Below are 288358 nucleotides of genomic sequence, written 5' to 3' on the forward strand. Positions count from 1 at the left end.
CTGGAGGCAATCACTGAATGACTTGTGGACTCTGCAAGCTAACAGAACAGAAGCTGTTAGCATTATGCTTGGAAATACTGGGGAGTAAAAATAGTGATAGTATAAAAGTACTAATGCTCTTAAGTATAAATGTATCTGTTCTGTATTAGTTCTACATGCAGATAATTTTAGGAAACGTAATCCCATCCAAAGATACATTTTGGTGGAAGCTCACTTGTCCCTAGTATCTATCTCTGTGTATACACACATCCTATATTCTGTCTCAATCACCTTTATTAGATTAGTAACAGAGGATAAGTCTGTTATGTGTGGAAAGAAGTTTGTAACTGGAGGAGATTAGACCAGGGGAAGGCAACCTTGGCTCTTTTATGACTCGTGGACTTCAACTCCCAGAATTCCTGAGCCAGCTCAGGAATTCTGGGAGTTGAAGTCCACAAGTTATAAAAGAGCCAAGGTTGCCTACCCCTGGATTAGACATATATTTATTAACAATCTGAATTCATGTTTGGGAGGACTAATTCCTATAATAATCAGGGTTTTTTGTTTAATGTTAAGTATTATGAACAAGTCTACACCAGAATTTTTTTTTATAAAACAACATTTTGTTTCTTTCATATTGTTTAATTTTATTTAAAAACATGTTTTATGTCAACTGCCATTGCTTCTAATATCACTGTAGAAAAATGAACAAATGAATGCTATAAATTTGGATTGTAGGTCTGCAATTTGGAATTTTGAACATTTTAATTAGTTTTAAAAGCATGTGCAATTCATCTATTGTCAAGATTGAATATTGTTTGAGAAAAATGTTAAAATCAAAGTTACTATAGTTAAATATCACCTTTCTCTCTAAAATTACTTTAATGAATACTGGTATATAACTTCATTTCTTACAATAACTTCTTCATAGGGTGAGAACCTGATTTTCTTATAACTACCACTAAAGTTAGTATTGTGTAATATAAATAGATATATAGACAAATAAAAGCTGCATAAAATATTTTTGTTAATGGATCAATTTATTTGTTATGTGTAGAAGCAGATTATAACGGTTTTAAAATGTGTAGGGTTTCAGTGGGTTTTAGAAATTGAACAAAACCCATACCACTTTACCATATTGGAACAAAAAAATATAGGCAAAGGAAACTCTGGAGATACTGTTTTAGTGAAACATGTCTGTTATATAGTTTATTCTGTAAGATACATGAAGCAAAGCACACCATGAACAAAATTAACTTATCCCAAGACACAGCACCTGGACATTCCAACAGAAGATTATCAAACTTCTAATGGCATGAAATGATTTCTAGTGGATTGAAGCTGAAACCCACAGCTACTGAGTCATCTGCTCCTGAAATGTTGGCAAATGCAGAGTCAGGCATGCCTGTGATCATTACTGTACTGTAGTGCAATTATATTTCTGCTCACTGGGTTGGTCACTTTCACCCCCCCCTCCGTTAGAATACTGCAGAGATGTTTCTTTTCTAATACAGGTTAGGCAGTGGTGGGATTCAAATACGTGAACAACCGGTTCTCTGTGTGGATGCTGCTTCTGGAAGTCCATTCTGGGCCTGGGCAACAAAAAAATAGCTACCGGTTCTGCCGAAGTGGTACAAACTAGCTGAATCCCACCACTGAGGTTAAGAATCTGCATTTTTTTAAAAGAAAAAGTGTACAAAGCTCTCCTAATGATTGCAAGCTTTATGCTGTATCATGTATTTAAAATGAGTGATATATTTTAATTCTTCTGATATTGAAAGTTGAACTCCGCAGAGCTTTTGCTGCTTCTTCAGTCCTGCGTATATCCTTTAGTTTTGTAGTATCGGTCTTTCACAGAGCAGGACATATGTTGATACTCACAGCGCCACTGACCAAAGCTGCCTTACTGAAAATCACTGGCCTTTCATCAATCATAAAATTACGGATGCATCCAGTAAACGAATTATGTGTGGTCAGGCTGAATGTCAGGAAAGCTTCTGTGAAGAAATTAAAACACTATTAGCAACAAATTGTTCACAAGTGACATTACAGCGTCTAAAAATGCAAGTTTATGCTGGAAATGTTTTTAACCAAAATATGAAACTTTTAACACACACTTAGTACCGCTTCTGTTCTAAGCTCAGCTTAGTAGCACTTCTGTTGTTTTCTATTATTTTTTATTTTTAATAAATGCTACTTTTTATTTAAAAAGTATTAGACATTCTAAAGTTAATTGAAAGAAGAAAAGAAGGTTATAGATTGGATCCGGGAAAAGACATTAGAACAGGGGTGTCAAACTCAATTTCATTGAGGGCCGCATCAGCATTGCGGTTGCCCTCAAGGGGCCGGGTGGGTATGGCCAGGGTGGGCGTGGCCTACTAGGTGGGCGTGGTCTAGTAGAGTGCGTATGGCCTACTGGGTGGGCATGGCCAGCTCTACATCGTTCGCATCAAGGGTGCCTAGGGGGGCCTGGGCAGGAGTGGGACAGATCTGGGGGTCTCTGGCAGAAGGAGAGTCTCTGGGCCGGGGCCAAGGCAGTGGGGGCTGTTCCCTCACTGTTTCCAGGATGGCTTCGCGGGCCACATGAAACCACTTCGCGGGCCTGATCTGGCCCCCGGGCCTTGTGTTTGACATGTCTGCATTAGAAAGAGGATGTGACAGAAAGAGGTAGTCATCCTCCAGAAGCTTCACAGAAAACTCAAGTTCAGGAAACTCCTACTCAAAAGGATGGAAATGTTTCTTAAAGCTCTTTCCAGTTGCTCTGCCATATTTAATTTTCAACTGATTGTTTATTTTAAAATAAAAATATCACAAAGCCATCTTCTAAAGCCACTGTCTTCCAAAATTGGCTTTACAGGTAGTTCTTGACTTACAACCATTTGTTTAATGACCATTTGAAGTTACAGCGGCACTGAAAAAAGTGGCCTGATTATTTTCACACTTACGGCTGTTGTAGCATCCCTATGGTCACATGATCAGAATTTGTACACTTGACAACTGTCATATAATTTATGTCAGTTGCAGTGTCCTGGGGTCATGTGATCATCTTTTGCGACCTTCTGACAAAGTCAGTTGGGATGCCAGATTCACTTAACAACTGTATTACTAACTTAACAACTGTAGTGATTGGTTTAACCACTGTGGAGAGAAAGGTCATAAAATGAGGCAAAATTCACTTTACTGTCTTGCTTAGCAACATAAATTGAAGTCATAAGTCGAACACTATCTGTATTTTCAAACCCAATGATTTTATAGGCATTCTTGGGAAACAGAAAGAGTGAATGGCTGGAGCCAAATGTTTTGTAAATATGCTCATTTTTCCAGAGTCAGGGTGGGAGGAAACGTGCTGAAAATTGATGCTAGAGCTGTGTGAGCCTTTGATTTGGAAGTTTAATTCAAGTTAACAGTTTAATATCAGAATGGCAAGCCACTTCTGAAATCTTGCCAAGAAAATTGCAGGCACTTGCTCAGGCAATTGCTTGGAGTCACAATTGGCTCCAAGGAACACACACACACACACACACACACACACACACACACACACACACACACAAAGACAGACACAGACACACTGATTAGTAGATACTGTTGGCCTGAAAATCATTGAAAGGCTTTTAAAATAGCACTTAGCACTTTTAGCACTTAGACTTATATACTGCTTCATACTGCTTTAAATCACCCTTTACAGAGTCGGCATCTTATCCCCAACAATCTGGGTCCTCATTTTACCAACCTTGGAAGGATGAAAAGCTGAGTCAACCCTGACCCAGTCAGGATTGAACTCCTGGCAGTAGGCAGAGTTAGCCTGCAATACAGTACTATATTCTAACCACTGTGCCACCACGGCTCGTAGCAGATTTGGTAGGTAGCAGATTTGCGGGTTTTATTGTTTATAAAATCTTTGGCTTCTGATTTTCCCTTGTGATGAATTATGCCAAAGATTCTATTAGCATATTTAATTATTTAGTAGTATTAATAGATATTCAAGGCACATAGACATATCTTTACATGCATCCAGTACATGTGGGAAATTAATCATAAAGATAATTCAAAATCTAAATCATAAAGATTTTAAATGACTAGAGCACTAAGTAGTTAACACCCCTGATAGCAACATTCTTTTTGGACATAAGAAATAAATGTTCTTACAATACATGTTTACAAAGTACCCTGCTTTATCAAAGAAATGCTGCATTAAACACCAAGTTCTCAATAATGCCCATGTTTTCTGTTGGAAATTATATAGCCCTTAAAACAAAGCAATAATTTTGGGTACTGTTTTGAACGTCAGTATGAATGAAGAACACTTATAGAATATTTTTCACTTTAAAGAGTTATTTGGAATTGGATGGCTAATAAATTCAAACACGTTAAACAGTTCATTGTCTTAACTTAAAAATAAAGTGATAATAATCTTACCTGGTGCTCCTCCAACAAATACGGGCTCTCTGTGATCAATTGCTCTTGGGTTTAATGGTCCCACTACATGATTCACTTCTGAATCAACATCTAGTTGTACCACATTAGCGTCTCTAATAACTATTATGAAAAACAGAAGAGGATAATAAATTATTTTCATATCCCAAACCACCAGATTAAAAAGTTTTGAAAATACTGTACCTACTTGTCTACTATGCCCTGGCTAAGGCTTCTTCAATATCTTAGATCAGAGGTCCCCAACCTTTTGGAAACCAGGGATCAGTTACGTGGAGAGAGGTGTTTCCGTGGACTGGAGGGGGCGTGGTTTTGTGTGCTGCCTGCATATTACGCATGGGGTTTTCCTTTTTTGTGCGGACCAGTCATTGGCATGCCGTAGCCCAGTACCGGTCCATGGACCACAGGTTGGGGAACCCTGTCTTAGATAGTTTGAACTAAAGAAATAGTCCATAATCACCTTGATTACAAAACTTGTGGTGTTGACTCACCTGCAATTCTGTGCCATCTGCCATCACAGAGACTTTGCTTTGGTGTAACTGAAGTTGAGAAATCTTTAATGCCATTGTTTAGCTTCACAATAACCTGGTGAAGTGATGGAGTTCAACTTTAGAATCTTAATATTATCTAACGTGTTATCTTAAAAAATTAAAACAAAATGTTTTTCACCACCCTCAAGGCTTATAATAGAAATAATATTCTATTAATATTCTTCCCCTGTGCTTTGGTGCTCAGATAAGGAAGGCTGATTTATTTCTTACTCTTATGGTGCAAATTATACATGCAATTTGAGTATGGAGAAGGGCCTATCAGATTCAATGAGTTATTGTTGGATAGGTAGGATTATGATTATGTTGTGAATACTTGAACGGTATGTTATAGAGCAGGAGTACCCAGTCAGGGGTGTTCGCACCCCCTGGGGGTATGAGTTTCTTAATCCAGACAGGTTTTCCCCCCCAAAGACTGATTAGAGTTAAGATAACAGTAGGACAGGTCAGGAACAGGTAAAAATAAAGTGTGAATGTGCTCTATTAAGCTAATATTAAGTGCACTACTATAGCTTTCAAAACAGTTATTTGCAACATTTATTTTTAAGTGCAATAGGGAGCTTGCTGATTCTCAGAACCAATGAGCACTAATACATTACGTTATAAAATCTTTAAAAGGGAGGGCATTTCCCTAAGCTTCTATTTATCATAAAAAGATTTATTTATTTGCTCTTGGAGATTCTATGGGTTCCCCCCCCCCCTTAGTTCCACTTAGTTTTAAAAACCCTCAGCTATCCACACATGTTTAAATCGAGCAGAGATATTTTTGGAACATGCTGTAAAAATGATACCACTTTAATATTACTTCAGAAATTGGAACTTGCTGATATTAAAAATAAGGAGCACGGGGTGCTTGACAAAAAAGTGGAGCCTCTGGTTTTGAAAGATCAGAATATACTGTAAAAATAGGGGAGGAGTGGTTGGTCCTTCCTCATACCTGTCCCTGTTTCATATGTATGTTCAGGAACTCTCCATTTACATTATGTGCATGCATTAATATTCCAGAATTACTCCGAGGGCGGACTTCAAAAACAACTTCGAATTTCAGGCCCAAGCTAAATGATTCATCTGCAAGGAAAAGTCACAAAATGTTTTATTTAAAGTTAAATGTGAACTTACTCACACACTGTAGAAGATGAAGCAATAACTAAAGATCCTGTTCCTCTCTTTTAAGTCTGAAAATTTGAAAGTGTTTTGTAAATTTCAGTGACTCTAAGCAATTCTTTAATACTGTACGCTAAATTTCTTATTTCAGGTAGCTTCATTTAGATAAGCTGTATACTTCTTGCTTTCATATACTTAGCAGATTCTCAACTTGAAATCTGCTGATGGTTAACTTGTGTTAATGAGGCAATGCCCAGTATAATTCTCATAGTCTTGATATGGTTTCATCCAACAAGCCACTGTATACCTAATAACGTTTAGTGATAATTTGCATCTCCTCTACTTGAGCTAAGGTAAAATTATAGTATTGTGTTAATTTCTCCCCTAATGTAATGCTGTCCACCCAAATATTGGAAACTATAACCCAGAATTCCAGCCAATATTTTAATTGGCATTCTGGGGTTTAATTGTCTTTATACATATGGAGAGCATTAGGTTTTGAGAACTTATATTCTGGTCTCAACTAGATCAGAAAACAAGCAAGATAATACTGTTTACACTATATAAGAATTTCTGCCTTTGATGTAATGCAAAGGTGTTTGGAAAATTAGTCTGCTCTATGCCAGGAATATAACAGAACATCCTGAATAATTTAAAAATAACTAATTGGTTAACTCTAAGTATACATTTTCCCATCTCTTTGCATCAGTAACCATAGGCATTAATCTAAAGGTTTAAGAACCACCACTAATACCACAAAAACAACTCCCTACCTAGTATAATGTAGCCCCCTTCTGATGAAAAATAGGTTCCTTCTTCTGATGGTCCTTCAAAACAAGGTGTTACACTGAAGGTCTGTGAAGGAGAAGTGACTGGCTTTCCGTTGAGCTGTAGACTGCCAAGACAACCACTAAAACTGTACACAGAGTTAATCTAGGGAAACAAACAGAATTGAAACAGATAAAAACTTTCATTTTTAATTTTTTTTATATAGCCATGTGTTTCTATATAAAAAAGGAAGCCAAGACAGAAGCAAGGTGAAGAAGGCTTAATAATAGCAGGCTAATCAACAGATTCTCTATTGCAGTATTTCTTAACCATGTTAACTTTAAGACATGTGGACTTCAACTCCCAGAAATTCCCATCTAACATGCTGGCTGGAAAATTCTGAAAGTTGAAGTCCACACATTTTAAAATTAAAAAGGTTGAGAAACACTGCAGTCACTGCAACCGTTTGTTTAGTGACTGTTTGAAGTTACAATGGTACTGAAAAATGCTACTTTTTGTGATCAGTCCACACACTTACAACCATTGCAACATCCCCACAGTCAGATGATCAAAATTCAGGCACTTGGCAACCATCACGTATTTGTGAATCCTGTAGCGTCCTATGGTCATAAGATCATCATGGGCAACCTTCGCAGATGATATCTGACAAGCAAAGTCAGTAGGGAAAGCTGGATTTGCTTAATGACTGCATTGTTCACTTAACTGCAATGGTTCATTTAACAACTGGCAAAAAGCTTGTAAAATCGGGTGTAACTCACTTAACCACTGCCTCACTTAGCAATGGAAATTCTGGTCCCAAATGTGATCGTAAGTTAAGGAGTCTCTGTCTAAGAGCAGAATCAAAAGTTAAAACTACGATGAAGGAAGTTCAGGATAGGAAGAACTTTCTGACTATACAAGTTGTCAGCCAGTGGAACAGGCTGCCACATGCATGGCAGTGAGTTATTTACTGGGCTTCAAACAGGCCGGATGTTCATCTATCAAGAGATGCTCTTGTGACCTGAACTAATGAGGGATTGTTGAGGTAGATGATCTCTATGCCTCCTTCCAACTAAGATTCTATTAACTGTCTCACAAATACATGCACAAAGAGAGACGTTTATTGTAGAAAAAATGTATTTACCTGGATATTTTTTGCAGCTTTTCCTGGTGCCACACCCCCTATGTAGAAAGGAGTAGTAACTGGCCATGTGTTATCAGAATAAGGAAGACTGTCTTCTAGTACTCTGAGGCCATCAATAATCAAACGACCAATATTCTTCTCTCGAACAAACATTACCTTTTTAAAAAAAACAACCACAACAACATGTTTATGTTAAGGATAATGGAAAATATGCCATTGTAATTTGCTCAGAGAATATTGTGAGAGCTAGTCTTCTATCCTGTGCACATTTTTCAATTTAAATAGAAAAGGCTGTTGAGATTTTCCTAGTATTTCCATTTTTTTTAAATTTAGTGTGAAAAGGAAACATTTGCCATTTAGTAAAGTAATAAAAATAGCAAGCTGGTTCTCTCAGTGCAGTGTGTAAGACACTTATTTCTGAACAGATACGCAGCATAGACACAGGTTTATATTGGATTGTATTTTCATTGTGAGTTGTTACTCTTTAGCTTTAGTTGGTGTTTATTCCTTATTTTTATCTTTATTGTTGCATTACTATTGGTGTACTTTCCAATATTTTAAAAGATAAAGATATGACAAAAATTAAAATACTTTCTCCAGAAGTATGCAAAAGGATTTGGATAAAGTTAATTATTTTTCTCTATAACATTTTGATAGAGAAACTGCATATGGAAGATGACCTGTTTTATTCCTGATCTTTGGAAGGTGCAATGTTTTATTGCATTAAAACTTCAATTAAGTACCAATTTATAAATATACTTATTTTGGGATAAACTAAACTTTTTGCAAGCTTATCAAGATTCTACCTGCATCATTCAATTTCAACTTACGTTATGCCACTGCCCATCATTGTACTTCTCTTGGGTTCGAATTCTTAATTTCTGGTGATCTCTATTGAACATATAAATAAGTCGTCCATGGGCAATAAAGAGGGCCATGAAATGTTCCTCTGCTTGATCAGCAATGTAGAAAATCATTCCATGGGATGAACGAGTCTTTAGACTAATGGAGAACTGAGATCTGGTAAACAAAAAATGGCATTTTTCTGTGAAAGAGAGATTGATTTCCATTCCCAAGCTGAAGAAGAAATGAAATGCTGCTTCCAGAAAACAATTTGTAATGTCAACAATAAGCAGAGCTTTTATTTGTGATAACTGATATATCCAGTTTCAGGTAATCCCCGAAATGTGACCAACAGTGGGGACTGGAGCTTCTGTTGCTACATATCATTAAGTCATTAAATGAGTCATGCCCAATTTTAGAACATTTTTGCTCTGTAGTTAAATGAATCATCATGGTTGAGTGAATTAGATGGTCATTAAGTGAATCTGGCTTTCCCCGTGGACTTCACTTGTTGAAAGCCCCCTGGAAAGGTTACAAATGGTGATTGTGTGATCCTGGGATGTTGCAATCATTGTAAATACATGCCAGATGCCAAGTGGCCAATTTTTTTTCATGTGACTGCAGAGATACAGCTATGGTTGTAAGTGTGATGACCAGTCATAAGTCACTTATTTCAGGGCTGCTGTAGCTTCAAATAGTTGCTAAATGAATGGTCATAAGTTGAGGATTATCTATATACTGTATTCTTGACCTGAGTCAGCCAAGTGATGCTGTGGAGATCTTTTTTCCTATGCTTGAATGTCCTGCCTAAATTTTTATTTCTATTTCAAATGATACCGATTCTTAAGAAAGATTCTAATTTGGAGGAATGGCAGCGAGGTATCAATAAATTTGTGTGGGCAGGGAAAAAGCCACGAGTTAAACTTAAGATTATGCAGGATACTCGTGAGAGAGGTGGGCTTAAAATGCCCAATCTTAAACTATATTATGAAGCTGCTGCATTAGTAGGAATAAGTGATTGGATTAATTTGACGCAAGAGAGATTATTAAATCTTGAGGGCCATGATTTGTTGTTTGGCTGGCATGCATATTTGTTGTATGACAAGAAGGTAGACAATGTGTTTAGAGTGCATATTTTAAGACAGGCATTGCTGAGAGTTTGGAAGAAGTACAGACATAAGTTAGATTGCAAGATACCACTGTGGGCAATTCCAAAACACGCAATAGAAAATATACATGCTGGTTTCAAACATGATGTGACTACGTACAAGGAGATCCTAAGTTTGGAAAGAAATGTCTGGTGTTTGAAATCATATAGCCTCTTGCGAGAAGGTTGTTCAAAACTGGTTTCAATATACTCAGTTACGGGCCAGGTGGAAAGAAGATCAGAAAAATGGTTTTACAATGACTGATGAAAATCTGATAAAGCAAATTAGAAACCAGGGACCAGCACATATTAAACGGATATATCTTGCGCTGATAGAGATTGATTCAGAAGCAGAACTTGTTAAGGATTGTATGATAAAATGGGCCCAAAACATCCAGGAAGTTATTACAATGGACACGTGGGAAAAGATTTGGGTGAGGAACGCTACTGCTCTATGTTTTATATGGATTTATCCCTGAAGACCACTTGGAAACTGTGGAGTGGAGAGTGATGGGTATGTCTTGGTATGCTCATATTGGACCACTGATTTGTGAGCTGCATTGGTTGCCAGTGTGCTTCTGAGAGCAATTCAAGGTACTGATTATTGCCTATAAAGCCCTACGTAGCATAGGGTCTGGTTACTGGAGGGACCAGGGTATCTTCAACAGTTTTTGCTCATCTTGTAAATGCTGACAAAGTTGGCTTGCTCTGGTTCTCCTTAATTACATAACACTTTCTGTCAGGAACCAGGTACTGTGCCTTTTATGTTGCAACACCAGTCCTCTATTTTTTTTAAAATCCCATTTATATCCCACCCTTCTCCGAAGACTCAGGGCGGCTTACAATTTAAGCACAAACCAATGTGCTTAGCAATAGCCTTCATTTTATGTATATGCCTGCTTATTAGGGCTCCCCCCCCCAAGCGGCATTATTACAAAGTCAGCTTATTGCCCCCAACTATCTGGGTCCTCATTTTACCTACCTCGGAAGGATGGAAGGCTGAGTCAACCTTGAGCCTGGTGGGATGCGAACCTGCACTAATTGCAGGCAGCTGGTGTTACTTAAGGAGGCATTAGCCCACTGCTCCACCAAGGCCCCAACCCCTGTTCTAGTACCGGGCTGTAGCATGCCAGCAACCAGTCCACACAAACAAGTAAAGCTCCAGCTGTGGGATGCAGGCAGCACACAAAACCATGCAATCTCTGGTCCATGGAAAAACCTTTCTCCATGGAACCAGTCCCTGGTGCCCAAATGATTGGGGACCTCTGCTCTAGAATGACATCTTTCACAAATTTGTGTGGCCCCCATTATGATGGTATTCCAGAAAGCCTTGAATATCTGGCTTTGCAGTAGGATGGATGTGGTCTCCTTGTTAGAAACATTCTTGTATATATGTATGTATACATGCAAGAGGCTTTCATCCTGCAGTGAATAGACAATGGGTAAAATGATGATGTATCAATGTGTGTTTATGTATATATATGTGTATGTATGTGGATAGATAGATAGATAGATAGATAGATAGATAGATAGATAGATAGGAGGATAGTAATCTTTTATGTGTTATATTGTATTTTGTATTGTTTACATCGTGAGCTATCCAGAATTGTTTTGGAGTCAGGCAACATAAATTAATTTAATAATTTGCAAATATATGAATCATTATTTCATATTTTATAAGTACATTACATTGTGATTACTGTACCTTTCATAGAAATCCTCTGGTAAGTAATCAAACTCTTGCCGGCTATTTGCTGTCCCACCAAAGAGATAGGCCTGTTCAGTTGCTTTCGGATTATCGGAGAAGTGGCAGTGTGGGTCCCTCTGATTTCTCAGTTCTTGTTCTCTTTTATTCGTAGTAGATGAGAAAGGGGATGTTCCTTTTTTATTTTTTTCAGCCTAATAAACAAACAAACAAATAAGTAAATGTAATCAGTAAAGTGCTGCTGAACAGGCAGCTTTCATTCTGCATACATTTCTATATTATTTATTATTATTATTTATTAAATTTTTATACCGCCCTTCTCCCGAAGGACTCAGGGCGGTGAACAGGGCATATCTTAAAACTACAAAAATTAAAAAATTAAAAAAGAATTAAATTATTGCCCACAATAAAAACAATAAAAATATATATAAATATTAAAACCCTAAGTGATTCCCCATCAGGCCAGGCCAGCTTGTTCAAATAAATGGGTCTTTAACCCGCGACGGAAGGAGCGGAGATCCGGTGCCATCCGGAGCTCAACCGGCAGCTGGTTCCACAAAGCCGGAGCGCCCACAGAGAAGGCCCTCCCCCTGGGGGCCACCAGCCGACATTCTCTTTTTCAGTACATGTGGCCGAGATCTGATCTCCACTGTCATGCTATTTGGGTGAATTAGCTGTGAGTAATAACAAAACTGCACAGGCAGGTGCCAAAACAGAGCAAAGGTATAATTTAAGAACTCCTCAAACAGGCCACATTTAATCTTTGATAGGTGAAGTTTTTTCCCATTACTACCATCTTTATATGATTTGTTCCAACCTGATGGAATGTTGGAAAAAGATTCAGAACTCTGGCTCCATCAGCAGGAGAACCTGCTGATAAGCCACCCCGCCAACTGAAAATAACAGGGCTAAATGTGGTGTGGTGGTAGAAGCTGGCAAAAAAGAAAAGAAAAGAAAAGAAAGACCAAGTTTGAAAATGGGTTGAATTTGGAGAAAAGCCCACTAGAAGATTAATCCCCATGGAATTCCTGGGGGAGAGACAGTTGGGCCTTGGCTTTGAATGCTGCCAACTGCTCCAGTCTTTGCTTTCTTGCCAGATCATGCAGCTCAGAGCAGAACATAAGCTGCTGATCTTGGGCTTCCCATCATATACATACATAGAAATTCACCAACAAGCAACCCAAAGGGAAAACAGTAGGTAAAATGGAGTCCATTACTTCCCCAAGTACCTAGCCTTAACTACAGGTGAAACTCGAAAAATTAGAATATCGGGCAAACGTTCATTTATTTCAGTAATGCATCTTAGTCAAGCTATTCTCCAAAGCACCTGAAAGCAGGACAAGAAGCAACGGATGGAAACTAGTCAAGGAGAGAAGCAACCTAGAACTAAGGAGAAACTTCCTGACATTTAGAACAATTAACCAGTGGAACAACCTGCCTCCAGAAGTGGTGAATGCTCCAACACTGGAAGTTTTTAAGAAGAGACTGGACAGCCATTTGCCTGAAATGGTATAGGGTTTCCTGCCTGAGCAGGGGGTTGGACTAGATGACCTCCAAGGTTCCTTCCAACTTATTATTATTATTATTATTAAAAGGGGAAACTAATATATGAGATAGACTCATTACATGCAAAGCAAGATAGTTCAAGCTGTGATTTGTCATAATTGTGATGATTATGGCTTACAGCTCATGAAAACCCCAAATCAACAATCTCAGAAAATTAGAATATTGTGAAAAGATGTAATATTCTAGGCTCAAAGTGTCCCACTCTAAGCAGCTAATTAAACCATAACACCTGCAAAGGGTTCCTGAGCCTTTAAATGGTCTCTCAGTCTGGTTCAGTAGGAATCACAATCATGGGGAAGACTGCTGACCTGACAGTTGTGCAAAAAACCATCATTGACACCCTCCATAAGGAGGGAAAGCCTCAAAAGATAATTGCAAAAGAAGTTGGATGTTCTCAAAGTGCTGTATCAAAGCACATTAATAGAAAGTTATGTGGAAGGGAAAAGTGTGGAAGAAAAAGGTGCACAAGCAACAGGGATGACCGCAGCCTGGAGAGGATTGTCAGGAAAAGGCCATTCAAAAGTGTTGGGGACTTTCACAAGGAGTGGACTGAGGCTGGAGTCAGTGCATCAAGAGCTACCACACATAGACAGATCCTGGACATGGGCTACAAATGTCGTATTCCTCTTGTCAAGCCGCTCCTGAACAACAAACAACGTCAGAAGCATCTTACCTGGGCTAAAGAAAAACAGACCTGGTCTGTTGCTCAGTGGTCCAAAGTCCTCTTTTTTGATGAGAGCAACTTTTGCATCTCATTTGGAAACCAAGGACCCAGAGTCTGGAGGAAGAATGGAGAGGCACCCCCTGCAAGATGCTTGAAGTCCAGTGTGAAGTTTACAGTCTGTGTTCATTTGGGGAGCCATGTCATCTGTTGGTGTTGGTCCACTGTGCTTCATTAAGTCCAGGGTGAACGCAGCCATCTACCAGGAGATTTTGGAGCACTTCATGCTTCCTTCCACAGACAAGCTTTATGGGGACACTGACTTCATTTTCCAGCAGGACTTGACACCTGCCCACACTGCCAAAAGCACCAAAACCTGGTTCAATGACCGTGGGATTACTGTGCTTGATTGGCCAGCAAACTCGCCTGACCTGAACCCCATAGAGAATCTATGGGGCATTGCCAAGAGAAAGATGAGAGACATGAGACCGAACAATGCAGAAGAGCTGAAGGCCGCTATTGAAGCATCCTGGGCTTCCATAACACCTCAGCGGTGCCACAGGCTGATAGCTTCCATGCCACGCCGCATTGAGGCAGTAATTGCTGCAAAAGGGGCCCAAACCAAGTACTGAGTACATATGCATGCTTATACTTTTCAGAGGTCCGATATTGTTCTATGTACACTCCTTGTTTTATTGATTGCATGTAATATTCTAATTTTCTGAGATTGTGGATTTGGGGTTTTCATGAGCTGTATGCCATAATCATCACAATTATGACAAATCACGGCTTGAACTATCTTGCTTTGCATGTAATGAGTCTATCTCATATATTAGTTTCCCCTTTTAAGTTGCATTACTGAAATAAATGAACTTTTGCACGATATTCTATTTTTTTGAGTTTCACCTGTACTTGATAAATTCATTAAAAATGAAATTTATATACTTTTTAAATGCTTGTTCATAGGTAAAAGCAGGATTGTAAATGCCATTAATAATGAAGTAAAGTATATGGGAAATGTATTAAATCAAAGTAATGTGGACTATATTAGTAAGACTGCAGTGTACTGCAGTTCTTTTTCTTTTTTAACACTGGCCAATTTGTTAAAAATTATAACTTTTAGACAAGATAAATTTACCCTGAAGTGTATTTCAATTAAAAAAGGTTTAGAATCTGCACAACTGGCCCAAAGAGGTTTGCTATTGGTTAGCATTAGTTCCTGTCTAGAAAGCTGTAAGGCAGATGTGGACGCTCACTCACCCTTTTGCTGTGGCTTTCCTTGGCTTTGGAGGAATTTTTTCTTTTTTTATGAAAAAGGGCAGCTGGAGGGGATTCCACTGGACATCCATAAAGAGAGGCATGAACTTTCTCAGGATAGCGTTGGAAGTCTTCCACCTCAATATCTCGATCTAATCTATTTAAAAGAGAAGGTTATTATTAAACTAATTTTGACTTTGCATATATATTGAGACTGATAGATCTTCTACTGTCATCAGAAAAATATTTCTTGCGTTGTCAATTGAGTGGATCTTTACACTTTAGCAGTATCATTGATAAGAGTGCATTAGCTCAGCGTTTCCCAACCTTAGGAACTTGAAGATGCGTGGACTTCAACTCCCAGAATTCCCCAGCCAGCATAGCTGGCTGGGGAATTCTGGGAGTTGAAGTCCACGCATCTTCAAGTTCCTAAGGTTGGGAAACGCTGCATTAGATCATAGGCAGTAATAACTCTCAGAGAGGTCCCAGATACTGTTCTGTTGTAACTAAAGTGACTTTTTAAAAGAGAGCAGTTAAAACTATGACATTCAATGAAACATTCAGGTTTTGCAAGGAGAAATAGGCAATTGACCTCCTACCCATAATATTGTATTTTCAGATGACCACTGGATGACACAGCATTTTGGATAAATGGGTTTTGGTGTGATCCAGCTGGATTTTTCTCGTGTTTTTAGAAATTTTGCTTATCTGAAATGTAAGTTGAAGTGATGATAGCCAATTTGGCTTAAATTTAGCATTTTTGCTTAAAATTAATCTCGTATTTCGTAATGAATTAAATCTGCTGTGGTTTTCATGATGACTAATTTTTAATGACAAGAAACATATATTTTGCATAAGCCTTGGAGCAAAGCTGGAAAACTGCAGCTAGATAGATAGATAGTCAGACAATCAGGATCAACATAATTTGTTTCGTATTCTCATTTGTCCAAAGTGCAACATAAAAGCTGCTTAATACTGATAAAGCCTAATTCCGTTCACACATAAATCACAGGGGCAACCAATTATTTTTAATAGGTTTACTTCTAGGCAAAGTTATATATTTTTTTAAATATCTTAAGGTTTTGACTCAATATATATTAGAAACTATCTGTTTCTCATCTCCTCCCTCATGATGTTTTATAAAACTCTCTTAATGAAGGATTTTGGAGAACTCTAAAACCTGTTTGTTATTATATGACCTTTGGGGCGCTTTTAATAAATTAAGCTATTACCTCATAGTGAGTTCATTGTTTTTTCCCCAATAAAAGAAAAACTTTCCTTTAAAAGAAGAACTAATAATCACTTACAGTACAGTACAGAAAAATATTAATTTAAAAAAAGGAAGTAACCCCCTCCCCACTTCAGGCAGCAATATCCTGGCTCAAGCAAAGGACCCAAAGAAGTCAAAATGTACTTACCTTGTGAAATAGGCGTTGCTTATGCAGCCAGTAAAGTTTGCTAATTGTGTACTGAGGGGTGAACCCCCAAAGTAGAATTTCTTGGTGCTTACAGGCTTTCTCTCAGTTGTATCCTTTGCTGGATTATTTTTGCTTTGTCTTTTTTCATCTACCAAAAGTTCAAACCTGCAGAGAACATAGATCTCATGAGGAAATCTTTAAAGGAACTTGTTGACAAGTGCGAAAATGTCTCATTGCTAGCTGTTATTTCTTGAATGTTGAATTTGATGAATGACTCACTAGGTGGCAGCATCGACATAGGAGAGTGTTCCCTAATCTGTGTCTCAGCTTTGACCTGCTTCTGGTAATATATAATTTAGTTTAATAGGTTTTAGCCAAGATGCCTTACAAACATTTTTGATAAAGAGGTGCAGGAATTCAAAATTAATAACTTTAATTTTCCAGAGATGTAGGACTAGTGCATGAAGGAAACCTCTGCCTTGTCCCAACTTGTTCCCCTAAAGTTCAAATTCTCAATTTTGCCCATGGTTGCGGATCCACATAAATGCTATGTGTGTCATGGCAGGATTGCTACAGACATTTAGTTTGGGTCTAATGATACTGGCAGCCTTTACTCGTATACTTGTACACCAGGAGTACTTATTGAGTGTTAAAGAAAGCTTAATGATATTCTTGTATGAAGATCAAGTGTCCAACAAGTATTGGACACAAGAACAAAAGTTCTTTCCCCCCCTAATTTTCTTAACTTATTCTGATAATAATAAAGTTGCACTTGATATTCCAACAAATGCAGAATAATGATATCTATGTATGATTAGGTGTGAGTCAGAAGAAACATATTTTACAACTTTACTTTTCAGGTGAGATAGTTGTCATGACAAAATGGGCCTTTCCATCATTAAAGGATTTGTCTGCTGTCTGAACTTTGACTCCTTTTGCATTTAATACCACATTTCCTTTTTCCATGGAAATAGAGAACACTTCTGACTGAAAAGAAGAAAAGGACATGTTCTTATTGCTGGGAATGGAAGATTTTTTTTTTGCATTTAACTTTTTTTTTTTACATTTTTACATTTTTTTTTAATTCATCCAATTTCACCCATCTTGCTAAACAAGCTATTCTGGGTGATATACAACAAAGCTAAACAGTCAACAAATACCTAAATTACCATTATTAATATTAAAAACATTAGAAAGACTTTAAAAACAGCAAAACAAAGTAGCAGCGGATGAAGGGATGTGAATAATAATGGGGCCAACTCACTAGTTCACCTGTGTCCTACGAGCTCCAGGTCTATTGGCATAACCAGATTTTAAGGGACCCTTAGAAGATCAGAAGAGATGTGGCCAACCTCACTTCAAGGGGGAGAAGATTCCACATCATGGGTGCCACAGCAGAAAAGGCTCACTGCCTAGGGCAGAGGTAGGCAACCTTGGCTCTTTTATGACTCGTGGACTTCAACTCCCAGAATTCTGGGAGTTGAAGTCCACGAGTCATAAAAGAGCCAGGGTTGCCTACCCCTGGCCTAGGGCCTACCTGAAGAAGCTTCCTAGGTGTCAGAACATGTAACATGCCTTTTCTGCTAGATCTGATGGGATTGACAGATGAAATTGGAAAAAGAGGTCCCTCAGGTAACCTCATCCTTTGCCATGAAAGGATGCATTTTTTACATTCAATTAATTGAAGGTTTGATTATCATCTAATTGTCCTAAACACTGTGGAAAACGCCTTGTATCATACAGTACAAGTAAATGGGTATATGGATGAATTTGAATGTATGTGCATATGCATATGTGTCTGAATCCACACACACATAATTATTATTGTCATCATCCCAAATCATCTATATCATCATCTATATCAATATTATGTGCTGGAGAAGATCTACCTTCTTAGTGGTCACTAAGAGGCAACATAGACTTGAAGGCACATAATTTTTTACTATTTCCCATTTCACTATATTCTCAGTAGGGAGGTTTAAATTCTTTGTCCCCAACCCAGTGAAAGTTTTAATTATGAGTTGGTCCTATGAAACCTAGTCATCATATTAGTCACAGTGTATCTCAGGGGTGTCTCTGGTTAAATTTACCAGATTGCAGTTTATGGGATTTAATCCATTATATCACTTAATATATTTTCTGGACTTAACCATGTCTTTAACAGCACCTTTTTTCTTTAAAAAGAAAACATATTTATTTTTTAAAAAATACATTTAAAGTATGTGGAAAAAAACCCCTAGACTTACATCTTCGACGCAATAAAACAACAGTCCGTTAGGCTGTAAAGTTCGGAAATTAAAGCCGCCTTCAAATGCATGAAAAGGAGAGATTTTCTGGCTGGATGCGATATAGCTTTCGCCATTAAAATATGCTTTGCGGGACATCTGTTCATCAAGTAAACAAAACGAACATATAGGGAGAATAGAGAGCAAAAGGTGAAAATAACAATAGCAGGAAGAATCCAAGAAGTCAGTTATCACATTCCAAAATGCCCAGTGATTCTGATGTTGTTGACGTGATTATCACAGAGCAGTGTGTGTGAACTCTTTATCACACTGTAACAGAGATACTCTTGACAACCTCTTCCAGAGTTCACCAAACACTGCTGCTCTATAATTATTCCTTTCAGTGGGACTCAGACATAAATGCTGCTGGAAAGAAATTAGCTTCTACAATAATAGTGCTTTTGAAATTGTGCCTCAATGTGTCCTATTGAATAAGGACACTTGGAATCTCATGGCACACAAATTTTGAGGACATACACCTTAGGTTTCTTTACTCCTTCCAAAGAAGATAATAGCTCGACTGGAAAATCAAGCAGCTTCAAGGAGGACCTTAAATCCATTTCCAATCTCATGGCACACAGCTAATAAGGAAGAAGAATATAATCTAGCTCAGGGGTCCCCAACCCTTGTGGGCCACTACTGGGTTGCAGCATGCCAGCAACTGGTCCGCACAAAGAAGCAAAGCCCCATCCCTGGGATGCAAGCAGCACAAAACCATGCACTCTCAGGTCTGTGAAAAACCTTTCTCCATGGAATCAGTCCCTGATGCCCAAAAGGTTGGGGACCTTTGGTCTAGCTGACTCCTTAGCCCTCTGAAAGATGGAGGGGCCTATGATGACCACTCTATGATGAATAATAATAGTACTATTACTATTTCTGTTGGTGCCATAACTGGGGGTAATATTATTACTAATATTAATATTTATCTAGTCTACTGTCAATGTCACCTACAGGAATTTCAAATGAAAAAGTCTTGGTAGATTGGATAGTTGAGACATGTACAGCTCAGTGCCATCAAGATCCTAATATCTATCTCTGAATCTAGGTCAACTATTCTTAAATGCCTATTTGTAAAAACTACTTCTACTGACAACAGTGAGAATTTGATTATAGAACTTTGGAAACATTACACCGCCCCTACATTCTTCTTCTTCTTCTTTGAAATTGCTTTGTGGGCCTTTTGGTCACAAAAGATGGTGAGACTAAATTATTTTTTTTTCATCCCGTTGTAGTTAACTGTTAGAGACTATACCTGAAATACAGTATGCATATTAAAAATAAGCTTTCACTGTGGAGTGAAAGAAGACAAGACATAAATATTTATTAAAGTGTCAAAACATCTGACTGTATAAAATCTATTACACTGCTTTTCTTTCAGAGATGTATTCTGCATTCTGTAGCATATACCACTTCCCATTATTTTATTTAAAAGGAATAATATTGTATTAAGAGAAAAAACTGCTCTCAGAAATATTACCTTTTTATACAAATTGGTGAAAGAAAACAAACATATTCACAAAAAAACACAAAAAGGATCCAGAAATAAGACTATATGCATTTGAAAGCCACAGAAAACCAACCCATAAAACAGAGGAATTTAAAAGAACAATTCCATACTTACAAGTGATTCTTCAGGACAGCCATAACCAATACCCAGGGTGCCGGGTTCTTCCAACAAGTTGAAGTCCTTCTTTTGGAACTGGAAGCCTTTCATACAACCCCTGAAGGGTATACTGATAGCCAGGTGTGAGCTGACACCACTGTGAAGGCATGACAGATGTTTGTTGAGAGTCAAAGGTCATGGCTAGTAGATTCTAAATAACTCCAATGCAAAGTAAAACAGTAGACTGTACTGTTAGACGGGAAAAGAATAACATCTGAGGAGATTCTCTTTCTCCATTAGATTCAGCCTGAGAAATACAGGTAACCTTGAAATGGTTCATTGGAGGAGAACCATGACTACAGCTGTCCAATTAATTGAGAGAGCAGGACAACACCTCACAATAAAGCAATTAAGAGAAGTAATAAGTATTTCCATATGTTACTGTTGTGAACCAGCAGTGGCAGATCACTGAATAAAGGCCAAAGTGCCGCTGCTTCACAACCATCTTCTGATGATGCTCTGAAGGATTCTAGACAATGGACAACTTTATCTACTGCTGTTGGTGGGAAGCTTCACTCTCTGGCAGTTTACAACATTACATCATGATCATTTCTTGCAATGTGTCCAAACTTTGTGCAGAGCCCTGTCATGAATGCAGAAATCATGGCTGCATCTGTTATAATGATGCATTGCCTTCTTCCAGAGAAACTGTAGTTGGGCATTTTTATATCATGCAGACAAAGCTGGCAAGTGGATTTATTTCTGGATCTGAAATTTTTTGAAGGATCTGAGATGTTTTTCCCCACTGGCAAGTATAGATTAAAAAAGGACAAAAATTGAAAACAAGCAGTATACAACAGATCAGGAAATAGTGTCTCCATTGGAGGAATGGTGATTGCATAAAATGAATGTATAATAGACTACACATTAAATGGCCCCCACTTGGCTAGATGCTGAAGTATCTTTTCTTAACCTAGGTGCCCTCCAAATGGGTTGACCTCAGTTGCCAAAATTCTTGAGCCAGCATGGCCACCACTTAGAATTCTGGGAATTGAAGGTAGTGGAGGATGCCCAGTCGATGGAAGGGTATCTCAAACAGCTGCCAATTTTTGTAGCACTGTTTATTCCAAAATCTAAACCAAAATCACCCCAAGGCACCCGACTATAGTCACCCCAAGTGACTATAGTGTATATTATTCAGTACACTAAACTGATGCTCTCTAATAACTTGTCATCTGCTTTGCCTCCATTACAGCATAATACAATGATACACAAATAATTCTACCTTCTATAGCTGTATTTTAAATTCACATCCTTATATGCTTTATTTAATTTATAAATGAACATCAATATATAAATTAAAAAAAACCACCCTTTTGAACGATTATAAACCAACCTAGATTTTAAAATCTCGGTAGGAGCTCCTCCTATATAGACATCACTAAATGGCATGCTTTTCTTTTCATTTTCCATACTTTTTATATGTCTCCTATCCACTACCAGGATCATTTTCTTGGAATTATGATATATGACAGATATCTGAAATGAAGAAAAATAAAGGTAAAACAGCATAGAATCCAGTGAATTATTCAATTTATAATATATCTTTCATTCAGGAGCAAAAAGCAGTGTGCATTCTTCTGTGTTTATTTTCCTAACTCAGGGGTCTTCAAACTTGGCTCTTTTATGACTTGTGGACTTCTACTCCCAGAATTCCTCAGCCATCGTGCCTGGCTGAGGAATTCTAGGATTTGAAGTGCACAAGTCATAAAAGGGCCAAGTTTGAAGACCCCTGTCCTAACAGCATCTAGCAACCGAGCTACCGTAAGTTGCACTGAGGGAGAGTGACTGGCCCAATTCACCCTGGGAGCTTTGGAGTCTGAGGCTCATCTAGAACCTTGATGTTCCTGTCTGAAGTCAAATGCTTTAACCATTATACCTCTCTATCTCTGGCCTTACTGATGCCTTACAATACTTCATGAGAAGTCTGTAAAGTCAGAACAATTTGTAGAGAGAGATGGTGGGTAGAGGAAAACACATTTTGAGGGGAAATTTCGTATGTGTTTTGCAGGTAGGTCCAGGTCAATTCATAACACTGAAACAATGGGAAGGAACAACAAAGACAGTCTTAAAAGCTCCATTACTGTCAGCTGTTGAGAGTAGGTCAGGTCAAGAAGTAGAGGATTCCAGGAATGTTATTTTATTCTTATAAAATATAATAACAGAATCTTGAAAGGCTGTCCAAAACCTTCTTAGTATTTCTATTTTCTCAGAGATGAATTATTTTATCTGTTTCACCTCTTTCTCAAGGTCAGAACTACAATCTCTCTCTCTCTCTCTAGTCTCACACACACACACACACACACACACACACTCTCCTTCCCTCCCTCCCTCCTAGGGAAGGGGCAATGGCAAACCATTTCTGAAAATCTTTCCAAGAAAAGTGAGACAGTGAGAGTCAGGTTCGATTCAACAGAAGAAGAAAAAAAGATTGAAGCCATTTACATTAGAAGATCTGTCTGCTGCAATTCATAGCAATCAAAGTATGGGTTTCTGTGCGTGTGCATATATGTAAAATATATTTGTAAAAATAATAAAGATGGGATATAAATAAAATAACACACTTTAGTGCTTAAACCACAGGCTTCTTCCTCCCAACATGCAAGGCAGCAGACATGTCAAAGTTGGGGGTGGGACTGGGGCAATAGTTCAAATACTATTGGTAGTTATTCCTTGTGAATTGAAAAGGGGAAAAAGCCCTTTTTAGAACCTTTAATCAAGTGTTCTTTTATGGACAAGTATTTGTTGTCTTCTTTTGCACTGGGAAAATTATACATATTAACCCTTCAAGCTAACATTGATGGTGTATCCTGAGGTTCACCTTCTACATGCCTGCTGCCCTTAACAGGCATTTAAATTCATTATTTGGGAATCTGCATGTTTTGTAGTGGCTGGACAAGCTAGACAGAAATGTAAATAATTAGGTAATTCACCTCATGGAACTTTGCATCATTAATCAGAGCCTTCTTCATAGAATCTTCTAGAATCACAGGGCCATTACTGAAACCAAAATCATACTGCAGATACAGGTATCCATTTTGCATCTCCAGGCTGAAAAACATACTCTGCATAACCACAAAATTAGATTTTTCAGAAGAGATTGGACTTTTTTAGGCGTTAAAAATGTATATTCTATTTCATACTCTTCCTCAGTAGGTAAATCTATGAAGGATAATTAATTATCATACTGCTTCCCATTACAATAGTCCTTGAAGCAATTTGCAATCAACCAGCAAAATTCAAATACAAGCAATAATCTAAAGCAGTATATCCAAATAACTTCAAATAATCAATTGGATCTTCGTCAGAAACAGAATTTAAATAATTTACTTCTTACTATATCTGAGCAGATATAAATCAACAACATAAGAACTCATAAAATGTGTTCTTTCTTTTCCCTTTTTTACTTACTCCATTAACCATCAGAAGGAGAAGACCATTATCACTTGGTGTTCGGACTTCTATATCAAAACGAGTCACAAGGCCAAACTTTCCTCTGCTCTCAATATTCTTTGCCAAAGCATAACCAGAACCATCAAAGAAATAGTTTACAACTCGACTCTGGGTAAAGGCCAGTTTATCTCTAACATGAAGAATAAAAAAAGACATAAAGAAAAATTAGGAAACTGGATTACATCTTCCACTCTGGAGACCTCACATAAAAACCAGACTTGATGGACCAAACTGAAATAATTTGGCCTGAATGGCATTTATCTAGTCTGGCATTCATTGTTTGTATGTTTTAGAACAGGGGTAGGCAACCTTGGCTCTTTGATGACTCATGCTGGCTCAGGAATTCTGGGAGTTGAAGTCCATGAGTCATAAACGAGCCAAGATTGCCTACCCCTGATTTAGAAGATACACTCTGAAGTGTTTACTGGAAGAGCAAGATCAGCTCTGTTGTTAGAAAGCCTGAGACAAATGACCCAGATGACAAACTGCCCTTCCTGTTGGAGGGCAGAGTTGAATAGCCCGAGGTCATGCCATAAACTATTTACTCCTTTTGGTATGATAAAATGGAAAGGGTGCGCCATTTTGATTTTCACCTTGGGATCACTTTTTTCAATTTTCGATCATTTTGCTCAATTTTGATCATTTTAGGCATTTTGGAAATGCCTAAAAAAGGTTAACATAATTTTTGGTAGATCATGGCCTCAAACATGCTGAATTGAAAGGGAATTAAATCACCACACCAAGTGGTAGAAGTTGGATAAGAATGGTGCCTTTCAATGCCATCTGTTTATATGATTAAGCAAGAAATACAGATGCATGGTAATCTGCCCCTGTGATTATTTTATAGAGTCACAGCATTTTCCAATTTTAATAACATTCACAATTCCTAGAAGCAAAGAATTATAATGTTGGGAAAGGCAAAAATGATGATCTAGTCCAGGGGTAGGCAACCTTGGCTCTTTTATGACTCGTGGACTTCAACTCCCAGAATTCCTGAGCCATAAAAGAGCCAAAGTTGCCTACCCCTGATCTAGTCCAAATGACCATTTGCTCAAGAAATCCATTATTTCATAATTTCTGTTAAATGGCTATCAACTGTATATAAACCATCAACCTTTGTTATGTTTACAACTTCTATTGTCCAGCACCTTATATTTTCAGAAAGGTCTTCCTTCATATGGAATTCAAATGCTAATAATTTGAAGTTGCTGCTTTGAATACTACACTCAGGAGTTAAAGGAAAATACATTTGTTCAACCAGTTAAGTACAGTTCTTCAAATATTTGAAAATCAATATAACTATGTAGTTTTTTTTTAAAAAAACAAAACATTTGTATGCCTTACTGATAGGAGTACTATATATGTTAGTCACCCTGAGTTTTTATAAAAAATAATAAAGGCAGGATATAAATAAATCAGTAACATTTTATCTTAGAAAAAAAGGATCAGAAAGTATTTTTTAATAACCATCCAAAGATCTCCACAGATTGTTATAGAAACAGCAGTTTTACACCAACAAAATAGTTATTGATATTTTTATTTATAAAGATGTAAATGTTTAAGATTTGTTCCTGATAGAGGGTAATTACCAGAATTATTACATGTGATTGGGGAAAGAGAGAGGGGAGATTTAAAAGCAAAACAGGTTCATTAAGCATGGCAGAGACTTAACCTATGCCAAAACAGATATTTTTAAACTCCATGTTAAAAAACAACAAATGTGTTATTAAGTACATACCAATATTTGTATGCATGCTTACAAAAACAGAATAAATAACATAAAAGCCCTTTCAACCCTCATCTGGACTTTTTGTGAAAAAGTGAAAAAAATGAACTTGTGATTTATGGGTTTGATGATTTGATATGGTAGTTATAGAGAGAAGAGTAATATGATATAACTTTAGAGAGAGAGAGAGAGAGAGGTTACAATATATTTGTATAACTGCTGTGAAGAATATCAGAAGCCCCTTCTTTACATCTTTTTTATTTTCCCCCCATTTTCCTTAAACTTTTTTTCTTTTCTTGCACTATTTGCTTTTTCTTTGATTTCTTTCTTTTTCTCCCCTCCTACTTTTTTTTATCAGTCTGTGTTAGTTTTTATCTTCTCGATTAAAAGTTCCATGTATGGAGCCTTGGTGGAGCAGTGGGCTAATGCCTCCTTAAGTAACACCAGCTGCCTGCAATTAGCGCAGGTTCGAGTTCCGCCAGGTTCAAGGTTGACTCAGCCTTCCATCCTTCTGAGGTAGGTAAAATGAGGACCCAGATTGTTGGGGGCAATTAAGCTGACTTTGTAATAATGCCGCTTGGGCCCCCCCGAAAGCCCTAATAAGCAGGCATATACATAGAATGAAGGCTATTGCTAAGCACATTGATTTGTGCTTTAAATTGCAAGCCGCCCTGAGTCTTCAGAGAAGGGCGGGATATAAATGGGATTAAAATAAAATAAAATAAATAAAAAATATGTATGTATTATGTACACATACACATGCAACTATGAATACATTTATTTTTAGTCATTTGGTTCTTGCTTTCAATCATATGTAATGCTCTTTTCTAAAATCTCCTCAGTATAATGCTCCTTTCAATATTTTTCACAGTTAGGAAAACATATATGATTGCAACCTCAAAAATATAAATAAAGCTAATAAACCTAGCCCAGGAGGAAAACAAAGTTTTCAAAAACCAGCAGCCAAACAAAAGCAATAAAACTCAAAGTCCACCAGTAAAAAAGCAAACATTAACTTATTTTCTGCTCCTTGGATTTTTTTTTATAGTGCAAAGAATGATCCCATTCCCATAAAAGTCTAAATTTATTGGTCAGGAGTTATGTGAGCCCAGGTAGGATATAAGCCAATCAGAATATCTTGAGGAAAGTGGCAACCAATCAGACCAATGTGCAATGGGTCTCACACACGTATACTTCTTTATGCACCTGTGCAGCTTCTCACTTTCTTTTCACCTTATTTTACATATTTACATCTGAAACATTTGAAGTTATTGGTTAAGAATTAAACATTGTACAGCCCTGCCCACCAAAACAGGGCATGTATTAGTTTTAATTTGTTGGTGCAGACATCTACCTTTTGTTGAATTAATATTTGTTAATTGTGATAGGGAAATGGCTTTTGATTGTATGGTTGAGATCAGCCAGTGTTTTGGATGCATTACCACCTAGCTGAACCTAGCTGCCAAGTTCAAAAACATGGATTATCAGTATAACCTCTTGTGTCCAGGTACTTTGGGGACTCCAAAATCACAAAATGCTTTGGACCTGTCTGACCATTTGGTAAATCTTGCTTTTGGAAATGATTACCCAAGACAGATCAAGTTCACCTTACCTGATACAAGGTACTGATTTGGTAATGTTATATATGTTTTTGAAATTATACAGACTAATGACATCATTTCTTTTCTTTTGAAACGAAATTTCTTTTCCATGAAACTTTGCCTGACATTATTAGTATCCTCAGAGATGAATTCTTTCTATGGTTTTGATAGAAAGATTATTTAGGATACGGTCTGGAATACCTTGATGGAGAATAATGGAAGAATGCTTCCATTGCTGATTTTATTTATCTATCATGGATTTGTATAATTTTCCTTTTAGAACTTTTTAGCATATATAGTGATCATTTAAAAATGGTAGGTACTTTGGGGACTCCAAAATCACAAAATGCTTTGGACCTGTCTGACCATTTGGTATATCTTGCTTTTGGAAATGATTACCCAAGACAGATCAAGTTCACCTTACCTGATACAAGGTACTGATTTGGTAATGTTATATATGTTTTTGAAATTATACAGACTAATGACATCATTATTCAGTGTAGCAAGCTCCAGGCAGCCAATAAAGCCAGGCAAGTCCAAGCTTGGAGGGAGCTTTAAAAAGAAAAACACACAGTTCAGATCAATCTCATAAGCTTCAAAGGCTTATTCTTTATTTTAGTGGTCAAAAGCATATTTTGCAATTTCTTCTTCTGCCTGTTCAATTATTTAAACTCCATTCATATCTAGACTAAACTGATAATGCCTATGTTTCTTGCTATCAGTTACTAATCATTTCCTCATTACTTGCAACACTGATTTAGTGCTCTCTCAACTCTGTCTGACACACATACACACATTTTGTGTGTACCTGCAGTATATAACTAACATATACACAGAGAGACACATACAGACACAGACACGCACAGACACACACACATACACACACACAAACACATATACATATATACACACACACACACCACACACACACATATAATCATTTTTATCCCCCTTCTTACATCCCTGAGCATTTTGCAATGCACCAAGTTGAAGTTTTTCTTCTGGAATCCACTGGGCTCTTATCAACCTTGAACAATTACCTTACACTCTAGAACTGGAAAATATTATTATATTATAAATATTAGTATTATATCCCACCTTTCCTGATCACATTCAAAGCAGAATAAATGGGGGATTTTACTAGTTTTTACTTATGACAAAATGTGATGAGATTGAAAGACAAAGATTACCCCCTTTCATCCAGTGAGGTCTATGTTTGGTCCAAAGCTAAAATCTTAATCACCACTCTGGCTTCAATGCTGGGGATTACAGGTAGTCCTTGATTTATGACTACAGTTGGGACCAGAATTTCCATTGCTAAGCAAAATGGTTATGCCCAATTTTAAAGTAAAATCACTGCAGTTGTGAAGCAAATCATGCAGTCATTAAGCGAATTTGGCTTCCCTCATTGACTTTGCTTGATGGAAGCTGATTGGGAAGGTCACAAATGGCAATCAGATGACACTGGGACACGGCAACTATTGTAAATATACGCTGGTTGCCAAGTGCCTGAATTTTGATTACATGACCATGGGGATGCTACGATGGTTTTAAGTGTGAGGACCATTTTTAAGTCACTTTTCCAGTGCTGTTATAACTTTGAATGATCACTAAATAAATGATTATAGATCAAGGATTGCCTGTAGTAAGCCACTTGCACAGTGAATTAAAGCTAGACACTTGCTTTTTCCTTTCACTTTCAGTATATGCTGCTATCATGTACAACAGAAGATTTTGTCCAGATTATTTTCATATATGGTGGACTTGTAGAAATATAAAAGATTTTTGGATTAAAATTTGGTGGAACATTCAAACAATTTTTAAGAGAAAGATAAAGTTCACTCCACAGTTATTTTTATTGGGTGTTATTACAGATTGTGATACTAAAGAAATTAATTTAATGTTGAATTTGATAACAGCTGCAAGGTTATTGGTAGGGCAATATTGGAAGAAGGATTGCTTGCCTTCCATAGAAGAATGGACGCTTAAAGAGTCAAACTTAGCAGAAATGGCTAAGATTTCTGCTTATTTGAAGGATCATTCACAAGAAAGGTACATTTCGGTTTGGAGAAGATGGATAGATTATATCCAGAATAAATATGGGACTAAAAAGTTCCATTTAACTTATGAGTAAATTTTAGATTGTTATTATTATATTTAGTATTAGTATTGTTTAATAATTTGGATATTTTTAGTTTGCTTGTATTTATGTTATAGGGAATTAAAGCGTATTATGTATTTGGTTATTTATATAGTTGGTTAATGTTAGTTAGATTATGATTATTATATATCTGTAGCCCTGTAATCAGCTCTGGGAAGGGGGGGAAGGGGGGGGTCTAGGGTGGGTTGTAATTTTTATAAAACTTTTCAATAAAAAAAAGATTTTGTCCAGATTGTTAGCATATGGCATGAATGCAATAAGACTCTCCTTTATCTCAGTAAAAAACATGTAAAGGGGTTACACAAATCTGTTGCTAAACTGAAATCAGTTCTAAACTGCCTTGTCATGCCATCCATTGGGAAATAGTAGCATCAAATATTTGTCTTTTAAAGCTGCCTCATTTTTTGCAAGAGGTTTCATGATGTAGGTTTCATCTTTAATTCAACCTTGAAAAAGACTGAGTATTCCCAGAGACAATGTGCAGAGCCATTCTTGTTCTTACCTTAAAATCTGGAGGCACTCCTCCCACATAGAAAACAGTATTTTTAGCATCCAGATTCAATAAAGAAGCATCACCTGGAGCCTCTCCTTTATTGATAAACTTTTCCTCAGCTGTGCTGGTAAGGCTAGGGATTGTCAAAAACACTTTGCCGTGCTTGCCAATCCTATTGAAGAACAGTAGAGTCAAAAATGGAATTGCTTGATTGAATGATTATCAATTTCTGCATCTATGTTTTTCAGGAGACAGTCAGCAATGGAGAATAATTTCTTTTCCATGAAACTTTGCCTGACATTATTAGTATCCTCAGAGATGAATTCTTTCTATGGTTTTGATAGAAAGATTATTTAGGATACGGTCTGGAATACCTTGATGGAGAATAATGGAAGAATGCTTCCATTGCTGATTTTATTTATCTATCATGGATTTGTATAATCTTCCTTTTAGAACTTTTTAGCATATATAGTGATCATTTAAAAATGGTAGGGGTTTTAAAGAAAAATATTTTTTCCTTTCTTTTGTTTAAGCAATCAACAAGGATAATTAAGCAGCAATGATAATTCAGCAGCAAATACTAATTACAATAAGTAAAGATAGCTATTTTGCCGGGTTGCTAATAAGTACAATTAACACTACTAGTAATCTACATTGTGTCTACTACTAGTGTCTACATTGTCCTGAGTTTTTCTAACCTAATCATCTAAGGCAGGGGTGTCAAATTGGCAGCCTGCGGGCTGGATGTGTCACATGCAGGCCATGCCCACCCTGGCTCCACAAAGGCAAAACCCATCGAGATACATCACAATACATCATATGACACAATCAAGTTTGACACCTGTGATCTATACATAATAAAAGTAACAGATGTAATCACATTACCTCTCTATTTTAACCAGATTGAAATGTGCAGGCCAAGAGCTGATTGGCTTGGAATCTAGAGGTATATTCACATCACCAGCACCCAAATTATAAACGTAGACCAGGTTCCTATTCTTAATTGCAAGACCCACATAATTTTTTGTCTAGAGAAAGAATGAACAAAACATAGTTGTGAAAGTTACAAGAGAAATAAAAAGCAAATTAGCATAGTTCTGCCTCGCATTGGAAAACTTAGGGAATACAAGGACCACCCTGGTTTGCAGATTTGTAATCTTTCTGAGAAATGGTTAACATAGCACCTTGAAAAGTATGATCTAGTGGAGAGAAAGAGAAGCTGAACTCAGAAAAGCCTTGACAAAAATATATTGATCTAATCAAGTTACATATCTCAGTGTCAGAGAGATTTTTTTGTAAAAGCCAGCTTTTAGCAGCCAGGCACTGCACTTATTTTTTCATTTGGGGTAAAGGGCCAAAATGGGCAGGAAAGGGATAAAAAGATGGACCCAAGATTTTTCCCTATGATTTTGTAGAAAATATGTTTTTTTCTTTCACTTCTAATCTATATTAAAGTCTACCTGAGAGTTTCTACTTCCATTTTCATACATTTCCAAGAGTTGTTATTAAAGGTTACCTGAGAGGATCACATAAATAGTGTTCTGAAACTCATGGATTCTAAGGCTTCAAAGTGGAGTCCTTGGTGCTCTTTGAGTTTGGTTTTATTTTCTGCAGACATTTCATTAGATAACCTCTTCACTGCTAGAAAGAGTAAGGTTTGATCTGTCAGAGCTTGCTCTGTTAGTGTTGGTGGGGGTATGGTTTTCTTCTTGATAGCTCCTTGATTAGGCTGTTGATTACTGTTTGATTTTTTTTTATTTGGATTGATAGTTCCTTGATAAAGTAATGCTTTACTGCTCAATTGTTTCTCTGGCCGATGCTCCTAGTGTTACTCACACATACACCACATTTATACAGCATCGAAAAGAGACAATAAAAAAGCTAAAAAGGGAGAAAAAATGAACATCCAGACAAAACAAGAATTAACAAAAGCCTTGGTGGAGCAGTGGGCTAATGCCTCCTTAAGTAACACCAGCTGCCTGCAATTAGTGCAGGTTCACATCCCACCAGGCTCAAGGTTGACTCAGCCTTCCATCCTTCCGAGGTAGGTAAAATGAGGACCCAGATTGTTGGGGGCAATTAAGCTGACTTTGTAATAATGCCGCTTGGGGTGTGCGTGAAAGCCCTAATAAGCAGGCATATACATAGAATGAAGGCTACTGCTAAGCTTGTAAGCCGCCCTGAGTCTTCGGAGAAGGGCGGGATATAAATGGAATTAAAATAAAATAAAAAAATAAAAAACACCAATTAAACAATATTCTAATCAAGGAGAAAACCACACATCCACCAATACTGATAGGGAAAGTTACTGTGTATAAACAGAGTGCAAACCCCACTCCTTCTAGTATTGAAGATGTTATCTGCTCTGATAATGAAATGTCTTCAGGAAAACAACCAAGCTCAGATGTCAGAACTGCCTTTTTTAAAATTTGACATGGCACCTATGAATGCAACTGGAAAAATATATGAAGATGGTCATAATGCTGGAGAATAAAGATATTTATTTTAGAGAGGAAGATAATGACAAATGAAACCATAAAGGGTAAAGATATTTCTATAAAAACAAAGATGAAAGAGTGGGGTCCCCCCCAAAGTTAATATATGAACTGGTATCTTTTGATTATGGAACTGGAGGCTACTTAACCAAAGAGACCTACTAATATAGATTGATCCTTGAGATGATGAGCAAGCAGTGACTAGCATATTTTGGTCCTTAGATGTAAGCAAGTGGTAGACTAAAAAATGACTACCATATAAACTTGTGGATAAGCCAAAACTTTTAGGTCCCAAAATACATGTGAAAAGTTGGGTTTGGCTTATCTGTGGGATGGGTTTATATGCAAGCATACATAAACCCATCTGCAGATAAGCCAAGCATCAAATATTTTAACCAAATTACCCACAGACAAGGCAATTGTGGAAATTAAAACAAAGGAAACTTTTCAGGGTCAGCTTACCTATGGATGGTATATTGTTTTTGGCAATTTGTTAAAAATTCAAGGGTTGGCTTATCCATGGACTGACCTACCTACGAGTATATAGAATGTTTGGCAAGACTGAGGGAAGTAGAAGAAATAGATGAGAACAGATAAAGTGGCTGGACAGGATTAAAAAGCCACAGATTATTGTTGGGAACAGCCCAGTGGAAATTTTTCAATAAAATTCTGAGGGACTGGGTCTGACTCAGTGGCACCTTTTTTTTTCATTTTAATAATAATAAAAAAGCCCCAGTGTAATATATGTGAAATCACCATACATCTAGCAGGTTAACATACATTTTTGCTTCCTAAATAAAGAACAAACTGATCTTGAGGCTTTTTTCTATGTGGATTTTCTTCAGAAAACTTCATGTACAAAGTTAAAGATGTGAAAGCCTTTAAGTCTTCTACATTCATTTGAGGATTGACTTCCACTGCTGAGAGACCTTCAAATGTCATTGAGACCTGAACCTGTAAGTTGAAATATGTAAGTGAAAGGTTAGATGTATCTTGGAAGACATCCTTTGGGAAGAAATGATACTTTTATTTTAATGAGCTATTTAATTGGTGGAATGTTAACATTATTTGTAAAGATTAATAAATTATGAGTTGTGTTAAAATATAACATACATTCAATGAGTTAGATTCAGAGTTGCCCAGGATAGTATTCTATTGATACAATTGTCCTGTGGATAAAATAATACCTTGTTTTGTATACATATCGAGAACTCAGATTCATTAGTGAAAAATGTTAATGAAACTGAGACTACTTTCATGAATAAAATATCCATTTATTTACTGGTATTCATTTATATTTATAGCAAGCAGAATCCTCTTGTGATTGTCTGGAACCTCATATGGGATATTTATATCCTTAAATACTAAAGTAAACTATGATAATTTTCCATGTGCAGATTTAAAATGATCTTTTAAAAGAATTGTCAAATATGAAAGGTTGATTTGTACATTATTTGTGTTGGGCTTCAGGACTTCTTTAACAGCAGTATATCAACTATTCTACCACTTAGACTAGAATAGTAACTTCATAGTTAACCTTTTGCTCTAATGCCCATTGGCAATATATGATTTAACATCAAAGCTGAAACTAAGAGAGATTCAGAGAAGGCATTAGGCTCCTTGCTATAAGCACTGTATCAAAGTCTCTGACTCAGTTTTCAGAAGGGCCACACTGCAATAAATCTCTCTCTAGGAACTCTAGCTATGTTGGAAACATCTCTATGGAAACTCAAGGGCTTGGCTTGACTACACATAATTCTATAACAGCAGCATTACTAATTAAGGAGGTCAACTTCACAATCTGCAAATCCCAAGGTTTAAGCCCTCCATTTCTTTCTCACTCCCTTCTCATGTAATGGACTGCTTGCAGCCCATTTCTCTTGCTGAGCAGCTGGTGGCACTTGTCTTGTCTGCTTCCAGGCTCCTTGTTTCCCCTCTTGCTGGTTCCAGTCATCCCAGTTTCTCTTGCAGCATCTTTACCTTGTTAGCCACACTCCTGGTCTGTGCAATGAGTTCTCGGACTCTCTGGATGCTGGCTGACACATTGTTTGCAGCCCTTTTCTCTTCTACTATACGCAGCTTATCTAGAAGCTGTGGGACAAGTTCTGTGAGACTCCTCACTGTTATTCAAAACAAAACAAGACAGCTGCTTGGTTTTGGTATTACAGGCTAAGAGATTATGATAATTAATAACAATGACAGAGTTGTTAATTAGCAAACAACACAGAGAAGACAAGGGCTTGCATCAAAGGAGATCAGTGTGGATCAATCTCTGTATTTTTTATGATAGTACATTTTTAGAAAGATATGAGTTAGTGCATTGTTCAATTAAATTGGGGGAAAAAGTTCATGTGATAGTGCGTGGAACCTTTGTTTTCAAATAATTCACAATTCTAGCCTATTAAATGTTTACTTTAAGAACATCCCTTTTTAAATGTCAAGATCCCCAGTGAAAGAGAAATAGCTCTTGAATTCCCTGGAAGTTAACCAACCATGCATAGCCCACCCACTGGATTTTTTAAGGCAGGGCTTTTCAATCTTTTCACAGACAATATTTGAGTACCACCAGTGCTTAGCAAGGTGTCAAAAACAGGATGACTAAAAAAAAAAGGGGGGGGGGATTTTGGGTTTTACTGATTAGATTCATTTGTTGTTATAGAAATGGCTAGTTTATAATATTATGGAAAAGTAAAAAGTTGAGGTTCAATGTTAATGCTTCCTTCTACTGCAACAGAGGAAGTATGTTCTCTTTTCCTTCTCCCCCTCACTCCCCCCCTTTCCCTCCTCACTGTGTCCTACTATTTTCTTTTTTCTTTTTGTATTTTACTCTATAATCTAATAAAACATTACAAACTGTAGAAAAAAAGAAAAAAAGTACCAGTTTTAATTTCTTCGGTGGCTGTTCCTTTGCTGAATCCCCTTCCCTTTGCAATGACAAACGTATGATGAATTTATCCCTGTTTATTAATATGCACCACTACCAGCTAGCTCAGGAGTCTTCAAACTTGGCATTTTTAAGACTTGTGGACTTCAGCTTCCAGAATTCTTCAGCCCTTCATGGCTGGTTCAGGAATTCTGGGAGTTGCAGTCCACAGGTATTAAAGTTGCTAAGTTTGTAGACTCCTGAGCTACCTGGTTGGCCCTTCTTCCTCTCTCCCTTCTGAGCTCTTCAACAGTGTAGTAAGAATGCACCCCCCCATCCCTTCCCTGTACCCTTAAAAATACAGGAATCAAGTTGAAAGCAAGAAAATAAAATAAACACAAACTCCACTTTTCCCCCTCTTTAAGCTGCCTCAGGAGTGTCACGTGTCACAATGTTGCAATGTTGCAATCTAGACTGAAAGGCTCCAGCAATTGCAAAACGTTTTAGCTTTAAATTAAGCTAAATTAAATTACCTTGAAAGAAAACTTTCTAAAAGCCATAGACAGACTCAGTTAAAGGGGGTAAAACTAATTACATTTGTTTAAAGGGATTAAACCTTTCCTGTTGTCTTTTTTTCCCTTCCCCCACCCAAACCACGTTCTTCTATAGCAGACATGTCAAACTCACGATGTCACGTGACGTCGTGAGACATATTGGGACTATTTTGCCATTGCCGGCAATGGGCTGGGCGTGGCTTCCAGATGATGCATCTGGCAGTTTGACACCCCTGTTCTATAGCCTCTCGTCTCTTCCCCCGCTTTTTCTTCAGTTCACCTCCAGCTCCAAGCTGCTTCTGGAAGCGCCAATCAGCTGGAGCCAATCAGCTGGAGCCCTGCCAGTTCATGGGACTTCTGCTGCCAAGTTGCAGCTGCCTCTCCCTCAGGCTTGGCTCACTTAGGCTCATTCCCCTCCCCTGCTACACTTGGCTAGCAGTCCTGTACCACCTTCCACATGGCAAAGTACCACAGGTGGTATGCAAATCACCTGTAGGGAAGCCCTGGTTTAAGGGATGCATACACACTAATTCCTCAGCAATGGAGGAATCTGCTGGCACAGATACATACAAATGAGTTTTCTACTTTATGTACAGACGTACTAAAGTAACTACTTTAACCACAACCCATGTTATATCTTAGAAATCCAGTTCAAATGTTATCACTTTTCCCAGTATAATTAGGTGTCTACAGAACAATTTCCAATGTTAGTTACTTGTGGAGTAGCTAAATTAAATTAACTTCAGTCAACGGTATTTTAAAGTACTGAAGAAACAAAGTTTTATTAAATGCCGTCTCTTTTTTAAAATGTAAAATTCAAGGCAGTTAAGGAAATCTAAGATAGGTCAGAGATAAAACACTAAATACTTTTATAAAGGACTGTAAACCATTTTTGGATATTTTGTAGGAAAATGGAAAAAAGTGAAATGGTGATTAATGGATTTGATGATTGAAAAGGGTCTGAATGGACTATTGTAATGTTAAAGAGGGAGGAGGGATAATGACTGACTGATGAGTTATATTTATTTTTATTATGTATGGGGAAAACATAGGGGATCTCAGCTCAAACTATTATAATTGTTGGAATTCATTGTTGGAATGTATTTCTATGCAACAACTACAGTAGTATTCAGCCAGTAGATGGCAGTATTTACAAGTTTGGATCTATGGTATATGCTTTTTTTGTTCTAAGTAGAGTTTCCTTTTTCCTTTTACAGTTATGTAGTTGAGCAGTAAGGCACATGGTGACTGTACTCTTTGTTTGCTCTCTGGTGCTTTATATAAAACAGAATTTCCAATAATAATAAGGATTGGGACCCCCTAACTCAGAGGCTGAATCTGATCTGCCAAGCCAGAGCATCCATACTGCGCGGTCTTGAGCAAAGCTAATCACAGTCCCTAGCTTGTTACTGACCACAGTCCTTGAACAATAATTCCTGATGAATTGGGAGAATGGTTTGACATGAGACCTACATTTGCCCTAACTACATTACCATGTTCCTCTCTTTCTTTGACAACTATTCTTGCAATTCAATTTTACGCAATCCAAAATCAGTATCCTTGAAACAGAAAGCAGATGCTGTACATTTCAAGAAATGTTTCAATTACATTTCCCTTCACAGTACCTGTATCCCTAGTTGTGACTGTGGCACGTTCATAAGCTGCTCTTTCAGGTTTAAAGTTGCGCAGATCTTTTGACCATTTTGTCACATTCTCAGCCATTGGATCTGTGGTGGAGGTTATGATTGCAGCTGTTTCTTTAGCTTGAGTAGCAATAGCTTGCAACTGCTCAAGCTGCTTTGTGTGATCTGTAAACAAAAAGCTCTGTGATGAGAAAATAATGATCATTTTTTTTATAAAACCAGGTGACTTCCAATTCAAGTGCATTCATTAGTGCCTTTCTTCACTAAGTAAACACTAAGCACTTCTAATGTACTAAATATGTAAATAGTTTATTTACAATGAATTGTAGGAAACTGGTTTACCATAATATAGATTTTTGGAAGAATTAGTATGTGTCACTGGATGCATATAGCAGGCACGAGTGATGGTAAATCTATTTATTCTATACTTTGTAGAACTTTTTCAATTAGTTCTTTAAATGTAATAAATAGCTATTAATCCTAGGTGAGTACTTTAATAGTAATTATCAAGAACATTCTATATCAGGGGTGTCAAACTGCCAGCCCGCGGGCCTGTTTCATCATACTGAAGCAGCACCCACCCCATTCCTGGCAATGAAAAAAAGAGTTGTGATATGTCGCGACACGTCACGTGACATGGCGAGTTTGACAACTGTGTTCTAGATGGATGGTATTAGGGTGGTATTAGGGTGGTATGCTTTTCAAAACTGGCTGGAAACTTCTGTGACAGGTGCCTTGGAAACAGCAGCCCATGTTCTGTATTGTCTTGTCAGTTCTACAGGGTCATTTGCCCCCATTTGATTATTCTTTTTTTGTCTAAATTTCTTGGGCACTTATAATTTTTATTTGCATTATTTGTTAGACAATCAGGATAAATCTATCTCTCCAAAGTTAGCAAAATTCTGCTATATTATGTAAAGTTTTGCTGACAAATGGTTGCCACCCGGCATTAATGTTAGGGATTAACATTGCTTTACTGAATGTATTTTATTAGTCAATGACTGAAATAAAGTTTCTGACAATCTGTGTGATTAGGAACTTACAGGAATACAACCTCTTTGTTCATTCAAGTGGCCGTGTTTTTTTTTCCTGGTTTCCCCATCAACGTGAAAGAAACGATGTCACTATTTTAAGGAATCAATTAATTATAGCCGATGTGATTTTTAAAGCAATAATGGCTTTTATTTTCAGGCTTCTGTGGAAAGCTGAAATAAATTGAGCTGATTTAATGAATATTAGAGAGGTGGTATTCTCTCACACACGTGAAAAAAGTTCTTTCAAATCACCTTCAAAGCTCAACCAAATAGTCAATTCAAGTGTTGATGATTATCAGCCAAGTAAGATTTGATTTACTTTCTACCTCAAAATCACTTAAGAGGGTCCCTTGCATAGATTTATTCTTTAATCAGAATCATTTGATTACAATTTTGTACAGTTTATTTCCTGACCTTGCTCTGATGTATGCATTTTTTTGAGGACTTTCATGAAACGGCCTTTAACATCGTTCTTCTTGTCCAGTGTTTCATTAATCTCTCTGCCTGTTTCTTCAACATTAAAGACATCTGTAAAGTAGAAGAAACAAAATATAAGAAAGCTTTCAGCTATGAGAGGTAAAGGCATTTATCTAATAATAATAATAAATCAGAAAGACATCACTCTAAAAGATTCTAATCATCACATTATAACACTGAGACTTATTTGATGGTCTACACTAAGTTTTAGATAATACGATTTTTTTGATGACCTCCTCTGAAAAAGAGGTCTTGGCTCTTTGTTAAACAATCTGAAATGTTTTTCAAAATTCTGTTTTAAAAGTGACTGTAGTTTGCAAATCTGAAAGCATTTGATTGTGCTTCCAGCAAGCACCATTGTTTTCTATTGCTGCAGAAGTACTATAGACATACTGTAAATCTTTCATTTGGCCTGATCATAGTTTATATTTCTTAGTGTTATTTATAAAGAATAAAAAGATGTAACTTGGAGAAAATAATGTATGTTTATTAGAGCAGTCTTTGTTGGGCTTGATATATTCAAGATTTTAAAATTGCAGAACCCGCTGTAGGGGATCATGATTAAATTGTTTATGTCAACATTTTTCTTCTTTGGGATGCTGTCTATTATAAAGCTTTTCTAGTGTAAGAGAGACATATGAATTAAGAGAAAGGATTATATTTACTAGCATTGGCATTTCCTTGCTGTTTTCTGGCTTCACCAAGAAGCATCGTGCTTTTGTTTTTGTGGTAGGTTATCTGAGTGTCAATTCCAACAGCAGCCTATAATTTTATATGAGAGAGAGAGAGAGAGAGAGAGAGAGAGAGAGAGAGAGAGAGAGAGAGAGAGAGAGAGAGAGAGAACATTAGACATCCTGAAAGTAAACATTTGTATTATTATATAATAAACCTGTCCCAGTCATGGAATTTATGGGAAATTCAGATAAAGTTTTCATTTATAATCCTCTATTGTTCTATTTCCTCTTTCTACTTTTATCTCGTCCATAAATAATCTTTTGAGAAAAAGATGGAGCGGCTGCACATGTCTATTGATTGGTAGTATTAAAAGATATCTGTCTGGAGGCACAATTAGTTGCATCTTCTATTTATGAGGCAATCACTTTCATCCAGTGGATGGGATGAAACATACTGCTTGAGTATTTGCAATGGATTTCATATTGGCATTAAGGAAAGGGCTGATGAATATTGCTCACAACATCACAGTGCTGATTTGCCTTTTCACAAATATAAAATGCATTCTTCTTGAAGAAAGAGTCAAAATACAGTAGCTTTTTACTAGATTACTGCCTTATTTTGCAGTCCTGAGTGCTTCCTTCCATTCTATTGTAAAAAGTACTTTAATCCTCCAGATTTTGTCCTTGAGGAGAAAGGAGGCAGCAGAAAGAAAATTGGTAACACTTAGTGATAAATGCATCCCTATACTAGCAAAAAAGAAAAGAAAAGAAGGGTACATGATTTTTGACTGATTGATTAAAACATTTATATAGCTGCCAATCTTATATCAAACTCTGGGAGGCTCACAACCTATTAATGATATGTACTCCTTAGAGGAATTTTATTTACTGTTGGGCATCATAACATAACCCATGTACTTTCTAGTTACACTGCATGTTTACAGAGCCTTAGGCACACAACTGGGACTTAGAGAAATGCTTTTTTGTTCAAATTCCATTAAGAATAGAGCAACACCCTCTCCGCCCCCTCCCCCCTAAAAAAATCTTCAGGAAACCCAGAAGCAAGATATGAAGCATCAGCTAATGCCTCCTAATAGACAATCACTGACCTCCTGGAGAAACATTATCTCATGGAGGGTTGCATTACTTCAACATAGCAAAGAACCTAGCAGATGTGTAGCATTGTGCTTGCACAGAGTCAGGATGGATTTGATTTGCCTCATAAATATGGATGCAGCCAAACAAAGCAATATGGCTTCTTCATATTTCAATGGTTAGACACATTTACATTATGAAAATGTTCAAGGAGGCACTTTTCTCCTATTTCCATAAAAGCAAAGCACCCCTTTCAAGATAGCATGGCCCTCACTCATATTGAAATAAAAGCATTGTGCATCATAGCATCTTATTTTTGCACAGTTTTGCTGAACTGGATGCTATCTGGATGTGTTGAACTTCAGTCCCCCAAATTCCTACAAATTTCTGTTCCTGAAGATGAGATTGTAATGGCATAACTGCAGATAGATATGGGGATTTTCATAGGATACAGATTTTACTTGATCTCAAGGACACAGTCCAGATACCTAGTAACTTACATCACTGACTCGTTCTGTAGTATTTAATGCCAAGGCAGACATTTGATTGGCTTCATTAATATAATTAATTATATTTTCATGTACATTGGAAGCATTTAGGGCTTTCTGTACTAATCCATTTGTGTCAATACCATGAAAGGTTCTGTAACAGAGAAAAGAGAGGGGGAAAGGGAGGGAATAAAATGCATTACATATTGTTCAAGATCATTATATATCTGCCAGTACTGCCCTTGGAAGCTATTGTTATCCTTATTATACCACTGTGATGCTCATCTAGGAGGCAAGCAGCCTTGATTGATCTAGACAGCTAAACAGAGTTGGTCCTGATTACTGTAATGCTTGAATGGAGGACCATCAGCAATGTCATGGCTATAAGCTAGGATGAGAAGCCAACAAACATTCTAGAAGAAGGCAAGGGCAAACCACTTCCATATCATGCCTACAGAACTGTATGCAAACCACCAGAAGTCAAACTTGACTTGAAAGCAACCTTACAGTAGTTTTATTTATCAATATATAATTTTTCTCTATGTCTATATGTCTAACTCTCCCTCACCGGCATGATCAGTCATGACATGCAAGATCTTCTCCAGGGTAGTTCATCAGTCAGTCAGCATCCCCACTCAACTATTCTGCAATAAAGGATCTCAACACTATGTACACACAATTTAAATTCAGTCATATATTGAGAACTGGTATGACATAATGTCAAGACACATAAATTGTGAGATAAAGAATGCTTTGTTTAGGTTTTACTTTAGTCCTCAATTTACTACTGTAGTTAGTGTTGAAAAAGATAATCATTCAATGACACACCAACCGGGTTACAGGAATAATAAAAGACTTTACATGGTTTCCTAAAGCACCATATCAGGGACAACATAGCATTTGTATTGTAATGTTAAATGCTCTTGATATGAAATTTGCTTCATAATTCTCATATCCTTTAATAATGGTTGGTATTATTAAGTCAATGTCCAGCATTTTAAGACCCACCGATTTCAATAGAACAGTTAATCACACACTTAATTCTGTCTCTCTGAGCTTAGTGGGACTTTAGTGAGATTTCCAATTATTCAGATTGTGCCAATTTATTGCAGAAAGACAGTTTCACCTAATACACTTGAAAGTTACCTCTCCAGTTTATCTGCAAGGTCTTGAAGGCCCTGTGCATATTTCATGGCTTTTTCAACCAAATCTTCATCAAACCTTGAGTAGTTGGCCTGTTTGTTCTGTAGCTGCACTTTAGCGCCATCTATTTCTGCATAAAACCTGGATGCATTCTGTCCAAACAAGAAGAGTGAAGAAAAAGTAGCGATGGTTTTTCTATAACTTGTAAAAATTAGGTAGATAGTGATAAAGTGATAAATGGATTCTCATTGGGATGACAGAGTGCATTCTTTCAAATTGGGGATCATTTAACGGAACACTTTTCTATAGTGAAAAACTTAACTGCAGCAAATTATACAGCTGGAATAAAAAACTTATTTGGGATAGGCCTTTATTTTTTTCACTGTTCATTAAGCAGGAGTTGAATAAAGGAAACATTCAGTTATGTAACTCCAACTTCAGCCCAAAATATATAACCCAGACACAAGTTGAATGAGTTTGTTTATTTATTTGTCAAAATTATAGAGATGCCCTACTCAACCCGCTCTGGGTGGCATACAATAAAAACAGCATTCAAAGCACCCAATAAAATAGCAAAACCATATGCCAGGGGTCTTCAAACTTGGCCCTTTTATGACTTGAGGACTTCAACTCCCAGAATTCCTCAGCTAGGCACGCTGGCTGACGAATTCTGGGAGTTGAAGTCCACAAGTCATAAAAGGGCCAAGTTTGAAGATCCCTGCCATATACTGTAAAAATGAGAGAAACTAAGAGGAACTAGGCACGATAATGAAAATTCATGTTAAAAGCTATTCTTTCTTTCAGGGGCTGGAGAAAGAGCCAGATACTTTTCTCTACCTGAACATTGGGTAATTCCTCTCCTTATCACTCTTTCTCCATTATCTATCTTCTGCTAACCATTTCTTTACCCAGCTGCTCTTACTCCAGTTAATCCTAGCTAGATGGTACAGAGGACACACTTCCTATTACAGCATTTAAGCCTGTACCTAGCAGTCTTTCTTTGTCAATAACTATTGATTAACACTGAACTGATTACTATGCTTACTTGTGGCTATCCAAACTTCAGCCTGGTAACCATGATCCAGGATCACAATATAGATTTCTCTCTTCCATTGCCTCCAACTGGATGAATGATGCTATGGATTCAGGCAATCACTCCTGATTTTGTTGTGGACTCTCCCCTTTGCTTTTGCTCTTCCTATGTAAGCATAGGCAGTCCCTTAATTTAACCACCATTCATTCAACAACCACTTGAAGTTACAAAGGAACTGAAAAAAAGTGTCCTCACACTTCCCCACAGTCGCATGAGCAAAATTCAGGCACTTGGCAACTAGCATCTAATTATGATGGTTGCAGTGTCCTGAGGTTATGTGATTGCTATTTGTGATTTCCCAGCCAAGATCTGGTAACAAAGTCAATGGGGAAAAGCTGGATTTATTGAATGACTTTGTGATTCACTTAACAACAGCAATTTGCTTAATAAACATGGCAAAAAAATTGTAAAATCAGGCACTACTCACTTAAAAACCATCTTGCTTAGCAACACAGACACGTCTCTAATCCACTGGAAGATGAGAAAGTATAACTCACTCAGACCTCCAAGATTCTGTTACAATAGTTAATCTCAATAAAGCCTCCTTCCTTCCTTCCTTCCTTCCTTCCTTCCTTCCTTCCTTCCTTCCTTCCTTCCTTCCTTCCTTCCTTCCTTCCTCCCTCCCTCCCTCCCTCCCTCCCTCCCTCCCTCCCTCCTTCTCTCTCTCTCTTTCTCTTTTTCAGCCATTCTGTGGAATTAGTTTCATGGTCTTGTCTACCCAGTGGGGTTAAACCTATCTTCTTGAACTTCCCATTCAAATGTGACCAGTAAAATAAATTGCATTTATAATGAAGTTCTTTATACTACTTCAGGAGGGACTTATTCCTAATCTGGTGTGTATGGGATGCAATCTGAACAGTGGTTAAGTGCTCATTGTGTATCACATCAACCCTGTTTTTCTTAAAACCTGGTTATTTTAAATCATAGTATCTGCTAGGTCTTGCTGAAGTTGATGCTAATGTAATACTGCATTCTGAAGATTGTGTTAAAAGCTAAAGATGTAAACTCTGTGGACTTGGTAGACAGTAGATTTTTATGGTTTATTTAAAAAGAAAATCACCTGTATTGCTTCATTCACTTCAAAGATGATTCCATGTGAAACATTTAAAATTTCTGTGGCCATTCTCAGAGTATTGTTAAGAGTGTCACTCTCTTCCTCCAATATTTCTTGTTGCTTCTGTAAGAAAAAAGCAATAATTTATTAGATATGTTGGATATACAGTATTCGAATCATTATTGCATTGCTTTGAGTAATTAATTAGATCTTTTGAATCCACAGCAAAATTAAAATATGCTTTACTGATATTTGGAAACAGAGCAAATATAATGTACGTTACTAAAACATGAATATTTATTAATAAGGACCATGCAGTGCATTGGATACTGTCTCTTAAAGATGCTTCAGAGGTGCACAGGGAACTGCAAATGTGGTATCAGTCTGCAAACCTTAGTCTGCTATGTGATCCCTGGAAAAAATGCATCTGCTTTGAGAAGTTGCAGACAAAAGCATAGTACTGAATATGCTCCACTGTGCTCTAAACATCTTTAATTTACATTGAACAGGTCTTTGAATAATATTCTAATGTTAGAACATTTTGATGGTGAATATTCTGAGATAAATATTGTATGATACTTCTCTATAAAGGGAAGAACTTGCAATATAGAAGGAAGTTCCATCTTAGTGTTGACAGAGACAGAATTCAAGGTACTTTTTATCTTTATCACTGTCCCAACACCCTTCCTCCTAGCTCTCTGGAAAGCACAAGAAATTCGAATTGTCTTTTCATTCTTATATGAGAAGAATGCACATAGTACAAGATATACATGTGGATATTCTTTAAAACTGGTTGGATCTTATCCATAAAGTATAAAATTACCGTTGTGATAAGCACATTCCCCAACTGTGGACAAGGAAATGAGCACATTTCCTTTTTGAAGCTCAGTCTATGTGATTATGGCTATTATTCATTTACCTGTTTATTGATAAAACTTTTACATAGCCGCCCATCTTATATTGAAGTCTGGATGGCTCCCAGCCATTAGGTATGGTGCATACATCCAGTATCTGATTTTATTTCTTTAGCTGTACATACATCATAGATCATATAATAAATAAGATTGTTTTGACAGATTACGGTCAATATTTTACACTGTTAAAAATGATAAAATACAATAATTCTGAAACTCTAGGCTGCATGGTACCTCATACACTTGGAGCTTAGCAATGCTTTCGTTATTTGTAGTGGCAGTTTCTCTGATGTCATCAATAACTTGGTGCAAGGCTTCTTGCAAGTCTGTGAGCTTGGTGTTGTGTTCCCCAAGCTGATCCAATATGTCAGGAATCAAATATCTGGTTTCATTATGTTTCTGTTCCCAACTTTCAGCTTTCCTTAATACTAAGAGAAGAGGCAAGTGATTATTGTGCTTAAATTCCATTTTTTCTTAGTCTTTGTAGTACACTTTACAGCTCTTGCTTTTTAATGACCTTGTGCACTTCTATGCCGCCAGTCTTCAATTCCCAGACTCAAACAATGCTTTTAAACTACTCCATGATTATCCTTACTGCTGCTGACCTCAACTCACACAGAGCAGGGCTTGAGGTAGTTCAACACCCCCTCCAGCTGACTGATTGGAGAGCTCAGAAATCAGCATCCTAAAAGCAGAACAGCCCTTGTTTTTACCTGATGTACTGCCTGCTTTTTAAATAAACATGTGTGAAGGAGCTGTAAAACTGCATCTTAAAAGAGAAGCAAATTGCTAGGGTGATTTGCTGAGGAACCAGCAGGGGCAAGAGTTCCCTCCAATGGAAACTAAAAGCTTTAGTATTCATGCTGCAAAACTATTGTTGCAATATTCTGCAGCAAAATCAGAAGTCAGATGCCTCTTCTGCCTACTGAAATGATGTCCAATCACAAGTGATGCCAATGCCATGGACAGGAAAGATAGCTTAGAAGGATAAAAGAGTTGAAGAACTCTTGTTGAAGAGTTCAGAAATAAGCCATGAAAATGCTAGGGAACTGCAAACTATATTTCCAGCTCTTCAGCATGTGATTTAGCACAAAAGTGCTGTGCTATCTGAAGGAAGACCTATGTATCCCTGCCATAATTTTTTTTATTTTGCTTACTGAAGTATCTCTAGGTATTCTGATACTGAAATTATCACATAGAATATTCAAGGTAAAGAAACAATGCCAGGATGATTTTCTGGTGAATGGTAGCATCATAACAGGTTTATACTGTATAAAGTTTTAAAGGTTATCACCTTTAAAGCCCTACATACAGTATTTTAGGGCCTGAGTATCTCAAGATCAACTTCTCTAAGTTGAATCTGCCCATCTGATGAGATAAATCAGAGAAGAGTTGCTGAGGGCCCAAATCCACAGAAGAACTCACGGTCTTGAGCTGCTTCAGACTCTTCATCAGCAAGTTGCCTCTGGAAGGTGAACGGTCTGCGAAGTCTGATGTCCTTCAGCATCTCCTCTGCTGCTTTGACCTTCTGAGCAATATCTTCAGGCCTCAGATCATGCTCAACACCATAGTATTCTGCCTTGCTGCCAATTTCTGTACATAAAGGAGAGGCAGATGATTCAAGAGAATTTTTGTGGTATATTTTACTGATGAAGCTGCTGCTGCCCTTTCTAGTTATGTTCTTTCAAATTATTCACCATTTTGCTACATATATTTTTTCTCTCTTTGTGTTGTGATTCAGTGTCAGCCTGTGCTCCCAGCAGCTGAGTCTGAGGAATCTGAGGAGGAGGAGGAGGAGGAGGAGGAGGATGGGTTTGGAGAGCCTTTGGTGTCAGACGGAGGCTCTGATGCACTGCAGGACTCTCAGCCTGGCCCCTCCAATCGTGTTCCTCATGAGGCTCAGCTGTGTGAGGAGGAGGTGTCAGACTCAGAGGAGTCACAGCTGAATCTGTTCAGAGACTCTAGAAGCAGAAGGCAATCCAGCAGAGCAGACCAGAGAAAATCAATGAGACAACTCAGTGAAAAGAGGAGAAGGCATTGAGAAGCCATGCCTTGGGACTGATAATAAAAGGGGAAGGTGTGGGCTGCTGAAGGCAAGTGTTTGGAGACATTCAAAGAGAATCCTGGTCTGTTCTTGCTAATCTGTTTGACTCTTGTTGGATCTTTTGAATCATGTATTTTTGGTTGATTATTCTGCTTCTTTTTTGTTTGAAAGACTTTATTATTTGGAACTGTAAATAAATTTGGGTTGGTTTTTTTCCAGCCTATAGATTGTTTAAAGGAAAAAGGGGTTGTCCCTGACACACAAACAGGGCCGGTCGTAGGCTGGAACAGAACACTTTGCTTGAACCGGAGCACCACTCGGAGTAGACCAGAGATCCTACACTTTAGGTCATGACTTGGCAAAAACTCACATGTTGGCTGGGGAATTCTGGCAGTTGAAATGTATACATCTTAAAGTTGCCATGGCTGATCTAAAGGTCTTGGAAATTTTATTTGTTTGAACACCAAGCAATGCTAACATTCTGGTGGCTCTACTGATGAGAATCTACCATATATAGGAACCCTTCAAAGTGCATTGTGATTATGGTCCTGCTGCTCTTACTTAACCTTTGTTCCAGTATAGGGAGGAAGAGTCATTTCCAAGTTCCTAAAGTATTGTGACAATGTCCCCATGGATAACTGACTTTTTTTTCAACATAGAAATGTCCCATGAATAAGCTTGCTCCCACATTTCAAAACTAATTGTTCAAGGGTTTTAGAAAGTATCTGGGTATGTTTCTTTATCTCTCTGTGTTAAAGTTAGCTTGCATTCTCAAGGAACACATAACATTGTTCTAAATATGTACTACAAAGAGGAGTGGAAAAAGTTGAAAGCTGCCATTCAAATCTGATCTCCTGATATGGAAAAAAATTTTTAACAATTTTTTTTAACAGTTGTTTTTTTTTGGAGGGTATGCATCAAATAATTTGATTAGCAAAGACTATAATCATAAAAACTGAATTTTAATTCTGGTTCTCTTGTTTTATGATAATTTTGGTCAGTTTATAAATGTTTCCATAATTATCTTTCTCCATTGCCAGTTCCACTAATGCACCCTATTATTCATATGAATTTGGAATGATCCCAGTTTACCTTGAATCTTATCTACAATATTTCCAAGCTCCTGTGCAAGAATAGTAGCACGCTTAATGGTCTCCATTGTTTCCTTCTGCAGCTGCTGACCTTTGCTTGATTCTTGATTTTTCTATGGGAAATCAGATGTTTGGAGCATGAATATTGCATATTATTTTACATTTAAATTTACAGCATGAAAAAGACTGTACAATGTAACCAGACATTTATTTATTTATTTAGATTTATATACTGCCCTTTCCCGAAGGATATGGCTTCTGAGATGAAGATCTATGTAACATTTGATAGTGCTGCAAGAAAAAAAGTCAACATCTGTCATAAAGTGATAGGTAGTTTTTGCAAAACAGTCTTGGGTCATCCTATGATTTTGCTCCATTTCCTATTTGCTTAAATTCTAACTGACTCTCATTTAAGGCCACAGTCCTCATTACACTTACCTGAGAGTTGGTCCTCTAGTCTATTATATAGGTGAGTTTTCTGCCAAATATAATTGTATAAACATTGTTTTGTACATTGTCCCTGGTATCTTGTATCATGGAAATGGACAAATTGAAGTCTTGAGGTTGCCTATATAGAATCCAAACTCTTTTCTGCAGTTGTTGTACCCTCCATTGATCACAGTTGCTGGAACATGCAAAAACTATAATGCAAATTCTAAAACAGATGTGCCAACATGGTCTTTCCCCCCCTCCCCAAATTATCTGAAATTTCCAATTGGAGCCTGATTATAAGAGAATTATTTTAAAAATTTGTTGGTTTGACAAATCTTTTGTTTTTAGTCTAACGGTCAACATTTTCCAAACAAAAATTTACTAGAAGAGCATAGCCTTCAAAACATCAACATACAGTACAACAAAATACAGCTTTACACATTGGTTTTTTTTTTTTTTAAAATAGCAATAGCACTTAGACTTAGACCACTCCATAGTATCTTACAGCACTCTCTGAGTGGTTTACAAATATCAGCATATTGCCCCCAACTATCTGAATCCTCATTTTACTGACTGCAGAAAGATGGAAGAGTGAGTCAACCTTGAGCCAGTCAGGATCAAACTCTCAACTGTGGGCATTCTAACCACTTTGATACCACAGCTTATATAGAAATGAAAATAAAACATTTGTTTTCTCATGCAATAGAAACAATTAGCACTAAGATTGTTGGAAATGAAAGAAAGTCAAGAGTAGGCAATATATGACATTACACTTTTCATGTTTTTTCAAAATTTTGCCCAATATATATACAGAAAGATATAGGATCTGCTGAAGAATGTTAAAAAGGAGCCAATCATGGTTACTTGAAAAAAATATGAGCTTTGTTATTTAACCTGTTTTTGCTTAACTTTTAACTCATGCTTAGTTTAGTTCTAATAAAAATATTGCCTAGCTATTATCATTTTAATTATTTTGAAATGGAGTATACCATTACATTTTATTTTATTTTACTAAGATGGAAATGAACATAATAAGCAAACCTTTTCATCAAGGGCATCCATTTTCTTGAGAAATTCTGTCATTTCATTTACAGCATTATCAACCTGGGTTCTCTGAAGAGCAGAATGATTGTTCTTCTCAGAGAATTTTGCCTGAATATAACAATGATACAAGCATCTTTGTTAAAAAATATCTTCATTTTTTCATGGTACTTACAAACCAATAACCTTAGGAATACATGTATTAATGAGCTTCATCACAAAAATGTAGTCATGAAGTTCTGAATGTTAGAATCAGAAGACTGGAATGGATTTCAGGCATAAGGTAGAAGTTATGAGAATTATGTTATCATTAACTGATGTTTATTTAGTGCTTTATTGAATTTTAATTGGAAAAAGTCTGTACATGGGGCTTCACATTCCTGTTCTGGTTCTGGTTTTCTTTTTCCACACCACCTATTAGTTTGCATATCTGTGCATGCCACACCAGTGAATATTGCAGAGGAGCCTCTGTCACGGGCACTGTACAAGGAGTCAACAAGCAAAACTTTTTTTTTATTTCCTTGCATCTTTCTATTCATTTTCCCCCGTCTGATTTATATTAGTTTGTATTAGTTTTCTTTTCTAAAACTATACACAAATGGGCACACACTCAGAGGCAGAAATAAGCATAAAATTATTCATGAAGCTGATTTGACACCTATCTTTAGAAATATGTATGTTATATTAATTGATGAAACTCTATTGTGTAGTTCTTTGCTCCTTAAGTCCAGAATCTCTTAACTTTTCCTTAGATATGATGGAAGACAATTGCTTTCCCCTTTTAACATATGTGGTTTTGATAAGTATCAAGTGGCCATAGGCAATTCAGATAATAATATTTACCTCTTTTTCTTTTGACCATGATCTATGGATAAGAACATGGTCTAGCTGTTTAAAATGCAAAATCAGATTTATACTGAGAATATGACCTATCATCTTGCTCTTGCCAATCTTTTAAAACACTTTAGGGAAGTAAATACAGATCCATTTAGAGGAAATTCTGTTTCTTCTTCTTCCTTCTATTCTTTTCCCTCCATTTTTATACTTCCCATTATTTTTTATTTCTTTGATTTACTTTGAGCATTGATTTCCCAGTTTATTTCAAGAAATCAAGGATATTTATGATAAAAATCAATACATTAACACTCCAATTTACACTAGGTTTTATGAAAGAGAATGGAACCACAATCAAACTATTTCAACTGGACAATACATACTAATATTTTAAGTTTTAGTACCAACTTTCAGAAAGCTATTAATGAGAAAATGAGTTGGACCTTTCATGCAGGAATATTGAACAATTTCATGTGTCATCAAAATTGCCTAATGGTACTCTACCTAATTCTGAGGAGTTTTAGGAATTATTAAGACATAAAAGGTTTCTCCAAAATAATATCAAAATAGGGGGAAGGTTGCATATATGAAAGGTTGCATATATATTCTGGTTCTAAAATGTTCAGGGCTTTAAAGGTCAAATAGCAACTAGAAACAGAGAGTACGGTATAGCTGATTCAAGAAATGGGAGTCATATTTTCTATATACTGTCTCTGCTAGCCAATCTGCTGCAGTATTTTTATTTGCTTTTCAAAGACCACTGTATACAGTATAGAGCAGAACAGCAATCGAGATATGGTGGAACAAATGCAGTGAGTTGCATTCTAGATGACTTTTAAGGTGCTGTCCACATCCTACATTCTGCTATTCTGTGAGATATACATCACTCTGATCAGATCTTTCCCAGGTATGGGTCTACATAGCTCAGCCTCAGCCTAGCATTGCTGGAGAAGGCTCAGAACCTGGGCATCCAAGGTGGAAACCAAACTCAGAAGAATCTACTCTGCTTTCAAGAGAAATGCCATTCTGCTCAATAGAGGATGAATCTTCAAGTAATCATTAGAACATCTATGTTAGCAAGATTGACTTTCAGTGGTTAGTCCACATTAATTCCATCACCATTTTGAAACAAACTATAACATCTCTCTCTGAAGAAGAAAGCAAGGACACCAAAAAGTGAGTGGTGACTCTAAACCCCAAACTTCAAATGACCTTCTTCAATGTTTTCATGTTGTTGTTCAATAATAGTGTAATACAAGACCTTTGGGACAACCACAGGCAAAGAATTGCTTCAAGAAATCACCACAGTTCATATCGTCATGTGAAAAATACACAGAGAGTGATTATGTTATCTAATTTTAATGCCTTTTGTTTGTTTTGATTTAAAAAATCTAGTTGAAATTTTTTTCACCCCATCCATTTTGTGGAGTGCAGCTTCTTCCATGTCACCCATTGAGAGGCTTTTATCCTCAGTCCCCAAAATGTTAATTCCCCCCATCCCTCCTTGCTTTAGCCACCAGCCAAGGTGCTAAACAAGCATTACAATATTAACACCACTTCTGAGACTAGATCTCCAGGAAGGACAGAAGCTCTGTCCTTTCCTGCCTAGCATCTTGTCTTCAACTTCAATCCATTAACATAAAAGAATCTTACAAGCAATGACATTAAAAGTCATTGAGAGACCCAACAGAATCAAAGGAATGCATTCCTCTTGCTTACAGTAATTCCTGGAAAATGCCCTTCATCTAAGTTATTTTAAAAATGATCTCATTTTTTTGATCATTAAAAAAAAAAGGGAGGAATCCATAGATTATCTCTTTTCCCCTTTCTCTCTAGTTCACCTTTTAAGAAGAAATTGGACGGACCGGTTCCATGGAGAGAGGTTTTTCCACAGACTGGAGGGGGCATGGTTTTGTGTTGCCTGCATCCTGCGGATGGGGCTTTGCTTGTTTGTGCGGACCAGTTGCTGGCATGTCGCAGCCTGATACTGGTCCACGGACCGGAAGTTGGGGACCCCTGGACTAGAAAAACTCCACGGTCCCTTTCAACTCTGTTATTCTGTTAATACCTTTCTGCACCCTAGCAAAATAGTTTAGGCAAAAAGTGACAACTAAAGGCTTACAGGAACCAGCCATAATGGGAATTAACCAACCAAAATCTCTTTTATTCTTGACTGACACTGTCCATTCACTATATTCAACTCCAGTGCGTGTGTGACCTCTGTATCTCTTTATATTTATCTCTCTTTCTCAGCTATCTCTATCTCATCTCTACTGTATGTATCTAAATTTCCACTTATACAAAATAAATGAATGTATGAACTAAGTATATCAAAGAACTGTGTCAGTAGGTTGTGCAAGCTGAAATTGAAGTTGCCTCAGTGGTAATAAATCTGGAGTGACCAAGGTACGCATATCATGTATTATTTCACTGTGAAGTTAATAACTTATATAAACTTGCTGAGCTTGAAATTTCTGCAGACTATCACTATTATAGAATTGTGGAATTGGAAGGGACCCCAAAGGTCATTTAATCTAATCCTCTGAGATGTGTAGGAAAATATATTTAGCCATTATAGTCATGAAAGGTCCAGTCCAGTCTCTTCTGTCCAGTCTCTTCTTAAAAACTGTAAGAGAGAACTCACATTAAGGTGCTGTACAGATCTTATTGTCAGGGACTTTTTCTTATAGTTAAAGGATTCTTGGTAGTTTTAATTTGTACTCATTATTTCTGATATTAGTTTCTGTGGCAATGGAAATTAGCTCCTGACCATCTTCCCTATGGCACCCTGTTATGTATCCAACTGCTGATATCATATGTTGTCATGTGTTCTATTTTTCATGGCAAATAGTAGCTGAGGAAGGAGCAAATTTAAAATGGAACAGAATTATTTTTCTCTTTGTAGTGGCCCAGCTTTTGTTTCTTCTTTTTTCCCACCACACAGATTTTAGCTAAATCTACCCACTCCTGCTTACTTTAACTCCGAATGGAAGCTGTTTCTGCAAACAATTTCTTCCAAAGAGATTGAAGAATGAAGAAATTAGGTACCTTGAGGATAAAAGTAGTGGCATTGAGGTCATGCAAGTGTTTGTGAGCTGCAACTCCAGTGGAGATGCTTAGCAGAATTTCTTTGCTTTCCTCAATGGATTGGACTGCCAGGCTGACATCATCAGTCAAGTCCCAAATGCATTTGTCACAGCCTAGCAATAAATGAAAATGCAGACAGTTGAAAAGGCATACACATTCTTGTTAGAACCCTACAAACTCAAGTGTCTTTTCTGCTTTTTGAAAGAATGTTCCTGCTTGTTTTCCCCATTTAGGAAAAAATCTGCCGAAAGGATGTACAGTACAAGGAATTAACAGTAAGATATTCAGATTCTTGTTGTACAGTTATTACCTCTAATATTGAACTGATAAAACCCTTATATCAAAAGTATATAATGTTGTACCCAAATCTTTTCACACTTCTAGATTGCTTTATATTCACAGAAAAACAATAACCTTAGTATACAGTGTTCCTAAAGTGAAACACCTACTGCCTTACCTAACAAGTACAGCATATAATTAGGAAGCTATAGGAAATGCCATTTTGCAGGACAGCAAGAGAAAAATTAACACCTGTGGAAGAATTAATTAAAAGCAAAAGAAACCAACTATTCCAGAATACAAAAAAAAAGAAAAGAAAAACAAAACTCCTAGGGCTAGTAATCAACAATTTTCCAAATATAAATGGATTTATTTTTAATGGGATACTATACAGATTTTATTTCTGAAACACTTTATCTCTGTGAATACCAGATTTAATAACAGAGATACACAGAAGAAAAGGTGTCAGTCCCTGTTTAATAACCTATCCATAGTTTAATTTCACAAAAGAAAGATCTGGGCCTGAAGTTAGCTAGAAATCAAGACTAAATTTGGAATTTTTACCTAGTTACTTTATTAATTTATGGCCCAAACCCAAAAGTATCCTCCCAATAAAATCCAGTTCTTTATGTGGCCATCACTGGCAAAGAAAATGGACAAATCTATTGATATTTGTAGCCAGTGCTTTTTTTGTAAAAGAAAAAGGTGCCGGAACTCACACATGTCATACAACCCGCCTTGCCTACCCTACAAGGTTCCATCCAAAAAAGGTGCCGGAACTCCGTTCTGAGCGTTCTATGAGAAAAAAAAGCCCTGTTTGTAGCTCAGGATTGACATGAGGGGTCCTTTGGTACCCTCTGAGCTTGCTTGTTTTCTTGCAGATGTTTCATTATCCAAATTACGTAACACCATCAGTGCTAGTGCTAAATGTCCCTTCAAAATAATAGGACACATTACATTTAGAAAGTGCACTTGACTTAGCTTTTCAGTTATTTTGTTCAAAAGTTGGCTACAAAAACTGAACATTGAAATAGGCAGAATAACTGTCTGAGATTCCAGTGGGACTAAGGTTATCTAAGTGATTCCAAGGCAGATTGGACCTCTGGTGTAGAAGCCTTTCATCCTGTTTTCCCCCCAGGTTGTCTGCTCTTTGAAAAGTCTTTCCTAGGTTGAATCTGAAGATTCTTCTTCAGATGAATCATTGTGGAAAGGGTCATTTTTTTTTTTAAAAAAAGAGAGGAACATCATTCGTTCAGGGTGCCTCCGATCAAAGAATGCCGATTGGTGGCCCCCAGGGAGAGGGCGTTCTCTGTGGGCGCGCCAGACCTGTGGAACCGCTTGCCGGTTGAGCTCCGGATGGCCCCCGACCTCCGCTCCTTCCGGCGCGATCTAAAAACTTATCTATTTGAGCAATCTGACCTGGTTTGATGGGTTAGGGTTGGGGTTTTAATATGGTTTTTAATTACTGTTTTAAATCTGGGCATAATATTTAATTGTTTTTTAACTTTTGTATTTCGTTTTTATATTTATTGCCCTGTACACCGCCCTGAGTCCTTCGGGAGAAGGGCGGTATAAAAATATAATAAATAACATTATAAATAAAATAATTTCTTGGGAGTCACATCTTGGAGTTGAGACAAGGCGTGGATGGTCAGAGCTAAAGTTTATGGGCTAAAGCTTCTTTTCCATCCTTCTCTTTTACTTCCTTTTCCTAACATGTTCTTGCCTCTTGTTCAGGCATCTGGCTAAACAGAAGGCTCTCCCAGAGACCTGAGAACTACAGGCTGCCTAGTCTTACTTCAGGTAATTTCCCATGCCAAGCTTTAATGTACAGGTACTCCTTGAGTTACAACAGTTCATTTAGTGACCGTTTGAAGTTACAACGGCACTGAAAATAGTGACTTATGACCATTTTTCACACTTACGACTCTTGCAGCATCCCCATGGTCATGTGATCAAAATTCAGGGGCGTGGAAACTGACTCATATTTATGACAATTGCAGTGTCCCGAGTTCATGTGATCTCTTTTTCAACCTTCTGACAAGCAAAGTCAATGGGAAAACCAGATTCATTTAACAACTGTATTACTAATTTAACAACTGCAGTGATGCACTTAACAACTGGGGCAAAATTCACCTAACAACTCTCTTGCTTAGCAACAGAAATTTTGGGCTCAATTGTAGTCGTACTGTAAGTCAACGATTATCTGTTCTAAGGTCTACCTCTTTTACCTCTACCGTTCCATACACTAGAGCTGGCCCAAATGAACCCCGAGTATGTATAATTTGGAGATGTAAACATGGGGAAGAAGGACTGAGTGTCGCAAAAGACCACATCCCTGCTCTTCTTACTGATATCTGGGCAATCTGTGACCGGAGGAGGCATGGGAGGTTCTCCGAGGCATTGTCCTGTTCGACGGTCGCAAGGTGCTCCTCCACAGTTGCATGCTGGGAAAAGACAGGTCAGTTTATTACTGTGCAGCTGTTTTTAAGACTGTAAGCATGCAAGTAAATAATTATTCCATACTGGGATATTGTGAGCTCTCTGAGGTAGTTTAGATCAGGGGTCCCCAACCCCCAGTCCATGGACCGGGACTGGGCCGGGGCATGCCATAAGCTGGTCTGCGCAAACAACCAAAAAGCTCCATCCATGGGACGCAGGCAGTACATGAAACCACATCCCCTCCGGTCCACAGAAAAACCTCAGTCCACGGACCCTGGTGCTCCCTGGGGACCTCTGGTCTAGATAAGGAGTACTAGCTCTTCCTTTGTGTGTTTGTGTGTTTGTGTGTGTGTGTGTGTGTGTGTGTGTGTGTGTTACATTAATAGAATCTTGCAAGACTGAAAGTAATTCTCCCCTCCTTTCCTTTTACTCTCTGTAAAACTAGGGAGGGTCCCTTCTGAATACTTCCCATGCCATCACCCCTTCGGTGAGTTGAGACATCTTTTACATGCCATTTATCCAGCCGGAGGTTCTACAGTGTACATTTGAATCTTCATTTCTTAATAACTCTATCTATTTTCTCAAACTCCCTTCATTTTATTTTCCTCTCCCTGGTGATTCTTTCCTCAATCATTTTGTTCCACATTACTCTCAGTCTACAGCCATCTCAATTGCTGTCCAAAGCTCTTGACCATATGATTTTTTCTCTCTGTTGTTTTTGTCAATTGAGGTCAGTTGCCCGAGAATCAGGCACGTAGGCAGACATGTGAAATACGGTAACTGTTGACATTATATTTGAATGAATATTTTTTCATACTCATATGAAAAATACTGATCCATCTGATCATCTAAAATACTGAGTTATACTTTGGCTGTGGCTTGGGAATCTCTTGCCTTCCATCCTTTAAAAAGGCACTGTGTGGACTTATCAGAAAGGTGATGTTTTTATACCCTGACCCCTTGCATCATGTATGAACATTCTGGAGCTTATTCATTCAGCTGCAGCAGCGTACCTACTCTAAGTTCAGATACAATGACTGGTTACAGATGTCAAGACTCTTTATGCTGTTAATTTCATACAATTTTCTACAGGGGGGGAAAAAGGGGCTTAAAACGGTGAATTAAAAACAGATGTTACATAAGCACCCCCAAATTGTAACATCATACTTATGATCCTGGAATGTTAGTTCAGGTTCTTGCATTAGAAAAACCGGACAGGAGGAAAGCCATTCAATATCCTAAGTCTGAATTTGATGAATAATTTGGCATTAGAAGCAAAGCTACCTCTAGGATTTTATATTATGAGGACAAGATATGCTTTCCCTTTCCTCAAATGATATAATCCAAAGCCAATAATAGGCTTAGAAACAAAATAGCTGACTGATAGTTGATCAAGATAAAAAATGTTTGGACAAGCATTAATCACAATATAGTATAGTTTAAATCTTATTTTAGTGTACAGATTCAGTATCTTACTCTATACTATCTCTATTGGAATCCTGGGGGGCGGGGGGTAGGGAGGAGGTGTTGTAGTCAGTGTTAACTTCTGGTAACCGCCTGGACTAGACCCTGCAGTTTTCTTGACAAGATTTTTTGGTGAAGTGGTTTCTTTCACTGTCTCCTTCTTAGGGCTGGGAGAGGGGGACTGACCGAAGGTCATTCAGTTGTCTCTGTGCCTAAGGTGGGACTAAAAATCAAGGTCTCCCACTTTCTAACCTAGTGCCTTAACCACTATACCAAACTGGCTCTTCATCCTTTCGTTATCTGGATGATTATGTTTATTAGCCTTTACTTTTGCTTGATCAAAGAGGTTCATTGTATGTACATCCTTTTTACGTGTCTATGTTGAACATGGCTATATGGTTCTGCAGAGATCTCAGTGAATTTAATGCTGCATTTATGTATTACTTTACAAATCCTGTTATTTTAAGACATGAGGCATTTGGCATTGTGACATTTGATAATAGTTGTTTTTCTATAAAGCAAGAAATGGACCCACATATTTGGGGGAAAAGTATGCCATAAATCAGAAAATAATTCTAGAAGCAATTATTGCAATTGAACAATAAATGTATATTTTAATTACGACCTAAATAATTTATATGTGAAACAACTCAGAAAGTTTGCAGCATAACAGCTCTGAGGAAATTTCTGACATACAAAAAGTAATAGTCTTGCAATTTTGAATGTCTACGCTCTTACATTTACAAAATAATGCTATTTTGGTAATGGACTCATTTGCACAATCATGTTAATAGAATATCTGTGATTTCCCATTAGATGCTTGCCAATTTACAGTTTCTATGCCTTAACACTAGAACGCTGATAAAAAATTCTTGCATTATTTTTCATATCTACCTTTTAATCTCTGAATTCTAAGAATAAAATTGGTTATATTTCTCTATAATGTTGGCATGTTTAAAATACTACAGATGAGAACTAAATCTACCTAACTGCTATAGAAAAGTGGGACAAAGTTCTCAAACATTTGTATGTATTATCTCAATTAACAGACTGTTAGCATCAATATAATATAAAGGTCCTTTTAAAACCTTATTCTGCTTGAAAGGTTAAATTATTTACTATTTTCAAGATTTTTAAAAAAACAGAATAGCATGTGCAATTTTTAAATGGGCTTCTAAAGGGTTCGTTTTTGGAATATATTAAAACTTTTTGGCACTTTTGTCTTATTATACTTCTAAAATTAGGTTAGTCCCTAGACTGGCTTGGTTTTTACTGTGATATGAAGTGTACACTGCTTGATTAATGCATTGCTGCAAAGCAGACAGATACCCTTTATGGATAATAATGTCAATATATTAATCTGTCTTACTGTAAAGGCACAAAGAAGCAAGATTCCCTCTGAAATAATTTTCAGAGCACTAGGAAGTATACCTCCAGTTATAAGCTATATGATATTTAAATGAAAGGTTTGAGCTTAGTGGCAATGTTCCTTAGCAATGTTCCTCCAACACTGAAGCTTTTTAAGAAGAGATTGAACAACCATTTATATGAAATAGTATAGGGCTTCTTGCTTGAGCATTTCTGTTTCTGTTTATTTTTATCTTTATATTCCCAACTTTATTTTACATATCCATAAAACCTGTTCTTTGCTATAAACTCACCAAAAGTAAAATATTTCTGAGGGAGATGGGTGGTTTAGAACTATGAAATATAAATAAATAATCAACAGAGGGTCCACTTTTCATGCAAATCCATGGAACAAATCACATATTTTACGAAATGTAGTACCTGTGCATTTTTTGGCTATTCTAGCATCCCCATAATAACCAGGAGCACAGAGTTCACAATTGAACCCTGTGGTATTACGCATGCAGTTGCGACACTGGCCTGTCACTTCATCACAATCCTCAACGATCAAGTTAGGATCCGAATTGCCACTGCAATCACATTTTTTGCAAGAACTGCCAATCACCAAAGGGTTTCCATAATAACCAGGAGCACATCTGGAGTGAAAATACAAACCCAGCAATTATTAATACGCATGTCTTTCAGATCCTTTGGCCTGGTGCAGGGGTAGGCAACCTTGGCTCTTTTATGACTCGTGGACTTCAGTTCCCAGAATTCCTGAGCCAGCCATGTTGGCTCAGGAATTCTGGGAGTTGAAGTCCATGAATCATAAAAGAGCCAAAGTTGCCTACCCTTGGTGGCATTCTGGAGGGATAAATCAACAACAACAAGGTAGAAACTTGGAGTATTTCTGACACCCAGAAGTCTGATCTATTGCTCTGATCCCCGGAGTTCCAACGTTGAAATTTGCAATGCTGCCCTACACTTATCTAACACCAATGCCTTTTATTAAATATTACTAGCAACCTTTCCAGCTGCTGATATCTTTGAAAGAGCAGATTAGTGAGGAAAATAAATTATGAAAAAAATCATGCCAAAAGGTCATGCTGTAATATAATTTTCACGGTTCATCTGCTTGATATATTCTTCAATTTTTTGACGCAGGTGTTGAAGAGATTTGAAAAGAGTTTTTTTTTAAAAATCATTGTTTCCTGGGGCCATTGGGTCCTGCTTGCCCTTTCAGTGGGAAATCAAACTGAAATGCAGCTCATTCTTACATAATTCTTAATGCTCATATTTTATTTATTTATTTATTTATTTTATTTTAATTCCATTTATATCCCGCCCTTCTCCGAAGACTCAGGGCGGCTTACAAGCTTAGCAGTAGCCTTCATTCTATGTATATGCCTGCTTATTAGGGCTTTCACACACACCCCAAGCGGCATTATTACAAAGTCAGCTTAATTGCCCCCAACAATCTGGGTCCTCATTTTACCTACCTCGGAAGGATGGAAGGCTGAGTCAACCTTGAGCCTGGTGGGATGCGAACCTGCACTAATTGCAGGCAGCTGGTGTTACTTAAGGAGGCATTAGCCCACTGCTCCACCAAGGCTCCCTATATGACAACCTCATGCTGTCAGCAGCCTGCTCCCTATGTCCCTTAACGTTTTGTTTAAAAAAAGTGATAATGCAAGTGCAGCCCCATTATAGGTTGTTCTTCCCATTCATTTGAGTTTCCATTTGCATTCATTTGATTCACATATCCTATCCTATGCTTCTCTTCCTTTCTTCCCCTCAATACAGATGGGGGCTCTTTATGCACCCAAAGAGTGATGGGTACTTTGTACACTTGTGAGTTGCATACGAATGTGAGGAGTCAGTTGGAGCTAGGACTAGAAAAGCAAAGCGACTGCATTTCTAACTTGATAAAATTAGTTAATATTATTCCTCAAGGAGTTCTACAGGGCAAGCATTTGTTGAGATGCTGATGTTATAAACCGCCTCAGTTTACTTTCAGTTAGTCGGGTCAGCTAAATTACATGTACCACAACATATGAGGTCCACCTTTGTTTCCCTTTTATTATTGTAGTATAAGAACACCTGATGATTTTCTCCCCTCCATTTAAGTGCAGGGATGAGAAGAAATTTTACCTGTTAAATCAGTGTTTTTCAACCTTTTTTGGGCAAAGGCACACTTGTTTCATGAAAAAAATCACGAGGCACTCCACCATTAGAAAATGTTAAAAAATTTAACTCTGTGCCTATATTGACTATATATAAAGTAATTCTCTTGAATAGGAATCAAATAAACACAAAGAAAGTATTTTATAATTACTTTTCAATTTTTCCCACGGCACACCAGGCAACATCTCGCGGCACACTAGTGTGCCGCGGAACAGTGGTTGAAAAACACTGTGTTAAATCATATATATATTGTCATAATCAACATTGAGATTTATAATTCTTAAAATATATCCTTACCTTTCACAGTTTAACCCTGCATAATGTTCTTTGCATTTACAGCGCACCACTCCATTTTTTCTGTAACAGGAGACTCCAAAACTAAAAGTATATTAAAAAGTCATTATTAGAAATGATTACTCACACACTTATGAATGCCATCTGTATAACACAGAACCTCAATAGGTTTACACTGAAAACTTTTGTACCTTTATCGCTGAATGCTAGAATACCCAGTGCTTTTTTTGTAAAAGAAAAAGGTGCCGGAACTCACACATGTCATACAACCCGCCTTGCCTACCATACAAGGTTCCATCCAAAAAAGGTGCCGGAACTCCGTTCTGAGCGTTCTATGACAAAAACAGCCCTGCGAATACCTCATCGTGATCTAAGGTTTAGCCACTCCTAGGAGATAAAATTGAGGTCAGAAGAAGTTAAGATAAGTAATGACCTCACTAGTCAGTTTTAAATGACTTCAAAGTGGGAATACTAGTTTCCAAATAATATAATTAATAAATGAAGTGGCTGTTATTTATGCTGGTTGTCAATAGAGGAACAAAGAGAAATTATATTTGTTCCCAACTGGTTTCAGTATGAACACATATGTTCAGGGTCTCTCATTTCCTTCATTTCAGTCCTTGGCTGCTTTGAGGGAGAATTATTGCTGCCAAAAATGCCAAGTGGTGTATAACTTATAATACAATCCTCTTAGACCCTTACAACATAATTCATTCAGATTCCATTGAAGTTAATTAGATTCAAACGGTAGGCAATTGCCTGCTATGGAGCCTTTATAAGACTATTAAAAAAGAAAGAAAAATTAACTCAACCTACAATCTGAAATTTTTTTTTAACTGAAATCTATTTGAGATAAGTTCTTTTATTAGAGCAAAGGTAAAATAATGCAAGCTTCCAGGCTGTAAGAACTCTTCAGTGGGCAAATAAATAAAAGTGTTGAAAAGGGAAGTGGGAAGGAGCAAATATGGCTGGGAAATCAACACTTTTTTCTACTCTATTTTTCCCCAGGAAAGAAAAGAGAGCAGAGATTAATTTTTTCAGCCGTATCAGTCCTTGCCACAGCTGCTGTCTTGGAATGCACAAATATTGGATCTCTGAAATTTTGAATGTGTTAGAGAAATCCAGAGAAAAGCAAATGAAGGGCAACATCTGATTTTTCTATAATGCACAAGAATAAATTAACTCAGTGTGATTTTAGCATTCTTTTATTTTGGGTAGAGAACTAATGCATCACATCAATTATATCTGAATACTATAAACTATCTTTCCTCAATCTGGAAAATTATCAATATATTTGGACTGCAGCTTCCAAAATTCTCTGCCATTATAAGGAAAATTGGGAAACTAGTTGGGAAACTTTATGATAATTATTACAATACTACCTTTTTAATTGTCTGGTTTGGAAATTCTTTGCACACTACCCTGATAATATAATAATATACTTTAATTCACATTATTTTAGATATTTTATTTCTTCTTGTAGTGCATCTTTTTTCAAATATTACTCAGCTTTTGAAAGTTGGCCTATTACAACTTACAAACTAAGAAGAACTATTCAGTAACTATGCTGTTTAGTAACCAAAAGATACAGTACATTTGTTACAGATGCTGTCATTCATTAAAGAATCACATGCTTTGCCTGCTCAGTAATATTTGGCAATTCTATCTCCTCCTGGGGAATTCTGGATTCCAAAACCCAAATCACAAGGCAGTTTCTTATATATATTTCCTGTAGCATAAACTTGGGCCAAAGTCTATTTTGTCAGACTCACTGAGTAGACAATGCTGGTTACAGAAATAATATAAATATATTTCTCTCCCAGAGCAAGGATTTATTAATCTAGTTTCTTCCCAGGTTACCTAGCTATCCAAAATATAGAACATAGGTGCTGTAACAGGTGGGTGGTAATCTCAAACAACTCCCTTTAGATCAGGGGGCCAGAAGTGAGTTTTTCTAACACCAGCAGGATTGGCTGTATGGAGCCCATAACTTCCAGAGAATTTGGATGAGATTGTTGAGTAGCTAATCAAATGCAAATAAAGAACTGTGGTTTTTGTTTTGAAATACAAAAAAAATGATCCAAACATTTTGGCTTCTGTTCTATTTCATCTGCATGTCTAAGCCACTATTCTCTAGAGTTACTATAAGTGCATTTACTTCCCTTGTTTGGAGATGTTTATAAGGTCAGAGAGACTTTTGTTTGAGATTGCCATGAAAAATAGTACTCCCACATTGCCTTCTGTTAACATTTTAATGACATCATTTCAACTGTGTTTCATCCCTGGAGCATTTTTCTCCTCTACCTATTTTACACAGAGTTAATTCCTTATATATTGAAAAGAACTCCAGATCCGGACATCATAACAATAAGCTAGGCATATTTCTGTATTTTTTGTAAGAGTTTTAAAAAAAATTCTAGGGAATTAAAAAAATTAATCACATATGCTGACATTTGAAATAACTGGTGTTCAGTTGTCCCAGGATTCTTCTGCAAGTTCCCAAGCTATCTGATATGAATGGAGATAATCTTCCATACCCCCCATGTCTGCTCAGAAAATCCACCATAATCCCTACAGATGAGTTCCAAGAACAACTGTGTAAATAATGAAGCTGCCAGTTTAAAGAACTTGATACATTTTTGGTCAGACTTTATAAATCCCTATTCTGGTTTCTTCGTTGCAAAACAGCAAAGCAAGACTTTATTTTCCATAACTTTTAAAGAATTACATTCCTGTAATAACACATTTTTAATGTAAAAGGAAAAAGTGAATAAAGTGAAAATAATAATGACAATAATACTTAGAGAATGTGTACCCCAAATCCTAACCACTCTAAGGGCAGGGAAAAATGGATGTGTCCTTTGTTTAAACTATTAATTGGAGAATGTTTCTTTTGTTTGAAAGGGGCACACAGCACAGTAGCTTTGAATATGGCTCTTGATAGGATCAATTAGACATAAACCAGATTTTAAATCAGTTGCATTTATTTGGCAAAAGTTTCATGACAATGATGGAAAGATGAGTTAGGAAACATTCCTTGCCTTGATGGAGATGTGAAACGGGGTTGTAAATAAATGGAAATCCTAAAGAAGATGGCAGGATATTTTGCAATTCAGAAGTTTATTTTCTAAGAAAAAAATAAAATGACCTCTGATACATATAGATAGTAGAATAAATTCTGGTTTAGATATCTGGTGGGGTGGAGGGGTGCATAAATGCATGTGTGTTGAATAGCAAAGTATTTTCTATAGAGAATTTGCAGAAAATGGAAAGACGCCTGTCAGAAATCAGAATAAATAACAATGCTGAATGGGGAAAAGTCCGCTTTGGGTTAAAAGCCTCAGCAGGTGACAACATTTAGTTAATTTTGGATGATCTCATAAAGCTAAGCAGATCAGGCCAGATTAGTCCTAAGACACGGATGTCAAACTTGCCTCGTCACGTGATGTGTTGCAACGTATCGTGACTTTTTTTCCATTGCCGGAGCTGGGGTGGGTGTGGCCTCCGTAAGATGCGACCAGCCCGCGGGCCAGCAGTTTGACACCCTTGTCCTAGGATGAGAAACTACCACAGCTGTAGACTAAACTAGGAAGTTGAAAAAAAAATTGAAGGCAATAGCAATCCATTTCTATATTGTCGCCAAGAGCATGCTGAAGTTGAGTCCAAGTTGAAGGAATCTTTGCGGCTTCATTCAATGGAGCCTGTAAGTGTCTGCCTTTCTGAGGTAAAAAATCTACACAGAGAGCCATTCCTTTATGAAAGATATATTTCCCCCAAACAAGAATAAGTTGGGTTCCAAAAAGAAACTAAATATGTGTGCGTTTCTGTGCATGGTAGGTAGTGAAAGTGTGGGTGCTTAACCTAAGACAGTTTACAATGTAAATATATGCACTGGATAATTTTTTTAAAGAAAAGTTTGTATGGAGATTCTCAGTCATCCAGGTCATGGTTGTCCCAAAGGTGCTTTTTTTCAAGTGGCAACTGGACTTTTTTTGTTTTTCTTTGAAGAGGTTTTGCTTCCCATCCAAGAAGCTTCTTCAGCTCTGACTGGATGGTGGGGAATGAAAGGATTTATATTCCTTGTAGGCAGCTGGTCATTTGCAGTCTTTTAAAGAAAAGCAATATAAGAACTCCATTGATTGAAAAGCCAAAAGATTGATGTCCTTTTTTTTTTGGGTTAAGCATACTAGAAAAAAATACCTATCATAACATGTAAGTTCTTCAGAGTGAATTTATAAGATGCTATATGTAGTATATTAGGATTTTACCATATAGTGTATTAACATTTATCTCCATGAAATTACCTGCATGTGTACACTAGACGCAGTGTTTCCCAACCTTGGCAGCTGGAAGATGTCTGGACTTCAACTCCCATAATTCCTCAGTCAGCTTTGCTGGCTGGGGAATTCTGGGAGTTGAAGTCCAGACATCTTCCATCTGTAAAGGTTGAAAAATGCTGCACTAGAGATTAGTGAGCATTTTTCCATTCAGTGTTTTAAAGTTTAGGGACAGGACTGAAAGATGATCGGAGAGAATGATAGCTCTAGCAACTCACACTATTAAAAAGATATCCCTAAAAAGAAGGAAACCTGTCCCCTTTCCCACATTGTTCCCCCCCCCAAAAAAAATCTCAGGTCACAGAAGACAGTATATTACATTTAATAAGAGGCGTCACATTTAGAGCATGATTCAACACTTGTTCTAAATGGGTTGAATTGAACCAATTTCCTTAACCGATGAAAGGCTTCTGGCAAAGGAGCATTTTCAGAAACTAAAGCTCCTCTCACAGAGTTTCTGTGCTTCCTTAAAATTGTACCAATAATAAAATCGATTGGAACTTTTAGGATCTTGCCCGTTTTTCAGTAAAACTCTTATGTTGCACTGTGATCAAAGTTGGTTCCTCTAAAGCGATGAAATCACTTTAAAGAAATGACATGATTTTGTGGCATGCAATCAGTAATACAGGTAGTCCTCGACTTACAATCACAATTGAGCCCAACATTTGTTGTTATGTGAGACATTTGTTAAGTGACTTTTGCCCCATTTTATGACCTTTCTTGCTACAGTTTTGTTACGTGTATCGCTGCAGCTGATAAGTTAGTAATACCCGACAGTTTAGCGAATCTAGTTTCGCCATTGGCTTTGCTTGTCAGAAGGTTGCAAAAGGTGACCATATGACCTTAGGACACAGCAATGGTCATAAATATGAGCCAGTTGCCAAGCATCTGAATTTTGATCCCATGATCATGCAAATGCTGCAAAGGTTGTAACTGTGAAAAATGGTCATAATTCACTTTTTTCAGTGCAATTGTAACTTTGAACAGTCACTAAATGAACTGTTGTAAGTCAAAGGCTACCTGTGCATTATACAGTATATTATATACTGGACTCCCATGAAGCTTTGCATTTTGCTGAACAGCCATAAGGAAATGTAGAGCTTGAGTTTATATACCTTTGGCTCTCTACGTTGCAAAGAAAAGACACTGAAAAAGGCAGACATGGTGGAAATTACAAATGTGAAACTGGACTGTTTTAGGTAAACCCATTTGTGTGACATTATTTATGCCTTCCTACTACGTCAGTATGCTAGCTATATGTCTCTGAGCTCCGGTCAGTGAATAAAAAATTCTGGTTTACTGGATCACAGTTCCTGACTAAATGTTCTCCATGTTTCTCTTCAAGGCCAATTCAGTTTGCCATGAATGTTTTTTACAAGGGTATTTTCAACAGTCCATGTGTATTGGGTGAGGAGAGGCATCTCATAGATTTGGAGATACTATACCTTTTACCATCACAGCTCCTCAGAGGGTGACCTCCTACGAATATGTAGGACACACTCTAAGAAAGAATTCCTTTCATCTAAAGGCATTCTCATAAATCTAGCTGAGTAAATGTAAGTGTTTTCCATAGACTTGCATTCATTTCCCTTGTTGTACCAATATTTTCTTTTGTGTGTTCATCTTTTGCCCATGTTACAAAACCTTTAAATCTAAGAGACAAACCAAATGGCCTTATCTCCACCCATTGGAACAGATCCCAAATGTTACTAACCCATTATCCACATTAGGCATAGAGCACTGCAAACTGTGAAACCCTTTTTTTAATCATACAGTATAGTTAATTACACCATAATACATCTACCAATGGGAAAGAAGTAGGCAAGGATATTTTTTACTTGATCTTTTACAGTTTCAACATCTTTTCTTCCACAATGTATTTTTGCAATGTAAGCAGTATGTATGAATTCATGGAAGAAAAAAGTAATAAATGCCTTGGAAGCAAGACTAATAGTCCATCCGTGCAGTCTGTCAGCTTAAAGGTTACGAAAATTGTATGAAATTGGGCTGCTACTGAAATGGAAATTGTAAGGATAAAAAGTCACAGAACTATTCAGGGTTTGTGCCAGAAAAATGACCATGAATTCTATGTTATCTTAGTTATATTAGTAAAAGTCTTGTGTGTCAACGCTGCTAACATCGAATGTTATTGCTTGACAAGAGATGAAGAAGTAGCCATTTCATATTTTAAACTTGTGTATTGCTTTAAGAGATTTAGTTTAAGTTTGGGAGGGGGGACAAGTAGGATTGCACCTTTCAAGGCCATCTCTAACTAGAGAAGATAAGACCTTGGCGATTTTCTAATGGAAGGGAAACTGATTCTTTAAATTAATTGGAGAATATGATTAATGACAAAATTAGAAAGGTGAAGAATTGTGTTTGAATATATTGTGCAAGGGGCAAAGATTTCAGATTCCAGCTTCCTTCGAGCAAGTATTTGCCGGTGTATTAGGCTAATAAAGGACTTTTAAGGTAAACAATGCCTGGGAGTCACTTGAAAAGCCCATAGGTCAGAAACTTGACATTGTATCTGTAACCTTTAACTGGGTGAAATGGTGCAGCATAGAGGAAAAATTTTTGAACCAGGTTATCTTAAATGGTCTAACTTATAGAATGTGCTCCAATCGAGAACCCATAACTCCCATGGAATTGGAATTAGGGAAATGCTATAAAACATTTTATGACAAAAATTACCATAAAGCATTTTATGACACAATATAAAAAAATCATAAAACATTTCCTGTGGTCAATTCCTGATGTTTGATTGTGTTATACAGTTCAACATGGGCTACTTTGAAGGCAGATCCATCTCTGAATACATCCCTGAATTTCTAAGAACTTTTCAAGTTCATTAGAAGCTATAACACTGCTGAAGCCATTGAGGAATCCGATAACAAAATATCTCTGAAACAATGACTATAATTATGGGGTTTCCATTCACTCCTCATAATAGGCTCTTATGAATTTCCTTCAGAAGACTGAATACTTTGGCTGAATATATCACATATATTTTACATATGTAAACGTCATTAACATTTCTATTAATTTGGATTGCTGTCATGATCTGTAATATAGTTGAAAAGCCTTGTCTGAAGATTTGAGACATATTTGCCTGAAAGCATCTACACCCAAATTTGCTGCTACGGTTCTCAAACCAGGAAATTAAACTAGATCCTTGAAAGAAATAGATACTTCTTTTTCAAGGAACACTTGTACTATAAATTTGTTCCCTCCAGTTTGGTGCAGTGGTTAAGGCATCAGGCTAGAAACCAAGAGACTGTGAGTTTCTAGTGCAGCCTTAGACACAAAACCAACTGGTGACTTTGGGCCAGTCATTCTCCCTCAGTCCTAAGAAACAAGCAATGGCAAACCACTTCAGGAGTCAAAACTAACCCAAAGAGTCTCACATACAAGTTAGATCACAAATAAAAGGGGGAAAAAAGCTAAAATATAATGTCTGCAACATCACGCAACATACACTAATGTAATTTTTTTTAGGTAGATTAAAACTCAATAAAGTTTGGGTGTGGATATTTTTTTCCAGCAGCAGGAGCGATGGCTGTAATAACTAACATCATTTGAAAATAAATATTAGTTTGCCTACTTGGCCACCAGAGGCAAGGGACAAGGGCAAGGTTGGCAGAAGCTGGGTGCCCCTCTGGTCACATCACCCAGGTAGCCTTCTGGACATCGGTCACAGTGGTCTCCAGTTGTGTTTCTTTGGCAGTCCTGTAATATGAGAAAGAGAGAGAAGGAACACATCCGAATTACTTATTCAGACTACTCAGAAATTATTGAAGTGAACACTCTTGGCAATCAGTGTAAGAAACCCAGTGTTGATGTGATGATCAGGTGTTTATTGACTAATAAAAATAAGATTTTAGAATTGTATTTCTGAAGCTGAACATGTCAGGCTTGCTAACAAAGCACTAACCAAATAGTTTGCAAGATATAATTTTGGAAGGCATATTTCTGCAGCCTGCTCAGAGCTGCTTGGTGCCATTTTTTCTTGTTCTATAAGCCATTCCACCACCACCCTGATCATCATTGGTCACAGTGAGATCTATATTAAAGAATTCATTTCTTGATGCCTGCTTGGAATCAGTTTACTGATGAACATGCTGGCTAAGCTGTAATTACCAATTCATTTCCAAGAGCATCTATACGGTTATAAGGAATGGTTCCAGTTCTTAAGTGTTAATGATTGAAGAAAGGCTCTTGAAGAAGACCACAGATTAGATGCGAAGGAAAAAAAACCCTGCTGCTGCTTCACTTTATTCAAAATTCAGAGGCTTGGGTTCTTTGACATACTGATGTATGCCAGGTTACTTTAGAAAATGACTGCATAGAAATAGAAAGAAAGGCTGCAATCTCCCATATTTCAATCCATCCAAGAAGATCGTTTCATTTAGTTCTGTTGTAAAAAAGATTTCTTGGTGGCTTCTGCACAGTTATTGTTTGTCATTTTGCATTCTTGTTTGTTGAAAAGGCAGAACACCCTTTTCTTATCTTTTTCTCTGTAAACAGAAAGAAAGTTTTTAAGTACACAGAAAAGAGTGCAGTTTTGAATGTCAGCCTCTGGGCAAATATTGCCTACATGTGATCTTTAAACCTAAATGTGTGAGGACCATTCCCCCCCCCCACTTTTTCTTTTAGAAATGTTCCTGCCTCCCAATTTTGGGAATTTGATGCAAGGACAATTTACAAGAGAAAATATGGAAATATACTGAGCATTTCAATATAGCAGTTTGTTCTGAATCCAGAGATGGCTGATTTCTCTAATCCATGCCACTTTTGCCAATGAAGCAAGCTTCGTTTATGGTATTTTTATGTTGTTCCCTTCCAAAGTGTTTCTAAGCAGGATGAAAGAGAAATATTAGGAGTTATACACTGTACTCTATTTTGAATATACTATCAAAATTGTTTGAGAGCAATTTCAAGTTAGCTTGACTGTTCCATTTTTTTAAAAAATCACTTGTGTATGAAGGGTTTGTTACAAGACAGGAACCATTCTTATTAATGGTGTTTGGAGTATTTGCTCCTGACTTGAGTGGAGATACAAATATTTTTTCAGCATCTTGCAAAGATATATTTTACCCCTGCGTTGTGCCAGTAAAGAACTAGACATACCCTGCTGCCATTGGTTTAGACTGAGCATCTCTCTGTGTGCACCTACATGAAGGGGTCTATTACAGAAAATCTGCAAGCATTTTAGCAGACATGGTTTATTTTCTTTAAGGATGATACTTTCTCTGTTTTTAGATATTTAAATGTTATTTCACAGTTCTTGCCTGGACACATCTTGCTCCAGCCCAGCTTTTACCTGCAATACATATATAAAATGTGTTATTTCTGAATAGCAAACAAGTCTCTACAGCTTATATTGCACAATTCTTAATTCTTCTGTTTCCAATTTGCAGACTTTTTGAAGCATGAGTGGTTGGCAAGGGTCTGGTGCCCACTGCTTATGTGGCCACTGAATATCAACCCAGGCTTTTTTTTAATAGGGGCTATAAAGGTTAAGGTTACGATCAGGTCCACTGCTAAGTGCTGCTTAAAGAAGCAGAGGAAATGAAGCCATAAACCTTTTTACAGAGACCATAAAAATGATTAAAAAAACCCCTCTAAGGATAAGTTGACGTAAACAATTGTCTCATTCCTTATAAGTCTTTTAAAATCCATAACAGTGCTGGTTTAGATCCTGGGGGAATATTTACATTTGCCTTTTTTTTTTTAATCCTAAAGGAAGTAGCTGGACTTTTTTTCCCCTGAAAAATTTAAGCTTACTTTGCAAACAATAAGAGTTTGCCTATCTGGAAAAAGGAAGTGCTGGTGGTAGTTGCCTAGTAAATGGCAAAATTGTGACTTAGCTAAGCAATGCCTTGAATTTTTAACAAGCACTGAAATTGCCAAAGTTATAACTAAATAAACTGAACTGACTAAACTTTTCACAAAACTAACTAAAACTTTCCCAAATTTGCTGGCCAGTCAGAATCCCTGTTTCTGATCCCCAAGATATGATTTATTTATTATTTATTTATTAATTTAATTTGTATACCGCCCTTCTCCCGAAGGACTCAGGGCGGTGAACAGGGCAATACATAATAAAAAACAAGGTACAAAAATTAAAAAGTAATTAAACAGCAATGCCCGTAATAAATTAATACAGATTAAAAGGTTAAGATCAATTTATAAAACCCGACCCCATCCCATCAGGCCAGGCCAGCTTGTTCAAAGAGGTAGGTTTTAAGATCGCACTGGAAGGAGCGGAGATCAGGCGCCATCCGGAGCTCGACCGGAAGATGGTTCCATAAATCCGGCGCGCCCACAGAGAAGGCCCTCCCCCTGGGGGCCACCAGTCAGCATTCTTTGACCGGTGGCACCCTGAGGAGGCCCTCTCTGTGGGAGCGTACTGGGCGGAGGGAAGTTGACGCCGGCCGCAGGTGCTCCCCAAGGTATTCCGGACAGATATGTCACTAAGCTGCCAAAGTTCAACCTTGACCAAACCTGGAATAATTCTAGAGGCAATCCAGAGCTTCAGGGATACCTAATTTTTGATTCCAGTTTTGATCCCCTAAAATAACTACCATTTACTTTAGTAGTAATCAAATATTATAGAATGTTTAGAGTGTAAGAGAGGAATATAACCGTACAGTTCACACTTATGATGTTGTTATCTAGTTGGGTAATGAAACTCTGCAAACAAGCAAACAAACATCAGAATGCTCCAAGGACTCCACAGTTCAGTTCACACTTAATGTGGAAAGGCCTTCTTAACATAACAAACTTTTATGTTCTTTTTTTTCTTTTAGTTTTAGTTTGGATTGAATTAGTATTTTAATTTAATTTTTTTTATTAAAAAGTTTTAGAATACATTTTATCTTTAACAAACAACAACAACAAAAAAGAAACCCCCCACAGCCCCCTTCCCTCCCACCCTCCCCAACCCTCCCCAGCCCCACCCTCCCTTTCCCCTCCCCCCCCACTTCCCAGAGCAGAATACAGGGTATAAAAATACAAACAATCATAATCTAGCTTATGCAAACAATCCTGAACTATATAGACTATCAAACTTTAACTCATATAGATAAACTCCAAACATATATATATATATATATATATATATATATATATATATATATATATATATATACATCATATCAATAATTATTCAAAAACAAGATACTACTTTTCAATCTACCCAATAAAAACAATCACAAATAAAACAATTTATATCAATTGTCTAAAGCTGTTCTTCTTCCCAACTAAGCTTTAAATTCATATTATCCTGATATATTATACAAATTAAAATACCATAGATTACTTCCAAACTTAAATTTTTTTTATATAATCACATCATTCTTATATTATTATATTCTATTACCTACTCCAATATTTGGATTGAATTAGTATTTTAATTTAATTTTTAATGTACCTATGTATGGTAGCATAAATTATAGCTTAAAGTATGTTGGAATACCTAATAGACCTTGGGCATGTTGCTTTTTCACTTAAGGAATGAAATAAGGTCATTGCAGAAGAGTATTCCAGAGTCAGCAGAGAAAGGAAGGGTGATAAGGCAATTCAGAGCAATTCTACCTTAGGTACACTAGCTCTAAGTCGTGTGGAATTGTTAGTTTGATAGGCTTTCAAGATTCTGTTGTATTATCCCACTACCAATAAATCTAATTCCAAAAACCCAAGTACTTTCTTTATTCCTATATCTGCCAGCTTCACAGAGCTAGAAGTAAGGGTGCTCAATAGCATAGAAAATTATTCAAAACCTTTTTGAATACAAAGTTATTCAAAACCTTTTTGTTAGCATTTTGGTTATTTTCTATGGAATGATTTGACAAGACACTTTGGTTGTTTTATTGCTTCAGAAATCTGGCTTCAGATTTCTTTGTGCCTGCACGTTTGCATACATTAAGTTGTCTGAATTCAAAGCTTGTAAAAACACTGGATTATGAAATTATCATTATATTCTTATTTGGGTCTCTTGTTAGCTGCTTTGAAAATTTGGTTTAAGCTGTGGAGACATTTTGTCCAATACAAAAATTCTGGAGTGCAATCCATGGGTTTCTACAGCAAAATGTTATGGCACCAAATGCATCTTGAAGAGATGATAATTATACAAATGTCATCATTGCATATTGGGTTCTGACATGTGACGTACGCATAGAGCAGGGGTCAGCAACCTGAAACAGTGAAAGAGCCACTCGGAACCGGATCCCTCACAAAAGGAAAAACTGGGAGCTGCAAAAAATGTGTGCGCATGTGCATACATGCGCGCATGCCCAGAACAGGGTTTGACTGAAGAGTGGAGCCAAGGCGAGATATGCACCTACCCTGCATATTTGCATTGATTGGTTGAACTTTTTTTTTTTGGACTGCACATGGCAGAGGACTGGGAGCCGCAGGAGACAGCTGAAAGAGCCGCATGCGGCTCCGGAGCCGCGGGTTGCAGACCTGTGGCATAGAGGATGCGCAATAAGTCATTCGTGGTGGGCTTGTGGTCTTCAAAAAGCAATCATTCATATGTGAACCAGCATTTCAGCAGTGAAACAAAGCCCAAGGCAACCTCCTAGCCAGCCAGAATCATTCGGTAGTGAGATGGGCAGCATTAAAAATTCAACAAACAAACTAAATCTCTTGAAAAAACCTAGAGGACAGAAAAGCAAGCTTACAAAAATCAGAAAATATCTGATTTCTTGGGACAGGAGTTATAATAATGACCACTTATGAGGATCATAAAGGCATTTACAGACATTGCAAAGCAAGAGAGATTACCTACCACACAAACACCAGATCCATCAAGACACTTGTAGGCATTGTTATTGCAGTTGCAGGGGCTGCAGTGGCCTGAAATGGTGTGAAAAAACCCTTCTTGGCATTTCTGCAAGAAAAATCCAAGGGGGGGGGGAACATGTAATTGGCTATATTTTCCCAGGTTTTGTTTTTTTTGTAACCTACATAGTGCCTAGCTAACATGTAGCTATAACTCAAGATAAAAAAAAATCCCTACAATTTTAAAAATAAGAATAAGATCAAGAAAAACAAATGCAGCTGCTACAGCTCAGATTTGTAGCTCTAATATTTTTCTTAGCTCTGGCATTTTCAAGATGTATCAGCTACAATCTTAACAGCAAATTTTTATTATTAGACATTTTAGACAACAAACCTTCAAAATGACCTTGTTTGAAGCCTGATAATACAGTTCTTCCGAATCCATATATCTAAATAAGACACATTAGACAAGCATGCAGAAAAGGTGATAAGTCAGGGATAAAGAGCTAATCTAAATATAAGCTGTATACATCCATTAAGGCACACATTTATTAAGGCAATTTTAGCAGATTGGCAGCAAGGTATCACAGATGGGACTGATCTGCCACTACTTTTTAAATTATTTTTTTTCCAGTGGTTATAAAGGGAAGCAATCTCTTATGCAATGGCCAATAAAACAGATGAAATAAGCTTTTAAAAATAGGCTAATAGGCACTTATTTCAATGTCAGCCTACTTTTTGATGAATCTTTGGACACTAAGAAATGAGCAAGTGAATTCAGAAGATTGCTGTGAAGTTTATATCAGTATAAAGGAAATAAATACAATCCCAAATTTTGTCTGCCTCCATTTATCCTCCAGTCCTAACTATTTGACTACAGCTGATACTCTCCCCCCTTCTCCTTTCTTGGGAGAACACAGAATTGTTGTTCCATTTGTTGCCTCTAGTATTATCAGAATATTTGGCAAATTGTGTGATTTAAGTAATTTAATATTCCTTGGTGCAAAAAGAATTGATTAGAAGGCTTATGTAAGTACAGGTAGTAGTCAAACTGGCAAGCTACTTTTTTTTCTTCCGTGGGCAAAAGTAACAGGCTTGCTTTGCCCACTGGCCTATAATTCAACTTTTTAAAACAGTAGGTGGGCTGAAATAGTCCTTACTTCAATTCTTTCTTCAGCATTAGCATTCTTATTTGCTATGGAGAGTTCAAGCCCAGGAGAGAATTTTTTTCCCAACCCAAAGAAGAAAAGGCCAGTCCTGTTACTAAACATGATTAAGCCTTGAAATTGTTTTGACACCTGCATTTTGTTTTTTGTGTGGTTTTTTTTAGGCAAAGGCATCTGTAGCTCCAGAATAGCTAAGTTATGAATGTTGTCTTCCTTTATAAATAATGAAGTGCCTTATTCAGACAATAAGTACAATTACTTCCTCTTCCTTTTTAGCTTATCTTACATCAGGCATTGTTATATTTTGTGAAGCTGAGAAATAAAAGATAAGCACCCAGTCTATAAAATGAAAGGAAATGTCATAGTCAAAACAGAAATAAAATGACTTCAAATGAAGCTGGGAATGTCTGAATTGGCAAGTACTTTATATATTAAATGGTATTGTACTTAAAATTTTGTACAATGTTGCACAAGCAAACATGTATAGCCTAGAATTTTGAATTATTAAGAGGAGAACATTTATGAAGCCATTTAGGAATTCCCAGGGCTTTTTTTTCCATAGAACGCTCAGAACGGAGTTCCAGCACCTTTTTTGGATGGAACCTTGTAGGGTAGGCAAGGCAGGTTGTATGACATGTGTGAGTTCCGGCACCTTTTTCTTTTACAAAAAAAGCACTGGGAATTCCTATGAATGGAGTTATGTTAATTGAACCAACTTGCTGACTTCTCATGTTTATGAATATTCTTATTTCGGTCCAATTGAGAAGAGTGCAATTGAAGCTTGAGAAAACCTAAAAACAAGGCTGGATTGGCAGGATGCAATTTTTGTAAAGCAACTTATATCCTTTGATCTGGATTTTTTTACCTACTATTTCAAAGTAGTTTTGGATAATCATTGTATATGCAATTTACAGGGAGTACTGAAAATAGTGGAAATTACTTTTGTGGAAAAATATGTAAGGTTGCAATTTTTTAAAAGATGCCACTGCATATGTTATTAGCTATGAACATCTTCCTACTGTACTGTACCTGCTAGTGATGATTTCGTGAAGAAGACATCACCACTGCATGAATAACTCATTTTTTAATTCCCTGCTTTTCCAATAAACACACAAATGGAGCTGAAGAAGCTTCTTGAAAGAGAAGCGAAATGTTTTCAAAGACACCCCGTCAAACTGCTGGCCCGTGGGCCTATGCGTCATGGTGAAACCGCGCCCACCCCATTGCCGGCAATTGAAAAAAAGTCACAACACGTCGCGACACATCACGTGACATTGCAAGTTTGACACCCCTGGAATAAACCAAGAAAGTCCAGTTGCCTTTTGGAAAAAGTAGCTTTGGGACACACAAATGGAAACTTGCACTTTTTAATGCTTACAATGGATATCTGATAATAAAATAAGCTATGTTACACTAGAAATTCAAGAAGGGTTTCCATGCTGAGATTCAAAGGAAAACAACTTGAGTATTGCTGAAGATTTATCATTTCTCTGATAGTAGCATATTTACTGTGCTAGTTTTTTTTAAAAAGAAACCATTCAAAATGCCTCTATATTCTTGAATGCATTGTAAAGGAAAGTTGTCTCTGGTAAATGAGAAATGCCTTTAAACTATTAAAATTATTTTATATTCCATTACAAAATTAAATGTATTTCAACTTTTCTCATGAAGCTCCAGAAAATCTTTCATTTTGAGAAATGCAATATCTTGCCCTGTTATTTGGGAATTCTGCAAATTAAAACCGTAACCTGTCTTTTGGGTATCAACTTGATAAGGTTGCTGCCTAGATTATGACATGCTGTTATTGGCAAACCCAACCTAGGCCTGGATTTATTTATTGTGTAGGCTGAAAATGTATTGTGGAAATGAATTTGTTGATTTATAAAAAGTTACAGCATTGGAGAGCCAAATTAAAATCCATCTTGTGTGATGCAAACTCAACAGGTAATGTTGGACCCACTTTTGCCAGCCAAACTTACATAGTTGTTCACATAAAATGAAAAGATATAATCACTCGAGTCTTTTTGAATTCTTGAAGGCAAAGGACTATAAATCAAATAAACAAATCACAGTTTGTAGTTTTTAATGGATTATAGGAACCCAGATACTGTAAATAACAAAATGCAAACCTGGTCTAAATGTTTTTCTGTGCTGATACTTTATTTGCCACCATTTTCTTGCACTGGGTTTAGAATTGTTAATAATGGAGCATGTTCAGAAAAAGACAGCGAACATCTGCTTTCTATAAAGTTGGAAGTGGATGGTTATGAAAAGAAAATCCTCACGCTGCATATCTACTTTTATGGTAATAGTGCTGACTTCTTACATGCTCTTTCTTTGGTCCTATCAAACAAAATCAAAAACTTAAGAGCGTTTCCTCCTTAAAGGCAGTTCAAAAATTCCTTATCGTTCTGTAAAAAAAAACACACACAAATCCTTTGAACTTTAGTTTAGTTACACACTGCATTCTCCAATACAGTAAGAGAGAAAAATGTGTAGTTTATTATGTGTTAATTGTTTCTATTTAAAGTTTTCCTCACGTTATTTCTGCCTCACAGTAAAACAGCAGATAGATAAAAATCATTGGGGTGACTTCAGTGCCATTAACAGATCAATTAGCAGATCAAAAATCTGTTAATCTGGAGCTCAAATGGAAGAAGGTTGTGCTTTCATATTGCAAGGAGCTTTTGTTAAAAATATATTCATTATTAGAAGCATGCAGATATCATCTGATCCATGTTTGGGATTTGAACTGGAGCTGCAGAAGCAAAAATGCCAAATGTCAGAGAGTTTCAAATAATAGCAAGAAGCTTTTAAGATCATGAGGTTTTTTTTAAAATGAACATTAACTTTGTTTTTCCTTTGGTGACAGAATGAACTGTAATTTGCAAGAGTAATAATTTGTTTTGTGGCAAATATCCTTGACCCATTTCAGAATGATATTAAAGGATTTGTACAAAGGAAAGGAAATTTCAAATACGGATAGTCCTCGACTTACAACAGTCCATTTAGTGACCTTTCAGAGTTACAATGGCACTGAATAAAGTGACTTAGGACCATTTTTCACACCTATGATCATTGCAGCATCTCCATGGTCATGTGATTAAAATTCAGATGCTTGGCAATTGGTTCATATTTATGACATTTGCAGTATCTTGAAGTGATGTGATCACCTTTTGCAACCTTCTGACAAGCAAAGTCAATGGGAAACCCAGATTCCTTAACAACTCTGTTATTAACCTAACAACTGCAGTGATTCACTTAACAACTGTGGCAAGAATAGTTGTAAAATGGGACAAAACTCACTTAACAAATGGCTTGCTTAGCAACATAAATGTTGCACTCGTTTTGGTCATGAGCTGAGGACTACCTGTACCCATCCCTAAATAAGATTGAGCTGATTGTTAAATGTTATGGTGAAAGCACAGAGCATGAAGTCTCTGGTCTTTTTCAGGTGAAGGGGCTAATATGATGAGGAATTAGAAGGCAAACGGCCTCAGTGAAGACTTCCCCTCATCCAGCTGTTGACATGGGAGTGATCAGTAGAGATCTACTGTACTTGTGGTCTAACTGCAAAACTCACTCTGATTTCCATTCAGATCTGTCAGTTGCCACATCCAACACAGTCCAACACTCTCCAGGAGTTGAATATGAACAACCATAGCTATTTGTTTTGCCTCCCCCCCCTACTCCTCTCTCAGTCTTTTTAGCATAGCTCAGGGGTAGGCAACCTTGGCTCTTTTATGACTCGTGGACTTCAACTCCCAGAATTCCTGAGCCAGGTATGCTGAGGGGAAAGGGAGAGTTTTCCAAGCTGAGCCATACTGGCTCAGGAAGTCTGGGAGTTGAAGTCCACGAGTCATGAAAGAGCCAAGGTTGCCTACCCCTGGCATAGCTTATAAAAAAGAAAACAAAAAGAAAACCCAATCCAAACTACTCCAAACCAAAAGAGCCCACAACTCCCTCAGGTAAAACGAAAGGCTTTGGGAATGTTCCAGTTTGCACGCAATTACTACTTATTGCCCAACTTTGGAGATAATTAGTTTAAGCAAGCTCATCCCTTGAATGGTGCTCATAATTCTTTATATGTTGCAGATTTTACACATCAAGGCAGGGCAGATATCTTCTGGGGTTTCCCTACCACCTGAATACAGCTAGTCTTTATTTAGTGACTCCCCTGTTCAATTATTGTTTGCTCTTATGATGGTGATGAAAAAGTAATTTTGTGGCCAGTCCTTGCATTTATGATCTGACAGATCCGTTAAGCAAAAGAAAGTTGAAGTACAATCATGAACACTGTTGTGGTTTCATTTTAGCAACTGGTTCACTTAACTACGTTGCTGGTCCCAACTGTGGTCACTAAATGAGAATTACTTGTAATACCTTCCCAGTTAGCAGAAAACAGGACAGGCCTTCAGTGCATGTAGCCAGTTCACTTTCTGGAGGCAAGTTCAATAGGCTTTTTGCATGAAACAGACAAAACGGAAATTATGATATATGGATTTGATGATTAGTAATACTAATAGACTGTTGAACAATGGATGATATGTTGTAAGTGCAAAAGAAGTGATGAGGAATATACAGCCATAGTATGATCTGCTTTCTCACGGTGTAAATTTATGTACAGCAAGCAGGCAGCTTTTAAAAGATCAGTTTCCATTGCTGGAAGGCAGTGATGCCATAGAAGGGGATGGGATGTTAATTATTTTTTTTCTAGTTGCAAGCTAAGATTCTTTGTGCATTATGATTGCATGCATTTCTCCAAACTCCTTTGAGGGAAGAGTGGTGGCATACCACAGCAGCAATGTGGAATAATTAAAAAGAATCAAAGAGAGCCTTTTGCAACTTTGGAGGAAGGAAGATCAGACTACTACCAATTGACCCTGCTTTTAATGTAATGTTTTTTTTTGTCTTTTGTGCCAGTCCATGGCTTTGGAAGATCTTCCAGGACCAGAAGAATTTCTTATGTGTATGGTGGAGAGCTCTTTTATGTCCTGGCAAATAGATAGATAGATGGGGAAGAAATGGAGGTAGTGGCAGATTTTATTTTCCTGGGCTCCAAGATCACTGCAGATGGGGACTGCAGCCAAGAAATTAAAAAATGCTTGCTCCTGGGGAGGAAAGCCATGGCAAATCTAGAAAGCACACTAAAAAAGCAGAGACATCACCCTGCCAACACAAGCCTGTATAGTCAAGGCTATGGTCTTCCCAGTTGCAATGTATGGCTGTGAAAGTTGGACCATAAGAAAGGCTGAGCGCCAAAGAATTGAAACCTTTGATCTATGGTGCTGGAGAAGACTCCTGCGAGTCCCTTGGACTGCAAGGCGATTAAACTGGTCAGTCCTAGAGGAGATCAACCCTGGCTGCTCTTTAGAAGGTCAGATCCTGAAGTTGAAACTCAAATACTTTGGCCATCTAATGAGAAGGAAGGACTCACTGGAGAAGAGCCTAATGCTGGGAAAGATTGAGGGCAATAGAAGAAGGGGATGACAAAGAATGAGGTGGCTGGATGGAGTCACTGAAGCAGTAGGCGTGAGCTTAAATGGCCTCCAGAAGATGGTAGAGGACAGGAAAGCCTGGAGGAAAGTTGTCCATGGGGTCGCAATGGGTCGGACATGACTTTGCAACTAACAACAAATGGTGGAGAGACTTCCATAAGGTGTCATAAAGCAGAACCAAGGGTATTTTATTTTTTTTGCACTGGCACTCAGAATATTCCTGGAGAGAGGCTGTAGGGAAGGTCACAAATGGATCTGAGCAAAGCCCTTCCACATTTTTTAAAAAAAGAATTCCTGCCAGCATTGTTTAAAAAGCCAGTCTTGTTGGCTACTTTTAACTAGCTATTTTAACTATTAACTGTGTTAACAACCAAGGTATGTTAAACCCCCCCAACCCAACATTGTTGAGACTTTACTCAAGAATTAAAATGGGTGGGCCCAGTCGAAGCATTGCCAGTGGATAAGATCTTGGTTTCTGTAGAAGGCAGATAGGCTGCTGGACTGAGGATCCTGTTCAAAACATCTGGCACTCAGTCAACATTAAAAGTGTTATTCTCCTAGTACTGGATTTGAGGATACTAAACATGCATAACTTGCCGACAAATTATAACCACTCAAATGGAAGCAGGTATGGTCTTCTGAAATAGGTTTAACCCAAAGCAATCAAGGGACTCTCTTTCATCATGTATTCTATTTTCTCTTTGGATAGGCACTTTATACACTGCCATTCATACTATATCAGTGGAGGGAAGTATAGTACTGTACTTTGGAATGTAAATTGAGTTAGCAAAAGTTTATTATTTTCATTTAACAATAATAAGAACTATAGGATTTGATTTTTTTTAAGGTCAGTTGGCAGAAATTAAAAGAGTTTAAGAGGAAACTAGCTGTGATTTTTTTAAATTAAAGCTATGATCTCAGCTCCAGTATTCAAAAGAATGTTTGGGTTGATTAAACATTCTGAGGTACCTTGTCATTTAATTCCAGAGTTGTGTCTGCACTTTGGACTGTTACTTTCTGCAGTTGGTTTCTGATTAGTAGACTTAATGGTTTCATAAAAACAAAATACAGCAAACACTGTAAGTCTGAAGTTTGTTTTCTACTGTGCTTGAGGAAAAAGCAGGAGAGTAATGGTATTACAATTTTGACCTCCAAGATAAGGAGTTAAGTTACAGATAAATTTTAATTTAATTTTAATATGATATTCTGAAGCAAAATCTTTTTATATTCTTCTGGTTTCCAAACTAATGCTCATTACTTTAGAAAGCCCTACGCTTTGTATATCATTGAGAGGCAAGACTGGATCAAGTTTTTTTTTAACCACAATGTGTTAGTTAAATAAGACACAATCTGCTGGGTTCACACATCACATTAATAACACCAAATCTACTGTATCATGGCTTAATTATGTGAATCCAATAAAGGCAAAACAATGTAGGTACTGTATGCTATATTAAGGAGATGCTGAAAACCGAAATTGATGGAAGGAAAATGCAGAATTTGAATGCAGAATTTCTTATATTTATATAGAAATGGTTGCATTCCTTAATCATTTATTGGACAGTTCCTTTGTAATGTGATCTGGATATTAAAGTAAAAGCTATATAATTGTATTAGTTTAACCTAGTCTAATAATCCATTTAAACAGGGAAACAGTAAGCCTCACAGGCATAAGAAATGCTGGAGATGTAAAATTGTATTTCAAGCTATGCCAGAATGAATCATAAACAAATCTACTCAATAGCTGAGTTCGGTGCTTATATGGTATTATGTTCTTACTGTTTCAAAAAGACTGTCCTGCTATTTAATTCATAGGCTGTTCATTACTAGGTTTTCTTAAAACCAAATCTCATCACAGATATGTCTTCCAACTAACATAACTATTGCTGCATTTTTTCTAAGACAAACTCATAATGATCTAGAGAATGGAATGGGATGGGATGGGACGGATGGGACTGGAGAGGATGGGATGGGACAGGACGGGACAGAACAGAATGGAATGGAACACAATGGAAGGGAACAGAATAGAGCAGAACAGAACATAATATTCTTTATTGCCCAAGTGTGATTGAACATACAAAGAACTTGTCTCCAGTGCATAAGCCTTCAGTGTACATAAAACAAAGTAATATAATCACAATAATGATACCAATAAGAGAAGGTAGTACAACAAAGATGAGAAGGATAATGGTAATACAGCCATACTACATGGGTAAATATCCTTCGATATAAGACAGTACTGTGGTAATTAGGTATTTATCAGAGTGATGGCATGGAGGAGAAAAAACTGTTCCTGTGTCCAGTTACTTTGGCATACAATGTTCTCTAATGGTGTCCTGAGGGGAGGAGATGAAATAGTTTATGTCCAGGATATGAGGGGTTTGTAGATATTTTCTCAGCCTTCTTTCTGACCTGTGCAATATACAGGTGTAAATAGAATAGAATAGAATAGAATAGAATAGAATAGAATAGAATAGAGTAGAGTAGGGTAGGGTAGGGTAGGGTAGGGTAGGGTAGGGTAGAGTAGAGTAGAATAGAATAGAATAGAATAGAATAGAATAGAATAGAATAGAATAGAATAGAATAGAATAGAATAGAATAGATCTGGAAGGGACCTTGGAGGTCTTCTAGTCCAGCTCCCTGCTCAGATATACAACTATAAATAATATTTGTAAAATAAATATAAAAGTATAAATATTCGTACGTATATATTCTACAGGTGTAGAGTGAAAAGAAGTTCCTCACAACACCCAAGAAAAGAGAGAATAAGAACATTTATAAAAGAACAGTCACTCAAGATTGAACTATAAATTAATGGAGGCCATGTTTTTCAACTAGCCATCGTGCATCGTTGGGAATATTAGAAACAAGAAAGACCAAAATTGTGCATAATGAAGTATTAACACTTTTTTCCCCTCACAGTTCTGTTTACTTTTGATTTACAGTCCCAAAGGTGCTTTTTCATGAGGCAACTGGGCTTTCTTTTTTGTCTTAGAAGATGTTTTGCTTCTCATCCAAGAAGCTTCTTCAGCTTCTTGCTGAAGAAGCTTCTTGGATGAGAAGTGAAACATCTTCAAAGACAAAAAAGAAAGTCCAGTTGCCTTATGAAAAAGCACTTTTGGAACAACTATGACTTGGTTGACTGAGAATCTCTATAGACATTTATGATTTACAGGTTACTATTTAGTCTAAATTGGATGTTTTCATGCTTGATGAAATATATTTAACATTTTGAACTTCAGTCTTCAGACAAAGTAAAATTGTAAGAATAGAAGTTTATCACCACAGAAAAAGTAATAATTTCTTTATAGAACTCTTCATATCATTATTATCAACAAAGACTGCTAGGACCCATAATCTTTGTTTAGAAAGCTCCCCCCATACTCAGTGTTAAACAGATTTCATTGGATTTATATAAATGAAGCTTTATTCTTATGCAGATTTGCTTTCCATTCACAGGCTGGCATGCAAAATTTATCTTCCATGGAGATATCCATAGGCTGATGTGATTAATCTAAAGGCCAATCCTTTACAAAATCCAGAATCACTTATAACTTCAGAGAAACATACATGACAATCATATCTCAGCTACAACCCGCTATATTTTGCATTAACTGGCGTGTATTGTATTGAATTGGTCAGCTTCTACACCAAATAAGAAATGGTCAGAAATTTGATATTGGCAGACATTTTTCAGCAGAGGAACATTTTGGTACTCTCTCCCAGATCTCATGATGGCCAGCTCTAAGATATTATGAAGTCTGATTTAATTGAAAAATAATTGAGGCTGAATTTATCAGGACGATGAATAGTTTCTTATGGATTAAACAGAGGTCACGTTTTCTTAATGTATTCTACTATTAGCTATTTAAAACAAGTGTCTACATCACAAATTTATTAGTGGATACTAATTAAATAAATAAATAAATAAATAAATAAATAAATAAATATATTAATAAATTAATAAATTAATAAATGGTGGCTCAGTGGGTTAGGACGCTGAGCCTGTCGATTAGAAGGTCGGCAGTTTGGCGGGTTGAATCCCGAGTTCCGCGTAACAGAGTGAGCGCCTGTTACTCATCCCAACTTCTGCCAACCTAGCAGTTCGAAAGCACGTAAAAATGCAAGTAGAAAAATAGGGACCACTACGGTGGGAAGGTAACAGCGTTCCGTGCGCCTTTGGCGTCTAGTCATGCCGGCCACATGACCACGGAGACATCCTCGGACAAGCGCTGGCTCTTTGGCTTTGAAATGGAGATGAGCACCGGCCCCTAGAGTTGGAAACGACTAGCACGCATGTGCGGGGGAGCCTTTACCTTTACCTTTATCTATAACTGTTAACTCTCACTCCTTTTTTCTTTTAGTGTCTCATCCTAAGAACCTTCAAATTTTAAATTTCATTTATATTATGTATATGCCATCGACTTCACAAGGATCCCTTTCTCAAGACTGCATCCCATCCATCTGAAGATGTGGCTGTGCTTATGCTGTAATAAATCTGCTATTCTTGAATGCGCCACAATACTTTTAGTTGGTTTTGCTTTAGGAAACCATTGTGCTCTTCCACACAAAACGGAGGTGTTAAAATGACTAATACTGTTACAAAGGTATCCAAGTATCCAAAAAAAATCTTCAGCTATTAATGTCCTCCTCAACTTGTCTCTAACCCACCATAAGACAAATTCTACCCATGTTTATCTGTTCCATGTCAAAAATGGTGTTTTCCAGTTTGTATCTGCTCAAGCAGTGCTGTCTGGATTGTCGCTAGCACTTCACTTCCCTGTACATAAACTACTCAGTTTCAATTGGCTTCTGTGTACCATGGTAGAAGGCCCCTCCTCTCCAGTGGTGGGGTTCAAATATGTGAACAACCGGTTCTCTGTGTGGATGCCGCTTCTGGAAGTCCGTTCTGGGCCTGGGCAATAAAAAATTAGCTACCGGTTCTGCTGAACTGGTATGAACTGGCTGAATCCCACCACTGCTCCTCTCTGATCATTGCCCCTGATCATAGCCATTTTATTCCACTCTACTGGGCTGTCTGCATTCTGCAAGGGCAGCCAGCTCAGCTTTTATTAAGCTAGTCATTCTATCTGTTTTGTTTTCCTGTTGTTTTCTTATTGGTATGTTTAACAGCAACCCCACAGCTGTTCTGGGCTGTTACCTGTTGCCATGGCAATCCTTTCACTGTGTCCTCAGTTGCCTACTTTTCAACCTTGTATAGCTCTTGCCTCATCATTCCACTGATGTAAATGCAAAAGAAAAGTGAAGGGGGAAAAAAAGAGGTTTTGTGCCTGAAAAAGATTTGCATCCATATGTATATCCAGAGTGCAGGTGGTGGGAGCAGCCAAGAGACTTCATTTCCTGTGAAAGAGAAGCCAGCAGATTTCCCTCCATGCATGGAACAGGAAATGGTTTATTTGAGCATATATAGAACATGACTCCCCCTTTCTTCAGAAAATAATGCCAAGTCCCATGCACATTTAATGTGTGCATTTAAGCCTCACAGCTATCTCCTTTTTGTTTTAAATATTCACTTATTAGAGAGCCAGTCTATGCAAGTAATATATCATACATATCAATGCTGTTCAGTTTTAGAGTCCAGTGTTGATCAAATTGTATTAAGTGCACAGAACATGTAATTTTTCTTAGAAGCAATGGCAGTCTACTCTCCTTGGGTCTTATTTGTGCTTGACAGATGGTGAAACCTTAGAGGGGGAAAGTGGGGAAAATGAGCTAAAAGGCTGAGAGGATCAGTCAAGGAAAGGGAACTGCCCTTAGAAGAACGTGATTAGGGCCCGCTTTCTGAGCATAAGAGGGCGGGGTACCCACCAACCAAAGCCCAAGCCAATCACCATCCAGATAAAATACTTGGCCAGCATTTTTACCATCGCTAATGAATGAATTGAAATCTGGGCTGGAATTTCTTATGCCAGATTTTGCAAGCTTTAAAGCCGCTCTGTAGAACAGTTCGGTCCTGTAACTTGTAATGCTGGATTCAAAGATCTTTTTCAAACCTTCCAGAGCTATATGCTAGATGAATAGCAATGTATTCATAAGGAATGTAGAAGGAATACGACCTATGCATATTTGGAACACAAGAACAAGTTGCCAACCGTTTATTGGATTTAGCACCTAGTTCTTGGCATTCCAAAGACCCGTAAGTCCTCTTCCTCTTATGCTCCCTGTGAATGCATTGCTAGTTATGTCCCCCCCCCCCCGGTTTATGAGGTGTAGGGTTGGAAGGGAGGCAAAGACTTTGATATGTTTAAGGAGCCCAGGAGTGAAGGGAAAACCAGTGGAGGATTCCCTGCAGTTGAGGCAAATTGCCCCTTTGTAAGGCAAAGCTGTAGGGCATGGGTGTCAAACTCGCCGGGTCATGTGATGTGTCGCAATGTATTGCGACTTTTTTTTGCATTGCCAGAGCTGAGATGGGTGCAGCCTTCGTATGCTGCAACCAGCCTGCGGGCTGGCAGTTTGAGACCTCTGCTGTAGGGCTATTTGCTAAGCTCTAGCAAACCTCCCCAACACAAAGTTCTATCAAAATGCCAACACCATATTTATGACATTATGTAATCAGTGAGGTGTTTATTTCACCCAAATGCTGACTCTGGGCCTTTCTCTGGAGCTCTTCTATGCTGCCTGATTTATTCAGACTAATTAATTACAGATCTTTGATTGCTGCCTGTGTTTTCACCACCAATTACACCCCAACATTAAATGAAATTAAACAACTATTAAATAAAACACTTGAGAGGGGGGAGGAGGAATGGAGAGAATGATAATGTGTTTTAAAGTAAATAAAATATTTAATTTACTAGTGCGGCTAAACCTAATTTGTACGGATGAAGATTTTTCCACATGGTTACCTCTTTCCTGATACAGATGGAAAGCACAATACTATTCAACAACGAAGTTGAAATTAGAGATGGGGTTGATTCCAGTATAAACATTTCAGTTTGGCATTCTCTATAAAACTGTACACTCCCATTTTCCATTTACAGCAGGACTAACAAATTTTTTACTTGAAGGCGTTCTCTCTCACAAAGTAAAAAAAGACACAATTGCTTTCTGTAAGCAACCTAGCAGAGAAATCACTGCTGCCCTAAAACAATTCTAGAGCTTATAATTGTATAAAAACAGTACTGTACTATCTAGTGTACCATAGCGATAATCTTTGTGACATCTGTTATTCATTAGGGCTGTGCAGCATTTTGGATTTGGAATTAACACAAGCATGTCTTTAAAGCAGTTGTATCTGTTCTCAGAATTGTTTTCTCACAATTTACAAGATTAAAAAACATGGTAGCAGGGCAGTTTGACTAAACTAAACTAGCTGTGATGTGAAGTGAAATAAACAGATAGGTCCTCCTTACAGAAATGTGCATAGTTAAAACTACTATAAACCTGTATATAAACCATAATCAGAAAAAATGGGTTTAAATGAATACAGTATATACAACCTAGGAAAGCTTTTCTTTATTAAAATGATGAGTAGTCTGATGGCAGAATATTCATCTGAGTACCTTGGTATTTGCTCTGCCCTTTTATTATCAATTGAAATCAATAATCCAGCAATAACTCTTGGATTATGTTTGGACTGATTGGTATATTTTTCATTAAAGAAATCTCCAGTATTTCCTTGCCTTCCATGCACCACTAAATTCTCTAGTCATTAGTCTGTAAAAAGGAGAGTCTACTTTGAGCTAAATTTGACTCTGATGACTTCATGGTCACAATCTTGCAATAATATGGACGTGATTTTCCATTATTTTTACCCAAGATGGTCCTTTTTTAATTTCCCATCTAACCTACATTTATAGGATTTCCTGGTGATCTCCCAGGTTTCGCATTTTGAGATCTAAGGGCGACTGGATGCTACCTTAGCTTCTTTTTCAATTCTCATCGATAAATGCCAACTGAATTGTGCCTACATAGCTTATTTGTCTCCTGATTTTTTAGCTCCTTCTCTTTCGGTTCTATTGTTTTGCTTCCTATTCTATTCCATGTTCCCCAGCCTGTTTTTAATCCCCCATTATTTTCTGTCACTGTATAAATCTAGATTCATACATTGTGCTAAGCCATGCTGTAGTCTATTTGGTTTAGTGTACTTGATGAGGTCTCTACACTAGCAGCCTTTCCAACAGAGAATTTTTCAAAATACTCACAAAGTCTCCATATTGTCCCAATCTGTAGCCTTCAGATGCTCTCCATTGTACATATGCTTGTGAGCAGTGGTGGGATTCAAATATGTGAACAACCAGTTGTCTGTGTGGATGCCGCTTCTGGAAGTCCATTCTGGGCCTGGGCAACAAAAAATTAGCTACCGGTTCTGCCAGACTGGTGCAAACTGGCTGAATCATACCACTCCTTGTGAGCCTCAAGCTCAAAGGACACTTCAGCCAATTATTTCATGCACTTTGTCAGTCTGAGAAAATTTGATTGTTTTGTTGAGTCTAAATATGTCTCTATACTGTATATGCACTTTATGTATGTTCTTGCTTTTTGTTAATTTTGAATGTCTTTAATAAATGCAGTGAGTCTTCATCTTCAAAGATAATTTGAAAGCATCATAATCAACAGAGCAAAATAACAAGCACAGAGAAACTGAAGCTTGGCAAGCTACCATTGTAATATCTTTCCCCCCTCCCCCAAAAACACAACTTTAAACAGCTAAAGGCAACTTAAGATTGCATGAAATATGAACTGGCGATGAGATATAGTCAGTACCACAAAGACATAATGTAAGAAAGAAGTTGGGGCATATATGTGCTGTGGTTAAATGCAAGTGGATAAGTGTCCCTATTCAATATCTCAACTGAGAGAATACCAATCAATTATCTTTTTACCATCTGTTATTAAAATTGAAGTAAAAAGTATTTGTATTAATATCTCATATAAACAAATCAAATATTTGTCCACATGTATTTGTGCATAGTTATCGGGCAATATGCAATGTAGTCCTCTTGATGGGCTGCTATCAGCATGGTTGAAAAAGACCACTTTTAAAAACTATTAATAAAAGCACTGAGAAATCTCAGAAGCATTTATGGAGCTTCTCAATCATCCAACTCATGGTTGTCCCAGAGGTGCTTTTCAAAAAGCAACTGGACTTTCTTGGTAACTTGGTAATAACTGGACCAAGAAAATCCAGTTGCTTTTTGAAAAGCATCTTTGGGACTCAGAAGTCCAAAGATGGACTCATTACTGTATGGTATCAGATATATAATGCAGAATAAAGAATTGACTTAAATAATTTATTTTTAACTTCATAATTGGCTAGTATAGCTTTGTAAATTAGCATTCTTGTGCTTCCCATATGATGAATGTGATTAAACACATACTGTAACACTGCAAAGTCATCATATTCATTTTGTAATCTTTGATAGTTTATAAGGGGGAAAATTGGACTGAGACAGAGAATTATTACAAAACAACACAAATTTGGGAAACAATAGAATAGCAATAGAAGATTTCAGTAGCAGTCATTCTCAGGGCAACATTTTAAATATTTTTATTGCCAAAACAAAATCAGAGGAATATTTGATTCAAAATTATTTCTAATACAGATATTTAATGCAATTCAGCTATTTGAGAATGTATAAATAATATTAAGGATTAATGTTACCAGTTTTTGCCATTTACATGTCAGTCAGATAAGTAACATTAGTATTGCACATATTTATATGAAAGAGCCCACTAAAAATGCAATTATAATTATGGGATAAAGCTGTTTAGGTCATGCAGATGGGCTTGCTAATTTCCTTTTCTTCTCAGTTTCCCATAATTTAAGAAGCTTAAGGATGGCAGCTTGAATTTTAGAAGTTGATTTCCACTTAAAACTTTGACAAACTACAATCTCAAACATCTGTAATTTCCAATCCATACAAAGTCATTTCTTAGAAAATGACTAAGAGTGACTTAGAAAACTAATGCCAGTAATTCATGGCAACTTGAATTATTTTTGTATTGAAATAATTTCAGAAGATCTCACTCAATACATTCTATACATTGTAATCCATGAAAGTTTATGTGCAAATAAATGGACTAGTCTTTAAAGTGCCACCAAAAATTGGTTTCACTCTAGTGCCAAAGTCATGGTAGATGTTCTGTACAGATGTCAAGTGATCTACAAGTATACCACTGACATGCATTGGTGACATACAACTCATGGTTTTCATGCAGGGCTGCTGCAAAACCAGTTGTCATTTGAGCAGCACTACTAGTTCTGTCAATAGTACCGAAAAAGAGTAATCAATATATTCTAGTCGTATATGCCTTTTTGTTACCCTAGAGCAGTGCCTCTGAGAAAACTTATAGTTATAAAAGATAGAAGAAAAGTTGATTAAAGAGTTCAGTGGAATGGGATTACCCCATTGAAACTGTGGGTGATGTCCTGCTAAACTGCCTCTTTTATAGAGATATTCAGGCTATATACAATCAGAATGTGATATTTAAGTGGGACTAAGGATAATCATCACAATCTCATATTAATTGATCTAGAATTAATGATCACAGATAGCATAGCTATGTTTTGTATACTAGCTACAATAGAACATAAATGAGTCCTTCCAGAGAGTTAAGCATGAGTGTAGTTTTGTGTTAATATAATGTTATATTTGTTCCACTAAATGTTTGTTATATTATGCTTCATCCACCAAATAATTCTTCTCTGTGATGATCCCTTAATTAATAATATCCCTTATATTATATCCACCTATATTAAAAAGCTTTCTCTCCCTTTGAAATCCAAAATCAGAATCAATTTCATCTAGAGAGGAAGAAAAATAATGGGATTTCTTGTTGTACAGGTGAAACTCGAAAAAGTAGAATATCGTGCAAAAGTTCATTTATTTCAGTAATGCAACTTAAAAGGGGAAACTAATATATGAGATAGACTCATTACATGCAAAGCAAGATAGTTCAAGCCGTGATTTGTCATAATTGTGATGATTATGGCATACAGCTCATCAAAACCCCAAATCCACAATCTCAGAAAATTAGAATATGACATGCAATCAATAAAACAAGGAGTGTACATAGAACAATATCGGACCTCTGAAAAGTATAAGCATGCTCAGTACTTGGTTTGGGCCCCTTTTGCAGCAATTACTGCCTCAATGCGGCGTGGCATGGAGCTATCAGCCTGTGGCACCGCTGAGGTGTTATGGAAGACCAGGATGCTTCAATAGCGGCCTTCAGCTCTTCTGCATTGTTCGGTTTCATGTCTCTCATCTTTCTCTTGGCAATGCCCCATAGATTCTCTATGGGGTTCAGGTCAGGCGAGTTTCCTGTCCAATCAAGCACAGTAATCCCACGGTCATTGAACCAGGTTTTGGTGCTTTTGGCAGTGTGGGCAGGTGTCAGGTCCTGCTGGAAAATGAAGTCAGCGTCCCCATAAAGCTCGTCTGTGGAAGGAAGCATGAAGTGCTCCAAAATCTCCTGGTAGATGGCTGCATTGACCCTGGACTTAATGAAGCACAGTGGACCAACACCAACAGATGACATGGCTCCCCAAATGAACACAGACTGTGGAAACTTCACACTGGACTTCAAGCATCTTGCAGGGGGTGCCTCTCCATTCTTCCTCCAGACTCTGGGTCCTTGGTTTCCAAATGAGATGCAAAAGTTGCTCTCATCAAAAAAGAGGACTTTGGACTACTGAGCAACAGACCAGGTCTGTTTTTCTTTAGCCCAGGTAAGATGCTTCTGACATTGTTTGTTGTTCAGGAGCGGCTTGACAAGAGGAATACGACATTTGAAGCCCATGTCCAGGATCCGTCTATGTGTGGTGGCTCTTGACGCACTGATTCCAGCCTCAGTCCACTCCTTGTGAAAGTCCCCAACACTTTTGAATGGCCTTTTCCTGACAATCCTCTCCAGGCTGCGGTCATCCCTGCTGCTTGTGCACCTTTTTCTTCCACACTTTTCCCTTCCACATAAATTTCTATTAATGTGCTTTGATACAGCACTTTGGGAACATCCAACTTCTTTTACAATTACCTTTTGAGGCTTTCCCTCCTTATGGAGGGTGTCAATGATGGTTTTCTGCACAACTGTCAGGTCAGCAGTCTTCCCCATGATTGTGATTCCTACTGAACCAGACTGAGAGACCATTTAAAGGCTCAGGAACCCTTTGCAGGTGTTATGGTTTAATTAGCTGATTAGAGTGGGACACTTTGAGCCTAGAATATTGCACCTTTTCACAATATTCTAATTTTCTGAAATTGTGGATTTGGGGTTTTCATGAGCTGTAAGCCATAATCATCACAATTATGACAAATCACGGCTTGAACTATCTTGCTTTGCATGTAATGAGTCTATCTCATATATTAGTTTCCCCTTTTAAGTTGCATTACTGAAATAAATGAACTTTTGCATGATATTCTAATTTTTTGAGTTTCACCTGTAGCTGAGCAACCTGGTCTTCCTGAATTTTATGTCCTCTAATTTCTTTTGATTCAATCTGGACACCGCTTTTCCTTGCTTTTCAGTTCTTGCTTTCCTTAATCTATTTAATCCTGTGCTGCTGGAGCAAATCTTAGTTCCCATGTCTTGGCTCATTTCCAAAGTCCTGCTATGATCAGTTTTGCAACTTAAGACTTGCAGTGACACTCTTGAGTCCTGTGAGCAACCTATAGGTAGTATACTCAAAGTAGCCATTCTGAAGTGATCAATAATAGGCTGTCTAGAAGTGTGAGGAGCAAAACCAGCCTCTATCAAGCCCTGGACTTCACTCAAGTGAGATGTAGAGGAGGTACAAAAATATCATGGGTACTTTTGGTTGAATCATATATAGTAAATGGCCTGGGTCTGGGGTATTTGAGGGAACACCTGCTGCCGGCATCAAATGCCCTTCGCCCAGTGCGCTCCCACAGGGAGGGTCTGCTCAGGGTCCCACCGGTAAGAGATTGCCGGCGGGTGACACCCAGGGATAGGGCCTTCTCAGTGGGGGTGCCTGCCCTCTGGAACCAGCTGCCAGTGGAGCTGAGGACTGCCCCCGACCTCCGGTCATTCCGCCGGGGCCTGAAGACCTGGCTCTTCGAGCTCTCGGGCCCAGGCTGAGGAGTAATTTATTTTAATCGGGGTTTTAATTACACAGGGTTAGTTTAATCTTTTTAAAATTGGTTTTAACTTTTGTATTGCTGGTTTTTTAACTCCCTGTAAACCGCCCTGAGTCCTCAGGGAAAGGGCGGTATATAAATGTAATAATAAATAAATAATAATAAATAAATCAGTAGTAGCAGAGCAGCTCATCTACTTACTTCTAGAAGTTTTGCCCTTCCCATATACTGATGTTATTTCATTATCTTTCAGATTTGCTCAGTTTTGTAGCCCCACCCCCAATAAAGCACATTTAAAGTGTTTTCCTTCACTATTTACCTTTAATTAACAATTCCCACACTGAAAAGACACAAAGGGTGGGAACATATAAAACTGATGAACATTAAAAGGCAAGTTTCTTAATCTTTAACTTTTTTGCAGGCCTTTTGTCATACAGGACAAGGCTGCTGTTTCAGCACTATAAAAAAACCAATAAAACCGAGCTAAGGGAAATACTTTGAACATTACTTCTAGCATGTCATGTCTAATTACATTTCCACTGTAGGTTGTCTACATCCAAAGAATATGTAGGAAGAATTCTGCAGAGTATTTGTGTGGCAGAATTAAATGTCATAACAGCCAGTATATGTGTTTCAGCATGCTTTCTTCACTCCACCATGTTTCATTATTCTAGTGGGTTTCCCCCCCCCCCTTTTTTCAGATGCTACATTCCAGCTTGGAACATTCTGTGAACTGATTATGTGACTCTCATAAACCACTTTTTTCTAAGATCTGGTACCACTGAGCCTGACTAATGGTCAATATCTATTTAGGAGAGGAACAGTGTTTGAACTAGGAAACAAATCAAGAACATAATTGGGAGGCTTATTCTTATTTCAGGACCTAAAAAAAAAAGACTCGATTCACATGGAATTTTTTTTTAAATAAGAAAAACAATGTACCTGTTTGGAATTAATATACACCCAAATGAATTTTGATTTATAATTAAACCCATTCATATAGCTTTACCATCCTGTTTAGCTGATTTTGTTTGGTTTACCTTCTGTTTTACTGGATTTAGTTTACCTTTCATTTATTTTATTTATTTATTTTTATTTATTTTAATTCCATTTATATCCCGCCCTTCTCCGAAGACTCAGGGTGGCTTACAAGCTTAGCAGTAGCCTTCATTCTATGTATATGCCTGCTTATTAGGACTTTCACACACACCCCAAGCAGCATTATTACAAAGTCAGCTTAATTGCCCCCAACAATCTGGGCCCTCATTTTACCTACCTCGGAAGGATGGAAGGCTGAGTCAACCTTGAGCCTGGTGGGACTCAAACCTGCACTAATTGCAGGCAGCTGGTGTTACTTAAGGAGGCATTAGCCCACTGCTCCACCAAGGCTCTTACCCTTAGAAGCTTGCCCTCTCCCTATTTCTAGCAACCAGCTTTTCCATCAAAAAAGCATGACAGTTTGAAGATAGGCCAGGGTTAAATTTATAAAATTTCTAGTAGATTGGACCAAGTGAAGGCAAAATAGAAATGAGTGTGGAGACAGATATTCACACTCATTTCTATTTTGCCTTCATTTCTATTTTGCCTTCACAAGCAGATGGTGGGTGCAATTGTACAAAGCCTTGCCACTTTATACTTATCCTCATGCCTACCCTTTGAGAACCTCACCCCATCCACATCTGAACTCCCCTGAATTCAGGGGGATAAATATTTGTACAAAACAGTCTACAAGTCAGAGTTCTCCCTGCTGCTGCTACCATACATTTCCCTACTCTTCCCTTCGATCCCAGTCCATCCAATTCACTAGCACAAGAGGACAGAGCTGGTGCACAAGAGGAAATTTGTGGCACTTGTTCAAGGAGCAGATAGCAGCTGTGGCTGATGTGTTTGTGTGTGTGTTTTGCACAAATAGATCTTAGGTGCTAACTGGTGAACCAGGAGGCTTTGTTTATAGTCACTAATCCCTTGGTTATTTCTTGGCTGGATTATTGCTCTACATGGGACTGACTTTGAACACCACTGATCCAGAACACACCAGGTTGCTGCAATACTGGATATCTATTTTATTTATTTATTTTTATTTTATTAAATTTATATACCACCCTTTCCCGAAGGACTCAGGGCGGTTTACAGGGCATTTAAAACAACCAATACAAAAGTTAAAAACAAATTAAAAAAGATTAAATCATCCCTAGAATTAAAAACCCCAGTTAAAAATTCTCAGCCTGGGCTGGAGAGCTTAAAGAGCCAGGTCTTCAGGTCCCAGCAAAATGTGAGGAGGTCGGGGGCAGTCCTAAGCTCCACGGGCAGCTGGTTCCAGAGGGCAGGCGCACCCACAGAGAAGGCCCTTCTCCTGGGTGTTATCCGCCGACAGTCTTTTATCGGCGGCACCCTGAGAAGACCCTCCCTGTGGGAGCGCACTGGACGAAGGGAGCTTGATGCCGGCAGCAGGTGTTCCCTCAGATATCCCGGACCCAAGCCATTCAGGGCTTTATAGGTCATCACCAGCACCTTGAATCTCACCTGGAGGGCAACCGGAAGCCAATGCAGCTCGTGGAGTAGAGGTGTTACATGGGAGTATCGGGAAACCCAAATCACAACTCGCGCGGCCGCATGCTGCACCAGCTGAAGCCTCCGAGTGGTCCTCAAGGGCAGCCCCATGTAGAGAGCAGTTTGTCAATGTAAAACCATTGTTGGGCAGGCTGCACTGGTTTCCAGTTTCTTTTGGGATGTAATTCAAGGTACCGGTTATCCCCTTTAAAGTCTACATGGCACAGAGCCAGGTTATTTTGGGACTGGCTCTCCCTGAGAATTTCTGCCCAATCCACCAGATTGGATTTAAATGTTGCCTTTAGTGGGACATAGAAAGCATGCCTTTTCTGTAGCAGCCCCTCCCCAGTGGATCACCTTCTTCTTGAGATCAGGTCCATGTCTATGGAGATTCTCAGTCATCCAGGTCATGGTTGTCCCAAAGGCACTTTTTTCAGGAGGCAACTGGACTTTCTTGTTTTTCTTTGAAGACATTTCACTTCTCATCCAAGAAGCTTCTTCAGCTCTAACTAGATAGTGTGGGATGGAAGGATTCATATTCCTTCAGACAGCTGGTCATTTGCGTTCTTTGAGAGTGTCACTGATGCCATTTGGAGGTTTCCCTGTGTCCTCAGGGTCACCTGAGTAGTGTGAATGTGTGTGGAGCCTTCTTGGCTGCGGGATGTTTTTTTCTGAGTCCCTTCACTGTTGAAGACAGGCACAGGCTGTAGGGAATGAGTCTGTGATGTCTGCATCTTGAATTGAAGTGCAAATGGTTCCTGTAGTCTGCAATGTTGTCTGGAAATCTGTTCATACTCTTCACCATTCAAAGGGTGTTCAACCCAAAGCGCACAGCTAAGTGTCTATGGAGATTCTCAATCATCCAGGTCATGGTTGTCCCAAGGTGCTTTTTGGCTTCCCCCCCACTCTCTTAACTTTTTGGATAGCTAAAAAGAACTATTTTTTCCCTGGCTGTTGGGATAGTAAGGTTGGAATATCGGGATTGGATAGATGAATAGATATATATATGATCTTTTGTTTTACTGTCTATGGTTTTATCATCATTATTAGTCACCAGAGTTGTATACCACATGATGGGTGACCATATAAATCAATAAAATAAAATAGACAGAAGGTGCTATAACAGTTGTTCATCACAGCTAGATAGAGAAGTAAAACTGACAGCAAGAAAAAGAAAATGCAGAGTGAACAAAATTCTAATTCCACTTTGCTAGGATGTGAGCCTTGGTGAGATAGGAATCCAATGACACCAAAATAATACAAAGTACATTATGGTATTACAATGGTATCTCTTTTGTATATATATCCATGTTCCTCTGCGTATGCTTATATGCTAAGCAATTTGTCCAGCAATGTCACCTCTAATACAAGCCAGGACTGATAAGGTTAGCTTTGGATGCAACTTTAATGTTTCTAGTTCAATACTATTATTACCTAATACAGTAGGATTAATTCTTACTACTAAATGATAATTTACCAGCCAAAGCACACTCAAAAACTCAAAGAAGTAGTGCAAAATTGGAAGATGTGGAAAGACCTGGCCCATAGAATTGCCAAGAGTTGGACATGACTGAATGGATAACATCATCATCATCATCATCTTCTTCTTCTTCTTCTTCTTCTTCTTCTTCTTCTTCTTCTTCTTCTTCTTCTTCTTCTTCTTCTTCTTCTTCTTCTTCTTCATGTAATCTACTGGTAAACTAATCATATGGAGTTCATGAATGTGTAGAATGAGCTTTATTTACCCATTGATACTAGATCATCCAAGAGTTTTGCCAGGTTATTAGGGGTGAAGAACAAGCAGGATGAAAGAGAACAAATCAGGGTCAAAGGATAATTCAGAGGACAGGATCCAGAAACAATCCAATACAAATCAAAACAAGATGGGATCCCATCACTATATATAGACAAAGAAAAATAAGAAAGATGAATCCAACAAGGATCCCATCTCAATCCAAGGCCTGTAAGAACAGTTAGGTCTTCAAGGCTTTACTGAATGCTATCGGGATGAGAGCCACATGGATTTTAGATTCTAAAGAGCAAGCTCTATGACAGGCAGAAACCTTGGGAAATAGTCCCTCAAGTAACCTGGCTCATGCCATGTAGGGCTTTATAGGTAATAACTAGAACTTTGCACCCACTAGCAACTGGTGCAGCTTGCTGAGCAGAAATGTTATGTGGGCATAATGGGGCATCTTCCCTGACCACTATTTTCTAGACCAGCTGAAGCTTCAGAGTAGTTTTCAAGGGCAGTTCCATGTAAAGGACATTGCAGTAGTCAAGTATCAAAGTAACTAGAGCCTCTTGATCTACGAAGCCACACAATCTGTGCACTGGTGCACCAGATGGAGCTATGCCAATCTCCCCCTTGGTCAAAGTTGCCACCTTACTTTTGAGCAGGAGTTATCAGTTCAGGAGGACTCCACCAGATGCTCAGATGGAGCTCACCTGTTATTCAGCAATGGCAATTACCTTGCATTGGGGCTAGTAATCTTTGAGGATACAATTGTGCATCATAATGCTTTCTAAGTCATTCAATCAAAGTCACTAATAAAATTTGTATTATAAATTTAAATTGAGAGCATTGGACTCGAAACCAAAAGACTTTGAGTTCTAGTTCTCCCTTAGGTACAAAGCCAGCAGGGCCAATCAGTCCCTCTCAGCCTTAGGAAGAAGGCAATGGCAAGACATTTCCAAAAATGTAGCCGGGAAAACTGTAGAGACTTCTTCGTGTAATTGCCAAGAGTCAAAACTGACTTAAAGATACCTAAATAAGTAAAAAATAAATAGATCTAAAAACCCAATTAACTGGAGAAAAGTTTCTGTGCACAGTATGGTTTGTGAAGACATTAATATATATGTTAAACATTAATAGGATGCATGTATTTAGTTAATAATAATTAAAAGCACAAATTAGAAGCAAATTTCCACAGGATTTCCTAGAGAAACATGTATGGTTAAAATTTCCTATGGAAATAATAATTCCTTCTGCTTAGACTGCATCTTTATTCTTCCTTGCCTATAGTAATAAGGGCTTGCCTATCTGTACAGAGATGTGGATATTAACTTGACCCAGATTTAATTTCCAACTAAAACAGTGCCTGGTGCTGGCAGAAAAATATTTGCTTGGCTGCAATTCCTTAAAAGTAAACATTTGTGGTGAAGCCTAACCCAATGTAAAAATGTGTAGGGATAGGAAACCCAAATTAATCTTATTCATCCATTTAGGGGATTTTTGTGAGCTAAGATGTTCAGGTCTTTCTACTGTATATCTACCTCACCCAGCCAGTCAAGCAGTAAATGTATTGATCCTGGGGGAAAGAAGTTAAGCATAGGTTTTGGTCTTTGATTTTTGATTGAATCACTGTCCCATATATTTTCTTATGAGCATTCTTTTATGAATGCTTGCTAGAGCAAAAAGGCAAGATAAAAATGAATAAATAAATGTATTTTTTTCTGATAAGGCATACTAATAAATATGAGCTATTACATATTGCGAATATCTCATATCCAAAGCAGATATTTTACTCAATAAAAAACAAGGTATTCCATTTTTAACGGCTATTGGCAAATACTAACAAATGTATGCAATTTGCATCCAGCATTGGTGGCGGGGTGGTGGTGATGCATACTTATAGCAATGCATCTATTTAATTCAATCTTCAGTTGGAGTTCCTGTTTAACTACTTGTCAGATTTTAGAGGTCTTTTCCACCCTGAATATGAATATTGAGGATTTCACAATAATTTCTTATTCATGAAAATAAGAAATTCAAACTGTGGAAGAATACTACAATGACAATAATAATATACAGTATTTTTTTTATAAATTCTTCTTTTGCTAAATACTGATTCAAAGAAAGCTTAGCTGCAAACCAAGATGTTCAATTTAAAATCTGCTATACAAGTATCTATTAAATTTAGTATGGTAGTAATGAACCAATGCTTCAATCCTGGGAATTCATTTTGGGCTAAGCTCTGCACACTTTCTAGGTTATTGTCCAAATTCTCTTCTTTCCCATGACCTCTCTGTCTTAATTTGCCTCCTACACAATATCATTGTTACAGGATATAGTTTCTCCCTCCCGAGTCAAGTTGTGTTTTCCCCTCCCACCTCAGCTGTGAATTACACTTAAACCAAAATCAATTAATGACAAGTATCCAAGATGGAAATAAAACCCACTTCATTATCATTATCTCATACATTTTACATCTTCTTGAGTAAATACTTATAATTTTGTGTCATTAAAGTACACTCTTTATTTTCATAAAGGTAGAAGAACATTTTGCTGCAGATGGTCTTCAGCCATTTATTTTCTAAAGTGTGAGTGTTATGAACTTACACTTAGCAAACAATTGTTATGACAAAAGTCCTGAACTCTGTGGCAATAACTTCCAAACAAGCAAATGAAGTATTGATGAGGTTGCACACAAACATTCTTCTAGGTGTAACACAAAGTCTATAGGCTAAGGTTCTGTACCATACTACAGTTTTGAATTCTACTCACTAGGATGTATAACTACTTCTAGCATTATACTTCCAAATTGGGAGAATAGAATAGACCCATGTGATATAATCATAGAACCTTAATACAAAGCCTTATTTTCATTGGTGTTCCTAATTTGTATTTAAGGAGCATACAGTCCTGTACACACATCCTTTTCATGTGCAAAATCCTTTCTTTTACACCATAGTTGGTATGGTATATTCCCTTGTTTCTAAGGGAATTTTTGAAGGTTAATCACACGGTGATACCAACCCTAATAAAGGTTTTGGCTGAGAAAAATAACAATATTATAACAATCAAGAAATACTGAAGTTAAAACAAAGAAAATAGTTCTTTTCTCATAAGAATACATATTTTGCAGTTAAACAGTATAATAACTTTTAGAGGTCAATTGACTCACACAGATCAGTGTAGGATCATGGGACTGTGTGTTCACACTGAAATGAATGGGTTGAACTGTATATTCATGCAACTAAACAAATCCTTACTGTCAAAGACAGTGAAATCACCAGATTTTGTTATTTAACTTATTTTTCTCTCTCCCGACAAACCAATAACTCTTTCCTCAAATCTTCCTGCAATTCCAGAGGCCTCAATCTCAATCTCAACACAAGTACAAACTTCTCTTTCAAAGGGAAGGTGGTACTGTAAGATAGTTTACTTGAAACTGTTTGGTAGGCCAAGTTATTGTTTTTTTCATGAAAAGCCAAGTGAGTTAACCTGAATTTGTAGTACAGTACTGCACCAGGAGATGCACTTTGGAATTTGAAAGGGAATCTTTTCTAGCAGCATTTAAAAAGCCTTACAATCTTCCTAGCCCCACACTTCTGCTTTCAAATGGAGGACATTTGTATTACCCGTTTGAAGTCTTAAACAAATATGAGAGAAAGCATACAAAGGAGGAGAAAGGTCAACAGACAGGAGAGTGACTGTACCTCAGCAAAATGCGACCAGCTCGCAAAAGCTATAGCTTGCTGCTGCCCTGTGAGAAGGCTATTGTCTTGGCTACCGTGGGCTGAGCTCTCTTCAGTGTCAAAATGAAAAGCGTTGTCCTCCGCCGAAGCTGAGCTTAAGGAGAAACATCCCAGGAAGGAGAATATAGGAAAAATCAGGGTCCAGGCCAAGATCAAAGCCATCTCCTCCCTTTACATTCAGCAGGGATCTTCCAGTTTCTTGTTTCTTGCTTCTGCTTTAATTGCCTTCCTGGCCCACTTGCTTGAGTGGCGCCTCAGTTATTTTAAGTATCAGCTTCCAGATGTGGGACTGCTAAGTCAATTTGCAACAGTTCCTTCTCAGAAGAGTGCCTTTGCTTTCTTTCTCACTGGCTTTCGGAGTCTGGAGTTCCTCTTTCTCCCTGGAGGCTCTGGCTGAATAACATACAGATGGGCAGTGCTTAACAGAGAGTGTCAAAATGCAGATTGTATTCCAGGAAAGCAGCCCGAGCTGCGCTGCCACCTTATCTCCCCTCAGTCAGGATACAGGCTGAGTCTGGATTCAAAGCTCTGGCTTCCGCCAACTTTTTCAGGATCGTCATTCCCCTTTCCCCTTCCAGCTTGAGAGCCACCCACGCAGCATTCAAGTCAGACCTCCCCACGCTTCCTCTCACATCCCCTGCTCAAAACTTAATAAGACCTTGCTGATGATGGCTAGCTTACAGGATATCTTTCAAAGTATCACAGACATGGAAAATTTGAGATGGGTAGACCCACAGTCCTTCTGAGGATATGGAGATATGATGTTCTTTTTGTCATTTGAAAACTTCAAGATGAAATCACGTACCCAAGAAGTCTTAGATCCAGGATCTTTGCTAGAAAATGGGCATCTTAACACTCTTTATTAGATTCTCCTTTTCCCCATTTCTTCTCATCAAATCTGATCGCTGAAAAAAAATTCATTCAGTACCGATTTAGAAAATGGTTTCATTATGCAATTGCATGAACTTTTATTTACAAAGACCAACTTGTTTTCCTTCTCAAGAGATGCTTTGTGAAGTGGCTGAAACAAGGCTGGTAGTGTATAAAATTCTGCCAAGTAATTGACTAGGCATGGCCTCTCTATTTCTAGACTAAACCCCTTAGATCATGACATCATTTTAAAGCATTCTATAGTTTCTAAGGCTCTTAACAGACTGGTGACATTTCCATTAAAAATGGCAGTATTTACCTAGAACGGTCTCTGCCTTGGTGCCTGCCACCCCTCAAGTCTTTCTCCTTGTATCCAAGCAATTAGCTCTGCGAATCGAGACTCTGATGAAGTATTGAAGAAAAATGATGTTTACTGAAAAACAAAACTTGCTACCATACTTGAGAGTACGCTTGGGAGAAGACACAATCAGAAAAAAAAATAAGTCCAATTTCTTTGGCCGCTCTCTTAAGACCATTAGAGCAGGCCTGCTAGTCCTATTCAGTTCAGCATTCCTTTCCTAATAATGGCCAATCAGATGCATCTAGGAAAGTTCAAAATCATGGAATACAAATGATTTGATCATAATAATCTGTATTCCATGCTCTGCTAACACCCAGACTTAACTAGTTCAGTACACTGCACTGAGGCAGGAATTGGGGACAGATAGCTACATTCCAAGTGAATAACATCGGATATAGCCATACCCATCTGTCAGTCTGATGGTCTCCCTTGCAGTTTCTACATGTCCCTAGAAAGACAGGTAAGAGAGAACTTCAGATCCAGTAAAAAAATACAATGGAGAAAAAACAATGCACTCCCTTTTTTTCTCACTCCTCCCCTCCCCAGAGCAAGATATACAACCACTCATTTCAGTGCAATATGAATGCAATATACATACTTATATATAAATAATTAAAGTGTTGAATATTTGTGTACCAAATTGCAGATATTATGCCACTCTCCACTCCCCATATGTTAGAAGAAAGTAGGCAGAAAGTGAAAACTTGTTACTCCATGGCTGTCGTGGATAGATAGATCCAATATCTATTTACTGGAAGACACTGGTGAGGTCTTTCCCATTACCTCTCTCTACCTCTCTCTCTCCCACCCACCCCCTTCTATCTAATATTTACATGAATTCCTCCGATGTGGGTGAAGGGGGTGCCAATTTGTTTTGGTTTGATTCTTTACTTTGAAGAAAGGTACCCTCCCATGTGTTATAAATAAAATTGGATGATGCTGGTAAAAAGATAGGTTCCATCATAAGAATTTATTTATTTATTTATTTATTTATTTATTTATTTATTTATTTATTTATTTATTTATTTATTTATTTATTTATTTATTCGGTTTATATACCGCCCTATTCCCAAAGGACTCAGGGCAGTTTACAAGGCAAAATTTAAAAACAATCCAATATAAAATTAAAATAAAATAAAATTAAGTCTAGCCGCAAAAATTAAATCACAATTTAAAAACATTAAACCTCTCAGTCCAGACCAGATAGCTCAAAGAGCCAGGTTTTTAGGTCCCGGCGAAATGAATGAAGGTCGGGGGCAGTCCGGAGTTCCATTGGCAGTTGATTCCATAGGACAGGCGCGCCCACAGAGAACGCCCTCCCCCTGTGTATCGCCTGTCGGCAATCCTTGACCGGCGGTACCCTGAGGAGGCCCTCCCTGTGGGAGCGCACAGGACGATGGGAAATTGACGCTGGCAGCAGGTGTTCCCTTAGATAATCCGGGTCCATGCCACTTAGGGCTTTATAGGTCATCACCAGCAGCTTGAATCTCACCCGGAGGGCAACCGGAAGCCAATGCAGCTCGCGGAGAAGAGGTGTTACATGGGAGTATCTTGGATGCATTTATGAACACCATATTGTTAACTGGATTGAAAGATTATTGTTACCTAAATTAAATGGAATAAGCTCCCCAATATGGCAGAAGTGAATAGCATTATATTTATCCTGCCTGAGCAGGGGGTTGGACTAGATGACCTCCAAGGTCCCTTCCAACTTTATTATTATTCTTGTTGTTGTTATTGTTGTTATTGTTGTTATTATTATTATTATTATTATTATTATTATTATTATTATTATTATTATTATTATTATTATTTACAGCTATAGAGAATAAACTCATGAGAGCCTTGGGTGTCCATTTCCATTGCCACATTTAGCTCTCATTATCTTTTAAGAATTAGAAAACCAACAAAGGTTGTTACCTTCATATAACACTTTTCTTTTAATATTTTATCTGTATGTAATCAAGAGTCCCTCGGTGAGGGGCATGGGCAGTTTCAAAATTTGATCAATAGATCAAATCAACCAGGCTCAAGGTTGACTCAGCCTTCCATCCTTCCGAGGTAGGTAAAATGAGGACCCAGATTGTTGGGGGCAATTAAGCTGACTTTGTAATAATGCCGCTTGGGTGTGTGTGTGAAAGCCCTAATAAGCAGGCATATACATAGAATGAAGGCTACTGCTAAGCTTGTAAGCCACCCTGAGTCTTCGGAGAGGGGTGGGATATAAATGGAATTAAAATAAAAATAAAAAAAATGTTGGTAAAGTGAGGATCCAGATTGTTGGGGGGGGGCGCAATATGCTGATTCTGTAAACCTCTTAGAGAGGGCTATAAAGCACTGTGAAGCGGTATATAGGTCTGTGCTATTGCTAGTGCTAGAAGGAAGAATTAGGAATGAGACATAGTGAATATCCATTATTTTATGGTTACCTTCATGATTACATCCACCCAAAGGGAAGTAATATAGGAATCAACCCACTTGTATTGCATGCCAGAAGCCTTCCAAAGTTCAGCAGCTGTAATAATGGTCACAGGCAACCAGTGCAGGACAATATTTGCTGTTTCAAAAGAGCAAGTATAAGACACAAATGACAAGAATGATAAAGGCTATGCATTTCTTGCAATAGATAAATCAGCAGTCTTTTCTCTGCTTCATTTTTCACTTTAGGCTCAAACCGTAATCTCTGTGCACTTGATGAAGAAATAAAATCCTTTTCCTGCTCATGTGTGGCCTAGCCTCTTCTTAGGCTTTGGTTCATTCCCTAGTCCCTATCACCTTATGGGAACACCCTATCTAGAATTCCTTTATATCTTATAGTTTATATTAGAATATTCCTTGGCTTTGTCTGTTGGCATCCCACAATCAGAATGGATAGGATTATCTATTTGATTGTGCTCAGTAGCACACAGAAACATAAAATTGTCCAAACCAGGGGAAAAGGGAAGGGGAAAAAAACATCTGGAGAAGTATTTGAAACATACCTTCTATTCTGTAAATGAGGCAGTTACTGTAGAAAATGTATATTTCTGTTTTTTTTAAAGCAGTTAACATTTAGATTTCTTTCTTGCTATTGTAGAAGGAAAGCCACATTTCCCCTTGTTTTCCCTTTTCTTTTCATTGCTGTGCTACTTGCATTGCTATATTTATTTATTTTTCTTCTGCCTTGCTCCTCTTATCTTTGAATTGTCCTCCTTCCTTTTCCATGGTTACTTTGACACATCCTCAACATTGCTGGATCCTTCCTTGCCACTTAGGAGATAGTTTAGAAATTAAGTCTTTCAGATGGAACTCAACTGAGATTGGCTTTATCTGACGAGGAGTACACATTGCTTGAAATTCTTCCTATTTACACTTTTCAAGGCGTGTTAAAGGTCTGTAACTCAATAAGGACCTAGTTGGAGTATTGTCCTTAATTGCTGCTAATAGCTCAATTTCCCAATCATTAAAGACCTTCAAGATGTTCCCTTTGCCACTGTTTCTATAATTTCCTCTCCATTGTTTGCATTGTCCTATTGACTTAAAAGGTTATTTATGTACAAGAAATTCATTTAACACCTATATGGTGCAATATGATATTGCAACAATAACTCTACTTTGGAGAAGGTGTGGAAATATCTGTACAAATGCACAAAGAGATTTTACACTCCCCTCTTCCCATTTCCCTGAGTGCTTTTATTAGTTATCTTACAACAGCACTATGAAAGAAATAATATCAAACATTCCAAGATTCCCAGAATTCCTTTTTTCCTCTATGGCAATGTGAAGAAAACTTCCGCTTTAGGAAGCTCCCCGCTTTGTGATCGCATTTTTTCTTCTTCCTGGCTTTCTTGATTGTGGCAAATGTCTCAAAAAAAATGATGATCGGCTCAGAGGCAAGTAAGTTTCTATTGCAGCCATAAAACACACGTACACTAAACCCTTCACTGAATATTGCTTTCAGTAAGCAAGATCTATTTCAGGAGGGAAAAAAATGTAACAATAAGGGAGTGCCATATTTAGGAAAAAAGAAAACTGTCTCAACAATATCGGAAGAAGATTTACAAACAGAAATAATAGCAGCTTAGGAAATTGCTCCCAAGATTATTTTTGAAGGATCTTTGCTGGAACAGCTATGCATCTGCAACCTTGTTTTAAAGCAGTCAAGTTCCATCCTGACTTGCAGTCAAGTTCCATCCTGAGAATAAAAGAATGCAATGTCAGTCAATGGACTGGCCATATCTAGGATAGAGAAAAGAAGGTTTGCAAGGCTAAGGAATCTTGTTGAAAACTGTGCCTGGAGCAGCATCTGTCAGGCTTCCACTGCCCAGTTAAATAATTAGAACCTCCGAATAATATTGTGAGAAAGAATTCAGAAAATTCAGGTTATGAGAATGGGGAATTGGTGCCAGATGCTGCTCTTTTCTACCAAATCAAAACCAAGTCTTCAACCAAGTCAGAAGATTCTTCCAACTCCTTTTTGTTTCCCAAAGAAGGAAAGTTGCATTAGATTTGTTGAATCTAGAATAATGTGAAAAAAACAAGAGAGAAAAATAATAAATATATAATAAAACTTGATCTGGAACTTCATTGATGACTGGTGTGATGAACCAAGGTTATTTAACAATGTCTCTATATCAGGTAAAAGGGTGCATTTTCAGACTGATAGTTCAGGTAAATGTAGCAGATTATAATTCTATGCATAGTCAGTCTTCCATAGATATGACCAGGTTACTTCAATTTTACTTAACTTATAGAATCAGAAAACCATATCATTTTTCATCATATTGTATTGGTTCTATGTATGTTGTTGTTAGCTGCAAAGTTGTTTATGACCCACCACGACCCCGTGGACAATGTTCCTCCAGGCCTTCCTGTCCTCTACCATCTTCTGGAGTCTATTTAAGCTCATGCCTACTGCTTCAGTGACTCCGTCCAGCCACCTCATTCTCTGTCGTCCCTTTCTTCTATTGCCCTCAACCTATCCCAGCATTAGGCTCTTCTCCAGTGAGTCCTTCCTTCTCATTAGGTGGCCAAAGTATTTGAGTCTTAGCTTCAGGATCTGGCCTTCTAAAGAGCAGTCAGGGTTGATCTCCTCTAGGACTGACCAGTTTGATCGCCTTGCAGTCCAAGGGACTCGCAGGAGTCTTCTCCAGCACCATAGTTCAAAAGCCTCAATTCTATGTATGGGTAATGGCTAACACTTTGCAACGTATCAGAATATTATCCGTTGAGAGTGGGGAGACAAATAATAACACATACATGACGATGTCCTCATGCAAATACCATGGTTTATTTATTTATTTATTTATTTATTTATTTATTTATTTATTTATTTATTGAGATTTTTATACCGCCCTTCTCCCCAAGAGACTCAGGGCGGTTCACAGGGCATATATAAATAGCAGTACAAAAATTAAAAGAAAATTAAACCAATGCCCAATTAAAATACAACAATGATAAAATAATAAAAACCAATTAAAAAACCCATATACCCCTATCAGGCCAGACCAGCTAATTCAAATAAATGGGTCTTCAACCCGCGACGGAAGGATCGAAGGTCCGATGCCGTCCGGAGTTCAACCGGCAGTTGGTTCCATAATGCCGGAGCACCCACAGAGAAGGCCCTCCCCCTGGGGGCCACCAGTCGACATTCCCTGACCGGAGGCACCCTGAGGAGGCCCACTCTGTTTACATAGTTGTAAGAGATATCCTGACCCAAATATGTAATATTTGTAATATGGTAAACTGTAATATGTAATTACAGTATTTGCATGATAGTTAATATGCTTTTGTCATTATTTGGTATCAGTATTTTGTCATTTGCTGTGGACACCACTGGCATTTTTTGAGTAATGTTCCATATTGTCTACTTCTGCAAACAGTTAATTTTCTGAAGTGACTACTGTCTCCATTTAATTTGCATTTGGATATTTAAAAAGTACCATATGAAAAAATGGCAATAGTTCATTTAGTTCAGGTTTTGTTTTTAGTTGTGGCTATCCACAAGCAGATATCGAAATAATGGTCTTCTCCCCAAGCAAATATTGTAATAGATTCAGATATGTCGAAATATTTTGTGGTTTGAACAGGGGATTTATCACAGTTGAGAAGCTGATTGCCGTAACATAGTTTGTACTCTCTCATGAATCTAGTAACCTCATATTGATGTCTGATTTGTTCCAGTGTGGGATTCAGCCAGTTCACACCACTTCAGCAGAACTGGTAGCTAATTTTTTGTTGCCCAGCCCAGAATGGACTTTCTGGAAGCAGCATCCACACAGAACAACACTGGTTGTTCACAAAAGAGCCTTGGTGGAGCAGTGGGCTAATGCCTCCTTAAGTAACACCAGCTGCCTGCAATTAGTGCAGGTTCGCATCCCACCAGGCTCAAGGTTGACTCAGCCTTCCATCCTTCCGAGGTAGGTAAAATGAGGACCCAGATTGTTGGGGGCAATAAGCTGACTTTGTAATAATGCCGCTTGGGGTGTGTGTGAAAGCCCTAATAAGCAGGCATATACATAGAATGAAGGCTACTGCTAAGCTTGTAAGCCGCCTTGAGTCTTCGGAGAAGGGCGGGATATAAATGGAATTAAAATAAAAATAAAAAAAATATTTGAATCCCACCACTGATTTGTTCCCTTCTAACTTCAAATTCCTAGAAAATAGTTCCTAAATTATTAGCCAAAATGTAAGTCAAAATAATACCAACATTTCTTAGTACTGTACTTAATGTTTCAAGAAGAGTGATCTTTCTTGGGCAGAGTTACACTTTACTGCAGGGGTGTCAAACTCAATTTCATTGAGGGCCGCATCAGCATTACGGTTGCTCTCAGGGGGCCAGGTGTGTGTGGCCAGGGTGGGCATGGCCTACTGGGTGGGCGTGGCTAGAGTGCACATGGCCTACTGCGTGGGCGTGGCCAGCTCTACATTGTTTGCATCAAGGGTGCCTATGGGGGCCTGGGCAGGAGTGGGACAGATCTGAGGGTCTCTGGCGGAAGGAGGGTCTCTTGGCCAGGGCCAAGGTAGTGGGGGCCGTTCCCTCACTGTTTCCAGGATGGCTTCGCGGGCCACATGAAACCACTTCACGGGCCGGATTCGGCCCCCGGGCCTTGTGTTTGACATGTCTGCTTTACTGGATATAGCTGGATGTTTAGGTTCAACAAACTGAATCAGAGCACAAAGTCAGCACCAGGTAAACACCTAGGGTATCCCATTAGACATGTACAAGGTCCATATGGAGTCTAAGAGACCAAAGACATACCTTTTCCAACTGGCCGACCTGGACTGACGACGGGGTTTTTAATTTTGTTTTAATTTTTATTGGTTTTTAGTGGGGCTTTGTAAAATTTAATCTCTTTTAATATTTGTATTCATTGTTTTTTATTGTTGTTTTATTGTTGTTAGCCGCCCTGAGTCCTTCGGGAGATAGGGCGGCATACAAGTCCCATAATTAAATTAATTAAAATTAAATATAAAACAAACAGCAAATTATATTGAGGCAGTGAACCAAGTCCAGCCGTACCCTCCATAGGCCAATAGGCAGGAAGCATAGCTTGCATAGATCTTACCAAAAGCAGCTTATAAATCACTTTCCACAGAAGACAACATATTAAGAAGTCTACCTCTCCCTTGGAATTGCAGGTTGTGGGGGGAAATATATCACTGTATGTTTTGCTACTATTGGTTTTGCTGCAATTTTACTCCAAATTTTTCCTCCTCTGATTGGTTTTTCAGCAACTGAAGAACAATCAGAACATTTTGCTGCCTACAATGAGTGCTTTTCATTCATTGTCACATGGTGATCATTACTGTTCCATCAACTGCCTCCTTGATATTGAATGGTTTTAGAAATGAGTTTTTGAACCCATCTGAGTTCAACTGTAGGTAGACCTTGACCTACAACAGTTCATTTAGTGACTGTTCAAAGTTACAATTGCACTGAAAAAAGTGACTTAGGCCAATTTTTCACACTTATGACCATTGCAGCTTCCCCATGGTCATGTGATCAAAATTCAGATGCTTGGCAACTGGTTTGTATTTATGACGGTTGCAGTGTTCCAGGTCATGTGATCACCTTTTGTGACTTTCTGACAAGCAAAGTCAATGGGGAAGCCAGATTCATTTAACAACCATGTTGCTAACTTAATAACTGCAGTGACTCAATAATAAAATAATAATAATAATAATAATAATAATAATAATAATGATGATGATGATGATGATGATGATGATGATGATGATGATGGAAGAGACCTTGGAGGTCATCTAGTCCAACCCCCTGTTCAGGCAGGAAATCCTATACCATTTCAGACAAATGGCTGTTCAGTCTCTTCTTAAAAACTTCCAGTGTTGGAGCATTCACCGCTTCTGGAGGCAGATTGTTCCATTGATTAATTGTTCTAATTGTCAGGAAATTTCTCCTTAGTTCTAGGTTGCTTTTCTCTTTGGTTAGTTTCCATCTGTTGCTTCTTGTCCTGCCTTCAGGCGCTTTGGAGAATAGCTTGACTCCCTCTTCTCTGTGGCAGCCCCTGAGATATTGGAACACTGCTATCAGCTGTGGCAAGGAAAGTTGTAAAATGGGACAAAACTCGCTTAACAAATGTTTCACTTAGTAACATAAATTATGGCTTCAGTCATGGTCATAAGTCGAGGACTACCTGTACAGGACTTCAGAAGTTCATATTTTCTTAGACTTTGGCTTCTTATATAAGAATTGTTTTGTCTGCTCATTGGTTGAAATGGGGGACAGGGACTCCATTTTACATGCAGAATTAGAAAGGAACTCCTTATATCCTGAAGGTGGGTAAACTCATGCTTTCCCTGAAAGATTAGCTCCTTAATCTGTCTAGTGTTTCCAAAATTAGTTTACTTCTTGCTGTCTTCTAGCTCAAGAAGCTACAGATTGTCCTCTGAAAATGAATCTCTCAGGGGAGCTGAGAGGAGGGAATAACAGCACTCTGTAACAAAGTCAACTGCTGGGCCTAACATAGTCAACATTTTCTTTCAGCCTCTCTCCTATTTGAAACATTTAGGATTGTCCTAAAGTAAACCATGGCTACAATATGTTCAACAGATGTTGTTGGTAAATAATATTCTCTCACTTTAGTTCCTTCTTCTGTCCTCATGCTGGCTTCAATTACTCACACCATTTGGGTTGCCTTTGTTGTGGATGACATTCATACTGATGGGCTAGATGAGCAATCAGAATGTTATGAATATTCCACAAACAAGGAAGTCCTTGACTGGAATGTATGCAGTCCTCAAACAACAAACACCAAGCATAAGCAAATATTCTGCTTTGTCTTAATCATTTTCCAAGTTTCCCCTGGAACTTTTAGCGGTTGGACTTTCCCACATGGCAGTCCTTTAGCCTTGAAATTTCTTATCCTTTGAGTTTGTAAACAATTTGCTTATCTTGGCCTGCCCTGACTTGATATTCCCCCCTCCTACTTTCCTCATTGATTCTTGATTTCCCTTAAGCTGGTTTTCTGTGAATGGAGCAGGGACATTCCCCCCCTCCCCAACTGCAAAGACTGAAAAGAGAATGATAAGAAACAGATACCCATGGTTAAGGCTTGTTGAAGCAATGAACTATTTCTATTTGGAAGAGATAACTGACAATTGTGTCTTTCAGTCAGGGATATAATAATATTGAAGACAATGCAGTTATTTATTTAGTTACATTTATATACTGCCCTTTCCCTGAGGACTCAGGGCGGTTTACAGGGAATTAAAAAATCCAACATACAAAAGTTAAAAACCAAATTAAAAAATATTAAATTGACCCTGTACTCTTAAAAAACCCCAATTAAAAATTTCTCCTCAGCCTGGGCCCGAGAGCTCAAAGAGCCAGGTCTTCAGGCCCCGGCGGAATGATCGGAGGTCGGGGGCAGTTCTCAGCTCCACCGGCAGCTGGTTCCAGAGGGCAGGCGCTCCCACTGAGAAGGCCCTATCCCTGGGTGTCACCCGCCGGCAATCTCTCACCGGCGGCACCCTGAGCAGACCCTCCCTGTGGGAGCGCACTGGGTGAAGGGCGTTTGATGCCGGCAGCAGGTGTTCCCTCAAATAACCCGGACCCAGTTATGTTAGGTGTAACACAAATCTTGCATGATTTCTGAACTAGGAGAGATTGAAGCGACTTCATTTTAGGCTTTGTTGAACACAAATGTCCTGCCTTGTTTGTAAGGGATTGTATGGAAGATCCAGATGTTTTTCATCTGTAGCACTCTCATGTACTGCTGCTTCAGTACCATTAAAAAATGCAACAAAAGATTGCACAGCTGAACTTTGTTGGCAGTACTAAGACATCTCCATCTAAGTACTAAATGAAAGAGGGGCATTGATTGCACAGTCACAGCAAATACCAGCATTGGGATTCATCCTGGCTAATGCTTGAGACCACCAAAAAACTAGGAATGTTGACAGGACTAATATGTTGGAAAGAACAATCCAAGACAAAAGCAATAACTGTATTGTTACTACGATAGATGGATGTGCTCATATAGCCACTGAGTGTCATTAAAAGGAGGCTTTGCCTTTAAGAGGCAAAAGAACAGAGAATGAAGAGTATATTATTCTTGTTTCCTACAAAACATCTGTTACACAATTACCCATGGCATGAAAGGAGAGCAAAAATAGAAAAAGGTATAACCTGTCAATCAAGCTCACATAGAATCTTAGTTCATGTCATCTGCTTGCAATATTTCAGTGAAGCAAGGCTTGTATGACTGTTCTGTTGAGGATGACATTGGAATGGCTATGGAAACCTTGTGAATCTGCAGTCCCCAGAGAGAATGACAATCAATTAAAGCTTTCTTTCCATTTCCAGCATGAGCACAGAATATTTTCCAGCAATCATTACCCCTTTGCCAGCCAGCCAGGAGAGCTTTGTCTTGCCCTTTAGTTTGGTGCCAAACACAAATCCTTTCTGCTCCTACAAAAAGGATAAACAACAAGAGGAACTCCATCCTTTAACATTAGTAGGTAATAAGAAATTAGCTCCTCTAATTGTGGGTACTGTAACCAGGGCTTTTTTTGTCATAGAACGCTCAGAACGGAGTTCCAGCACCTTTTTTGGATGGAACCTTGTAGGGTAGGCAAGGCGGGTTGTATGACGTGTGAGTTCCGGCAACTTTTTCTTTTACAAAAAAAGCACTGCCTACCCCTGATTTAGAAGATACACTTCTGAAGTGTTTACTGGAAGAGCAAGATCAGCCCTGTTGTTAGAAAGCCTGAGACAAATGACCCAGGTGACAAACTGCCCTTCCTGTTGGAGGGCAGAGTTGAATAGCCTGAGGGCATACCATAAACTATTTACTACTTTTGGTATGATAACATGGAAAGGGTGCGCCATTTTGATTTTCACCTTGGGATCACTTTTTTCAATTTTCGATCATTTTGTTCAATTTTGATCATTTTAGGCATTTTGGAAATGCCTAAAAAAGGTTAACATAATTTTTGGTAGATCATGGCCTCAAACATGCTGAACTGAAAGTGAATTAAAGCACCATACCGAGTTGTAACTTATGCTGCTTGGGTCTCATAACAACAGTATCATCCTACTGTTTTTAGGCTGATTAGGATGAATACATTATCAAAAACCTCAGAAAAAAAACACAGCATCAGGCAAACCACACAATATAAAAGTGACTGAGCTTTATAGGTAGCAAGCCTGAAATACTGTTTTGTTGTTTTTCACAGTTAAAACAATTCATTGTTATTATTTGGAAAACTTCTAATGGACTTTGGATACTCTCTTGCTAATACTAAGGCATCAGTATTACCACAAATCCAAATGCAGAATTTGCTTTAGGGCAGAAATATCTGACCATGGCAACCTTGAGATTTGTGGACTTCAACTTTCAGAATTTCCCAGCCAGCATGGGGGAATTCTAACTTCTTGATTCTTCTTGGTTCCTCCCATTTCTTAATCAGCCCCTTGTTTTGAACACACGGATTAATATGATCATTTCAAAGAATGTGAAGATATTTGAAAACCTCTGCAAAAGATTACAAACTTTCTTTTAAATGTTCTGGATATTTTTTAAAAAATATTTTGGATTTTTTTTCATGAATGAAGGTGAACATATGTGTCCCAGGATAATGTAGCAAGATCCAATCTGGGTTGGTCACTGGGACTAGTGGTTTAGTCTTCTGAGCTTTTGGACTCATGCTGGAGCCCATCTTCAAAGAGCTTCTCTCCAGCTTGAATCTGAAAGCTCGGTGACAGACCCAGATGGGATCTTGCTACATGTTTTTTTTTTTGTAATTTTGTTTTGGTGGACTGTGTTAAGTCTTGGGCTCTGGTGAGCAGGAATGAAGACACACAGCTGAGTACAGAGAAACTCATTCTTTTATTCAAGCTGGAACTGTACTGTACTTGGGGCGCTCCCCGCCACGATATATAGCCAAACTGTATGGTAGCAACCAATCAGATTAAACCCGTGCTTGTCACCTGAGGTTGACCAATTGCAGGACTGGAGATGTCCTGTCTGGGTTGCTGGAGAGCCGTTAAGTCTCCAGCAATGCACGTGGTGTGGTACCAAAAGCCCAGTACATAACATACTGTTTGCCCATTTTTTTTAAAAAACAAAGTTTTGGAAACCCCTCAAACTGTTGAATCAGAAGCTGAATCATTATTACTGCCTGTCTTCCAAAAATAGTAATAATAATTAGGGTTTTTTTTTGTTCACATAACATGCTAAATTTAACAAATTTGGAATGAGACTGGAATAATCTTGAAGACCTCACTCTTTCCATGGTTCTACTTTCCATACAGGTATTTTCATTCTTAGTTTAACATTCTACTACATCTTTCTCTAACAGGGTATTCATAACCTCATGTGCAGTTAACTGTATCTATTTGGCTCAAAGATAGGTTTGTTGCTATAGTGTGATCAGTGGCGATGCAGTAAAGCCAAGCATGATTTCTCTCCTGTAAAGTGCAAAAAAGCATCACAAAATCATAAAAAAATCAATGACAATTGTTTTGTAATAATTTATTCCTGTCTTGCTATATTCTGACAGCTGAGATTTTACTAGATTTGCTGAAATGCTAATCCTCATGCAGGTGTTGAAAACAATGGAGCCTTTCCAAAAACAGGACTGCTGTGATGGGGTTTTTTTGCCCAAATATTAATAGTATTTTTGTGAGTTGATGTAAGTTTACTATTTATTTATTTATTTATTTATTTATTTATTTATTTATTTATTTATTTATTTATTTAAACATATACCGCCCTTCTCCCCGTAGGACCCAGGGCGGTTCACAAGGCAATTAAAACAATATAACAATACAAAAGTTAATAACAAATTAAAATAAATTAAATTATCCTTGATTAAAATCTAAAACCCTTAACTCCAATTAAAAAAGCCAATTACAATAGGTTAAAAATTAAAAGTTCTCAGTCCTGGCCGGAAAGCTCAAAGAGCCAGGTCTTCAGGTCCCGGCGGAACGAACGAAAATCTTGGGCAGTCCTGAGCTCTACGGGTAACTGGTTCCAAAGGGCAGGCATGCCCACAGAGAAGGCCCTCCCCCTGGGTGTCGCCCTCCGGCAATCCTTTGCCGGCGGCACCCTGAGAAGGCCCTCCCTGTGGGAGTGCACAGGACGAAGGGAACTTGATGCCGGTAGCAGGTGTTCCCTCAGATATCCTGGACCCAAGCCATTTAGGGCTTTATAGGTCATCACCAGCACCTTGAATCTCACCTGGAGGGCAACCGGAAGCCAATGCAGCTCGCAGAGCAGAGGTGTTACATGGGAGTATCGGGGAGCCCCCATCACAACTCGCATGGCTGCATTCATCCCATTATTTCATGCTGCTTGCTCATTACATTATTATTATTATTATTATTTATTGAATTTCTATACCGCCCTTCTCCCTAGGCACTCAGGGCGGTTCACAGGGCATATATAAATAAGTATACAAAAATTAAAAGAAAATTAAACCATGCCCAATTAAAATATAACAATAATGAAATAATAAAACCAATTAAAACCCAAATCCCCCTTCAGGCCAGACCAGCTAACTCAAACAAGTGGGTCTTCAACCCGCGACGGAAGGATCGGAGGTCCGATGCCATCCGGAGCTCAACCGGCAGTTGGTTCCAAAGTGCCGGGGCACCCACAGAGAAGGCCCTCCCCCTGGGGGCCACCAGTCGACATTCCCTGACTGGAGGCACCCTGAGGAGGCCCTCTCTGTGGGCACGCACAGGGCGGAGGGGAGTTGACGCCGGCAGCAGGTGGTCCTCGAGGTATCCAGGACCCATGCCATGTAAGGACTTAAAGATCATAACCAAGACCTTGAACCTCACCCGGAAGACAACTGGTAACCAATGCAGCTCGCGGAGCAAAGGTGTAACATGGGAGTACCGGGAAACTCCCAGGACAACTCTCGCGGCCACATTCTGTACCAGTTGGAGCCTCCGAGTGGTCTTCAAGGGAAGCCCCATGTAGAGAGCATTACAATAGTCTAGGCGAGAGGTCACGAGTGCATGAGTGACCGTACACAAGGCATTCCGGTCCAAATAGGGCCGCAACTGGCGCACCAGGCGAACCTGGGCGAAAGCCCCCCTAGTCACGGCTACTATATGGTCTTCTAGGGTAAGTCGTGAATCTAGGAGGACTCCCAAGTTGTGAGCCCTGTCCACGGGGGGTAAAAGCTCACCCCCCATAGAAAGGGATGGAACATTTTGAATGTCCCGGGATGCCGGAATGTACAGCCACTCAGTCTTGTCAGGGTTGAGTTGAAGTCTGTTCCTCCCCATCCAGACCCAAACCGCCTCCAGGCAACGGGACATCACAGCAAGGGCATCACTGGGGTGGTTTGGGGTCAAAATGAAAAGTTGGGTATCATCAGCATATTGATGATACCCAACTCCAAAACCACGAATGATCTCACCCAGCGGTTTCATGTAGATGTTGAACAGGAGAGGCGAGAGAACCGACCCCTGAGGAACTCCACAAACGAGAGACCTAGGGGCCGATCTCTGCCCACCTGCCAACACCGACTGCGAGCGTCCCAGGAGATAGGAGGAGAACCACTGAAGAACCGTGCCTCCCACTCCCAATCCCCTGAGACGCCGCAGCAGGATTCCATGGTCGATGGTATCGAAAGCCGCCGAGAGGTCTAATAGGACTAGGACAGAGGAATATCCCCTATCCCGAGCCCTCCAGAGATCATTCACCAGAGCGACCAATGCCGTCTCCGTGCTGTACCCGGGCCTGAAACCCGATTGGTAAGGGTCCAGATAATCCACTTCCTCCAGGACCAGAGGGAGCTGATGCGCCACCACACTCTCAACAACCTTCGCAAGAAAGCGAAGGTTGGAGACTGGACGAAAGTTGTTCAATACAGCTGGGTCCAAGGCAGGCTTCTTGAGGAGAGGTCTCACCACTGCCTCCTTCAAGACGGTGGGGAAATAACCCTCACTCAAAGAAGCAGATATGATCGCCTGGAGCCAGCCTCGTGTCCTCTCCCTAGCTGCATAAACCAGCCAGGAAGGGCACGGATCCAATAAACATGTGGTGGAGCTCAGCCTCCCCATAATCCTGTCCACTTCATCAGGGGTCACAGAATCAAACTCCTCCCAGATAACATTGACAAGACCGCCCGTGTCCTGATCGCCAGACTCTGCCCAGCTGGAGTCCAAACCGGTCCGAATCCGAGCGATTTTGTCCGACAGATGTTGACTAAATTCCTCGGCACGACCCTGCAAGGGATCCTCCCTCACCTCCTGATTAAGAAGGGAGCGAGTCACCCTAAACAGGGCGGCCGGGCGATTATCTGCGGACGCGATGAGGGTGGAGAAGTAATTACACCTCGCCACCCTCATCGCTGCGAGATAAGACCTAATATGGGTTCTTAACCGCAACCGGTTGGATTCAGAACGGCTAGACCTCCAGCGCTCTCTAGGCCCCGTTTCTGACGCTTCATCTCCCAGAGCTCCGCGGAGAACCATGGAGCTCGCTGGGATCTGCACCGGGTCAGGGGCCGCAAGGGTACAACCCGGTCAAGTGCCTCAGTGGCTGCCCTTTCCCAGGCTTCCACTAAGGCATCTGCCGAGTTGTGAGCGATGGAGGCAGGTGGGGACCCCAGCGCTGCTTGGAATCTATCAGAATCCATTAGGCGTCTGGGGCAGTACCATCTGATTGGCTCTGTACCCCCACGGCGGGGGGTGGCAAAACGGAAGACCATCCGCAGGAGGTGATGATCGGTCCATGACAGGGGCATAATAAATGGAGAGCCCCCACCAAGATCATCCAACCACCGTCTAGATAAAAAAAATCAGGTCAAGGGTGTGGCCGCCCTCATGAGTTGGTTCAGAAATTACTTGCGTCAGGTCCATGGCCGTCATGGAAGCCATGAACTCCCGAGCTAGCTCAGATGAACCTCCCAGGGATGGTAGATTGAAGTCTCCCAAAACTATAAGTTTGGGAAACTCAACCACCAACCCCGAGAGGATATCGAGCAGCTCGGGCAGGGCTGCCGCTGCGCGACTAGGCGAAATGTATACCAGCAGCAAGCCCAACTGCGCCCCAGAACCAAATCTCACAAAGAGAGACTCACACCCGACTATCTGAGGAACGGTGGTCTCCCGCGGACATAAGGTCTCCCTAATAGTCACCGCCACACCCCCACCCCTACCATGAGCTCGTGGCCGATGTAGCACCCGGAAGCCTGGTGGGCAGAGGTCAACCAAAGGGACTCCACCCTCTGGGCCCAACCAAGTCTCCGTGATGCAAGCCAGGTCCGCATGCTCACCCTCAACTAAATCCCTAACGAGGGGAGCTTTGTTAACCACGGACCTGGCATTCAGATACACCAGCCGGAGCTCAGGAGGCTGCACATCCTCGCTCCTGGAACCTCGGGAAAGAGGCAGAGGGTCGGAGCGCCTCACCGCTTGCAAATAGCGGAGACGGCCCTCCCAGTAACGATACGGCCCTCTGTCTATCCACCTGCTGCCATTCCCCGTCGTGGGAATCGGTAATCTCACGACCCGCTCATGAGCCCCGGAGACAACCACACCCCGTTCTCCCCCCGAGCGGTCAGACCCAAGTCTGGCCTGAGCCATGGTTGATTGGCCACCCCCCGTAGCCAGACAACCCCTATCTCCCACCCCTCTCCCTAACCCCATAAAAAATTTTGATAAAAAAGTAATCAGAGGCCTTCTATTAAATTTGCGTTGACGGCCCCTGCCCCTGCCCAGCCATCTCTCAGGGTCCCAAAACTCGGGCCCGTCATCAAGGTTAAGCGTGTTTAAGGAGGCGGGTCGCACCCAGGAGAGGGGGGCACCCCTGAGGGCGTACAAGTCCGTGCTAGTGTATTGTCGCATGAGTCTAGGAAGTCCAGGATAGGCATCCCATTAATTGTCCATGGGAGGATCGAACATGGAGACAGATATCTGGGTCCCCACCCAACTTCACTGCCACTCAGTTGGGTGCCCCCAGAGACAGGCCGCTCCCCGCCCTCTCACGACGGGTTGAGACTCCGTTCCTGGGGGTGGACCAGATATCCTCTGGGTAGGCAAACCCCATAGAGCTCCCACCTCTATGGGGCTGCAAATGGAAAAGTCAAGCCACTCTCCCACAGTGGCCGATACCCAGGTGTGTCCAAAATCCAAGGGGAGAGGGGGGAGGGTAGGCAGGCAGATGATAAGAAAATATGTCCAAGGCAAAAAGGGTAGGCAGGCCAGAATAGAAGGGATGGTCTAAGTCGCCGTCGTCGCTGCAGAAGCAGTCCAAAGGCGATGCAGGAGCCCCATGTCGTCCTTGCTCCAGTAAGATGACCCACGGTCGTCTTCTTCGCCACCAAAGCGGCCCGAAGACGCCGTCGCCATAGAAGGCGGCCCGAAGCAAGGATAGAGACCACCATCGCCGCTGCAAGCATCTAGCTCATTCATCTTAGCTTCTGATGTTTCCCTTCATTTTTTCTTAATATTATGTACTCAGGATGTGACCATGAAAAGTATTCCACTGTCTCCTGGAACCAACAATTTATTTATTTATTTATTTATTTTCTATTATATTTGTAATGTATGTACAATTAAAAATAGGAAATTTAATAAAATAATTTAAAAAATAATCAAATAAAATAATGTAGAATAGTGGCTTATCAGCCCTGGCCAGGGAACAGTTGTATTTTATAGGTATCTACAATTTTCCATTGATGTCATAAATCTTTCCTGTTCACAGCCAGAGCAAATGGGGGAAACTGAAACCTAGAAGGAAGGATGAAAATATTTTGAATTCTAATATATATTTAAGGTTACAGAGTTTTGAAAATTCCAGAAAACTATTTTCCAAGATAACATTTAGGCAATTCCACTGTTTATTCGGCCTAACCGGAGCAGCTATAGAAAATGGAGAGCAAGTATGATGATTCATCTCTTGCAGGCAGAAAATGCACCCAGTTTAAAAGCCACCTTCTCCAATATCATGCCTATAATTCTTAAATACTAGCAGGAAACTGAGCAGCAGAAGGCTGGGCTGATTTTGCTATTTATTAGTAGCAAGCATGGTTGGGCAGCTGCTTGCATTCCATTCTGTGAGAAATGCTGACTATAACACCACCACAGTTCAGCTGTAAACCTGTTCCGCAGTACATCTTGCTGCTTAATAAAGTGCGAAAATGTCTCTCAGCCCAGCTTGAAATGGAGGGAAAAAATACACCTTTGGGACTGCAACCAGAAGCATAGATACTTATACAATGGAAAAAACAGATCTGTTTGCAACTTTAGACCTGAAAAGAATTTTCTCCCTTTCTGGTTGATGAACCAGAGTTTTAATTTTTGCCGGTCTCAGTAGCACCCATCGCTCCCCCCAGGTTTCACTATATTTGGGGCTTTAATTAAAGAGGGGGGGAAGGTTTTGTTTTCACATTTTCTTTGACTATAATTAATGAGGGCAAAGAACTCATTATGATATATAAATTATTGCTAATTCTATTGTATGACAGTAATTTATATGTGTCTTTGCTTTCCCCTCAAAATAATTTTACTTTTATAAATCACGTTAAGGGCCTGGGAGAGGTGGTTTTGACCTCTTGGTTCCTGATATTTCACAAAGTTGTGCTTATGTGGCTTGAAATGATGGGCTCTTCCTCAAGGCTGAGTTAAAGTGTGATCCACCAATCCTTGAGCATAAGAGTTTCTGCCTTTATCTTGCCAAGGCACATTGCTAGGAAATGTCCTTATTTATGATGGACAAAGGATATTAAATATAGGAGTTGCTGGATTCTCCTGACTTTGTTTTCCTTCTCTTCCACTAAACCAAGGCTTTTCAACCAGTGGTACGGGTACCACCTGTGGTACATTGGCACCTGGCAGGTGGTACACGACCATCCTAGAAAAGTGGTAGCGGGGGAGGGGAATGAGCTGAACCGGTGGCAGCACCGCACAAGCCTGAGTGAGAGATGGCTGGAGCTGCAGGGCTGTCAGGGCTCAGCGGAAGCACCAGGATCAGCGCCAGGCTCCAGCTGGAAAGCAGCACTGATCCTGGCACTTCTGCTGAGCCTAGAAGAAGCGCCGATCAGCTGGAATGTTGCAGCTTCTCCAGGGTCTTGTGATTTACATTCAGATACTTGGCAACTGATTCATATTTATGATGGTCACAGTGTCCCAGGGTCATGTGAAGTGACCAAAAACTGCTGCAACCATCCAGCAGATGGGGGGAATAAAAACCAAACACCCCCCACCCCACCCCCGCTGCCAATCCTCAACAGAAATGCTCACAACAATGAAAACCTTGGATAGGAGGAAGAGTGCCGCCAGGTGGGCAGGCAGGTGTCTTGCTCGGCTGTGGCTTGGGGGGTACTTTTTTCAGTGCCACTGTAACTTCCAGTCACTAAGCGAACTGTTGAAAGTCAAGGACTACTTGTACTTCATCACTTCCCCCACCCTTTTTTTGGTCATTATGTTTTTGAGACCTTGCTAGGCGACTGGTGGTACTTGGATGTTGCCATATCCTAAAAGTGGTACAATGGGTGAAAAGGTTGAAAAGCCCTGCACTAAACATCACCAGCTATCAGGAGAACTTCTCTTAATTCAGGCTAGGGCTGGAGAGGAGGTGTGTATTGAGAGATCATAAAATGGGGTAGATACAGCTGTCTGTCAAAACTTCCTCTAGGCTTTGCATATAACACCAGCAGCTGATCTTGAAGCTGGGGGAGGAGGCGGAATACTACAGGCTAGGAGGGAATCTTAAACCTGTGGTTAAAGAGTCAGTTCTCTCTTCTATCATCAACTGACAGATGCTAGTTGGGGGTTGCATTGCATTTTGTAGGTCTGTACAAAGGAAACTAGCTGTGATCTGCATTGTATTTTTGTCAGTAATCAATACCTGGTCTCTGTTTGGATATGGTTTAGTACTATTTTGGAAGCTGTTTAAAAAAGCATCCTGAACAACAATTAACAGGTAGAGGGGAGTTCTGCTATGAAGGAAGACAGTGTTTTTCTGCAATTCCCAAACAGTTCTCTCTTGTTGCCACCGTTAGTCAGTGATAATAACTTAATCTAGGTCTCTTATGTTATGGTGCCTCAGGGATCTGGCAGGTATAGGAGGAAAGACCTGTTTGGAGAAAAATCAGACTCTTCCACTGCCCCAAGTCAAATGGACTTGCTAGAAAGAGTTCAAAGAAAGCATATCAGTGGTGGCATGTCTCCAAAAGCCTAAACTGACCAATAAGTGATCCTCAGCAGTTTCCCAGAACTAGAAAGTCTGTATCCAAAACAAAACTATTAGTTTAACATCTGCTTAAAGTAGAGACACTACCTAAACCAGACATGTCAAACACAAGGCCCGGGGGCCGGATGCAGCCCGCAAAGTGGTTTCATGTGGCCCGTGAAGCCATCCTGTAAACAGTGAGGGAACAGCCCCCACTGCCTTGGCCCTGGCCCAGAGGCCCTCCTTCTGCCAGAAACCCTCAGATCTGTCCCACTCCTGCCCAGGCCCCCATAGGCACCCTTGATACGAACGATGTAGAGCTGGCCATGCCCATCCAGTAGGCCATACGCACTCTAGTCACGCCCACCCAGTAGGCGACGCCCACCCTGGCCATACCCACCCGGCCCCCTGAGGGCAACCGCAATGCTGATGCGGCCCTCAATGAAATTGAGTTTGATACCCCTGACCTAAACACTGGAATAGTTTAGGGCAAATTTAAGCTTCCTCAAATAAGGATTTGAAGCAAATAACGAAGCTCAGAGAGCACTTATCATGAGGATTCAAATATATTTGCATTTTGTCTTACAGAGCACAGAGCATTAGCTACTTGGCTAAGATTCCAATTTGGGAAATTGGTCTCAGATCATTATTTCAGATCATTTGCCATATTTGTAGTCAATTGCTTTTAATTAAGACGTAGAGCAACAGTATTATACTGTATGTTAGCAAATGGTAACTCAATTTCAGAGTTGGCAAACCTCTGTGTTTCCATATTTGTTATTCAGTAGAGGAATGAATGAACCATCAGTTCTACATCACAGTGGTAAACATGGGGATTCACACATTTGGAAAATAATTCAGCATATGTACTTTGAACTTGTTGCAAGTACACATCTCTTTTCATTTATTTTTGAAAAGTTTGAAAATGTTTGTTACAAGACTGAAAAAAAGAAGATACCACTACTTTAAGAGTTGCATTAAGTTTAGTAAGTGAATTCATAAAACAAATGTATATTTTTTCAGTTGCTGCAATTATGGTGCTATAACAGGTAGCAGAGAAATTCTATGTTCTTTGTAATTTCTTCAAAGACTTTAAAGTCCACTAGGATTCCTACAACAATGTATTTTATCAATACTGAGACTAGTGGAAAGCCAAGAAAAGTTTACCATAAACCTAATATATAATTTCCTAAATCTCTAGGCATGAGCTTTAACTCTGTACCTATAGTCATATTATCAGAAATGTCTGCAAATAAAAAGAAACCATGTTCCATTTCTCCATAAATTCAAATAATATTCGCCCCCAAAAAGTACAATATAAGTTGAAAATGGAAAAGACTTTTTACATAAATCAGAAGAAATTTGAGGAAAAGGAAGAAGAACAGATTGAATGGAAGATAAATTTATCAGGACAATTGTGGGAAATTGGAGTAATAGGGAGGAGATTAAATAAATATAGTTGGGATAGTCCTTCCAAAAAAGCTGTAATTAGGTGGTCTTTCTTATTTCAAATAATACACATAATAATAGAGGGAGAACTGTTTGAGGATTGAAAAGTATTGACATGGAAGATTAGTTGGCAAAGGAAAAAAGGCAGAGTAAGACTGAAAGAAACTAGGGTTTTGATCTAGTAGAGGGGATTTTATACTATTGATTAGTGGGTCGAATGTGGTGGAAAATAGATAATTTTTAAAAAATAAAGTAACATAATTGAATAGGTAAGATGTGTAACAAAATTAATAGACTTTTGGTTTAATATGGTGAAAAATGGATAACTTTTAGAAAATGGAATAAGATTATATGCAAATAGACAAGATGTCTATTTAGAATTTTACATTTTTTTTTTTATAAAAAGGGAAAAATGTAGAAGTTAAGATAAGGGAAATTCTGGTCGCCTAAAGCTTAGATATTATAATATACCAAATGTTAACTTGAATATTGAAGGGAAATTAAAGCCTGGGAAAAAAGCAATAACAGGACATTGATTGTATATAAGGATTGAATGCAAGCACAATTAAGATATGTATAAGCTAAAAACTATTGATAAATGTAACAAAGATGGTTTTATTTAGTTGATAACAATAAGAACTATATTAGCTCAATATGAGATAGTAGATATTAAGGGGAAAAGAGAGGAAATATTTGATGTTGTAACTTGAGATTTGTGCTAAAGATTTACACACACACACACACACACACACACACACACACACTCACACACACACACGGATTTTTCTTATCCAAAATTCAAATACTTTCTTCTGTTTTTCTACATTCCTTTTTTTCACCAAGCTGACAAGCACAAAATTAGCTTGGGTGGATGTATGTCCTGTCATTCCTTGATAATCTTTTGCTCTGTGAATAACCACAATCCAAGGGCTTATAGAAATAAATGGAAGGCTCATGTTGTTTGCGTTGTGGATGTCATTCCCCCCCCCAAACTCTTTTTCTTCAGAGCATGAAGACTGAGATTCATCTGACTGCTTCTAGCAGCTGCAGTAGTTTTATGTTTCTGATTACCACAGTAGCTGATATTAAGCTGGTTTTCACCTGAGCAGAGTAATTGGTGGGGTGATGATCATGGTGGTGAATCTTTGGTTGATTAATGCCGACTTGATTCCTGACATCTTCCATTTTCAAGCTTGGTTATCGTGCATCATGTGCAGTAAATCATCTATGAAGGTCAATGTAGGATTCCTCTAACATCTGATTTTGTTCAATATATGATCAGACCATTCTTTAAACACATGCACACACACACACATGCACGCGCACACAAACACACACACACACACACACACACAGAGACAAACAGACAGAGGCCCTACTTTTTCTCTGTTAAATTAGAGGATTTTTTTTTCATTTTTTTTCCTTAAAATTTTGAGCATCAGAGTTCCAAGAGGTTTGTGATGTAAATCTGCAAGCTTGCCTAAAACGAACATCAATGCTCTTTCTTTCTTTCTTTCTTTCTTTCTTTCTTTCTTTCTTTCTTTCTTTCTTTCTTTCTTTCTTTCTTTCTTTCTTTCTTTCTCTTTCTTTTTTTAAAAAAGTAAGAATAAAAAGAATTCCAACTCAGAGAAAATATATTTAATATTATCATGAGAACCGTTGATCAGTTTGGTGAAAGTCTATAGATCCTTCCTCCCCATGCAAAATCTTAATTCCAGGAACCAGAAACTCCTATTTTATTGAGACTTCTGAAATGTTTAGCATCTGTTTCTTATAAACAGTACATTAAATGTACAGTGAAATTATACAGTTGTCTCTTTTCCCCTTCCACTCAGATGAGCTCATTTCCCTTTCTCAATATTTCATTCCCTTGAAATGGGAGGGGGTGATGGGAAAATTAACCATGGATTTCATTTGTGCTTATGCGCATTTCAGGGTCTCAGCTCCATGCATGCCATAATATTTTCTCAATTCGCAAAGACAGTTTACAAACCAGGCCTGGATTTTAAACTGTGATCTTTAGCAATTATGCTTGCAATTACCCCTCTTTGCTCAGTGTTTGAAGGCTCTAGAAGAGGAACGGTCTTCAGTGACTATTTGCTTTCAGAAATCAAAAGAAATATTTATACTGTTTGGAGTTAATTTATATCAGTTAAAGTGCGATAGTTTTAATAGTTTATGATTGTTTGCATAAGGTAGATTATGATTGTTTGTATTCTTATACCCTGTATTTAGCTCTGGGAAGTCGGGGAGGGGGAAGAGAGGGAGGGGTTGGGGAGGGTTGGGTAGTGGGAAGGGGGTGGGGTAGAGGGGAGGGGGTTGGGAGGGGTTTTGTTTTGTTTTGTTAAAGATAAAATGTACTGTAAAACTTTTCAACAAAAAAAAAGAAATCAAAAGAAATAGAACATCCTTTGGGGAGGTTTTCATTTAAAACTTGCTTCTTGGAAAAATGTTGAAAACCTCAAAGCCTTATTGCTACCATGCTGTTTGCCCGTTTGTCTCCTTTCCAAATTTATATTCTAGTTAGACCCAAATCTAGGGATGTTTAAAAATGTTTCAAGTCATTTGATCGCAAAGTCTTCATCAAATAAAAGGCAATCCCCACAAAAATAATGACACATTCTCCAGTATAACCTATAATTATAATATAATAACAAATTGACCGCATCATAGTTTAATCCTGTGATCTGCTTTGTAACTTTGATAGTTCAGATTTCCTCCTTCAAGTTTTTTGCAAAGAAGACACATGAAGCTGATTAGAGCAAAGGCAACTCGCAAGAATTGGGAGAAACCATCCCAAGTCCTTCATCTGCCAGCTTTAACTATGTTAAATTGTTAATATTGTTTCATGGAGCAGGCACTGCAACAGAGGAACCATGGCTCCTGGGTCCTGCCAGGTGACACTCCTTCGTTGAAGGGATCTGAACATTTCTGCGCTATCAGATCTCATGGACTAAGCAGAGAAATTAGAGATAGGTAGTTCCACTTGGCCCTAACCAGCACCTTGAATTCTGTCTAGAAACTTATAAGGAGCCAATGCAGCTCACAAAGCAGTGGGGTTATGTGGATGTACTGACATATGGCCGTATTACTATTTGCACTACCACTGCATTTGGGAGCAATTGTAGCTTCCAGGTGATTTTTAAAGGGAGTCTCGTCTAGAGTGCATTGCAATGTAATGACCCATTGGGAACTTCATATTAAAGCAACTTATGTGTAGCCAGAATCTGAAAATAATACTTAGAACAATACTTGAGCAAAATGGTTCGGATAAGATCGGCATATGTGGGACAGATTGGGGTACATTTTAGGGGTGATACTGAAATATAATTTGATCTTATATTACTTGTCTACGTATTAAATTATTGTATTTTACCCCAATTTCTTTTTAAACTGTTTTTTATAGGATTTTATTAATGTTGTGTATTTGGAACTCTGTATTTTGATATAGCCTATGGGCTAATCAATAAACTAAAGTAAGAAGTGAATTGCAATGCACCTAATGGGATGTGCCCAGGGCGCAAATGATCATGATCAGGGCCTTGTGATTCAGGAATGGGTAATTTGATGCATAACATAGATTTGTGCATTCTAGAAAGAGGTGACAGTCCAAGAGGACCATCAAACTGGAAGTTATTTCTAACTGGGGGAGTATAATTCCTAATAAAGGGGAATATTTGTAGCTCAGGGTTGAGATGAGGGGTCCTTGGTGCTCTGATTTTCTTGCAGATGTTTAATTATCCAAACTAGGTAACATCATAAGTGCTAGTAAGGAGTGCTATTTGCTGTCATATAAACTGACAGCAATCAGCACTCCTTACTAGCACTGATGATGTTACCTAGTTTGGGTAATGAAACATTTGCAAGACGTCAGAGAGCATCAAGGATCCCTTGAGTATAATTCCATCAAAAATGAAAAATAGAAGCAGTTTGCCTTGCTTAGGTTGAGCTGAAATTTGTCATCAGACCACCTGTACTGATGGGTGACATCACCCAGCAATTTCATATAGATATTACACAAGACAAGAGAGACTAGAGCCCTGAGGGATCTCTCAGAGAAGGGTCCTTGCACTAGATCTCTCCCCTCCGCAATGTACAAGAGCATAGAGAGGACCTTGAAAAAGATATGTGGTGGCTGTTAACAAAACCTGAACCTAGACTGGAAAAAAAAAAGAAACTTAGATTGCACCATCTTGACTCTTTTTGATATAAGAGGGAAGGAAGGGGAAATGTTATCAAGCTATCAAGATTCTATGATTATGACCTATTTTGATAGATTTCTAATATTTCTTGTGTTATTTCTTGAAGAGCTAATATCCCCTAACACCAACTGGAAAATGCCCTGGAGGAAGGACAAAACCCAACACCATGCCTTCCATTCCTAAACTTTAAAGCTGATTCAGAAGAATAGTGTGATCCTTTATCTCTCAGTATTGATACTGAGAGATCAAGGATGGCTAGAATGGATGCACTATGTCTAGTTCACTCCTTGTTGTAATAAATTATAGTTTTGCTAGGTGCTTCTTTAGAGTTAAAAGGTGATAGGAAGTTTGATTTAAGCAATATTTCATTTTGATGGTCATGTTCACACAATACACCTAACCAAACTATATAGAGATTTAAGTCAATACACTCCATGTAGTCATTTAAACTGCACTAGTCCATGAGTTCAAAACCTTTTCTTAAGCTGCCAGAAAGGTATAAATCTTACATTGTGTCATGCCTCTCATTTTACAAGGTTCTACATGATTTCCAGATGATTTCTCTATTTTTATACTTATCATGGCAGGAGACATCCAATTCTCAGAAAAAGCAGCATGTGTTGACTTTTGTGGGCCATATCACTAGATGCCCAAAGCAGAAATTCTAAACCAGATTGATGGTAACGACATAAGTCAGGTCCTAATAGAACTTTTTGCTGGTTAGGGTGAGTCACTGGAGATTCTGACAGATGCAGTGATACATTTTTGGTCAAAGATGATGGAAAAATAATGAGCTGTATATGACGCGGACCTTTTCACATTAGTTCTCTTCCATCTCCAAAGAAATGGCCAGTTGAAAAAGTTAGTGGTACTTTGGGTGCTACAAAAGGGTAACTGGGAGTTGATATTGCCAGAGCTCTTGCTTGATATGGAGTTGTGCATTTGTCATTCTGTATTTTTGAGTCTAAATAGTTCTATACAATCTTTATAGCTAAGTTGAAGTTAAACATGTGGCTGGGAAATCTCACCATGAACATTACATCAGCATTGTTTCTGCATCTTTGGTGTTATTATAAGAATGCCTATGTAGAATAGTAAAAAAAAAACATAAACATTTATAAAAACTATTTTAGACTACTTTAAGAGCTCCTGAGAACAGCCACATTTTAAAGCCAGTGATTTATTGTTTATTCATTTGATATTTGGTATTATGAAAAAGGACTGAATGTATTTCCTTCCATTACATTTCTATCCAGTTCTGTCCTATGACCTATAAATTTGTACATGGTCCTGCACTGTATTTCACTTATGGTTAGAAATCAACTATCCAACTCTCTTAAATAAAATGTACTTTCTCTAGCATAGTAAATCTTCTAGGAAGCATTTTTGTGGACTGCAAATAAAAACATTTCACCCAAGATGCAAGAATAATTTTGCAATTAATAAAACTGGATATAAGCTTCATTATAGATATAGAATGCTATGCTAGGCTATGACCATAATAAAATTTGATTTTATTTGATACAGAATACTACTTCAGAACACTGCTGTACAGTACATACGTAACACTACCACTATTTGGAAGGAATTATGGAAACTTTCAGCATATGTTGAATTACTGTTGGATATGTATGAAATACTCAACATCCAGGACAAACCTCTGCACTTATAGCTGCTTCTGCCAGCATAGCAGCTATTTTCTGCAATATGTGTATCTAATTTATCAACAGAAATATAGTTATACGTGATATTTCTAATGCAGAAAGCAAAAGGAAGTTCTTAAGCAACAAATCTTGATGGTTAGTTCATTAGGACTAGACAATATGATAAGAGGATATAGAGTAAATAATTCCTTGAATGAGTCAAACAGTAATTTGTGGGCTAGCAACATAAGTATCTAGCCAGAAATAGGTTTCTCCTGCATTTACTGAGCATAATTGAATTATGACTGTTATTATTTTGAATTATTCCCAAATGGGCCAATTTTAATGCATTTTCTGGAGACTATTGCCTCTCAGTAATATAGATCATAGTACCATTTTTCCCAGTTCTTCTCCTTTAAACAATGAAAAAGACAAAACTCTTGTTTTTGTATCACATGCAGTTTCCTCAAAGCATCTGATACATTAACCTGTACTATACTATACCATCAAGATTGCTGTTCAAATTGTAAACAGATTTCAACTCTTGTATACTGAAAAAACCCTTCCCATGTAGTCTTATTTTTGCAGGGCACAACTGGTAAAGACAAGATTACATTCTAACCATTCCATCAAAGTTCTTTAGGCAGGTAGATTTAGCTATACAATAACTTATTTTTGCCACTAGATAATTTCTGTTTTGTTAGATTAGGTTTGTAATTAAGAAATCACATGGGGACACTAAAAGAGGAGATTAATCAACTGATTACAGAAGAAGAAATACTTACAGTAATTAAGGAATTGAAGGTAGACAAAGCGCCAGGTACAGATGGTTTGACGGTGGCCTACTACAAAAATTTACAATTAGAGATGGTTAAACCGTTAAAGGAACTGTTCCAGACAATCCAGCGAGGGGGAAAGGTGCCTCCATCTTGGAGAACTGCCCTTATCTCTTTGATTCCGAAGGAAGACCAAGATGCTACTCAAGTAAAAAACTATAGACCGATATCACTATTAAATACAGACTATAAGATATTTGCTAAGGTGTTGGCTAATAGATTGATGAGGGTTCTGCAACGGGTGATTCATGGGGATCAAACTGGGTTTATTAGTGGTAGGCAAATGAAAAATAACGTGAGGCATATAGTAGATGTGTTGGAATTTTTGGAAAGGAACAACCAGATCCCTGCGGCGCTAATTTTTTTAGACGCTGAAAAAGCTTTTGATCAATTGAATTGGCAATTTTTGATGAAAGTTTTAGACAAAATGAATTTTGGGGATAATTTTTTGCAACCAATCAGGGCATTATATCAAAAACAAACAGCCCGAATAATAGTTAACAATAGTCTGACAGAAGTATGTAATATTGAGAAGGGCACAAGGCAAGGGTGTCCGTTATCGCCCTTGTTATTTGTGTTAACATTGGAGATATTATTGGTAAAAATACGAAATTCGGAAAGAATTAAGGGTATACAGATCAGAGATCAGGATTATAGATTGAGAGCGTTCGCAGACGATTTGGTTGTTACAGTGACCCAGCCGGAGAGCTCTGTTGTGGACCTGATGGAGATAATAATGCAATATGGGAAGGTTTCTGGATTTAAAGTTAATGTACAGAAAACTAAAATTTTGGCTAAAAATATGACAGCATCGCAAAAGGCCCTTTTAGAAGGGTTAACTGGATTTGAGATTGTCAAAAGGGTTAAATATTTGGGGGTGTTTTTGTCGCCCTCTAATACAAAATTATATAAAAATAACTATGAAAAATTATGGGGAAAAATCCAAAAAGAAATGGAGAGTTGGGAAAAACTGCAATTGTCTTTGTTGGGGCGAATTGCAGCAGTAAAAATGAATGTCCTGCCTAAATTTTTATTTTTATTTCAAATGATACCGGTTCTTAAGAAAGATTCTAATTTGGAGGAATGGCAGAGAGGTATCAACAAATTTGTTTGGGCAGGGAAAAGGCCACGAGTTAAACTTAAGATTATGCAGGATACTCGTGAAAGAGGTGGTCTTAAAATGCCTAATCTTAAATTATATTATGAAGCTGCTGCGTTAGCAGGTATAAGTGATTGGATTAATTTGACACAAGAGAGATTATTAAATCTTGAGGGCCACGACTTGCTGTTTGGCTGGCATGCATATTTGTTGTATGATAAGAAGGTAGATAATGTGTTTAGAGTGCATATTTTAAGACAGGCATTGCTGAGAGTTTGGAAGAAGTACAGACATAAGTTAGATTGTAAGATACCATTGTGGGCAATTCCAAAACACGCAATAGAAAATATACATGCTGGTTTCAAACATGATGTGACTACGTACAAGGAGATCTTAAGCTTGGAAAGAAATGCTTGGTGTTTGAAGCCATATAGTCTCTTGCGAGATGAGAAGATTGTTCAAAATTGGTTTCAATATACTCAGCTACGGGCCAGGTGGAAAGAAGATCAGAAAAATGGTTTTACAATGACTGATGAAAATCTGATAAAGCAAATTAGAAATCAGGGACCAGCACATATTAAACGGATATATCTTGCGTTGATAGAGATTGATTCAGAAACAGAACTTGTTAAGGATTGTATGATAAAATGGGCCCAAAACATCCAGGAAGTTATCACAATGGACACGTGGGAAAAGATTTGGGTGAGGAACGTAAAATTTACACAAGCTCAAAACTTAAGAGAGAACTTTTATAAAATGTTTTATAGATGGCATTTAGATCCTAAAAAGCTTGCAAGTATGTATCCGAATTATCAGCCAAAATGCTGGAGATGTGGTGATGAAGATGCAACATATTTTCATGTATGGTGGACTTGTAAAAAGATCAAGGTTTTTTGGATAAAAATTTGGTGGAATATGCAGAAGATTTTTAAGCAAAGGATAAAGTTTTGTCCGCAACTCTTCTTGTTGGGAATAATCACGGATGCTACGGTTGTGGACACTAAGTTGATGTTAAATTTAATTACGGCAGCAAGACTTTTGATAGGTCAGTATTGGAAGAAAGAGGAACTGACGACCATAGAAGAGTGGACTTTAAAGGTCTCCGACCTGGCACAGATGGCGAAGATTTCGGCTTATTTGAAAGATCACTCGCAAGAACGTTATATTATGGAATGGAGAAAATGGATTGAGTTTATCCAGAACAAGTATAGGGTTAAGAAGTTTCATGTAGCATTTGAATAAGTCTTCTTTCTTTTTTTTCTTTTTCTATTTTAGTTTCTCTATATATATTTAATATTACTAAGGTTTGTCCTATCCTATATAAGCTAGAGAGTGATGGATTTTAGAGTTTATGGTTGTTAGTATATGGTTGTTTACGATTGTTTTTTTTTATATATACCTTGTATTTAGCTCTGGGAAGTCGGGGGGGGAGGGGGGGAGGGGGGAGAGGTAGGGGGGGAGGGAGAAGGGAGGGGGAGGGGGGACTGTTAAAGATAAACTGTATGTTAAAACTTTTCAATAAAAAAAAACTTATTTTTTGCCACTAGATAATTTCTGTTTTGTTAGATTAGGTTTGTAATTAAGAAATCACATGGGGACACTAAAAGGTAAAAAACACTAAGAGTACAAACTATTCTTTATGTAGTCTTTGTGTAATTTTTGCTTTACTTGAAAGAATATCCTTGCCCAGTTTTTTCTACTATCCATTTTCCAACCTTCAATATGATACAAGCAAAATAATGCAATCTTGACTTCAGCAATGACTGGACCAAGAACTGCCAGACAAAAGGATTTAGAAGAGGCAGAGGCAGAAAATATTACATTATTAACATCCAGTAAATGGAAAAAACAAGATAATTCCCCAAAGACATCTATTTTTCATTTATTGAACCCATAAAAGCCACAGAAAAGTGAGCTAGGTTTATTAGCTGCCTCGTCTGCCTATCGAAGAATTTGTGTGATGATTAAAAAGAAACTAAATGAGTCAAATCAGAAAGGAATGTGTCAAGGTTGTATAATGTTACCTTATTTATTTAAATTATATGTTGAATTATGGGAAATGCTGGACTAGAAAAACTTGAAATTGGAATTAAAATTACTGATTGAAGCAATAAAACCTTAGATATTTTGATGACATCAATTTTCCCAGTCATAGCATACGCTTGTGAACACTGAAGCCCTAGAAAGGCTGAATGAAGAAAAACATGATTTTAGATTATTGTGCTGAAAAAAGAATGGTCGAGAATGCAACAAGAATAAATAATTTACTAGTAGGTAAACTAAAGCCAGATTGCTTCCTTGAAAGCATTAATAATAAAACTAATAGTGAGGCTAAGGCTTAGGTATCTTGCAGGCATAATGTGGGGAAAAGAGTCATTGAAAGGAGGTTGATATTTGGAAAAATCAAATATCATTGAAAAAGAATTGGCAGAAAACAAATTGGCTAGGTATTATTGCTGATGACACAAGAAGCATGAACCTCTTGGAAAAACCCCAAGTTGCTGAGAAAGACTCCTGGTAAGTTGTGATTCATTGGATCATGAAGAATTATATAGCTATCTATTGGTATTCATTTTGATTTTTTTGGGAGTGGATGTTGTGATTCAGGGTCAGCCTGTGGGTTCGGCAGTTGGGTCAGACGACTCAGAGGAGGAGGAGGGGGGTATTGAAGAGCTTGCTGATGATGGCCTTGAGGCTCCGCAGAGCCCTCAGCCAGGCCCCTCCCACCTGGTCACAACGGAGACCCAGCTGTGTGAGCCTGACAGCGTGGATGAAGATGACCCACAGCTGGCCCTGTTCAAGGACGCCCAACGCCGGAGGCAGTCAATCAGGAGTAAACAGAGGAAGGCAATGGGGCACCTCGGAAGGAGGCAGAGAGAAGCCACGCCCTGAACTGTATAAAAGGGGAATGTGTGGGAGGGCTGGTTTGCTGAAGGCAACCGCTTGATTAGTTCCTTTTTCATAGCTTCTGTTTCATGATTGGTGTCTTGTTTTGCTGTTTTATGTTAATAAATTTGGCAGGCTTAATTCCAGCCTCTTGCTGTTTGTAAAGGGGTTGTCCCTGCCTTTTCTGCAGGGCCGGTAGCAGGCTGGTACAGAACAGTGGAGCAAAAAGACTTAAAGCATCTTTTTTCCCCCATTTTTCCTAAAGACATTTTTTTTTCCTTTTCCTGAAAGGCAGGAAACTTTCCAGCTGGACATACTAGCATGCATCAGAAAGTTCAGCCTGAGTGGAGGAGTCTATCCTAATTATGTTTTACTTGGAAATCCTTGAAGGGATGAAGAGATCACCCAAAGAGTGTATTGATACGCCCAACATGCTAGTGAGATGCTATGGTATCTTCCCTCCCACATTTTAACAAACATTCAAGTCATAGCATTCTGAGTTCAAGAACTATGATAATTTAGATGGGGTCTGACACCATCAGATGCTCATTTCATTTTAAACTGTTTTTCCCAAGGATAAATTATGGCATCTTTGTTGAAAGCTCAAGAAGATGATGAATCTGAATTATGTCTAATATAATTGCAATTTCTTGTTAGACTTACAAAAAGCTATTTGTTACATCGGCACCTTATTGGCCCATTAATGAGGTTCAATCGTCATCTTGGCTGCCTGTGATGGGAACTGCAGATCAGCACAACTGCAACAGTCCATGACTGAGGTAGCATCCTGGTGGAAACTCTGTCCTCTTGCCTGAGGTTGGTGGTAGAACAGTGTGTAAAGGGGTTGAAAAGTAATTTCAAAATGCCAGAGGAAACTTGACACTGAGTAGACCAGATGCCTTTAAAATATTTCCTCAGTGGCTTAAAATCTTAACTCTTCACAAAATCTTAGTGTCAGTTATACAACCAATATGAAGCTAATACCTGTACCACAACAACTACTCAAACAATTCTAGGCAGCCTAATTATGTTTTCTTAAAGTTAGCAGATTTTGTGTAGTCCTAATTTCTGATGTATAGCCAATGATATGTTAGCTTGCAAGATAGCTTCTAGATGAAAGAATCTAGCTTGCATAGAATGAAGATGCTTGTGTCAAATTAGGCTTTGGTTGGTGTTTGTGATATATTGCCCAAAATATATCACAATACTGAAAGTGACCAGTATTGTGTCCTGTAACCAGTAGTTACAGACCACTACTATGGAGGCTGTAACCTGGTCTATTATCTTACTAAAATTGTTATTTGAAAGTCTTGATTGACCAATGTTATGGTAGGTAAAGGTGATCAATATTTCCTTATTTGTTCGATTTATACCCCATGTACCTGATGATTTAAACCAGAGGCTCCCAACCTTTTCTATACCCCGCGCCCCTAGAATGCTTCTGATATATTCTTGCACCCCTTACAAAAGTTCAAAACAAATTATGCACATACACTATAATTTTGAAACTTCTAAACCCAAGTTTTTGCACTCCCTGGAATATTGTCTCACACCCCCCAGGGGGTGTGAGCACCCCTGGTTGGGAACCCCTGATTTAAACAAATAGTGTTACTATTTCCTTTTCAAAAGAAAGATAGCAAAAGTGTTGCAAAACCACAGGGATATTACTGTGTTAAATGGGCCTGGGAAGATGCCTGCAGACTTCTGATCTAAAGAATACAAGAAATGACAACAAGGTAAATTTGGGAAATGCAGTATGGCATTTTGATTTTCAGCAAATCATTGAAAAATGTTTCAATATGGGAAAATTTATGGGTACCTTTTGATTTAGAGAAAATGTATACTGAAATGAATATTGTGGTCTTGAATAATGAAATGTTCAATATGAATGTGAGTAGCAGTTGCTTGCTGAATATAGTAAGAATGGTGTATGCTGACTATATAACATGCATTAGAATAAGTGAAAAGTTCACCAATTGGTTCAACATTGAGCAGAGAGTAAGGTAATGATGTTTAATGTCCCCTGGCTATTTTAAAGTATTCATGGATAAATAAATAAAGGATGCTTGTGGAAATATTACAGATGTGTTAATCAGGCACATGTATGTGTGTACGTTTTAGCATGCAGATTACAGCTTACAGTTGTTTTAGAACTCTAATTTAGATACTGAAATTTAGGTATTTCTATATTCTTTCAAATATAGATAGACAGTGTGATGCTAAGAGGAATATACAGCTGAAATACTGATGTTATCAAAGATTGCAATAATTGAATTTGACAGGGAAAATGGGAATTTATATATAAATGGCAAAAAAAATCAAAAAAATCCTAGAGCAATATTTTATTGTGTGTACTTTGATTAAATGAATGTTACAGATAAAAAACAAAAGCATGAATATTAAGATGTGTAGATGAATTATATAGATAGTAGGTAGTATATGATCTATTGCAGATACTACTTTCTTTTCCTTCCATTTTGAGGAATGCTGCTTTTATATCAGTTGAATTGTTTTATTGTTGCACTTTATTGCTTGCAAACTGTTTCAAGGCATGTTTTAAAGTGGCTGGACAGACCACTCCAGACAGCTGGTAACCTTAACACGTTTATTAGAACAGAGCAAACAAGTAATAGGAACACTTGGCTATTTATAGTCTGGTGCCGGTCGAATAGTCCAATCACTACTCGGTCTTCTTCCCGCTTCTTTTCTCCTCCAATCAGCTTTGCGGTTCGTTTGACAGTTCGGATCCTCGTGCGGCGGCTTGTGTTGTTTTGACAGCCGAGAGCTGTCAACTCGTGCGCATGCGCGAGTCCGGAGTTTTGACAGCTGTCAAAACTCCCTCGTGTTCCGCTGTCAGCGTTTTACCTCATGTACCGTTTGTTAGTTGTTTAACCTTTATGAACCACTGGCGTTAACATATTAACTGCCCCCCCCATAACTGTATTCTGTATACATATAATACACCCCTTACCCATCCCCTGGTTGGTTTCCACCCCCATGAGTTTGTTTGTTGCTTCCTTCCCATTCGTAGTCCTGCAAATATGTGGGTGCTTTTCGTAATCGGCCGGATCGTCGTAGGGAAGCCTCATTTCTGGGTTCTGGTTCGTCTTGTGGTTGATGTGGCCCTGCCTCTTCGGCAGGTGGAATACTTGGTATAAAGGGAGGTAAAAGGGGTTGTTGTGGTGGTGGTGGTGTAATTTGTGGCTTGCGGATACGTAGTTGGTCGACGTGTCGGCGTAACTGGCCTTGTGAGTCTGAATGAATTAAGTATGAGACGGGGCCGGTTTGTTTTATTATAACCCCCTCAATCCATTTTTGGTTGCTGGTGTAATTTCGTGCCCAGATGGTTTGGCCTGGAGAGAAGGTTCGTGGTAGTAGTGTTGGGGGTTCTTGGTGGTTAGATGTTCTATCAGGGTGCAGACGGTCTAATCTTGTTATTAGTCTCCTGCCCCATCGAAGCTCCGCAGGCGATTTTCCGGTGGTGGTGCCCGGCGTGGTGTGTTGGGCTAGGAGAAATTGACTAAGCCGCTGGTGCCAGTTTCCTTTTATGAACTTATTAAGTGCTTCTTTAGTGGACCTTACCATTATTTCTGCCATCCCATTCGACGATGGGTGGAATGGCGCTGACGTCACCAGCCTAATACAGTTCCTCGAAGCGAACATCTGAAATTCACGAGAAGTGAATTGTGGCCCATTATCAGAAACTATGACGTCTGGCAGGCCATGTGTTGCGAAAACTTTTCTAAGTGCTTGAATAGTGGAGTATGATGTAATTTTATTTAAGGGAATCACTTCGAGCCATTTGGAAAAACTGTCAACTATTATTAAGAAATTCTGTCCTCGTATCGGTCCCGCAAAATCTAGGTGGATGCGGGACCAAGGATTTTTTGTCGTTTCCCATTTATGAACTGGGGCCTGGGGTGGTTCACCTCTCGTTAGTTGGCAAGCATAACATCCCCCTACGTGTTGTTCTATGTCTTTGTCAATTCCAGGCCACCATACATAACTCCTGGCAAGAAGCTTCATTTTGACCATCCCAGGGTGTCCCTCATGAAGGGTTCTTAAAGTTTGTTGTATGTTTGAATGTGGTATCACCACCCTGTTTCCCCATAATAAACAGCCTAAGTGTGAGGTTAGTTCTAATTGTTTAGAAAAAAATGGACGGAACCTTTCCTCTGGGCACTTGTGAGGCCATCCTGTTGTGACCCATCGCAGGACTCTGCTGAGCGTGTTGTCCTTAACGGAGTTGTCAGCAATGATTTTTGCTGTTAGGGGGCATTCTGGTAGTTCATTGATAGCCAGTATGCCGCCTGCGGGGGCTGGGTCTGGGTCGAAACGCTGTATTGGAAGTCTGCTTAAACAGTCTGCATGTCCAAGTTCCCTGCCTGGCTTGTATATCAGTTTGTAAGAGTATGCTGATAAGAAGGTTGACCAGCGCAGGATTCTAGGGGATAATATTTGGGGAGTTGTTTTATTCCAGGTAAAGATGCCTAATAGGGGTTTGTGGTCTGTGAAGATAGTGAAAGGTCTGCCATACAAATAGTCGTGAAATTTTTTAACTCCGGCCACGATGGCCAGAGCCTCCCTATCAATTTGGGCGTAATTCCTTTCCGTTTTAGTAAGTGTTCGGGAATAGAATGCGATGGGTCTTTGAGTGTCATCCTGGTCTAGGTGACTTAAGACGGCTCCTATTCCATATGGAGATGCATCGCACGCGATGCAGACAGGGGCGTCCTCTTTGAATAAGGTGACGGTGGAGCTTTTGCAAATAATGTTTTTTAGTGACTGGAAACTATTCTCGTGTACTTTTGACCAGGACCAGGGGCTGCCCTTGTCTAATAATCTATGAAGCGGTTCAGCAATTGTAGCCTTGTGGGGCAGGAAGGCGTGATAAAAATTTAATAGTCCTAAAAACGCCTGAAGTTCTTGTTTGTTTTTGGGGCTGGGGGCTGCTTGAATAGCTTTTAGTTTGTCATTGGTGGGGTGGATGCCCTGGGCATCGATTTTATACCCGAGGAATTCCGTAGACGGAACTCCTATGGAGCACTTTTCTCTCTTTAGTTTAAATCCGGCCGTTCTGAACCGGTCTAGAACAGCTGACAGCCTGTCAGCTAAAATGGCTTCTGTTTCTCCGGCGATGAGTACATCGTCGAAGTAAGGGGAAACTCCTGGGATTCCTTTTAAAGTTTTTTCCATGATACTTTGAAATATGCCTGGGGCTGCTGAAATGCCAAATTGTAGTCTTGTCACTTTAAATGCACCGCGGTGTGTGACAATTGTCTGGGCGACCGCAGTGTCATCTGTCACAGGCAACTGCAAGTACGCCTGCGTGAGGTCTAATTTCGCAAAAATGGCGCCTGAGCGAATAGAAGCTAGGACATCTCTTACTGCTGGAATGGGGTAAGCATGGGCATTAAGCGCTAAGTTCACGGTCCCCTTATAGTCAGCGCATATTCTGATTTGTCCATTAGGTTTTACTGGTGTTACGATGGGGGTTTCCCAGCTGCCCCCTTCCGTAGGTACTAAAACCCCCAGCTTGACGAGGCGTTCCAATTCATCCTCAATTTTTTGTTTGAGGGCGAAGGGAACCCTCCTGGCCCTAATTTTGACAGGTTGTATGGCGGGGTTTAAGTTAAGGTTGATGGGCGGACCTGTATATTTGCCTAAAGAACCGTCAAATACGTCTGCATACTTTCTGCAGACGGCCTCGAGGTTTGACGTTTGTACCGCGTTAACGCCAGTAATGGCGATTCCTAAGGGGTTAAACCAATTTAACCCTATCAGATTAGTGCGGTTTCCACTGGTGACTATTACTTCTAGGGGTCCCTTGAATTTTTTGTACTCCACCCAGACCTTAGCTTTACCCTTGAGCTGAATTGGAGTTTTCTGGTAGTCTGCCAATTGAACCTGAGGAGGTTCTAACGGTATTATTTTTTTACTGTTCCGACAGACTTCCCTAAATGTCTTAAATGAGATTAGTGTTACAGCTGAGCCTGAATCCACCTCCATATCACACGGGACCCCTTGCAGCCTAGCTTTGATTTTTACCTTAGGGCTCAAATTGTGCACCCTGTCGATTGCCTCTATTAACACTTCTGGCATTTTACCCTTACTGGCTCGGTAGGGGATCGTACCTGGGGTGGTAGCCTCAACTTCATGCAGATTGTCACGGGGGCGGCTTCGGCAGACGGGTTTGATGTGGCCCGTCTTGCCACAGTTGTGGCATTTAGCGCTCTTAAACCGGCAATTGGCCCGGGCATGGTTGCCCCCACAACTGGCACAGGCGTTGCGTTGTTCACTTGGCGCGAAGTTTCTTGGCTTGGGCCGGACGTTGGTGTCACTGCGCCTGTTTTGCCTTCTTTCCATACGGCGTTGTATGGCATCAGTGTCGGTCAAGTCTATGGACTCTTCGTCGCTGAAAGATGCTTCGTCCTGGTGGACGCTGCTCTGGGGTTCCGTCACTGTTCGGTTGAGGGACTTCTTATGGTTGTCCTCGTATGCCAAAATCTCCCGTGAGACCTGGGCAAGCGTCATCTCAGGTTTTGACGTGAGTTTCTTTCTGAGGCGTTCGTCTCTCAGGCCGATGACCACCTGGTCCCGGATCCGCTCTTCTAAATCAGGGAAGTTGCAGCTTCGGGCGGCGTGCCGGACTCCTGCGATAAAGTCGTTCGCAGCTTCATCCGGCCGCTGTCTTCGCTGGGCGAACTGTACTCGCCAGTACAGTTCCGAGCGAGCCGGCATGTAGTGTTTGCTAAGCCGGTCGATGAGTTCAGCATATGGGACCTCGGTAATCGGTACGGGGCTGAATAGCCCGACAGCAGCATCATAGACGGGTGGCCCGCTGATGTAGAGAAGGGCTGCTGCTTTGGCTCTGTCATCCGTGATCTTGCTGACGAGGAGAAACCCCTCGACCTGCCCCAGGTGCGATTCCCATCGCTCGGGGTGGTGAGTGTCGAATTCTCTCACTCGTCCGAAATTAGCCATGCTGTCAAGGTTCGGTGGTCCGCTTCACTGTGGAAGTTAAAACTTCCAGTGACTAGCTCAGTTGGCCGGAACTGCCTTCCTGGCCGTGACTTCAGCTCGTGAAGCGGATCCCACCTTCGTCGCCAGTAAAGTGGCTGGACAGACCACTCCAGACAGCTGGTAACCTTAACACGTTTATTAGAACAGAGCAAACAAGTAATAGGAACACTTGGCTATTTATAGTCTGGTGCCGGTCGAATAGTCCAATCACTACTCGGTCTTCTTCCCGCTTCTTTTCTCCTCCAATCAGCTTTGCGGTTCGTTTGACAGTTCGGATCCTCGTGCGGCGGCTTGTGTTGTTTTGACAGCCGAGAGCTGTCAACTCGTGCGCATGCGCGAGTCCGGAGTTTTGACAGCTGTCAAAACTCCCTCGTGTTCCGCTGTCAGCGTTTTACCTCATGTACCGTTTGTTAGTTGTTTAACCTTTATGAACCACTGGCGTTAACATATTAACTGCCCCCCCCATAACTGTATTCTGTATACATATAATACATGTTTGCCTAGAAAGCAACATGAAAGTATGTTGGTTAAATAAATAAAAGGCAAGATTAGATGAGAGGGGAGAAGAGAGCATGTGTTTGTGATACATAGCATAACCGCAATGCAGTGCAATTCCCCTTTGGTTTGTCACACTCCTGGTCAGATTTTTCTGGAAAGAAAAAAAAGTATGAGAAATGAATGAATGCACACTGTTCTTGATCCTTTCTGCAGAAATACAGCAATAAGCATAGGCTCAGAAGAACCACCTTGATGGATTTAAAGTCCATCGGATGCAGTTACTACGTTTCCCCTGCTGCCTGCCTGCCTGAAGTCTTAAAGAAAGTCACACCTTGAGTTTCAAGAGGGCATGGCCTCTTGTTCTCTGGCATTTTGCGCTCCTTTCAAATCAGACGTGCTGCCCCTTTTCTCATGCATCAAAACTGAATACAAGATTTAGTGGGAGAAGATAACACTATACATATTCCTTCCAATGAAAAGTCCTACAGCTGTGGTTAGCTGCTGTCCTGGGTTCTTCAGCTAAATACAAAAAATGAGCAGAGAGGTTGACTATTCCCTCCTACACACAGACCCCTGGCAGCCCTGCTCTTTGCTAGCATATCTGAGGTCAGATGAGTGTGTGTGTGTGTGTGTGTGTGTGTGTGTTTGTGAGCAAAAAACTTAAGGACAGGTTGCTTCCCAAAAAGCAGCTGGGGAGAAGATAAAGTTGGCTGAGAGAAGATAAATTGGCTAGTTTCTTGCTTTTGAACCAGAGCTAGGAGGTCCATGCAAAAGAAAGGTTATATAAGAAAATACCATCTTGGTGCCAGGGTGATGCTGTGAGATTTGCCTGCTGCTGCAAAACCATGAAGGTCATGAAGGTAGAGGACAAAGTTCGCTGGGTGGCCTGCATGAGGGAGATTTTATTCGGATACGGAACCATGGAAGAAGTTCTTATCTACTATCAGCAAAAGGAGGAGAATCATAAGAGACTCAGTTTATCAAACCACAGGTGAAAAATGACCCTTCCTTGCTATGGTTTATATAGTCTGTATTTTTTAATCTTTTCCTTCTTTCAAGAAATGCCAGCTAGAAGAACCAAAAGGAAAGTCCCAGGGACCAAGATAGCAATGGAGTGGGATGAGGTTGAAGAAGCCTTGCATAACTCAATCCCAATATACCAGGAATCCACTTTCATGCTTTTTTTGAATCTTCCTTTGAGTGCTAATTTTTAAAATTTGCTTGGGAGTTATGGGAACTATAGTTCCACGCTTGGAGGATGCCAGGTTGGTGAAGGCTGCTGTAGCATCATGAGGAACTGCTTCAAAGAAGGTGTTGCTGATTTTTGAAGGAAGTATGGAATGCTTTTGTGTCTTGCATTAAGCTATGTGAGAAGAGCTTGAGCAGGAAATGTTTTTCAGATTCAACACCAGCTGGGAACTGGCAGTGTGAAGATGAAGGACAAGGAGAACATGATGGCAATTGTACACACTTGAACCTGTTTCAGATTGGACCCATGGATTTCCTCTCAGGAATTTGTTCATTCTGATAGCTCCCCCTCCTTTTTTGGTAAAAATGTGGTGATTAAATGAGTGTTGGCTGCCTGCCTGCCCACCAGTGAAATCCTTAAATAGGAATACTCTTTTTAATTGCTTTTCCATGGACAGGAAATACTGCTGCTTTTGCGGGAATCTGGCTAGAGCTGAAATGTATCTGAGAGGGCAGAAAATAGCTTTAGATAATAGACTTGGACTTGATTACTTGCTCTGAAGAAAGAACATAAAGCATTTTTGTTCCCTTCATTGATGTACACAATGATTTTCATGCAAATATTAACAATACCAAGTTGGTTTAAAAGTGGTATCTAAAGATAACTAGGTAGATTTCTATTCTTGGCTTATATATTGTACAGGTATATATACAAGGCACATTTAGGTAACCATGAACATTCACATGTGAATGTCAACAATTACCATATACTGGAATATCACTGGAATATTCTACATTTGTATTAAGTCTAATTCAGTCTGGAGTAAGAGCTGATGAGGTGAAGTGGACAAGGAGTGGGGAGACATGAATTTTAAGCCAGCCTTATAAAGGGTTCTACACAATTTACCTCACATTTCTTCTCCTGTGGAAAGAAATGGGAAGGGGGATGGGTTGTATATGCTGTTTTGAACTCCTGAAGAAAAGGTAGAACATCCATCATATATATCAGATTAGAAAAGGAAAAACTTCTCAGCTACCGCTTCTCAATTTACCTCTTGAGCAATTTAGGTCAGTTATTCTTTCTCCAGTGAACAGTGTCCTTATGAAAGGGTAACAGTGTCATTTTAACAATGGGGTATCCAGTTTCTCCTATTTATGGGGTTGTGCTTACAGCATGGGTTCCCTCTCTAATGTTCAAGCAGAGTGCTGTGTTGTTTCAGAGAGAGTTGTATGTCTTTGTGGGGCAAATATTGTGAGATATATTCATGCTGCCTCAGGCAGCTAAGCATGACTGCTTCCAAACCCAATATCTGCAGCAAGAACATAAGGTGTGATAGTTGCATCATGATACCCAGTGTGCCACTTGTCCCGTCCCTCCATACCTATAGGTCTCCTAGAGCTGCATGTTACAATGGGCAATGGAAAAATACAATCCAAGAAGAAGTCACTGAGAGACTACTTTTTTTTATTCCACCTTTTTAATTTTTTTTATAAATAATTCAAGGCAGCGAACATACTTAATAGTCCTTCCTCCTCCTATTTTCACCACCACATCAAGCCTGTGAAGTGAGTTGGGCTGAGAGAGAGTGTGACTGGCCCAAAGTCACCCAGCCAGCTTTCATAACCAAGTAATTCTACTGCCATACTGCTACCCAGATCAAGAGTTGAGCTGATATGTTTTAAATCCTGCAGTGTCTCTCTATATTCACTGTTATATGCATTTGGCAGCCCACCTCCTTTGCAACAGTAATGATGCTTCTGAGATGCTTTTGACAGCCTCTTTTTACATTATTCAAGGAATGACAGATGCTCCGTGCCAGGTTTCTTCCCTGGGATGAAAGCTACTTTGCCTATCCGTATGGTGACTAAGGAGCAATGATGAAGCAATGGCTGTGGTAGTGGCTGGCTGGCTGCCAAGTGATGGAAGGTATCAGATTCCAGGGCTTCTGAAGAAAGAATTGTTTTTCCGCTCCATGGTCAAGCATGACCTTTGAGTGGCATCCATCCTCCAACAGAGCAGAAACTAAAGTTGGTTTAACTGCATGTTAATTTATTTATAGTCAAAGCAAACAGAATTATTATGGCTATTCTCTGTAGTATGGGGGAGGGAAGTGGAATAGGGCACCAGATAACGTACGGTTTACTACACAAATTTAAGTAAGCAACTCTGCGTAAAAACACCTGATCCAGAGCTAGCCTGCTCCCCATCCTGCAGGTTCAGCTATTACCAATGCATTTTTGGAGAGATTTAAAGCGGTTGTATAGGGAGTGATGGCTTTGCTATGCAATTAAATCATAAGAGAGGTATCATGCTATTTATTGGATTTAAAACAATTTGAAGACAGTTCTCACATGTTTTCATTCAGCCCAGTTGCCATCCAATCCTGTTTGTGAGATGTGATTGTACTAGAATTTATTAAGCTTAGTCTAGTGCCAATTTCCCTTCATGGTGGTGAAAAACACATTTAAATTTGATCAGAAACAAACACATTAGCCTGTTTAAAAAGAGAGTTTTTGAAGCCTTCATCGGTCAAGATGGGGAATTTGTTTCTAACAAGTGGGACAGTGAAGGAAAACTCTCAGTCTCAAGTCACCCCACAGTCAGCCACAGCAAAGGAAGGTGGATCTGTGCAGAATTGTGTGTATGAACCAAGTTTATTATACTCATTGCACAGAATTAATTCTTATCATCAAAGGGAAAAGAACAAGGTGAATGGTTTAGTGACATCAGGAATGCTAAGGGCTGGAGCATTTACTAAAGCGGTTTTAATGTTATCAAATGCCACCTGGCAATCCTTTGTCAGAACTGTAGCGGCCTGATACAAGGGCTTAGCCATTAAGGCAAAGTTTAGAATCTGGATACGGCAGAAACCTGCCATTCCCAAGAAACACCAAAGCTGGCAGCTGGTGGTTTAAGGAGGCACACAGCCTGGATTCTCTCCAGGGATAATTTTCTAGTGCCTTGTGATAGAATATAACTGAAATACCAAACCTCTTGTTGAACAGACTGGGATTTAGTACGGGAAACTTTACATCCCCATTGACAAAGGGAATTTAACAATGAGACAAAATTCAAGAGACAGCTGCCTTCAGTGGGGGCAGCTACCAGCAAGTCCTTGACATATTGTAGCACTACAGCAATGGTGTCCTGCACAGGCTGCCGTGTGGCTACATCAGTGACCAGGACATTGCCAAAGATAGTAGGGTTCTTTTTGGAGGGCTGGGGTAGAACAGTCCCATGAGGCCACTGGAAGGCAAAAAGTGGCTGGCTAGCAAGGGCCAAAGGGACACAAAAGAAAGCATCCTTTAAATCAATGACTGTATACCAAGCAAGGGTACCCAGTTGAGAAATCAAAATATAGGGGTTAGGCACCATTTGATGCAATGTCGCAGTGATCTGATTAATGGCCCTTAAATCTTGGCCAAAATGGTAAGAGCCGTCTGGCTTTTTGACAGGTTGGATTGGCGTATTATAGAGACGAACAGTCACTCTGATAAGCCTGGATTCATCACACTCGTCTTCATTCTTCTTTCCCACTGCCCGACGCTGAGGACTCTCAAGAAACTTGGACTGTAGCCCCAGGTGCTGAGGATGACCTTGGGCTGAAGCTTCTCTTTAAACAGCAACATTGAACTGTATGCCGAGACACTTTACATGTCGCTGGGATACGTGTGCCCACCTGGCTTCTTCTTGAGCAGCTTTCTCTCACCAGCTCCCTGCCTACTTAAGTCGCAGATGTCGTTCCTCTCTGCCTCGGGTACCATTTTGTATATTGTTTGGATTGTTCACTTCATCTTTTCTGTTACTTTATGTTGTTTTCCTCTGCCTACTCAATGATTTCCTTTCTGTCCTTATTTTTTCCTGTGGACCATGATCTGTCCTTATGGGAGAGATTATGGGAAATGTGATCAGGTTCCGGGTATGGTTAAAATATGTGACTTCACCATGGGAAAGGTATGTCATGATGCTAAGGATTGGTATGGGGCAAATTGTAATCGTACTTATTGCTGGGAACCCCCAAGAAACCCTCGGATGCAGCAGGCAGATGGTGTGGCCAGGGACTCAGAGGCTTTGGTGCCAGAGCAGGGAGGTATACTATTAAGGGTAAAAACAAAGCATCCCCTAGGTGAATTATAACAGATGTTCAGTTATGTAAGGATGACACTTGCCAAGACTGGCCCATTACAGTACTTATAAATATGGGCTCAGATCCAAAGGTTTCAGAAGAGAACTTGACAAAGTCCCCTGTTGCTTTGCCACAACCGGCACCCCCCATTATATCTTGGCAAGAAAGTGCTCCTGGAAGGGTAGTCTTTGAATTTCAGCCAGCTGCTCCCCAAAATACAGATAACGGCCTTGAAAAGGGAACTTCAATTGATAAACTCAAAAACAAGGCAGCACCTGATATGCTGATTCTGAGTAAAGGCTGACAACAAAAGGGGGGTAATAACTTTCCCATTTGGAAACACATGATCAGAACGGTCACCTTCTCACCCAGACTCTGGGGAACTTAAGTTCAAGCTAGAAGAATCTACGGAACTACCGACACCCCTCCCCACCTTTCCCAGTAAAGAGACAGGGCAAGGTAGTCCCCAATTCGCCAGCCCGTCCTTAGGGATTTAGGGCAAGAATACACATGTACAGAATGTACATGCAGGCTAAACATTTCTCTTTTTATTCATTTTGTATCTATCTATCATGCTCTTGTTTAGAGGATCAAGCTGAAATCTCTATTGAGGAAATACAATCCTTTCCTCAGTTAGTAGCCCAGCCACTGTATTACAGTGGTTAGATATCATCTATTAGATTAAGACGGAGGAGACCTCTATTCACGTCTGCACTCAATGATATAGCTTACTATGTAATTTAGGGGCAGTCATGAATTCCAAGTCAAAGCTATTGCACAGAAGTATGAGGGAAAATGAAGAGACAAAATAAGATGCACTCCTGGAGGAAAGATGAAATATAAATACATAAACAAGGTTATATCTCTCTATCTCTATCTCTCTACATCTATCAATCCCATTTTTAATAAGCATGAATATGGGCAAAGAGGTTTCTCTACAACAGGGGTCTTCAAACTTGGCCCTTTTATGACTTGTGGACTTCAACTCCCAGAATTCCTCAGCCAGCATACCTGGCTGAGGAATTCTGGGAGTTGAAGTCCACAAGTCATAAAACAACCAAGTTTGAAGACCCCTGCTCCACAATAATGGGAATAATATTGTGCATGGAGCAATGACCAGTTCTGATTACTGTGTGGCAGAGGAACTCAGTTTTATTGACTCCCTGTTAGTGACCTGTATTTTTCTGAAGACATTACTCAAAAATTTATCTCAGAATTTCCATTTTATATCCATGTTTCTCCTGAATAAAGTGGTGCAACTGGGAGAAATTCATGGAACTGTCAGAAATGTAAAGCCTTGATTACCTTTGTTCATTTAACCCTGCCAATGATTGAATTAAGGAGAAGCATGCACATTCTCTTGTAATTAAATTAGTAGGAATTTTCCCAAAAGAGAACAGATTTTTGTATTGCATATCTAATTACAACTCACCATCTGGCTGATAAACCCATAAGGGAAACTTCTGAATTGACCAATCTAAAATTCAGGTGGGACAATAAAGTGTGAAATATTATTATTCTCCTGAAACATAACAAAGTCCATAATAGAATCAGTTATAAAAGTACTTGTAAGTTTTTCCCTTACCTTTAGCAGACTATACTTTTGTTAAATAGCATCCATAAATCAGCAAATGCCCAATTAAGTTATTAAACCTTTAAAACTTTTGTCTGGAAATCTGTAACTGTCCAGATACTAATTGTTTTTTCTTGACCATCATTCATTATAACTTTGATACTGCACACTGATTAGGCTCATGATTAACCTGGGATTTCTGTTAGATCCTTCTTGTCTTAATCTGGCATTATTTTTTCACTTGATGACTAAGCTCCATTCTACAGACTGGAAGTTCAGTTTTCTCTCGACCTGTTCAGCTGAGGGGGACTATACTGACTTCTATTTATATGACTTATAAGACAGAGTACTTTCAAGGGAGAATACAGTCAAGAGCATCAAGTAGACCATGGGTGTAAAACTCGCCGCATCATGTGATGTGTCGCAACGTGTCGCGACGTATCATGACTTTCTCATTGCTGGAGCTGGGGTGGGCGTGGCCTCTGCATGATGCAACTGGCCTGCAGACCAGCAGTTTGACACCCCTGAACTGAACCCTTTGGGTTTACAACGCATTCGGGAAAGTATCAATGACAACCCCAAAGCAGATATGGTATTTGGGGGTCATTGTAGACAGAAGAGAAGAAGCATTTCCTATAACAGTAATAACAGTACAGTATTCAAAAATCAGTTAGAAGAATCTGACACCCAAGAGAAAACTGTTAAAATCTTTACTTTTAATGAGTGTGGCATGGGATTCACTATCATAGGCCTGTTTTCATTCCAGGCCACTTCAATAGTGCCTGTTGCCATTTCAAGAGCAGATCACCATCACGATATGGATAAACCTAGAGATCCTGGACAGGTGACCAAGTCCATAATCTGATGGATAGACCCAGCCTGATTAAGAATGAGAGTGCCATTCAGAGAGGCAGCAAAGAACAAGATTATTAAAAATGCCAATTTAATAGATGCCAGTCTCAGTGTAAGGGAGCACTGTCTGTCAGTATGTTCCCAGGTTTTCTAAAGAATGCCAGAGAGATGCCCCCTCACCCACTGCAGTCTTTTGTTTAGGGAAGGTGCAAGAGGAATGTGAGATGGTTCTTCTCCCACTAGTAGAGCAGGCAGAATAGATCCCTTCCTACTTCTATGAGCAGAGGCTATTTACCTTCCTACCTCTACTGACTTTGAGTAGGATGACATACAAGGCAAGAATAATCTGCACCTGTGTAATTCTTAATGCACTGGTTTGGCTAAGAAGATTTGGTATTCAGTATTAGTGGAGTTGATGCAGCAAAACCATAACCTAGCATCATCTGTAAACTGTCATCTACAATGTATGCCAGTATGGCCAGACATACTGATACAGGAGCTTATTCTACACCTGGAGCCAGAATGGCTTCAATTATGCACATTAAACTTGAATGGGAACATCGGACTGCGAATGTCAGCAGTAGAAACCTACAGGGATCTAAATGTCCATGCACCACCAAGGTCCACCAGATAACCCGAAAGGCACCCAAACTTCGGTGCAAAAGGAAAAGCTACAGAGTGATCCCAGAATATTTAGGCTTTAGGTTGCCAGGTGTGAATAGTGCATCGAAGGGTAACATCTTGTATAAATTAGTAACCACACTCAATTCTGTACTATGGAACAAATGTGGGAATGTAATATTAGGATGGTCCTGTGTTAAGTGATTTCTGAGGGGCACCTTTCTTCCCTGTCATACAGGAAATAATTAAAATGGAAATGCAAGTATACATTTTCCTTTACTGGGAAAGACCAGATAAGTTTGCTTATTCAAAGTTCTGGTCAAGTTCTCCTCCCTGTGGGTGGAGATGAGCTTCTTCTCTCTTCCTAAGCCTTGTTGAGGCCACGTTAGACACGGACATCTCTTCAAGCAGAAAAGAGGACAATCCTTTCAGATAAAACATTGTCCTCCCTAAAAGAAAACACACGACCACCCAGAGGGAACCCTGAATAGGAGTCTGAACACAGAAGTAAGAAGGGGAAAAATAACCTTCAAGGGTCCATGCAAAATAATTAAATGCACAGGGGCAGAGTCTTGCACAGAACATAACAGCAATGAATTGAACCAGAAAAAAATTGTTCTTCTGACCTTACTTCAAGGTTATACTTATCTCCCTTCCCTAGAGTACACACTATCCCTTTTGTTCCCGTTGGGAATTATGACAATCTGCCACCAGCCAACATACTTCCTGAGTGAATGCTTCCACTAATCACAACACCTGTCCATGGCCTAGAAAATATAAGCCATACCATTGTTCTGGATTGGCTGGAGTTGAATCAAAGCATATTTAACGCAAGATTGAGAATGGCCCAGATATAAGCTCAGTTTGTTAGTTAAAACCTGGATTATAGTTCTTTGCACCTGTTGTGATTCAGGGTCAGCCTGTGGGTTCGGCAGTTGGGTCGGACGATTCAGAGGAGGAGGGGGGTGTTGAAGAGCTTGCTGAGGGGGTTGGAGAGCTTGCTGATGAGAGCCCTCAGCCAGGCCCCTCCCACCTGGTCACGACGCAGACCCAGCTGTGTGAGCCTGACAGCGTGGATGAAGATGACCCACAGCTGGCCCTGTTCAAGGACGCCCGACGCAGGAGGCAGTCAATAAGGAGTAAACAGAGGAAGGCAATGGGGCACCTCGGAAGGAGGCAGAGAGAAGCCACGCCCTGAACTGTATAAAAAGGGAATGCGTGGGAGGGCTGGTTTGCTGAAGGCAACCGCTTGAATAGCTCCTGTTTCATGGTTCGTGTCTTGTTTGCTTTTGTATCCATAAATTTGGTAGGCTTAGTTCCAGCCTCTTGCCTTCTTGTAAAAGGGGTTGTCCCTGCCTTTTCTGCAGGGCCGGTAGCAGGCTGGTACAGAACAGCACCCTGCAGTGGCTATCATCTTCCCTGAATACAGTGTCCAGGCATAATGAGAGTCCTATTTGTAATTGTTGTAAAAATGACATTGGGAATGTTTGTTAGGAATAATTTTTTCTCCTATTTCTACAGAGCTAACAAAGGTAAAGAACAGGTTCTCATTTACATCAGCAAGAGTTCTGAGGTGTTTGAAGAATAAGCCCAATGAATTTCAAGTTTATTTGCTCTTCTTCAGCTAATAGTCTGAGATACAAAGATCACTATGAATGAGTATGGAAGATATTTTTGCACTGCTAGGAATTTTCTGCTATTGGAAATACCAAACATCATAGGCAGCAGGAACTGAGGTGATTCTCACTGAGCCTGCATGGGATAAGAGATTACACATCACTGACGATGCATTAATTCTTTTATTTTTAATAAAGCTGTGCCAAAATATACCTTGCAGTTTCTCAAAAGTTTCCCATCCCCAAAAGGTTCTTTGGGGCTTTATTTCTCAGGGAGTTTGAACATTCTCTTCTGGTGATTTTTCTTTTTTGCTTATTTTTAAATTGCAAACAGTGGAATTCTTGTTTTCTGCTATGTATCTTTCCATTGATCTAAAGCTACCTTGAGGGACCCAGTTTGGTGTAAAGGTTAAGGTTCTGGCATCCGGCTAAAAATTGGAAGACCATGAGTTCTAGTCCTGCCTTAGGCACAAATTCAGCTGGGTGACCTTTGGTCAGTCACTGAAACTCCAGGAAGGAGGCAAGGGAAAACCGCTTATGAAGTCTTGGCAAGAAAACCATAAGAACTGGTGCAGTCAACAATGATTTGAAGACATCAAAGGGAAAAAAAAAGACTAGCTTGGCTGTCCACAGTTTCCATCTGAAAAAAATCATTAAGAGATGCTCCTTAACAATAACTTCCTTGGGGATAACTGAAGTGTGGAAAGCCCAGGAGCCAGCAGAGCAATGGACAGGAGATTGAACAGTGAAAATATGGACATGCATACCTCCCTTGGCCTCCTCGCTGTTTAAACAGTGCAAGATCACCACTCCCTGCCCATGGGAATTTCACTCCAAATCTCTTTTTCTTCGGGGAGGGGGTGGAAGTGCAAATTTATTTCATTGAGCTGAATAAGGACAAGAGAAAAAAGGACAAGAGAAGTTTCAGTATGGCAGTAATGTAAAATGAGGAGCACTGGCATTTTCATGGCTAAGGAAAGAAAGAAGAAACAAGAGGGAAAAAAATGTCAGCTTCTTTGGTTACCTTAAGTTGTTTATGTGCCCACAACTCTGTTACAGGATGTTGATTACGTAAACCTTCATTGTATCCTGATCTAGCCCATAGAAAATAGAGGGGTGTATATACACAGCTGTTGCCATTTAATAAGCCTTGAAATTAAAAATAACTTTCACACACACCCCCACCCACCAAAAAAATCACTTCTCTCAGAGAAACTCTTCTGAGATCTACCCAGAAACAAAAAGGGTGCCCTCTAGTGTCCATCTCCTCTATCCTTCTTTGGAATTTATTTGCTTATTCCTTGCAGAAAGAAAGAAAAAGGATCAGGGGGAGGGACGAGTTTCCCAAAGAATGCAACAGGATAAATGGCATTTAAACATGTTCTTTATACCACTTACCATGCCTATTTGCAAAAACCTTAAATGCAAACCTTAAGAAATAACGTTCTAACTTTTGTACAGTCTCTGTCACATAGAGAATTCTGCCAATAGGTTGAAAAACTGAAGAATCATCCAATTTCCATAACTGGACACTTACGGATTTTCAACCGAAAGAGTAAGTGGTAGAAGTTATTGCACTGAAGAATCTTTACACTGATTATTTTATAACTTCGTCCTCCTCTTTCTAAAAATTCTCCATTTTTTCTGGATCAAAGGAAACTTGTTCAGAACTATTGCATCTGGAGAATATAGTTGGAAAGGGATGGGAGCCTGCTAGTATAACTTTGTAACCCACAGGTGTAAAATAAACTTAATGCAAGTAGTTCTTGATTACCACAATTTGGGTCAGAATTTATGGTTGCCAAGCACCTACGTTTTGATCAAATGACCTTGTAATTGCTATAAATGGAAGGACTGGTTGTAACTCACTTTTTAAAGTGCCACTGTAACTCTGAACGGTGACTAAATAAAGGGTTCCAGGTTGAGGGCTACTTATATCTATTTTAATCTTTTTTTTAAGGTGGTATAAATGGTGAAACTATTAATATATCAGGTATATTCAGGCAGGTCTCTCAATATGTTAGGATTGTAGATTCTGGAATTCATAGCCAGCAATGTATATCTGGGAACTGCAGTTCCAACATATATGAAGGATGCCAAGATGGGGCAAAACAATAACAGATAGTCCTTGACTTACAACAGTTCATTTAGTGACTGTTCAAAGTTACAATGGCACTGAAAAAAGTGACTTATGACCATTTTTCACAGTTACAACCTTTGCAGCACGCCTATGGTCACGTGATCAACATTTAGATGCTTGGCAACTGGTTCATGTTTATGACCGTTGCTGTGTCCCAAGGTCATGTGATCCCCTTTTGTGACCTTCTGACAAGTCAGTGGGGAAGCCAGATTCACTTAACAACCGGGTTACTAATGAATCAACTGCAGTTATTCACTTAACAACTGAGGCAAGAAAGGTTGTAAAATGGGGAAAAACTCACTTAACAAATGTCTCACTTAACAACAGACATTTTGGGCTCAATTGTGGTCGTACGTCAAGGACTGCATGTATACAATATATTCTTACAGCAATATTTATCTTTTTATGTATATGCATTATAGAAAATCATCTTAAGTCAGACTGTTTGTCCACCTACCTCAGGATTCTGTGCTCTAATCATCTAAGATGGAAAAGACAGAAAAATCTGTCTTATTTATCTCTTTATCAGAGATAAATCCAGTATTCAAAATGTTTATTTTTATTTCTCGCCTAAGAATCTTTTATCTTGAAGTATTGAGTATATATCTTTTTATTATGTGTAGGTTTTGTAATATTTTAATTTTTGTAATATTTTATTTTATATTGTAAACCACCCAGAATCAATAAATTTAACAAAACAAATAAAAATAAATAAATCCTGTAAGGAAAATACCCCGCAACTGAAAAATACCTACTCTAACACTCATGGATATCAGAATAGAAAGCATAGTTTTCGATGTAAGCATTAAATCTAGTTCTTTTCCCATCTCATTAACCTGACTAAAAAAACAGAATACTCCACGGGAGGAGACAGTATTTGCTTTTTATTCAAAGTTCATCTTCCCTCCATCCATTCCCCATGTATCTGAACTCCTTTCCAATACTTTCATTCTAGGGTTGTTGGTTTTTTTTAAAAAGAAAATTACAGTTGTATCACATACATAGTGAAGATCTCAAGAGAATAAACCTTTGTCAGTTGGATTCCGTCCATTCTTTGCTGACAGCCAAATGTATCTGCTAGAGTTTCTTTGGAAGTTACGCTCGATTGCTGTGGGCAAGCACCAATATTCCCAGGACACAAGAAGTACCCTTAGATGCCTAGATAATTAGAAAGTTAAAAATAATCAAGTTGTGACAGCACCAACCTCGAACAAGCGTGCTTGCAAAAATTCTGGAATAAATAAATTAAGATAGAATTAGAGGGTGAGGCCAGGGTGAGAATTAGGTTACTTTAGAAAAAAAAAGCCCGATAGCCAGTTTTGTCAACTGATCACTTGCTGCCTGTTTTGTTTTGTTTGTCCAAAAACTTGGCTCTGCACCTCTCTAGAAAGCAGAAAATAGGCTCATTGAATGCAAAGAACTGGCCCACTTTTCAGCTTTTGAATACGAGTTATTTGTGCAAACTGAACAACGATTCAAAGAAAGCTTGTGTAGATGACAATAGCATTTGATAATCACAACCTCATGTAATGAAATGTGAATATTTTTCCTCTGGGCTTACTGCCAGCCAACAAATGCTGCAAGAATTCATCCAGATGCACACGCACAAAATTCTCTTTTTTTTGTTTCCCACACTAAAACATCAGAAAGCCAACCTGAAATGCTTGTTTCAGCTACTTGTAAATCCTTTATTTCCTGAGCTTAGACTACTAAAATGCATAAATGGATTGCACTAAAATGCATAAATGGATTGCTTCCTTTGAGAGAGAAAAATATAGACAGCTTAGTGAGTTTAAAGGATAGTTACAGTCCAACATTATTAATAATAACAAAAGGAAAGAATATTATGTCCTGGTAAACTCTAAGCTTTGGGTTTGGGGCTCCCTATGGGAAGAATCCCTGGGAATCATGGAAGTTTTATCTACTGAAAGGAAAAAAAATCCTTTTTCAGTTTTGTCTTTGAAATGATTTTGAGCTGAGCCAGTAGAAGAGGAAGATGCGAAGGAAAACCCGGGCTGTTCTGTTCTACAACTGTAATTTTCTGCAGAAGTCCAAACCCATCATGCTACTCCCATTTCATCAGGAAGCAGAAAGGAGTCCATGCTGAAAGACCAGTAGCTTGAGGATATCATTCAGAACTGTATCAAATGGTTATTATTTAGGAAAAATATTTAGTATTGGAGCTGAAGTTTCTGTATTTTTTCTCTGTTTCCTTCCCCATCCTATTTTCTTCCTAGGCTGTATCAGTTGTTAACTTTTCACTGAGTGCATGTAAACCATTATGACAGACTTTCTTGTCTGAAGAGCAGAATAAAAACAGTACAGTGAAATACAGGAAGGCATACAGAGCTCTCCTCTTTTACTAACCAAAGGCATGTGTATGTTTGCTGCGTTTGCATAATATACTAACTCATGTTTAATTGAACCATGATTTACAGGGTAAATCTAACCTGGTTTTATACAAAACATTGAAAGAATAATGTAGCCGTATGGGTTTTGTTTGCATCTGAGAAGTCACAATCTATTGGGTTTGTAATAGAGAGATTCTACCTGGATTAGGGATGCGGTGGCTCAGTTGATTAGGATGCTGAGCTTGTTGATCAGAAGGTCGGCAGTTTGGTGGGTCGAATCCTGAGTGCCGCGTAACAGAGTGAGCGCCTGTTACTCATCCCAGCTTCTGCCAACCTAGCAGTTCGAAAGCACGTAAAAATGCAAGTAGAAAAATAGGGACCACTATGGTGGGAAGGTAACAGCGTTCCGTGCGCCTTTGGCATCTAGTCATGCCAGCCACATGACCACGGAGACATCCTTGGACAAGCGCTGGCTCTTTGGCGTTGAAACGGAGATGAGCACCGGCCCCTAGAGTTGGAAATGACTAGCACGCATGTGCGGGGGAACCTTTACCTTTACCTGGATTAGTGAAAGTGAGGTTTTTCCCCCCGCTCTTATAATGACCAAATTTTGGGCTGTTTAATGAGTAGAGAACAGATAAAAGGAAGTATTTCTTCAAATAGCATCAGTTTTTATTGCTTCCTTGTCACTACAAGATATCATGATGGCCACCAACTTTCTTTGCTTTAAAAGGTGGCTATATAAATGGATGGATTATAAAACAGGATGGCTAGTAGTATGCCTTTGAAAACCTGCTGGTGGAAACACAGAATAATAGAGTTGGAAGGGACCTTAGAGGTCTTCTAGTCCAACCACCTGCTCAAGCAGGAAACCCTGTACCATTTCAGACAAATGGTTTTCCAATCTCTTCTGAAAAACTTGCAGAGTTGGAGCATCCACAACTTCAGGAGGCAAGTCATTCCACTGATTATTTGTTCTAACACAAATGAGATGATACTATGACATTTATGCCTTCGGTGTGGCTTTCCTCATCAGACAGGCATTTTAGTTGGCCAATCCAGGTAACATCATTTGTAGGTGCCCTTTCTCTCTTTCTCTCCCCTCTCCTTCTATTTCACACACAGTCACACACTTTTTCTGAATTATTTGTGAGGCATTATGGCTAAAAGGCATTATCAACAAACAAACAGTAAGCAGAAATATCATGAGAATATGATAGGTTGTCATAGAATACACTAGCACGTATTAATAAAAGTGGCACATTGAACGGCTATTTTGATGGTTTACAAACTGCTGTAGGAGTTCTTCCTCTTGTGGTAATTCAGAACTTGGCTCTGCTCCTTTCTCCAAGCTCCAGGGTGTAAGGCCATTGAATGAATAAAATGGGAAAGTTTAGAGAAGCTTATTAAGGAGACTGAGTAGGGGAAAGAGAGAAGAATAACCAGAGAAGCCGTTTCCTGGAACTAAGTTCTGAGGGGTTTTCTCAAATGGCCATTTCCTGAATAACTACTGACAGCAAGGGGTGTATCCTGAGATTAGTTGATTACCCATTATGGATAACTGAGTAATCATCCTACTCACTCCTCTGAATAAGCAGTGATTGTAAGAGAAATCACAGGAAGTATTGTTGGACGCCTAGGATGCCAGAGTGCAGGAATTAAATTAGAGGAATTGTACAATAAGCTTCATAAGAACAAAAGTAATACTAGTCATCTAGAGAGATGGCAGACCCACTGGGTGTGTTCAGATAGAGGCTAGACTGCTGCTGGTTTCAAACTGTTTAATTTAGATTCCTCCACTGAGCAGGATGTTGGACTTGATAACCTAAATGACCCCCGGCAATTCTATAATTTGCTTTGCATTTTATACTTTTAATTCACTGCTTTCCTCATTTCTGTTGCTCTTCCCAAACCCTGTGTAGAATGTCCCTGGGTGGGGACATTGATCTATCATTAACACAATTGTATATTCTTTTTGCTTGATATAAAATAATTATCCTAATTTATTTAAACTTGTAGCTGTAGTCTAAAATACTGTAATCTGGTTTCAAATCTTTCTTCTATGAAAAGCTCAAAGTTTGTCAGAGCTCTTGTTGTTGTTAGCTGCGAAGTCGTGTCCGACCCATCGCGACCCTATGGACAACATTCCTCCAGGCCTTCCTGTCCTCTACCATCTTCTGGAGTCCATTTAAGCTCACGCCTACTGCTTCAGTGACTCCATCCAGCCACCTCATTCTCTGTCGTCCCCTTCTTCTCTTGCCCTCGATCTTTCCCAGCATTAGGCTCTTCTCCAGTGAGTCCTTCCTTCTCATTAGGTGGCCAAAGTACTTGAGTTTTAGCTTCAGGATCTGGCCTTCTAAAGAGCAGTCAGGATTGATCTCCTCTAGGACTGACTGGTTTGATCGCCTTGCGGTCCAAGGGACTCGCAGGAGTCTTCTCCAGCACCACAGTTCAAAGGCCTCAATTCTTTGGCGCTCAGCCTTTCTTGTGGTCCAGAGCTCTTGTACAAGGGAAAAATTACTGTAAACATAGTCCCAAATATTAGTACCATGCAGAAAGAGGTCTCTAACAACCATATAGCAGTAGCATTTAGACTTACATACAGCTTCACAGTGCTTTACAGCCCTCTCTAAGTGGCTTACAGAGTCAGCATATTGCCTCCAACAATCTGGGTCCTCATTTTACTGACCTTGGAAGGATGGAAGACCGAGTCAACCTTGAGCCTGTCAGGATCGAACTCCCGGACTGAGCAGTGACTTAGTCTGCAGTACTGCATTATAACCACTGCGCCATCACACAGTTTTTTTTTTATTGAAAAGTTTTATCATACATTTTATCTTTGACAGTCCCCCCCTCCCCCTCCCCTATCCCTCCCTCCTTACCCCTCCCCCCCTCCCCACCCCCCCGACTTCCCAGAGCTAAGTACAAGGTATAAAAAACAAGAAAAAAAATCATAAACATCCATATGCTAACAACCATGAGCTCTAAAATCTATCACTCTCTAGCTCATATAGGATAACTACAAACATTATTAATATAAAATATATAAAAAAACAAAAAAAAACAGGAAAAAAGAAAGGAAGACTTATTCAAATGCTACATGAAACTTCTTAGTCCCATATTTGTTCTGGATATACTCAATCCATTTTCTCCACTCCGTAATATAGCGTTCTTGCGAATGATCTTTCAAATAGGCCGATATCTTTGCCATCTCTGCCAGGTCAGAAACCTTTAAAGTCCATTCTTCTATAGTCGGCAGTTCCTCCTTCTTCCAATACTGACCTATTAAGAGTCTTGCTGCCATAATTAAATTCAACGTCAACTTAGTGTCCACAACTGTAGCATCTGTAATTATTCCCAACAAAAAAAGTTGCGGACAAAACTTTATCCTTTGCTTAAAAATCTTCTGCATATTCCACCAGATTTTTATCCAAAAAGCCTTAACCTTTTTACAAGTCCACCATATATGAAAATATGTTGCGTCTTCGTCACCGCACCTCCAACATTTAGGCTGATAATTCGGATACATACTTGCAAGCTTTTTAGGATCTAAATGCCATCTGTAAAACATTTTATAAAAATTCTCTCTTTGATTTTGAGCTTGTGTGAATTTTACGTTCCTCACCCAAATCCTTTCCCATGTGTCCATTGTAATAACTTCTTGAATATTTTGGGCCCATTTAATCATACAATCTTTAACAAGTTCTGTTTCTGAGTCAATTTCTATCAATGCAAGATATATCCGTTTGATATGTGCTGGTCCCTGGTTTCTAATTTGCTTTATCAGATTTTCATCAGTCATTGTAAAACCAATTTTCTGATCTTCTTTCCACCTGGCCCGTAACTGAATATATTGAAACCAAGTTACCAGCACACAGTTTTATATCATATATTGTGTCAATATTAAAATAAGCAAAGTGAGAATTCACAACAGTAGTAGTTGATGGCAGCATATTTAGTGCCCCATGAGATTCTATCCCTTGACATTTGCCTAGGATAAATTTTTTCTGCTCCACCACAATATTAATAAACTTAGTAAAGCTAAAATGCAGCTGAACTATCAATATTGTGAATGTGCAAACTTTACATTGAAGTATAGCAATCTTCCTTCTCTATTTTCTTTTTATTTAGCTGTCAGGTGCAAAAAATCAGGAGCCAGGATAGGGTTCAAAAATAGTTGATTTCATTCTACTTATACACAAGAAATGGATCTACTAACAGGCAAGGCAAATTGGCACCAGATAAGAGTAAACTGACTTCAACGGGGGCTGGATTTAGGTCTCTTATGGGGCTGTAGAGACTCCAGATTGATGATGCATTTGACGCTGCCCTTAGGCTCAGCCTGGTCATCTCCTATATTAACTTCACCTTTTATATATTACTCAGCTCCTATTTATTTATTTATTTATTTATTTAATTAATTAATTTATATACCGCCCTTCTCTCAAGAGACTCAGGGCGGTTAACAGGACAATACATAAAAGACAGATACAAAAGTTAAAATTATTAAAACATGATTAAACAATGCCCATAGTACAAATTTAAAATTAAAGTCATAATAACAAACCCACCCCGTCCCATCAGGCCAGGCCCGCTTCCTTAAAGAGATGGGTTTTAAGGTCGCGCCGGAAGGAGCGGAGGTCGGGCGCCATCCGGAGCTCTACCGGAAGATGGTTCCATAAGTCCGGTGCACCCACAGAGAACGCTCTCCCCCTGGGGGCCACCAGTCGGCATTCTTTGACCGGCGGCACCCTGAGGAGGCCCTCTCTGTGGGAGCGTACTGGGCGGAGGGAAGTTGACGCCGGCTGCAGGTGCTCCCCAAGGTATTCTGGACCCATGCCATGGAGGGCTTTGTAGGTCATTACCAACACCTTGAACCTCACCCGGAAGACAACTGGCAACCAATGCAGCTCGCGGAGCAAAGGTGTAACACGGGAGTATCGGGAGACCCCCGACACAACTCTCGCGGCTGCATTCTGTGCCAGCTGGAGCCTCCGAGTGGTCTTCAAGGGTAGCCCCATGTAGAGAGCATTGCAGTAATCAAGACGAGAGGTCACGAGCGCATGAGTGACCGTGCGCAAGGCATCCCGGTCTAGATAGGGCCGCAACTGGCGCACCAGGTGAACCTGGGCGAACGCCCCCCTAGTTACAGCTACAATATGGTCTTCTAAAGAGAGCTGTGAATCTAGGAGGACTCCCAAGTTGCGAGCCCTATCTACAGGAGGTAATGACTCACCCCCCATAATGAGGGGTGGGATGTCCTGAATATCCCGGGATGCCGGTACGCACAGCCACTCCGTCTTGTCAGGGTTGAGACGAAGCCTGTTCCTCCCCATCCAGACCCGGACCGCCTCCAGGCACCGGGACATCACGTCGAGGGCATCACTGGGGTGGTTTGGGGTCGAAATGGAAAGTTGGGTATCATCAGCATACTGATGATACCCAACTCCAAAACCACGAATGATCTCACCCAGCGGTTTCATGTAGATGTTGAACAGAAGGGGCGAGAGGACCGACCCCTGAGGGACTCCACAAGCGAGAGGCCTCGTGGTCGACCTCTGCCCCCCCGTCAACACCGACTGCGAACGTCCCAGGAGATAGGAGGAGAACCACTGAAGAACCGTGCCTCCCACTCCCAATCCCCTGAGACGCCGCAGCAAGATACCATGGTCGATGGTATCGAAAGCCGCTGAGAGGTCTAATAGGACTAGAACAGAGGAGTATCCTCTGTCCCGAGCCCTCCAGAGATCATTCACCAGCGCGACCAATGCCGTCTCCGTGCTGTACCCAGGCCTGAAGCCCGATTGGTACGGGACTAGATAATCCGCTTCATCCAGGACCAGAGGGAGCTGGTGCGCCACCACACTCTCAACAACCTTTGCAAGGAAGCGAAGGTTGGAGACCGGACGAAAGTTATTCAAAACAGCCGGATCCAAGGTAGGCTTCTTGAGGAGAGGTCTCACCACCGCCTCTTATGTATCCTTCAAACTAAAAATAACTCTTCATAGAATGATACAATCCCCAGGACTGGAAAAATCAAAAAAAACAACAACAACCCACCATTGGATGAAGAGATAATCAAGAAAATACTGGACTGTGCTGAAATGGATAGACTTACAATGAGACTCAAAGAAAAAGAAGACAGAATATTTTCAAACATGGAACTTATTTTATCAATGGCTGGAAAAATGGGATAGAGAGTAAGAACTTAACTTGTATTACTAAGCAAAACAAATAAACCCTGACGTTGTTCATTAAGCATTTATGAATTGTAATAATAGAAAATTTATGAAATACTTTTTAAAAAGAATGATACAATCACTGGGTTGAAAATATCTTTTAGTTTATCTGGTGCAGGGGTGTCACACTGCTGGCCTGCGGGCTGGATGCATCATAGCGAAACTGCACCCACCCCATTGCCAGCAATGGAAAAAAAGTTGCCATACGTCGCGACACGTCATGTGATGTGAGTTTGACAACCCTGATTTAGTGCAACCCTGTAATTGTAATTTATAATCCAGAATGACCAGATGCAGGGTTCTTTGTAGAAATTCAACCAGCTTCTTCTTGAATATCACCAATGGAGGAAAATCTTTTACCTCCCAAGGTACTCTTTTTCCTGAATCAGTGCATTTAAAGAAGAATACATTGCGCTTAGTTGAAATATGTTCCTCTACAATTTCTAGCTACAGATTCCTGGAATAAACTTGGTCTACCCCAGAGGTGGGGAGCTATGGCCCCTTTATGACTTGTGGACTTTTGGTCAGTTTGCTGAGCATTTTAAGTTGACCTGGAGCCATGAATGAAGTTTCTGAAGACTGATAACCAACATATCATTCTGCAATAACTTTAACCTCCTCTTAAATAAGATACTGTAAAACACTATCATATGTTTTGCTGAAATTTATGAAACCAGCAATTCCATGATTGAAAGAAGTAAAGCCAGTCTGGCATGATTTATTCTTGATAACGCCATGCTTCTTTTTTGTAATCAAAGCACCTCCACCCCCTCTCCAAATCAGGATTGAAAAACCTGCTGCTGCAAGATCCCCCCCCCTGTGTGTTTGACAGAAGATTCCTCTGAATCCTCTATATTTTAATAAAATTGGCACCAGATCCTTGCTTTCTAGAGTTAGGAAGTCCTCAAAAACTGTGGTATGTGTCATCAGACTTCTTACTTGAGCTGGTTCTAATTCCATAGAAACCATATAAACATTTGACATGGTACAGCTAGTTAGGAATATTTATTGCCTAATTAATTGAAGCCACTTAAATCGTCCTCTGTCAAAACAAGGGGGCAGTTTTTTCTGATAGTGTCTGCAGCTGAAACTCAGCACTTCATTCTTCCCTCTTTGCACAGCTTTTTCCCTTTAAACATACCCTAATTATTAGAATAGATCCCCTAAACCCTGACCCCGACTCTAAATGTACGTATGTTTGTGAGTGTGGGTGTGTATGACTGTATGTATGGATGGATATATGTATCTATGTATGTATGCATAGATAGATAGATAGATAGATAGATAGATAGATAGATAGATAGATAGATAGATAGATAGATAGATATGGGATGATCTTGCAAATTATAGAATGATCAGCCTCCTCAACACAATTAGAAAACTCTATGCAAGACACCTACAGTGAAATTCCAGGACTGGCTGGAACAAGAAAACATACTTGCAAAGGAATAAGCTGGGTTTGGGGAATGCCGATCCACCATTGATCAGTACCTAGCTCTCTATCATCTCATTGAAAAATATTCCTCACACAACACAACCTCCTTTTATGATACTTTCATAGACTTCAATGCAACGTTTGAGTCCATATCCCAAGCTACGTTATGAGAAAAGCTGGAAGTCTCCTTGATTTATCAATGCCTACTTCATTTAATACATATGCTACATGAAAAGACCTAACTCAAAGTAAAGTGTAACCCCCCTGAGAAAGGCATCAAGCAAGGATGCATATTGGCCCTAATCAGATTCAATTTCTATATCAAATCTGTGATGGGCCATTTCCTCAGTATGAACCTTCAGCCCTCAAAACATGCTGTAAGACATAACCCTTTTTTATTTTATGCAGATGACACAACACCTAGTCAAGAACACTTATTAACTTTAAAAGAGCACTGAGACCAAGACCAGTCAGACCTCAATTGTAAGGAAACTAAAATCATGGCATTTACCAAAAGGCCCAAGAGCCACTCATGGAACATAGATGGCCAGAAGATTGAGCAGGTCTCTTGTTTGACATACCTGAGAGTAGTCTGTTCTGTACCAGCCTGCTACCGGACCTGCAGAAAAGGCAGGGACAACCCCTTTTACAAGAAGGCAAGAGGCTGGAATTACGCCTGCCAAATTTATTGCTACAAAAACAAATAGAACAAGACACAAACCAAGAAACAGGAGCTTTTCAAGCGGTTGCCTTCAGCAAACCAGCCCTCCCACGCATTCCCCCTTAAATACAGTTCAGGGCGTGGCTTCTCTCTGCCTCCTTCCGAGGAGCCCCATTGCCTTCCTCTGTTTACTCCTGATTGACTGCCTCCTGCATTGGGCGTCCTTGAACAGGGCCAGCTGTGGGTCATCTTCATCCACACTGTCAGGCTCACACAGCTGGGTCTGTGTCGTAACCAGATGAGAGGGGCCTGGCTGGGGGCTCTCATCAAGCTGTCCAATCCCCTCAGCAAGCTCTTCAACACCCCCCTCCTCCTCCTCCTCTGAGTCATCCGACACAACTGCCGAACCCACAGGCTGACCCTGAATCACAACATAGTCCTTCATTCCCCTTCATGGATTACTGCCTTGTTGTGACAAAGGGGCTTGCGTAATTCAATGAAGCTATGAGCAATGCCATGCAAGGCCATGCAAGATGGAGAGGTCATAGCAGAGAGTTCTGACAAAACGTGATCCACTGGAGAAGGAAATAAGATCCTACTCCAGTATCTTTGAAAACCCTATGTACAGTACCAAAAGGCAAAACAATATGATGCTGGAAGATGAGCCCCTCAGGTCGGAAGGCGTCCAATATGCTACTGGGGAAGAGCAGAGAGCTGGTACTAGTAGCGCCAGAAAGAATGAAGCGACTGGGCCAAAGCTGAAAGGACGCTCAGCTGTGGATGTGTCTGCTGGTGAAAGGAAAGTCCGATGCTGTAAAGATTTTTTCTCCATAGGAACCTGGAATGTAAGATCCATGAATCAAGGCAAGCTGGATGTAGTCAAACAAGAGATGACAAGACTGAACATCGACATCTTAGGAATCAGTGAACTAAAATGGACAGGAATGGGTGAATTTAATTCAGATAACCATCAGGTATACTACTGTGGGCAAGAATCCCTCAGAAGAAATTGTTCTAAACCAGCCCTCTTCTCGCACCCCTAATCAAAGGAAGAGTCTGGAAAGCGTCCAAGATCAAAAGGCTTCTGCCAAGTTTTAATTACACTGTTACAAAAATACAAGAGCTTGACTTCTCAAAGAAAAAGTTGCTTTCAGCAACTAGCCCCTCCCCAAACACTTCTTTTATAGAGAGCTCAGGGCGTGGTCTCCCTGTGCCTCCTCCCGAGGAGTCCCATAGCCTTCCTTTGTTTGTCCCTGCTCGTCTGCCTCCTGCGTCGGGCGTCCTTGAACAGGGCCAGCTGTGGGTCATCATCCTCCGCACTCTCGGGCTCACACAGCTGAGAAGAGGTTCCCGGCTGAGGACTCTGCAAAGTCTCCAAATCATCATCAGCCGGTTCGTTTCCCTCCTCCCCCACATCTGAGTCCTCCGATACATCGGACCCGGCTGTCGGGCCCACAGGCTGGCCCTGAGTCACAACACTATCCCGCACCGCAGGGCCCTTCCCCCGGGTCTGCCGATCCGGATGCGGTCGGGATGGGAACTGTTCGTGAAAAGCAGTCACCAACGCAGGGGCATGAACGGCGGTCGCGTCTTCCCATGTGAAGTCCTCCGGCCCGTACCCTTTCCACTCGATCAGGTACTGGAAGCGACCTTTCAGCCAGCGGGAATCCCTGATGCTGGCGACCTCGTACTCGGGGGTGCTGTCGCCATCACGAGGTCCTGATGGGGGAGGTTCCGCTTGGCGAAGTGGACAAGCCGGTTGTTCGGGGACCAACAAGGACCGATGGAAGACGGGGTGCACGCGCAGGGAACGTGGCAGAGTTAAACGATAGGCGACCGGGTTGATGACGGCCTCGACTGGGAACGGTCCAAGGTAACGGTGGTCCAGCTTCCTCGCCGGCCGAGTGGATGGTAGGTTCCTGGTGGACAGCCAGACCCGATCCCCCACCGATAATGGAGGCGTATCCCTTCTCGACCGATCGGCGAACCTCTTGTAGTCGGCCTTGGCCTTCTCCAGCTGCCGTCGCACCAACCGATGGATCGCCTGTAACTCCGCCATGAATTCGTTCGCTGCCGGCTCCGGTGAGTCCACGGGAGAAAGGGGGAAAAACCGAGGGTGATAACCCACATTGGCCAAGAACGGTGTCATCTGCGTGGAGGTGTGCTGCGAGTTGTTAAAGGCAAACTCGGCTATGGCCAAATAGTCCACCCAATTGTCCTGCTGCAGGTTAACGTAGCAGCGCAGATACTGCTCCAAAATGCTGATGACCTTCTCGGTACCCCCGTCGGTCTGAGGATGATGCGCGGACGAGAGGCAAACCTTAATGTCCAACGCCCGCATCAACTCCTGCCAGAAGCGGGCTGTAAACTGGGCCCCCCTATCGGAGACGACTCTATCGGGAAGGCCGTGCAGCCGGAACACCTGTTGGATGAACATGCGACTAGTGGCGCGAGCTGACGGTAAGCCGCGACAGGGGATGAAGTGCGCCATCTTGGTCAACATGTCCACCACCACAAACACTGTCGTGAAGCCGGAGGATGGGGGTAGATCCGTCAGAAAGTCCATGGACACAGCCCCCCAGGGTCTCTTGGGCGTTGGCAAAGGCTGCAGTAAACCAGGCGGGGCCCCTGTCGCTGACTTGGCCTGCCTGCATGGGACGCAGGAGGTGACATAAGACTGGACATCGTGTCGGACTCGGGGCCACCAGAATGTACGGGAGACCAGGTTCAGAGTCTTGAACAGGCCAAAATGCCCCGCAGCCGGGTTATCATGACATTGGCTGAGGACGAGTCCCCTGAGTGGCCCTCCTGGAACATAGAGCCGGTCACGATAATACAGGAGTCCATCCGTGACCGACCAAGGCGAATCTGGCCCCACCTCTTCCTTCCGCTGAGCCACCCACGCCTCCTGCTGCTGCGCCTCCCGGATCCGAGCCCGTATATCCACCGGCTCCCGCACCGCAGCAAAAGACTCGACGGGGATCACGGTCCTGGGCGGAAGCTTGTCTTCCACTCGGGTGTACTCGGGCTTCCTGGACAGAGCATCCGCTCTCTGGTTGTGCCCGCTTGGTATGTACCGCACCCGGAAGTCAAACCTCGCAAAGAAGAGGGACCACCGGATCTGGCGTTGGTTCAAATTCCGAGCGGTCTGCAGGCTTTCCAGATTCTTGTGGTCCGTCCGGACCTCGATTTGATGCCGCGCCCCCTCCAGATGATGCCTCCAAGCCTCGAACGCCGCCTTGATGGCCAGCAGCTCCTTCTCCCAGATGGTATAGTTGCGCTCCGAGGGATTCAATTTCCGTGAGTGATACGCGCAAGGGAAAAGGGTACCGTTGGGCGTCGCTGCCTGAAGTAACACGGCCCCAATGGCAATGTCGGAGGCGTCCGCCTCCACGACAAATGGCCGTTGCGGGTCAGGATGCTTCAAGATGGGCTCCTTCATGAAGGCGTCCTTCAGAGCTTGGAACGCCTGTTGTTCGGGGGCGTTCCACTGGAACCGAGTCTTCTTCTGCAGGAGCCGGGTGAGGGGGGCTGTCAAGGCAGCAAAGCCAGGGATGAATGTCCGATAGTAGTTGGCAAATCCAAGAAGTCGCTGAATATCCTTCACGCGACGCGGGGGTTGCCAACTCTGCAATGACTCAACTTTACTCGGTTCCATGGCGATGCCCTCAGGAGAAATGCGGTGACCCAGGAAATCAATGGTCACCTGGTAGAACTGGCACTTCTCCAACTTGGCAAACAGCCGATGATTCCGGAGGCGCTGCAGGACCTGACGGAGATGCTGATGATGCGCTTCACGCGACGGGGAGTAAATCAGGATGTCGTCCAGGTAAATCACAACAAACTGGTCCAACAGATCCCGAAAGACGTCATTCATAAAATGCTGAAACACAGCGGGGGCGTTGGTCAGGCCAAACGGCATCACCGTGTACTCGAAATGTCCATAGCGAGTACCAAACGCCGTCTTCCACTCATCACCCGGCCGAACCCTGACGAGGTTGTAAGCTCCACGCAGGTCCAGTTTCGTGAAGATCTTAGCCTCCCGGAGTCGGTCCAAGAGCTCGGGGATGAGGGGCAGCGGGTAGCGGTTACGCACCGTGATAGCGTTGAGTTTCCGGTAGTCACAGCAAAGCCGTAACTCGCCCGACTTCTTTTTGACGAAGAGCACGGGCGCAGACACTGGCGAGGACGAGGGCCGGATGAAACCACGAGCCAAGTTCTTCGTCAGGAAGTCCCGCAATGCAGCCAACTCGGGCTCCGACATGGAGTACAAACGCCCCACTGGGAGAGGCGCATCAGGGACTAGGTCAATGGAGCAGTCGTAGGGCCTGTGCGGGGGTAATTGGTCCGCCTCTGACTCGCTGAACACGTCAGCAAAGTCGGACAGTTCGGGAGGCAAGGAAACCCCTGAGGAACCCTCCACCTGGCCGGCACAGATATGGCGGGTGTGGTCCACGCACTGCAAACTTGGGAAGGTGACCAAGTTCTGAGACCAATAGATCTGTGGATCATGCGCCCGGAGCCACGCCAGTCCCAAGACCACGGGGAAGTGCAGATCCGAAGTGACGTAGAACTGAATGGCCTCCACATGGGTACTGATGGCCATACACACGGGTTGCGTGGCGGCCGTGATAGGCCCGGACAGGAGCACTCGACCATCGATGGTCTCCACAAGCATGGGCGGATCCACTGGACACTGGGGAACAGCCCATTTGGCCACAAAGGCCGAATCCATAAAGTTAGTGGTAGCCCCAGAGTCAATTAAGGCATGGACTGGAATCCCCTCTGACTTGCCAGGGAGGATCAGACGTGCCTCCAAAATCAAATGCCGTGGAGGTTCACAGGCACCGTTGGAACGGCGTCGCTCGGAGTGGATGTTGTGGGTCGCCCGATCTTTCACACCGTCTAGATCGGGCTCGGGCCGTTTCCCGATAACAAAGCAGGGGACTTTCTCAGGGCAGGCTTGGTCACTGACGCCCGCTGACGCTTCTTCGGGCAAGAAGCAGCCAAATGTCCAGGGTCCCCACAGTAAAAACACAACCCCTCCGATCGTCGTCTGTCCATTTCCGTCACCGATAGACGGGACCTGGCGGCACCCAGCTCCATTGGCTCCTCCCTCTGGACCGGGGGCTCACGCACAACAGGGGCGGCAGGGGTCTGTGGGGTGGCACGGCGACTCTTACGCTGCTGCAGCCGGGCATCGATCCGCAGACAAAGATGGATCAGCCCATTCAGGTCTGAGGGAATGTCCACGCGGGCCAGCTCATCCAACATCTCCTCTGACAAGCCATCCTGAAAGGCATCCACGAGCGCAGCCTCATTCCAGGCGGAATCCTGGCTAAGCAGCCGGAAATCGCTGATATAGGCCTGTAGAGGGCGCTGACCCTGCCTCAAAGCTTTCAGGCGTCGGGTGGCCGTCTGTGCCTTAATCGGGTCCTCGTACATGAGGCGCATATGGTCACAAAACCCCCCAAAGTTATCCAACAAAGGGCTAGGCTGTGCCAACAGAGGCGTGCCCCAACGAGCTGCATCTCCCGACAGAAGGCTCAACACGAATCCCACCTTATCTCGGTCAGTGGGGAAATCAGCTGCTTTCACGCTGATATAAAGCTGGCATTGTCCCAGGAAGGCAGGAAACAGTTCTGGATTACCAGCGAATTTATCCGGCATAGCTATCTGACATTTCCTCCTGGGTGGGGGGGCAGCATGTACCTGAGCCTGCAGTTGTGCCACCTGAGTGGCCAGCAAGGTGAGTTGCTGGTTGAGCTGGACATTCTCGGCAAGAAGCTGCTCCATCGTAGTATTAAGGGGTGGGTGGCTGAAAGCAAACTGTTCTAAACCAGCCCTCTTCTCGCACCCCTAATCAAAGGAAGAGTCTGGAAAGCGTCCAAGATCAAAAGGCTTCTGCCAAGTTTTAATTACACTGTTACAAAAATACAAGAGCTTGACTTCTCAAAGAAAAAGTTGCTTTCAGCAACTAGCCCCTCCCCAAACACTTCTTTTATAGAGAGCTCAGGGCGTGGTCTCCCTGTGCCTCCTCCCGAGGAGTCCCATAGCCTTCCTTTGTTTGTCCCTGCTCGTCTGCCTCCTGCGTCGGGCGTCCTTGAACAGGGCCAGCTGTGGGTCATCATCCTCCGCACTCTCGGGCTCACACAGCTGAGAAGAGGTTCCCGGCTGAGGACTCTGCAAAGTCTCCAAATCATCATCAGCCGGTTCGTTTCCCTCCTCCCCCACATCTGAGTCCTCCGATACATCGGACCCGGCTGTCGGGCCCACAGGCTGGCCCTGAGTCACAACAGAAATGGAGTAGCCTTCATAGTCAATAAAAGAGTAGGAAAAGCAATACTGGGATACAATTCCCAAAATGACAGAATGATCTCAGTTCGAATCCAAGGCAAACCATTCAATATCACAGTAGTCCAAGTATATGCCCCAACCACTGGTGCTGAAGAGGATGAAATTGACCGGTTCTATGAAGGCCTACAGCACCTTATAGAACTAACACCAAAAAATGATGTCCTTATCATCATGGGGGATTGGAATGCTAAAGTAGGAAGCCAAAAGATAACCGGAATAACAAGCAAGTTTGGCCTTGGAGTACAAAATGAAGCAGGGCACAGGCTGATAGAATTTTGTCAAGAGAATACGATGGTCATAGCAAACACTCTTTTCCAAAAACCAAGAGAAGGCTCTACACATGGATATCACCAGATGGTCAACACAAAAATCAGATTGACTATGTGCTCTGCAGCCAAAGATGGAGAAGCTCTATACAGTCAGTAAAAACAAGACCAGGAACTGACTGTGGCTCAGACCATGAGCTTCTCATTTATTTATTTATTTATTTTTGGGACTTATATGCCGCCCTATCTCCCGAAGGACTCAGGGCTGCTAACAACAATAAAAACAACAATACAAAAGTTAAAAGAAATTAAATAAACAGCCCCAATAAATAAGTTAAACTAAACAATTAAAAATTAAAAAACATTTTAAAAAAACCCTGTCATCAGTCCAGGTCAGCCTGATGAAAAAGGAAAGTTTTAAGGCCACGGTGAAAGGACCGGAGATCCAGGGCCATCTGGAGCTCAAGGGGGAGTTGGTTCCACAGGGCTGGTGCTCCCACAGAGAAGGCCCTCCCCCTGTGGGTCGCCAGCCGACATTGTCTAGCCGACGGCACCCTAAGGAGGCCCTCTCTGTGTGAGCGCACTGGGTGATGGGAAGTCATTCCTGGCAGCAGACGGTCCTGCAAATATCCCGGGCCTAGGCCATGTAGGGCTTCAAAGGTGAGTACCAGCACCTTAAATCTCACCCGGAAGACAACCGGTAACCAATGCAGCTCACGCAGGAGGGGTGTAATATGGGAGTATCGGGATGCTCCTATCACTACCTGTTCGGCCGCATTCTGTACCAGCTGGAGCCTCCGGTTGGTCTTCAAGGGCAGCCCCATGTAGAGAGCATTGCAGTAATCTATCGGGGAGGTAACGAGTGCATGAGTGACCATACATAGGGCATCTCGGTCCAGATAGGGGCGCAACTGGTGCACCAGGCAAACCTGGGCAAATGCCCCCCTGGCCACGACTCCAATATGATCTTCAAAACTGAGTCGTGAGTCCATGAGGACGCCTAAATTGCATGCCCTATCAACGGGAGGTAACACCTCTCCTCCCATAACCAAAGATGGAACCTCTTGGACAAGTCGAGATGCCGGTACATAAAGCCACTCAGTCTTGGCCGGGTTGAGCTGGAGCCCGGCCCCCATCCAAATCCGTACCACTTCCAGGCAACGGGACATCACATCGAGGGCATCGCTGGGTTGGTTCAGGGTGGAGATGAAAAGCTGGGTATCATCAGCATATTGATGATACCTCACCCCAAAACCACGGATGATCTCACCCAGTGGCTTCATATAGATGTTGAACAGGAGGGGCAAGAGTACCGACCCCTGAGGCACCCCACAACTAAGGGGCCTAGGGGTTGACCTCTGCCCTCCTGCCAACACCGTCTGTGAACGGCCCGAGAGGTAGGAGGAGAACCACCATAAAACGGTGCCTCCCACTCCCAACCCCTCAAGACGTCGCAGCAAGATACCATGGTCGATGGTATCAAAAGCCGCTGAGAGGTCTAATAGGACCAGGACAGAGGAATAACCCCTGTCTCAGGCCCACCAGAGATCATCCACCAGTGCGACCAATGCCCTCTCCGTGCTGTACCCGGGCCTGAAAGCCGATTGGTATGGATCCAGATACTCAGTTTCCTCCAGGACCAAAGGGAGCTGCCTTGCCACCACACTCTCAACAACCTTCACAAGGAAGAGAAGGTTGGAGACAGGATGAAAGTTATTTTCAGTTGTCTTCCGGGTGAGATTTAAGGTGCTGGTACTTACCTTTAAAGCCCTACATGGCTTAGGCCCGGGATATCTGCAGGACCGTCTGCTGCCGGGGACGACTTCCCATCGCCCAGTGCGCTCACACAGAGAGGGCCTCCTCAGGGTGCCGTCGGCCAGACAATGTTGGCTGGCGACCCCCAGGGGGAGGGCCTTCTCTGTGGGAGCGCCAACCCTTTGGAATCAACTCCCCCTTGAGCTTCGGATGGCCCCGGACCTCCGGTCCTTTCGCCGCGACCTCAAGATGTTCTTTTTCCATCAGGCTGACCTGGATTGATGATGGGTTTTTAAAAGTTTTAATTTTAACTGTGTAATTAATATTTGGGGCTGTTATTTAATTTTTTCTTAACTTTTGTACTGCTGGTTTTTTATTGTTGTTAGCCGCCCTGAGTCTTCTGGGAGATAGGGCGGCATATAAGTCCCATAATAAATAAATAAATTTAAAATAGCTGGATCCAAGGCAGGTTTCTTGAGGAGGGGCCTTACCACTGCCTCAAGATGTTCCAGAAAAACATCAAGGCTGTATACTTTTGCCCTACCTATTTAAATTATATGCAGAGCACATCATGAGAAAGGCAGGGCTAGATGAATCAAAAGTTGGAATTAAGATTGCCGGTAGAAATATCAACAACCTAAGATATGCAGATGATACCACTCTAATGGCAGAAATGGAAGAAGAACTAAAGAGCCTCTCGTTGCGGGTGAAGAAGGAGAGTGCAAAAGTTGGGTTGAAACTTAACATTAAGAAAACCAGGTCATGGCATCCAGCCATCTCAGTTCCTGGCAAATAGATGGGGAAGAAATAGAGGTAGTGACAGATTTTATTTTCCTGGGCTCCAAGATCACCGCAGATGGGGACTGTAGCCAAGAAATAAAAGATGCTTGCTCCTGGGGAAGAAAACCATGGCAAATCTAGACAGCACACTAAAAAGCAGAGACATCACCCTGTCAACAAAAGTGCGTATAGTCAAGTCTGTTGCAATGTATGGTAGTGAAAGTTGGACCATAAGAAACTGCTCTTTAGAAGGCCAGATCCTGAAGTTGAAACTCAAATACTTTGGCCACCTAATGAGAAGGAAGGACTCACTGGAGAAGAGCCTAATGCTGGGAAAGGTTGAGGGCAATAGAAGAAGGGGACGACAGAGAATGAGGTGGCTGGATGGAGTCACTGAAGCAGTAGGCGTGAGCTTAAATGGACTCCAGAAGATGGTAGAGGACAGGAAGGCCTGTAGGAACGTTGTCCATGGGGTCACGATGGGTCGGACATGACTTCTCAGCTAACAACAACAATAAGTCCTTCATTATTTTGGCAGTAGGAAAGCCTATGGGTCTACATTACTGCAAATGCACAAAGGAGCTCATTTGCCATCCTTAAATTCAATAAGACAAGAGGTGGCCATTATATATACCTGCAGCATTTGAATTATTTGAAAACATTCCAGTAGTACAACATCTTTTTGATGTCCACCTGCGCTCCTTCCCCAGTTTGGCACCATTAGAATTTCTGCAATCCAAATGTTTAAGACTGGCCCTTCAAGTCCCAAAATGTATCTGTAATGCCACCCGGAGACTAGAGACATGAAAGTGGAGGCTAGAGTGTGGGTGACTGTCCACAACTATCCCTTTTTTCCCTTGGCCTTGCCCAATTAACTATGAGTGATGATTTTCAGTCTACACAGAAACATGTGAAAACTAAAAATATTTCATGTCATACTATTTATAATAGTATGATAATATTTATAATACATATTTATAGTGAATATAACATATATGCATATAACAAATATTTATAATATTTATAATAAATAATGAAAACTAAAATATCATCCTTGGATTTCTCTCCAGATCTCCTACTCAGCATGGGCTATGATCAAATCAAAGTACTCTTTAAATAGCATGTGGTAGACACAAAGCACCAACTGGATCTAGCAAGATCCCCAAATTTTATTGCCTCTGAATCCAACAGACACAAGTAGTCCTCAGTTTACAACCAGCTGCTTAGTAACCATTCAACGTTATGAATGGTACCCAAAAGGTACTTATTCTCTCTTTCCAAAGCTCCAATACTGCCCCCCCCCACAAGGCCATATTTCGAGACTTCAGCAATAGTTTGCAGTTAGGGCCATAATTTAAAATGTTTTTGCCAAAAGCCTACATATACATCTGGTTTTCAGTAAAAACACCTCATAGCAAACGATGGGTTCTCTTAACAACTGCAGATTCACTTTAGGACCATGGGGATTTGCTTTAAGACCATTGCAAAAAAAAGTCATAAAACTGGGTCAGTAATGTGCTGACCTGCTTTACCATCATCACAACTTTAGCACAAAGTCTTGCCCTCTCCTCAGCTGTCCTGGAGAGCTGATAAAGAGACAATGTCCCAGTCATTCTAGACACAAAACCAATTAATACAGATCCTGCATCCCGTTCTGCTCATTCTACTCCCTGCCTCCCCACCTTTTCATTATAGTTGATTTAAAAATAGTGCTTTATTTTTATTATATGTATGTTTCTGTATTGTTTATTTTTTAACATTGTAAGCTGTCCAGAGTCATGTTGTGATGAGATGGGCAGCAAAAAAATTTAATGAATAAATAAAATTATTGCATAAATGCCTGGGTGCATAGGACAATTCTACACCACCCAGCTGCTTTTAGATACCAAACCTCCTGCAACATATAAGATGCCAGGACTGCACAGCAGCATTTATAATCTGTCAGATGATCGCCTATGCCAAAACCTAGTCCTAATTAACATCTATGTCATCCTACAGAGTGCTCTGCAATTTTATAAATGTAGTCTGCTACATATTAACTGTTTTGCTCCTTTACATCCATCCAATGTTCCTACTGCTCCTATTAGATTTTTTTAAAGACTCTCGTTCAGGGCTCTTCAAACTTGGCCCTTTTATGACTTGTGGACTTCAACTCCCAGAATTCCTCAGCCAGCATGTCAGATTATAATAAAAAATTGATTTGATTTGACACTGACTGTACCCTTTGCCCTTCCTGCCACAGTACTCTCCTTTCCCCAAATACAAGGTGCATTTTTAACCACAAAAATAGCAATAGCAATAACAATAGCACTTACAGTAGATATATATTGCTCCATAGTACTTTACAGTACTCTCTGAGCAGTTTACAATGTTTACAGTTTACAATATTACCCACAACAATCTGGGTCCTCATTTTACTGACCTCGGAAGGATGGAAGGCTGAGTCAACCTTCAGCCAGTCATGATTGAACTCCTGGCTGTGGGCAGAATTTACCTGCAATACTGTATTCTAACTACTGCACCAAATCTGGCCCCAGATTTTCCTCTCATTCTAGATGATTAAACCTGCTTAAAAATCTAATCGCACAGTATCACAGTGTCTTTCCGCTCTTTCATTTTTGTTTTTATTATATTAATTTATGTTAAAACTGGAGACAAAATGCATCTGTCAACCTTCAAAATATGCAATATTTATTTTAACTGTAGAACAACAGTAACGGTTATTTTTATTTGTGAGTTTTGTCAAAATTTCAAAATATACTGTAAGTTCTTATTTAACTGGTCAGGGTTTATCTCTTTAATGTTTAGCTTAGATAAAGTTTGTTTTTTGGTTTGATCTGCCTCTTGAGATTGCTTTCTTGTTTTATTCCTCTTCTGTTGATGGACTATATTTAGTTCTGAGTTGTGGGTGGTTACTGTTGTTGTTTTGGCCAAATGAAATATAGAATGATTCTTCTGTTTTATAGCACATCAAATCCTGAGTTTTGAAATTACATTGGAAGGAGATGGATACACACTAATAAATAAATGAACGGTTTCAGTCCATTTGTACTCCTTATCCTACAGAAGTCAGTCTGGTCAGTAGTAAATCATGAGCAGCTTCCCTGGATAAGGATAAAAATGGAGTGAGTAAGATAATCTTTATTGTGATTTTTTTTACTGTGGGCACAATGGCACACATCAAAAATGAAATTTAGTTGCCCACTCTCAAAGTGAAACACATACATGATACACACCTAAAACATACTATAAACAACATATGTATAGACCCACACCCCTACATATACATAACAATAAAATATTAAATACTGTCCAATTTGAGTATATAACGGAAGGAGGAAGCCTGAGAGTTCACAAGGTTAATGCTGTATGGAATGAAACTGGCTGAATCCGGATGTTCTGCTGCGGATACCACGGAGCCTCCTTCCAGAAGGTAACAAGGAAAACATGTTGTGAAGAGGATGAGTAGTGTCCTAGATAATCTTACTGACCCTGTTCAAACAAAGCTTCTGGGCTATTTCCTGGATGGGAGGGAGGGAACTGCCGATGATCTTTCTGGCCATCCTCACCACTCTCTGCACCGCCTTCCTGTCTGAAGCAGTCATGCTTCTAAACCAGACTGTGATGCTGTATGACAGGATGCTCTCAATCGTCTCCCTGTAGAAACTTGTCAGAACAGGGGAAGGAAGATGAGCTTTTCTCATGCGATGCAGAAAGTGCAGGTGCTGCTGTCCCCGCTTCACCAGTTTCTCACTGTTGAGTGACCAAGCCAGCCTACTCGTTAGCTGCACACCCAGGAATTTGATGCTGGTAACCATCTCCACAGGTGAATCATTAATGCACAGAGAAGTGTGACTGTGCCTGCCTTTTCTCTTTGGTTTTTCCAGTGTTTAGAACTAGGCTGTTTTCCTTACACCAGTTCACCAACCCCTCAACCTCCTTGCAGTAAGCTTCCACATTGTCATCATGAATAAGGCCCACTACTGTGGTATCATCTGTGATCTTCACAATATGGTTGGTGGCAAATCTAGCACAACAGTCATGAGTCAACAGGGTGAACAGCAGTGGACTTAGGATGCAGCCCTGAGGAGAACCTGTGCTCAAGAAAATGGTATTAGAGGTATTTGTTCCAGCTCACACATATTGGGGCCTGTTGATAAGAAAATCAAGAATCCAATTGCACAAAGGGGTGTTTAAGCCTAAAAGGGCCAGTTTGTCTACTAGATGCTCGAGAATGATTGTGTTAAACGCCAAACTGAAGTCAACAAACAACAAACGCACATGAGTATTTCTTTCCTCTAAGTGCTTCAAGCTCAGATGGAGAACGGAAGAGATATATTTATATTTACATTATATTTATTAGATTTTTATACCGCCCTTCTCCTGAAGGACTCAGGGCGGTGTACAGGGCAATAAATATTAAAATGCAAAGTACAAAAGTTAAAAAACAATTAAATAATTATGCTCAATATATACAATAGTTAAAACCATATTAAAACCCAACCCCCAAACCCATCAGACCAGGCCGGCTTGCTCAAATAAATAGGTTTTTAGATCCCGCCGGAAGGAGCGAAGGTTGGGGGCCATCCAGAGCTCAAATGGCAAGCGGTTCCACAGGTCTGGCGCGCCCACAGAGAACGCCCTCCCCCTGGGGGCCACCAGTCGACATTCTCTGATCGGAGGCACCCTGAGGAGGCCCGACCAAATCCCCCCATAGAGCGATTTGGTCAGTAGGCAAACTGAAGTGGGTCAAATGCTGATGGGAGGCTAGATACAATAAAGTCCTTTATCAGCTTCTCAAAGCATTTCATAATGGTGGATGTCAGTGCAACCAGACGGTAATCATTGAGGCCTGTAATTGTGGACTTTTTTTGGCACTGGCAAGATGAAGGCTATCTTAAAACACGATGGGACCACAGCCTGCTACAATGAGAGATTGAAAATATATGTGAGAATACAAACCAGTTCATCTGCACAATCTTTAAGGACATATCCAGGGATGTTATCTGGGCCTGCTGCTTTCCAAATGTTAACTTTATTCAGTATTTTCTGGACAGAGATGACATAAAAGCTTAGCACTTGCTCATCAGGATGGGGCACAGGTTTCCTAGCAGGAGTGCTATTTGATGTCATAAAACTAACCAAAAATGCATTCAGTTTGTTTAGGAAGTCTGTGTCGTCCTTGCATCTCGGTGGATTCACCTTGTAATCTGTAATGGTCTGGATTCCTTTCCACATACACCTGGTGTTTGTAGGGTCTTGAAAAGTTAACATTCATTCAAAGTTAATAGCTTGTAACTTTTGGCTAGCTGAGCTTCTTGATTTGGAGAGCTATCCTGTAGAACAGGGATCTCCAACCTTGGCAACTTTAAGACCTGTGGACTTCAACTCCCAGAATTCCCCAGCCAGCCATGAAAACATATTCTCAGCTATATGTATTGCTCACTGTAATTCTTCAATGCCTTGGGGCAACAGCTGGCTAATGTTCAGCCTCAAAAAATAGGCAGTGCCCTATCTGATCAATAGTTGGATGAGAGATTCTAGTCAATAGCAAGTAAGCCGAACTACCAAGGAGCAAGCAGAAAACCAAAGCAGAATGGAAAATTGAGAAATCCTGTTTGTGCAGATGCCAAGAAGACATCTCCCAAGAAGTTACTTTGGATGCTTTTAAGTCTTAGTTTTAGCCCCAGATTTTCTCTGCTTGTGAAGGCTGGTGCAGTTTTCATCATATTATGCTATAACAAATTAACAGAAAAAGTACAACTAGACGTGATGCAAAAGACAACCGGAGGCGATTGTGCCAAAATTCTTATAATCCAATAGAGGTATATATTTAATTTATTGAGGTTTTTGTGCCACTCTAATCCATGGAGATTCAGAGTGGCTTACAAACCTCTCCAGTAAGAGGATTAAAAGCAGTACTTCAAAGTAACAAAACAATAAATTACAATCACAATAAACTTTGCACACAGTAAATGATAGAACAGAATTTCCCCTAAGGTTTAAAATAATCTCTCTTTCTGTTATGTTATGAGGAGATGATTTAAGAATTACACCCACTATTTTTACAAGGCCTTTCTCATACTGATTACAACTGCCTCTATAAAGCCACTGTTTACAAGATAATATTCGCATAAGAAAGATGATCTGTTTACTGTTATTAGATGGGAATAATGAAACTCAATTGTCTGTATTTGTATTGTGTTATTTGAAGTATCACATAGGCCTATTCCCAACAGAATATTAACCCCTTGCCAAGCAGAATGTAGCATTTGTGTTGCATTTAAATTTAACTGGTGGCACCACAGGAATTCCTTGAGCTAATTTTCAGCTTGCAATTTGTCAGAATACACGGCAGATGGCGGTGCACAACATAACATAAATGAAGTTTAACGGATGCCCCTTCTGAAGGTAAGCAAAGAAAAAGCAAAAATGTTTTTATTACAGTAGATGCCATCGTGGCTTTCCTTGATTCTTCACAAACCAAGGAAAAGACCCCCATTGGATAAAATTCAGTCAAATATAGATCATATCTGGCAAATCGGAAACGATATATCAGCTAAAAAGCAGTGCCTGTGATTTTATTAGTTTCAGAAAATGACTATTGGGGAATGTTATAATCCATGATTCAGCATTGGTGGCTGTTGGCATTTGGCATTCAAAACTGAGACTTTTTTCCCCCCAAAGGGGAAATATCTCCTTTTTGTTGATAGGCACTATGAGAGGCCAATAAATAACTACCGTGATAACAATACCCGTTAAAGCATTCAGACTCATAAGGGCAGGTAGATTAAAATAAAATCTAATAAATAAATAAATAAATAATTTTGAGATTCTTTCTGCAGACCATTTAGATCCACCTACTTCAGATAAGCAGCATAGTTCAAAAGGACTTTATACCTCAGCAGAGTTTAAACTGATTCTTGGTAGCCTAAACAAAAATAAAAGCTAGAATATATAATAATGCATCAAAATAGCCAAACAACCTCACTGACAAAAGTATTAAACACTGATTGCCCTCTGGAAGAATTCCATCTTCAACTTTTTTCTAGAAGGTGGACGACTTCAGAGAGAGACAAATGTCCAGTGAACCAGTGCAGCTTGCAGAGTAATGGGGTTACATGGGGATAATGAGAATGGTCTATGACAGCCTGCCACAGCCAATTTGCCACAGTCATCTCACCTCAGCCATCTTGCTGCAACCAATTTGCCACAGCCAACTCACCGCAGGACATCTTGCTATGGCCAACTCATCGCAGAACAACTTGCTGTGGGACAAGAGTTACACTAATATCAAAAAAATAGTCCAGTAGAATCATTAAATAAAGGATGCTAAAGGAGGGACAAAATAAAATGTGAATGACAAAAATTAAAATAATTTTTAAAATAATTTTAAATAATTAAATTGAATTGTTGAATTATCCCACAGCAAGTTGTCCCAGGGTGAGTTGGCCATGTTGAGTTGGCTGTGGTGACTTGTCCCATTCCATAATGAGATACATTCTGGACCAAATGAAGCTTATAATGATCATCTAGCATATTGCACTAGTCCACTATGCAATAATGAAAAAATAAGTGGGAACTAAATTTATCATGGATATTACACAGTGGTGGGATTCAAATACATGAAGAACTGGTTCTCTGTGCGGATGCCGCTTCTGGAAGTCCATTCTGGGTCTGGACAACAAAAAATTAGCTACCAGTTCTGCTAAAGTGGTGTGAACTGGCTGAATCCCACCACTGATATTACGCTTAGAGAAAACTGGTGCAAGCAGGACTGACATATCCATTAGGCACAATGGGCACAGTAGCTTGGTCCCTTAAAAGTATTTTAATGTTTTTTTTTAAATGATATAGGAGTTATTTATTTTTGTTGCTTGCTTTTTGACTTTGAAAATAATCATCAAAAATACAAAATGAATGAATTCAAATACAGTATAAATAATATAATATAATTTAAATTAAAGCAGAGTTACTTATGAAATGGAAAAGATTTTGCAATTAGGTACTGTTATTTTTTCATATAATCAGAAGGATAGCAACAGTATGGCTAATGAAGATTCGGCCAGAAGTGTCAATGAATGAATGATTGGAGACAGGAGATAGGAGAAACCACCATTCACCTCAGCCCTCAGACCTCAATGCATTTGCTTCCATTCCGCCCACATATTGCTACTATGTTTCTTACTATCATAATGACAAAGCAAAACTCAGTAAGAGTTAACATGAATTTAATAAAAAAGAGGGCAAGAAATAGACAAAGTTTGAATAACTGGTGGTCTTATTTGTAAGGTGTGAATACTAAACCTTAATAACTCCAATGATACATGATAGACATCATAACTGATCAGTAGCAAATAATTAATTTGTTGTTAGCTGCAAAATTGTGTCTGACTCATCGCGACCCTATGGACAACGTTTCTCCAGGCCTTCCTGTCCTCTGCCATCTTCTGGAATCCATTTAAGCTCACACCTACTGCTTCAGTGACTCCATCCAGCCACCTTATTCTCTGTCGTCCCCTTCTTCTATTGCCCTCAACCTTTCCCAGCATTAGGCTTTTCTCCAGTGAGTCCTTCCTTCTCATTAGGTGGCCAAAGTATTTGAGTTTCAACTTCAAGATCTGGCCTTCTAAAGAACAGTCAGAGTTGATCTCCTCTAGGACTGACCAGTTTGATCGCCTTGCAGTCCAAGCGACTCGCAGGAGTCTTCTCCAGCACCATAGTTCAAAGGCTTCAATTCTTTGGCGCTCAGCCTTTCTTATGGTCCAACTTTCGCTACCATACATTGCAACTGGGAAGACCATAGCCTTGACTATATGCACTTTTGCTGACAGGGTGATGTCTCTGCTTTTTAGTGTGTTGTCTAGATTTGTCATGGTTTTCCTCCCCAGGAGCAAGCGTCTTTTAATTTCTTGGCTACAGTCCCCATCTGCGGTGATCTTGGAGCCCAGGAAAATAAAATCTGTCACTACCTCCATTTCTTCCCCATCTATTTGCCAGGAATTGAGAAGGCCGGATGCCATGATCTTGGTTTTCTTAATGTTTAGTTTTAGCCCAACGTTTGCACTCTCCTTCTTCACCCGCAACAAGAGGCTCTTTAGTTCTTCTTCCCTTTCTGCCATTAGAGTGGTATCATCTGCATATCTTAGGTTGTTGATATTTCTTCCGGCAATCTTAATTCCAACTTTTGATTCATCTAGCCCTGCCTTTCTCATGATGTGCTCTGCATATAAGTTAAATAGGTAGGGCAAAAGTATGCAGCCTTGCCGGACTCCTTTCCCAATTTTGAACCAATCAGTGGTCCAGTTCTCCCTGTTGCTTCTTGACCCGCATATAGGTTTCTCAAGAGACAAATAAGATGGTCTGGTACTCCCATCTCTTTAAGAACTTGCCACAGTTTGTTGTGATCCACACAATCAAATGCTTTAGCATAGTCAATGAAGCAGAAGTAGATGTTTTTCTGGAACTCCCTAGCTTTCTCCATGATCCAGTGTATGTTGGCAATTTGATCTCTAGTTCCTCTGCCTCTTTGAAATCCTGCCTGTACTTCTGGTAGTTCTCGATCCACATACTGCTGGAGTCTAGCTTGTAGGATTTTAAGCATAACTTTACTAACATGTGAAATGAGTGCAATGGTGCAATAAAATAATTAATAGTATACTGTAATACATACATTATATAAATATAATATATTATTACCATTTTCTATTTCTCTGTAGAAATACAAGTAAAGCATTGAAAATAAGTTGAAGTATTACATTAATACTATAATTTTAATGGGTGGGGAGGCCTACAAAGGCAAAAGTGCCTAAGGCCCACAAAAGTTATAATATTGTCCTAGGTATAAGGTGTTCTGCCACTGATATATTATTTGAGTATGATTGCCCAAATAGATAGATTATTTTCTAAAAGCAGTTGGAAATGCAATAATTAAGTTGGATTATTCTTTCATACTTGGAGAAAATGCTGTAAAGTTCAACAATTTTGGAAAGTGATTTATTACAGAAAGAAACAAACCATAAGGATGGGAATTTCCTTTTCCAAAAGCTATTTTTCTTTACTTTACTAAACATTAGTAAACTCTGTATCGTACAAGGTATACTAAAATTAAATCTGTATATGATATAACATGGATATCTTTTATTGGAAATCACACATTATGTCTTTAGCAGAATGGCAAACTAAGCTGTGGATGTATACATCAGTGTCAAAAATAATTTTGTATATGAAAAACAAGTGTGACAGAATTTTTATGGATTATAATTCTACAGATGGACTTGTATCACATGCAAAGTTTGAATTTCTCTAAACTTGAGGCTTTAAAATATTAGCTTCTGCTTGAATCATTAAATAAGGGCAACATTTTTAGATTTTAGATAGAAACTTTTAATACTACATTCTGTCTTATGATTCATTATTCTAGCTTCTTTAGTTAATTTTGGAATATTGATTTGAATTTAAAGTTTTGAAATCTCAAATTAATATCAGAAACTTGAACATGCAACAATGTTGAAATTTTAATTCAATTTTATACAGATTGTCTTTTCTATTTACTTTCTGTTTTATAATTTTTTCCTGTATTTCCTTTTGATAACATTGCTACATATCTATTAAAAGAAATAACTTTTAAAAAAATCCAGAATACTTCTTATACATTATCTCAGGAAAAATCTAATGAATTAGCTCCATAGATTTTGTTCTTATACATGCAAAATACGGGTTTTGAATTAGGACTTTCTTTCCTTGGAAGGCTAGTTCTTTCAATATCATTTTAATAAACAGGCTTTAAAATGGAAGACAGCTTTAAGTTCTACGAATTCTTCCAAATTCAGATAGGTTACAAAGGACGGGTCATTTTTTGTAAAGAAATGACATTTTGTCACAAGAAGATTTGTCCTCATAAGCAATGCTGACAATACATAAAAAGCAGCAAATAGATTTCAAAAGAAAGATGATGGGCTGCCTTATCTTGCAGGAAGCAACATTCACAATGTGAAACCTGGGCTGGGACACTGCTTTCATGCACATTGTAAACCTGTTTTCACTCTGTCTATGGCAGGGGTGTCAAACTCAATTTCATTGAGGGCCGCATCAGCATTGTGGTTGCCCTCAGGGGGCCGGGTGGGTATGGCCAGAGTGGGCGTGGCCTACTGGGTGGGCATGGCTAGAGTGCGTATGGCCTACTGGGTGGGCATGGCCAGCTCTACATCGTTCCCATCAAGGGTGCCTATGGGGACCTGGGCAGGAGTGGGACAGATCTGAGGGTCTCTGGCAGAAGGAGGGTCTCTTGGCCAGGGCCAAGGCAGTGGGGGCTGTTCCCTCACTGTTTCCAGGATGGCTTCATGGGCCACATGAAACCACTTCGCGGGCCGGATCCGGCCCCCGGGCCTTGTGTTTGACATGTCTGGTCTATGGAGATTCTCAGTCATCTAGGTCATGGTTGCCCCAAAGGTGCTTTTTCAGAAGGCAACTGGACTTTGTTGTTCCTTGAAGGCATTTTGCTTCTCATCCAAAAAGCTTCTTCAGTTTTGAACTGAAGAAGCTTCTAGGATGAGAAGCGAAACATTTTCAAGGAAAAACAAAGTCCAGTTGCTTTCTGAAAAAGCACCTTTGAGACTATTTTCACTGTCTTCAACTTCTGTACTCTGTTTCTTTCTGGGGTTTTTTTGCTATTTTTTTGCCAATGTATAAAATATGATCTTAAGGAAATAAACAAACATTCTTGAGTAAATCCTACTATTGATGTTTGCACCCAGACAGTTTTCTTGATAATATTATGAAAGTGATTTCCCATTATCACCTTCTAAGATATTTTTTCAGTTTCCTAGTCTGGCCAACAACTCTGGAATTCCCCAGGGCTCCCCCATTCAAGTATTAACTAGAGCTAACTCAATGTAACTTTCAAGGTCAGCTAGGTGCCAGCACTTAGGCAATGCTCTATGTATTCAGTGAAGAGGATTACAACCTACAAAAGATTCTCTGATGATAGATTTGCTAAGCTTTAAAGTGTCACAAGAGTGGCATTTCTGTGCAGAGGATTCACCAGTGTTTCCAGGTTGAAGAAATCAGTCTGCTATAGGGTGGCCAAGTTTCCCAACCATTCATGTGAAGTTTTCAGCGTTACAGAAAACATGTTAAAACTGAAGATATCGAACAAACTCTCCTGCTTTCTGTTTCAATCATATAATGTGGTATCAAGCAATAAAGCATGCAGGGGGAAAAATACACAGGAATGTTGTAATGGAGTTTTCCATGTGCACAAATTACAGTTATGTCCTATCATACAGACATGTTCCTCCTGGAAAATTTCCAATGGATGCTCTGCTTCCATGAGAGGGATATTTTCCCTTTAATTATTCCATTTGGGAGAGGGCCAATTTGGTGTGGTGATTAAGGAATCTGGCTAGAAATTGGGAGACCGTAAGTTTCACTCCTGCTTTACATACAAAGCCAGCTGTGTAACCTTTGGTCAATCACTCTCTCTCAGCCCTAGAAAGGAGGCAATGACAAACCATTTCTGAAAACTTGTCAAGAAAACTGCAGGGACTTGTTGAGGCAATCACCAGGAGTAAAAACTGACTTGAAGGCACCCCCTCCCACCCCTAAAAACATTGCTGCTCAAATGGGACAATGGGGTCTTCAAGGAAGAATGGTAAAGTGGTAAATGGTAAATCTGCTCCCCTGAGAACCTAGGTCAGTGGTTCTTATGTGGGGGTGAGTGGGTAACAGTGTTACTTGTCTAAGATCCAGTTTGGGACTGCTACTGCCCAGACACTTGTGTAAAATAAATCTGGGTTTTATTATTTGAAACTGGAAACAAGGGTAATTGGCTCAAACAGTTAGAATATGACTGACCTAGGTCTTAACGTTTGGCCTGATGACTACTTCCTGGTCAGCTGCCACTGTCAGGATGGATACTTGTGGAAAAACTTTGTCATCATAGAACCATTGCCTTGATTAATTTTTGGCCTTAATTCCAACCTGGCTACACAGATGGCAGAGTGTGATGCTTCTCTTTAACTTCCATACTCCAAATAACTATGTAAGCACAAAGAAATGGAGTTGCCAAGAAAATGAAAGTGCCAAAAAAGGAGAGTCAAAGCTTTCGCCCATAGTTCCCATGTAGTAGTTACCCATTTTAGCCATGTAGTTATCAATAGTTACCCATGTAGTATGGCTGTATGTATTACTATCATCCTTTTCTTCTTTTCTACTACCATCTCCTGTTGGTATCTTATAACTATATTACTTTGTTGTTTATATGTACACTGAGAACTTATGCACTGGAGACAAATTTTTTGTGTCCAAACACACTTGGCCAATAAAGCTATTCTATTCTATTCTATTCTATTCTATTCTATTCTATTCTATTCTATTCTATTCTATTCTGTTCTGTTCTGTTCTGTTCTGTTCTGTTCTGTTCTGTTCTGTTCTGTTCTGTTCTATTCTATTCTATTCTATTCTATTCTATTCTATTCTATTCTATTCTATTCTATTCTATTCTATTCTATTCTATTCTATTCTATTCTATTCTATTCTATTCTATTCTATTCTATTCCCAAAGGGAAAAATGAAAAGGGACAATACAAATAATTTTGTTTCCCACTTATACATACTAGAATACTATGCTTATGTGATTTGGCACAACTTACATTTCCTTTATGACTTTTTCCTGTTCTCATATTCCCATGATGGATGTATGCAGTCATGATGTGATGGTTGATGAGCCTGGGAGTTTTATTGATTCATTGATGTACAAATGATTTCCTATGCCAATATCGTACATCATATAAGAATCTCTCTACAGTCTTGTATAACAGTAAGCCAATATCATTTTTATCATGTTTTCTTAACCTGAATTAATCCCTTTCCAAAGACAGTTGTAGTGCTTAGGCTTCATAGGAATTATGTTGTTTGACCATCTATTGTAGCATTAGTATAATAATGATCAACAATGGAATCTGCCAAATATGCAGATAGATATACTTGGAAATGAAAAAGAGATCATTTTTACCAGTGACAGAGTGATTTAATTTTTTTTTCTTTTTGGGGGGGGGATGGGTGTGTGAAGTTTGATTTAAAAACAGTAACATTCATATCAAATAGTAGTATTGCACATAATGTTCCTTTATAAGCTTTGAACAAAATGTCATTTCTTAGTTCTCATTCATATTCATAATTATCAAATGGAATAATCTTCAATAAATTAAAAAAAAGATATCCTGTTAACTCAAGTACTGCCAATTCGGTGACATGATCCAACATTAGGGAATAAGTCTCCAAGCTACTGATTTTACTTTGAGAAAACAACCCTGTGTGCATAAACCTCTCGTACAAGTCAGCTAGTGGCATCCTGTAATAACAGTGAATACTTTTCTCAGTGGCTCCATCAGGCATGAGCAATATATTTTGTGAGATGTACAGAGTTTGGATTGGAAACTATACAAAGCCTGTTAATTCATGCTCTTTGTTACTATGCCGACGGATCAGGGCAGTTCCTGAGGGTCAGTTTCTCAGCTGAAGAGCTGTTTTTCAAAAAATGACTTTAGCACAAAAGAACTTTTTAAATCAGTCCAGATTCAACAAAGAAAAACACACACACACACACATATAATGGATTCTTCTTCTCCCAGATAGAAGGAAAAACCAGTCAGGGAGGTACTGAATGTCTCTCAACAAGATTGTTCTTCTAGCAAAAACATTGTTTATTCTTCTTGTGGTTTTCTTATAAAGTGTCCTTTCTATGACCTCGCTGAAGGAGCATCAAAAGCCATGAAATATGTCCAGGTTATGTTTTAATGCTGTGAATTTTAATGTAATAAACCCAATTTCTTTTAGGCAGCTGAAATTTTCATCTTGAGTTATTGCTTGTCTCAATAAAACTGTCTAATCAATCTAGGTTCCAGTGGCCTGGTAGTTTCTATGTCAGAAAATACAGAGCTCAATATATACATTCTTTGTCATCATTTTTCACATATCCAAAAATTTTATAGCTTGAAAGGTTTGATTTTTGTAGCTTGAAGAAGTCATTTTCCAAGAATTCATTAAAACACATTTGCTGATGAATCTTGGTTGAAGATCTGTACTGATCTTAAGAATAAGAATTCAGTAGTTCCTAATCTATATGGTGGAAAATGACCTAATGTTTATAATATTATTACATGTTAATATTAAAAAATATGAATATAATTATTGCAATTGTATAGAGAAACATATGGATGATGGGTTCATGTTCTCTAATTCTACATGACCTGTTATATGAGCTGACTACTTGCATAAGATTTCTGGGTTAATGAATGCCACATTATATTTTATCTATCTTTCCTTTACTTATTCTTGAGCATATAATTAGATATGATTGGATTCAGTTTAGTAATTATTACAGATGATTTATTTGTTTCATTGGTTTGCAACCTGTTGAACTGCTGGAATTGTCTCCAAAACCACTGTATGTGTAATGTAGATGTCTCCCCACCTCATTTTGAGATCTGGAGATTTTCCACACAATCATGGCCATTTCTAACAAAAGCAAGGAATGCTGACATGAAATTTCACTATGCTGCAATCATGTTCTAGGCTGTTGATGGCCTGTTTAATAGCAATAGCAATAGCACATAGACTTCATAGTACTTTACAGCCCTCTCTAAGTGGTTTACAGTCAGCATATTGCCCCCAACAATCTGGGTGCTCATTTTACCAACCTTGGAAGGATGGAAGGCTGAGTCATCCTTGAGACGGTCAGGATTGAACTCCTGGCAGTGAGCAGTGAGTTAGCGTGTAATACTGCATTCTAACCACTGCGCCACCATGGCTCTTAGTATATTAATACATTAACACATTAAACTATGTGAGAAGACATTTATAATTTTAATTCATTTCTATTGCTTTCCACACTATGTTATGCCCCACATCTTGTGATAGGCATTTGCAACCCTTCTTACTCTCTCAGTAATAGTAGCATTTGGGGAGTATATTGAGATAAGAGAATCCCTTATCACATTTTTCAGCTTAGTAGTAATAAATAGTAAGTTCCTATTAGCTTTTTATGGTGTTTTGGTTGTTTTCACCCTTTCTGATAAAGACATTGTTGGCACAGAAGCAATTGGGACCACATTGGTCTTCAGATTTCTTCCTTCCTGAAGGGTTGGTACCTATAACAACTGAGAGGCTCACTACATTTGTGTCAGTGATTTATTAGGACTACAAAAATGGTGCATTTGAAGTGTCACCATACCAACTCAGGTCCTTATGAATCTAGCTAGCTCCTATATGATACCAACAGTGTGGTAACTCTTCATTTGACAAATGTACTCTTTCTAGGTATGGATAGAAACACCTCCAGATGTATTTGTTCTGCTAGCAGGGAATTATAGGAAATGTGGACTAAATCAGACTAGGAAAAGCTAGCAGAGAATCTTTTTTTAAAATAATATTTTATTAGTTTTCTAATTTTACAATTAAGTATTTAAAAAGCAACGTGGTGACTGGTTTAATCAATAATTCAATAACATACATAAATCTTTAGTACAAATCTCAAGTTACAACATCAGATATCTCCTTTCTTTTTCCCTTAATATCTACTATCTCATATTAGGCTAATACAGTTCTTTATCATTATCAACTAAGTAAAAACATCATTGTTACCTTTATCAATAATTTTTAGCTTATACATATCTTAATTGTGTTTACATTCAATCCTTATATACAATCAATGTCCTGCTATTGCTTTTCCCCCAAGCTTTAATTTCCCATCAATATTCACATTAACATTTGTTATTTATAATTTCCAAGTTTTAGGCAACCAAAGTGTCCCTTATCTCAATTTCTTCCTTTTTCCCTTTTCATAACAAAGTCTAATATTCTAAATACACATCTTATCTATTTGAATATAGTCTAGTTCTCTTTTCTAAAAGTTATCTATTTTCCACTATATTAGACCATCTAATTAATAATACAGTATCCCCTATAATAAATCAAAACCATTATATATATTGCCTGGGTTAACCAATAAATCAATAATATATGGCTTGTTACACATCTTACCTATTCAATTATAACGTTACTTTATTTTCTAAAATTTTTCTATTTTCCACCATATTCAACTCTCTAATTAGTAATATGAAATCCCCTCTAATAAATCAAAACCCTAATTTTCTTTAGCCTTACTCTGGCTTTCTTCCTTTGCCAATTAACCTTCCATGTCAGTGCTTTTGAATCATCAAATAGTTCTCCCTCTATTATTGTATATATTATTTGAAATAAGAAAGACCATTTGGTTGCAGTTTTTTTGGAAGAACTAGCCCATTTGTATTCATTTGATCACCTTCCTATTACTCCAGTTTCCCACAACTGTCCTGATAGATTTATCTTCCATTCAATCTGTTCTTGGTAGTGATTTTGACTTCGGCTGTCAGCAGCTTAGTGATGAGCCATATTGCTATGGCCAGTCTTTCACCTGCCAGTTTGGAGGGCTGCCCCAGATCAAACAGAAGGGCTGCCACCCTCCCACAATCAAGTGGGGGTCCCCTCCTTGCTCGTCACCTCTGCAGGGCCATTTTTTACCCTTTCCAGGGTCCCCCAGTGGATGATTTCGGACGCGAACCTCATCTTCCAGCGTCTGTGGTGCTGCGATGGTGAACCAGAAGACTAGCAGAAAATCTTATCATACCTATCATAATATTGCAGAGCTGGTGTTAAAGATTCAAATGCAGAAAGGGTAGCTCAATAGATTCACATCTTTAGAATTTCAGGTAACAAAAAATCATTTCTCCACAAATCTTATACTCCAGTATTTCAATATAATATCATTTTATGTTCTATTTCACTAAAATTAACAGCAGGTTCTATGGACCAAAATATAGGGCAATTTAAAAAAATGGATTTGAATGTATGAATTGCTAGTGGCAGACAAAGATTGCATATGATTAATGCTGTTGCCAAACTCTTGTTTTACTCCTGTTGAGAGATCTAGCAAGACTGGTGTGCAATTTTGTGTATGTGTGCACATTTTGGGATTAATGTGTTATATTTATAGCTTTGCAAACACAGAGGAATGGGGCTGCAGAACATTATAATTTCCATTTTACAAGCCATACATACAGTAGATAAAAAATGTTTGTGTGATGGAAACCAGGGAGTTAAATGAGTACATTGTGGGGGATTGTGAGATAAAAATTGTTACAAGAGTGTTAATAAACTTTAAGAAAAAAAATGAAAACAATTAGAAGCCAACTTATTCAATATAAGGTATAGAACTCATATTTTCACCTGATGCTTGGCTGTAGGAGCTTCTAAGGAACATTTTAAAAGATTATACTGTAATGTAATGTTAATATTTATATATCAAAGCATAAATGTTATTTTAGAAATTAAGTAATACAACAAGCATAAAATATATATTCTGGATGGCAGACAGCTAGCTAGCTAGAGGCAAATATTGTTAGAGTCGTAGAAAAAAATGGATGGAGCTGCTTGTTGGCTGTGTATAGAGGAACCAAATTTGTATGCTTTTGTATAGAGGAACTGAATTTGTTCTTGTTTTGTTCTGTGCTGTGTTTTAATTGGTTGTTATATTGTGAGCCTTCCATGCCAGGAAAGAAATAATCAATTACTTTCCTTTTTATGGCTAGATATTGTAGGATGCATACTTCCAGCAGGATGATGAAAAGACTACTGAAATGATGAAAAGACTACTGATCTATCAAAAAATGCTCAATATTGGCATTATGTTCACCATGTAATTATGTAGGGATTTGCCACAAAGATGAAGGAACCCTGGTTCATAACTAGGTAGAAAAGGTACTATGCTTCGTTGCGTAGTCAGCCAAATGTTCAGACTGGCATTTTTGTCCACCTATCAAGTCTGCGATAGGCAGATCTGGATATTTGATGGTGTTACAGGCATTGTCACAGAATGTAAGCTGTTCCAAGTAAACCTGTCTTTTGCAATTGACTAATAGTGTATTTGTCATTATCATAATTGGTATAATTATCATTATTTCTATGAACTAATGGCTTTATTGCTGTTTTTCTAACAAGTTCAGTAGTGGAGAGTTTCTCTTGCCAATTCATCTCAGCTCCCAAATGGTCCAGAGGGATAAAGTGCTGTGGGAAAGAAAGAAAGAAAAAGAGAAAGGAATGGAAAGGAAAGAAAGAAAGAAAGAAAAAGAGGAAAGAAAGAAAGAAAGAAAGAAAGAAAGAAAGAAAGAAAGAAAGAAAGAAAGAAAGAAAGAAAGAAAGAATCCAGCATTTTGATAGTTTGCCAGTGGACTGATTAAAAAAAAAGTTGAAAAGTGGGATAGCTCAAGGAAAGAAAAATAATCATATCACATAAAGTCTTCCTTTAACAGAGATTAAAGAACCAAAGGAAGGAGTTTTTAGTTTAAGATGGTTCCTGTGTGTGCATATATGAGTTTTTTATTTATTTTATAGAATTATAGGTTGCCTGTCTCACCTACACAGACAGTTCACAGTTAAAACAGAATAAAAACAATAAAAACAACCAGAATTATAAATAATGGGTGTAATAAAAAACAGCAGCCAAGAAGGCTCACAACTATTTGAGTTGACACTTTTGTACTCATTACCTTTTAATGCTATAACTTTATAAAAGGCATTTTTAAGTATAAATGAGCAATGAACAAAAGCAAAGGGCTTTTTGGACTACAACCACTAGTATGAATAAGAGGCTGTCTTCATATAGCACTTGCCTATAAAGTCACCAAGAGTTGGACATGACAGAATGGTTGAAACAACAACAACTTCATTCCACACAAGTAATGAGATCAGTTAAAGATCTAAGGGTTATGTGAATTTGTTCCTTTTGGGGAAGCTAATGGTTCACTGTACTAAACACTGGCAAGGGACCAGTGTTGGCCAGTAGTTGGCCCTGGATAACAGTGACCAGGGGCACTGGAAGAGACCATGTGGGTGTTCCACTGCAGAGCATTTGTCTCCAATGCTAATGAACCTTAGCAGGCAAATCTGTCACATCCATTCTTCCTTCAGAAAGTGGAAAAATATTGGTGAAATGATGCAGAAAGACATAGATGGAGAGTGCAGTTGTTGCAGGATGGGTTGGGGACAACTCTCTATGCTCCTCTCTTTCAAAATGGTGGATATTTCATGCTCAGGCTGAGGTAAACAGGATTTGGAGATCTGCTCTAAGATACAGCATGTGATAATATTGATTTTTCTTCAGCATTATTCATGTTCCAGTTTGCTTTATCGTGTGCCCCCCATTTCAGTTATATATGGCTAAGACAGAAAAACCAGCACAATTTATAATAAGCATTCAGAGCACCCTGTCTGCGATGAGACACATAAACATACTTGTCTTGCATGCTAATAAGAACACTGAGTTATGCAATGTATGATGCAATGTATGTGAAATAAAATGTCACCTAATTAAACAAAGGTGTCTATAGTAACCATATTCTAAGACTGACTCTTTTTGGCTCTTCTAATCATTCATATTAACGCTAATTCTTATAGTAAACATGAAACAAAGGCACATCAAATCAGTCCATTTCAAGATTGAAATGACCTCTCCTCGAATAGTACATGAAAGATTTGTTAATGTTCTCATACAGTGTTCAATACATGCATTTATTCCTCAATAGACACTAGTGGTATATGTATAAGAGCTGGTGTGTTTTGGGTTGATCAGAATTCTAGGCAAGAGGGAACACAGGCTTCAATTCTTACCAACACTTTGCTGACCAAATTCTGACATAATAAAGGGCAAAGAATAGTAGTTCATGTAATGTCAGCTTTATGAAAAACATGTCTCTAAAATTGTTTGTTGCATCAAACCAGTACTTATTTCATCAGATCTAGCAGAGAAGGCACGTTATAGGTTCCATCAATCATGGAGTGTCATCTGCCACGACACAGGAAGTGAACCATTTCTGACATGGCACCTCTCTTTTCAAAAATAATTCACCTGGAGATTACATCGATTCTGACCTTCCTAGCTTTCAGAAGACACAGGTTCAGAATCAGGTTCAGTGGTGGCATTCAGCCGGTTCGCACCAGTTTGGCAGAACCGGTAGCTAATTTTTCTTGCCCAGGTCCAGAATGGACTTCTGGAACTGGCATCCACAAATGTTTGAATCCCACCACTGATCAGGTTCAATTAGAGCCTGTAAGATGGTTTAAGATAACCACTGCTGTGTGGTTGGTTTTTTATCTTAGCTGATGATTATGTATTTTACTTTTTGGTGTTGGTTGTGTTTTTTCTAAGCTGCTGCTAATCACCCCAAATCGCCATAATAAGATGGATGGCCATATAATTAAAACAAAACAAAACAACTGGTGGTGTCCTTGGTGCTCTATGAGCTTGGTTGATTGTTCACAGATGTTTTGTTACCAGATTAGGTAACGTCTTCAGTATAGAAGGGAGTGGTGTTTGCTTTCTGTTTACATACAGTAGCTTGTCCTATCAGTGTTGGTGGGGTTGTTGTTTTCACTTTGGTAGTTCCTTTATTAGGTTGTTATTTACTGCTTGATTGTTTATCTGGTGTTGATCTTGGTGTTAATCCCTTTTTATCCTGGTTTTGATTGTTGGTGAAGAGATTACCTGGTCTTTTTTGTTTCCTTTTTAGCTTTTTTATTGTCTGTTTTAAATGGTGTGTAAATGCTGTTTTAATAAAGGAGAATATTTGTAGCTCAGAGTTGACATGAGGGGTCCTCGGTGCTCTCTGAGCTTGCTTGTTTTCTTGCAGGCGTTTTTTTTGCAGACTAGCACTGATGATGTTGCCTAGTTTGGGTAATGAAATGTCTGCAAAAGAACAAGGAAGCTCAGAGAGCACTAAGGACCCAAATATTGTTTTATTTCTATGTGCCTCTTCATGGTTGAGTTGTCTGAGTGCCAAGCCTTCAGGAATTCCCTAGCATTTTAAAAAAATTCAGCTTGATCCGTGATGTTCACAGTTTCCCAGTTGAAACTATGGCTAAGCCTGTCCATGTGTTCTGAAATTAAGTGGCTGTTACAATCCTTATACTTTCTGTTGTAGATGACTTTTGTTTTTTCTTCTTCGGCTACTGAGACTTTTGCTTTACTGAAGAGCTTTCTGATGCCACATGGTTGTAATAGTTTGATGGAAATAAAATAATTTTTTACCACAGAATTAGAGACTTTGTTGCTTCAGATGCTTTGATATGTTCAACCATATCCAGTTCAGTAGTGTATTATATATTTTATATATTAAAATATACATTCACTCATATTTTACATGAGTGAACAGAAGGAAAAGAAAGGCAAACAACAAATGCAACAAACAATGGGAATTAAATGCCATTTGGCATTAAATTAAATGCCCATTTGGTATTATGATAAGGTGAATATCTTTATATCTCATAGATAGTAGAATTTAACCCATGATCCAGATCCTCATTGTTGTTCAGAACACTCAGATAAATAAATTACACATTGCAGAAATGTCATCCTGCTCAGAGTCTTATTTCATTTGTTTAACTATGACAAAAAATAAAAAGGAAACTGTCCTATGGGAGTACTATCTTTTATTGACATTGCCAGTAGCACTCTAGCTGGTTAAGATCCACAGATTTGTGAAGGCTACCCATTCATATTGTAAGCACACAATCTAAATGTAAAATGGTCTGATTCAAATGAGCACACCAATTTAGTTTCCCCTTCCATATCATCTCATACCCTCCCCTCCTAAATCAAGCAACCACCCAAGCTCTTTGAGCAATTTTAATTTGTTTATTTATTCTATGTCTCTGCTAAAGAACTCTGGTATTAACTACAAAGCCTGTTCTCTAATTGTTGGAAAATTGATGGGTCAGCTTTTTTTTTAACATTCACAAGGCTGCAGCTATCTTTGTGTGTATGTATGGTCATGAATCACTTTTTGGATCTACACCTTCTCTGGAAGTGTACCAAGTGTCTCACAAATATGAGCTGCCACTGCTGTGCTTACTGCCTGTAGATGGCCTTGGGCTAGGCTGAAACAGAAAATAAGATTTGTCCCATGTCTGGGACTAAGCAAGTGTATTCTGAATGCTTAACAAACATTTAACACATATCTTCCTTGCTTCTCAGCTAAGAGAGAGAGAGAGAGAGAGAGAGAGAGAGAGAGAGAGAGAGAGAGAGAGAGAGAGAGAGAGAGAGAGAGAGAGAGAGAGAGAGAGAGAGAGAGAGAGAGAGAGAGAGAGAGAGAGAGAGAGAGAGAGAGAGAGAGAGAGAGAGAAGAGAGAGAGAGAGAGAGAGAGAGAGCCTGTGGCCTAGGGGTTAAAACCACTGCTTAAGACGCAGTCGGCCCAGGTTCGAATCTCAGAAGGGTATGTCTGACTGATGAGAACAAATAAGTTTGAAACAATCATATCGGTTTCCCTTTATTCTTTGTTAGCAAGCCAAAAAATTTTGTACACAAATATGAGCTGCCACCGCTGTGGCTACTGCCTGTAGATGGCCTTGGGCTAGGCTGAAACAGGAAATAAGATTTGTCCCATGTCTGGGACTAAGCAAGTGTATTCTGAATGCTTAACAAACATTTAACATATATATATATATATATATATATATATATATATATATATATATATATATATATATATATGTTTCAAATGTTAACTATTTAGATTACCTTGCTAGGCCCCAAACATGGGGCAAATCTTTATTTCCTGTTTTCAGCCTATCTTGAAGGCTATCGAACAGGCAGTAGTCACACCGGACAATTCAATTGTTAGTAATTTACACACACATATATATATATATATATATATATATATATATATATATATATATATATATATATATATATAAGGTAAAGGTAAAGGTAAAGGTTCCCCCGCACGTGCATGCTAGTCGTTTCCGACTCTAGGGGCCGGTGCTCATCTCCGTTTCAAAGCCGAAGAGCCAGCGCTTGTCCGAGGATGTCTCCGTGGTCATGTGGCCGGCATGACTAGACGCCAAAGGCGCACGGAACGCTGTTACCTTCCCACCGTAGTGGTCCCTATTTTTCTACTTGCATTTTTACGTGCTTTCGAACTGCTAGGTTGGCAGAAGGTGGGACGAGTAACAGGCGCTCACTCTGTTATGCGGCACTCAGGATTTGACCCGCCAAACTGCCGATCTTCTAATCAACAAGCTCAGCGTCCTAACCCACTGAGCCACCGCGTCCCTAATTATATATATATATATATATATATATATATATATATATATATATATATATATATATATATATATATATATATAAAAGAAAAGAATCGAGCACCAGGATAGAAAAATAAACAAACTGTTTAATATGCAAAACACTTAGCTTTCGTCGGCCAAACTGAGCAGGTCACCGGTCTATTGACTTCAAATGGCCATAGCATTTCTAAATGTTTCGCATTTCTTCGCATGCTTGCAGGATCAAAAGTTGTTTTCTTATTCATGGTCGCTCTCCTGATGAGTGTATACACATCAGGGAGCTGATTACCCAGTCGCAGTTCTTTTGTACCTCTATCCCCCTCTTCTTTGGTCGAACCTGAGCCTCTGTCTCAAGACCTAAAGCTGGGCATGTTGTGGATTCATCCTTCCTGGGGATCATTGTTGTGGCCATGCCCTCCAAATCGGGATATAATACAGGGCATGTCCTAAAGTCTGACACAGGGCACATTGAAGATTCATCCTTCCCAGGGATTGCTGCTGTATATATATATATATATTAAAGGTTTATCCTTCAATATATATTTGAGCTTTCTTGCTGGCTTTTGGACATACATACGTACATATTCAGTGAATGGGCAAAATCATATCCATAACGGGCCTAATCCAAAAAAGTATTTTTAATGTTGAGATGAGGCTATATCTTAATATTTTTTAATCTGTCCTTTAAAATGTTAGCTTAGCAGTATTCAGCTTTTAAAAACAGAAATGTTAATGTGTATTCGTGTGTAAATAGCTATATTATACAGCGATAAATGGGTGTATTTGACTGAATGATCCCATCACCATTAAGTGCTTTCATTTGATAAAAATATACTACTAAAAGATGTGTCTTCACAGGGATATTATGGAGGGACTGAGATATTTAAAGTTCTGGAAATAATGAATCTGTGCCTTTTCATATCAACCAATATAAAAGCAATCTGTCTTTCCTTGTCTCTCAAATATCATCAGTTGATGCTGGCAGAAGAAAAGACTGTTAATTAAAACTGGAACATCCCCTATTAGGGATTATGGGGGAAAAAGATAATAAAGAATATAAGTGGCACCAGTAACATTTTCCTATGATAAATCTCAGGAAATCAAAATCTTGAACTGGTGGTAAAACGAAGGAGTGGAGATGATATTAAAACAAAGTGTCAAGCTATGATTTTCCACAGATATTGGGTAGGGTAGGATGCGATTGAAACCCAGCAAAATGGTACATTGATGTGTGGGAGGGTGTTATGTCATATGTTTTTATTATGATTGGGGTATTTGATGCTTTTATTGATTTGTGAGCCACCCTGGAACTGTGGTTACAATATGGGTAGCTATATAATTCTTTAAAACAAACAAGCAAACAAATCAGAAAAATCTCCTTTCAATTGATGAACTAAGTACATGTTTACAGCTCAGTATTTGAATTTTAATATTTGCTAGAGTGGCTTCAAATCTGCCAGTATGAGGGGGAAAAACCCACTATATTCATTAGCTGTGCAACTTGATCATGGAACAGTATCTTTAGTTGTAATCTGCTTTTCTGGATGCCAGATACAGACAAAACAGGAGCCCAGTGAGGTCTTGAAAAAACAAAGCTTTTTTTTCAGGCTCTGTGTGGTTGATTGGTTGTTTTCCAGCCCCTAGGAGGAGACTGAAATGGGGCAAAAATAGTGGGAGTTTTGGTTTGTTTCTTCAGGAATGATTTATAGTATCTTCATAGCATCCACCAACTATTGTTGAAGTGACATAAAGCTTGTCCACATTCTTGTTATTTTGGCACAGTGATAGTTGGATGACTGTAGAAGGCCTCCTAAATCACTAGTGTGAGAATGAGCTAAGTCTCTTCCCCCCCACTGCTTCTTTAATGATTGTGATCCTGATTGGGCCACTGCCATTTTTATTTAAGTCTAGTTACAAGAAAGCTGGCCAGTTAGCCAGCTTCCAAAAAAGTCTTTGAGATGCCAGAGAAAATGACTGCTGCCAATAAAATTGAGGCAGCATTTCATGTCTCTCAGAATTCTGCAAAACAGCTGTAGCCTTTATTAACATTTCTTTTATTAATGCACATGCTTTAATTTTTCTTATAATTTCCCTCTCCACAAAGAGAACAGGCATTCATTGTTTTATTATTTTGAATTTAAAGGTTAATCAGCCCATTTCAAATATTGACTGTGTCTGACTGGACTAATACAGTTAAATGGAAGGACTAGAATTTTTTTTTTTGATGGCTGGCATCCTCCTGTTGCCATGTTACCAGAGTGTCACAAACTATTTGGTATTAGGCTGTTACTTGTAAGCATATGTGCCTCATTTTCACCCTTGAATTTGGAACTGTTCAAAACAGTTTGAAAAGTGTCATAGAATTAGGCATAATTGCTACATTTATAAAGCATGACCTTTAATGTTTGATTCAGTGGAGTGGAGATGTTTATGCCCCTAGACTGATATGTTCACATTACGTTAGTCTTTAATATTTCACTGTTTCAGGCTTTCATTTCACTGAAGCTTTCCAGGCAAGGTAACAGGGACTACTAAACTTTGGGGTAACCAAATACTATATTTATTTTTAAAAAATATGATAGTGTATTAAAATCTTGATAATAATTATTAAATTTGTATTTGTGATTGTTAGACTACTTTCCAGAAAATTGGACTCCATGCCTGTTTGGGATGAGAGGTTAAAAATATTATTGTTTGGAGATATCTTCACCATTCTTTCCTGAAGAAAATCTATCTATATGATCACTAATAGTCAACACTCACTTGATAACACATAATCAATCAATCAATCAATCAATCAATCAATCAATCAATCACCCCACTTCCACTCTATGCTTTCAGAAAAAGAAATTTTCAAATTATTGTTACAGAGATGTGATGAAGTTCTTTAAGGAGAATTTCAAAATATTACTTTGGTTTTAAAGTTCATTAGAAAATAATATACTGCAAAGGAAAATGCCAACCTCAAATGTTATTTTAATTAATTCTGTAGGACTATCCCTTTCACATACTTTTTCTTACAGACAAGTTTTTGTGAAAAACTTGGCAGGAAGCTGCAGCCCTGTCTTCTGTTTGGAAATGTGCCACCAGACTAGAGCTAAAAAAGTAAAAAAAAATGAGCTGAGAACAATTTGGGAGGATGGTGGGGGTAGAGAGAAAGAAACTCACTAGTTTGCCTTATGTTAAACGAATCTCTTTGGTTGGCTATTGAACTATGCCAACTAAGCAACCATTTTTTGAGAGTGCCCACTAGTAAAGATTGATGGGATCCTGGGTTATATTTTGCTTTCATTGGAGCTAACTCTTTATTTCCTCATTCAGATATTTATCTCTTTCTATGTCTCATTCCTGGGCAAATGTCTGAGTAAGTCATGTTGAGTTTCCTTTGCCAGGAGCAACAACTTCTCAGGCAGACCACACATACATGATGATTAGTTGGCTAGTGAAAAGAACAAAAAATATATTTTAATTTCAGTCTAGCACTGATTGCTTCAGTGGTGACTGGATCCAACAGATGGGGATGCTGAATGTTGAGATGACAATGGTATTTCTTCCAAGTGCTTTTGCATGCCACACAGAGTGGCCATGGTATTGGGTGGCCTTACAAATGTTATAAGTAAAATAAATAAATGAACAAACTATGATGCCCTAGAAAGAAAAATTGAGCTCCAGCCATTTATTGTATAAAATGGAAAAAATCAAATATATATATAACTGTTTTTGTTTTAAACAGAACAAGATGAAATTTGCAGACAATTAGAACTATATGAAGAGTTCAATGTATTAATATGTCCAAAATATAATATTTATAAAATAAAAGGAAAACTTTTAGAAATTGAACAAAATACATAAAATCAGCAATAGCAATAATAATATTTATTTATTTATTTATTTTAATTCCATTTATATCCCGCCCTTCTCCGAAGACTCAGGGCGGCTTACAAGCTTAGCAGTAGCCTTCATTCTATGTATATGCCTGCTTAGATAGTAATAATCTAAATAATTCTATCTGAGCAGTTTATGAAATGTTTATAAAATGGAGGTTAATTATAACTGAGAAAGATAGATATTTCAGTAACAGAGAAACAGTATCTATGGGCCTCCATCCTCTTGAACTCCTGGGCTCCTGCATCCAATGAATTGAGACTGGCTTGAGAAGATAGTCTTGGAAACATCTTGGAGTCAAGCCAATTGGGGCTTTCAAGATCAAAAGCATTCTTTGGATTTGAACTCAATGAGAAATCAGTACACAGCTGGAAGCACAGATGTAAAATGTTCCTTTTGTTGACTGGTTTCTGCATTCTGGATGGTTTTCAGAGACAGTCACATGACCATGCTACCACCAACACTGGAAGCATGACATACTTCCACCCACACTCTAGCAATAGTCCAGGGTGACCTCCAAGTGATGAAACTGCTCAGTGGAGGGATTCAAATTGTGAACAACTGGTTCTCTGTGCGGATGCCACTTCCGGAAGTCCATTCTAGGCCTGGGCAACAAAAAATTAGCTACCGGTTCTGCCGAAGTGGTGCAAACTGGCGGAATCCCACCACTGAACCTGCTCCTTTAAAGATAGCATCACCACATCAAAAGACGAGAAGTATGAAACCTGCAATGTATAAATAGGAGCTCCACCATGCTTGGGTTCTACTTCAGTCTGTTCTATCCCATCCAGACCCACTAGGTGTCTCTTCTCCCTTTCACCTCCTGGTTCTACAGGTCCTCGATAAAAACCAGGCAACCATTGATCAACACGGAGAGAGAATACTTGGGGCAATCATATCAGGAATTTGCAGCACTGGAAAATCTTGTGAAACAGATCAGGATTGCAGATTCATCTGGAGTTCAGAAATGAAATGGAGTAGAATCGAAGCTGCCTAATCTTTCTTCAGCAAAATGAAAATGAACTATGCTTCCAGACACAGTTCTTTGGGAATTTAATTGACTCCTATTCAGTCAAGCATTTTAAAAAGTGTGTAAAGTTCCATCCTTTTTATAAATTAAACGATTTCAATATCAATAGTAGTGCTATCTTTTTGTTATCTTTTAAAGTGTTTTTGTTTTAAAAGTTTGTTAGCCATTCTGAGCTTTTCTTAGGGTGGAAGGACAGGATATGTATGGGCACACATCCCCATACACGTGCATACAAAGAAAGATACAGATATAGTGGAGAACACACAGTTGGGATGCCACCTCTGAAGATAATTTCAGTTCCTTCCAAATAATTTCTAAATTTCTAAAAACCAAATCATTAAAGTGTCCTTTCCTTCTATCCTCACCTATCTAAATCTTTCTTTCGATGTTTTCAGTGAAATCTAGTTGTTTTCTGAGGATCTGACCCAAATCTTCACGCCAAATGTACATGGTTACTCTGTGTATTTAGGAATAAAACACTTGATGCATTGATATAATGCTTTATCCTCCTAAATCAACTTCAATATATTGATTCCTCAACTGATGGTTTTCATTCTATCTGCATCATCCAAGCACTCTGTTTTGTGAAATCGAATTGCCCTTCATTAATTTGCACTGATGGGTCTGTATAAAACATATCCGTTCATCAGCAGTATGAAGCAAGATACATTTCCAATCTAGTACCACAAGTGCTGTCATTTCATGTAATTAACTTTCTGTTCCTTTTTTTAATTTTTATTTCCCTGAATACTTATGGAGGATTCCTGGCATTAAAGTGCTTTGAACTTCGACAGAAGCATTTTTCCCCATCCATTTTCATTTTCTGAGATTAAATTTTCAATCAGCAACACTGTCATAACCATTAATATACTGTTGCAATCTGTCTTCAGTACTTGCTGAACATGTGCCTTGATTATCCCTTTCCGAGATGACCAAAATATACACAATAAAATATTTATCCACTTATTTATGACTCAAATCATGATTAACTCCACACAACTAAAATGTGAAATGACTCTTGGATGCAACTTTTATTTACAACATATATGACCCATCAAGCAGTATTGCTCCTGCTTGATCCCCACTTCTCTCAATACTATTTTCTTGTCTGAACAATTTGCATGGTTTCTTCTGAGACCTCTTTATGTTTTCTCTTCATATTCCTGCTCTGTATACGAGGGGGAAAGGGTTGATGAAAGTATTTATTTCTCCCAGAAATAATGCTAACAATTCTAGGCCAAAAATATGGGAGAAAACTAGAGATTAGATAAGATCAGTGTGTTCTGGAAGAGGAACATCTAAAAAAATACAGAAATTATCAAACAATTGCACAATATCTTCATCTGAGGCAAATTTAGCTTACAATTTTGCAAAGAAGTAGATAGGTTTCAGAACAGGCAGAGGGAAATGATATTGGATAGCAAAGAATATGAGGCATCAGAAAGAAGAAAATAATATAATTATTATTAGTTTATTGACTATGGGAAAGTGTTTCATCCTGTGCATCATTTCAGGATGTGGAATGTATAATGATTAATGGGAGTGGCAGAACACCCACCATTTATTCCCCTGAGGAATTTTAATTACAAATAGGAAGCTATTCTAAAATTTGAATTTGATTAAGAATAGTGAAGGGAGTAAAACAAGGATTAGAAAAAATCTGGATTATCATTCAATATTAAGAAGACAATCTCAACCTGCAAGTTTAATTATCTTACAGCTGATGTTAAAAAAGCGAAAATAGCAAAACCCTTTCCCCTGAGTTTAAGAATAGATAAAAATGACACATGCTGGAAGAGATTAAGAAAAAAGGAAGAAAAATTAAATGGGCTTTTGAAGGATATTTCTTTGACAATGACGATCAGAAAACTTAAACCAATGGTCTTTTCACTGGCATTGAATGTCTGTGAAAGGTGGCCATTGAAAAAGAATGAGGGAGAGAAGATAGATATCTTCAAATTATGGTTTTGCATTTGGTTACTAAAAATAGCATGTGATGCAGCAAGAACTAATCAAGCATGGACCAAATAAAGGCTGATTGCCCCTTCCAGACAATGATTAGCAAGCAGAAAGATCACCCTGCCCTTTTAATTTGTGAATATGTTTCACTGAACTCAATTGGACTGATCTGTATAGGCATGTAGAGGACTGCACTAGTGAAACTACAGTTTGGTTTTCTTTTGGACTGGAGAAAAAGTAAAGCTGGAAGAATCCATTTGCTGTGCTTTTTAAGGCTGCATTTTTATAGCTTTATATAAACTACTTGGTAATGAATCCATGTTTGAATAGTAGTGTTTTCCAGTGAATACCCTTGCTATAACCCCTGCATGACCTGATGGAATGGATAGATATAATATAGAGAAGAGCTGTATGCAATGAATCCTATTTTTTGCTTGACCCACTCTAACTTTAGCTCCATCAAAATTCCATTCCCAGAACTAAGAAAGTTCTCTAAATCTGATGCAAACAGAACAAAGTAAAAAAAAAATCACTTGGGGGATATTTGTATGGCTAGAATTATGTGAAGACAAGTCCTTTGATATTTGAAGCATTAAAAAATATTTTTGTGCTCTGCTACATAAAGCACCCTAAAATAACCCTGTGCCCATTTCTGATTATGAAATGGCTTAAGATAAGTTAGTGTGAGTTTGCCTCAGTATTAGGGTTATCTACACTGATTTGCAAAAATAAAGATGATCATTAGAAAACAGGATCAAATTTTCTATACCTCTTTGTTGCCATATAGTAGCAATTCTAGTTAATATATTCTGTGATTGTCTGTTATATTGTATTTGTCTGCATCCAGCTTCTACCTTCTACCTCACTTGGCATGTCCTTTGATTCCACTATGGGAACACACAAGTCCTGTAGCAATTTGTTTTTCCCCCAAAGAAAATTGAAAGCCTAATGAAAACCCTTTATACCTAAATATACCTTATACCTGAAGACCCCCAGATGGTCATCACTCCTGCCTTGGCTGTGTTTATATCATTCTCTAAGAGTGATTCTGAGAGAAATGGGAACTTCTGGTAGTTCCACCTTTCCAGTAATATTGAAAGAAAAGGAATGAGACTAAATAGAAGAATGAGGGAAGACAAGTCAGCTAAGAGAAAGAACTCTTAAATCAAACCCTGATGTGGTAATCCATTTCTGTATTGTTGACAAAGTGGATCCTAAATTTGGGCAGAAACCAAAAGAGTGCCCAATGAGAGTTGAAAGACTGAACATAGTAATGAGCTTCTAGGTAGGATGGGAATACACGCAATGATGATATTCAAGCTACTGTTGGATCAACCACAAGATAATAAAAAAGGCAGCAGCCAGCCAATGGAGATAAATAGGACCCTGACAGCCCAGAGTGAAATGGATAATCAGGATAGTGACCATCTTGAAGGGGTGAGAAGATCTGATAGGCACTATCTTCCATAAGGTGGGGTTGTTACTACATCAGAAGAAAGTGCTACACGCCTTACACACATAACAATTTAGGAAGGATATTTACAGTTTTAAGCAGAGAGCCTCAAAACATAGTTGGGAGGTCCTTTTGCAATCAAATGGGAGTGAGTAGAGAATGATGTTATTTGCTTCCTTCCCCAAGCAATCATGATCATTGGGCAAGCAGAAAGTATGGTTCTGCTTTCTGTATATTCTTGATTATAACTCAATGGACAGCAGGATGATATAAAAACAGCTGATCTGGTAAACATTGATATTATATAAATGAACAGTGTAATATGATTAAACATGCAGTAGCAGAACCAGTTGATGAATTATATGGAAATGTGCAAATCACTAAATGTAATCTCAAAAAAGATATAGTGTTGTGGTTAAGACTTCAGGCTAGAAACCAGGAAATTATGAGTTCTAGTCTTGTCATTGGCATGTAAGTTGGTTGGGTGATGTTGGGCTGGCCATTTTCTCTCAGCCCAACTCACCTCACAGGGTTGTGATTGTAGGGAGAATAGGGAGAGGAAGGGTATTTGTTGTCTTGAGTTATTTATAAAAATAATGGTGGGATTAAAAAAACTAAAAACAAACAAACCCCTTCCCCCAATGAATGGAATGCAAATGATAGAAAAACAGAGGAAACCACACCAAAATTTGATTGATAGTAGCTTTTTTTCAGAAATCGACCATGTATTGTCCAAAGGGACAAAAATTTGAAAAAAATTGTGATGCTGGAGTTAGACCCTCAGGAGGCTAAGGGCCCAATGTTTTTTTTCAACCTTAAAAATAAAATGGATGCTGGGACAAGATTAATGGTTGAAATTGATGCTTAAATCTTTCAATGGTTGCATTTTTTAAAAAAATCAACCATATTTCGTCCACAGCGATGAAAATTCATAAAATTTGTGATGACTGGTTCAGGGATGTAGGAGGCCCTGAAGCAAAATTGTTTTCAACCGAACTGCTAAAAGAGATACTGTGTCAAACTTCTAGGTTTTATTTCATTCATAAAAATGGTGTTGGTTGCTTTTTTTCAAAAATCAACCATATTTCATCCACAGTGATAAAAATTTGTAAAATTTGTGATTCTTGGTTGAGGGATGTAGGAGGCTGGGAAGCCATTTTTTTCAACTGAACTGCTAAAAAGGATACTATGTCAAGATTTGGGCTGGGGCAAGATTAGTGGTTGAACCACATGCTTAAAAATGTTGTTGGTTGCTTTTTTTTTTTTTAAATCTACTGTATTTAATCCACAGCAATGAAAATTCATAAAATTCGTGATGCCTGATTCAGGCGGCTTTGAAGCCAACATTTTTCTGAACCAAACTGCTAATATTGATACTGTGGCAAGATTCAGGCTTTTATTGAATACGTAAAAATATTTGTTGGTAGTTTTTTTTAAATCAACCATATTTCGTCCACAGATACGAAAATTCATAAAATTTGTGATGCCTGGTTCAGGGTTGTAGGAGGCCTTGAAGCAGTTTTTTTCAAACCATGGTGCTAAACCAAATACTGTATAAATATTTGGGGTTTTATTTCATGCTTAAAATGGTGTTTCTAGCTTTTGTTTTCAAAAATCAACCATATTTCGTCCACAGTGACGAAAATTTGTAAAATTTTTGATGTTGGAGTCAGATACTCAGAAGGCCAAAAGCCCATTTTTTTCAACCTTAATACTAAGGGAAAAAATTAAGGGTTGAATTTCATGTTTAAAAATGTTGTTGGTTGCTGTTTTTCAAAAATTGACTATATTTCATCCACAGTGATGAAAGTTCATAAGATTTGTGATGCCTGGTTGAGGGATGTTAGAGGCCACGAAGCCAAAAATTGTTTTTTGAACTGAACTTCTAAAACGGATACTGTTTCAATATTCAATGTTGGTTGCTTGTTTTCAAAAATCAACCATATTTTGTTTGCAGCATTGAAAATTCATAAAATTTGAGATGTAGGAGGCCTTGAAGCAAAAACATTTTGAACTGAACTGCTAAAGTGGATACTTTGATGTTTTATTTCATGCTTTAAAATGGTGTTGGTTGCTTTTCCCCCCGAAAACCAACCATATTTCATCCACAGTGGTGAAAATTCATAAAATTTGTGATACTGGAGTCAGAGACTCAGAAGATCAAGAGCTCATTTTTTTCATTCTTAATACTAAAACAGATGCTGGGACAAGATTATGGCTGGAATTTCATGCTTAAAATTTTTTTTTTATTGAAAAGTTTTATCATACATTTTATCTTTAACAATCCCCCCTAACCCTCCCCTATCCCTCCCTCCCTACCCCTCCCCCCTCCCCCCCGACTTCCCAGAGCTAAGTACAAGGTATAAAGAACAAAAAAAAAAAACCAATCGTAAACATTCATATGTTAACAACCATAAACTCTGAAATCCATCTCTCTCTAGCTCATATAGGGTAATTACAAACACTATTAATATAAGATATATAAAAAAAGGAAAAAAGAAAAAAAAGAGGAGAAAAAAAGGAAGACTTATTCAAATGCTACATAAAACTTCTTAGTCCCATATTTGTTCTGGATATACTCAATCCATTTTCTCCACTCCATAACATAACGTTCTTGCGAGTGATCCTTCAAGTAAGCCGAGATCTTTGCCATCTCTGCTTAAAAATGTTGATTGTTGTTTTTCAAAAATTGACCACATTTTGTTCACAGTGATGAAAGTTCATAAAATTTGTGATGCCTGGGAAAAGATTAGGGGTTGAATTTCAAGCTTAAAAATATTGTTGGTTGCTTTTTTTCAAAAACTGACCATATTTCATCCACAGCAACAAAAGTTCGTGGTTCAGGGATGTAGGACGCCATGAAGCCAAAATCTTTCTCAACTGAACTGCTAAAAAGAATACTGTGTCACAATTTGGTTTTTATTAAATAAGTATTATAATCTAGGAGATTATTCTGTTTACTAAGATTCTGCAGAGAGAATACTTTGTTCCCAACACCTTACTCCCAGTTGATGGGAAGTGCAAGTTAGGTGTTCAATTTTTTTTTTACAAAACTTCTTTGCACATAAATCTTGAATGGTTGTTAATTCCTATTTTTTAAAGGTATCATTTATTTAACTGCATTGGAGTAGTAATTCTTTCTGGCCTCAAAAACCAATGACTGAACAGCCCATGTCGGAGTTTCTTCTAGAAAGAGAAAAGCTCTGGTGGAAAGATTTAAAGGAAGAATTGGCCATCTATTAACTAGTAACTGGTTTGGAATTACCTTTTAGAGTATGGTAGAAGTTGTTCCTGTTCAAATCCACTTAGAGTGTCTCTTGTGGCATCAAACCATTCTCTTGTCACTTTTTCTTTTTATAGAAGAACACAACTAGGTCACTGCACTCAAGTATATTTTGCTATTTACCACATCAAATATTGTTCCGTCATTGTGATCTAGATGGCATGGAGAACCATCCAAGGAACAAGCTGTGAAGTTTCCAGAAATGGTATGCAAATATTAATTTGTTGTATTTACAGATGCATTTATTCTTTTTCTTGTGTCCATGTTCTTAGTGGGAAGTGGAGATAATCTAAAAAAAGCTATTAGGACTAACGCCAATATTTTTTTCTTATTTTTTCTTCTAGCCCTGTTTAAAGTGTCACAATATGAACTCTTTTCCCACCACCCCCAACAAAAAGAATGTGTAGATGACATAGCACGGGATGGAATCAAACACCCTCAAAAATAGATTTTTAGCACTCATGTGAGCTGCGGGTGCTGTGATGGGAATAAATTAGTTTCCATAGAATAATGAGGAATCATATTTAATCGTTTTATGCTAAAACCTTAACAACAACAACAACAACATAGTTGGAAGGGACCTTTGAGGTCTTCTAGTCCAACCCCCTATGATATTTAGGACTGAAGGAGAAACAATTCAAGGAGAAGAAGAAAATAAATTTAAAGAGTGTGCTAAGAAGCTCAATCACCAAATTCATTACTGTAAAGAAAAACCAAGTATTAATATGACAGCTTGGAAAATTAAAATTATGCTCACCTTGCTGCTGTTTTGACTGTTAGATTTTGTAGTGCTTTTGTTATGGCATGGTGCTAAATATATCCTGTGCTTCACAGAGAAACAAACAAAAGAGACAAGAGCTTCTAAATTAAATCTCAGCAGTAAAGTGGAGAAAAAGAAATAGGAGGTGACAAGGGATGCATTTAACTTATTATGGACTACTGTAGCTTCAACTGGTGCAAAATGTGGCTGCATGGGCAATTATGTATGCCTCCAGAACAGCATGCATTACACCTCTGCTCTGCGAGTTACATTGGTTGCCAGTTTGCTTTGAATTGGGTCCAATTCAAGTTTTGATTTTTAAAGCCCTACATGGTATGAGGACAGGTCATTTGAAGGACCTCTCCATCTCAATTACATCTACCTCTCCCATCAGGAGAGGCAGGAGGAGAAGGTTGCAAGCTCTATTTCCTAAGGAGTTCCATTTGAAGGACTCAGGAGATGAGTCTTTTCGGCCACAGCACCCATCCCATGGAACATCATCTCCTCCTAGTGAGACTAGCCCTGACCCTTTGGGCCTTCCACAAATTTCACAAGGTATGCCTTTTCCAGCAGGCCTGGGAATCTCTTGAAACAGATAGCCCACGAGATGGCTTTATTATGTACGAGTTTTTAAACACTTTCCTATGGTCTTATTTATTTGTTTTTCTCTCTTATTTATAATAATTAAGATTTTTTGGGTTTGTTTTATAGTATGTCATCCAAAAGGCATTCATGAGATGGGTGGCTATATCAATTTGATAAATAAATAATTTCCAATATAATTACAGTGACTATATTTATTTATCACATTTTTATCCCCCCTTTATTACTTTATAAGTAACTCAAGGTGATGAGCATACCTAGCACTCCTTACTCCTCTTATTTTTGCCACAAGAAGTGGGTTGGGCTGAGAGATGTGATTGGCACAAAATCACACAGCTGGTTTCATACCTAAGGCAGGACTAGAACTCATAGTTTCCTGGTTTCTAGGCCAGCACCTTAACCATTACACCAAACTAAATCTGAAAGTTTTATAATATTGAAAAGTCTTTTACATAAAATGTTTATAAAAACATTCATAAAAATGTTTATAACTTTGCTTTACAAAGGAAAATTCAAGAGCAAAACCAAGAAAAACTTTACAAAAATGTGTGTTCTAATAAAATATCGAAAATCAACCAGCATATGTATTTTTTTTTAAAAAAAGGCAATTCCTTTTCCATATTATTCACATGAATGTAAAAGACTCTGTATTAGGCAGTACCAGTTGTTTGGTACAAGTTAAATGACCAAAATAAAAGACAAAACTAAATTTTTGAAAAGTAAATAAATTTAAAGCACAGCTTTCTGAAAAAAGGGCTATCCTTTATAACAAAGGTATACATAGGTACACATAAGGTATCCCTAAATTATGTCTGTATCATGTGCCTTTCTGCTAATCTTGGGATGAGCCTCTTTAAGAGAGGAAGAAGGATTAAATCCACAGATAGACATTATATACTGCACTTTTCAGTATATAAATGGCAGGCCTATATAATGCATTTGATAGTAAAGCCCACTTTTGACTACTTTGTGACTTTGAGGATTTACATAGGCCCAATAAAGGGACTTGCCTCATTTTCTTTGGCATCATACTTCAAAAATCCCCAACCCCATTGCTTCTTGTGAGAAGTCTGTCCTTCTTTCACTTCTTTTCATAGGCCTTCTAATTGGATAGGGAATTTGGGTAGGGATGTGAAGGAATTTAAAAAGCCTATTACTTCAGCATGAATTAGACTCTCTTTGTGGCATGCTCTGATATGTATCCTTAGGGACACTTGAATGGGCAAAGCTGACATGTAATGTCACAGTTCAATATTTCTATCTGATTGATTTGAAAACAGCTTACCTTTTATGGTTTTATAAGCTGATTTATTATCTCGTTTTTATAGTTGTCCCTGATGCTTTGCACTACAAGGTTTTTGCAAGCCTTGTCCTCTTTTTTTAGTTCATGGGACTGAAAGCCATGGAGTGATTGGGTTACACAGCCTTGGAGAATCATGAGCAGAGAAAAAAAAAGTTTTCAATGCTTTGCTTAACATGTGGCAACACAATTGAATGGCCAAGGTCAAACGTCTCTGTCTCCATTTTAAAATATACAGCTCATAAATCTCAATAAAGCAAGATTACCATTGAATCTACACTGAGGTTCCTTAACATAGGAGAGACATTAATATAAGCTGTAGTGTAATATAACATAAATGCAGTGCTTTTTTTGTAAAAGAAAACGGTGCCGGAACTCACACATGTTATATAACCCACCTTGCCCTCCCTACAAGGTTCCATCCCAAAAAGGTGCCTGAACTCCGTTCTGAGCGTTCTATGAGAAAAAAAGCCCTGCATAAATGTAAAAAGAGACATAAGTTAAGCATAATATTCATTGTCAGCAGTTGTGGCAATGGTGGTTAGCTTGGAACAATTTAAAAAGAAGATGGGTCAGATTAGTGGAGGATTATGCTATTGTATATTAATGTTCTTCCAAATTATATCAGGCAAGCAGTAAAAGTACACAGTTCCTGATAGATTAAAGCAGTGTTTCTCAACCTTGGCAACTTTAAGATATATGGACTTCAAGAAAATTGTACACTAGACCAGGGGTGTCAAACTGCCGGCCTGCCGGCCAGATGCGTCATGCAGAAGCCAAGACCACCCCATTGCCGGCAATGGCAAAACCGTCCCGATACATTGTGCGATGTCACATGATGTTGTGAGTTCGACATGTCTGCACTGGACCATGGCTGGCTGGGAATTTCTGGGAGTTGAAGTCCACAAGTCTTAAAGTTGCAAAGTTGGAGACCCCTGCACTAGACCATGGGTGTTCAATCTTTTGGCTTGCTTGGGCCACGCTGAGTGAAGAGGAATTGTTTTAGGCTGCATGTCAAATGTTTAATATACTTAATGTATGTAAATAACAGATTTCATTTATTTTTAAATATGTTTCGTTATATATGAGGACCCAGATTGTTGGGGGCAATAAGCTGACTTTGTAATAATGCCGCTTGGGGTGTGTGTGTGAAAGCCCTAACAAGCAGGCATATACATAGAATGAAGGCTACTGCTAAGCTTGTAAGCCGCCCTGAGTCTTCAGAGAAGGGCGGGATATAAATGGAATTAAAATAAATAAATAAATAAATAAATAAATAAATAAATAAATAAATAAATAAATATTATATATTGTGGGCCCGTATATACTGGACATGCTTGCACTAGACCAGGGGTCAGCAACCTGAAACAGTAAAAGAGCCACTCGGAACCAGTTCCCTCACAAAAGGAAAAACTGGGAGCCGCAAAAAAATGTGTGCACATGTGCATACATGCGTGTACATGCGCAGAACAGGGTTTGACTGAAGAGTGGAGCCAAGGCGAGATATGCACCTACCCTGCATATTTGAATTGATTGGTTGAACTTTTTTAGTCCCACTTTTTTTTTGGGACTGCACATGGCAGAGGACTGGGAGCCACAGGAGATGGCTGAAAGAGCCGCATGCGGCTCCGGAGCCGCGGGTTGCAGACCTGTGCACTAGACCAATACAAATCAATATTGCAGTAATAGTTATGGTTGTGTATTACTTCATGAATTATGGGCAGTATGCTTTATACTTCTTGATGGACAGAAGGAGCTTGTGGTCTTCCAGCCCTGGTTTATGAGCTTCTCATTGCATCCAGTTGACTACAGTTTTGGACTATTTGCTGATCCAGCAGGACATTTTACACAACAACTCAAAGGCCTATCTGACAGTATAGTACTGTAACATTCTATGGCCAACATGATTGCTATGAGAGACATGATCTGGGCCTTACTTTCCAGGTCCTGACCCCAGAAATTGAGAATGAGAAACATACTTCCATTAATCCCTAAGTAACAGTAATAGTAGTGCTGTGGTGATCATCAGGTAAGCAGTTAATAGTCATGTAATTTCCCATGATTAATTTAAATTCTAGTTATTTCAACTGTAGTGTTAAAAGTATAATCAGGTCTGATGATCAGTGATGTGCTTTCAGTTACTAATTATAAACCACTTCTGGGTATTAATGAAATTCTTCAAGCATCTATACAGAAACAAAACACTACAACTAATCTTTAAATGTTAAAATAAAAAAAATAGTATCATGAGACCAGAACCAATCCTTTAACCCAGTATTTCTCAACCTTAGCATCTTTAAGACACACAGACTTCAGCTCCCAGAATTCCCCAACCAGCATGCCAGAGTTCTGGAACCTGAAGTCCACATATCTTGAAGTTGCCGAGGTTGAGAAACCTTGCTTTAACCTATCAGGAACTGAGTACTTCTATTGCCTGTCTGATATGATTTGGAAGAACAATCAATTGTCAGTTCGCAGTTTATACCTACTTAGATCTCACCCTACTTTTCTGATTATCCACCAAATCTCTGTGATGTTTGCAATATCATTTCAGAAAAAGATTATAATCTATATCTATCTTCTAAAGTTGGAGGAAGAGGGATAGCCTACACCATTTGGGTCTTTACATTATGAACATCCCTTTGAACTGAGTCTGGAAATAAATCTAAAAGAGGTATTGTGGATGGAAGATCTTATTGGGTCTATGAAACACACTTCAGAAAACATCCAGGCTGAAATCTTTTGCTTATAATACGCATTTTCTGAAGTTCCTCTTGCGTAGCAGGAGATTCACAATAATCCAACTGGGAACAGATTGAATCATTTGCTACTATTATGTTCATCTTCCATAGGCATGCAGACTTTTGGGACAGGAGCCATGCTACATCCATTAAGAGTGGCAAACCCAGAAACTGTGAGCCTGATCCCTCAGAGTGTTTGTAACTCCATCCAAACAGGGTGGCAACCTCTTATTTCTTCCCTCAAGTATAATGTTGATTAATCTTCTGCAATATTCAGGAAAGCATGGGAATACCAAAAAGAACTTCTCAAACTGATTTTCTAAGAACATGATGGGAGCCTAATAAGAGAAATTACGTTTGGAACTTTTCCAACGTAAACAGCACATATGAGAGAAGTCCAGTCAGCATCTTATGCAAAAGAAACGAATTAAAGAGAAAAATAGATAAATTCAGAGAAAATAAAACTATTCAAATTGCTAGCCTTGATGGCTGAGTTAAAGTCTTGTTTATTGCAACGTTGGAGTTCTGAAGATTTCAGGTTCCAAATTCCAGGTTTTAAAAATCTGTCCAAGGAAATAGTGTTGTAGCTGGTAATGGATGTCTGGATTAAAAAAAATGCATCAGCTGCAGTTTTGGCACTCACAACATGCTTTTGGGCATTTTGTTTGTTGCATACTGCTTTCCATAAGACTGAAAATTTGTGTTTAATTTAGTCTTTCAGCTCCATGATTGATTTTTAAATGCAGTGTTCTTTATTTACAGAAGTTTTCTTCCATGCTTTTTTCTTGGCTCATCAGGTTCTGCAAGAGATGCCAGAATGGTGTAATTGGTTCATTTCTACTCATGTTTATTTAAGAATAGTGTCTTTGATTTTATTGCAGATCACTTGGCTAACCTGAAGAGTGTCTTTGGCTTAATCCCTGGCTGGTTGGGGAGCAGGACCGGCAAAAATATCTTCTTCAAATGTTATAGCAAAGTGTTGACAATCTATATTGACATGTGCCACATCTACCTAGCCTTTTCATAGCAAAATTTGATCTTTGGTGAATTGATTACAGTTATACAATTTCTCCAGTATGTTATGGTGAACTGTAACCCTGCCTAGGCTATATGGTATTAGCATCTCTTACCAACTGCCCAAATACTCTTTTTTTATAAGCAGAAATCTTCCGATTGCTGTCATGTTGCTGCTAGCAAGTACTGGAAATTACCAAAAGGATTTTTTTCTTCTTCAGCACTAGCTATCGAATTGGAGAGCAGCTGTGGGCTTGTTTTAAAAAGAAGCTGATTTGATCTGACATAGAAAACATATTTTAGAATAACTACATGGGAACCTGGAAGATGTAATGTGTATGAAATTCTTCTGTTCTCAATTGGAAGCACTGAAGATCTTAATTAGTCATTTAGCCAATGCCTCCTTAAAATCATGATTCCCCCCCCCTTCATCATCAACACTGCCAGTTGCTTTGGACATGGAAGAATTGAGAAGTATCTGAAATTTAAGGCCTCAGTGTCTATGCTAGGAGCATGCTGTTCTTCTCATGACACACAGAGGACCTTGAAAAAGAGAAGAGCTGCTACAAGGCAATGGTCAGATAAGAGGGGCCTAAGGTCATCCCGAAAAAATAACATGGGAAAACACCTCAGACAATCGAATGAAAATCAAAGGAGAGATGGGAAGCTGGTTCAGACTTGCAAGATTCTGTTACCATAGCTGTTACAGTAAAAATAGTAGTGACCAATAGGCATTGTTTCTTTGTCTACACCTAATTTGTAAGGCTTGCATCACACAGATTAAAAGCATCATGTATCTGCCACCCCGGGTTTTTTTTATTACTCAGTGAAAACAAAATGGATGAGATTCCTTCTAGATTATAACAAGAAATATAGTATATGTCTATGTAAATACAGTGGGAGGAGATTACAATGTAATACAAGAAATCAGTTAATAAATAAGACATGTTATGTTTGGAGATCTTAAGGAGAAGGAATACTTCAATCCTTTATATGTTTTGGTGAAGAACTGCAACTTTATAGTAGATCACGAGTTCTGCATGCAGAAAACCCAGTCCCAAGCACTTCAAAGCAGGACCAACAAGGGTTTTGTGTATGACATGCTGGAAAATCATTGCCTGATTCCACAGTGACTACGTGGAATTTTGGGAGCTGTTTACATTTCTTTAGAAGACCATTCAGCAGAAGCTCCTCAAGCAAATTACATGGGATCACTTCAGGCTTCTTGCATGTAAAACTCATAACTATGCACTTCTATAAAAATATGTGGCATAAAAAATATTCTGCAGAGTTTTAATAGCTCATTAGTCCTTTTCCTGAGGATCTGCTTTTCTACAGGGTACATGGGGTTATCCTGACAAATGATAATCTTCTTGATTACATGTATTGGAATGTTTTTAAACTGTCCTCTCTTTGGAGATACCAGAGGACAAGAGTTGGAACAGCATGGTCATTTCTTGGATCTCAGCTGGGAATGTTGGCTATGACCTGATGTTAATGATAACAGTGATTAAACTTAGGCAAGCACTGGGGAGAAGTTGGGAGGTCACATGGTCACACAATTACCCAGTAAAGTAGAAGTCAGTTTTATGCTGTTTATATAAGGCCCATACACTATGGTATCACTAAACAGAGCCAGATGGTGTCCTCAAGTCTTGTTTGAGATAATTGGGTCATTTGTTTTTCCTCCAACATGATATGATTTCAACACCCTTTCCTAAAGGCTTTTCAGAAATTAGGCTCCATGAATGCAGAAAACAGCTGGAATGAATTTGGGTAAAAAAAAAAATTTTAAGCCTCAAATCTTCCAACTCAAATTTGTGTAATATAGAGTATATGTGTATGCAGTATATTTCTACTTTTTCTATTTTTCTGTCTGGATTTTTCATATGAAATTATTGTAAGTTATTTATTTATATTTACTGTATGTCTGGTTGGATTCAGGGTACTTACAGTTCGTTTGAAACTTGAAGTTTTAAACTGACTAATCAGATGCTTGACATTATTCTTTTACAATACTAACAGTGCAATTTAAAATGCACTTAAATGTATATCTTGGAGACAGATATGCAATGACATTTTCTAACATTTCTTACAAGTGCTAAATTCCTGTTCTCTTCTGCAATTTATTACTACCTTTTATTCTAATGTATTTTCAAGAGAATGTCCTTTATTTTATTCAAGATTGTTTACCTATATATTAAATTTATATGTTGCCTATCTCACTATCGAGTGACTTTGTGAAGCTTGCAACATCATAAAAAGGTTCAATGAGCTCAAATTCCATCCAGATAACCAGTGGTGGGATTCAGGCAGTTCGCACCACTTCGGCAGAACCAGTAGCTAATTTTTTGTTGCCCAGACCCAGAATGGACTTCTGGGAGCGGCATCCACACAGAGAACTGATTGTTCACATATTTGAATCCCACCACTACAGATAATCCTACAAGACTTGCTCCATCCATAGATTTTGCTTTAAGGCCAGAATCCAACACAAAGCAAATATGACTGACTTTATTTGCTAGTTGTACAGCATAATGGTAAAAAATATTGCTACTTGGTATTTATTCCACTTGTGTAACCATATCATGCATCTTCATGATATTGCCTTTATCTCATTCCTAAACCATAAATGTAACCATACTTTCCCCTTTATTATTTTAATACTGTCCAAAGCATTTTGAATATTGGTCAACTATGCCTTGCATTGTTATTTCTTGGTGCATATCAGAATGGTGATCATGGTTTGCAGGTTCAGACTGGACTAAACAACCTATTTTTAGCCTGTATTTGCCCTAATCCTTACCTCTCATCTTCAGCTACAAAAGAAAATTTCAATATCCTGCAGGTCATTACACAGCTTGCTAACTTTGGGCTTTTATGTGTCTTCCTCCCTGCCTCTGTCCATCATTGCCTGTTCTTTTATTATTTATCTTCCTCTATAAAATAAGACTATGGGCTCTTTGGGGACAAGGAATTTTATTTTGTTTGTGAGCCTCTGCAAAGCAACATGGGCATGGAGCTTTGTGTAAATAAAACTAAGGAATTCCAGCTTCCTGATGGTTTACCTTGACCAATGTCAAGGCGAACATTGCTATTTCCATGCTGTATGTCACAGTCTGCTTTTCCCAAGCTCATGTACCTTTATTCGTTTGTGCATCTCACCTCCTGCTCCAGGTGTTTGCCTTCTTCTGATATGAATGGCAAGAGTTTGCTGAATATCTGACCTCGGCATGTGCCCTTATTATGAAACATGTGCAGACGTGGCTCTTGCAACGCTGCTTTGATGAGACTTATGGCTTCCTAACCTTTTGCTCCACTGGCCAAGACTGTAAGTTACTAGCTCCCTGGAGCAAAGCTAACTTGATTCTCTTCTGCTCCCTTGATATTTTCACTGAAAGCGCTTTCAGTGACCTTTCACTGTGATATCTTAATTTCACATACTGCATCATAGTCTCAAACTGAAAAGTAAACTAGATTTGACTCTTGCCAGACAGCAGATGCTACAATCGGAGTAAGGCAGAAAAAGAAGCAGTAAGAATGGCTTTGCAGAGAAATGTGAATAAGGACTTGATTTAGCCAACTGGTCTTTCTCCAATGAAAGAAGGATGTAGGATGGTACATATGCAGTGGTTTGGGGTATTGCCACATGAAGGCAAATTCCCCCCCCCCCAGGGAATTTAAAAGTTTACAGCAGGGTACCATTATGGATATGGAATTGGAAAAATCTGTACATTATCATCAGTGGGAATGACCTGTTGTATGTAATATCATTACATTTTTATTCAGTTTTAAAGAGAAAGCAATACCGAATTGTGCTCCAACTTTTAAAAGGATAATGCTTTTCCTGGATGAAACCCATTTGGCAGGGATAAAGTTCCTAAATGCTCAGCTGCTTCTGGAGAGCAAAGGAACAGGGTTATGGAAATTGTCATAAGTGGAGTATTACTGTGGTAATCATGCAATTTTTAACTGGCAGAGTACCCCCAGGAGAAGAGGTAAAGAAAGCAACAGAGGAAATTGATCTGCTTGAATCAGGCTGAAAATAAGTAAAATACTGCATCTCTCCAAAACAAGCAAGCAAGCAAGCAAGCAAGCAACCAACTATCAAACCAACCAACCAATCAACCATCCAACCACAATACTCAAATGTTTCATTGATTTAATTCTTTCATTTAATTTTGTGTTAATAATAACTGAAGAGCCTTAAGTCCAGCCCTTCTGTGCTGGATAGATAGAATGAAAAGGTAAAGTCATGCTTGGAGCTGGTTGGTAAGATGGGCAGCCAATAAATTTACCATCTTCACTGTGATGCCACCCCTCCACCCCAATCTTCATCATCAGATGTATAGGAATCCTGCATTTTTCTCAAAGTATGGGCTGATAGCTACATATGGGCCCAGCTTGCACTTTTCAGATTTTTTTTTGTCGTGGTTGTGTCAGACAAGCATATATGTAAACAACAGAAGACAGAATTTCAATTGAATCCAAACATTTGTTTCTTTAAATAAATATTCTTTCACCCATGTATGACAATGTTTTTTGATTGGAAGATGGAAGCCTTTGCATCCAAAGTGTTATTTTTCTCTTGCTCTTAGCATCTTTCAGATCTAACAAAAATATCTCTGTATGGGTAAACATTTCTGGATATAAGAAAGGTGGCAGTTAGTAACAACAATAGTATTATGGTAGAGCCATCCTATAACCAAAGGGTGTTGCATGAAAGATTTTTTTAAGCATCGTTTTGAATACCTCTTTTCTGTATTTTACAGCTGCAATGCTTGTCTTGCATACACAATTTATTAGAACAGATAAACCTACCCTCAACTAAAAATAACAAGCACTACTGCATGGCTATTCCTGAAGGTTAGTGTTGCCAACTTTGCAGATAAAAAAAATTGAACTCTTCCATGCATAATATATTTTTAATCAAATCAGGAGCTTAATATAAATTGGATGACACCGCAACAATCTGGTGCCTAAATCAAACCTAGATCTTGGCCTGGGCAGCTTTTTCTTAGATAAAAAGATAGCTTTTGGACAATATTAGTTAAGAACTGACACTAAATAGAGAGAGAGCCTTGGTGGAGCAGTGGGCTAATGCCTCCTTAAGTAACACCAGCTGCCTGCAATTAGTGCAGGTTCGCATCCCACCAGGCTCAAGGTTGACTCAGCCTTCCATCCTTCCAAGGTAGGTAAAATGAGGACCAGGATTGTTGGGGGCAATTAAGCTGACTTTGTAATAATGCCACTTGGGGTGTGTGTGAAAGCCCTAATAAGCAGGCATATACATAGAATGAAGGCTACTGCTAAGCTTGTAAGCCGCCCTGAGTCTTCGGAGAAGGGCGGGATATAAATGGAATTAAAATAATAAATAAATAAATAAATGTTGGCATTTATAATCTTAAATTGATTTGCTGCTAGGTTGTGCTTCATCCATCTACAAAATTGAGTGGGCTGTACCTCAAGGAAGCTGTAAAATTAGTATTTTTGAAGGTGGGTCCTTTTGCTGCAAGTATAAAAAAATGGATAAAATCTCAGATCCACAGTCTCCAGTGCAACCTTTCAGAATTGTGATCGTGAAGCTGAATTCACCCAGGCTCCTCAGTTGTTGGAGCTGTCAATGAAAGGCTTTTCATCAAAATTAAATTGACTTTAAGAAAAGAAAAAGAAAAAGAAGCCCCATGGATTTCAAAAGGGAATGCCTGCAGTGCGAAAATGAATTATGAAGCTGTTCAGGTCTGGTTTCAAGTTTATGACCTATTCTAACCATATGTTTTACTTGTTCTATATTGCCCAAATGAATGTACATCTGCATTTTTTCATCACAAGCTTAAATAAAGTTCAGATGTTGAAAGCCTGCTAGGTCATGTTTCACCAATATAAACATAAATATTATCTCTTGATAGCCCTTTTTAAAAATAAATAAATAAATAAATTGGATGGTGCTATTTCAACTTTCTTAAAATGGTTTTTGTAATGTTTGCAAAGATCTGCAGAGCTCTTATTTCATTTAAGCCCTACAGTAGATGAACTTGCGGAAAACATGTTTTCCCATAAGTAAGGAAACTGAAAATGAGAAAGAGTTAATCAAGGATAGAACACCACAATATTCCAACCATAGTATTATGTGTTCAAACTTAGGAATGTGCTATCCATTTTACAATGAGGGCAATATACTGGTTTATCTGGGTCTTTTTGTGGTTTTTAAAAAGTTTAAAAGAAAGTTCCATTTGCAATTCACCCTGAGTTTAAATGCACAACTTCCTATCATATACGCACCTAATTTTCAAATGCACAGATAGATTTTTGGACTACTTTACCTGGCTTGCAAAAATCTGGATGCCATACCTTCCAAACCTGATGAATTATAAATTAAGACAGTTAGGAGTAAAAAGGCAGGCATATAAAACTGGTTTATTTGTTCACAGTTACAGTAAGACATTTACACCAGGGGTCTTCAAACTTGGCCCTTTTATGGCTTGTGGACTTCAACTCCCAGAATTCCTCAGCCAGCATGGCTGAGGAATTCTGGGAGTTGAAGTCCACAAGCCATAAAAGGGCCAAGTTTGAAGACCCCTGATTTACACAGTCAATTTTGTCTAGTGGTTAAGGCATCAGGCTACAAACTCTGAATTTTAGTTCTGGTCTAGGCAAGAAAAACCCAGCTGGGTGTCTTTGGGCCAGTCACTCTCTCTCAACCCAACTCACCTCACAAGGTTGTTGTGGAAAAAATAGGAGGAGGAGGAAGTATTAGGTACATTTGCCTTGAGTTATTTACAAAAATAAAAAAGTGGGATATGAAAATAATCTAAAAAAAATCCTTTACAAATTTTTGCTCAAATCAAATTGAATAGGTACTGAATAGGATTTGGGATGAAGAGATATATATTTAGCATTTTAGGTTTAGTTAAAGAGTTATTACATTCCTTTATACTTGTGATGAAAGTTGAAAGTCATTTCTTTATATATTTCTTCCCCCCCCCCTATATTATATTCTTCTGTTTCCTCTTTTCCTTTCTTTGTACTTTTTATTCTTTCTGTCTCTGTTTCTAAGTTTAGTTTGTATTAGCTTTTATTGTTGTAATTAAAATTTTCGATAGATTATATATAGTTAAATATTCTAGATTTATTGGCTCTATTATGTCTTTTCATATGGATATTATTGTCCCATGTTTTAGATATTTTTTTAAAAAAATATTTAACATTTTTTTAAAAAAAATATTGAATTATTTTAAATCTGATTTTGCTTTATATGGGAAAAAAACCCAAACCAATTTTATTAGGTGTATTGAAACTTTGTGGATGCCTGCATGTTGCAGAAAAGAGTTGCACAGATAGCGGTGGTGGAAATGGACACAGTTAATTTTGTGCTTTCAGAAGGAACAGCCTGAAACATGAATCCTCCATTTTGCTCCTAATTCACCTTGAAAAATTCCACTTCTGGCACAGCAAATGTAAATTGTCAAACATGTACTGCAATAGAGTATAGAAATACGGAACACATTCAGAAATGAGAGCTGTTTATTCTGCTTTCTGTTATACATTTGTTCTACCTCTGCATGGCAAATGGGGGCTGTGTCTCTTCTTCTTGTCATCCAGAAGTGTCAAAAAGAAATGCTTTCTCCAGTTGTAAGACTTTTAATGAAATTTTGTTGAAACTGAAGTCCATTAATGTGACATTTTGTATATGTGTAGCTTTAATGAATTAGGTCTGTAGGAGAACTTAATTGTTTTATGAATTCCATAGAGACAAACATTTGTGTCCACATCTTACTTAGTATTAGGAATGGAATGGATCCATGCATACTGAATAATCATCACCCATTTTTCAGTTTAATATTGCAATTAAGTCCATATTACTTGGTGTATGTCTTTCCCCAGGGGCTGATCTCTCTAAGGTCTCTCTCTTATGGCTTTCAAAGAGAAATTAACACATGCACATGCAGAACTTTGCCCACATGCACACATACAATCAAATTAAACACACACACAGACCCAGACCCACACAAACAACTGAAACCCCTAAATAAGCAAAATGGTAAATAAGAGAAAAGTAAACACTACACTTCCAGATACTATGAAATAATTTCCTGGATTTCATTAACATATTGAATGATAAAACAATTGAACTGTTATATTTTTGGCATCAGATTTTCAAGGAAATATACTATAAATATAAATTCCAAATCTTAGAATTTTCCGCAGAGTCATATTTTCTTAAGGTAAATTTAAGTCTCCTTTTCTTAGCGAGACAGTCATTATATCCTATGGTTAGACTTTTCCTACTGCACATTATTTGCCATGAGAAATCAAATAATTGATCCTTCTGAGCCTTTGTCTGTAATGTCAGGCTACAAGCATGTAAAGTAATCTATATTAATCTATCCAAAGGATAATATCAGGATCTGAATAAGTCAACCTCCTGTTCAAGACTTCTCTGCACTCTCTAATTAAAATCATAGCAACAGATGCATTAAACACATAGTAAATCAAACAATATGCTTATTTGCAGATGACACCAAGCTGGCAGGAATAGCCAATACTCCAGAAGACAGGCTTAAGATACAGAAGGATCTGGACAGACTCGAACACTGGGCACTATCTAACAAAATGAAATTCAATTGTGAAAAAAGTAAGGTTCTACATTTAGGCAGGAAAAATCAAATGCATAGGTATAGTATAGGTGGTACCTTGCTCAATAGTAGTAACTGTGAGAGGGATCTCGGAGTCTTAGTAGACAATCACTTCAATATGAGCCAGCAGTGTGCTGCAGCTGCCAAAAAAGCCAACACAGTGCTAGGCTGCATTAACAGAGGGATAGAATCAAGATCAAGTGAAGTACTAATACCACTTTACAATGCTTTGGTAAGGCCACACCTGGAATACTGCATCCAGTTTTGGTCACCACGATGTAAAAAAGATGTCGAGACTCTAGAAAGGGTACAGAGAAGAGCAACCAAGATGATTAGGGGGCTGGAGGCTAAAACATATAGGGAACGGTTGCTGGAATTGGGTATGTGTAGTTTAATGAAGAGAAGGGTGAGGGGTGACATGATAGCAGTGTTCCAATATCTCAGGGGCTGCCACAAAGAAGAGGGAGTCAAGCTATTCTCCAAAGCACCTGAAAGCAGGACGAGAAGCAACGGATGGAAACTAGTCAAGGAGAGAAGCAACCTAGAACTAAGGAGAAACTTCCTGACAGTTAGAACAATTAACCAGTGGAACAACCTGCCTCCAGAGGTGGTGAATGCTCCAACACTGGAGGTTTTTAAGAAGAGACTGGACAGCCATTTGCCTGAAATGGTATAGGGTTTCCTGCCTGAGCAGGGGGTTGGACTAGATGACCTCCAAGGTCCCTTCCAACTTTATATATTATATTATATTATTATTATTATATTTTTACCAATTATTTTTTTCATCTAAACAGATATTTAAAAACCTGATTTCCTAAGCAATTGGATCATGTTGCCATTTCTAGACATTATATCATTCTTGCAAGTTACTGACCTATCTAAAGAACTTAAGTCATTTAATTTTCTTTGCAAGATTCTGGAAGAACATATTGTAGTTCATAATGAATATTGAACTTTCTTAGAAGACAATTTCATATGGAAATGAGATTAAGTTAACACTCTCTCCTGTCAGATGTTTATTAGTTAACATTTAAAAAAAACACCATGTACTGGTGCTTAGTCTTCTGACAACTAGCAGATCTGAGTTTCTATTAGAGGGAAATTGCAAAAATGTTACCCCAAATAACCAGCTTATGAGTCTATAGCTTTCTGTTTGCTAGTGGGAAGTTGCATGTCTTTCATTACTCAGAGTCAAATAATAAACTAGCTTTTTTCCAATCTTACTCGGTTTATGATCAAAGCCATTATTCTTTCCAGATGTGTTGGGACCATGACCCCTTTAGTTGCCAGAGAACATTGCTTGCAATCCTAATATATCTGGAGAGGACTATGTTATGGAAGCTGGCCTCTGTAAGAAACAGGTTGCTGGATTAGTATGATCATCACTGACCCTTATCAGGCAAAGATAGGTTCACTGAGTACAGTGTGGGATCCCATTGTGAATGGTCTGGATTCCTGGAATTTTTTCAAATAAATTAATATCATTTGTAAAGTAATAATGCTCAGTGTGATGCTGTGAAGATAAATGCTAAGCAAGGCTATAGGACTTGCTATATTTGCTTTTCCAAAATGCTCTTAGCCTGAGAAGTATTGCTCAAAAAATGAAATAAAGATAGTGCCTGGTTTTATTTCATTTTTGAAGGTGCAACATCTGGTGCTTTTTTCCTCAGGTTTGCTTTGCTGAATGCTCCTGTCCATCGTTTAACTACCAGTTTTATCTGTCAGTGGGCAATCAAGGAGAACTCTGCTGGAGATATCTTTAAATCTGATGCTGGCCTTGGCTATAGCTGATTCTTAAATTTTGCTGTATACTTATACATGTTGCCATGCATTTTTGTGTAACAGTCTAAGTCACTTCCTATTTTAGATAAAAGTGAGGTATTTGTGGCTCAGCCCCAGTCCCCCAAATCACAATTGTCGTAAGCAATGCAATTCTTTACCAAAAAATAGGGAGTGAGCAGGAAGCCTGAAAAACAGAAAGGAAGAAGTTAGGTTTGGAAGGCAATTTTTGAAAGTCATGGATAGAGTTAATGCAGGTAATCCTCAATATATGACCACAATTGAGCCCAAAATTTCTGTTGCTAAGTGAGAAATTTTTTAAATGAATTTTGCCCCATTTTCTTGCCACAATTGTTAAGTAAATCACTACAGTTATTAAGTTAGTAATATGGTTGTTAAGCGAATCTGGCTTCTCCATTGACTTTCTTGTCAGAAGTTTGCAAAAGGTGAGCACATGACCCCGGGACACTGCAACCGTCATACATATGAGTCAGTTTATTTATTTATTTATTACATTTTTATACCGCCCTTCTCCCGAAGGACTCAGGGCGGTGTACAGGGTAATAAATACAAAAACAGGATACAAAAGTTAAAAACGAATTAAATAAATGCCCAAGGTTAAAACAATAGTTAAGATGTATTAAAACCCCAACCCTAACCCATCAGACCAGGTCAGACTGCTCAAATAGATACGTTTTTAGATCGCGCCGGAAGGAGCGAAGGTCCTTGTTGTCAGGCATCAGAATTTTGATCATGTGGCCATGGGGTTGGTGCAGCACTCGTAAGTGTGAAAAACAGTCATAAATCCCTTTTTTCAGTGTTGTAATTTCAAACGGTCATTAAATGTGTGATTGTAAGTCAAAGATTACCTGTAGTGTACTGATATGAAAACCTTAATAAATACACTCCAGTTACAACAACAAACCTTCCCAACCCGTTCATCCTGTGTGATTTTTGTCTTTTGTCTGATTACAATAACATTAGAATATTACAATAACATCCTTTCCTCCCCAACAATGGTCTGTTCATTATATAGTGATATATTTTTTCTCTTTTTTGTTAGTTCATTGACATTTTTTTGCACTGCATTTCCATTGTTCAAAAGATTCACAGGCTTTCAAAAAAGAAAAAAAAAAGAAAAAAAAGAAAGAAAACCAAACCAAAACCACCAGAGCCCAAATAAAACACCCACCCCAACAATAACAAAAAACACCCCACTGCCATCAATAAGATACATGCATTCCCCCCCATCTAATAAATTTCTTCCTTTTGGCTTGTCCTTCTGCCATTTGTTCCTCTGATGCTGACTGTTATGTATGCAGGCACCTGCATAGCAACAGCCACCAGGGGGCGTTGGCCTGAACAGTTTTGGCAGGAAACCCAGTTTCGGCGGGAAACCTAGGGCCAACCCCATTGGCTGTCCGCTTACCTGGCTAGGTATTTAAGGAGGCCAGGTAACCCTCATTCCTCAGTACGCTACCCTCCCTTCCAATAAAGAGCTGAACACGTACTCCGGCTGGCGTCTCTTCCTTGCGTCGGACCCACTACACAATACTGACAGCACATGATTTATATGTAGCAACTTGATTTTAGGAATAGTACACATTATTTTCCAGTTTATTCCAGTGGAGATTATTCTATTGACTTATGTAGGCTGCTTTCAGGGACCTCAGATATATGAAAAATATGGTGGAACTTTGCTAGCTATGGCAGCAAAGATATAATGAATGGAAGAGGACTGGGAAAAAGAGACAGAAAAAGGGAGGGAGGAAGGAAGGAAATAAAGGATCTGCTATTATGCCATTTCCCACTACAGACTGGGGGAATAATATTTTATACTGGCTACAGTGTAGTACTTTATACAAATCTTGTTTTCTTTGGCTGATTATTAGAGGGAGGTTCAGTATGGTGGGGTCTAACGTATTGCTGCATCCCTTCAGGCTCTCATTTTGCAGTAGACCTAATTATAGTATTCCCAGAAACCCACTTTGATTTCATATTTGTTTACTGGAAGAAATAATGCTAATATATGCTATATGCGCATGTGAACAAGAAGAGATATAGCAATTTTGCTCCTCTGTCTCCGTATCTGCATTCTATATTTCTAGATGGTCAGATATCAATCAGTTTGCCCTAGAGCCCAGAATGGAACTGTTGTTCAGCAAGTGTAAAATGCAGAAGGAAATCTAATGAGCATTGCAGGAGGTAGAAAGTCTCTAAACTTGCTCTCACCATAGACCCTCTTTCCCACAAAAATATTCAAAAAGATTTGTTATGTGATCCTATTCATATTAAACTATAATGCAGAGCAGCTCTTTTTCCATGTGTAAAATCTCTGGCTTTTGCTGAAACGGATATAAAAATCTTCACGCTTACCCAATTCACAACATCTGGAAGACAATACTTAATGCTCTCATTTTTTTGTTTTATTTCTCACATGGAGAAATGTGACCAAGATACAAGTTGGAGCTTTCCCACTGAAGTATCACTGAACAGAAAGGAAAAACAGTTAAGCAGAGCTGAAATTTCCTGTCAGTTTCTCAACTGTTAGTATTTTTGAAAGGTTGGGAAGTCTAACATAATTCTAGAAGGCATGTTATTCTGTTCAAGATAACAGCTGAGACTGAGACCTGATTTATATACAGTTTCTGTATTTCCCCCCCTCTCTTTGAGAAAGGCAGATCTCAACATTTCTCATCAGATACTTGTTGCGTGACCAAACCCAAAATCTAAAGTGGCTGAATCTAACAGCAACCACAAGCTAGAGGTGAGAGAGAATCTAAAGATGGTTGAATTCATTCTTCTTTACTTATTTATTCCTATCTGAATATTTATTTTTTATTACCTTGAGGTTTTTATACTGTAAGCCACCAAGAGTTGCTTCAAAATGAGAAAGGCGACAAATAAATTTAACAAATCAAATAAAAATAAAATAAATATCCTGGTGCCAGAATTTTTTTTATTTTTTATTTTATTACATTTATATACCGCCCTTTCCCGAAGGACTCAGGGTGGTTTACAGGGTGATTAAAAACAAAAATACAAAAGTTAAAAACAATCAAAAATTATATCCGTCCGTGAACAAATAAAACCCCAGTTAAAATTAAAATTAAAATTAAAATTAAAATTCTCAGCCTGGGCCAGAGAGGTCGAAGAGCCAGGTCTTCAGGTCCCGGCGGAATGAACGGAGGTCGGGGGCAGCCCTAAGCTCCACTGGCAGCTGGTTCCAAAGGGCAGGCGCACCCACTGAGAAGGCCCTATCCCTGGGTGTCGTCCACCGGCAATCTCTTACCCGTGGCACCCTGAGAAGACCCTTCCTGTGGGAGCGCACTGGACGAAGGGAGCTTGATGCCGGCAGCAGGTGTTCCCTCAGATATCCCGGACCCAAGCCATTTAGCGCTTTATAGGTCATCACCAGCACCTTGAATCTCACCCGGAGGGCAACCAGGAGCCAATGCAGCTCACGGAGTAGAGGTGTTACATGGGAGTATCGGGAGACCCCCATCACAACTTGCGTGGCCGCATTCTGCACCAGCTGAAGCCTCCGAGTGGTCCTCAAGGGCAGCCCCATGTAGAGAGCGTTGCAGTAGTCTAAACGGGAGGTCACGAGCGCATGAGTGACTGTGCGTAGGGCATCTCGGTCCAGATAGGGTCGCAACTGGCACACCAGGTGAACCTGGGCAAAAGCCCCCCTGGTCACGTCTCCTATATGGTCTTCAAAATTGAGTCGTGAATCCAGGAGGACGCCCAAGTTGCGAGCCCTATCAACGGGGGGTAACACCTCACCCCCCCATCATTAGAGGTGGAATAGTCTGGTTAGCCCGAGATGCTGATATGCACAGCCACTCAGTCTTGGCGGGATTGAGACAAAGCCTGTTTCTCCCCATCCAGACCTGGACCGCCTCCAGGCAACGGGACATCACGGCGAGGGCATCGCTGGGTTGGTTCGGGGTAGAAAGAAAAAGTTGGGTATCATCAGCGTACTGATGATACCCCACCCCGAAACCATGAATGATCTCACCCAGCGGCTTCATATAGATGTTGAACAGGAGGGGTGAGAGAACCGACCCCTGAGGAACTCCACAAACGAGAGGCCTCGGGGCGGATCTCTGCCCTCCCGTCAAGACTGACTGCGAACAGCCCAGTAGATAGGAGGAGAACCACCATAAAACGGTGCCTCACACTCCCAACCCCCTGAGACGCCGCTGCTTCTCTTTTTATATATGCTATTTAGGTATTTATTTATTTAATCCATAAAAATATTTATTGTTTTTAAAGTTAAAAACTAGAGAAAAATAAGAAAGCAAAAAAGATATAAAGAAAGGTAAGAAAGAAATAAAGATAAGATAAAAAGTGAATGATCCAGAAAATAATATTTAAAGAAGTACTTCCTTCCTTCTTCTTCTTCTTACCATTTTTGCTCCTCCAAATTATATAACATACTTCCCTTCTTCTCCAAAACCATCTTTTTAACTGGTAAATCCAGAAATCACAGACCATTTGTAGCCATTTTCAGCAAAAAGTCCATAAAGGTTTTCTAGCATTTTACAAAGTAGTTATGTTCCTTCCCTAATCAAACAAGTCAATTTATACCGGTGGCTCTCAACCTGTGGTCAGCAGACTGCTGGGTGGGGGGTGCAATATCATCACAGGGGGCTGGAAGGCATGAAGAAATGCTATATTTAAAATCTTGAGTTAAGTCTTGGGAGTGAATATCCATGGTCCATGGCCACAAAAGGTATCTAAAGGGGGTCCGTGATGAAGGAAAGGTTGAGAACTTTAGACAATTCTGCAATTCTGCAAGTTCTGCCATTTTCATGATCCACTCTTCCACTGTAGGTATTTTTTTGTATATTTGTTCATATTTGTTGCAATTTCCTTCAGTGCCCACTTTTTAAAGTCTTTTTTTAAAAAAAAATCAAAGCAAAACATTTTCCCAAGGAGGGATTCTTTATATTTAAGTCCAATCCCTTATTTCAAATTTATCTGCATCTTAGAACATTTAAGGATTGAAGAAAACTCATCCAGTTCCATAATTAATAAGCAATTTCTGAAAGTAATTAGAAAAGGAAGTATGCCAACTTGGTGTCCTTTCAAAGGTGCTAAGCATGGTTTGAGCAGGATGGCTATTCCCTTGTCTCCAAGAACTCTAAATCCAGCAGAGGCTGTTATCTTGTGGTGTCCTTGAAAGCAGCAGGTATCTGAAGCACTTGCAGGCAATCTCAAGTCTTCTCCTTGTTTGGAGAGAAATTATAAAGAGCCCACTGGCTTTTCATTCCAGCGAGTTTGTGGTCTTCATTTTTTGTGGAGCGATCTTTAGTCTGTTATTTCTTCCCTGGAAGTCCCTTAATAAACACACTTAAGCTATAAAACTGACATAATGTGATATGTCAATGATACTGTTTTTTCCCCAGGCAGTGACAGCCACTAGGACTTACAAACCTGATTCGATGTCTTTTGATCTTGTGAAAATGATATTCTAGAGATTTATAATTATTCTGTGCCGAGTTATATTTAAATAAGCCTTGTTTTTAGTAGCATGGAGATTTTGCCCATCCCTAAAGCTGACTGCTAGTTTGTAGTATTGATATGTGCTTAAGGTAAAGGTGCACTTGGTTATATTTTAATATTCTTTTAATTTTTCTCAATTCAGCAGGCTGCAAATATAAAAATGGCAGCCATTTTGATTTCTGTATCCCACCATAGAGAAAAAAAACAAGTGAAAATACTTTCAAGAGAAAAAAAACACACCCCAATTCTCTCTGAGCCAGTATAAAGCTGGCACTATAAAGCTGGAATCTAAAATACTAAGCTCTGCAAATAAGTGAATTTATCAATGTAAAATCTATAAAATGCTATTAAACCAAAATTGAATCTAAATTAAATGAGGATAATAAATTAAAATAATAAGATAACTATTAGTCAGTAACTTTGAATAGCTATAAAATTAAATAACAAAAGATAAGCATAAAATGTTTCTGGCCTAATTAATGCTTATTATCTGTCAGATTTTATTAAATTTAATATGCTATGGCAGAGAACTTGCCTACTCTGTATATTATAAAATTATCATTATCTTGAAGTAATAAATGAGTATAAAATTGATTTGTACAGTTTTGGTAGCTCTACAAACAGTGTGGATAAATGTGCTATGGAAGCTGTTATAGAAGATAATAATGTAATAATGGGGAAGTTAAAACTACTGAAAATCTTCTTTACTATAAGATGTTCAGTAGTTTTAACCTGCCCATTATTACAGGAGCAAAGACATCCTGTTGTACCTTGTTCATGATACAGCTGAAAGGATGACTCTGCAATGGGCAAAGTAAAGCCCCTTTTATGATGCTTTTTTTGTATGTGTGTGTATGCCTTCAAGTCAGAGTAGACTGTGGTGACTGCCTGGAAAAGTCCCTGCAGTTTTCTCTTAAGTGGTTTGCCATTCGCTGCTTCCTAGGGCTTGGAAAAGGTAACTGGCCCGAGGTCATTCAGATGGCTTTGTGCCTAAGGTAGGATTAGGACTCACAGTATCCCAGTTTCTAGCCTGGTACAAAAACCAAACCAGCTGTATAAACTTTATCTGGATAAATAATTCTGCAGGTGGCATTTATTAATAAGGAACTTTGGAACTCTAAAAGGTCAGAGACCCCAAGATAATAGCCATTATATGATGTTTCATAAGGGTATTTCACAAGGGTTTTAACCTGCTTATGTTCCATTTGTAAGTGGAGGATGAAGATAACCCTGCTAACAGTTTCTTCACTTAGAGTTGGTATCCTAAAGCTATCATTATAGAGTCCATTTATTTATTTAGCTTATGGCAATTACAGAGCCCAGTTCTATTGGAAAAGAATAGTCTTAATCAGCAACTAAGTATGGACAACCTTAGCCTAGCCTTCACCTTCACCTCAGGTGCCCTAAGCTCAGCTTTTGAAAACAAGTTAACTGAAAATTTGGTCTGAAAAACTTAACTTTGTAAGCCACAAAGGGACCAAAAACAGAAAAATTGTCTAACAAGTTTTAGTATAAAGTAATTATGCTAATGACAGCTTCAAAAGTGTCATTCTGGACCATGTAATTTCCATAGGCCTCCACAATTCAGAAGCTTGAATGATCACCTCCAACTATGGAAAGCTTAGTATCCATTCAAACTAAGTTTCTATTAATCTGCCAAGAAAGTATCCTCACTTTGTTTTAGCAATTTAGAAAAGTGGAAGTTCATATTATATCATTTATATAAATAAAGTCAGACAAGGATACAACCTTGTCTTGCACCTTTGAAACTTGGAACAGCAGTTTTCATAAATGCCTGTGAAGAGTGCACTTAGAAATGTACTAACCTGCAGAATGCCAATAAGTAGTAGCAAGTGATTATTAGTCATCTTGGTTTTTAATTTTTGTCATGATTTTACTCACAATATAGAGTCAAATGCTGCTTTTGGGGGGATGACTAGGTAGTTGGAGGATGTTTGCATGAAGGTGTCTAGCTGAACTTGCAAGATAAAATTTTCTAAAGAATCACTACGACTTTTCATCCCATTCTGTTAAAAAGTGGGAGATTCCTCATTAAATCTTATGGGGGAAACTTTTTTTCTTTTCCCCCAAATTAAATCTTAAACTTGCAGTGGCTCAGATTGAATCATATTGGCACTGAGTATCAAAACGAGAAATTCAAACTGAACCATCTCCTCCCATGGAAATCTCAGATCTCCAATTCTAATAGAATTGGGCCAATATTGCAGAGTCCCAATATATGCTTGGTTGTCCTATATGGGATCAATGACAGACCAATATACCAGATTCAGGTTATGAGCAGTTTGGAACACAAGAGCTGTCCAACATTTTCTTTGAAAAAAAGCAGCATTAAGTCTGTCCATTAGATGAACAGATATTTTGCTGAATTCCAGAAAAGAAGGAAGAGGAGGAGGAGGAGGAGGAGGAGGAGGAGGAGGAGGAGGAGGAGATTTTTTTCTGATAGTTTTAGAACAGAAGTCACACAACAAATAATAACACCTAAATGATACCATTGCTGTTAAGAGGCTTTTCAGTTTGAGAGCCTCTAACGAATTCTGGGAAAGGAAACTATTACTACTTTTCTTTGAGTGATTTTATTTCAAAAGAAACATCTATTGAGAGGAAAATATTTCTTAGATTTAAATTATCTATGGGCTTTTGGCTTTTTGTGTCTATTTTTGGTATGACACTAACACAATTTTAACTGCTAATTGTAATGTACCATGAAAGCTAAGTAGATGGAATGATTAAAAGTCATGCAGAAATGAGAGGAAGTGTGGTAAAGAGGATGCTGGCGATAAACAATTTCCAGTATAGAAAAGAGACCATATAAAGTTACCTGAAATGTTGACTGAAATGAGTAAGGCCAAAAGGAAACTGAATGTAAATCAGTCAGAGCATTTTGTTTCTCTCTGGACCCATTTGCAAGATAATTTTGAAATTAATTGTGCATGAATAGTTCCTACAGTCCAGATGTATCAGTAATTAAATCCAGTAGAAATTTCCTCCCAGACATGCTGTCCTAGAGCTTTTTCAGACAGCAAACCTTTCTGTCTGCCTATTCTTCTAAATCCAATTCAAATCACACTTTTGATTTGCATTCTTTTGATTATTTTCAGTTTAACATGGACATCAAGATGCTATGATTAAGGACATGTTTATATATTTGCAAGTCTAGAGCTTGGAATCAACCTCCACCCAATCAATGCTTGCCAAGAGCTACAAACCAAAAGTTGTCTGGTAATCAGTAATTTCCTCGTCAGTATCTTAGTGCCTTGTCTTGCTCTTTCCTTAAATATACATCATTTCCTTCTGATAATGATATTAAATTGCTACCGTTCTCCACTTTCTAGGCTTATCATGGTGGTAAATTTTCAATTAGTATCCTAACTGAGAATCCCATCAAAATAACACCTCTGCCGTCAGTACTCTGCTATTTTTGAGGCATCATTTGTTACCTTGATTTCCCTGTTAATAGATATAACATGGCTTGGGTCCAGATTACCTACGGCGTCAACCTCCCTCCGTCCAGTGCGCTCCCACAGAGTGGGCCTCCTCATGGTGCCTCCGATCAGAGAATGTCGATTGGTGGCCCCCAGGGGGAGGGCGTTCTCTGTGGGCGTGCCAGACCTATGGAACCACTTGCCGGTTGAGCTCCGGACGGCCCCCGACCTTCGCTCCTTCCAGCGCGATTTAAAAACCTATCTATTTGAACAATCCGGCCTGGTCTGATGGGTTTGGGGTTTGGATTTGGTTTTAACATTGTTTTAATTATTGTATTATATTGGGCATAATTATTTAATCATTTTTAACTTTTGTATGTATATTTTGATATTTATTGCCCTGTATACTGCCCTGAGTCCTTCGGGAGAAAGGCGGTATAAAAATTTAATAAATATAAATATAAATATATATATAATACTAGTGTTGGGGAGATATGCTAAAATGGTTTGCATCTACAAACCTCTATTTATGATATTCCATAATCAAGGAGATGGTTTGTTTTTTTGCCACCAGAAGGACTCCATCTTTATTTAGGAGACTTTATAATGAGTTAATATTTCTGAATTGCGCAAAATCTTTGAATTGTATAAAGTAGCTATGGACTTTTGGACACAGTACTCAGCAACAAGAGAGCTACTTTGGTCCAGTGGTTAGGTGCTGGCCTAGAAACCAGGAGACTTTGAGTTGTAATCCTGCTTTAGGTATGAAGTATCCTTGGGTCAGTAACTCTCAGCCAAACTCACCTCATTGAGTATTATGTATGTTCATGTCCTTGAGTTATTTATAAAAGTAATAATAGTCGGATTAAAAATTGAATGAATAAACAAACCTTTAACCAGAAACCATCAAAAGGAATAATCCTCTGGCTGTAGCTCTTTTTTAAAGCACTGGTGTTTTGTTTTATCACAACATTTGTTAACTCTAGATAGTTACTATCAGCCATATAAGATAGACCAGACTAAGAAACAGACATCATGTAGACGTAAAGCTATTTTTAAGGATACTTTCTGTAGTAACAGAATGTTGCAAGTCTGAAATTATTTCCCATCTTCCCCCTTATCTTTATGTGAATTGGGAAGGGTGATGTCTGAGGCATTTTCTTGGTCAGCGTTCAGGTTTTCATTATCAGATCATTGCCCTTGGGCAATTGCAGAGGACACAGTGATTGACCTTGAGGGACAGAAGGACAATTCACTACCAAGGTAATGGTTAGATAAAAGGGTCCTGAGTCTTGGACATGAGTATGACCAATAAAGGAGAATATCTGTAGCTCAGGGATGAAATGAAGGGTCCTTTGTACTCTTTGGTTGTTTTCTTGCAGATGTTTTATTACCCAAACTAGGTAACATCATACAGCACCAAGGACCCCACATGAGTATTAACATAACATGAGTAAACATTTCAGTCAAGCCCCTCTCTCCTTCTTAAAAAAGGAGGGGGGTGGGAAAACATATTCAGACTTGCATGATTCTGTTACTATATCTTTAAAATAAAAGTAGTAGTGAACTATGTGTCATTGGTTTTCTATCCTAATTTATCATGAAGGGCTTGTCGCAATGGATCTTCCCTTTGTCCTTCAGACCCTATTCTTACCCCATCTATCTATACTGTGTATTTGGGATGGTGACGTGTCCAGGCCTGAAGACCTGGCTCTTTGAGCTCTCAGGCCCAGGCTGAGGAGAAATTTTTAATTGGGGTTTTAAGTATACAGGGTCAATTTAATATTTTTTAATTTGTTTTTTTAACTTTTGTATGGTGGATTTTTTAATTCCCTGTAAACCGCCCTGAGTCCTCAGGGAATAGGGCGGTATATAAATGTAACTACATAAATAAATAAATAAATAAATAAATAAATAAATAAATAAATAAATAAATAAGGGCAATTCCAAACAGCCACTAGTTTTATTTCATAAAATTTCTGAAACAGTGTTATCTCATTCCATGTGTGTCATTTCTGTTACCCTTGTTGACATGTACAGAGTTTTTCAAAAATTTCTCACTGCTTCCAAAAGTAAGGCATCATAACAAGTAGTAAACCTCCCTCTGATCTCATGAAAGGGAAAAGGACATGTGTGAGATAGGTGGGAAGAATAGAGCTGCCCCAGTGCTTTAAAAGGTAACAACATAAAATGAATGCAAGACACAACAGGTTAGGGGCAGATCTGAAGAACCAAGAGTTAAGTTGAAGTGAAAGTTCCCACCAGTGGAAATGGAAGGAGAAAATATGGCATTAGCTTAGGCAAATATCTTACCTTCATTCCAAAGACATTTTCCCATAAATATAAACAGCTTAGTTATAAAGCATTTAGCACAAAGAATGATGATTCAGATACTAAGGCTAGTGGAAATGCTAAGCAGCAAGAACAATTGTTGACATCTAAGAAAAAGTAACATAGCAGACACATTCCTTAGACCCCCTTGTCCAAAAGCCAATCTCATTTTCTGTATTTGTCTGATTATTTTATCATCCTGACCTCATGATATCACAATAAATCTGTGCTTTAACGCAAAGTTCAGATGAGCTAAATATTCTCCTACAAAAACCATCTGCCCCATAGTTCTGGAAGAAATGCTAGAATATTATCTTTACAGAATTTACTTTGAAATTGCAGTTGAGCAGAAAAATTGCCAGGTTCGCTACAGAAGACTGATCCCCAGAACACAGCATGGATGCCAGAACTGTGGCCGCTCTAATGTTAAAGGGATCTTAACATTATCATTTAAAATAAACACCTTCTGGATTGAAAGATGAGAGATTTTTTAATATAAATAATAATAGTAGGAAATTGCTGCTTAGATATAGTTTCATAATTACTAGTCTGTTAGAAATTCATTTTGATAGGGAAACCTAGTGAAGAAGTTTAAAAATGATAAATTACTGGTAATAATATTTAAGCTTGCATGGTGTAACACATATTTTCTCTCACACACATAGCATTTACTAGATATACGGTACAAGAAATTATCTTTTACAACATGTGACCTAAAAAAGGGATGGTTTTACATTATCACAACATTATAGTTCCAGGGTGTTTATACCATCCCTGTGATAAATTCTAATTTCTGCTGCTACAATACTGTACCTACAACACATTACTAGCATTCAGCCAGTTAACATCTAAAAGATAGAGACCTGCTGCTCAGTCAATGTAAGGAGAATATACTTTTTCTGGAACGTTCCATTTAGCATCTAGTATTTGTATATGAGGGACATGGTGGCTCAGTGGGTTAGGACGCTGAGCTTGTCAATCAGAAGGTCGACAGTTTGGCGGGTCAAATCCCAAGTGCTGCATAGCAGAGTGAGCGCCTGTTACTCGTCCCAGCTTCTGCCAACCTAGCAGTTCGAAAGCACGTAAAAATGCAAGTAGAAAAATAGGGACCCCTACGGTGGGAAGGTAACAGCGTTCCATGCGCCTTTGGTGTCTAGTCATGCCGGCCACATGACCACGGAGACATCCTCGGACAAGCGCTGGCTCTTCAGCTTTGAAATGGAGATGAGCACCGGCCCCTACAGTCGGAAACGACTAGCACGCATGTGCGGGGGAACCTTTACCTTTACCTTTATTTGTATATGAATAAATGGAAATTTGAGAAATATTTCACATATACATATCTCTCTCTCTCATCCAGGGCTTTTTTTCTCATAGAATGCTCAGAACGGAGTTCCGGCACCTTTTTTGGATGGAACCTTGTAGGGTAGGCAAGGCAGGTTGTATGACATGTGTCAGTTCCGGCACCTTTTTCTTTTACAAAAAAAGCACTGCTCTCATCTATAACATTTTAACTACAATAATAAATGATAATACAATACAAGACTAAAAAGAATAAAAGATGCAAAAAGCTAAAAAAAGAGAAAGAGAAAGAGAAAGAGAAAGAAAAGAAAACCCTAAGAAAGTGACTTCCCGCCCTCATCGTAAGTATAAACAGTTTCACAATTTTTTCACCTCTTCTTAGTTAACAGATATAAAATTCCTCTTCCTATAATTCAACTCTTTACTTTAGGCAAATCCAATAAATAACCTTTTTTTTTCTAATCCAAAGGTCAGTAAAAGTCCAAATGGTGGAAAAATGCCCCTGGTGCTCTGGGGTCATTGCAAACCGGCAGAAGATCTTTATGCCCTAATAGGATTTGCCAGTTGTGAGAGATTCCATTTAAAACAAACAAACAAAAAAACAAACAACCCAAAAGCTGACCCAGATTTGCAGGTGTCGCCTCCAGAATGCATTTAGCGAGAATCGGCTCTTAATTGGATGCACCGGGTTGTGTGGTATGAATCATCCGAGAGGGTGTTGATTGGGTTTCAATCCTACTTATTAATTGTACGGACTTTGAATCCGAGCGCCTGAATTGGAGAGCTTGCAATTGTGTGGTTAACATTGGGGGGGGGGGGTGGCCAGAACCTTTTCATTGTTTTGTCATGTTTTCAGTTGTGGAGAATATCTTTGAGGGATTTCCCCCCCCTTTGTAAAGTTTATAGCTGAACGCACCCAAGGACCCCAAGAACTTGAGAGGGGTGGGCACCTCTGCCGACTTTGCCACCTGTGGACTTCAACTCCCAGAATTCTCAGCTGAGGAGTTCTGGGAGTTGAAGTCCACGGATCGTGGAGTGGGCGGAGTTGCCCACCTCTGCACTAATCAGATCTTTTTTCCCCCTGAAGACCCTTAGAATGGTTAAACTTGCTCCTGATGCCGGTCTGAAAGTTGCATTCTTTTTATTATGTCGGCATGCAATAACAGTAACTCTCCAGATTTCTGCCCATCCCTGTTGCCGTCCGAAGCAGTATAAGCCAAACAGAAGGTCAACAATTTAGCGGAAAGCAGCTGAATGGAAAAGGGTGTGAAGAATATTTCAGAAGAGGTTGATCTTGATTCCCCCACCCCGTCCATTCAAAGGTTAGATATTCTCCAAGGACGGCAGCACCTATAACTCTCTATTTTACAAACCAAATCCCCTTTCCTTGGTCTGTCTCTAGGAAGCCAGGTGCCAATCACACGGTTTTTTTGTTTGACATAACCCTAAAATAGACACATTAGTTAAAAATATAAAACTCATTTTTCCATATCTCAGTTGTTAATTGTAAGCAAATCCAATACATAATGTCTTGAACAGGTTTTTGAACTCTTGTCCCATCATCTGCTTAGGCTTGATTTTATGATATATATGTATGTTTTCAAAAGTGACTTCACAACCATTTGACTGGGGTATATAAGGCTCCTGTCTTGAGCAGGGGACTAGACTTGAAGACCTCCGAGGTCTCTTCCAGTCATATGATTCTAGCCACAGATAGAACAACATCAGCCCCCTTATTGCTGAGATCATTTGGCACAGCCATTATACCACCAAACACAATAATGTTTCGTTCTCTTGGTAAATAACTCTATTTCCTTTATCAATCCAGCTTTTTGTTTCCCAACAACTGCCAAATTTCTTGGGCTATGCCAGGGGTAGGTAACCTTGGCTCTTTTATGACTCATGGACTTCAACTCCATGCTGGCTCATGAATTCTGGGAGCTGAAGTCCACGAATCATAGAAGAGCCAAGGTTGCCTACCTCTGAGGTATGCAAATAGGAGCAGAAATGTTCAGTAGGCCAAGATGGAAAATGTGGATGTTCAAATGTGGCTGGACTCCAAGCAGTTTCAGGCACTGTGATTTGCCTAGGATTATTCTTTTTTATTAAAACACATTCCCAGAGAGTCATGGTCCCTTATCCCAACTGATTCCTTCTCACTCCATTTGCTATAGTATTCTTTTTCCTCCATTCTTCTAGTTGGCCACAAACTAGATCAGACATGTCAAACACAAGGCCCGGGGGCCAGATCTGGCCCGTGAAGTGGTTTCATGTGGCCCACGAAGCCATCCTGGAAACAGTGGGGGAACGGCCCCCACTGCCTTGGCCTTGACCCAGAGACCCTCCGCCTGCCAGAGACCCTCAGATCTGTCCCACTCCTGCCCAGGCCCCCATAGGCACCCTTGATGCGAACGATGTAGAGCTGGCCACGCCCACCCAGTAGGCCACGCCCACCCTGGCCATACCCACCCAGCCCCCTGAGGGCAACCGCAATGCTGATTCGGCCCTCAATGAAATTGAGTTTGACACCCCTGAACTAGATGTTTCCCAAGCCTGGTAATTTCCAGGTGGATGGACTTCCCAGAATTCTCATGAGTGGTCAGACTGGCTGTGGAATTCTGGGATTTGAAGTCCACCCATCTGGAAATTGCCAATGTTGGGAAGCCTGCTCTAAATGCTTGTTGCATTTACCGTCATTTCCCTCTCCTTTAGTACTTTTCTCCCTTTTTGACTTCATAAGTTTGGACCTCTTCTGCATTTTTCCATTAAAAAAGATTGCTTGAGATCTTGATTTCTGAAGCTTACTTATAACAAAAAACAGGACCATTATCATTCTCTCAGAGAGATAGCATTAACTTCACCTTTTTATAATGTAAATCTTTAAACTTAATTTCTGTGGTATTTTACTGGTTGTACAGACAATAAGTTGATCACAGGGGCAGACAGATCTTCCTTTGCTATTTTTAATGAATTATTTCATACTTTTTGCCAGCAGGGTTTGATAGCCTTCTCAGCAATCAAGGCAATTAAAATATAGCTTTTAAAAGGTAGGATTCCTAAAAATCATAAAAGCCAGTGGGTCTCTTGAAGTGCAGAAAATATTACTTCAGAACCCAAGGCAAGACTTTGGCTTCAGATGGAACAACTTAGATATTTGAAAAGAACTTTTGTTTCATCTTTCACAGAAAACTCCAAATTCTGATAATTATAAATGGGCTGGGGCTGCCAAAATCTGTACTTTAAGAGAAGTAGAGTTTTTTTTAGGGAGAAGAAAAAGTTATATTTATATTACATTAATTATCTTCATTTCTCAAACACCTCTTACATCAAAAGCTTTATTTCACAATGTTTTCTGTCAGTTTTACTGCTAGTCCATACAATCAAATTTTACCTTATGCTGTTTTTGTTTCACATTTTTGGTATACTTTTTCAGTGCACTACTCATTCTGTAGGTTTGCTGTTTTCAAGCTGAATTAGTTGTTTGGCATCTGGTACTGTAGTGGTAAAGCAGCAAGCAGACCTTGAAAGAGTTAGTAAAAGCATGCCAATAAATAATAAATAACCTATAATTTTTATTGTGACCTTTTCAGGAATATAGTTCGGTAAACTATAGCCATCACCTTACTTCTTGTTTAAACATTCATAAATATTAACATAATTGGGGTGTTTTGTGCTTGACTACAAGTAGATCTCAAATTACAATCATAATTGAGCTGGAATTATGATAATGAGTCATGGTGGTCATTAAGTGTCTGATTTTGTGATGTCTTTTGTGGTGATTGTTAAGTGACTCACCATGGTTATCAAGCAAATACAGCAGTCTTAAGTAAATCTATTGTCTGCAATGAGTGTCTTTGGCTGGAAACCGGAAATCAACATTGGTTTCCAGCAAAAAACAAAACAAAAAAACAAAACATTGTAAATCATGGTAACATGTGACCATGTGACTGTGGGGGAGGGGGAGCAGTCACCAGAACTTCTAATTTAGGACATAAGTAGCCCTGAGGAGGTCCATCATGACTTTGAATAGTTGGTAAGTGATGTCATAAGTATCTGTATTCTGAATTTTTTTTTCAGATAATGTTGTCTCACAGAGATCTCAACATGAACAGCTCCTCCTTCCTCTAAATTATGCTGGATGCAATTTTGCAGCAACTGAAGTTCATGGGTACAGAATGATTTTGTGCAGTGGAGAGTTTTTGCACACAAAGAAGTGCTTCCATAGGAGACTAGAGTGGGAAGGGATGGTTTACTCACATATTGAGATGCCTACACTAAAGTATCACCTGAATCCATAAAACTTGAGTAATATTTCATTACTGACTTAGCATTCCAGGCTAACATTATGTTTTCTAAAAATAATTATAAAAGCGATAAAAATAGAGAAATGCAACTTAGTAAAAAAACATGTAAGATAATAATTTAGCAGAATGTTCCCAGTTACTGTAGTTGCAGCAGATATCTGAAGCATAACAGAAAAGGGCATTTTAAAAGCAAATTATCAGGCTCAGATAATTCTAGCCATTTCTTCCTCTTTTGCCCAGCATTCAGCGCTTTTTATTTGCAAGAGGGGGAGACTGTGATCTTCAATCGCTATTAGTCTCTCATTAGCTTGGCCAACTATGAGGGATGATAAAAGCCCAAGAAACCCACAGGGTTAGAAGATGGTCTGTATAATGTGATTCAATGGCCCTTCTTTCTCCTTCCAGTCAGATGCGCTGAAATGCTCCAGAATTATTATTTGTTCAGTCTGAAGCCCATGGTAAATCAAGCAGAGTTGGGGTAAGGAATGGAGAAAGGAAGAGAAAGAAAAGACATGTGTTGCAGACTATGTAGACTCCTTCTGAAAAAAGGATATTAAAAGATCAGGACATGACAAAATAAATTGTATCCTAAGTAAATTAAATGAAGTATCAGATAGATCCAATTAATGAAACTTTATGCTGATACTAGAGGAAAGACCTCTTTGGTATTCTATTCATTATATCAATACTATTAGAGCACACCATAGATCATTCCGTCTATTGAACTTGCTTAGCTATAACCTTCATTCTTGGATAATTTAGGCATAGCTATAAATAAACAAATAAATAAAAGTAGCCTAAGGAGATTTTCCTGAAGAAAATTTCTTAGCTTCAAGATATTAAAATTGTGTTTCAGTCGTCATATTTTATCATTTGGCATATTGCCTGATAACAATTTAATAATGAGCTCCAAAGATCTAAGGAAACTTTTGATTCCAGTAAAACAAAAGGATATTTATCTTTCCATCTCCACCTCCATCTCTATACTTCTATCTCCACTGCTTATTTAGGATTCAGTTATGCAAAATATTTATTTTGTGCTTCTAAATATAACCCAGATAATTCTGACAAGGCAGGGAACATTCTTTCATTTTTTTTGAAAAAAAATCATGAAGTTTTCTATGAAGTGATAATTATAGGTAGTCCTTGACTTACGACCACAACTGAGCCCAAAACTTTTGCTGCTAAGTGAAACATTTGTTAAGTGAATTTGCTTCATTTTATGACCTTTCTTGGCACAGTTGTTAAGTGAATCACTGCAGTTGTTAACTTAGTATCATGGTTGTTAAGTAAATCTGCTTTCCCCACTGACTTTGCTTGTCAGAATGTCATAGAAGCTGATCATATGGCCCCAGGACATTGCAGAGGTCATAAATATGAGTCAGTTTATTTATTTATTTATTTTATTTATTTATTAATGGGACTTATATCCCACCCTATCTCCCGAGGGACTCAGGGCGGCTAACAACAACAAAAATTAAAGGTCTCTGTACAGTAAATTAAAATTAAAAATTGAAATAAATTAAAGATTAGAGTTAAAATTGTAAACATAATTAAAATCCCTGTCAGTCCAGGTCAGCCAGGTGGAAAAGGAGTGTATTGAGGCCACGGCGAAAGGACTGGAGATCTTGGGCCATCCGAAGCTCAGGGGGGAGCTGGTTCCACAGAGAAGGCTCTTCCCCTGGGGGTCGCAAGCCGACATTGTCTAGCCGACAGTACCCTGAGGAGGCCTTCTCTGTGTGAGCGTACTGGGCGATGGGAATTCGTTCCTGGCAGCAGATGGTCCTGTAAGTATCCTGGGCCTAAGCCATGTAGGGCTTTAAAGGTAAGTACTAGCACCTTAAACCTCACCCGGAGGGCAACCGGTAGCCAATGCAGCTCATGCAGGAGGGGTGTAATATGGGAGTATTGGGGTGCTCCCATTACTACCCGTGCAGCTGCACTCTGCACCAGTTGAAGCTTCCGGGTGGTCTTCAAGGGCAGCCCCATGTAGAGAGCATTGCGGTAGTCTATACAGGAGGTAACGAGTGCGTGGGTGACTGTACGTAGGGCAGCTCGGTCCAGAAAGGGGCGCAACTGGTGTACCAGGCGAATCTGGGCAAATGCCCCCCTAGCCACGACTCCAATATGATCTTCAAAACTGAGTCGTGAATCCAGGAGGATGCCCAGGTTGCGTGCTCTATCAACGGGAGGTAACATCTCTCCTCCTATAATCAAAGATGGAACCTCTTGGACTAAACGAGATGTCGGTACGTAAAGCCACTCAGTCTTGGCCGGGTTGAGCCGGAGCCTGTTCTTTCCCATCCAAATCTGTACCGCTTTCAGGCAACGGGACATCACATCGAGGGCATCACTGGGTTGGTTCGGGGTGGAGATGAAAAGCTGGGTATCATCAGCATATTGATGCATCCTAAATTCCTGTGAGAGTGTCTCTCCTCTAATATTCTAGTATAAAGGGGATATAATATAGTAATGAAAGTGATCATATTCACTGTCCTTGTGGTTTTTCATTCCTGTCAAGCATCGGAGTTTTGATCACGTGACCATGGGGATACTGCAATGGTCATAAATGTACAAAATGGTCATAAGTCAATTTTTCCAGTGCTGTTGTAACTTTGAAAGGTCACTAAATGAACAGTTGTAAAGTGAGGATACCAGCTGACTCAGGAATATTCAGCATAGCTGACTCAGGAATTCTGGGAGTTGAAGTCCATGAGTCATAAAAGAGCCGAGGTTGCCTCCCCTTGACCTATACAAATAGGAAAGGGAAATAAATGTTGCATAGACTGGAAAAAGCCTCATGAAAATGCATCTACTAGATCTTACTTTTAGATCCTTAGAAAGCAGTAGTTTTATTTGTTGTAGATATGCATCAAAGGAAGAGGGAGAGAGTATATCAATTTGCACATGAATTAGTATCTAATGCAAAAAGGGTCAGAGTCACTAATTTTATCTTTTATTGTGAGGTCTTGAGGCTTTGTTTCCACTTAGGCAGGATGTAGTCTGGTAACGGGGACATCTTATGGGAAGATGTGCTTTACATATAATGAAACATGACCATTTCAGCAAGAGCTATTTGTGTAATTATATAAACATGTGTAATTTGGATCTGCAAACAACAGGCAGTCTACAGTTTTCTATCCATCAGTTGCGGTGGTGATCAGGTTGTTTATGATATTCAAGATGATCAGTCCTGTAAGTTGACGATTCAGTAACAGTTGTAAGATTTACCATTGGGCATATGCAAAGGGAACAGCTACCAGTCTTAGCAGTTAAAGGTACATGCTGTGAATTTGTGTACCAGAAGGGAATTCAAAAACCAAAATCCCTTCCCCACTCTCCTGTGCAAATTTTGCTTCATGTAGACTGTTCAAAAAGGCACCTTAAGATTAAAATAATGTCTTAATTTAATGCATTTTAACATGATTAATATGAAAAAGTATAGCATTTCTGATGACCAAACACCTAGGTATTACAAAACTAAATCTGTGAAATTATTTTTTGTAATCTATTATTTGGGGAGTGCCTCCTCGCTGTTTATTTACTATAACAGAAATTTCAGGAAGAGAACAATGCATGCTGATTTGGAAATCTCATCCTTAAACCACACGTGGAAGCTAGAAAGATTTTTCCTCTATTGCAATATTAATCCAAAGGTAATTGTTACATAGGACTGCACATTGCTATTAATGGTAACATTTAACATTGTCACGGTATCAACGTTTTTTTAAAAAAAACACCCTGACTTTTATTGTTTTATTTGACAATAAGCTAGATTTTAGAGCTGCAACCAACCTCAGCGTAAATTATGTCCTCATATACTCACCGTAGATATATAGTCTTGGGACCATGTTGATTCAAAATATAGGAGAAATGGCCCACTTGGAATTAAGGTCCATAGAAATCAGGTATAAAACAAGGCAGTTATTTTTCTGGTCAAAGCATCTATTTATTCAATATAGTTTGTGCTGCTATTTTCTTTAGACTCATGCAGCTGTTTCTGTCTCACCCAAAAAAGTAAAAAGAAAAAGAAATACTGCATCCTAATTATATCTAATTTGGAAATGGTTACTGTCATTAAAATGCAAATATGATGCACTGTTCTATAGTGGGAAAACAACTAATAGAAGACCTACATCCTGTCCAATTTGTTGTATAAATAAACTATTGATAGGCAGTTTCTAGGCTTTTGCTCTTCTTTCTTCTTTACTTTTGAACCATGTTTAAACTGTGCTTGTTTTTAATTGAAAGATAAAAGGAAGAGTTTCCTTTGACAGCCATCAAGTAACTGAACATATGATCATTTTAATAAGCCATCAAGTTGGTTTCTTATTAGCCAAATGCAAAACACATTTTAACATTTATTGAAACTATTTATATAGCTGCCCATCTCATGACAATGACTCTAAGCACTACACAGATGATTACAACAAAACAAAAACCTCAAGAACAGTTATGGAACCCAAATAATAATAAATAGAAGATTCAGTTGGAAAGTAATATAGGAATACTAAGATCAGATGTAAACAAGCTAGAAGAGGTGAAAGAAAACAGTTTGAAGAACAAGAAGGCCAAAGAATACCTGATCAAGAAATATCACCTAGAAACAAGAAGGACCAAGGAAGTGCTGGAAATAATAAAGCAGCAAATAAGATCATATTGATAATAAGATCATCAGATCATCAGATACAAAGATTAAATTGCAAACTATAGACAGAATCTCCAATTTCATTTGAATCAGAAACATTTCTACCAGTCTATCCATGCCCAAAGCATAAATACCTGATGATCAAGCCACTTCCTGCACCCTCTGACAGGTGTCCTCTAATCTCTTTCCTGTTAAAAAAGAAGAAAAAGTAGAGTTGAAATAATGTTGGATTTTTCTATATGCTTATATAAGTATGGAATTTGATTGGCTATTGGCATGATCTGATGAACATTTCTAGATCCAGACTATTGTCACGATTGTGTAAAAATATCATTAATAGTAGTCATATTTGATTTAGAAGAAATAGCGCAACTTATGCCTAGCATACATTCTTTTTTAGTGTGTGCTTCTGCAAATATTGCCCCCCAAAATATTGAAAAACCTGTGAAAATATGACAAAAATAAAATACTTAAAATCTAGAAGTCAACATTTCTCAACAAATGCTTTTCATAGATTAAACAGATGTAAACCTCTATTATAATAAAGGTTTTATTATTTAAGGTTAGTTTTGGTAAAACAAACTAATCTAACTTCCTGTCTGGAAACTGTATTTCTAGAGATGTAGGAAACATAGTTGGACATGGAAAAATGTTTATTATGTCATAAATGTAAGAAAATTAATTTTCAGAGTTATTCTGTTTACTTTGTTATGTTATCAAGATTTTAACAAATGAAAGTATCATTTAAGTATGCAGTGTGCTGCAGCTGCCAAAAAGGCTAATGCAGTCCTAGGCTGCATCAAGAAAGGGGTAGTATCAAGATTACATGAAGATGTTGAGATTCTACAAAGTGTGCAGAGAAGAGCAACAAAGATGCTTATGATTATGGGACTGGAGGATAAACTGTACAATCAACAACTGCAGGAACAGGGAATGCCTACTCTAACAAAGAGAACTATGGGTAGCAGGATAGTGATTTTCCAATATTTGACAGAGAGAAGGGGGGGTGTCAATGTTTTCTCCAAAGCACCTGAAGGCAAGACAAGAAGTAATGGATGGAAGCTTAACAAAGAGAGATCCGACCTGGAATTAAGGAGAAATATCCTGACAGTGAGAACAATTAATCAGTGGAATGGCTTGCCTCCAGAAATTGTGGGTGCTCTAACACTGGAGATTTTAAAGAAGAGATTGGACAGACGTTTGTATACAGTCTCCTACTTGGGCAGTGAGTTGGACTAGAAGACCATCAAAGTCCCTTGCAGCTGTTATTCTGTTACTAAATCTGCTGTATTTGCTTCCCAGTTGTTCAAATGTTTCAGTAAAATAACAAAACTTATATAACAGTTCTCAATAATTATATACAATGTCTTTAAAAATTCCATTCAAGTATAAACACAAGTGATAATCATGAAAAAGATTGCAGAAAACTTTTATTTGAGATCTATAACATTAAATGGCATGTTATGTAAATTGCTTAGATGAAGAATGATGACCTTTTACTTGAAATAAGTCTCTAATATAATATAATATAACCTTTTCTGTCCTGTATTTGGCCTGATTGCTACAACACAAAACTTTAATGTATTTCTATCCTTTCTGTTTTTTTAAATGCCATATAATTCACAGTTCTTATTTGCTTTTCAGATAAATGCTGTATCTTCATAATAAGAGTGATATTTGTAATAATAGATTCTTAAGGTATCAAATTATTTTACAGTTAAACCAAAATTATCTTTAAAAATGGAGAAATAAATATTGATGCTCTGTACAAAAAATCTCATGGAAATACTTTAGAGAATGTTGATCTTTTTACATTTTTTTTTTCAAATTATTACTCAATTGGGACAGGACAGGTAACCGCAAAATTAACTGCAAATTATTGTGCAAAGATGTGATTACATTATGAAAATAAAAATCATCCTCAGATATTTTTAATATGTGAAGGTCAACATGTACAAAAAAGGAGATCAGAATATATGCACACCCTCATTCCTCAAATTTATTGTGAGATATTAGACTTTTGTCAAGGAGAATGTAAAATAAAACCAAGACAAAATCTGGTGGTGGATGGAAATACTTGTCAATGTTTTTCTTATTTACAATTATTAGAAAAAATTAAAGTAGATAAAAGAATTTATAGCTTTGGACATTGTAAGACTAAGTATAAAATAGGATTGTCTATAAATAATGAACATGCAATTACTAAAATGTATAAACTTTTCTTGAAATTTGAAACAAGGAAAACAAAGAATATATGGTAAAGTGGGCTAAAATGTTGGTTATAATATACAGATGGAACAATGGGAAAATACTGTATGTAGTTGAAAGGCATGAAATTTACATGATACTCTTAAAGAGAATTCTTGTAAAATGATGTATTACTTATTTATGTCACCAGAACAATTGTCTAGAATAAATATAGAGACTTCAAGTTCATGTTGGAAATGTGAACAACAAGAAGGGACATTTTATCATGTTTGCTGGACATGTAAAAAAGCTACAAAATTATATATATTCTACATTTCGGCAAAAAACCTAAGTTCACAGGTACAGTATAAGTAGTACCTTGCTCAATAGTAGTAACTGTGAGGGGGATCTCAGAATCCTTGTGGACAATCACTTAAATATGATCCTGCAGTGTGCTGCAGCTGCCAAAAAAGACAACACAGTTGCATTAAAGAGGGATAGAATCAAGATCATGTGAAGTGTTAATACCACTTTATAATGCCTTGGTAAGGCCACATTTGGAATACTGCATCCAGTTTTAGTCACCATGGTGTAAAAAAGATGTTGAGACTCTAGAAAGAAAACAGAGAAGAGCAACAAAGATGATTAGGAGACTGGAGGCTAAAACATATAAGGAACGGTTGCTGGAATTGGGAATGTCATGAAGAGAAGGACTAAGGGTGACATGATAGCAGTGTTCCAATATATCAGAGGTTGCCACAAAGAAGAGGGAGTCAAGCTATTCTCCAAAGGGAGGATAAGAAGCAATGGATGGAAACTAATCAAAGAGAGAAGCAACATAGAACTAAGGAGAAATTTCCTGACAGTTAGAACAATCAGTCAGTGGAACAACCTGTCTCCAGAAGCTGTGAATGTTCCAACACTGGAAGTTTTTAAGGAGAGATTGGACAGCCATTTGTCTGAAATTGTATAGGGTTTCCTGCCTGAGCAGGGGGTTGGACTAGAAGACCTCCAAGGTCCCTTCAACTCTATGGAATTTTCTTTTTATTCGAGATATCTACAGTGATGTTATTATATGTACAACTGTAGAAAGATTTGATGCCATTCACAATGGAATGGAATATACTAAGATGACTAAACTGACTTCTTTGATTACAGAAAAGACAATATGTTTATTGTTATCGACTTTTTATGTGAAACAGAAAAAAATAAACTTATGACTTGTAGTTTTAATGATTAGAGAAAAATAATAGAAAGATGAACTTTTTTTGGAACCATACAGCAAAGTATAACTTTGTAATCATACCTGCATTTCCTAGTTTTCTATCTTTTTTTACAGCAGCTTTGTCTTTTTCCTTTTTCCTTGCATCTTGTAGTACTTATTATTTAACTTGTGTTTATCCTAATTTTATTAAACCTGCTAAACATTTTGTAGTTTACTCATTAATAATTCAATTCTTTTTAAAGGAACTTTGAAAATCAACACCATATTGTCTACACAAGTTCTTAACATATGTTTCTGTTTAATTTTTACACCTACAAGTCTCTCATCTTGTCTATTCAATATTTCAAGAACCAAAATAAATAAGAGAGGGGAGAGTGGTCAACGTTTTCTTGATCTGTTTTGCATCTCATATGCCTTGGTTAAGTTTTCATTAACAATTATTTGTACTATCTATAAAGTATAAATTGTTTTCACCCATTTTATAAAATTCTCTCCAAAATTCACATCTTTCAAAATTTAAATAAAATAGCCCAATTCAAATTGTCAAAAGCCTTCTCTGCATCTAAAAAGATCAGTGTGACCTGTTTTTCATTTTGTTTTTTCCAAATAGAGTATTCCAAAATATCCAGCACATTTCTAACATTACCCTCTAACCGTCTTTTAATTAAAAACCCACATTGGTTCAGATGAATAACATTTTGCAAAATTATTTTCAATCTTCAATCTAAAATAATTTTAAACAAATCATAATTGTTATATAAATATACTAGTCTGTAATTCTTTGCTAAAATCAAATTCTGTCCCTCTTTAAGTATTAATGCTACAATGGTGAGTTTCTTGCTGATGGTTTACAGGATATGACCGAAAATCTATTTCTGTCCCTATAGATGCTAAATTCATTATTTTGCCATATACATCAGATTTTCTTCAACTTCTTGTTCTTCAGCTGGCTGTCATGGCAACTGATCTATATTTCACTTCCCTTTCCCTCTCAATATAGTGGCATACAGTAACAAAACCAGTATCTGTTGAGTAAAGGAATCCTTTGGGGAAAAATGTCTTTTATTATTATATAGGCTATGAATGTTTATCATATATTCTATATGTACTTACATTTAATTAACATGAAGGTTAATTAAATTTGGGTACATAATTGGTGTTTTCTGAGCTTGGTTGTTTGCTTGCAGATGTTTCATTACCCAAACTAGTTAATATCATGAGCACTAGTACTAGCTTTGATGATGTTACACCAGAGAACATCATTTCAATTCTGAGCTACAATTTTTCTCCTTTAATGAACATGCTGTACTGTATGGATGATAGTTTTAGAAATGAACAGATTTAACTTAAAAGCTGTGTACAAGGATAATTTCTCTTCCCCCCCTCCCAAGTCTCCCTAAGACTGTATATTTCAAGTTATAGAAAAATACTTGAAAATGAACCTATTTTGAGATCTAGCAAATAACAGAAAATGGAATGATGTGGTAAAATTTGGAACTGGTCTAGTAATAACTCCCATACTCCAGCCTAAACAGGAGTCAAATTGCATGATGTTCCTCTTATTTGTTTTTTTTAGAAAATCCTTCATTTAGAAAATCCATATAGCTGGAAGTAGACACTTTCTCATTCATGTTAATTGGTACTTGCATATAGGGACTTTAAAAAATGGTACCTCCAGTAGCAGTTTTGTACTGTCAGCTCACAACATCATCACTTTTTATAAGCAATGCTTAAACCAATGTGTAAACTTCATTTTCACAAGCTGTTAAATTGATAGTACATTGATGCAATAACTATATGTTGGAGACTGTATGCTAGCTTCCCTCAGTTTGTCACCTGCCAAAATATGGTGGGTTACAGTTTCCAGAATTCCTCTGAATCATGCTAGCTCAGGTTTCTGATAGATGTATTAAGAACAACATGAAGACTTTTATGTGAGATAGTCTGTAATGTTAAGGAATGATAGTTCCTCTGTCTTTCTCTCTATATATAATATTGTAACAGAAATCAGTTTTTATTTTCAGCTCTCTCTCCAAATCACCCCACTGTTTCAGTTGACTAAAGACATCAGTTCTCTTTTTCTAATACTTAATCTAGATCCTACTCTAATACTACTAATATTTTCAAATTTATCTTTATAAAACTATTATACTTCTGAAGCTTTAATCGTTCATAAGGGAACATTGCTAAACAGAGAGCTGCTCTATAAATTCTATAAGTATCACAAATAGTAAGCAAACTACATATAGGGGATGAGACAGCATACAGGGCGGAGGTACAAAAACTATCCATATGGTGTAGTAACAACAACTTGCACCTGAACATCAGCAAGACGAAAGAGATGGTGCTAGACTTCCAGAGGAAAAAGGAAGAACCTGCCCCACTTTACATTGGGGAGGGCTGTGTGGAGAGAGTTTCCTCCTTTAAATTTCTGGGAGTCTACCTCTGTGAAGATCTGACCTGGAAAGTTAATACAACTTGGGCTAGAAAGGCCCAACAGAGGCTTCACTTTTTCAGGGTCTTGCGGAAGAACAGGGTAGAACAACAGCTAATGACCCTCTTTTACCTGTCTACTATAGAGAGCGTCCTCTCATATGGTATTGTGGTCTGGTATGCTGGTCGGACAGCCGCGGATAGGAAAGTATTACAGAGGGTGGTGAGTACAGCACAAGACATTGTGGACTGTTCCCTGACACCACTGGATGACATCGCCAGGGCTCGTTGCCTTGGAAGAGTGAGGAAAATTCTCAGGGATGACTCACACCCTGGACGGTATCTCTTTACTCTCCTACCATCGGGTAGGAGATATAGGAATATAGCCAGCCGCACCAACAGGCTGAAAAACACCTTTTATCCGTGGGCTGTTAGGCTTTTGAACGAGAAATAACTTTTGTGAATTTTATGCAGAATTGACTTGGGAGGCTGGTGTGTGGTGTAGTTGGTTCACATGGTGTAGTAAGATGGAGGGTTTGTTGTCACTGTGTGTTGGGGGGTGGGAGCACAAAGGGAGGCTCAGCTAATCTCAATGTATACATAGTTGTACTTTGACAATAAAGATTCATTCATTCATTCATATACTCTAAAATATAAAATAAGTTTAGATTTGATGGAAATTTCTCACAGTGGCTTGGAATGCAGGAGCTGTCATTCTTTGTATTTGAAGGGTGCCAAACTGGAAAGGGTCTATCATACAAAAATATAATACAAATGAAAATGCGAGTTACTTTGTGCTATTTTTTAAAACTGATCTTCCTTGTGTCTAACATCTTTTTATCACTATCAATTCCTCTTGAGTTCTAATATTCCCCTTAGAATGTGACATTTCTTCATGGGATTTTAAACAGAAGGCTGTTATGGATGCAATTGTGGGAAGAACTAAGCCATAGAAATAAAAATAATAAAACATTCTGGAAAGTTCTTATTCCATGTTCTTATATCTTAAGAGAATAACATATGTTTTGGGTGGAAATAATTTCATTGCAAAAAAGAGGAGACACAATATTGTGAATGAGCTGTTGTAATTTTTCTAACTGTAAAGAGAGAGTTCAGTTATCTTTGTCAATACATGTAGGCATCCTTTTCAATTAAATTAGGTAAAACAATTTATCTTAATACATTTAAGATAAATTGTTTGACCTAGTTAATATATTTAGGCAATAATGGATGGATACTTACAAAAATAGGTACTGTGAAGATTTTGCAGTGATTTATACCAGAGTTCCATTTTCTAAGCAGAATTTTTATCAGCTTCTTCAAAAAGGTAAGAAACTAAATAGTTACTTGTTGCTAAGGGCCCTTTACATATGATCAAAATTATGTCATTATCCTGTATCCTAAAATTAAGTTATAATACTAACTGCGGGCTTGAAATATCACTAGTTATAGTTGAAATGGTAGTATAACAGTAATTCTATAACCATCCATTAACACTGAGATAAAACCAATGGAAGCATAATTCATTTAATTAATAAAAACAAGAAGAGTGTTCCCCAAACTTTGCAACTTTAAGAAATGTGAACTTCAACTCTCAAAGTTCCTAAGCCAGCATGGCCCATTGCAAAGAATGCTAAAATTGATGCCCACACATCTCAAAATTGGCAATGTTGGGAAAAACGGGCCAAAATTTTTATGATGGTTGATATTCCAGGAATAATTTCACATTAATATCTAGAAATAATGCAGTGATTCTCCTGTTTTTGTATTTCATTCAATATTTTTAAAACATATATGAAATGAACTGAATGTACATGCTTTAAAAACCATAGTAAAATTCTAATAAAAATGAAAATTTGCAGGTTCTATATGAACAATATCAAGTGATTGTTGAAATGGGCTTGGAATAGCAGTTTTGTGTAACGTTCAGTTCATCCTGTTGCTTAATCGGAATTGAACAGCAGTTGCTAGGTACTATTAGTATAGTATACGTTGCCAAACTCACAAACCTATAAATATATTTTGATGAAATGTGTATATATGACTATACTGAAATTCTTTTGGTATAATGTTTCATTGGACATTAGTAAAATGCCACTATACACACATATACATATCCACACCCATGTGGAAGGACAAAAAAAGGTAACACGATTCAAAGGAACTGAAGTTGGAGAAAAATTGCAAAGGCAGGCAAAAGCAACAACAAATGGAGCAATAAAAAATTCCAGAGGGAGGAATTCTACTTTGGAAATAAGCCAAGATAGATTGGAATTACAATCCAGGGAGAAATTCAGATGAAGAGTCTTTCTAGAGTATCCCTTTGAGACAATAAAACATATTTGTTGCTTATGTAACACAAAAAGTTAAGCCTTCATTGACATTTCCCAAAGTTTTCATTAAATAGTGAAATGTTAACTATTATGGAATATATTCTATATTTGTACAGTAAAAACTTATTTCATTTTGCACTAAGATCTGTTTTGCTAGCTGGGGTGATTAGAATGGTAAACCAATACATTTTGAAGCTATTGGGTTGGGGAACTAAAATCATATAATCCATGATGACAATAAAGTGCCTGCTGACATCTCCTTTAGTACTTGCCAGGCTTCCTGTCTCTAGTGGTAAGTTTTAAAATAAATTATCTTAATAGCAGCCTCAAGCATGATCAGTATTTCCAGCAAAGCTAGTGGACCCCACATAAAGCCTAAGAAGTATTTTTAGAAAATAAAAGTGGATTGCTGCAGCCTAATTGAAGTTTGGCTCAGAAAACAACAACAACAACAACAATAGTAACAGTAGTAACAGTAGTAGTAGTCGTAGTAGTAGCAGTTGTAATATAAAGGTACCGAGAACCAGTGCTTTCTTTGTAAAAGAAAAAGGTGCCGGAACTCACACATGTCATACAACCTGCCTTGCCTAACCTACAAGGTTCCATCCAAAAAAGGTGCCGGAACTCCGTTCTGAGCGTTTTATGACACGAGAACATTCTGAGAGGTAGAATGGGTGGTGGGTGTCTATCAGATTTGTGGACCCTGATAGAACTATAAATCATTTTAAAGTTGTGATAGTCAAAATGTTTCTTTTCTTTCCTTCCATCCCTACCTTATGAAACATTTATTCTTACCATAAATATTTTTTGTTGGTGCCTGTACTGGTCCTCTTATGAAATTCCTTTCCTCTCAGTAGCGTCCTCTGATCTGCTCTCTGAATCTCTTTTCATTATTAACATCCCTTGTGTATTATATGCTTTTGAGATAGCGGTGTGTTAAACAGTATATTGTTAATCCACATTTAGGTAATAGCCAGTTCATGTTCTATGCCTCAGCAGCAGATTTGTTGTGGAAATACTTTATTTATTTAATAAACAAACAAATTTTATTAAACAAATGTTTATTTAGCAAGATTGTTTGTCTTACTATGAAATATGGAAGCTCAGTAGTGTTACTACAGAGAAACTGCCTTCACTTCAGATCATCTCACCTTTTGCTCTATAATTCTCAACTAGCACAGTTGCCATGGAAACCAAGTAGTTCCTCTAATCTATTTTTCTTACATTTTTTGGTCTACTCTCAAGGATTAACTGTAGTGCTATCTTCTGCAAATAAAGTTTTTCCCCTTTTTTTGCTTTCTTTTCTTTTTTTCTTTTGGCCATATAAACTAACATTCCCCAATCTGATTCCCTATATTAATCTGGATTACATATAAGGATGAGGTGATGTATTAATTTTGTGATATTCTTAAAAGAAGTATGTGTGTGAGGGGTGGGTTTTTCTCTGCTATTTACACTTTGAAGCTGTGACTTGGATTTAAATAAAATATTTTTTCTTCAGGTATTAATAAACCAGTCATTTGATTCACATATCAAAAGGATTTGATTGTGCCTTGTTTTCTCTGCAGTGTTTAGTTTGTGACATTTCCTGGGGTATATGCCAGATTTATTTCCAAATAGTGATGTGAATAAATGCTTTAGTGCTAGTAGGTCAGCAGGCTGGATCTTGTTATTTTCTTGTTATTTTCATTCCCATGAGTTCATTCCCTCCCTTCCTTCCTATTCCTTGACATTCATTTATAACTGCTTGTGGAGAATAAACAATAGTTAACAAAAATTGTAATGACTTGCCCCAGTAAAGTGTGATATATTATCTCTTCATAAGTTCCTTAATAACTAGAATCTGAAGAATTAATTTTGTACACCAAACCTCTGCTTTCTTCAGTGCCATTTGGCAAATGACTTCTGATAATGGGAGAAGTGTTTGAAAAACACTTATTGAGATCTTTTTGCAGTCTGTCATTCAAAAGGAAAAAAACAACAACAATCAAATCTGACTGGACTGCTCCAAACCCTTGAGTGCAAGTATAATAGCTTCTTAAATCCTCACTACCCTGTTTGAAAACTACTACAGTAGTTTATAGATATATGAATGTCTATTACTTTGCACTAGATAAACAAAAAATCATACTTCCAATGCCCCAAGAGTGGATTTTGGCCAGTCTCTAAAACAAACTGAAAATGTTAAACTGCTGGCCAGCAGGCTGGATGCGTCATGCTGAAACTGCGGCCATCCCACTGCCAGCAATGGAAAAAAAGTCATGATACGTCGCAACACATCACGTGATGTTGCGAGTTTGACACCCTTGCTCTAAAATCTTACATTTAATCAAATGTAACTCTTTAAGGTGCTGCAAGATTCTGTGTTGTTTTTAACCATTAGAGTGACATAACTATCAGCTTTCCAGGAGTCTTATTAGCAAGCAATTCCAATTACTCAAATCAAATCTATGTGCAAATAAGACTGCATTGCTTTGCACATTTAGTTAAGTGAAACTGACAGTACAGAAATGTAAAGCTGGTTTAGCTGTTACATTGCCTGTGTGCACCCTTCAGGAAGACCCTTGCTTTGCAAAGGCATCCATAGGGAGCAAGATTTTATTTATTTATTTATAATGAGACTTGTATGCCGCCCTATCTCCCGAAGGACTCAGGGTGTCTAACAACAATAAAATACAAATAAATACAAATATTAAAAAAGAATTAAATTGTGTCAAAGTCCCACTAAAACCAATAAAAACATTTAAAATCATAATTAAAAACCCCATTATCATCAGTCCAGGTCGGCCTGTTGGAAAAGATATGTCTTAAGGTCACGGCGAAAGGACCGAAGGTCTGGGGCCATCCAGAGCTCCCAGGGGAGTTGATTCCACCAAGCAGGTGCCCCAACAGAGAAGGCCCTCCCCCTGGGGGTCGCCAGCCAACATTGTCTGGCCGACGGCACCCTGAGGAGGCCCTCTCTGTGTGAGCGCACAGGGCAATGGGAAAACGTTCCTGGTAGCAGACCGTCCTGCAAATATCCCAGGCCTAAGCCATGTAGGGCTTTATAGGTAAGAACCAGCACCTTGAATCTCACCCAGAGGGAATAAATGATCAAAAAAATGATTTTATTTATTTGGCAAATTTATGTAGCTGCCCATTTCACATGCCTGACTTCGAGTAATATATAAAGTTAAAAAAACAAAATAATACAACAAAATATCTCCCCCAAAGCAATAATTTAAAACAATAAATAATAAAAACAATAAAAAGTCCCATAATCTGCAAGATTTTCCTAGCAATTCAGCAATTTTGCAGGTTATATATCACCCAGAATCCCCAGGGCTGATGGCAAAGCTATGTTTTCAGGCCCTTTAGGAAGCTCAGCAAGGTCAGGGCCATTCTGACTTCAGAGAGAATGGATTTGCAAAGATAAGTGTCATGGCAGAAATGACTCTCCTCCTGAGGCTCATTGGATGGCATTTCTTTATGGACAGGACTCATAACTTGCTCCTCCTACTGGATCTAATGGGATGAATAGATGTCATTGGGAAGAGGTAGTCCTCAAATGAAATCCATGCCATGCCATGTGGGATTGTATAGATCACCAATACCACCCTGAACTGAATCTGGAAGCAAACTGGTAACCAACATAATTCACAGAGCAGACATGTAATATGTGTTGAACTGAAGATAATAGATTCCCTGATGCAGGTGTTCCCTAAACCACAAATCACTCAGAATTGCCAGGATTGAGCTGAAGTCTGGATCACATCCAAATCCCCGCAGCCTCTAAGCACCAACACAAGATATTAACAACATTGCTTACTCCACCCTTTTTAGGGAATACTGAATGAACATTGTCTAGTCCAATTGTTCTACCAATGACTTCTTGAGAAAGGGGGCAAACCAATGTGTTATGTACAGAGGGGATGTCACACACAGATAAGCCACTATCACCACCAGGTGGCAGGGTGCCCTGTCAGGATTGGCAGGGCATCCTCTGGCAGGAAATCCGGATATTGGGATTGGTGCAATGTATACCTGGCTAGGTATATAAAAGGATAGTTGCCTTTGTTCTCCCAGTCTGTGCTGAATCAATAAAGTGTGCTATGTGAACCCTGTTGTCCTGAGTCGTCCATCTTGGCCATGCGGTCCAGAACTCATGATCCAACACAATGTTTCTTTAAGGAGCAGAGGAACCATCCCTTCTCTCAAATAATTTGCTGCCACCAAACCCAACCCACATGTCAGCTCCCAGAGAAACTTTGGAAGTCTGTTTTTTTGGATTTTGTAGCAAGGGTTGGCAGTGGAGAACTTTGCATTTGTAGCTTTGCCTTTGGCAACAGCATACTGACACCACTGTCATCAGAAGGATGATGAAAAGGCAGGTAGGTTTTAGTGTACATGCTAACACCACCCATTTCCTAAGTCTTTACAGTGTACATTTTAGTGAGATTCTGGACATTATACAATTAAAACCAGTACAATATCTTTTAAAAGGAAAGCAAATAATGAGAAAGAGGTGGTCCCTTGGACAGGCAGGAACTTTGCCCTGCAGAGATCTATAGGCACAAACTAGCACCTTGAATTGTATTCAGGCTCACAGAGAAGTTTTATGAACATACAGTAGAATAACAGTTTGCACCACTACTTCTAGACCAAATGTAGCTTCTGATTGGTTTTTAGGGTTAAGTTTGAGTCTCTCTATCCAGGCTAGAATAACCAGTGGGCACTGAGAATGAAGAATTTTAAAAATGTTTATTCAAATAATAATTTATTTTATTTCATTTTAATTCCATTTATATCCCGCCCTTCTCCGAAGACTCAGGGCGGCTTACAAGCTTAGCAGTAGCCTTCATTCTATGTATATGCCTGCTTATTAGGGCTTTCACACACACACCCCAAGCGGCATTATTACAAAGTCAGCTTAATTGCCCCCAACAATCTGGGTCCTCATTTTAACTACCTCGGAAGGATGGAAGGCTGAGTCAACCTTGAGCCTGGTGGGATGCGAACCTGCACTAATTGCAGGCAGCTGGTGTTACCTAAGGAGGCATTAGCCCACTGCTCCACCAAGGCATTTCAATTCTATAAATAAGTCATTAAATTCTGTAAGAATGGGGAGAGAAGATTTATTACTGAGGATTTTTCTGCTGATAGCAATAAGCAGGACAGACTTGGTTAACATGTTCTTGAAGCCTACACAGTGAGGAGGTGAATAGTTTATCAGGTCTTACTTCAAAACAATATATTTAGGAGGTAGCTGAATGTATTTCAAGAATATAATTCAAACACAGAGATTTGTAGTGCTGTATTCATTCCCAATAAGAATATATTAAGACTGTAGCTTAATGAAATTATGCACAATCCCATTCATTACTACATCAGAATCAAGTGTTTGAGCTCTTATACCTCTGAGTTGGTGTAACACAAGGATAAGTACATTGGCTTGCTAAATAGTCTTTATGTTTTCTAGCTTGAACAGATAATGTGAGTATGCTTGACGTAAAACAGAGTTTTGCTTATGGACTTAGTTCACACTAGCCCAAATGTGCCCAAACTAGCACATTGTTATTATGTCCTTATTGTTATCAGGGAATGCTGCACATGGCGTGAGCATCACCAAAACTAGTTAACTATCCTATTCTCTCTGATCTTACTAACTTTTATTCTGTTAGCTGCCATGAATGGATGGGTGGAAATAATGGAATATAGGAAAAGTGACTCAAGTTTCAAGAATGAATGGTAATGGTGATTAGTGAGTATCTGCTTAACAAAAAGATATGCACCTTGTTAATGTGCGCTTTCAATGAGAATGGCTTAATTAAGATGTGTGCATGGTAAAGCAAAGATATTAACAATGAATAAATAAGGTTTCAGAACAAAGCAAGCAATTTGTACAAAAGAAGCACATAGCATTGGCTCGGATGAATAGACAGTAAAATATGTATGAAAGAATTCTAAATGTGTTGAAAAGAAAGGAAAAATAGACAAATCTGTGGTTAAATAAAATCCCAAAAAAGGCAAAGGTGAGAATAAGAAATGACAATGTATGAATCTGCATATGGATACTGTGAAAATAAGAATGATTTGTAATAATAGTAAGATATGGACAGCCATATCATAGTGAATTGTTTATCACCGTATTTTGTTCAACTTCCTTTTTAAATATTCCACCTCCCTCCCTTCTTCTTTTTGGGATTTTGAAAAAACATTGTTTAGCCTGAAAGGTAATAGTCTCATGTATGCAATGTGCATGTCAAAAACAACAGTTATCATGGATTTGCTGGAGAGAACAAACAATTTGTGATACGGTCCATTTGGATTCTTTATTCTTAACACCAACTAATCACAACATAAAAAGTAGTGATGTCTTTTAAAATGCATCATTTTGTAAATAAATGGTTCTTTTTCCCCACAGACAGAAGAGGGAGCAATGCTTCCTTGTCCAATTGGTTCTGTGAAAAGCAAGTATTTATTTATTTTTTCATTACTTTCTGTTGCTGGCTTCCTACTGCTGTGTCCTAAATTCAATACTTTTTTTAAAAAAATAATTCTCATATTAATGCTGGGAGAATAAGAGGGTCAAGAATAGAGACCACCCACTCAGTCCAGAGGGACATTTTTCTTCTGTTTCAGCTGGAAGATTTCATATCTAACTACATCTATAAATATTGCTATAAGCTTCACTGTATCTATTGCTATAGTTCTATAGCTAACTATAGCTATAGCTCTCTATCTTTTTAACAATGCTTTATCCAAATGCTCTCTAGCATTTCCCAAAGTGTCTGTGGCAATGTGTAGTCAGCTGTAGTGAATGTATACATTCCATAGAACTTACTCTGTGAAAGACTTTGTCCTGCTGTTCTTCCCACTCAGGGCTGAGGAGGAACCAGGCACATCTGAATAACAGGGCCCTTTCTGCCAGTTGTAATCCTGGATTGTTACAGTCTAGAGGCCAGCCATGCTGTCACCATCACAAATTGATTTAACCATCCATTGCAGTTGTCATTAAAGCTGCTAGAAGTCCCAGCCAAGCTGATGAATTGCAGCTGAATGTGAAATGAGCTTCTAAGCCCCGTTTCCCACCATCTCATATCAAAGCCTATTGTGTGCCTGCAGAGTAAGAGGTCGGAGGTTCAGGCTGCAGTTCAACAATGGGCTCAGTCAAAAGATAGAACCCCCATTTGCTCTGGCATTCCCAATTACAGTTTGCATCCCCCCCTTTCCCCTTCCCTGCAAAACCTTATTGTGTAGCATTTGCAACTAATACACTGAATTATTGACATATCCTGATGTCAATGGGACTATTGAAGTGTTTATTGTCTAATATGTGGAATTCTAAGTATCTTGGAGGCGGGGGCACTGCATAACCACTATGGAATAGTTCCTTGCATTTCAGTGGTACTGAATGAATTGATATAATTAGAATAGTTATCTTGGCTCCATCTATAGCCGCTTTTGAACATACAAATCAGATCTATAACCGCAAGGCTTTTTCTCCATGAATGCTATTTGCAAATCAGGTATTCTACAGATGTTCAGGAGTCCAGGTAACTTTCAGGAATGTGTCCAATGTTTTTCTTACTCATCTTAAGCATATATGGATTTTCCCCCTCATTGTATTTCTTCCTATGATACTCGCATACATTATTTGTGTGTTATCCTAAAATGTATGAGCTGGGTACTTGTTAAATGTAAGGAAGAAATGTTAGAGGTGAGAAAAGCTTGTGAAGGACTGCATCCCCTGTGAGCCCCCGCTTGCTCTAGTAAAACTAATACGTCAGATTAAAGAAAGCAGTTCTTGCAGTTTGAAATAAGAGATAAATATACTATATCTTCTTTCCAAACCACTTAGTGGAATTACAGTGTCAGGTTTTTGTCCACTGAGTGAAGCTAGTGAGCTTGGGTCATTTATTGCTAAATTCACTGGTCTGCTCTTGGAAATGTTCAATCCAAGGCAGGAATCTTTATGTTCACTTATTTGGTAGAAGGCCTTAATGAACAGACAGCTTTATTACCAAGTGGGCTTTAAAGCTGCCTCTTAAGCATTGCTGAAATAGAGGAGAGGCATCGTAATAGAAGAGGATAACAGGGGAGAATGGCATATGTGAACTTTGAATGTTCTATTATTTATATACAGATGCCAAAGTATAAGCAATTACCATAGTTAAAATGAAAATGCAATATGCCATATGAGGGAAGATTATGACCTTTGCCTATTCAGTCTGCTCTTTTGTCATGAGATCTAACTTTAGATGGTCCACGAATATGTAGTCAACTGGGGGGCTACCAAGAAAGAGAGTTGTCATGGAATGACTTGCACTGAAATCTTTGCCTGCTGTACTCCCAAAGTGCTGAAAGTCGTAAACGTAAAGGTGTGATTTAATTTTCTCTTTTAATCTCATGAATTATTTTACAGGGAGTTTTATTTATCCCTGGCTTTAGGTATTTTAAAGTGACAATTACTGTTTTATTTCTTTTTAAGGGATTTTAATCCCAAATATTTTCTCTCTCTTTCTCTCTCTTTTATTTGTAACATCCTTAGAGAATTTGGTTAGCCTGTATAAATTCTATGAGAGACAGTTTGATTTAGTGATTAAAAGCAGAACGCTAAAAAACTAAACCTGAAGCCAACTGGGTGACTTTGGGCCAATCACACTGTCTCAGTCCTAGGAAGAAGGCAATAGCAAACCACTTATGACAAATCTTGCCAAGAAAACCACTGCTACATTTTACTTTAAACATTGAGAGCAACAGGCTGAGTGAGCAGAGTCCACCTGCCAACTCCATGTTTTTTATTTCTCACCTAGCATCTATTGCATTCATTACTATTTCATCTTAAATTGTATTTTATTTTAATTACATTTTAAATTGTATTTTATCAAATTACATTTTAAATTGTATTTTATCAAATTCCATTTTGGATTGCTTTTATCAAGTTTTGGTGATGGTTTGTTGCTGGAACTTTGCACTTTGATATGGCCCAAGGGCTAATCAATAAAGTTGTTGTTGTTATTTCATTCATTATTCACCAAACTATATTCAACTGGTTGACAAACCTTATAGCCGGAGTCCCCAACCCTGGTCCATGGACCAGTACCAGGCCACGGCATGCCAGCAACCGGTCCACACAAACAAGGAAAGCCCCATCCAAAGGATTCAGGCAGCACACAAAACCACGGCCTCTCCAGTCTGTGGAAAAACCTCTCTCCATGGAACCGGTCCCTGGTGCCCAAAAGACAGTGGGGGACCGCTGTCTTACAGCATTCAGGACCATGAAGTGCAGCATGTCACTAAAGATTCATTTTCTGCATTCACACTTGGACTTTCTTCCAGAAAATCTAGGTGCAGTCAGTGATAAACATAGTGAAAGTTTTTCCCAGGATATTGCCACAATGGAAAAACAGTATTAGGACAACTGGAATCCATCCATGCTGGTTAACTAATGTTGGACTCTGCAGCAAGGTGCATCAGGTACAAAGTACAAATTAAAATCAGCAGCAAAATACTGTTCTATCCTAGCCTATGACCATCCTTGTTGCATCACAAGAACAACCCCATTTTTATCAGTAGACTGGAAAAGCCAACCCTTTTTATTTCATATAAAGTCCTGATACTTATTTCCTCAAAACAAAGAAACAAACAAAAAAAAACAGAATACTTTTCCAACGAATAATTGGTTCAAACAGCAAAACAGAGTAGGAGTTAAACAAGAATTTCACCAGTAAAACAAACAGACCATGATTCCCTTGAAGTTCTTTACAAATGGTTGCCTTCAGCAACCAGCACCGCCCACACCTTCCCTTTTTATTAAGCAGCCCCAAGGCATGGCTTCTCAATGCCTTCTCATCCTTTCCCTGAGTTGCCATATAGTCTTCCTCTGACCTGTTCTAGTTAACTGCCTTCTATTACGAACGTCTATAATGATGTCCATGTGTAAGTCCTCAGAGTCTGACTCATCTTCTCCACACAACTGAGCCTCATCTGGAGCACAATTGGAGGGGCCAGGCTCTTTCTCTGATTGTGAGTCTTGTAATGCATCAGAGCCTCCTTCCGACTCTGATGGCTCTCCAAACCCCTCCTCCTCCTCCTCAGATTCCTCGGACTCAGCTGTCAGCACAGGCTGGCACAGAATCACAACAAATACTTTTGGTCTTGTTGAACTTATGCAGTGTGTCAGAAACACTATATGATTAAATATATCATAGTCATCAAAACTTAATTTCATATTTTTCAAGTTTCCTACATGATACAGTCACTCTGGAATTACAGTATATTTGTGTTCAGTTTGAAGGGGAGTGTCTATCATAATTATTCGGACCGGTTTGGACTCCAGCTGGGCAGAGTCTGACGATCAGGACACGGGCGGTCTTGTCAATGTTATCTGGGAGGAGTTTGATTCTGTGACCCCTGATGAAGTGGACAGGATTATGGGGAGGTTGAGCTCCATCACATGTTTATTGGATCTGTGCCCTTCCTGGCTGGTTTATGCAGCCAGGGAGAGGACACGAGGCTGGTTCCAGGCGGTGATATCTGCTTCTTTGAGTGAGGGTAATTTCCCCGCCGTCTTGAAGGAGGCGGTGGTGAGACCTCTCCTCAAGAAGCCTGCCTTGGACCCAGCTGTTTTGAACAACTTTCGTCCAGTCTCCAACCTTCTTCTTCGCTTTCTTGCGAAGGTTGTTGAGAGTGTGGTGGCGCACCAGCTCCCTCTGGTCCTGGAGGAAGCGGATTATCTGGACCCGTACCAATCGGGTTTCAGGCCCGGGTACAGCACGGAGACGGCATTGGTTGCTCTGGTGAATGATCTCTGGAGGGCCCGGGATAGGGGATATTCCTCTGTCCTGGTCCTATTAGACCTCTTGGCGGCTTTCGATACCATCGACCATGGTATCTTGCTGCGGCGTCTCAGGGGATTGGGAGTGGGAGGCACAGTTCTTCGGTGGTTCTCCTCCTATCTCCTGGGACGTTCGCAGTCGGTGTTGGCAGGGGGGCAGAGATCGGCCCCTAGGTCTCTCGTTTGTGGAGTTCCTCAGGGTTCGGTTCTCTCGCCTCTCCTGTTCAACATCTACATGAAACCACTGGGTGAGATCATTCGTGGTTTTGGAGTTGGGTATCATCAATATGCTGATGATACCCAACTTTTCATTTCGACCCCAAACCACCCCAGTGATGCCCTCGATGTGATGTCCCGTTGCCTGGAGGCGGTTCGGGTCTGGATGGGGAGGAACAGACTTCAACTCAACCCTGACAAGACTGAGTGGCTGTACATTCCGGCATCCCGGGACATTCAAAACGTTCCATCACTTTCTATGGGGGGTGAGTCTTTACCCCCCGTAGATAGGGCTCGCAACTTGGGAGTCCTCCTTGATGCACGGCTCACCTTAGAAGATCATGTAGTAGCCGTGACCAGGGAGGCTTTCGCACAGGTTCGCCTGGTGCGGCAGTTGCAGGCCTATCTAGACCGGGATGCCCTGTGTACGGTCACTCATGCACTCGTGACCTCTCGTCTTGACTATTGCAATGCTCTCTACATGGGGCTTCCCTTGAAGACCACTCGGAGGCTCCAACTGGTACAGAATGCGGCCGCGAGAGTTGTCTTGGGAGTTTCCCGATACTCCCATGTTACACCTTTGCTCCGCGAGCTGCATTGGTTACCAGTTGTCTTCCGGGTGAGGTTCAAGGTCTTAGTGATGGTTTTTAAGTCCTTACATGGCATGGGTCCAGAATACCTCGGGGACCACCTGCTGCCGGCGTCAACTCCCCTCCGCCCCGTGCGTTCCCACAGAGAGGGCCTCCTCAGGGTGCCTCCAGTCAGAGAGTGTCGGCTGGTGGCCCCCAGGGGGAGGGCCTTCTCTGTGGGCGCTCCGGCTTTGTGGAACCAGCTGCCGGTTGAGCTCCGGATGGCACCGGATCTCCGCTCCTTCCGTTGCGGGTTAAAGACCCATTTATTTGAACAAGCTGGCCTGGCCTGATGGGGAATCACTTAGGGTTTTAATATTTATATATATTTTTATTGTTTTTATTGTGGGCAATAATTTAATTCTTTTTAATTTTTGTATTTTTGTAGTTTTAAGATATGCCCTGTTCACCGCCCTGAGTCCTTCGGGAGAAGGGCGGTATAAAAATTTAATAAATAATAATAATAATAATAATAATAATAATAATAATAATAATAATAATAATAATAATAACCAAACTTTTTTCAGTAAGCAAAATTCTTGAAAAAAAATGTTCACTGTTAATAAGCAAGACTGCTTATTAATTCAGTACTTGAATTAATAAGCAGGTTTACTGGCAATTTGTACTAGTAAATATGTCTTCTTGAAAGTGAATTTCTTTGGCATGGTACAAAAAAAATATAGCTTTATTTGGTAATAATTTGGCTTGATACTTCAGAGAGACATTCAATACATAAAAAACATAATCAATAGATTTTGGGTTTTTTATGCTGTTAGACTCATATCATTGTAACATATAAGAAACAAGAATAATTCAGATTAAACAAGATAGATTTTGACAATATGGAAGCAGTGAATGCATAAAAAAATGCTTAGCTGGCAAGGCACACAAAAGGAATGAAATAAATGAGGCCAAAGAGAGTGGGAGAATTTAGAGAGTAGATCAGTGTTCCAGGCCATTGAAATATATTAATAATAAAAAGATAATTCCAGGGCTGTGTTTCTCTGAACAATATATATTGTTTCATGAATGTTTCATGAAAATCTGGATGGAAATGTTACTGAGAAGGTCTAACTGTAAGAGTTGGCTTAAATTTTGAGTGACCCCAAAGGGGGTCACTGGAGTCTTGTTTGTGAAAGTGATATTGTTTCAGAGACAAAAACATGACCCAAGATTAACCCCAAATTACTTAAGCATTTTGAGTTAGTTGAACTTTTGCTTGAAGAAAGCTACAGAGGCCATTTCATTTCTACTGTACATTTAAAAAAAATCTTTTAGATTTTTAACACCAATGAATTTACACCAATGAATTCTAAAATTTAATCTAAGATTCAGAAGAATGAATGAGCTGAAACATTTAGATTAAATACATCTTAGATTTTTTTCTATGGCCTGTCTATGACTGTGATAGATATAATTATTTGCTTTTTTAATTACTGTGGATGATTCTAAAATGGAAAATTACTTGACTCAGCAAGTATTTATTTTATTTATTTGTTTATTAAATTTATTTGCTGCCTATCCCACTGGTGGTTTACAAGTTTAGGTTTACAAAGAAACTTAAATAATTCTTAGTGTCATTTAATGATTTACATGAATTGAACACCAAAGTTATTTTAAGTTCCAGGATAAAAATAATCTTCAATTTCCCTGAAAAATTGGATTATTAAAGGACAATTTCATTTTTTTAAAAAATGTGGTGGGTATTTAAGAGCAGGATCCTATGGTAAACCCTGGATTGAGATTAAAAATAAATTGATTCTCTTCTTTAAGGAAATTTATTTATTTGAAAAACATTTATATATCACAGGTTTTACGTGGACTCCTTGTGGTTAAGTTAGGTTTTCTTGCCCCAATACATGTCCATTTCGTGCTGTGACATGTCCATTCTAAGAGCAATATTTATGTAAATTCCCAAATCCATACACTTTCTGTTGTCCCTTCTATACTCTCAAAGCACCTTGGTTTGGGATTCTGCTGTCTTATAGAAGGTGTTTACTTTGACCCTCTACCACCATCACCTCCTTGCAGATTTAAATGAAAACCTTGGTTCAGCTTAAAGCCTATATAAAAAGTTAGATCTTAGATTTAATTTATATTCCCTGAAATGGAATATCTTGGGGCTCATTGTTCGCCTGTGGCACCTCATGAGTGTTTTTTTATGCTTACATAGATGTTACTTCTATGATAAAAGGATAATTCTTTGCATGTCTTAGAGCACAGGTCCCCAACCCCCGGGCTGAGGACCAGTACTGGTCTATGGCCTGTTAGGATCCATGCCAGGACAGCGTTGGGAGAGCAAGCAAAACTTCAGCTGCACATGTGTGAGATCTATGTTGCTCCCCCGCCATCCATGGATACAATTTTTCTTCTGAAACCAGTCCCTGTCTTAGAGAATTTGGTATAGTTTGAAGAAAAATATTGACCATTTTGGTTTGGTATACTACATTGGTAGCGTGATTGCATAATTTTCCATTATCTGATATTTGCTTTAGAAGAAGAAGGAAAAATAATTATACCATGAAAGGAAAAGGGAGGCATTGCAAAGGCAGTGATTTCACATCAGTGTATTGACATGCTATGTACTTACTAAAGAAGGATCTTCTTTCAGCGTGGTCCCAAAAAATACCCCTCACCTTCTGCAAAATACATGAGAACGTGAGGAGATTGGGGTTTACTGCTTTACAATGAACACATATCTGCCTCAGGTTACTTTAATTTCAAAGTAGTTGGTCCATGCTGATAAATATTTTAGTGGTATGCTAAAAAAAAATCTTCATGCCCATACCATCATGAAACAGGGCAGAAATTTATTTTATATTCTGGTGCAGTCACCTTTGCTTCATCAAGCCTAAATAATGAAAATATACAAGGCATCTCCCCACATAAGAAACTGTATTGTCATATCTTTGGTGGATACGGAGACCAATTATTTTTTCCCCCTTTTTAAATACGTTATCGAAAAAACACTTGCAAAAGCAGCTTCTTTTGTAGGGTGAAAGTCTATGAGATTGCTATGGCAACAGGGGAGGTGGGGGGAGAGAGAGAAAGAGGGAAATCAAATGAAAAGCCCTGAATGTCTATGGCTTGACTAGGAACAGAGACCACAAAGGGACTTCATTTACATTCTTCTGCATAAATCAGCCAGCAATGCTTCCGGTATCATTTCTGGCTTGTTTGGATCATCATCTCCTTGGCTGTTTGCATTTAGGGATGAACTTAAATTGTTTTCCGCCTGATTTTCTGTAGAAATTATATGTGGCAAAAGAAGAAAGTGATAAATAAGGCAATTAGCCTCACTGAAAGCTGCAATGAAACACCAAGCAGAACCTCTGCTTCCCATACCAGGTTATGATGGTTTCTTAATGAGTTCATATACAATATATGGTATGAATGGGAATTGTCAGTTAAAAATATATTCTTTGGGTAATAAATAAATAAATAAATAAATAAATAAATAAATAAATAAATCCTTAATTCAACAGTGCTACTTTACATTATCACGGTTACCTAAAGTGATGACTTGTTACTTAACGGTTACCTAAAGTGATGACTCGTTAGACTTTTCATTTTTATTACATTTAGAAAAGTGCAGCAATAACATGACTTCTAGAAAAAAAAATATTCCATCCCCTTTCAAATGTATGGTATAGAAGAACTGCCAAAATAACTCTTCTGCATATTGGCAGGTTGGCAAAAGAATAAAATTTACATGTTGTTTAGCATGCAATGACAATATTGTAACAAATGTAGGGAAATAAGACAGTTATGTTAAAAGGATATGCTATTTTTGGTAGATGAATTTCCATTTTAAACCATTGTTAATTACAAACCTTCCCAAGGTCGTTTTAAAATCCAACTATTACTGCAGCTTACTTGCCATTACTGCAGGTTTATAGACTGTGGGGTTCATAATCACGCCAGCTGAACAGATGTGTGTGAATATTTCTGCAATATTATCACATTTTATTGCCCTTTACAATCGAACAGTTCTGTCACTGGATCAGATTACATATCCATCTAGGTTTTTACACACCATGCAGATTCACGTTGGACCAAATTAAAGCAAACTATTTAAAAATAGTTCTCAGAATTCCACCCACCCCAGTTTAATTTATTTAAATATTTATATGCCATCTGTTACTCCAAGCATCTCCAGGAGGTGTACATCATTAAAAACATCTTAGTATATAAACGATAAAATGCCACCCATAAAATAACATCAGGGAGCAGGGATAAAGCAAAACACATCACGGAATTCAAATGCCAAGGGGAGCAGAAGTGTTTTCATTATAGACCTGAATGGGAGGTCATTGCCCAAAGTGAAACAACAGGAGAGGATAGTAGCCTCATTCAAGGTGATGTGGAAGGATTTCCACAGGATGAAGCCCAAGAATAGGGGCTCTGATAAGTTCAGTCTTCATCCAAGTCAATGTGGGAATGGAGGGAGTCCTTGACTTACCACCACAACTGAGCCCGAAATTTCTGTTGCTAAGCGAGACAATTGTTAAGTGAATTTTGCCCCATTTTACCACCTTTCCTGCCACGGTTGTTAAGTGAGTCACTGCAGTTGTTAAGCTAGTAACATGGTTGCTAATCACCTGGCTTCCCCACTGACTTTGCTTGTCAGAAGGTTGCAAAAGATAGTCACATGACCCCCAGGACACTACCTCTGTCATACATATGAGTCAGTTGCCAAGCATCTGAATTTGGATCATGTGACCATGCGGTTGACACAAGAGTTGTTATGTGAAAAATGGTTACTTTTTTCAGTGCCTTTGTAATTTCAAATGGTCACTGAATGAACTGTTGCAAGTCAAGGACTACCTGTATGTGTTCTGTGCTTTGGAATGCTGAAAATACAACATGGATCAAAAGGGCTGCTGTAAATTAGCCACATTGAGGGGTAACAAGTGGGGTTATTTCTCACGAGAATTCAGAGTGTTCTTTATTTTTATTATCCCAGTTTGCCTATGTTTGTTCTACAAACAGTGTCTTGGCCTGCAGTCATTCTCCATTCCAATCTTCTAAGAATGCCCAAGCTTTAGCAGCATTTTCTAAACAAAGAAGATGCTGAAGGCTAGTGTCCAACTTAGCAGCCTGCTAGCTCCCATTAATAATCATTTTTTTAAAAAGATTCAGATGGTGAAAGGGTTTGACAGGTACTAAGCTGAAGGACTCTTTTATGAATTTGTTCCTCTAGAGAGGAAGGAAGTTCTTAAATCTCAGACCTTAGAGTTACCAATGTACAGAAGCTTTATCTTACCAAGATACGGACTTACTTGTTTCCATCCAATCTCCCACTGTTCCAGAAACTGACCCAAGACTTGCTTCAGCTCTCTTGATTCAAATGTGCTAGAAAAATAAAGCTTTTTGATGACACTATGCTTTGAATATGATGACTGTTCCCAACATTATATTACTTTATAGTTAAATGTGAATAATTAAATAAATGATATCCTGTCATCATTTCACAAGTAATTACATGATTAATTTCAAATGTGAAACCATTAAAACAGTGCAGGGAAATCTCAGAAATCCATTGTGACCTTGGCTAATGATGCCAGTTGAGTGGGGAATTTCATAGGAACATTAAGTAAATGATGGTTTCTTTATTTTCTTGTACAATACCTGAACCTCTAAATTTTCAAAAGGGAAAGGAAAACAAACAAACAAGTAGAACAGATTGAAAAGAGAACACAAATCTCTTGGATATTTGATAGTTGAAAAAATAAATAAGGGGATTTGATAAATTGTTACTTGTCATTATCGAATGAGAAAAAACAACATCTGCTGAACTCAATTCCTTGCACTTGACTACTTTGAATCATCCTATTTTACAGTAATACACTCTAGTAAAGGCAAAATTTAAACAATGATGCATCCCTAATGCAACCATGATAAGCCTTTCCAAGTTTCTGGACTAGATCAAAAATCAATGTTTTAATGATATTACAGAATACTTAATTGTATTCCATTTTTTCAAGTCTACAATAGTTACTTCACAATCTGAATTTCCACCGACATGTATCTAGATGGGGGAGAAATTATGTTAAAATGGAGGCTGTGACCAGGAAATTGAAGTCTGCCCTTCTATTAGTTTAAAGTATTTAAAAATGTTTTAATCAAATGGCATTAGAGTTAAATTTGCTTTAAGTGTACTAGTGAACAGGAATATGGGAGAGGAGATCCTAGCTGTACTATTCTGGTTTCTGAATATTTAGATACCAGGCTAAGTTTAATAAGTTTAACCTTAGTTCAAAATTCAGCCTTAGTCTCCATTCTCAAGAGACCCCAAACTATTAAGGTTTATCCCTATTGTCACATCTGATCCACTTCTGGACTACAAATATCAGAAATAATAAATGTTACTTAAGTTTCACATAAGATTCCCCCCCTTAATTTTGATTAAACAATCTTAGACAATCTCACTACTTTTAGTGAAACAGAAGGATGGTGATTAATCAAAGAGTGGGGATCCATCATTGTTTAAATGTTGCCTTTACTAGAGTGTATTATTGTAACATAGGATGATTCAAAATAGGCAAGTATTTTGCATTTTATATAATTGTGCAGGGAATGGAGTTTGGCAGATGCAGCTTTTCCTCACTCTGTAATGGTAAGTGCATGAAACTGCTTTCAAATAATGTATAGAGAAATTTCTAGGAATATCAATATAAAAACTGGCTGCTGTCATTTTTTTGAATGGCTTAGAAAGATTGGTAATATATAACTACATAGCATTATGCTGGTTATTGTTGTAAAATAAAAATGGTGGCCACTAACTTTAGAAAGCAGGAAAAACTCTATCAACCTTGCTACCCCTTGCATTTGACATGCATCGTCTTTTCTGTGGGCTGCAAAAGGAGCCATGAACAATGGGCATTTTTATGGAATCCTAATTTCCATCATGAGAATTGGTCAAACAATGTGAAAATAGAGAGATGGTTGGTGAGTTAATCTTTTAAAAGGAGGTATAATTGATTGCCTTCAAAATCTATTTTCATTAAAATAATGGTATATACTGATGCAAGATTATAGAAGCCATCTTTTAGTAATTCTGCATGGGCAGTCCGCTTATATGATACCAATGATAGTCTCAAAATCTCAGCCAGTACTTTCTGACTAGAAGATATTTGTGGTGATTGTAGTAGACTTCAGCCCTATATTGTAGTTATAAAATTCACTGAAAGGATCTTGGTAGGATTTCCAGTACATGACTTGATACAGCTGGACTAGGCTCTAGGCCAGGGGTAGGCAACCTCGGCTCTTTTATGACTCATGGACTTCAACTCCCAGAATTTTGGGAGTTGAAGTCCATGAATCATAAAAGAGCCGAGGTTGCCTACCCCTGGACTAGACCAACATGGCTCAGGAATTCTGGGAGTTGAAGTCCATGAGTCATAAAAGAGCCGAGGTTGCCTACCCCTGCTCTAGGCTTATACTCAGCTCAATGCTTTATGATACAAAAGAAGCTTGGCTTTATTGCATACTAGAAAGAAGCTAGTAAAGCAGTTGATTATCTTCTGTCAGCATAAGGATGCAATCCCTCTTTTATACCCACCATTGCTTAATGCTGATGCTTCTACCTCCAAATCTTCTAATGATTTAACATACTTTTTATCCTGCGCTTGTCACCTGGTTGACTGACAGTTTTTGATGTAATATCTGCACCCTGAGAAATTCTGGCTCTCAGCATTTAGAGTAACAAAGTTTCAGTGGAAATAGCAAGCTCAGTGAGAAACTTTACAGAACCAGTTGTCCCAAACCTGGGGATTAGATCTGGCAATTTTAAGGAGAGAAGATTTATTATATGGTGCAGAGCAGCTAGAAGATTACTACTTTCTGTAAAATGCTTGACTTCAGATTTTTCTTGGGAATACAGCTTCAGTGAATACATGATCACTGATTAGATCAACTCAAATTTATGAAATATTTGTTATATAAGCTTTTCCTCAGATAAAATGCAACCATCCCAAACACATACACATGCACACACATGCACACACACACAAAGATAAAGTGTGTATATGTATGTTATCATGTGGCTATTATGAAAACTCTATTTTTACTAAGTACAGTTTAAAAATGTGTTGGATATGGTCTGTAAATATGCAAACTATGTCCTATCAGGTGCAGTTTATGTTACTTTGAACCAAGCCTTGTTCAAAATAGGAAACAAGCAAATAATTGTTAATCCTTCTATTTTTGTAAACAGGAAATCTAGCTGGCAAGCCTTTCCCCATCCTTACCTGTTAAACAGACAGTAGAAGAGAAATCAGCTAAGTGATCTTGATGTTTGCAAAGCTGAAAATAAATAAATTTAATAAATTTAAGATGCTTTATTGCTAATAATAATAGTAGTCAAATCAGATTAGAATAATGTGAAAGCACAGAGTCTCAGGAAATTTTGTCCCAGATTAAATAGTATAAATAGTATAAAATCCAATGTGGTTACTTTTGTTTTGGTAAGTTTATGTCTTGACTAAAATAACATTTCTGTTTTGATTTTGTTTTTTATTTTCCTCCCTATCTCTTCTTGTGATGCCATGCAATTTAGAACACATTATTTCAGTTGGGTATTGTCTTCATTTCATTTACAATATGTACATTTCCTCCCCTTCATGGATTACTGCCTTGTCATGGCGAAGGGGCTTGCATAATTCAATGAAGTTATGAGCTATGCTATGCAGGGCCACCCAAGACGGACAGGTCATAGCAGAGAGTTCTGACAAAACGTGATCCACTGGAGAAGGAAATGGCAACCCACTCCAGTATCTTTGGCATGAAAACCCCATAGACAGTACCAAAAGGAAAAAAGATATGACACTGGAAGATGAGCCCCTCAGATTGGAAGGGGTCCAATATGCTACCGGGGAAGAGCAGAGGGCTAGTACTAGTAGCACAAGAAAGAATGAAGCGACTGGGCCAAAGCCGAAAGGACGCTCAGCTGTGGATGTATCTGGTAGTGAAAGGAAAGTCCGATGCTGTAAAGATTTTTTCTCCATAGGAACCTGGAATGTAAGATCCATGAATAAAGGAAAGCTGGATGACAACAAGAGATGACAAAACTGAACATTGACATCTTAGGAATCAGCAAACTAAAATGGACAGGAATGTTGTTGTTAGCTGCAAAGTCGTGTCCGACCCATCATGACCCTATGGACAACATTCCTCCAGGCCTTCCTGTCCTCTACCATCTTCTGGAGTCCATTTAAGCTCATGCCTACTGCTTCAGTGACTCCATTCAGCCACCTCATTCTTTTTTTTTTTTAATATAAATCTTTATTTACATTTCGTGTTAAAAACACACCATACACCAAAAAAGACAAAAAAACACATTTACAATATACAAAAAACAAAGAAATCAAAAAATTGAAAACCATTTCAAAAGTTTCACATTATATCTACTTCTAAACTAACAATTATATTCCACTCATTAAGTCTCTTATAACCACCCAACTCCAAAGCTTATTCATTAACAAAGACTATATCACTTCATTTTTGACCAACCTCCAAGCCACCCTCATTTATTTATTTATTTATTTATTTATGTATTTATTTAATTTATATACCGCCCTTCTCTCAAGAGACTCAGGGCGGTTAACAGGGCAATACGTAAAAGACAGATACAAAAGTTAAAATTATTAAAACATGATTAAACAATGCCCATAGTACAAATTTAAAATTAAAGTCATAATAACAAACCCACCCCATCCCATCAGGCCAGGCCCGCTTCCTTAAAGAGATGGGTTTTAAGGTCGCGCTGGAAGGAGCGGAGGTCGGGCGCCATCCGGAGCTCTACCGGAAGATGGTTCCATAAGTCCGGTGCACCCACAGAGAACGCTCTCCCCCTGGGGGCCACCAGTCGGCATTCTTTGACCGGCGGCACCCTGAGGAGGCCCTCTCTGTGGGAGCGTACTGGGCAGAGGGAAGTTGACGCCGGCTGCAGGTGCTCCCCAAGGTATTCTGGACCCATGCCATGGAGGGCTTTGTAGGTCATTACCAACACCTTGAACCTCACCCGGAAGACAACTGGCAACCAATGCAGCTCGCGGAGCAAAGGTGTAACACGGGAGTATCGGGAGACCCCCGACACAACTCTCGCGGCTGCATTCTGTGCCAGCTGGAGCCTCCGAGTGGTCTTCAAGGGTAGCCCCATGTAGAGAGCGTTGCAGTAATCAAGACGAGAGGTCACGAGCGCATAATCTTTTATCCATCCAAATATACCATTTATTCCATGATAGAAATGCTGGTGTCTCTTCTTTACCCTTCAACTTCTTGGTCAATGTTTCTGCTTCTGCACAATCAAGTATTCTCCTAATTATAACATCATCCAGTGGGGTATGATTTGCCTTCCAAAATTGAGCATACCCCATCCTTGCTGCCGTTAAGATATGTAAAACCAAATACCATATTTCCTTCTTAATATTTCCAGGCCTGGAGCCAAGCAGATACGTCTCTGGTTTAAGATGAACTAAACACCCTGTGATTTCCTCTATCCATTTTTGGATCCTCATCCAATATCTAACCACTACCGGACATGTCCACCATAAGTTATAGTATCTGCCAATCCCTTTACCACACTTCCAACAATCGGCCGACAATCCGGGGAACATTTTGGAAAGTCTAGCCGGAGGGAGATGCCATCTATAAAGCATTTTGTATATGTTCTCCTTATATGACATGGAAACCACCAGCATCATATTAGTCCACCAAATCTCTTCCCATTTCTCAAGTGGAAGTGCATAACCAAAATTCTTCCCCCAGGCAACATCACATCTTTTACCACCTCCTCCCCTACTACCCTAGTTAGCAGCAATTGATAACACTTAGATATCATCCCTTTCTCAGGACCCAGCAGAATCTTATCTAATTCCTGCAGATTCAAATAAATACCCCTTCCTTTCTTATCCTTCTTATACCTTGACTGGATCTGCAGGTAGGCCCACCACTCCAATTGAAACCCTTGCTGAGCCAGATCTTGTCGTGTTTTGAGTTCTCCCCTGCTATCTAAAAGTTCTTTGTAAGTTGGTCTTCTTCCCTTCTTGAGTAGGGTCGGATGGGTCAAGGCTTCCAAAGTTGATAACCAACACGGAATTTGCGCATAGTACTTAGCCCTTGTCTTATCCCAATTCCGAATCAGTATATCCCTTATGTAGTGGTGATTAAACTGTTTGCTTGGAGGAGTACCTTCCCGCCAAAGAGCTGCATGCCATCCCTGCAGCAAATCAAATCCTTCCAAACTCAACAATTGATTATTCCTTAAACTTATCCATTCCTTGCCCCAAACTAAGAGGGCAGCCTGATAGTAAAGTTCCCAGTTCAGTAGACCAAGGCCCCCTCTTTCCTTAATTTCTTGCATCATTTTTTTTGTTTTTTGAATTCTTTGAAAGTATTTTACAATACTTTGTCCTTCAGCCAAAAAATGTCCCTAGGAAATGTTGTTGTTAGTTGCGAAGTCGTGTTCGACCCATCGTGACCCCATGGACAATGTTCCTCCAGGCCTTCCTGTCCTCTACCATCTTCTGGAGTCCATTTAAGCTCATGCCTACTGCTTCAGTGACACCATCCAGCCACCTCATTCTTTGTCGTCCCCTTCTTCTCTTGCCCTCAATCTTTCCCAGAATTAGGCTCTTCTCCAGTGAGTCCTTCCTTCTCATTAGGTGGCCAAAGTATCTGAGTTTTAGCTTCAGGGTCTGGCCTTCTAAAGAGCAGTCAGGGTTGATTTCTTCTAGGACTGACTGGTTTGCTCGCCTTGCAGTCCAAGAGACTCGCAGGAGTCTTCTCCAGCACAATAGTTCAAAGGCCTCAATTCTTTGGCACTCAGCCTTTCTTATGGTCCAACTTTCACTGCCATACATTGCAACTGGGAAGACCATAGCCTTGACTATACGCACTTTTGTTGACAGGGTGATGTCTCTGCTTTTTAGTGTGCTGTCTAGATTTGCCATGGCTTTCCTCCCAAGGAGCAAACATCTTTTAATTTCTTGGCTACAGTCCCCATCTGTAGTGATCTTGCAGCCCAGGAAAATAAAATCTGTCACTACCTCCATTTCTTCCCCATAGTCAACCCTATGGACAGGACAGGAAATGGGTGAATTTAATTCAGATGACCATCAGGTATACTACTGCGGGCAAGAATCCCTCAGATGAAATGGAGTAGCCTTCATAGTCAATAAAAGAGTAGGAAAAGCAATACTGGGTTACAATCCCCAAAATGACAAAATGATCTCAGTTCGAATCCAAGGCAAACCATTCAATATCACAGTAGTCCAAGTCTATGCCCCAACCACCGGTACTGAAGAGATGAAATTGACCGGTTCTATGAAGCCCTACAGCACCTTATACAACTAACACCTCAAAATGATGTCCTTATCATCATAGGGGATTGGAATGCTAAAGTAGGAAGCCAAATGATAACTGGAATAACAGGCGGGTTTGGCCTTGGAGTACAAAATGAAGCAGGGCACAGGCTGATAGAATTTTGTCAAGAGAATACAATGGTCATAGCAAACACTCTTTTTCAACAACTGAAGAGATGGCTCTACACATGGACATCACCAGACGGTCAACACAGAAATCAGATTGACTATGTGCTCTGCAGCCAAAGATGGATAAGCTCTATACAGTCAGTAAAAACAAGACCAGGAGCTGACTGTGGCTCAGACCATGAGCTTCTTGTTGCAAAGTTTAGGCTTAAACTAAAGAAAGTAGGGAAAAGCGCTAGGCCTCTCAGGTATGAACTAAATCATATCCCTGATGAATATACAGTTCAGGTGACAAATAGATTTAAGGAATTAGATGTGATAGACAGAGTGCCTGAAGAACTATGGACAGAGGTTTGCAACACTGTACAAGAGGTAGCAACTAAAACCATTCCAAAGAAAAAGAAATGCAAGAAAGCAAAATGGCTGTCTGAGGAAGCTTTGCAAATAGCTGAGGAAAGGAGGAAAGTGAAAGGCAAGGGAGAAAAAGAAAGATATGCCCAATTGAATGCAGAATTCCAGAGAATAGCTAGAAGAGATAAGAATGCTCTCTTAAATGAACAGTGCAAAGAAATAGAAGAAAACAATAGAATAGGGAGGACCAGAGATCTCTTCAAGAAAATTGGAGAGATGAAGGGAACGTTTCATGCAAAAATGGGCATGATAAAGGACCAAAATGACAGGGACCTAACAGAGGCAGAAGAGATTAAGAAGAGGTGGAAAAATTACACAGAAGAACTATACAAGAAGGAGCTTAACGTCCCTGATAACCATGATGAGGTGGTCACTGACCTCAAGCCAGGCATCCTAGAATGTGAAGTGAAGTGGGCCTTAGGAAAGCTGAGCAACAACAAAGCTAGTGGAGGGGACAGTATTCCAGCTGAGCTATTCAAAATCTTAAAAGGTGATGCAGTAAAAGTGGTACACTCAATTTGCCAGCAAATTTTGAAAACTCAACAGTGGCCACAGGATTGGAAAAGATCAGTTTACATTCCAATCCCAAAGAAAGGCAGTGCCAAAGAATGTTCAAACTATCGCACCATTGCACTCATTTCACATGCTAGTAAAGTTACGCTTAAAATCCTACAAGCTAGACTCCAGCAGTATGTGGATCGAGAACTACCAGAAGTGCAGGCAGGATTTCGAAGAGGCAGAGGAACTAGAGATCAAATTGCCAACATACACTGGATCATGGAGAAAGCTAGGGAGTTCCAGAAAAACATCTACTTCTGCTTCATTAACTATGCTAAAGTATTTGATTGTGTGGATCACAACAACCTGTGGCAAGTTCTTAAAGAGACGGGAGTACCAGACCATCTTATTTGTCTCTTGAGAAACCTATATGCAGGTCAAGAAGCAACAGTGAGAACTGGACACAGAACCACTGATTGGTTCAAAATTGGGAAAGGAGTCCGGCAAGGCTGTATACTGTCACCCTGCATATTTAACTTATATGCAGAGTATACCATGAGAAAGGCAGGGCTAGATGAATCAAAAGTTGGAATTAAGATTGCCGGGAGAAATATCAACAATCTAAGATATGCAGATGATACGACTCTAATGGCAGAAAGTGAAGAGGAACTAAAGAGCCTCTTGTTGTGAGTGAAGAAGGAGAGTGCAAAAGTTGGGCTGAAACTTAACATTAAGAAAACCAAGATCATGGCATCTGGCCCTCTCAACTCCTGGCAAATAGATGGGGAAGAAATGGAGGTAGTGACAGATTTTATTTTCCTGGGCTTCAAGATCACCGCAGATGGGGACTGCAGCCAAGAAATTAAAAGACACTTTTTCCTGGAGAGGAAAGCCATGGCAAATCTAGACAGCACACTAAAAAGCAGAGACATCACCCTGTCAACAAAAGTGCGTATAGTCAAGCCTATGTTCTTCCCAGTTGCCATGTATGGCAGTGAAAGTTGGACCATAAGAAAGGCTGAGCACCAAAAAATTGAGGCCTTTAAACTATGGTGCTGGAAATGACTCCTGCGAGTCCCTTGGACTGCAAGGTGATCAAACCAGTCAGTCCTAGAGGATACCAACCCTGACTGCTCTTTAGAAGGCCAAATCCTGAAGTTGAAACTCAAATACTTTGGCCACCTAATGAGAAGGAAGGACTCACTGGAGAAGAGCCTAATGCTGGGAAAGATTGAGGGCAAGAGAAGAAGGGGACGACAAAGAATGAGGTGGCTGGATGGAGTCACTGAAGCAGTAGGCATGAGCTTAAATGGACTCCAGATGGTAGAGGACAGGAAGGCCTGGAGGAACGTTGTCCATGGGGTCACGATGGGTCAGACACGACTTCGCAACTAACAACAACATTTCCTAGGGACATTTTTTGGCTGAAGGACAAAGTATTGTAAAATACTTTCAAAGAATTCAAAAAACATATAAACTTGATCAGACAACTGAATTTGTCAGTTGTGATTCATCTGAGTTAGAACAGATGGAGTTGGAAAGAACTTTTGATCAGCCTATGAAAACAACGTCAAGTAACAAGTAACAGCAACATTCATAGATTATCAGAACCAAAAAGAAAATTTCATTGAGATTTGGAATAGACTCACATTAGTTTCAGTTTCAATTTTGCCGGACAATGTGCCAGTGGTTTTTCTAAGTCCCTGGAACAATCTGGATTTAAAATCCAATTACTGCATTATTTTTAGAAGATTTAGAAGACACTCATACAGAGTATAAATGGAGAGTGAGGACTTTATGAGAAGCAAAATAGTATTGCTAAGATTGCAGAGTACCTAATTTAAACAGAGTGGTTCTTAACTCTTCCAACATGAGTTATCGGTTAATCACATAGTGCAATTACACCTCACTATGGTCAGGGAGTTTTGTTAATCTGATAATCCACTCTCACCAACCTCCTATTCATTTACAGTGTCACATTACATCCTCACAATCAGTCCCCCCCCCACTTTGTATCACCCTTAAGCCTTCAAAGATGCCATAGGAATAACAGCCCAGAGCACTCTTGATGGACCCAGACCTTGGCTTCTTTATTCTGGTGGCACAGTGGTTAAAATGAAACATTGCAGGCAAATTTCTGGCCACAGCTTGGAATTCGATCTTGACCGGGCTCAAAGTTGTCTCAGTCTTCCATCATTCCAAGGTGGGTAAAATGAGGACCCAGATTATTGGGAGGCAATATGCAACATTGTACATATTGCCTTCTACTTTGTCAACCATCCAGAAACTGCTATAAAGCTCTATGGGGCAATATTTAAGTCAAAATGCTATTGCTAGTATGGTTGTTATTTTATTTATTGAGGTTGAAAGCCATTCCAATCACATATAACTTTGAGTGGCTTACAGTTCCATATGCAGTAACAAAGATTAAGAAATGAATATAATAAAACTGTATAATATCACATCAGGTAGCTACCCAAACAATAATCTGAAACAATATCTCAAAATAGGAAGATTCAAACCTATGTTACCTCCAAAACTCTGAAAAGTCCAAGTCAGGATGGCTTTCCAAAACTTTTGACAGGTTTGTGACCAATCTAATTTCAAGGGAAATGCTATTCAAGAAGTGGGGAAGCAAAAGAGAATAACTTTGGCACCTATTTTCGCTAGAAGGGAAAGCAGTGTAGCATAATTAGTCATGGTAAAGGGTGCAGCTGGAATAGGAATTCACAATTATTAATAGTCAACTGTTCTGTTTTGGCAGAAACAAACAGACCAGTTGGTGTAAAGATTGATTTCTAGAGGCAGCATTTAATTGTACTATAATCTCTGATGAGATGTCTGGCTCTCATATAGAACCAGCAGTGTGCAAGTGTATAGTGCCCAGAGAGTATTGGATTTAGTCTGGAATGGCCCATGTTCAAAACCTCATATGGTGATGGAGAAGTTGACTTTGGACCAGCCCCTATTTCTCTGCATAACCAATATAATAACATTCTTATGAGGAAAAAAATAGTAGAGAAAGTCATCCAGATGGGCATAGGGGAACATAAAGGTTAGTATGTGGAAGACTACACTTACATGATCATGAAGCTTTAAAATCTACTGGCAGTCTTCTGGAATTGTTGGAAAGTATTCACTGACTTTGCTCAAAGATTCTTAATTGTATGGTGAAGAACAAGTTTACTGAAATGCTTTTGTGAAAGAAAAAGCCAAGCTCATTCAGATAGGTAAAGGTAAAGGTTCCCCCGCACATGCGTGCTAGTCGTTTCCGACTCTAGGGGCCGGTGCTCATCTCCGTTTCATAGGCGAAGAGCCAGCGCTTGTCCGAGGACGTCTCCGTGGTCATGTGGCCGGCATGACTAGACGCCAAAGGCGCACGGAACGCTGTTACCTTCCCACCGTAGCGGTCCCTATTTTTCTACTTGCATTTTTACGTGCTTTCGAACTGCTAGGTGGGCAGAAGCTGGGACGAGTAACAGGCGCTCACTCTGCTACGCGGCACTCGGGATTCGACCCGCCAAACTGCCGACCTTCCGATCGACAAGCTCAGCGTCCTAACCCACTGAGCCACCGCGTCCCTTCATTCAGATAGTGAGGTGGAATTTCATTACTCAGTTAAGTTGTAACTGATGGCCTGGCAGTTTCTCAAGAGATGTGACACAATAGCTATGAAATATAGGTAGTCCAATCTAACACACACACATGCTTCTTTTGCCAAAAATGCTTAACATTAGATAAAACTACATGCCAATCTATATACTGCTAAAACTTTTTGTGTCAGTTTATTTCATGGGGTATCATAGGGCAACAATATTTGAACCAAAAATATTTTAAGTTAACTTAGAGAATGCACCCCAAACCTGGGACTCATTCTTCTGTGCAATTGAAATTTGGCAAAGTTGTAGCTGCTTCAGCACCATTGTGCTGCACTTCTCAGAAACCTTTATGTTGTACAGCACAAGGTCGAGGGGAATATCCCCACACTCTACCCTACTCCCTCTGGCCCTTGTACCCAATTGGCTAGCAGCAAGTCCCTATGGCTTACTGGTAATTGTCTGCTTTGAAATGGAGGCTGAAATCTGAAATCTCTCAATGGCAGTGGGTGGTGAGGAAAGGACAAGGGAGCAGCTTGGATGTCTGCTGGCAAGATAAGGCTGGCTGGGGTCACCCATAATTGATGGGTGAACACTCTTCCTTCCTGGTGGGCAGGGGCCCTTGGGACCATGCCAGGAGCGGGAACTGGGTTGCAGGTTACCTTGCAGTCTATGGCTCCCTTTGTTCCCCTATACCCAGCAAAATGACAGACGGGGAATCATGAGTAAAATGTGCATCTATATAAAACAGGTTCAAATTCAGAGTCAGAGAGAAAATAAATTAGTGAGATCTGGATTTGCTGTAGCACTGAAGAAAATCTGAGCAGCAGTAACCGCTCTTTGGAAATTTTCACTCCTATTATGAAGCATTGGTGATAAAGCTCTCCCTACAATATCTGCAGGGACAAAGAGGGGTCACAAAGAGTGTTGAGTCAGCAGAAGATGGACCTGAGAGATGTTCCCCCCCCAATTACCTTTGCCCAGACCAAAACACTTGAGGCCTACA

At 38.9% G+C, this 288358-nt stretch overlaps 1 protein-coding gene across 1 annotated transcript; it reads right to left on the minus strand.

The window, feature by feature from the left end:
- Positions 1-1070: 1070 nt before the first annotated feature.
- Positions 1071-103073, minus strand: LAMA4 (laminin subunit alpha 4). Its single transcript, XM_083373630.1, has 38 exons — positions 102864-103073; positions 75154-75255; positions 69964-70088; positions 62026-62106; positions 59986-60200; positions 56643-56738; positions 53974-54125; positions 50092-50202; positions 48620-48731; positions 46909-47076; positions 45718-45911; positions 44576-44692; positions 42426-42574; positions 41292-41433; positions 39688-39784; positions 38960-39073; positions 37494-37676; positions 34432-34571; positions 33232-33405; positions 30842-30984; positions 29966-30128; positions 27727-27854; positions 23934-24105; positions 23456-23587; positions 21859-22001; positions 20481-20619; positions 18821-18958; positions 17428-17561; positions 16575-16739; positions 15160-15313; positions 11673-11866; positions 8808-8997; positions 7978-8133; positions 6839-6998; positions 5899-6029; positions 4905-4998; positions 4399-4518; positions 1071-1976 (listed from the first exon to the last, which is right to left on the minus strand). Exons 1-38 carry the CDS (start codon positions 103062-103064, stop codon positions 1831-1833), a joined length of 5475 nt encoding a protein of 1824 aa, XP_083229756.1. The 5' UTR covers positions 103065-103073; the 3' UTR covers positions 1071-1830.
- Positions 103074-288358: the final 185285 nt, after the last annotated feature.

Source organism: Vipera ursinii (assembly GCF_947247035.1).
Source record: "Vipera ursinii genome assembly, chromosome: 1".
Lineage (NCBI taxonomy): Eukaryota > Metazoa > Chordata > Lepidosauria > Squamata > Viperidae > Vipera > Vipera ursinii.

Excerpts from the sequence above, each read along its gene's own strand:
- LAMA4 (XM_083373630.1), bottom strand. The coding sequence starts at position 103,064 with ATGGCTTTGATCTTGGCCTGGACCCTGATTTTTCCTATATTCTCCTTC. Across the intron at positions 62,107-69,963 it reads CCCTTGCCTCTGGTGGCCAA|TTTTGGAGTCTCCTGTTACA; the intron begins GTAGGCAAACTA and ends ATATACTTTTAG. Across the intron at positions 48,732-50,091 it reads TGGATGCCCTTGATGAAAAG|AAAAATCAAGAATCAAGCAA; the intron begins GTTTGCTTATTA and ends GATTTCCCATAG.